Source organism: Chelonus insularis, unplaced genomic scaffold (genome assembly GCF_013357705.1).
Source record: "Chelonus insularis isolate UGA/USDA-ARS -01 unplaced genomic scaffold, ASM1335770v1 scaffold_714_pilon, whole genome shotgun sequence".
Lineage (NCBI taxonomy): Eukaryota > Metazoa > Arthropoda > Insecta > Hymenoptera > Braconidae > Chelonus > Chelonus insularis.
This window is the reverse complement of record NW_023276795.1, coordinates 1-232639: the sequence shown is the minus strand read 5'-3', so window position 1 is coordinate 232639 and position 232639 is coordinate 1. Positions and strand designations below refer to the sequence as shown.

Below are 232639 nucleotides of genomic sequence, written 5' to 3'. Positions count from 1 at the left end.
TACATGACGTCTTGATTGCTATTCGAAAAGTCTTCAATATTTTTCGAAACATCTTTAATTGTTTCTTTCAACTTTACTCCACGTGACAAATGATCTGTGGACTCTATATATAAACTCATTTATTTTACTTAATTTATTTCGGTAGTATGACAATGATACATATAAGAAATATTTAGTTATTATTAGTTGTTTTGGATAGAGTAGCAGTCAGATACAAGTAGATCAAGTTACAGAGAAAGGAAATGATAAGTAAGGGTCGTAATAATATTTCTTCTCAAAAAAGATTAAAGTAAAATAAATAAACGAAGATGAAAAATAGGATTGTTAGAGATACAATATAATAAACACATTTACACACACTTTAACAAACAGCCTTGCTGTAAAGATCACGTTGTATATATATATATTCATAAAGTCTCCAAATCATTCTCATCAACTGTCTTATATTTATTCCTTATTTATACTATTTTTAACAAGGATAAATAAACAAATAATCTAATTATCTGCATGTATATAATATTACTATTATTTTTGACACTCGATAAATAATAGTAATAATTGTTTCCAATAAAAAATTTTATTCTCATTTTATAATTAATGCATCTGAAGATAGGATTTAAAATTATGGCTACTCGACTAAAATGAAATTTCATCAAATAATAAGTAGATATATTACAGTAAAAAATATCAGATATTACAACAGAACACCAATCATAAGAGAAACATTTGAGTGTACACAAGTATAGGAAGTATATATACTTTAACCCGGAGCAGATCTGCGTTAGTGCCTATACGGTATGCAAATTAATGGTGACGCGGTTTAATTCGGCAATAAATAGGGGTCACTCTTGCGGCGACCATCAGACCATCACTCACCGCTTCCTTTTTGTCCTTTACCTGGGAAAGCTTCAGATTTATTTGACGTGCTTCAACAATATTTATAGATCCGGTTCGGCTGACCGTGCACGTACGACTTTGCTGCGACTTAACGAAATTTCTTCAGAGCCGACAAGACCAGTACGTTTGATATAAAAGTGACACAGAGTTTTTCTCTTATTTTACACAATGTACTCATACATATGTGCACATATCTATTACTTGCTTTAAAATAAATAAACTATTTCATTTATTTTTCCATCATTTCAAGTTTAATTAGTAATACATTGGTATCGTCCAAGACAATCATCATTCACATTGATTTGTTTGGTTTTAAATTTTATTTAACGTCATTATATGAACATTAGGAAGATCGTTAGAGTCCAACAGTCAACTCTAGTCTAATCCTCAGTGGTAGAGAGACGAAAAAAGTAAGCGATGAAATTTATCGTCAAAAAGAAAAGAGGGCTGCGAATATAAATCTTGGGCATTATAATGGGATCTGTCTATTATTAAAGAATGAGTGATTTAAGGGAGGGGTGGAGCTCTTGGCTGTACTTTGCCAGAGTAGAAGGGTGGGTGGGGAGATTCTGAGGATCGTGAATTTGATCGGCAATTCAGACGTGGCCTTTCTTCAACCGAACTCATAGTGAGTTTATACAACAGTACGAGTCAAACTAGTTTTATACTTTCTCATTTAAAGTTTTCCTTTTTTTTTTTAAATACTATTCTTACTTATCACCTTTGTCTAATATACACATAATTTCTGAACATCATATCAGGAGTTTATTATCAGTAATTTTTTATTGTAAAGTTCATCTCGAAAGAAGACATATGACAAGTATGAGGATTGATGCACGATAAAGTTGCCGAGTATTTCCATCGATCCCATCGATGTGCTTCAATCGGTTCGATTATATCTTGCCAAGCTCATAATTCAGTTCAACTGTGTCCGGTCCCGATTTATGACTGTAATATCGTATAAATCAACCTCGGTGAAAGTAACCTCTAGCATCAGGGATAAGGGAATGTGCATGCTTTTAGAACAATATGCCATATCTAGTTAAGTCAGTCATCATAATCATTTAACCAATTGTAACAAATGAAAGTTTATTCAATAAATATTAGAAAAAGTGGAATTAGTTTAAAATAAATATACCACTAACAATCATTGAGTAAAAGAATCATATTTGATCCAGCAAAGATTGAATTAATTTTTTTTATTTAGAGTTTAATAATAATATTGGTCAAATACTAAGACAAAAAAAAATATAAAAATGATTTTAGGATAGTTTCGATGATTCTATTCATACCACCCAAGTGTTGGTTAGTTTTGTTCAATATTTACGACTGACCGACTCATTGCTGAAGCAAGTTGAGCGAGCGGTCGCTACAAATCACGATGAGAAAGCCGGCCTTTCTCTGCTCTGGGAAACGCCTGGCATTTTTCTCTGCCGGGGATAACTTTGACTTATTGGTGACAGCAAGAGAGGGAAAGATCGAGCGAGAAAGAGAAAGAGAGAGGAGTGCCAGTGTGAGTTGTTGAAGAGAAGGGAACGAGTCATAGTGTATACCATGTAGAGACGATAGATCGTAAGTGAAAAGAAAGAAAAAAAAATACGGCAGAGAAGTAATGTAGAGACGCGTGCAGGATGGACGCGATATAGCTGAAGAGAGAGGTAAAATAGTAGCGCGGGGGCTTGAAGGGGAAGCTACGTCTGAATGTCAGCTGCTGCCAATAAATAACGTTATACGGTGACGTACAATTCGCATTTAGTCATCTATCGTACAACGAGCAAATCAACTGTGATTTTTCACGCGTCACACTTGCATTTTTTGTCCAGTTGATTCTTTAATTTTTCTATTCAACATTAATATTTATTCTTAATTAAATATATTGCCGCATCATGAGTGAAATCAACACTTGCTAACCTTGGAAATAAATCAAACCCTTATCTCTTTCTTTACATTCAAGTTGAATTTACGTAAAACAGTCAATATCAATGGTGTGCTGGTCAACATATCGATGTACAGTTCATAGCTGACATACAATATACTGTAAAATAATGATCCAAAAAATGATTGAAAATAACTAAAAGTTTATTAAAAATGACAAGAAATATTTTACAGTTAAGAAAGATGATTAAAATAAACAAACAAGTCGAGCGTTGTCGACAACAAATTCCGTCGTTTGTCAATCATCAGATAGATGGAGACATATTGCGTCATTAATGCTGATCAATTTTTTGAAGGTTATACATGCGATTTCCCTATACCTTCCTATACCAAAATAACACATCATTAATGTTCGGTACTGTACAATTATTTTAGAATACATTTGCGAAAAATGGCATAGTTGACCTTTGATTTCTGCATGAGACGATGATTCAGGATATATGTACGGTACGTTTGGTGAATATGTCGTTGTGCATATAAATCACATGGATATCCAGTGGTGTGGCGTCGTGTACTCATCACACTAGAGTTCTTGTCGCGCCTTAATAACGCTTGGCGTCTCACCAGCCATACTTGCACTGAGTTCTCGCGCTACTTTTGCCTCTCTGCCGAACTACCCCCGAGGGCCACCTCGTCCCAACACTCGCCTCCGCTACAAATCCTGATTATACTCTGCAAGTGACATTATACTGCAAGGGTGTGACGGTGAGTTTAAGTCTGGTTTTTGTTTCCACTTGCAATTCTCTGACGATGTCATCATTTCTGGTGCATTTCGGTTTCTCCGATCTCTTATCATTCGTTATCACTACTTAAAGTATCTTCTATTTGTAAAGATAGTGATTGAAATCTCACCAACTGCAAATCATTGTTTCAAGATGAACATCACACCTCTTAAGAATCTCTTTTATATACTGGTCTAACTGAGGGCACGTTTTGTAGAGTTGAATCAATTTTCAATTACGCCGGTGGCTGTGTAAGGTAGGCAAAGAAGATAAGAGAGACTGGTACTGATGTTTCTTTGTACACAGATATGTGTATAGAGTCGGTAACGTAGAACTCTACTATTGTGGCTAAGAGATGTCTAAAAGAGAAACTGATGATAAAGATGAGAAGAGAGTTTGAAAGGAATAAGACAAAGTAGAAGTATGAAGAAGTAAAGTAGAGAAAGAGTGAGAGGTGAAAAGACGAAAAGGGGTAGTGCGCCCCGTCTCAGCTCGGTGGCTACGTACGTATTATTATACTTCGCTACAGTCATATTTATAAATCAGCGATATAACAACGCTCGTAGAGACGGAGAGGGATAGAATTTATAGCTTCGTTCTCTTTCCTCCACTGCCAGTATCCCCTTCTCTTCCATTCTCTTCACTGACGTCTCATACTCGCCCCCTACGTATACCCACCCCTTTTCGATACTCCGTCGTTGGCTATCTTCCTCTGCTCGACTTGGTCGCGTATCTCACTTACTCGTGCCACCTTGCTGCATGTCACTCTATCTCACTTGCGCTTTAAGAGCACACAGAAGCGCCCGCGCAAGGGCATACAAACTGCCAAGCCCGTACGTATGAGCTTAGGTCGACATTTTCCCTTCTCTCTTTGGCAATAAATCTGCAAGTCTTTTGAGCTTGGGGTTCAGAGATGAAGGGGGGTTTTCAAGCTCTGGCTTGGTCCTTGGCTACCATTAGAGGTCGTTCTCGTCCTCGTCTTCATCGTAGTAGTAATCGTCCCCTCTATCGTATCTTTCTTCCTCTCTTGCTCTTTTGCGTCACGGGAATGTATATAATTAGCGGCATTGTGCTTCCTCCGACAGATTTACGGGTCGTATCGCTACCGCGGCTGCATGCATAAGCGCGTTAAATAAGTATTTATCCTACCCGAGGGATGACTACGAAAGCGGCCACGCCGACCAGGATACAATGTGATGGATTTGATGTTCAGGACCAACTCTCAAATTCGTGTATTAAACACAAAACACGTTCTACTCATCGCTTTTGTGTACTTGCTAAATTATATACTAAAATCATGTCAAGTTTTATGCCATTCCTACCAACTATTTTATCTACTGGTAGTTGATACTTGGTATTCACGTTCTATAACTTCCAACTGGATAACTGATTTACAATTTTTTTTTTTTTAATTTTAATTTAGACAAAAAATGTTTCTTTTTTTTCGTTGGAAGTAGTTTGTAATTCATAGACAAAAAATAGTCACATAAACATACTTTATCATCAGTTTGTATGAATATAATCCTTGAGCTACTGTATACAACGTGAATATGTGTGTCATCCAAACTTGTATAGTACTCACTCTCTCATACGTCCAAGTTGCTAGTGAACGTGGGTGTCCCGTCGACTTTCAAAGGGTTGACGGATGGTCGCCACGGGACGAAAAGATGCTTTCATATCCATCATATTTTCTCAGAGACACCCTGTGGACCTTATATACACCTGCAGGTGAAATGTGAAATTCACTAGGGATTCTTTATTTTATTATATTCTTCTTTTTTTGCCATTGTTTTTTTAAAAAAAAATATTTTAGTGAACTTTATATGTTCATTTTGAAGTTACCAATAATTTTTACAGAATTGGATGCAGTCCAAATTCGTGTAGGCTTATTTTATCGTTTGTGTTGTCTATGTTCAAGAAACGTTACAATAAGTGCACAGCGTAGTAAGTTTTGCAAATGTCCTTTCTTGCAGTTACTTCTTCTCTAAAGGAAAATACTATCGTCCTATTCTATGGTATATATGTATATATATATATGTATATCGTTATACATGTAAGCTAGAATGTGTATATATAAACTTAATGAAATTCTTGTCCAAAAATTTCTTCGTAGACGTGGCGAGTTATGCAATCGTATGAACATCCGGGCCAGAAGAATCGCCATTGGTATATATTACAAATAGTATAGTTGGAGCCATTGGAACCCGTTCGGACTCATCGAGACACCAGGATCGACGTCATAATTTCAAGAGAAAAGTTCCGGAAAAGACGGGAGGTCGTCGAAGTAGTGAAGGAGCTCGAAAAGACGGAAGCCAAGTGTATGAGAGAAAGAGAAAACAAGATAAAGAGAATGAGTGCAAAGGCAATGAAGAGACTAGAAGGACAGATACATCGTGAGATAACGTTGGCTATCGAGAAGGAGTACCGCGTATTTCCTTGACTCTCTTCCCCGCAACCTTCGTCTCTTCTCTTCCTACTTCTATACTCGACGTCGGTATAGGTCGAGGTTCCATCAGTTTGTCTCATTTCCGGGATCCAATCTCTCGGCTCGCTGGTGGCTCGACGGTCCCCAACCACCACAACCCCTTATACGACCCGGCACGCTGCCACCCAACAGCACTTTACTGTTCACCCATCGTACCACCACCACCACCACCATCACTACTACCACCGTCTCTGCTAGTAGACGAAAACGATTCACAGCTCCCTTCCTTGCTATTCCCATTCCATCTCTTTCTTCTGTTACAGTCAACTAACTCAAGCCTAAGCCAACAAAACACAGTTAACTTTATCTTATACCAACGATACTTGCGCTTCAGGATGAACAGCAAGTGTATCGCCTCGAGTTTATGCGCTAGCGAATCTTGAGACGTGGCGATTTTCACCACTGAGTTCTATGAGCTTATACGCTACCTCTAGTATATAGTCAAGTTGAATCAGACTCCCGAGTGAGCCGAGCACACAAACTTTGTCCATTTCCATCCCTCGAGGACTCGTCTAGCATTGAATCTATGGCCCTAGTGAGTTGCTTCTCAATCGTGATGACGACAGTGGAGATACAAGATGAGGATTGGGGCAACGAGAAAGTATGAAGATATAACAAACAATGGAGAAAAGAAAAGCATAAAACGATAAAAGTCGATTAAGTTTATTTGTTAAATAAATCGTTGTAATTTAGACGAAAGAATGTCGAGGTTTTTCATATAGTATTTTCACTCGGCTTTTTCTACTCCCTGTCGAGCGATGTAGTTACGATTGCCAACAAGCTGGCTCAATGGGTCGGGCGCGCCGAGAGACCCGTATAAATCGATGAATTACGAGACAACGCATTAGTGCAGTCCGCACGATGCTAATCAGCAAAATTTCCGTGCGATAAATAAACGAATGCAGGCACCCAAACTATCTGATACGAGAATGTAATGTCGATGGGATACTAACGCAAATCGGCTTGGCGTGTAAATTAACGGGTTTTCATGCAACAAAATCGAAAGCTTGAATAATAAAAAATCTTCTTATCTATATGTGAGTAAATGACCCGCTGGGTATTGAAAGAACAAATAAAAAAATAATTGTTCATTGTAATAACTCATATTATAAATCAAATTTAATGTGCAGTCAATCAATATGACCATCTATCAGGTTATAATTCATCTATCTCTCTGCGCATCTTTTACTTTGAATCCTTTTCTTTCTCAATGACCACGATGACAAGCATATTTGTTGAATGAAACTGCGACAGAATATCAAGACTTGCTGTGATTAGTTTTCTGATAGCCTCTTGATCTCGCCGCAAATTCTCAAACAATTATAATCATTTAATCCATAAAGAATAGTGGACATTCACCTGACTGTTCCATCATCTCTATCTATGCTTCTTTATAATAAATAATATCAAATAATCAAAATAAGAAATAGTTGTACAATACTTTTACCATAAAAAATTCACTCAATTGATCTTTTAAAGTCTACATCCCGAGTAGAATTTATTTTAGGCATGCCTAAATACCTATTGGGCCCTTATTGGGAATTGAATGGGCTAGCGTAAATTAGGCATTCCCAACCTATGCCTGATCAATTTGTTTTTAGGATGAAGTAAAATTTGCCCAATTTCGCACTACCCAATAACTTCCCAATTACAACCTTATAAACTTGACTGAAACGATGTCTTAGTTCGTCATTTATTAGGAAATGTTTATCAGGTCCGCATTAGGCTAACAAAAATTACATCTAAATTAGGCACATATTACATTATCCTCATTAAAATGTTTAAAGAACAAATAAAAACTTTGTGAGGATGAATTTAAAATGAATTTGTAACAATATAAAAATTTTTTATTAAATTAAGTATTTTCTTTAGATTCCCATAACAAAGTATTGTAATAATAAATATATTTTCAGATATTGTTTTTTCTTTAAACAATAGTTAATTGTTTTTATTAAACCTTAACTGAATTATGTTGACTGGAAATATATTGTAGTTTCAGAAAAAATAAATAATTTAAACGCATGAAAATATTTAAACCATTAACATTATTTATTATGGAGATTTAAAATAAATAATGATTTACATAAATCTTTTAAAAGATTATACATATGGATTCGTTCATATTAATATAATAGTAATAATTTTTTAATTAAATGAATAGCCGAGCGGGTAAAGGCACTGGTCTCAGATGCGAGCAAGCTAGCGATCGTAGGTTCGAATCCCCCAAGGAACAAATTTCAGCATCTGTATTTTCGCGGAAATTTAATTATAATACGTTTAATAATTAGTATTTTAACAATATAAAATCATAAAAAATGAGATAATCAAACAAAACTTAGTTTTTATATTTAACTTGCCTTAATTAGGCTTTCCTCACTTGGTCCTAATAGGGACAAGCGTTACATTCCCAATGTGGGCCTAATGTGGTATCCCATTTGGCGCCTAACTTGAATTTAGGAAATTTGAATTGGATACGAACTCTTTCCCAAAAATAAATTCTACTCGGGATAAGTTTTAAAATATCGATAATAAAGTTGCAAACCAACTATTTTTTCCTATATTGAATATTAAAAACATACTCACGTTCGTTACAAATATTTTTCACGTCTCGAGTGTTATATATGATCGAATTCCGTGAGATTTGCGATTGAAGAAAATGCTTTGTGTTCAACAAAATAGTAGTCTTCAAAAAGAGTTGAGAAGACAACCAAGTGAATTCAAGTTTATAGAAAAATATATTTCGTTTTAAATTTTGTTTAAAATATGTCTAGGTTTAAAAACATAATTAATTACATTTTATTGGAGAATAATAAGTATTTATAATATAAATTCAATTGATAAACATATATCAATAAAATAACTTTCATAGATTTTTTTATTGAAAAATATTTCCTCCAATAAACTAATAAACTTTTCGTAAAAAGTGTGTACACACATTTATTCCTATACATACTTCTTCTATTTTTCTCTATTCACTCGCGTGGCTAGCGTTCGTCGTTTCCCTTACACTTTCATTCCCTCATCCTCCAGTTTTACTCTACTCGCGGACAAATAAAAGTTTACCGCGACTCGACAACACCTGTTGAACTGTTGGCCAGTCGTTAGCATCGCAAAATCAAAGAATAAAAATTTAGTGTGTCAAGTCTATCTATCAAGTTTTGTAAATAAGAAACATTTACAATCATTCAATTACATGTTTTTACACATCCTAATTTTAATTAACCCTTCAATATCCCATGCCAAGTCTATTGAAGATACCATCAAACTTAGTATTGGATCCATAACATAGCTAGAAAAAATTTGGTAGTGTTTTTTTGTTTATCAACTGCATTTGTTCAAATAAAACTGCTTGAACAAATAAATAAAGAAGTCGTATTTGTTAAAAACAATATTGCTATTCGATTCTATAAAAAAAATCCCTCTTGTATTTTTATCAGTGACTAATAATTATAGAGTAATTCCGGGATAGATGGCCAATTGAAATAATTTATAGAACCGTTGCCTAAATATTTCTACTGATTATTTAATTCGTTTTGCATCGGGTGTGGGATCAAAGCTATGATCAAAATTTTGACAAAAAAAATTCAAAAATAGCGACATCTAGTCAACAGTTCTATAAATTATTTCGATTGGCCATCTCTCCCGCATATGGCCATCTGTCCCGGATTTACCCCAGTTTGTTTACGGCATTTGACATTGAACAGTCTCATGGTGTCTACAAGAATAACATACTTGGATTTGCAATGATATATTAATTGATTTCCAGTGCCAATTGAGCCACCGATTCTCTCAGTAACCTGATTGGCATAAAAAAAATCAGTTAATACGAAATCAGTTGACGGAATTTAAAAGAGTGAAAAAAACAATGAAAAAGTGTTGGTGAAAATGAATTATTTATAAATAAATATAAAATAAAACGTGTAGGACATTGTGTTGAGTATATATCGTGAAATTTGTCAACTGTACAGTTGTATAGTAACGAAACGATCGATGACTGCTGGACAACATGCACATCGGGAATACTGCAAGCTGATTATGCATTCGAATGAAGCATAGAGAGTCACAGTCAATAGCGATTGACATGTGATAGGACTGACTGACAGGTCGACGTGACCCGAAAGGTTGACGAATGGTCCTTGCGTTTGGCGTTGTAATTCACTGGAGATATGTCGTGCTTGCGTCAAATACATATTTCGAACAAACATGATCAGCAGATATTTAATGGTAATGTGAGAGAATGTATTTGTTATTGTAACATTAACACAGATAAACTTTTAATTAGTTTGTTTAATAACAACTTACAATTACTATATATCTATTGATAAATCATTTGAGCATGATTAGTAGATATATTTCAATATTCTTTTTCAAATGCATTTTGAATATTTTGTTTGACATGAAAGTAAGAAAGAGAAAGAGAGAGATGAATTTATTAATTGTCTGTACATTTTAATAATAATGAAAAGAAAAAAACAACAGTTGAGAAAATATAAATCGTAGGAAGATGGTTGGAAAAGCATGCACTCGTATTTTCTCTTGAGCTCGAATGGGCGAATCACTTTGCAAAATTTATTGTTCCCGTTAAGTCGGGCCGCCGCGATCCGTCATGCGCGATGCGCTTTGTATATAACCCAAAACTACTACTACTCTGCTCCTTCTGATTCTCAACATACCCGACCTCTTACTTTGCCACCAGTTTTCATTCACTCGGGCAACTTCGCCAAGAGCCAAGCACCAAATGAAAATTTATCGCTGGAATCCAAGAATAACGGATAGATAGCGAAAGAAGCGTCGAGCTTTTGGTCCAATGGGCGTCCGATTCTTGTCGGAATCATCTCGTCGTATTTCAACGTTCTAACGTGAACTAAATCTTGTCACTAGAATTATTTGTCCGCTCGTTTGAATAGATTGCACACATTGCAATGCATTCGTTGTTCGAACTGTGGGCGTGTCGCAAATGTGATCACCATCAGAAGAAGAAGAAGAAGAGGATGAAGAAGGAGAAGAAGACAAGGATCGACGTGATGTCATACACACACAGACAATCACCGTCACTATCATAATATTTTTCCTCTCCTTTTCTGTACCATACGCGGATCCTTTTCTATATAGCATACAAGGGGAGTATGTTTATTGCTTCAAGCTATCTCTTCTAGTGAGGGTGGTTGCCGCGTCACACAAAGTCATTTTCATAATTCGGCCGTTCGTATTCTCCGCGGTCGCACGGCCTGAATCGAACAACAGTAGAGGCCGCGGGCGCGCAACTCGAGGACGCACTCTTCGTTTTCTTCTTCTTTTATCTATCTCTCATTCTATCTTCTACTTTCTCTCTCTATTATTTTAAGCTTTATTTTTTAGAAGTAAATTATTCTTTTTCTCTTTAACCAATCAGAAATGTTTCATTCTTCTTTTTCTTTGTATTTTTTTATAAAAAAAAATATTTCTTCAATTTTGAGGTTAATTATTATACTGACTAAGATACATTGCGCGCCGATGATTGGATGATTATTTGAATTTTTCAACCAATAAGAAAAGAATCACTCACTTTTCGATATAGATCGATTATTGGCTAACTTCACACTCAAGGAAATTCAAGTGTTTAGTAATAAAACACCCAAGTGTTTACAATGTTTAACGCCGTAAACAAACTATAGTGATTTTGGTAAACGGCAAAAAGCGTTTAAAGTTCGTCTACAAAATTACCATAGTTTGTTTATGGCGTTTAACATTGAAAACACTTTAAATGTTTAGTTTTCTTTAAACACTTGTTATACACTGGGTTTGTAATATTTATCCATGTAAATTCATGAATAGGATAAAATGTGAAATACTGAAAGTCTTCACTGATAATATGTTCATATTAGTAACATGAGATGATAATAAGTAAATTTATTTAGAGAAAACATGAGCCATATAGATAATTTATTTTATTGATAGTTATTTTATTATATACATATGCTAACTTATATAAATAATGCTAAGTGATCAATCGTCATATGCCACAGTTGGTTTTATGATTTTTTCATATATAGAATGTCATGGAGAAAGTGCATTACAACCGTGACAGCAGACCGCGATTATCCATTCGCAGGCAACAAGACATACACTCAGTGCTTAGCAGGTGCGACAGATGAGATACGATGTAGTTATAAGTAACGACTCCACAAAGTATATATACATACATATACACATGACAAACAGCGATGGCAATTTAAATATATTTTTGATAGAAATAAATATTAAGCTTGGTATACATACATATATATGCTTGTAATTGTCAATAAATCATACTATTGAAATTTAATCCATCTTGTGTTCAATGATTGACAACTATCACTACTACAGTAGATTGTAAATGAAAAAGAGCAAAGTTTTTTTACGCTATATTAACCCTAATGGCTTGCAAGGGTATAAAGTATATCTTGCGTATATACTAACTCGTTATTATTACCGCATAAATAACACGATAATCCTACTGTGGTGAAGGTAAAACTGGTGAGATGCAAAAGGGGAAATCAAGGCTTCCGTTTACTTCCCTTCTACATGTCACGGATTTTTTTTTATCGGCCATACATGCGTGTGTATCACCTTTATTAATAACACAATCGAAATTAAGCAGTGGTAATGAATATATTTCATACAAATATAAAGGAGTCTTTGTGAAAAATAATATACCATGAATTAATCAAATTTGGTAATTTCAACAAAAACTCGAAAGGAAAATAAGTATTCTGCATAACTGCTATAATTTAAGCAAAACTTTCCAACGTTTATCTTTATGATGAACTAGAACTAAAAGCTTTCTTTTATCATAAATGATAAAAACAAGTTCAGATTAAATATATATTTTCCTAAACTACTCAGTTATTTTGAATGTTTACAAATAATCCAAGAATTGAGGTAAATAAACTTCTTGTTTTTTCAAGAAATTTAACTACTAAAAAAGAATTCTTGTCTTTCAGAATTTATGATTCTGCACTGTAAATCTAAAGTGTGTTAATATAACACTCCTTGAGTATGCTCAAGGTTAGATTGCTATACACAAACTATAGAACCTTGTAGTCATTTCTAACACACTTCAAGGTATGTTAAAATCTATAGTTTGTTTATGGGATTTAATATCAAATGAGTGACGTCACATTAAACACATTTAAATGTGTAATAAATATACAAGTATTGGTAAAACATTCTATCAAGCTTCTTTTATGTTCGAAAGTATTATAAAAAATTATTAAAGACTCTAGATTGTCAATACTATTGAATAAAAACTATCAACAATTTCATGGTACCAATGTCTTCTATACCAGGGGTGTGTTGAAATGGAAGACTGAAACATGAGGGTTTGCTAAAGCGAGAAAGAAATAAAAAAGAAAAAGCCAGCGAAGACTCACTTGGTAGCCCAGGCTTGGCAGGGTGCGCGTCAATAAGCGTCCATCAAGCGTAATGGCAGTGAGCACCACCTCGGATGCATTTAGATGGCTGTTTAGCCCGCGGGCTTGTCTCCGTGTGGCCTCCGTGTCCCTCTTTCCCTCTTTTTCCCCTTTACCATCATCCAGAATGGTTGCACGACCCTGCTTGTTTTAGAGCGACGACAACCATGTGCTATACCTTTATCGCGTATCCAACTATGTCTTTCTCATTCGTCGTCAGTACTCTAACATTTTTCAGTTTCTTTGCAACCAAATAAATGAACAACCGACTTCACTCTCAAGTAATTAAACTATTTGCTTCTCATTCATACTATCTAAATTTTAATTAATTTATTTCAAAAAATTATTAAAATTTTTTTTTTTAATTGTATGGTTGATTTTATAATTAAAATATTTTATACAACTTATAAATATTTATTTTCTTTCAATTTGAATACTTTTTCATACATTTAAATTATTATATTCAATATAACATAAATCCATATATCTTAATGTTATCTTTAAATTTGAATGTAGTTTTTAGCAACAGGCTTACAAAATTCGAAGACTTTATTAAGATAAAGTATGACGCAAAGGATAACTGATGTCAATTTTTTTCATTGAATTTTGTGGACAAAGAGATACAAAAGGAATTTAAATGTGATCAACGAACAAAAAAGTAGTTTTCTCGTGGCCATGCAATAAGAGTAGGTATATGCTTGGATTAAGGACATTATTAACGGAGCAAAGCATGGTTCGACATACTTCCTTGCAGGAATGCCAGGCGATAAATACGCGTGGACGAGTGGACGCGTTTGAATAAAATGAGAATTTTATGTTACGATCAGGCGGATCGCAGCAGATCCCTCGTAGATGTCAGTATGAAGGTAGTCAATAAATAAATAAATATATATATAAATACAATTTACGTATTTTAAGGTAAGAAGACATTTGGATGAAAGTATCGTTCAACAAATCAATTGACTGACACACCTAATGGTAATGATCTGCTAGAGACTTAATGATATTTACATTGCCTAGGAATCAATGGTAGTGGCACAGCGACAAGGTGAAACACAAAAGCATAATTATAAATCACTGTGGAAAAAAGTTTAAATAACGACTGAGAGATGAAAGAAGACAACACCTAACATGAGTGAGAATGGAAATGCAGAAAAAAAGTCCAAACAAACACAAGAGTCGAGATCTCGGTTGAGAGACGAGGAGAGAATTGCGAAGATAAGGTCCAGGCTAATGAATGTTGACGTGCTGCTCGATCCTGGCTGTTTTCTCAGTAGACTTGAGGTGAGTATGTGTTAGTGTTTGTTTCGGCATGTGACACAACACTGAGAGGGCTACAGACCTGTACATATTCAAAATACACGCTCGTTGAGGCACATCGAGTGAGTTTAGCCGGTGTAACTCGAAGTAAATGTTGGCCGTAATGTATGTCGTTGACGTGGCCGCCCTGCTCGATGGCATCGCCAACACTAAACAACTCGATGGACCCCGATATTCTGCCACCGACACGTCACCACGACCAATCACCATTTTCATTTTAAACATACTTTTACGCTCGTTCAGTGCTGCAAATAATTTTATATGTTTATAAATACAATCATCATATTCAACTTGATTGTGTTTGTAATTCTATTTTGCTCTGTTGGCTACAACTAAGTTACAGGAACATGCAGCAACCTTTATCGAGTTACGAATTTTAGGTCCTCAATAATGAAAAGTGTCCTTCCTCGGTGTATGTTGGTATGCTAAAACTACCCTAAAGCGTTTAGGTATTGAAATTACACTGACATTGATGTTCTACTTGGTCTCAAAACCTAGAACCACTATCTTACTTATTTTTCTCAAGTGTAGGAATATTTTTGCATTTTAGTTACAGTAGCGATCAAAAGTATTGACGAACATATTAATTACATTGATTAAAAACAAACAAGAAATACACAAATTGATATGTTATTCTTTTAAAAAGTATCCAATCTTTCGATGAGACTATTCAAACTAATTTGTGTGTGTCAAAATTGACTGAAATCTTGCATCTTTTTCATGGCACAAGAATATGAATAATATCCACCTGCTTCTGTCCAAGTATTTCAAAAATAATTAACATAAAGTTACTTGAAACTTTACACAAAGAAATATATGATTAAGATTGAACCATTTTCAATGACTCAACTATTGAGAAAGATCAATTTCTTGACTAAACATCAACAAAAAGTCATTTGAAATAATTTTTCTTGTCTTATTTTCTCGACGGCTTTTCAATTGTAAACAAATCAATTCTATTGTCTATGATAAATAGTGATCATTAAAAGAAGACTTGGAACATTTATAATATTGATAATATAGTTTATAAACTAACTACGGGTGACCTGAACTGATATGATCAGCCTGTAGCGATTTACGAATAGATTGACCTATTTGTGAGGGATTAATGATGCATATTAATTATTACAACCGGTTGTGAGTTATAAACATAAAAGTGATACGCATTTATAACACATATCAAGAGATATCGCACTGAAACTTTATCGTTTTGTGACAGCTAATGGCATATGTCCAGGAATATATTCTAAGGTGTAAGTCACACTTACTTATGCATAAGTAAGGAATTAAAAACACAACTATGTATATACATATAGTTACAATGAAACATTTCTCGCAAATTATGTGACTTACAGGTTATTTATTTGAATTATGCGTGATAGTTGAGAGTAACTCATGGACTTAACATGTATAAAATTATTCAGACTCTGAATCGATATTTTCAGATGTATTTTTTATGTGTTCTTTAATAGGATAGTCTCTCTATAGACAATAGGAGAATAAGTCTGGTCGATTCATTTGTAGGCGGGTTAGTCAAAGATAACACTACGGATCCGCCCGACTATATATACAAGAATCCACCCTCTCTACATTGCTCACAGCTCTGTAATTATCCATGTCCTGGGGAATTTATATACGTAACATAAGCTACAACACTACACTATGCATCTATTACAGTTATGTATAGCTCTGAATTTCATATGAATCAATAAATTTTCAATTTATCAAATTTCATTTATCACTTTAACCTCATATATAGCCTACTATCAATACACACATGATAATTATTTTTTTCATTCACCCCAAACAAGAAATGTGATACGAGAAAGTTTTTAAATAGTCGTTTCCATGTCAATGTATATTTGACTAAAATGTCATTTAGATGTAGTTGAATTACATCTTGATGATACTCAGGTTTGAAACCCTGCAGAAAGCTACCTTGGACATGGTTGATCAACGATCAATCGTGAAGCAGCCGTGATTATTTCACGTCAGTTTAATTAGCACGCGGCGCCGGTACGCCTGATAAAACTCAACGAAGAGAAGCAGCTAGCCGGCTATCTCACGGGAATCTGATTTATGGCAAGTGGTTGTGTATGTATATATGCGTCATGTGTTGTGTGGATTGTATACATATACAAAGAAACTGGCAAGAAGTATAAGTGTGTGCTGGCTATAGGCTGTTGCTACCACTGTGCACATTGGCTTACGATTTAAAGATATATTTATACTTTGGCGTGTACCTTACCAGCGTTTCAAAACTTTTGCAGGTGAGTGATTCTCTTGTTCACATGGATATATATGTCTATGTGTTGTAATCCTTGCATAAGAAAGATGAACCATATTGAAATCAGCATCAATGCTTGATGAGTGTCATCATGGCCAGTTTGTCACTTTGGTAGTTGTGTGCAGATGAAGATGGAAAAATACTTCAACTCTGGAAACGCAGGTGGATTATTAAAGGTTAGTAACCCATCATCAAGTTATGTATTATTATCATGATAACTCACTACTTACCTTCTTACTTGTTACAGTATGCTTCTTATCATTTGAACACAGCTATCATCAGATATACTGTTGAAATATTTCATTTCTATTCATCATACGTATGATTGATATCGTTTGAATTTTCAATTAAAGAAATTGCGTAAAATAATAGTACGAGAAAAAATATTGAATGAAAAAAAGTTTATTAAAAACGACTATTCTCAGTCGTAAACTAAAATAAACCAAGTCAAGCTTTGCTAACAACAAATTCTGTCGTTTGTCAATCATCATAAAAATGGAGACATGCAATTATTTTACAATTGTCAGCCTGATTAAGATGTTAAAGTAATGTTATTGAGGCTAGTATTGTCTATACAAAAATTTGGAATGATAATATTTTGATATTGTCACTTTGTTTTTTTTTTTACATGGTCATCTTGTGTATGACTGGACGAGCCATCTGTTGGTCATCGGAGTTACCGTAATATTGGTAGAGAGAAGTCTTTGGCAATCAATGCTTATGTATTTCGAAATGACAAAGTGATACCAAGTTTTCTAGAGCATATTGTTAAACTGTCAAACAATAAAAATATTATAAATTTATGACCTTTAAGTTTATTATAAGGTATTGCCGCTGCTATTCATTATCAAGAAATGTCGATCGACAACTACGACGTGCAACGATTTGTCAGTTCCGCATCATTGTTCCTCAAAGCATGACTCTGTCAGCAATCTTATTCTTTATGAATATATAGCAAAAGCAAATTACCTTGGATAACTTTTAATACATTCGATGACAATAATCAAGATCATCATTGTAAATTATTATACAAACCGTTATGTTTGTGTATAAATCAACTATACAATGAATAATAATATACATTACACTACGAGCCTATTTATAAATGTACGTATTCAAAAGACTTGAATATGACAGATGCTTCTAGTTAATTATAAAAATGTTGTAAAGTTAGATTAAATGAATATAAACTATCATGAAGAAGACGAGGAGAAAAAAAAATGACAGAGTTATTTTCAGAACATTCACGAACTGAGACATCAAACCTCATCAGCTGCATTCACAACAAGGTGCGTATATACTTGAAGTGGCAACCCACAAGCATCAACAGAACAGTCAGCTACTGCGTGTGTTGGAAAGCAGAGAGGTAATTTGTCGGGTGTGCGGGTGCGGGCAAACGACGCGATGCGTATCTTACGCGTCTCTGCTACTGCGGCCTACATAATGCTTTCTCATCCCTCATCCTCGCACACTGGACCACAGAGAATAAACGTACACCTACTAATATATATTGTCGCGTGGGCATTTATATTTTCATATAAGACCAGTGATAATTTTTGATTCTTGATATATCAACAGATACGTCTGGAATGATGACTTGTTAAACTAATAGAAATATATGTGTTTACATATTTTTTTTAAACAATATTTTAATAATAATAGATAATAAAAAAAAATTGAAGACGTTAGAAAAAACAATGTCTGCATTGAGAAAAGAATTCCTTTCTATCAACCAAGATTTGATTATATTTAACAAATCCCATACTTAAATATGGCTAAATAAAAATTACTTACTGAAAATTAATTATATATTTGAGGCCTTTTAATTGAGACAAGTGTTTATTTGGTTATAATTAGCAAACCACTATCTCAGGTGGACTTAAATGCTTTGGTGAATTTAAAAAAATTATTAGTTTGATCAAGTAATTATTAATTCGAATGAGCATAATGTAAATTGATAATTATATTAGTAGTGTTTAATTCAAACTTTGTTTTCTGTACTTGAAAAAAAAATTTTTAAATAATTTACACAATTAATTTGATTATATTGATTTTCTGTTACTCTCATGTATTTCATGAGTTTTAATTTAATTTTTTTTTTGTTATAGTTTGGATTTGTATATTTATTCCGCATATGTATATATTACGTTCATAGAAAATAGGAATAATAGTGAAAAGAAATAAAACTAATTACAATATTAATTGTTCAATTCAATTATTGTAAAATAATTTTTATTAAATAATTAAAATAAACACTTAATTGTTTCAAATAAATTTTGGTAATTATAACGAAATCATGTTTTGACAGAATACTTATCTGCACTTGGGGATAATTAAATTTTTTCGTTCAAACCATATATAATATTTAATAAAATATTTAGAACTTTGTAGCAAGTATACAATTAAAATATAAACTTGTGAGAAAGGATATAACAAGTTGCCTTAAGGCCATATTCATTATTTACGATCTATCGGATGATTAATTTATTTATCAGTAATCGTAAGGTACCATGCACCGATGTGGTGACTCTTGTTTTGCAAGCTTAAAGAAAATTAAGAAATGCATTAATTTGTGTATAAACATAAATATAAAACAGGGAGGAAAATAATATGAGTGGTATAAACAGGGCGCAGGTGAAGAGACAAGGTAAAGTTGAATATATAAATATATATAAGAAATGGAAAGAAGAGCGAGTAGAACAAGGAGACACGACACTTGTCAAATGCTAACGCGAATAGCAGTTGAGTGTAGATATAATAAAGATGGCGATATAAGAGTCATAATGTAGTTGTGTGCGGGTGCTTGCTAGCATAAATGACAGTATCTGAGAAATAGACAGAAAGAAAAACACGACAGCGATGCACTGCTTGCATTCCGACGCTCCCACAAGAGGATCGTCCTCTGACCGTCAGCTTCTCACTCACGCTCCCGGACTCAAGACAAGCCCTTACTAATGGAGGAAATAAATTTCGGATTAAATCGTAGCTCGGCTACTTTATAAGGCTGCTTACTGGTAAAGGTGAGGTATACACACGTCTGACGCCATCATGAACTTCTTTTCTTGACATCTACATGAAAATCTTTTGCTATTCTTTATAAAACCCAATAAATCCTAACATTTTTTTTTTCACTTTACTTTCTTGTTTTTCAATTTAATCATGGATTGATATTGAATTTAAAAATAAACTAAATCCATTATTAATTTATACTGCATAAAAATTAAAAAAAAAGAAATGTATCACTCTGTGTTGAACGTCATTAACAAACTATAACATTTTGGTAAACACTTCAAAGTGTTTAAAAGTAATTGAAATAGAACTCTGCGATTTGCAGTGATATTACTGTGGGTTAATACGTGTTCAAAAAGCACGTATAAAGTGTGCTCAATGTAACATGTCTATAAACAAACTATACATGTTTTATAGACACTTTCTACACACTTAATAGTGCATTAAAATCTATAGTATGTTTACGGCATTTCACATTGAGTAGTCATAGTTGACAACGTTTAACACTTAAAGTGTATAGAAATTAAACACTTAGACGTTCAATGTCAGTATTTGAGTAAATGTTAATAACAATAATAATAATAATGAGGTCTTTATTTAGTAAATATTTGATATAATAAGTTAGCTATATGTTTATTAAGAGAAGCGAGTATTATGAAAAAGGATAAAAAAGGAAATGAGTTATACAATAAAAAGGAAGACAGAAATTATGTAGTAGTATCAGAGTTGAAGGAGGAGATGACTGGTTGTCTGTGTGAAATGGATATGCGGATGAGTGAGTGCGTGAGAGATTGTCAGAGAGTAAATGAAGAAAGAAAAAGAAAGAATGGACGGGTCATAAGGAATGGCCTAGAGGGGTGGTATGTCTGTCTGTCCCTCTTAAATTTCTATATGTGCTTATAAGATGAGGAAGAAGAAGGAATATGAGATGAAGAAGAAGAAGAAGAAGAAGAAGGTGGAGGAGGTGCTGGGCAGGATCAAGGGAGAGGAGGGACGCACGCTGTGCTGTCCTCCATAAATCTATCAGCCTCGGTTGTATAAATACGACTCAATGAGGCGACCGTGAATCACCCTGACGTGCTTCATAAGTCCCGGGAGTTTATTAAACCGGCGGGCATTTCTCATGTCGGGGATAAGATCAATACGGCCGCGAGCGGCCACGCTCATCGTCCTAACCTCCTTGCTTCCCTCACAGACAAAAATAATAAGGTAAATAATAGAAAATAATCGACGAATATCACGTAAGACTTGTGAGAATTTATTTTGATTCATTTTATTTATCCTTCCTCTATACAAAATATTTCAGTGATGCATTCGTTGATCAATCATTACTTGGAAAGAAGTGATTAATTTCGCTAAATTGCCATTAATATCAAAATCATCTTTTTTTTTTTATTTTATCATTTGTTTTTCTCTCTCTCTCTTCTTTAATATTCTTTTCAAATCATTAGTAAACTGACTATTCAAACTGTCAATTTAAATATATTTTATTTACATATTCAGTACATTGATACATTTATGTATATATAAATATGTAGACAGTTGAATTGAAATAGCATTCGCTTTCCATCGTGGTTAACGCAGCCACCAATTAGAGCCCAATAAATTCCAACACTAGTAACAACCCCTTCGGTATACGGGGGTTAATCTGCTCGAGACTTGTGGCAAGTAGTATGAGAGGACGAACAATCTATTTATCTCGATTCGCAAATTTTCCTCATCGACCTACAAAGTTTGAGAACTGATTGCATGGGAATTTGTTGTATATTCTGTAATGTATAATACACAAAATGTCGACCATTTAGGAAGTACAAAATAGACAAGAAGGCATTGAGAGAGATATGCTAGTGAGAGGAGAGACGGGGTGGTAGTGGAGGAGGAGGGGGGGAGGGAGAGGGAAAGAGCGTAGTGAATACACAGATATATACAGTTGTTTCAACCCGATTATCTACTCGGCAGCATCGGCAAAGTTGTGATTTAGTATTTTCCACGCCGTTAATTTATTGCCAAGCCTACCACGTTACGGTTAAACATAGTTCATTACCGCGGGCTGTAATTAAAGCTTATAATAACGAGTCGTAACCCTCGAGGCCTCTGGTCTTGTAAATCTTGCGGCCGACAACCCTATACCTCGTGCTCGCCAATCCGGCTTTACTCGCTCGCCCTACTTTACAATATATACCAACGAAGATGAAGAGAAGATGTGAAATGAGAACGTTTTGAAATTCTTAGTAATCTCAGACTTTCTTTCATTTCTATATCCAAACTTTCATTATTTGTTTTTCATCATACCTCTTATATTTATTGTATCGATTGGTGGAAAAACAATTATTGTTATTTATCAATATTGATTTGTCACTGATTCTTATATTCATCATTTTATTTATTTATGAGAATAAAGCATATTCTTTGTATACAGTGTTTTAGTTTAACAATGTCAACGAGTAGATTTGAAGAGGAGGTAAGTAGATGGAGGCTGAATGTTTCTCCTAGGAGTCCACTGTGCGATTTATGGAGCAAAAAGACGGGAGGTGTTTATTGTGCAGCATCTGTTACGTACTCTGAGCTCTGTTGTTTATCTCACTCACTCTACTCTCCAGCTTGGCAGCATTTCTCACTTCATCTTGTATTTCGCCTCCTACTCCTTCTCTTCTTCTTCCTCCTCTTCTCAGTCTTCTTAATGTTCCTTTTCTCTCTGCGTTCGTTCGCGAGCAGCTCACAGCTTCACGCCAGCCTAGGCTATCATACATACAACAGACACCCTCGATTTATAGTTTTGAATTAGACGAAGGAAAAGAAATCGTTTTGATATATACATACAGTCAACGTAAATTTTCTTTCTGTCTCCGATGTCTCGTTAATCTACAAATTAATCTACAACATCTACAAATCTCAAAAAACTTAATACAACCACATAATTTATAATCATTTTGAATAAACACAAAAGTTGTTTTAAAATCCGACTGCTGAAGAATATCTTTTGATATTATTATAGAAGTTTGATCATGCAATTAATTCATTTTATCAACGAATTGGAATCAAGTAAAAGAAAATCATCACTAATTAACAAATTTTTCTTGTAAACACACTTTCATTTCAAACCGTGGTGTTTAATTTGAATGAATTTAAAGTGTTTTAATATTGTAATCACTTGGTAAACACTTTGAAGTGCATTCCAAAGACTACAATGTTTACCAAATGGATGACGTAATTTTTAAACACTTTAAATACATTGAGACTTGAAGCTACTATCTTACTTGTTTTTTTCAAGTCTAGTAATATTTTCGAGGAAAACTACTTTTGTATTTCGATACACTGTAAATCCAAGGTGTGTTACGGTAAACATACCTACACGTGTTCAATGTTAAACCCTGTGAACAAACTATATATTTTATAACACACTTTGAAGTGTAGTAAAAATGATTACATGGTTCTATAGTTTGTGTATAAAAATTCAACATTCAACACACTTTCGATTTACAGTGTAGTTTTAATCGATAGAAAGCCTTGACAAAAGTAGAATCAGAAATTGAGAGAGTTCTCTTGATTTATTGTAAAAGATAAGAATTAAAGTATTGTTAATAAGTTTAGAATATTTAATCACAAATAGGAGTGATTAAGATAACATATTATTGTGAATTATAATAATCTTTAGTGTTTAACATTTAGGACAATAAAATTGTGAGTATAGAAATAAATCTGTGATCATAAAAATAAATTTGTGTGTGTAAAAATTGACTGAAATTCTAAATCTTTTCCACGGCATAAAAATTTATCATGAAATATTGATTTAAATGATAAAATAAGGTAATTAGAATTATCATAAAACTTGTAGGTAGAATATTTTTTTTTATATTAATTTTTTTTCTGCAGTCTTAAGGGTGATGACGAAATACTCTGAGAAACGTGTCATATACGATACGTCAAGTACAGACTATGTGACGTCAACGACAGTCTACAAAGAGTCACGCGAGAAAAAGAAAGAGGGTAGAAAAGAGGACCAAAGCAAAAGGGTTGGGTGATATGAAGGCTACTTGCTGGTGTTGTTGATGTGTATAGTAGGCGAGAGGAAAATACAGCAAAAGAACGAGACTGGATGCTTGGGTGATGGCTAGTGTGGTACAAGAGGATGAGAGGGTAAGAGGTAAATGTCGACGAAAAAGGGAGAGATGCAAAAGGACAAGAGAGTATATGGGAAGCAGTTTGTGAACGAGTAAGCTTTGCTTGAGAGAGAACGAGAGTCATGTCAGTCACTTGCTTCGTGTCACTTACACAAACAGACGTACATCACAGCCAGGCAGGCAACTAGCTATGTGTTCCCTTTTATGTTCCCACACACGCGTTCGCATAAACTTGTCAGTCTCGTGTCACATGCAGAGCAGTCATTCACTGTCGCTCGCAGTATACCGGTTGCAGTCATATTGCTGGAAGAGTCATGCTATAACCAAAGTGCCTGGACTTGTACATTTGTTATAACCTATTAGATGGACAGTTTGAAGAAGTGGACAGCATTCAAGTGTAGTCAGTTATATCATTTTCTTAACAATCCAACAACTCATTTATAAATTAATCAATTGTTCATCTAATTATTTATATCATTTTTTTGATAAAATATTTTCCTCCCTTCTCTTATTAATATTTATCATACTTAACTTTTACTTCTCATTAAAGATAAAATTTCGAATAATTTATTTATATTTGATACATGTAATAAAATGAATTGTAGAGTAACTATATATGAAGAGAAATAGAGCGCTAAGCAGACTTGAACGAAGCGAAAAATAATTGTTAAAAAACGTAGAAAAAATGGCGGTAGTAAAGCTGAAGAAATACGTTATTGGAAAAATATTAAAATATCAGGGCGAAAATTTGCACGCGTGAATATACACGAAAGCAAGAATATTCACCGAGAGGTTTTATGAGATATGAAAATGAGGATGACTGTAATAAAAATGATGTAGTGGGCTCCTCAGAGTCGTTTCTGAAGGCGCCACGAGTCACTCGTCAGGTTTATGCAGAGACGTCCATCATCTGCGGCATGACAGGCTTCATTGCCTTCTGGCGGTAAAGCGCTCCGATTCCATGCTTCTCTGATTCTATGTCCATCTTCTTCTTCTTCATCTTCTCTTTTTGATTCATCTTTCTTCACTCTTCCTACTTGCAATACTCAAGCCAAAAGTGGTGTTCACTCATCTTGTGTTCTGCCCTTTTGAGTGTATCTCGTCATATTTTGTACTGGATATTTCAAGTTGTCCATTCAACCGTACCGAATCTTTACAGTGGAAGAATGACGGGAACGCGGTCAGACGATCCACGAAGAGAGCTCACATCATTCCTGATGGAACGTCCTCCTTCTTAACCTTCTCATCTTGTCCAATCTACCTTCTCATTTAATTCACAATATTACATTAAATTTTTAAAATATTTCCTTTATTTCGTTCTTTTAAAAGAAAAAACCTTGTGAACATTATTTCAATTAATCAATAAAGTATTTGAAAAATAAGATAAATGATTTAGTTGAAGTTAACTCTAAAAAGTCAAATGATTTTTTGAAATATTGATTTATGTGTTGAGTTATAATGCTGAGGGAGTATAAATGTTTCATTCTATCTCTTACTTTTCATATAATATTTCTTTAAACTAATAATACTTGAAGGCGTCACATATAACGCCTCTCTAAGCGGAGGAGGACATTCTTTATGAGTTACATGTCCTCGACAAACGTCATATTGACCTCAATAACCATTCGTCGATTAATAATCGCCATACTGAACAAATTAACAACATTCTTCCTTTCAATCTGCATGGGCCTTTATTTATTATTTACTATTTTCCACTCAGGTACTATGATATATAATATGCTCTGTTCTTAAGTCCGAGTAGAGTGGCATGAAGTTCAACCAAGTTTTCACATCAGAGTGATTGCTTGACTGACAGACAAGTCATTGACCTCAAAGAGATTGTTTTTAATTTTTTTCTTCTTTTTTTAGCATCGAAAAGAAAGTTAAGATGTAATAGTCATAATTTAATGGAAATTTATTAATGAGGGATTTGGAGAAAATAAATAGAATTTAATTGAATTTAGAGTGTCAATCATTGCGACGTGATATATAGACTTGGCAAAGTTGCAATAAAAACTTATAACTAGATACTTGATGTTACAGTTGCAATTAGATAAACTAAAATTATCATTTTCATATAACACCAAAATCGCCATCATCAAGACACTCATGACATACTTAGTATTTCATTATGTCGTTGCTTCCTATCATTTGTCTATGGTGCAAGAACGATGACAGCTCTACTATGAACTCTGAAACTCAGCTGTTTTATCTTATTTTTACTCGAAGAGTATTACAAATGATGTTTATTTGGAAATATTCATGTTATTTAGCATGCAAAGTGAATAGTATTGTTGACTAAATTTGTTTGTCACTTACCATTCCTAAAGTTTAATGATTGAAACAATCAGTTCTAATGCTACAAAAAATTATATCACAAGTATTCATTATATTCAAAAATAAAATGTTTCTTGAAAAATAAATAGTAATTGAATTTTGTATTTCTTCTATTTACATTTTTACGATTCTTATAAATTTTAATTATTAAGAAGTTGAAAATTATTTAATAATGTTGATAAATAATCGATAAAAGTCGAAAATAAATTGTTCATAACGAATTATCAATTGTTGATAAAAAAAAATTTTTGGTGGTCAAACTTTAGGATTTTTTTTCTTGGTAATGACTAAATAGTGCGTGTTAGGGTTTGAGTGTACTTACTGAGTATTAATTACACGGGAAACCTTCGTTCGATTTGAATATTCCACTCCCTTAGCATCTGCTTGTTAGATTATTATTTTCAATGAATGTTTCCTCTCATAAAGTAAATGAATTTCACATTGTTGTTAAACTGTGTGTGAAAATACAGTGACATCTTTGGACTTGAAATGTTTGATTTATCAAGACAATCCAATTCTTTTTCTACACCTTTCTTTTTTATTCTCTAAATTTATTCACTTTTTTTTTTTATTTTTGTGTATATATCAATTGGATTCGTTGGCAAGAGAAGCACTTGGTTCTACTAACGAATTATCACCAGTCATGAATCTAAAGTGAAGAAGAGGGGTTTCTGGTAAAAGAGTGATTTATATATCACTACTCCATCCCGCGGGGGCTCTCTTGTCGCTCGAAATACTCAAGTCTCTTGACGTCGACTGTTTTTCCGAGGATCGGCCTAATTTATGTTTCCTTTCAAGTTGGATCGATCCCCTAGTCGCCGACGTCGCCGCTCTATCAACGTAGACAGCCACCTTTTCGTCTCTCAGACTCTGACACTCATCTCTGTGATGTTTGTTTCAATTCATCACGTCATTCTGAATATTATTTCTCTCTTAAAGTGTGTCGAGTAGCTTTAGATTGCTTGAAATAACGCGAATCTCGTCGGCATATGCTACTGGAAATGCTTAAACGTATTTTGCACACAGCAGCGGTGAGAGAGTAGCCACGTAAAAATAACGCCTCGTTTGTCGCTGAGCTTGACATAACTTACTCTCAGCGGGTGCCACACGAGAAATCGCTCTTATGAGATCGTGATGTTGTCCACGAGTACACTTAGAGAATATAAGGAGTAAGGGTATTCTTTTAATTTGAGTCACGCGAAGAAGCATTCACAAACCATTCTATAATCTTGTCAAAGAATTGTGTGCTTTCTATCTTTTTTTATTCTCTCTTCTTGTCTTTCTTTTAATAATTTACATATATATATATATATATCGATCTTTCTCTTTTTCTCTTTTCACGTGGACCGCACGTTGTTCGATCGCGAGCGCATTTGTAAATGCGGCACGTTCTGCTTTTAAACCTATCTGCATGACACGCAGCTCAGGCCTGCACTTTCAAGTTACGATCTCGCGCATGGAGTTTCGATAAATGCTAAACGCGAACACGTGAGCTTTCTCGTTGGTGTACACTTTATTGTCCTCTACGCCAACAGCCACAATCGTTCCTCACTCGCTCTTATTTTCTTCATTTTTTTTAGGTGTTATTTCTTATTTTTACGATTTTCTTCAACACTAACCACCTACTCACACATTTACTAGTTTACTTATTTAACTGCTAACTTTGAGACATGTGCAACACTAATTTGAGTGCAATTGTATGTACTTGTAAATTTGAAATAATTTATAATATAAATATATTTCCTATTAAGAAGTAGAGATAAGAAATAAATAAATAATAATGATAAAATACAAATGTGTAAGTCTTGGTATATTTTTACGACTGTCCCGTTCGACCAGTTTGTCAGTCTTTGTCGCTTTTACGATTTCACGGCAATGACAGAATTATTATCAAGCAACGTCATAAACGTCACACCAGTACAGACGGAGATGTGTGAGCTACGAAAAAGAAGAAAAAAAAATTGAATAAAATGACAAGCGGTGGTGAAGAGACGAGATGAAACAGGAACGTGGATATACCAGCTGAGTGGCAATAACTGTCCAAGAAGCCTTGTCCTCTGAAGTCATCTGTAAATATCACAAGTTCAAGTAGTAAATCAGTCGTCATTCCGTATCTTGTCGGAGATGTTTGTCTGTGACATTTTCGTACTAATTTTTATTCTACGATCGTTAATGATTTGATCTAATTTATTACATAAATGATGATGTTTTTACAAAAAAAATTTCATTGACTAATAATAAATAATAATTTAAAAAAATTATATAAAAATTAAAAAATTCGATCAGGTTTAAGTCATATAATTCTGCATTAAATGAAACTCATCTATGTCAATATTATCATCATTTGTTCTTGAAATACACGAGACGAGAATTAATAACGAACATACATACCAGTAATTATAAATTCTAGCTTTTTTATTTCCTCTCCCTATTTGCAATTTTCCACGACTCCTACAGGCCTGGTTTTTCAGAAAAAAGCACCTTAGTGAGACTGAAAGTCGAACCCAGATCCTCCTAATTACGCCCTAAGATGCTTTACCACTTAAGCAACACTACACTTGTGTCTTATTTCTTACTTTCCATACCTGCACTCATCGTGGCTTTCGGTGCTCCACCATCCTTCTAACAGCCTGAATTTAAGAAATTTTGACAATATCCGTCGTTCCCATTAGAATAGGGGATGATGGTGTTCAGCTATTTATATAATTACCCTCTTACGTACATACCTCCATGTGCAAAGCAATGAAGATGATGATAAATAAATAATTTAAATGGATTGAATATAATTATTATGTAATGAAAAAGTAAATAGATAAAAATAATAATCAATTTAAAAAGGTAATACAATGATAACCGTATTCAACTTGCGAAACACGTCTCAGGATTGAGTCCGGCATCTTGGTAGCCCCACAAGCCCCAGGGATGACCAGCCGTTACTTTAGCATCAACAACAATCTCGAACAGTGTGCTCTGTTATTCTGTTAGTGTCTTAACGAAAGTGGCACGTTGGCACATAGCTAGCCGCATACTCTGGTAGTGCTTGTCGTTCGCCCGATACATCCGCGTTGCAGCAACGAGGGACGTGCCGCGTAGACTCTGGCTCTCTCGCTAGCGTCCACTCTGGCCAGTAATTAAACAGCCACGAAGCGAGAAAATTGAATCAGTCGAAGAGACAAGGGAACGTCGACACAGGGTGACGGCCAACTACCCACAACTATGGCGTCTCTATACTTGTGAGAGAACCATCGGTAACTACAACAAGACCAGTCAGGACGTAGGGCACAGAGTGTGAGTTGAGGCTTCCTGCTTTCCAAGTATATATGTCGTTATACTCACCAACATCAACGACCAAGGAGTTTCGACCATAGACTACACTTTGTCCTCTACCATCCTCACTAGTACACACTCGTTCTAGAACGACAATGCATTAACTTCCCCTTGCAGCTCTTTAAGTGCTAAGTTTCTCCAAGATCATATTCAACATAGATGTACACAAATCTGTCATTCGTTATTATCTATTCATTTATTATTTTTATATCAACAAAAAAGATATCAACTATTCAACTTATCAATTTATTTGAAAATAATGATTGCCATTAATTCAAATAGATACATAGTAGATTGACTTTTAGTTAGTTCATTTACGAGATAGTTTTTACTACAATATACTTTTATACTGCTCACCATTTCTAAGGGATTCATCGAAGACACCCTTCGTTATGGCCACGGGGATTTTAATGAAAATATAACAGTTCCTATGCCGCGGAGTTCGTCTAGCAGCCTTCTGGCGCATCAACCTGACACATAAACTCTTATTATGCTATACGTTACCAAGCAGGGGCGCTAATGGAGCCACAAGTCAGCTCGGTAGCATCATAGTGTAGTATGAGAACCTCGCTGCTGCATTGCACGGTGTCTACTTATTTTATATTTAACCGTCGTAAAGAAGAAGCTACTTACTGGACGGCAAAAATATTTAATAATAAATTTCAAAACAACACTCTGGCATCATGATATGGCATCTTAGTATGTAATATGGTATTGTAGTTCAACCCACTATCCTTAAAGGTCATTTTTAACAAATATTCCGACAATCATTTCATTTATATTTATTTTTATTTTCAACAGTCAACAGCTTGAAATAAAATGAACTTTTTACTTATGATATGAAATTTATTTAAAATAATATTATTTCATTGATGTCATTTTTGATTTTAATTATTTATATAAATAACATATCAATCATGTTAATAAATTTAAATTGTATGAGAAATATAAATATATTTTATCAGTACAGAAAACGTCGAAGCTGAAAAGAAAATCAATATCGCAGAAAATATATTCATAAATTCAGTTGTAGAGCTACGGCCTGTGTACGCCTATATGAAAATTACAAAGCTATTAATTATGAGCACAATAAATTAAGCAGTCGAGGCCATTATAGAGCGCAAGCTCCGGTGAATTGTTGGTAAACTTGGTCCAAGTACGCAACACGGTGGGGCTCGGTCCAACGCGCGGCTCACCAGCCATATAATAATGGTTGGTTAGAATGCTAATATATGTCCGGACGACACTGGCACCGGGGGACCTTGCATCATCGAAGGACCCAACTGGGCACTCGCCTGTTCCTGGCCGGACACCGCATAATCTACACCCCGAGACGTTATTACTCCCTGAGACACTAAAACCCCTTTTGGTCCTGCTTAGAGAATATTCTACCTCGCTACTACAATAGCACCTTACAAGCACACCTCTTATTCTACTTTAACAGACATTCTCTAATACCTGTACCACTAATTGCCACGCTCGATGACTATCCAAAGTTGTTTCGTACTTTGCTAATAATTCAAATTCTTCATCTAATGCATCCCATTTTTTACTTTTATTTATTGTTAACTCATGTATACTCATAATGTAACATCACTTTGGTCCAGAAAAATTAAGAAATGGTTTTTTTACATCAGAAACCGTGCACTTACAGTCACAAATCTGGCTACACTGCAATCCAAGTGCATTCTTGTTACACGTTTAAACGTGTTAAATATGATGAACATTGGAGTCATTTTTATTACTATTAAAAAAAAGTGTAGTCAGTAATTTAGAATGGAATAACGTATGTTTATTAACAAACAAGAAATACAAAAAGGTGTTGGTCTTATACTATCCAAGAACGAACTATACTGAACTAAAAAACACTTAGAAGAAGTTTCCTCGACTCATCCCTTCCACTTTGCCATGTGTTTATCGGCCTTAATGACCGTTCACTCATATTTACTAATTTGTGCTATTGCATTTGCATACTTTAACAAAATGCATTTCTACGTTACAAATCCAAGTGTGTTATTCCAGTAGACATGTTTAACACGCTAAGCCTCTTCAATGTTCAATGCCGTAAACAAACTATAGATTTTAACACACTATAAAGTGTATAAAAAGTTTTTACAAATCATGTATAGTTTGTTTATGAACATTTTACATTGAACACACTTTATGCGTGGTATTTTAACATGTTTATGAAGTCTTGGGATCCAGTATAAGTGTACAAAAAATGACTACGATGTTAATCAAATGGATGACGTCACAGCTAACACGTTCAGATGTGTAACTTGAATGCACTTGGATGGGCAATGCAGCAATAATTTGAAGACACTGAAATAATTTCAACCAATTCACCAAGCTTGCCACTTTTTATAATTGTTTTTCAAAAATTGCAAACTTGAAATACGAACCCTTTTCTTCATTTCTGTGTCACATATATTATTGTGCTATGTCACATAAAACTGTAACTGGAATCGATGTAAATAAACATGTAAATATCAATCTATATATATATATATATATATGTATATTTTTCAGCTGTTATAAATCTCATTAGAAGTTCGAAGTGCTCAATAAAAAAAGAAATGTTTATAAAGCTTCATTAAAAAACAAATAAACAATCACTTAATTAATTTAAGTAGATTTTTAATGACCCTTTAGGTATGGTATGGGTTAATAATTATTATAATATATTAATCATTATATTTGATCCTAAGTTACAAGCATAACGAATAGATCAGTTGATTTCTTAATAGTGACTGTGTGTTGATGACAGTGGAATTGTACTTGTTGTTGCGTGTTCAGTTTAGATGGTACCAAGCATACCGGCTTTACACGGAGGACGACAGGACGCATAATATAACGGACGTGCATAAATTCATGTGCCAGTCAACAATGTGCATAAATACTAGCCCCTTGTAGTGTGGTCTCTGTAAGGGGGTAGAGGTGAACGGGTGGTTGAGTGGTAGGTACCGTCCGTTTAGAGTAGGACGGGAACTCATCGCGGGAAAAAGGGGTGGGAGGGAGGGAAATACTAGATGTTCCGAGGGTTAGGTTATCACCCCTTTGTCAAGCTTGTGTAACAACTATGCAGCACCGCAGTTCCTCACTCAAAGAAGACAGTTTGTGGTTATGCTTATTCGAGATCGACCCACAACAACTAAACTAGAATGTTGTGAATTTCATTTAAGCTATTTATTGGAATAATATTTTTTAAAATTAATTACAAGTAAATAAGGATGATATTGCTTTTGATTTAAATTATTTTAAAAGGATAGTAAGAAGGTAGTAGTCAATTATGACCATTAAGAGTAGATATTGCTCTAGAAGAGTGATTTTGTAAATGTATATATAGATATATATTTCAATCTCCAATGTAATCCCAAATGGGGGACAGTATTAGAAAAGTTTGTTTGGCTCTACATCACGAGGCTTCCTCAGTAAAAGCTTAGTTTTCTTTTCTCCAATCTTCGATTTCTTTGATTCCTATTCGCGACTCTCAGTAATGTCGTGTAACTGGAAAAGCATCCAGGCTTTGACCAGTCGTGATTACTACTAGCTAGAAAACAGAAAGTACGATATAGCTTGTGTGCTAACTCGTTCTTCTTTCTTTCGATTCTTTGGTGTTGGTATGTATTTCAAGACAGAAGTAGTACAAAAGGTTGCAAACTAAGAGACACCAGAGACTTCTGGGTTGCTATCTACCATGCAATCCTACTGCCTCAGGTTAGTACAGGATTCAATTCTTTTGTCTTTATTTCTTTTTCCCATTGTGTCTTCATCTTTCAAGAAATTCAGCTACTCTCGGGGTGTGATAAATAATGCCCCAATATAGCTTAGGATATTTTACTTGGTATATATCTTTCTCGATTACTCTTGGTCAAACCCGACATGAGTTGCCATTACCAGTGAACAGTATACAATATTTATATTATCCCAACTGGACTGGCTGGCTTGCTAGGCAACATGAACGTGATTGCAATCCCGTTCATACATCTTGGGCTATATGGTCGAGCACGATTCTACACCACACTGGGGACATATCAAAACCACCGGATAGCTTGTACCGTCGTCGACACTACTATAATATTTTCAGATAAACCGACAATTCTCTGTCCAACCCTCTGACTTGATGTCTATCCCAACGCATCTTTCTTGGACATTCGTATCTACCAGCTTAATAGTAGTCATTTACACAACTCTATTCTCATATCATTTTTACACCAGTCAAATTATCTACACTAATTATTCCTTTTATTGGAAATTTTTTTTAATATTTTAAATAACAAATAATTACACCATTTTATTGATGATCATTTATTTAAAAGATGAACTTATCAAGTCAATTGTACACAAGTGTTTTTATAAAAGATCCGCGAGAGAATAACGAAGAAAAAAGTACAGAAGATAGGAACGAGATATAAAGAGGGGATGGTAAATGAGGCGAAGCCAATCGTTTCATTGCATCAATAGTCGTAGTGGAGTTATACCAACTTTCTTGATAAATCTCGTTTACTTTTCGCTATAACATAACTTTACAGAATAGGAACCTCGACTATGGAAGAATTGCGATTTGTAACTTTAGATGAGGTTCCCGCCTCAATCCTATCTTTATTTTTTTTATTCTACTCTATCTTCTTCTTGTTCGATTAAAACGATACAATAATTTTCATACTCTGTCAAATTATTTCGAAATTTAATAACATCTATTGGAAAGTTTTATCAAATCTTTATTTTTTTTCTAACAGCGGTAACATCTAACTTATTATTGATAAATTTAAATAAAATTATAATCATAAAAACATTTAAATAAAAGTTTCATTCAAGTTCTTTTAATAATTATTTAAATAAAATGAAAGAATAAAATTTTGTAGATTTAATTCTTTATGATGTTGTTGATACAATATAACCTTGTTTGAAACTCATAAATTATTATGTTCATTTTTTATTTCTTATTAGTTATTATTATTAAAAATTTAACTATCACAGATTTTTATTATTATTAGTATTATCTTTCTATCTTTACTTCATAAAATTTTTATTTTCATCTCAAAGGCGAGGTTAAAAATATAGAAGTAACAAGAAATAACACTGTTCATGGAATGTAAAAATTGGCTCGTTTTCTTCTTCTTATTTTTTTCATTTATTATTCATTAAATGAAACTGGTCCCATACCGATTTCATCATTTGTTCTTGAGATACATAAGACGAAAATTGATCACAAACGTACACACGTGCATTCCTGGTCATTTTCTTAAAGACCATATCATTTGTCTCTAGAGACCTAGAAATGTGTAGATATGTCAAAATTGAGAATTAGCAAAATCGAATCCATTACAATAACTTCCCACTGAAAAGTTAAAAAAATGATTAGTAATTGTACTTCATGAAAGACTCTAGCAAATTGGCATTCTTCTTCTGGCTTGAATCATGCAACGTTTGACATTCGTTTTCTTTTGAATGAAATGGAGGGTAGACAAGGAAAGTGATCTTCTACCATGACCGGCTCTAGTTCAATGTTCACTCGTGGCATTGTGTGCGACTAATTAGTCGAAGCGCGAGATCGAAAAGCTAACGGCTTTAATTAACATTCCTCATTCACCTACCACCATCACTAACACGCGCTGCCTTCTTCACCATTACCACCTTCTCTAAAGAGCAAATTAAAGGCCGTAAATGTCAAGAGGATTCATCTCAACCGGTTAGTAAAATCATCACTGCCAAACATTTTTTAACTTTTTTCCTATTTTGTTATTTTTCAATCCTCATGAAGAGAAGGTTAATTCTTCTTAATGTTAAATTTTGTTTTAATTTAGTATACTGCAGTACTATGGATTTCAATATTCTGCCTTCTTTTGTGCAACATTACCATCACCTCTATAAACGCAACAAGAAATAATGTCGAGCTAAAGCAGTTTCTCAAACGTTCTGAACAAGCTCACGTCTACCAACTCGTGCAATGCCTCGTCTGGTGTGCTGGATAATGTCTCGAGCCACACCAACCAGCTTTTGGTTTACTGTATCACCCAACCAAGTATGAATTGTGCTCTTCTACAGCCCTTAACTTGCCGACAAGTTGCAGGGATGGCTTACAATGTCTTTCAAAGATACTAATAAATCTGTTTTTACAGAACGCAAGTGTAAATTATTGAAATAATCATTTTGATTTATGTTTTTTGTAGAATCGTAAATAATAATCCATTTGAAAATATTTTATTTCATAAATTACATTGTGTTTAATCTTTTTTTTTATTTCTTAATAAAAAACATGACATTTTTGCTGATATTATTTAAGATTTATTTATGTACAGTAATAATGAATTCATTTTACTTATTAGTTTATTTTGAGGAGTAATATATTGTGACAAATGATCTTGATGATTACAAAACGTTAATTTTACAGAAATAATAGAGAATAGCTGATCAATCGATGCCAGTTGTAAGTGGTGAAATGGTATCTAAGTCATCTCATATGTCTTCCCTAAGATACTTGGTGAAGATCATCGATTTTGGTAGCAGAGGCTAAGGAAAATTAAATGATGCAGACCTTGTTGAAGGAGAGTTATTTGTCACGGTGGTCGGAGTTTGCGGGCGCCCATCTCTGTCTTCCTCTTCAATTGTTTCACTCTATCCTATTCTCTTTTATCTAAATGCCAAACCTTCAAACAAAAATCTGCTTTTTTTTCATCATCTTTTTTCACTGAAGCTTTTTTCATATTATTACTACTAAATTTCATTGTCATTTCAAGTGAAAGAATTCATTCAAATATATAACGTATTTGATGTTAATTACATATTAAATAAAATAGTTATGATAATATTTGTACAAGAGTGATGTTTATGAAAGAGAGTGAGTGCCAGGGGAGCGAAAAGTGGAACGTATACAGCCACGATAAACAACAGAACACCATTGAGTCAGGGGATTTTACCACCCCTCTCGTATCTGCTTCATATAAATTCGCAACACTTGCAAATAACTGTTGTGCATCGTGCGATCGACGGCGCCACGTCCGGAAAAGGTTGCCTGAATTATTGTATTGAAATTTATGCAAAACCGCCCATTCGAATTTTATCTCTGGAAATTTAGTAAAAATAATAACTCTATTAAATCTGAATTTAATCGTAAAATTGGAGAGTTGAGGATGAAGTGGATAATTCTTTTTTTCTTTCATTTCATTCATGGACTGCTAATATTTTTGTACAAATATTGTATAATAAAATTGAGACTTGGGTTCAATAATGTTGTAAAATATAGCAAAATGAATACTAAATTTTCAGCAAAACCAATTAAAATGAAATGTTTATTAACTATGAATTAATTATGACAGTTTTAGAAAGATGTCTCCACTGCAAATCAAATGGTGTCATTCTTTCTCACTCGTTAAACCTCTTTAGTGTTAAATTCCGTAAACAAACTATACATATTAAAACACCTTTAAGTGTGTTAAAAATTACTACAAGGCTCTATAGTTTCTGTATAGCAATTTAACATTGAACGCACTCAAGGTGTGTTATTTTAACTCACCTTTGATTCACAGTGATAATCTCAGTCAAAAAATTATTTATTGAATAAAATAAATCACTTCATTATTTATATAAACTCATTTGTGAATTGAAATTAAAATATTCAATAACTAAAAAATATATATCAACGTATTGTTTCCCTTTTTTTATTTTTAATAAATAATTTCCTTTCCTTATAACATTGCTGTTATACAAAAAGCCTCAAGCATACCAACATTTGTGATAACTTTTTCTTTCTCCACGTATACGACCAAATTTACGCCAGACGGAAAATTAATGTATGACAGATTTGTAGTTATTACAGAGGCAAGGTAGAAAGAGTAAAGAGACGAGTGGTCGCAAGCAAGGGTTGGCTCACTCACTCAAGCTTCAGAGAAAGAGAGAAAAAGAGTCAAGCCTGAAGCACGAAGGCGAGTCTTTCATACTCTTCTATCTCACTCATGCTCAAGTAATAGCAGTAGAAGTAGTAGTAGTAGTAGCAGGCAAGCAACCAACCAAGCATTCAGGCAATGCTATGGCGGCGGAAGTGAACCCATTACTTATTATAACTGCTTGGCGAGCGAGCGAGGAGCGCCTGTCAAGCATCCATCATCGCGACGAATGGCCTCCCTGCCAATAACATCCGCCGTCATCGCCAACTTTTCGCGGCCTTGCGTGTTACCCTCCGTTCTTTCGATTATTTATTTGTGTTAATTTTCTTCAAGACGGTGCAGATTCTTTTTTATCGTGCTATTTACCATCCACAACTATATTCTCTTGTTTAATTTATACATTCATAATCATTTCTGAAAAGAGATGGTAATATTTTATTCTCCAAAGAATCACATAATAATGGTCACTTTCAATAATGCAAGTGCATACATGATTTGTATGATAAAGGAAATCTACTGTATTTAGAATGTATTGTATACCAACACAATAATGACTGTTCTATGTATATACCTATTAACTAACCGAGAAGATATAATATTCACAGCAAGTTGGTTAGGTTGGGCATATGGCAGGACGTATCTATGTAGCTAGTGGGACAGCTGGAGTGACTCATAGCGGATTACAGTGATTGCTTGTTTATGGTCATTAACATCCTCCTAGTACCATAACTACTCTGCATGGTGACCTGTCTCATCAACTAACCGGTATGCCTAGAGGTGATTCAACACGTTCATAGATATATCAACACTTGTATGTACTCTGTAAGTATTATTTTTTTATAATTATCATTTTTTAAATAAATCTATTACATGATTTAATGATACTGTTAATTTAGTATATATATAATATATATGTATTAATTTTCCGGTAAATTAAAATAAACGATTGAGACCTTCAATCTTGAGAGTAATTGACTGGGATCAGGAGATAGACGTAAATTTTAGCGGGATGTGAACAGTCTGGCCGAGTCGGCAGCGATCCGTGAAAGCATTTAACGCTGCTGATTGATGAAAACGGGCCGAGTTCCTAGAGCAATGGCTCGCCACTGTTGGCAATTATACCTACAGCACGCACGTTGCATCGTTCGAACACATAGATCGCCGTGGTTGGTCTGTTCATTCAGCCCGTCGCTTTGCTATACGATAACAGTAACACTAATACGAGAGAACTCTGATACGTAACTCGTGTAGGGAAGCTTACAAAGCCCACAATGCCTAGTATCCGCGACCATCGATATCATCAACCACTTGCCGACCCACGATTGCCTCATTGGATCGCATTATGTCTATGCTATTATCATAATTTAGATATTTTTTACATCTACCCACAAAACATGCTCTACTGAATGTCACGCATAGTTTTAACTCTTTTATTTGTTTCATTCAACTTTTTACTATCGATTTTTTTATTATTTCATAAAATATTCTTTTTTTATCATAAAAAATAATGTTAAGTAATAATTAAAATCAATATCACTGCAAATTGTAGTGTTTTAAAATAACGTCACCCATTTGATTGATAATGTAGTCACTTTTAATGCACTTGGAAGTGTTTAAAACAATTAGAACGTTCATTAAATCAATTAGAAAATCTTAATGACATAGAAAATGTCCGGTCAGCTCAAGTCTCAATCAGAAACTAAACATAAACAAATCAGTCAAGTATTGCTAACAACAAATTCAATCGTTTGTCAATTAATACATAAGTGGAGACATATATTTATTTTTCAATACATGATTATATATTTTACATTTCTTCAGGTGTTCTAAAAAATGCCTTCCGCTAATTCCTAGAAGTTGAGTGAAACAATGGATTAGGCTGAAATAAAAAAATACACCTGATTAAAGTGTCTATGAAAACATTGGTAAATACAGAGTGCTTTGTTGTCTAGTAAGTATATGTTATGTATGTCGAGTAGGATGAAGGAAGAATTGTGCTTAATTTATTGATATAATCAGCTCAGTAGTGTCCAACAGTCAAGGAAGGTAAGATGTTATTCTCTTTTCTTATAGTATTACATTCTGAGACTTAGTAAAAGCTAGTGAGCACTTATAAATTTGTTTTAGATAACAAAAATGAGAGAAAAATTTTTCTTGCATCCATCAGAACTAATATGATTAAATAGATGAACATGGGACATGTTGATTTGTTGAAACAATAAAAGTATAGGTGGATAAATAAGTAGGTGAAAGTAAACGGAATAAACAAAAGAGGAAGAGCTAATCACTCGGTGATGTACTGAATTGAACCACAATGCATACACAGGACGCACAACTACAGATTGCACACCCCTACTAACTGAAATGCCGCACGTTGCCGAGGGCGGCACGAGTATTAGAGCGATTGACTGCCGGACGTAACCCGTACGTGGCGGCCGGTAACACGTGTAACATACGGCTACAATGTATCTTCCTCTACTCGCGTGTTCACGTATGTCCTTCTAGTCACTATTCCTGTATCCTATTCACACATTTTCACAACTTACGTTTAACAGATTTTGCCTAATTTATCGTCACTTTTGTAAATTTCACTCAACAATCAATCTTGCCATTAAAAATACAGAATTTTTTTTTCTATAAGCTAAACATTTGTTTTTTTTTCATCCACTTGCTACTGTATAGAGCATTCTTGTTGAAGCTTGGCAAACTTATGTTAGGGAAAAAAGAGAGTAGGTCGAAAGGGAAAGAAGAGAGAGATCCTTGGACTGGGGGTGTTGCGATAGATCAAGCAGGCGGTAGTGCTCCTTCGAAAAACATCCATGAAACGCAGTAGGGCGGACTCAGCGACAATAAACTCGACATATAAATCTTGTCCTGTGACGCCGTGATACGCTGATGGCGAGCACGATAATCTTCAAGAATGCGGGTCCCTTCGTATTCTCCTTTCTCTCTGTCTTTTCACGAAAATCTATGCCATCGGCTATCTTCTCTGCTTTTTTTTTCGAATACGCACCACCTATTTACTTAATGTAAATTACTTTTTAAATGAATCGAAAATTAGGATAAAAATTAAGTACAAGTTTAATTATAAATATGTCTGTCAAGTGCATCACATTAATAAACAATTATTACGGTTTATTACTGCAACGTTTTGTTTTTTAGTAAATTTGCAGTTTTAAGCAAAAATTTTTGCGATACAAAAAAATGGTAACTTAATCAATAAACAGAATTGCAAATATTTTCAATAAAATATTTTATTGAATTTAACGAAATTTATTTTGATATGATTCAAGATTATGATGACTTTAAATCCAAGTGACATTTGATTAATTCTTATATCCTGAGACACCATCAATCTTAAAAAAAAAGTCAATTTTATTAAACATTACCCAGATAATTATATTCAAAATAATCGAGTCCTCTCCATACACACTCAATGTATCTTATCAGAGCCCAACATAGCTGCCTGCCGAGATAAAAGTAATCCAATTCTTCAATAATTGCAATCTTCAAATTTAAATCACAGTTACTTTATTTAATATTATTTTTTGAGGTAAAAGTTGTATATTCAGTCGAAATAAAACTTAATAAAGATTCAAGGTATTTTGAAGAAAGTGATCAAATATGGAATTTCTGGATATTTCAAGTGATGATATTCCATATTAAGAACACTATTTCATATTTGGTCACTTTCCCCTAAAAATAAAAGTCGAACACAATAAAAATGTATTCTTTCAATGAATTATTTGTTGATTATTTTAAGTAGCCATCATAAGTCTCTAAAAATATTACAAAGTCAATTACAAGAAAAATATTCTCTTTCTCTTGTCCAAAATTTTGTTTTTATTAATAAAAAAGAATATTTCTTGTTCACAATAAATTTTTTTTCTCATTGTATTGAAAGATTATTCAGCTTTTATTTCCATAACCTTCAACTTCCAACATTTCCTACAAATAATTTGTTAGTCATTTTTTTCCATTTCTTTTATTCAATAAAAAGCTGTTGGATGAATATTTTCTAATGGTGAGATAGATTTGTAACATACCACTGTCATTTAGTCGATAACATGACGAGTATAGCAGCAACAGAGCGTTAACTAGACAGAACGGCACTCAATTATTACCGTCAGAGCTTGTGTAGTTTAACTTCATCCCCTCGAGCGTGTTCTCACGCCTCTTCGTCCGACTCATCCACCTGCTTCCCCTCAACTAAACACTTTACGAGCAGCATGCCTACACGTCGCCCGCGATCAGTGTCGTTGCTGCAACACGCTTATCGAAAATGGCAGCCCGTTAACAGCATACGTATAGGTAATACTCATGGCGTGTCGTCTTAGAGCTATATCGAGCTAAGACGCGTCGCTCGAGCGATTAAAGCGTCGACACGTGATTCAGGATGAGAGGCGCAAGACCGAGTACTTGCGACGCTCCACTAGACATTAAGTAATTACGACGTAACAACAAATCCTTCCGGCATGCTTAATCCTTCAACCTCTCACATTTGATTTTTTCAACAATCACAGATAATCGATATCACTTCAAAATTATTCCACTTTCTAATATTTTTTATCTTCTTCCACATTACAGTTTTCTTTAGCAACATGTCAAAAGAGATTTTGCTCAAACTTGTTACGAATTTTATGACCATAACATACTCTACGTAAATCGCTCCCTAAGGAACTTGCAAGAGACAAAAGATGAAGAGAAAAGTAGAAGCTTACTTATGTTTACTCATATCTCTCTTTATCTTTCTCTCTCTTCTTCTCTATATATCTATATAATGAGAGATAGATAGAAAAACGTATCGTTGGAAGAAGTAGAGTGAATATATCTTGAACATTTTTCGTTCACCGATCAAGGTACAATATGAAATGAATTCGCCGACAACATTGCTCGTGGATGATGTAACGCGTTGAAGATTTCTCCAAGGAATTGATGGAAAAAAACAACAAAGTACTTGAGAGATACACGCGTTTCTTCTGAACCAGATCACAAAAGAAAATTGGATAGCAAATACTCGAGATTATAGTTTACATTTATAATATAAAATCGATATAAATTTATCACTCACCTGAGAACTCTTGAAACGATTACTCTATCTAACGGCAGGTCTATTGGTATTTTCGCTGTATCTGGTGGATGTATTAACATTTTCGGAAATTCAAGTTAGCATCGTCCATTTGGATAGTGTGTATCTCTTCGTGTCGGTGGGAAAGCAATTACCAGCAGCCGTGCTTCAGAATCCGACAGTGTGTACGCGCTGGTTGCCTCCGCGACAGCGAGACAATCAATAAACAACACGTGTAGATAACAATCCTGGGATAGAATCTCCTATTTTCTCGGATGGCTACTGTAATGGTTGTACGTGTTTTAGAAACCAAGGGCATTTCTGACTATTTCCTTTGTAACATATTCACCGTTTACCTTGCACACGGTGCACTATTGATTTTTCTCTTTCAAATTATTGTTCTTAAATTGTGATTGCTTTCTTTCTCTTTTAATCTTCAATTGTTATTGAATAATTAGCACGACGAATATATTGAAGAATAATGGCATAGTATCAAACATTAATGATGTCTATTTTTTTATTTAATCACCTTGATCCTAATAAGGTTTATTTGGGCTATACGAAATTATTACATAGTTGTAAGCATAATATAACATAGCATATACATATACATATACATTAGCACATAGCATATAGAATAGTACATAGTGACCAATCCTGAGTTCAAAATTTTCTTCAGACTTACGTCCATCTGCTTCCTTTTTGAGTCAGATTGTCATTCATTTCTGACGTTAAATTTTCTGTTGAAAATCTTGCGTCTGTCTACTTGAGAAAAACAGCAGATACATACGTAAATAACAAACTTAGGTCACATACGAAAATCTTCTGTCAGTCTTACGCTGATTTGGGTATATTATAATTTTTTAAATACTCATCAATACTATACCGGAATATTAGAAGATTCTAAAAATAACAGAGTATTAAAATTGTTAGGCAGTTTGTATCTTCTAGGATCATTAAGAAGACTACTTTATCTTTATGGTAGAACCAAAGTGTAGGATCAATGCTGTATCATTTTGGGATAGGAAGGTATAGGGAAATCACATGTTTAACCTCCAAAAAATTAAAAAACATTAATATTATTTTTAATAAATTTTTAGTTCTAAGAAAATCATTGCTCATGTCATAATTTTATAATAGTTATTCTGTTATATTTGTTCGGAAAATGAGTAAGAAGCGAATGAGTACACGAGGGAAGGGTAGTAAAAGTAGAGATGGTAGTGTAATAGCAATGAGTGCAATGAATGAGATAAATGTAAAAGAGAATAAAAGTGAGATAAAACAACGCAAGGTATTATAGAAGGAATGAGTGAAGAATATAGAGAGACAGGGTGAGACTTGGCCTATTCCTCTCTTCTTTCGATAAACCGTCTCCATGGAATCCTAATAAGAACTGCACGGCTGCCATAAATAGCGGCCTTCCTCTTCGGCAGAGAAACAAAGTGTATTGCCAGTGGCAGGGTCCTCGTGGAGCCCCGAGAACGTGCAGAGTTGGCTAAGAGAAAGAGAAAAGATTTCTTTCGCCAGAATGAAACGAATGAATCGAGGTGACTCGTGAGAAAGAGAACTAAAGGATCGTTAAAGAAAAAGAACAAACGAATGAAACTAGTATACCGTTAGAGGGTGAATCCTAAGAATAAAGAGTGTGCGGATTAAGAATGCTTCCTCGGAGACGAGTTATAGTCGTTTCCTTCCCGTAGTTGGAATTAATCGGCCATTTTAAGGGCTATGTATTAAACAGTAGGGACACAATGCGCAATACCACCTTTTCAGCTACTAGTCGCTCACATTTTCAATGTCTTAATGCTAAATCCAAAGAAAATAACACCACAATAAAACTGGGTGTGAGTATAAACTCACTTTTTTACTTAACTTTGTTTTTATTATTTTAGGTAATTAACTATTCTGCAGTCATCGTAAATCTGAGTAAGACTAGATAGAAGTACGAAAATAAAAATAATAAAAAATAAAATAGCCAGCTAGCGGATTCACAGAGTCATCGTTAAACCGAATGGGAAAAGCGTTCGCACGGTTGGTTGTTAACGTTCAAGATATACACAATAGGAAATTTTGATACGTGCCGAGAATTTTCCTGAATCTACTGTAAAACGACGAGCCTTAGATACGCAACGTAAAGTATACATATATACACCTACATATTCATTTACATTTATATATATATATATATATGTATAGTGGCAAGTTATTTCGGAGAGTTGTATGCAAATACACGGGAAACCTCGAAACTTAGCGTGAGCTAATTACAATCTTGACTTCACCCTTGAGCTTCATAACCGGTAAAGGGTTTCCTGTTTACTTTACTAACTTTTCAACTCATTGTCTATGTCTATACTGTCCACGTGGGATATCTTACTGCTCTTTACATTCATCCATATCATTATAATATTATTTATCTTATCACTGCACCGTATAATGTATCCAATTCATAATAGAGTTGATGAAAAAAGATTTAATAATTAATCAATTATATTTATTTGAATATCGAATGTAATAGTGTAGAAGTAAATATGGTGAAGTGTTGAATTTTTTTTTTATATTTGTTGGTAAATTTGAAACATATTAAGAAGCGCTTGCGCATTGTCCCTAAGAACTTTTGTCCAGAAGAAGACGAGATGTCAGACTGATGATACAGACAGTCCACTTAAAATCAATACTTGGTGAGAGCAGCAAGACCTCACCACCCCAAGTGGTATCATTCCTAAGCAAATTAATTGACTCAAGACTGAGAATTGAATTTCTTTAACGTTTCAAGCCAGTCAGAATTTACGAGCATAATGAAATTTCTTATTCACTGGCTACTAAAGTTAATGTGAGTGAAAAATCCTTGGTAAAATAATGCTCTTCAAGTCACCGATAAACTTAGCGAAATAATTGTGCTCATTAGTCGATTCCAAGAAGCATGAATGATACACATGGTATTTTTATCAGATACTATACTTTTATACGTGTATGTTTCTCGGGTTATCTCGAAAGTTTACTCTTAATTACTAAATAACAAGTCATTTAATCAGATATTCTTTTTTTTTTCTCCAAACAATCAATAATTTCAAGTCAACTATGTAAATGCTAAACAAAACCACTATTATCATGACAGAGTGATACCATTTGCTAGTAGAAAAGCTTTCAACGGTGAATTATTTATTATTATTTCAAGTGATTATACACGCAACACTCGTGTGCTAATTATCCCGGTTCATAATGGATTGTTTCCGCACTAGAATCATGCACCCGAACAATACTTAGTTATTTCCATTAACTCATGATGTAAATCGCGCTTGATGTGCTGTTTCGTTGCAATAATTAATCATTCATGAGTTAGTGGACGTGGTTAGTTTTACGAACTCAATTTGTTGAGAATTAAGAAAAAAAGACACACATTCATAACTTTCTATTGTCTCGTTCACATTTTTATATTAATTTGACAATTCATAATTTTATAATTACATCATAAACGTTTATATGATAATTAAATTTTTGAATAATGAAATTCGCATAAATCTAAGAGATTATTAGTAATTTTTTATTAAATAAACATAACATGGCTTGTATAAAAAAATTTTTCCTCTCTATCATATCAATGGATTTGTGAAAACGAAATCTTTTTATTGCACTAGTTAAAATCATTTTTGGATCATAATTAATGCAAAAATTAAAGTAAGTTCCCGTTTTACCCCATTTTAGGAGTGAAATAGTTGATTATTCATATGTTTGACCTGATTCCGCATTTCTAGGCATTGAGACGAAGAGAATGAGTGGTCAAACTTGAAAATCGGACAACTTTTATTTTTCATCCCCAAAAAATGGCAAGTGGTACCTCTTTCCATTTTTTTCAGCCAAAAAATAAAAGTTCTTCGATTTTGATGATCGAGGGCTCATTCTCTTCGTCTTGATGCGTAGAAATGCGGAATCGGGGCACAGCCCGGAAAAATTCACTTTAACACCCTCAAATGGGGGTAAAACTGGATACAAATTACGAATAATCATCCCCTTGACTTTGAACCCTGATAACTTATGAACGGACGGTCCAATAACTGTTTTTAGGGACGTTTTAGAAACTTTAGAATCTAAACTAAATAAAAATATTCATAAAAAAATGTTCAAAAAATTTATTTCACCCTCAAAATTGCCAATATATAAAAAAAGTCACATTTTTTTGGGAGCTCGCTAAGTGTTTTGGATGATTATTATAGTCAATTATTTATTTGTATAATATTTAATAAATGAATAATTTAGTAGAAAAAAATTCCAAGTGATATGATATATGAAATATTGATAATTCAGGTAAGATTGAAATTTAATTATACATTAAAATAATAATCCTTTCAGACAACATTAATGAAACGTAGTAGTAGAAATATCTCGACTGTTTAATTAGAAACTACATAAACGAAAGGAGTTCAATTGTCTGTTGTATCTGTACAACCTTGTAGTTACACTAGCAGAGTCATTTAGTCGTCTAGCGAAAAGCATAGATGCTCTCTCATCGTACAGTATCAAGTGCAGCAAAGTCTATCCTCTTTACACAAAACTACTCTTGCCAGTACTATCTCTCGAGACCTTAGTCGTTACTATCGCGGCTCGTTTCAACGGCCTCTTCTTGCATAATTCTACCGAGACAGTGACTCTAAAATTTAGAAAGCCGAGGTAGTTCTTTCCAACAAATACCACACGGGACCTACGAGTAAAGCGACTTGAATATGGTAGAGGTGAACAGAGGAACTTCGATAAGTACGTGGGTGGATAGTGCCAGTCAATTTAAGCTTTCATGAAGTTTCCTGTTCAGATCTAGGCATGTGCTACTGTTGATTTGTTATGCACAAACAACTGTGTGACAAGACTCTGTTACTGTACCCAAAAGACTTGCCAAGACTCTACGAGCTTGGTCACCCTTTTTACCTACCAGGTGTCGAAGACTATTTATTCATTTTTCATGGACTCATTTATTTTTTAAAATGGCTTTTTTGGTGCTGATTTGCAGTATGTATACGCTTGAAGTATACCTATGGTACAGGTTCTTTAAACGAGCTTTCTGCCAATGGCTGTAAAAGTATAATGATACTAACAATAGTCTGGATGGTATATTAGAAATGGGTTTAATTACATGGCTCTAGAGAAGTAGAAGCAACATGAGAGGCTCTACATATAGTGTTAATTGTTATATATATTTATATTTAGTAAGTAGATAGATAGAAATATATATATATATAGGATAGTAAATACTCACAAATGGTTGTCTGGGTGCTATATTGATTCCCGAGATTGTCCAGCAAAGAAAAGGAGAAGGATATAGAAATAGAGCTAAAACGATGTGGTGAAAAGAGGTTGGCGTCTGCCACTTGACTTCCCAGACACGTTTATTGTCCTCTTCTTTTTGCAGTAGTAGTGACCCTATCTCTTCGTCATCGTCAACTATCACACGTTCCATCAACAGATCTCATACATTAAAACAAACAAAAAATTGACAGTTTCAGAAACATCATGAAATTTGATATATTTATTAAAAAAATAAATGTGCAATTGGATTTTTATAATTGGTGAATGATTTTACCCAGCAAAGTATATCTGTAGAGACAGCAAAGATTTTATTTTCATGACGTCTAGAAATCTTGGCTGATAGGAATAATTAAGGTAGGAATGGAGGAGAAGCTAGCAGTGGTAAAAGCAAGAGAGGATGAGAGAAATAGGTGGAAAAGTGCTCTAGATCACCGGACGTCTACTAGTGGAACTGTGAGCGCAGATAAGGACCGCCACGGCGACGGCTAAGATAGACGGTCGACCAGTCTCAGCACTACTCCAACTCTAGGTCCGCGTTATACCGCCAAGCCGCGAGCTCCTCTCGCTGAAACTAGCCCCTAGAAGCTTCCTGGGGATCCTTATTTATACCCCGTCGACCAGACTAACGCCCATTGTCCCATTTTACCCTTGGTAATCTGGTGGACGCAAATCTAAGGCTTGATCCTGCGGGTTACGCTGAAAATCTATGATACCTTTTATTTATCTACGCATATCATATAACCCACTGTAGACTCAATCTTACAAAATTTATCTATCAGATAAAAGGTTGATTCTGTTGCTGCAACAGACTTGGACTCTGTGGTCGTAGCATTGATTTAAAATTCTTTGATAAAAGAATTATGATGTTTTCAAGTACTTTGTTTGACTTTCAATACGTTTGTGTATAATTGTGTAACTGATCTTTTTTGTTCTTTACAATGGTTTTTGAAATTTAAGTGATATTACAGCGAGTTGAGCAGTGGCGATGGCCGTGGGTCAAATATTAACGTCAAGACTGATAATTGCGAAGTAGATTGTAGAAAGGGTGTGCTCGAGAGAGCAGGCGAGCTTGCACGATACCATCTCGCCCTCACCATAAATATGTCGCAGTGAAGCTTAACCCCCTGCCTATCTGCGAGGCACGAAGTAGGGGAGGCATTAATGTCAGAGTGAGATGAGAGTTATGGCTCCCCCGTCAATTCCCAATGAATTCAACATTTTCGGCAGAGAATCGATATGTTTCGATGAGAATACCTCGTCCAATCGGCGTGGTGCTTTTATGGAACCCATTTTCCGATTATTTTTATTCTCCAATATTTTCTTTTCACACCACACCACTCGGTGAATTATTGTTCTTCAGGTTTATATTTATCATTGTATACACTCGAATGCAAAAGGCGTGTAAGTTTATATACCAATGATACAAATGACGCAATCGGTATGCAGTCTACTTCATGCATATTTCACAAGATGAGGAAAGGGAATATGAGAGGCTGTAGACCACCACTAAGAAGGGTTTATGACAGGGGTTGATCCAAGGGATCCCCATCAAACCACACTAGTCCGAATATCGACCTATAGAATGAACGAATGTGAGAGTATAGAAGGATGAAGAGTATAGAAACTGCACAAGGGATGAAAGAGAGTGAACCAGCCGCCTCTTAACTCCTGCAAACTCATTACAATAAATCAAGCTTTGTTCTTCAGCCTGCCAAGGGCTCGCTGAATTCTGTGGTACTAACCCTTCCTATCGTCGTTTCAAACCCTACTATATATGATCATACGCCACTTCCCTATTCTCTATATACCATCGAAAGACGAAAGACAAACCAAACTATACCAATATTCCACCGTCATTTAAACCATCAGAATCGATATATTTTTCCGATGAATTGCTAATTTTAAAATAAAAATGAACAAAAATAAAATTTGGTTTAGGTGTGACTCAGGAAGTTCACACGAGTAACTTTCTAGTAAAAAGTAACAAAAAATTAGATAAACATTTAATGATAAAAAAAAATTCATGAATTATGAAAATCGCTTAATTAGCCTTTTTTTAGTTTTTTTATTCTGCACAAAAAATCACCCAGCCATTTGCAGTTTTCCATTTCAGCAATTTCACACTTGTGTCTTATTTCTTACTTTCCGTACCTGCACTTATCGTGGCTTTCCGCGCCCTCTAACGGCCTAAATTTAAGTAATCTTGACAATATATGTCGTTCCCATTGAAATAGGGGATGACGGAGTGTAGCTATATAATTACCCTCTTACATACATACCTACACACACAGACATTCCTTTAGGAACCATATTATTCAACACTAGAAGCCTTGAAACATGAAGATGTGTCAAAATTTGGAATTCGCCAAATCGAACTTATTGCAATAACTTCCCACTAGAAAGTTAAAAAACTAAAACCCATTGAAAAAGTTTTGGTACTTTTTATTAATTGCTTAATAACAATCAGAATAATTCCAAAGAAATAATCAGTAAACATTCATGCATTTAATTCAACAAAAAATACTCGAACCATTGGATAAATTGGTCTCAGTATTTTTTTTGGACAGTATTCAACACGAGCAATGATTTTTACAGGAGTATAAGAGCTCATTGGGGCAGACAGCAGTGTATGCGTTGCATTCCGCAAAACTCCATGTACCCTATACTACTCGCGTCGACATTGACTAATGATGGCGTAGTGAAAGGGTGCTACAGGCGCCAGTGGGGAGGACCAGACAAGCGCGCCCTGAAACAGAAAATTCACCCAAGTTCACGCGACCTGTTGCACCCCCTAGTTCACCGTTTAACCTATAACCTGCTCGCCAAATACGACTTTAACCTCGTCTTATCATTTTATCAAAAATCCTCTCATACTAGTATCCACTTCTCTATTTTTTATTGCTTTTTTATAAAGTCTAATCACATATCACCCAACTATCTTGCATGTAAACTTAAATTAATTCCTATATGTCTAGTAAATAGATCAATGTGCAGACAAAAATATATTCTAACTCTCCATCAGGTGTAATTGGATGAAGAAATAATTAAAGTTGCTCATTAATATTGAAAATGGATAAAAATTAAAGTATACAGTATTTAAAATAAAAAACTTTGATTTGTAATCATCCGTACGATTGTTAATTGCTGACACTCCTCTTCCTTGCTCATCCTTATTGGCTATCCATCTCTTTAGTACGAGATTTATTAGAGCAATCGGCCTGGCACTGTTCTACACAGACGACAAAATCAACTTGCAGCCAGGAGTTATTCTCACTGCTGTCCGATTACTTTCGACCTAATTATTACTTCCGGTTTTCTTGACAGAAAATTAGTTATTTAGTTAATAGAAAACCCATGATGAAATATCAATTATATATTAAACACAAGAAATAAACACATCTTTAACCAGTAAATAATTTGTGATAAAATAGATAATGATAACTAATAAAAAAATGGTTTTCAATGATAGCAAGTGTGACATGTAGAATGATACACTTAAAAACTAAAGAGTACTGAGTACAACGCGATGAGGTAGATGAACGTTAAAGCGGTCGTATAGTTGTTCATGAATATTTATGTTGCTATATAATAACATTTTTGAGCCACTGTTTAGCTAATCCTCTGGACTCATTTATCGTGGGAGGCAAGGACAGCCATAATTCTTGAAAACGCTCCGACGGTAGTATTATTATGCGAATAAATACCGTGGGATTAAGTCGCGATGGGAAACGCCTATGAAGCATAGAGACAGCAAAAGAGAAAGAAGGAGAGAGATAGAGAGGCCAAAAGAGTCAAAAAGATCTAGGGGAAAAGAATAAGAAGAGCAAAAGGAGAAAAAGATGTAGGAGGAAAAGAGATCGAGTAGCAGTTGCAGTGGTAAAAAAAAAAGAAAATTTTAAAATAATAAAAAGAAATGGAAAATTTCACGTTCCGGTGGTCGTTGGAAATTTTTTCACTGCGAAAACAAATAAAGTCATTGTTAATCCGTTTCTTTCTTGTATGCAACCTATATCACGCAAACAAAGTGGATATACATCGAAAAGTTTGCAACCAAACTCCAATAACCCAAGCGTACTCTCTACACAAGAACAAGGAGAAACAATAGGACGCATCTCTTGGTTAATGCTGCCGCAGTCAGGTCCCAGTGAGATTATGATAATCTGGCTTTACGTGGCATCTCCTCCCGGCCGGTTAATTCGAGGAGGAAACTTGCACGCTCACTATTCTCGGTCGTTTCGTCTTCTGTCGTTCTTCTTTTTCTACTCCTTTAGTGCTAACCTTCCATTTATCCTTCTAATACAAATACTAACAATTGTTGTATTGTTGTAGTTGTACTTATTATTTTTCTTTAAAAGCCCGATCTATTAACAATCATCGCAATTATTACTGATGATGATATTGAAAAAAAATAGCACGAGAAATAATTGAAAGAAATTCAAAGTTTATTGAAATAACAGCAAAGAATTACACTGAAAACCCAAATGTGTTTCTTCTATAGACACTTTTAACACGCTAAGTCTCTTTAATGTTAAATGCCTCAAACAAACTATAGATTTTTCACAGACTCGAAATGTATAAAAAATTCCTACAAATCATGTACAGTTTGTTTATGGACTTTTTACATTGAACACACTTTATGCGTGTTATTTTAACACGTTAATGGAATCTTGGATGCGCAGCAAATTAAGCATAAACTTGATCAAACGTTGTTAACAACAACAAATGTTGTTTGTCAATCATCCTGTAGATGGAGACACGCACTCAGCGTCATTAATGGCGTCTAATTTTTTGTAGGTTATACATGCGATTTTTTTATTCTTTCCTACATAAATTAAGACGCTGCTAATGACGCTTAGTGTATAATTATTTAGCATGTATTAAAAATGATATTATTATTATAATTAATTAATTTATACATCTTTAGATGATGTAATATATTTTTATAATTTACTTATTAGAATTATATTAAATGAAAAATTTATGAATAATAGCTTATAGAAATTCTAATTATTAAATGAAATAACTCTTAAGACTTTAATTTACTAATTGAACTCTAAGTATTCTCAAAGAGAGCAAGAGAAAATGAAGAAAGATAAAATGAGACAATGTAATTGCAGAAATAAACTTATAAAGCTCGAAAATTTCAATTTCTTTCTTTATTTGAAAAGTATCAAAGAGCAATGGCTATATATCTTTATTTATATCTAGGTATATACAGGTTTTTGTTGCTGTTGTTGTTGTTGTTGTTGTTATTATTATTATTCTTAAGCAGCATAATTGAATAAGATGTATAAAATGAATGACAAAAGTCTGAAGCGAAGCTCAAGTCAACAACATTATAGAATATTTGAAAACGATAAGGAAAAGATTGGAACAGAATGAAAGGGTCAGAAATAGAGAAAGAGATAGAAAAGTTGACAATAGAATACAAACAATCGAAAATATTCTACTCGTAGAATGAAGGAGAGACGAGGACGAAAAAAAAGAAGAAAAAGAGTTTCTTAGATGTCGTCAACGTGGTTATACGCACTTGAGCGAGCGGTAGGGACGTTATCAGAAAACTTTTGGAATTTCAAATGCTAAAGCTTGAGACCAACTCTAGGATATCGTCTTGTTTTTCAACAGAGTGTTCTCGGGAGATGCGCAGCAAGAAGTAAAACTCAGAAGGAGGGAGGGGTGCACTCGAGCAATCTTTGACGTGCCGTCGCTAGCAGTGGCAGCAGCTGAAAAAGTATACCCCGACCAAATGACCGAGGCATCTTTCGGTCCATTGGGTCGACAGAATGATGTAGATTCGTCGAGCATTCTCGTCGCTGAACTATAGGTGTACCACACTATTCTCAAGCCATTCGTAGCCTGGATGACAGACGATGATTTGTGGTGGTCTACTCGCAGAGTTTCCTGATTTTTATGTAAGAGTGCCGGAAGACGGCGCCCAAAGACTCAAGTTCCAGACGATCGTAAATTAAGAGGTCTACGCGAGAAAGCGCGCATACATATATAATAAGTATTTCTCTCTTACTACTCCCACATACACATACATATTATACATATAACTCTTTTAGCCTTTTTACTCATTGCATTCGTAGCTTCATTTTGATGCAGTTTCTATTCTATTCACCATGTCTGCAACCTTTTTTGCATCATTATTTAGACTTTATTATTATAATTATCATGCCACACTTATTAGAGAAAACTGTTATCGCATTTAGGGAGATTGGAATTTATAAAAAGGTACTGAGTCTATATTTGATATCAACAAACTAATTATGATGGAACTTTAAGTTAATGTCAACTACCATCTTTAAGAAATAGCATGGTACCTTGGGACGAGTTCTGAGGTGATATGTGTCAGGTCCATAATACGCGGAGATTCGTACAACATGACTTAAGTAAATGTTGTTTCCGACCATGCATAATTGTTACTCCAGGAGAAACACCGAGTGACGTTAATGTTACGAGGTCGGCGAAGGAATTCTATCCGTCGCATACAACTGATGTTAAACAACAGTTTGTATAAAAAAATTTTTATCTTTTTGGTTTGATTCAATTTATGCAGTTCTTCTGTCAATCCGTATGCATATTTTTTAAAGAACAAATTTACCTTTATGTATGTTGTTTTCATTTTTAAAATTCTGAAGATGAAATAAGCTGTGATTGATTTTTAAAAAGAATGTCGTCTCTCTTTAAAGTATATTCAATAATTTATTTAAAGAAATTACAAGACATATAGACATTACATCATCCGCATTAGACGGAAGTACGTTGTGTGATAGAGTGTTCCTGTGATAATTACGTGTAATTGTAACTCTATTAATAATATTTTTTTATTTGTACAATATGTGTAATAAATATTATAATATCGGTATCATTTAACCACCGCAATGATAGAGGTGTAGATAAGAACAAAAAGCAGTAGAATCCTTGAGCGAGATAGACAGTGGTGGTATGTGTGTGTATGAAAAGCTACGGTGGTTGTTCCTTACCCTATAATGTCATCCCAATCTCAACAATAAATTATTTTAATGTTTTAATATCGTGTCGATGTGGTCGTTAGAACAAGAAGGTGACATTGATAATATCCCAACGATGTTCTCCAAGAGAGCTTTAATCCTCACTGAATCATTAGATGACACTGGAGCAAAATTAGTCCAACTGTATACGTTAGGCAATTAAAATGGTATATGTGATATTGGCTGGTTGTAGAGATGAAAACAAAAGAATACACGGTATTAGGTGTAGAGACCCGACGAGTCTCATGTGCACGATTTAACGGGCCGATAACGACCAAGATAAATCAGTAGCGGGATGTCCAAACGAGGTGCGGCCTGAAATCAATAATTATGGGCAGTGGCCATTAGTAAAATTAATAAATTATGCCTCACATTATGTGCATTGTGAGTTGCCGGTTGGTGGGTAATATGTCGTAAATCATATTAGTGAATAATCCACATCACCATAGCCAGCCGGCTGGTGCTTGCGTTTTCCGCGAGGCAAAAGTCACATTAAACCAGTCGCTGATCTATCGTCGCGATATTAACGACGAGTTCAGCATTCCAGGTCCCTGGGACGTAGTTTCTCTATACCTTCCATTGACATATCCACGTACAACACGACCAGAGCTAACTCAACAGAATAATTGTCAAACAATCTGTCTATATAAAATCTCGATTGCATGTATTTGACATATTGATGATAAATAGTCTACAAAAATAGTAGTTGAAAAGTAGACTAAATTCATGTAGACAGATGTGCGCTAGTGGTACTCATGTACTTATATGGCCGACAGTTAGTAGTATTGGTAGGAAATTGGTCGGCCAAAGAGATGGGAATTGGGTATGTATATATCGACAAGCACATAGCTTCCCATTAGAAAGCCACTTCATGCAGACGAGATCCTACAGGCTCTCGCTCCGCTTCTGGACGATATCATATAAATGTGTCGTTAATTACTTACACCCCGCGGTCGCGACAGCACCACTACTCTACCATATTCCTCCACCTCCAAAAGCACCACTACTCGATTCTACTTCCCCTTAACCACCTACTATTGTCGACCATCCCGTCGACTGCTAGTTGAGCCTCTCGTACCCCCACACTCGATCTATCCTCTGCCTCTTGCTACTTCCCTTCGCCTCGTTCTCCTCTTTCACGTTATGGCGCCGCGTGTTAAGGAAACTAATGTTTATTTGAAAAACTAATTGAACGGGACTCTCGCGTCTACAGCTAGCAATTAAACGAGATTACTGCAGTAGCGTGAAGCTCTAGAGTAGAAAGGGGATTAGATAGTACGGTAAGATATGGAACGCATAATGTTTAACTATGCTAGCTGTTTTCTGAAGTGCTACCAATAATTAATTGTTAAATTGATACACTCATTTCAGTATTATTGAAAAGTCAAAAACATTTTCAACTTTTCAGTGGGAAGTTGCTGCAATAGATCCGCTTCTGTAAATTCCAAATTTTGACATATCTTCATGTTTCAGACTGTATTTATTTGTTTTCGTCTTTTATAATTACCTCTCATTACACTTTTTTACGAAATACATTTTCTCTTATACCTGGAATTATACTACGCACATAACGACGACGACAATCGACCAACAACAATCTTTTACTTCTTTCGCTTCGTTTAATTTGGTCGGTGATTCGACGCCAAGTTACCCGAAACCGATATTCGCTACGGCAATTGAGTCTCGATTTATCGTTTTACCAACGAGAAGACTAGGCGACCGAGGCCAAGACAATGTTTGCTTGTCAAATATCATAAATAGTAAACTTTTGTCGACCACCTCAAAACCAATAATACTTGTGTATCCATAGTGTGTTAAAAGATTCGTTTTATTTATTATTCATTTCACAATATTATCCAAATTTATGAATAAAAAAAAATTCCTTAAATAGTAGTCTAGATACAATTCTCTCTATAAACTAAAAGACACTACTTAGTAAGACACAAGTGAAATGTAATATTACCAACCAAGATATGTCTAGCTAGCCTTTACACATATCCACTTCGTCCTCTCTCTCTCTCTCTCTTTCTCCCTTATGTTCTCTTTTCTGTAGTACGTATGAAAACGATACACTGTTACGATACCAGTTATCTGGGGATACTCCATGTGGGACTGGTTCTCTATGCCTTGGTCATCCCTTTTCTCCTATCTTGTTGCACTCTCTTCCTCCCTTTCCCGCTCGACTCATTTTGCAAGCGAGCATTAAGTGCAACGTCGAAAATATATGTTCACGAGAATCATGCAGAAACAGCAGCTGCACATGTGTTAGTATAGTTTGGGCCTCAGGGACACTTTGCTGCCCCAGCAATGCTTTTCTCTCTGTTCCTCTTCCTGTTTCTATATTCTCAAACCACCCTTTCACACTATCTTTAACCTATACATACACATGTTGTATGCATGTATACTGTGCTTTATATATATATTAACGGATGAAGTTGTAGAGAAACGATAGACTACTTGCAGCTCTTATAGACTCGATAGAACAACCACTATCCTTCTCACGACTTATTGGTCTCGAGCACGAGCCAAGTCTTTCCCTCTGCTTGCTGTATTATGTGTTATATATCGACAATATATTTTGAAAGCATGTAGGTTAGTTGAACACTCTAGTGTTTCATAGCATAGTGAGAAGATTCAAGGAGGGATGCTTTCTCCTGTTGTTGTCGGTTGCCCAAAGGACGGTGCCACTGCCGATACTTGCTGCAGATTTAATGCAACACTGTAATATGATAGTGTCCGCTCGCCGAGCCGAAACCCACTATAAACCGAACCATGACACAACTGTACTCTTGTATATGACCCAGGCTGCTGCAAAATGCTATCCTGGCAAGTTTGTAACTTATAATTATTACCTGAGTAGACAGTTATGCACAAGCATCATCCCTTGATTAAGATAGTCCGATCAGACTATAACTCAGTTATTGATTGTTATCATCATTATTAAAGTTTTTATGTTGATATGTCTTTAATGTTTATAATTAGTCGCCATTTTGCAACGTTATTGCCTAAGTTTTTAGTTTAATTTATTTTTATTTTGAAATAAATTATTAATTATAATATGTTGATATAATTTTCAAAATAAAAAATCGTCATTGCAACAATAAATAAATGTAGAAAAAAAAAATCTTAGTCTTCACTAAAACGAATCACAAACATGATTCTACGTGGTAATAAAAGTGATATACGAGTCTGCAGTAGCGTGGTTGTAGTCGAAGACATCGCCAGAGTCACTCGTCAGGTTTACGTTCCGAATGTTCATCATTCGGTGACAGATTTCATTGCCTAGTCAGTTGGTGAGGAGCCATTTTCCTCTGTGTACCTTCACTTTGTCCTTCCACGACCTCGACCCATACTTTTTTTTATCTCTTTCTTTTTTAGCCTTCGAGTATCTATGGCGCCATAATCAAAAGAAGGACGAGCTCTCAATGATGTACGATCACAAACTCAACGACAACATGTTTTCGATGCTTCACCATCTTCAAACAATTTTATTTTTACAACATACTGCAGCTCCAGTATCTCAGTGTATGGCTTTAAGAAATTTTTTCAATTCTTTACAATTTTTTTCAATTTTGACACACACACACATTTATTTGAATAGTCACATATTTATCATCTCACTCAATTTTATTACACTAAAGATTATTATAATTTACAATAATTTTTTATCTCAATTACTTTTATTTGTAATTAATCGTTACATTGCAAATTCAAGTGTGTTATTCTTGTAGACACTTTTAAAACGTTAAGTCTCTTTAATGTTAAATGCCGTAAATAAACTATACATTTTTCACAAACTCGAAATGTATAAAAAATTTCTACAAATCATGTATAGTTTGTTTATGGGAATTTTACATTGAATACACTTTATGTGTGTTATTTCAATACATTAATGAAATCTTGAGATTTGCAGTGTTCTTGACTTATGAACAATATTTTAATTCTTATCTTTTACAATAAATCGAAAAAAGTCTCCAAATTTCTGATTTAACTTCTGTAAAGGCTTTCTATTAATTAACTAAAATGATTGAAATACAAAAGTAGATCTCCGCAAAAATATTACCAAGCCTGAGAAAAATAGATAAGACAGTAGTTCTAAGTCTTGAGACGAAGAAGAATAATAATGTCAGTGTAATTTCAATACTTAATCAATGTAGGCTAGTTAGGGTGTAATAATATATATCAACTATTTCTAAAACCAACTAAAGTAATCAGAATTTTTCAGACCTAAACTCATCTAAGATAATACAAACCATTCACGCCATTAGATACAGTCATTCCCACCAACTATCTACAATTCAAGTGGGGTTATTTAACTGGGGCTCTTCGGTGTGCTCGCGTAATTAGTGAAAGTAGAGAAAAAAAGAGAGAGAGTAGATTCAGAGAGTAGAGTGTAGAAAAAGGGGTGTCGGCAGAAGGGTAGCTATAAAAGTTTATGCTCTCCATATGTTGTAATATAGTCAGTAGCAAGCGGCAGGCACGGGGATCAGTAAAATATGCAGGCAATAAGTATGGATTGTTATTAACACGGGGCGCGGTGTCCGCCACGTTTCTGAATCCATTACCTCCGCATGGCGGCTGAAATACCGGCCGATATATCCAGTCACTGTGTACATCGCACACCGATGGAGAGCTAGCTTCGAGAACGTATGAATGGATTAACAGCTACAGTGGGCTGTGGTTGAAATTACGATCGAATTCCAAGTACATTGCCAACATATTTACTATAACACCCTGATATTTTCAAACATAGCTATTAAATATTTTTAATCATTTAATAAGAAAGTAATACAACTATTGTTATTTCATTCATCATTTATTTAGCTTTGAAACTCATCTTTGACATATTGCCTCCAACATATAGACAAGTTATCGATTATTTAATTGATGGAGTGACAAAAAAATCAAAACAACTCGACACAGCTTCATTAAGCTTTGATAAAAAAAAATGTCTATTCGTGTAGATAAGACAAATTGATGAGAAATTTCTATTCAAAGTGTTCCAATAAAAAGACAAATAGTAGTGGTGAAGCTAGGACAACAGGCGAGTGATGGGACTGGTTGGTCTCTAACTAGACGCAATCAAGTGAGAAGTCGTTGCTTTGGACGTTATACGAGAGGAAGAAAGGAATGAAGACTAACATCACACTGTTTCGAGGTTAACCAGAAGTAATGCGACGGTAGATCAATCTACTTACTCTGGAAATCTAAAGCCTTAGTCTCTATTCGATTCTCGCATCCCTTGAGACATCCGTGGAACGTTCACCATATTTACGAGTGTTTTCTTGACCAAATAAGTAAAGAAATACTTTTTAAATTATTTATTGTTAATTTTTTAACCAATAATATATTTATAATTTCCAAAGAATACATTTTAATAAAATGTTTATTCATCATGAAATGTACCTCTATCTTATTTTTTATTTTTCGCACTTACTCCTTGAATGTTTAATTATTAATATTATTGTAAAATCATTTTTTGCACTGCACAAATCTATAGTTTGTTTATGGCATTTAACATTGAACAGACTTAGTGTCTTGTAAGTTTCTACAAGAATATGACACTTGGATTTGCAATACAGTATACGGAGAGAATTTTTTCACTAAATGTAAGTGCAAAAATGACAAGCCCACGTTTTGAAATCTAGAAGTAAAAATATTTCTGTTCAACAGTGAATTTTGGGTTGTCGTAAGTAATTCTTTTACTAAGACACCCTTTAAGTCACAAGTTTACTTACAAGAACTCAAAATTTACTATCAAATAGAAATATTTTTACTTAAAAATTTCGAAACGTGCACTTGTCACTTTTTGCACTTAGATTCAGTGAAAAAATTCTCTCCATGTACCGGACATTGATGCTGTATTATTTTGGTATAAGAGGGTAATCGTATGTATAAACTTCAAAAAATGGAGTAACATTAATGTCTGGTAATTAATAACGCTGAGTACATATCTCCATCTATATCTGCAAATGACAGAATTTGTTGTTAGCTTCGCCTGACCGAGTTCCTTATGTTTAGTTTACGACTGAGACTAGGTCACATCAGATGTCTTTCTTAATTATAAAAACCTTCCTGCCATTTTTAATTAACTTTTTACTTCAAAAGATCTCTCTTCATTCCATCATTTTACAATAAATTTAAAACATCATTGAGTTTTTAAATATGTATCAAATAAAAATATAATCAATTTGACGTAATTTATAGTATGAATTTATTTTAGAAGTGAAATACAAACAAATGCAAAAGAACGTGTGTTCAATGTGTTATCCATTCAGTACTCCCACGGAAGAAATCCTTCACAATTCTCAAGGGAGAAAGCTCTCGCGGAAATTGTCTTTTTCTTTTGCTTGCTCCAGCATAGATGTCCTTGTCAGCAGTGGGGAGCTGGAAACGGCGTGTCGGATGAGACAGAGTTAACTCGGGTTGATTTACCCGGTGGTGGCGTGGTACTCAGACACGTAGCACCAGATTTAGTGAGACGTCGTGACGCTGCGACGGATACATAGATATCTTCCAGGGGTGTACCTTCACCCTTGCTCCGTCCAGGCTGTCTGCTAGGATGGGCACGAGCGTTCTCCGCAAACGGGAAGTAGCCCGCGCACATAAATTAGGACCGCGACATCTCGAGGACGACAAGAGAGAAGAATAGCATGCCGTGAGCTAAGAAAAGAGAAACACAAGCTTTGGCCACGAGCGAACCGAGCAAGAAGATCAGACACGAGATGTACGTAAACGACGTTTTCTTGTAATCGTACTTTAAATCATTCTTCCGTGAATCATTCAGACTAACCCAGTTACATCACCTCATGTAAAAACATTCTCGAAATTTCTACCAACATTGGATGAATTTTACTTCATTTTTTTACATTGATTATTCAAAACTTTGTTTCTTATGCACTAAAGTTGACAGAAAATTCATTGTCAGCATTTTATTTTTATTCTGATATATTCAAAGATCTATAAATATGAAAATAATGCTTCTAAATATCTACTTGGCATAATTGAAATTTTTTTAATGATCCAAAAACAAATCATATTATTCATGAAAAATCATGACAGTTTGATTTATAAAGGATATAAATTATCAATTGAAATAGGCTGCTTATGTAAGTTAATCTTTTATAAGATTTCTATGGAGATCAATACTATAAGTTGTTAATAATAAATATAGATAATACAAATAATAGATTACTCATGTGTGACATGATAAGGAAAAAGAGTGATCTAGCTATTACAATCACCTGTTTATTTCGTACGAAAGAGGGTCGGTAGTGTTCGTGGGATCGGCAAGTATTTATCGCTATCCGAAATACATTCATTTTCATTTCGAACATTACAAAGAGGAGGCAAGGGGGAGAGGGTAGACCAGGGTATTACGAAGAGCCAATGATATAGTGACTATTACCGTCACTACATACAGAGCACAGAGTGATGGCGGGTGACTGCGTGCCTCGATAGCGCTAAGCCTCAGGCAGTAAAATACATTGGTCCGGTGGCTGTGATCCGGCCGTATCAATGCTGCTCGGCCGTTACGTGTAACCCTCTCACTCTCCATTGCGTTTACCCCTCTTCTTACCCTCCACTCTTACTACCCACAAGTATTGGCTTCAGCCGTCCACTGAGTGGTAGTTGATTTTGACCTCGTTATATAATAAACACATTGCGTTATGAAATATAAATTCACTATTTATATATCCTGATGATTTGTTAAGTTAACATTTGTTCCAAATAGTCAATAAGATTTTATTCTTATAATGAAGGAGATTAAAAATTTCTCACCACTATCTTCGACAGTATGTTTCAATCAAAATTTTTATTTCATAAATTAAAAAAGATATTGTTTATTCATAGTCAATTTTTTCTGTGTGCTATTTAAAACTAGTTCTTGATTTAATTCTTCTTATTAATTCTGTTGTTTTTTTACAACAGATAAAAAATTGTTGTTTGGTTGTTTAAACAGATGCTATTGCTAATGATGGTAAAAAAAAAAAATTAATGGATAAATAAATAATTACACTTTTTATTCATTTTTTCTTTTTTATTCTAAACAAATTATTCTGTGAGTATTTCCATACACTGATAGAAGTATTTCTTTCTATGTAACATAACTTATTAGCAGCTAATAAATATGTTATTTGAAAAAGAAATCGAATGAACATTTTTTAACAGTTAAGAAATTATTTATTAGAGTAAATTTATTTGGCTCAATGAATGATTTCTTAGCTGCTACCAAATATTTATTTCTCCTCTAAATACTATGATTGGGCTCGATAGTAAGGTAGAATGACGGTAAAGCATAATCAAATGTTAGGTTATATTATGAAATAACTTTTATTTAGTGAAAATTTTTAAATAAAAAATAACGGTTTCGTAATGATTAAAATTAATATTTTCTTTTAAAACAATAGCTCAACGAGCAATTACATTATAATCATTTAATTTCGTGTGAATTTTTAATGGTTTTATAAATATAATAATATCAGACATCTAAGCAGAGAAGATTAATTACCTACAAATAAATCTTTATTTGTATTAAATAAATGCCGAAAAATAATTTTAATGAATTCATTTAGTCCCCTCAAATATATTCTTCTATCAGTGTATATTCAATTTTATCAATTAATTTTTTCTTTGTTACAATTATATATTATTTTTGTATTATATTTTTCGTCGCGAGCCCACTATTCAATTTAAATAACATACTTTTTAAACTGAAACGATGAAAGTTTAAATAAAGTTTGAGTGAAAATTCGCGTCTTGCAGACGACGCACTCTCTGTTAAGCACAAGAAAATTTGTTTTCGGTTCATGAGCGACACCGAAGAAGCTAGCACAAAGAGAATATTTCGTAACGAGGCGCGTCCGTAAGTTCGGTTTCAATTGTCGGTACAAATATACCAAGAAAAAAGGTTCATCTTGGGTTTTGGTGGATGAAAAGTTGACTTCTTACTCGAAGAAAACTTGAGTAATTTCCGGATAAGAATAAGTCAGTCTATAGAAGTTGTCTTTTTACCTATTACATGCCCGAGGCCTTCGCGAACTTATTAAATATGCATGTGCCGAGGACAGAAAAAGAGTATGACTATCAAATTGCTGTGAAATATTGCTCAAACGAAACAGCAGTGAATTTTTATTATTGTTTCTAATTGCAAGATAATTATAAAACATAAATTTAATGACAACGGGGCTCAAAATAAACTTATAACCAACATATTATTTAGGCTACTGAGTTTATATATAAGGTATTATTTGAGAACACGACATTGTTATTTTGTGACTAAATTTCTTTTATTTTTAAAAAAAAAAACTTTGCAAATAGCAAGGCTATTTCATTGAACTTGCATGCGTTGTACTTACAGGGTTATTTTCTTTTATGGAGAGAAGGATTTCAGTCCCCTGTCTCCAAATAATACATTGAGTAAATTTGAATAAATTTATAGCGCCCTCAATAGATCAAAATCGAATAATCTCATTCATTAGACAATTGTGACTGAGAGATGAATAAATTCCAAAGTCGTGTGGTTGAATATCGATGGCTTTAAATCTGCGGCAGTTTAGAGAAAGGAATCCAACAATCCTATCTATTGTTAAACGCACCAACTTGATCAATGTTAGGCAACTATTCGCGTTGCAAGATCGAGAGAATTTGAATGCTGATGCTGGACGACGCTTTCGGGTGCTTTTGCGTATCCCGTTATAAAGACAATTGCTTTAAGATTCTATAGACGGAATGGCCCTTAATCCTACGCCAAATTATATGAGTTGGGTTGCCCGACCATTATCCAGGTACGTCTAACAACTAAAGGAACTCGTACCAAAGACTAAAGTCATTGGACGCTTTGATTTCAAAAGGAGAGAGTAAGAATATGAATTTTAAAATAAATTCAATCACATACATCTTTTGTATAGATTCGTTTAATGGCAATAAACAGTTTTTGTTAATCGTAGTGTAGTAATAGACTTGGTGTATAACGAAAGGACTTGCATATTCGTAAAGCCATCGGTAAAATAGTAACAGCAGATGGTGGAGAGGACAGAGAATAGGGAAATAAAGGGGAGGCATGATCCAGCGGCTGGTGGCAAAGCGAAGCAAGTTGTATCTCATGAATCTGTCGTGTGATTAAGCTTATTAAACGCTTAACTCACACTGGGTTAGTTTCACTCTCTCATATGTATACTCTCTTTCTCTTTTCTACTCCTCTACATACAGTGACAGTTTTCCACTCAGTATCTGGAATATCTAAAGTGAGATAGAAAGCTTTGTCGGGATACGCGATATGTGAGATAGTTGTACGTGTGAATGGTCGTGCGGAAAACGAGAGAGACTAAAAGGGGTAGAGGCAAGACTACTGGTAGTGAACAGCCTCACACACCAAATCATTGTTATTACGGAATATTACGTAGCTGTATCAGCCTGCAGACTTGGTGGCTAATAAACTGTGGTTACCTTTTGTAATATGGTGAATCTCTATTTTCAACAACTATTTTACAAATACACTAAGAAATTTTTGACATCTAATTTTATTCTTTAGGTACAAAAACTATTAAAAGTATACGTTAAAATTACCTTTTGATAAAATTAAAAATATTAAACTATTTTTCTTAGGTTGGTATTGGTCATTAATATATAGCGTCTCAAATGGAAAGTTACCGAAAGTAATAATTTATAATTTTGAGATATGTATAAGGAAATAAGTAATAAAAATTCGGTAATTATACATTCCAGGTTAATTACGCGTTAAGATGATTCACCACTTAAGCCATCCCACATGTGTGTCTAATTTCTGACTTTTCGTACCTGCATTCATCGTGGTTTTTCTGCGCTTTGCCGAAAATGAGGGTGGGTGTGAGGGTTTAACTGTAGAATTACCAAAAATACATATGAAATCGGTGGAGTGGTCATTTTTATTTTTAACTTGCCATTTGTCACCCTGTATATTTTAAATAAATTGATGTCACCGAAATATGAAAGAAGGATAGGCAAAAAAATTTAATGATTCAAAAAAGAATGAAAATATCGTAAAATGGAGATAGCATAATTTCGATTCAACAATGATTTTACTTTCAGATATTTATTTATAGTCAGAAATTAAAAGTATAAAATATGTAGTTTTAAAAATGGCAAAAAAGGATTGGTAAAAAAGATATCATATCGATTTGTATAGCTGTTACTCGATAAAATAATTCATCGAATATATTTCAATTTCTCGCGTATTATGTTGCCCACTGCTATGCTACTCTGAAAGAGTAATTCAATGGAAAATATAAATATTCATTTGTAGAGAATTTAAAGCATTCACATGCGCGTGCGCGCATACACACATGAGTTGATTTATATCGGTAAAATAATAATTTAATTTTACCGCAGTTGGGCACGATACAAAATTGCACGACAAAAATAATAAATAAATTTTGCACCGTCCGCTCATGTCGATTTCAAACGGTCGACACGAACGAATGCTATTTCCCTTGCTCTTGTATAACTCTACAGTTTCCCACCTGCCACCGGTAAACCACCGCAAATCGTTAATATTTTTTACGCAATATTTATTGGCTTATGCGTATAACTAAATGTAATGACATGTATTTTAGTTCAAGTTCTTGACAAATAAATCGAGATTTTGTTACAATTTTATATTGTTGTGATCAATGAACCAGCACTAAATTTCACATAATAATGAAAAGAAAAACCAGTAAATGCTTTTAGAAATAAAAGATAAAAATAATAGAAAAACATTGAAAAAGTTGTAGTCCCATATGCTAAAATGATTTTACCAAGACTAAAATGCGTTGTCGTGTCGTAGAGCGTAGCACCCCGTCGACGCTAATGGTTGCTGTACAAACATTCATTACAAACCCGTAGGGGTGGCAATATTGTTATCTTAGATTTATAGATGTAACGGATGGCGGACACTGCTGTGTAGAGTGTGAGAAGACTCAGAAAATACTCATTCGCTAGCTCATTCTAACATCACCAAATATTATTTTCTTTTTCTAATATATGCATTCGTCATTGATGGTTATGAAAGATGGAATGATATCTATTATATTCTCATTGGTATAATATTGTAAAATAATGGTTCGAGAAATAATTAGAAGGAACTAAAAGTTTATTAAAAATGATAAACAAGATTTTCATAATTAAAAAAGAAATCTGATGTGTACTGGTCTCGATAAATTCTGTCGTTTGTCAATCATCATATAGATGGAGACATATCTCAGTGTCATTAATGCCGTTTCAGTTTGATCAGAGAAAATAGACCTGCATAGAAGTTCAATGCTGTGTTCTGTTTAGAGATCACCCCAGGCCACCCCAACCGTGTTAAACTCCTACCTGGCTCCATAAGAACTCATACTCAATTTTCGGATCACATCGGCCCATTTGAAATAAACTTCTATTCGCGTCTCTCTTCTCTGGTTTGATATACGAAAGTGTAGGCCATCTGCATGTATATCTTTCAAAACACTGGACGACGTTAATGATGCTAAGTGTATAGTACTGGACATTAATGCTGTTCAATTTTTTAAAGATTATGCATGCGACTTTCCTATACCGACTTATACCGAAATAACACAGCATGAATATCCAGTACTAAACAATTATTTGACAATAGATATCTCCTAAATATTTATTGTTATCAAAAATATGCTTATTAATGTAAAAATTCGAATAATTCATTTGCTTCATTTTCATGTATTTATTATAAAGAAACTAATTTTTTTTTCAAATTAATAGTATGTCAATATCATTTACTATTAAAATAACTTTTGCAGTACATTATGAACTTTTTATTTTATGGTAATTATATAAATAAATAAATATATACTAAAAATACTGAATTAATTGAATAAATAAACTTGATAATGACAATTTACACTATGCGTCACATGGTAGAAACATCAGTAAACAATACATTTCAGCCACCGGACGACCCTCAACCGCGGTATCTGAGACACTTGACGCCATTAGCGGCTCCAAACGGCTTTTCTCGCGCAGTTAAAGTGATTTGCGACTATATTCTAGTTTAAGCACTACTACTATTCTCAACTTCATGTAGATACTCAAGTAATTTTTTCTTTTTGACTATTTACATTGCTATTTTAACACTCAATAATAACATATACCTCTTCCAGGTATTACAGAGTCAACATTTCCCATTTAGTCCAGTCCGGATACTGAATGAATTAGGGTAATTTAGAAATTTCATTGTTCTGCCACCGCAGTTTCTCCAAACTCTACTTACTTGTTGAGATTCAAAAAATGTTTCAATTTTATCGAAACTTCTTCCGAAGCACTTCTCTCTTCAACTGAAACAGTGAAAACTACTGCGAATCAATGAATATTAACTGATTGCCAGTGCTAATCCAATGACTGATTCATTCAGTGATAGGGTTGACATTGGACATCAGTTAATATTCACTGATTCGCAGTAGTTTTCACTGTTTAAGAAAGTTGAGTTGATGTCAACTTCATTTGATGCTCGACAATCATTTGGTTTTTTACCGAAGCAAAGAAATCTTTGAAAGCTATCTATTGTATGATAGGACCAAGAAATAGTAGCCTTTTATAATAAAATTATGATAGAATTTCTGTATACTCTAGAATATTGTATATAGAATACTCTCTTTCTTTGTTAATTACCTTATTTCATTTTGCACCCGGACTGGACTAATGTATATAGGTGTCAATAAGATGTCCTCTCAAATCTATATTACGTTTAAACGATGCTTTTATTAACCCTTTTTAATGCATATTAACTAGTCCTGAGCTCAGCAAAAATTAATAGAAGAATCGGAGTGAGTTGGGTCAGAGGCTTGGTCTGTCGGTTTGTGAAAGTAAGAGAGGAGGTGTTGGAGGGTTTAAAAGGGGTAGGAAACATTCAGGAGTATCACCGTTAGCACTTGCTATTAGCAGGGTTCTTCATTGGTGCCAGCCCGCCACACGATCCTCTCTTGCAAACGATATCGTATAAACGCGTCGTTAATTACTTAGCCGGTACTCATGGACACCTCCTTCCACATTTTTCCGTATACTCTTTTCTGCTTCATTCCCTCTCCACATTGTCCGCTATTCCTCGTTAGCTTTCTTCCTTTTACTGTTCTCTATGTGTATCGTTCTCTTTCTACTTCACTCGCCACGTTACGATGTCACGTGTTAAAGAAACAAATGTTTATTTGATCTAATTGAACAGGAATCCTCTTCTCTACTTTCTCATCCACATTATGGTACTTACTTAGTTTGCTAGGGATTATTCCAGTTAGTGTATATTCAACAAAAACACATTCAGGATAAAAATATAACAAAAAATATTGAGATTGTCATGAGAATAAAATTTTTTTCTATCTTTATTTTTATGACTAGTAAATTGCACAGAATTTTCATACCTTTCACGATTCATTCAATCAATTAATTCACGTTACATTTTATTACTTATTATTACGATCATTATTCCAGTTATCTCATTTGTTGAATATATATCGTCCATTTAAGATAGATTTTATTAATATAAATAATTGCAGAGAATGTTTAAAAAAGTAATTAAAAAAAAATAATAATAATTGTAATGTAACAACTTTTTAATTTTTCGAACAAAAATATTCAGGGGGAGAAGGTTATTTCGAAGAAAAAAATAATATTTTTGATAATTTTTTTTAAACAATATAGGTATTGCTGGTTTATTTAATTAATTTCCATATAACAATATACTATTTGAATGATATTTTTTCAAATTTCCATTCCAAAACGATATTAAATAAGCCGTTGGCAGTGAATCTCCTCAGGCGTCTTGAAAAAACATCGTTTTGCAGTGTACATTGTAGCTTAAAATCTAATGCATTGATTCTTTTGAAATTTTGTACACTATTTCTATACCTAAATCACTCGAAAATGATGTCGATCATTTTTTTTAAATATTTTTTATTTCATTATAACAAATTGAATGATTTTGTAAAAATGAAAATCATGTTTTCAAGTTTCAAATGTTACTAAAAAATAAAAAAAAATATCAAAAAATGAACGAAATTTATTTATAAATGTATATAGTAATAAATTGTAAATATTTAAATTGTTTAAATCTACTAATTTTAAAATTACAAAAGAGTTTTGTTTGGTGTAAATTTAAATCTATAAATCAAGAGCTGTTTTTATTTACGAAAAGTGCGGTAAAACGAAGAAAAAATTAATAATGAAATAAATAATTCACCCAAAGGGATGCAAACATTAAATGCGCTTAAGAGAGAATTCACCAAGCTTTCGGATTCCTCCTGTCGTCCTACCAAGAATTTACTTATTCAAGCGTGTACAAAGGTAATAGTGCTCTTTCGCATTGTATACTCCTACTATTCTGCCACTATGTCGGGTCTACCCTGCATTTGGAACGAAAGCTGCGTGTTTTCCGCGCTTAAATTTCAGCTAAATAACTACTCGTGACCACGATGCTTAACGCCAAAATAAACGGGCACTATTAACGATTAAAAAAAAAAAAAAAAGAATTGAAATAAAACAAAAAATACAAGATATGCGTATGTACACATATGCGCACTTTCAGTCGAAACAAGAAACGACGGAAAACAAAAAGTCGAAATATGAGAGCAGTTAATAACACTTTGTGGGAAATAATACTGCGAGAAAGTACGCTTACTGTGACAAATAACCGAGACTCTCATACTCTTTTACTTTAGCTCTTTGTCTATATCGTCTTTGTCATTTTTTTTCTTCATTTTCCTCATATCTCTGACTTTAAAACTGGATTATTAAATAAATAATTCAAATAATAATTATTTTTTTATAAAAAATATTCCACCATAAAAGTATCTGCTTTTATTAAATGATAAATTAAAATGAGTTTTATGTCATTTTCTCTTGTCCAAATTGTCATACTATGTAATTTAGGACATCTAGAGTTGACAGATGTCACACGTTGACACGCATCAAGACTGTCATCTGTTTATAAACTGCGAAATCGAACGTTCAACTACCAATGAATACCCTTTTATTTGATGTACGTGTATATATTTATATATATATTTATGATCATATTGATATTTTATATTGTTACAAATGTACTGATGACGATCAGAATATATATAAAATTGCATTGACTTGTAGTATGTGATAATTTTTTTCGTCATGTCAAATGGAGGTGCCCGCAGATGAAAAACGTAAACAATATTGAACAAAAGAAAAATTTTTAATTTACCGCGTGAGTAATTGTTGATGATGATGAAAGTATACACATGACTAAATATTCTGATACGTTTGAATAATTCAACCAATATTTTCAACAATCAATATTATACAATCTTTGCGAATTCTGTCAATGAAAAATAACTAACTCTAAACTAGATTGGGAATTTTTGATAACTGCACTGAGAAAAATATCATTGTTATACAAAAAAATTTTTATTTGATCGACAAAAAAGTGTCTGGAAAATTAATAATAACATATTTTATTAAATTTAAAAAAATTTTGCTTGAAAAATGTATATTGATATTTGGTTCAAGATTATGATAAGTTGACATATAAGTGACATTAGATTAATTACATATCACTCTCTGAAACACCATGAATCTTAAAAATAAATGAAACGTTAGAATAAACCAATACTTAGATAATTATATTCAAAATAATCGATCACAATAAAAACTTACTCTTCTCAACTAGAAGGAAAAACATTTTTTATGCCTATATGATGTTTTTTCGAAGTTAACAATTAGTTTTTTGAAAATTCATCGTGAAAATATCAGTTTTCCAAAATGTATTATTTTAATGCGAATAAGTGTGTTAAATATGACGTCACCCATTTGATTAACATTGTAGTCACTTTTAACGCAGTTCTAAGTGTGTAAAAAGTAACTACAATGTTAAACAAATGGTTGATTTCATATTCAACACACTTATCCGCATTAAAATAATACATTTTGGAAAACTGGGACTTACAGTGTAAGGATTAAATTCTAGATGAATAAAATGATGTCTGAAAGATTTCTAGATAATTTTTTGGCTTTCTTTCGGACATCATTTTGAATATCATTTAAACAAAGTTTTACACAGAAATTTTGTTTGGAATAAAAAATTGTTCGATTCTTAAGGAATCTTACTCAGTCTCATTAAAATACACCTCGATTTTATAAATAATCAACAAAATACATTCCATTGCGACTATTTAAAATTTGGATTTTATTTATTAAAATAACTATCACTTGTTTACAGTAAATTTTTGTCTCAATTTATAAATGATCTTATTCAACAAAATTTTATTGAAATATTATCACTTGCATCATCATTAATTTATTGATTCTACAAACATGATTATGTATAACTAATAAACAGTGGGATTTTTCATTAACAAAAATGGAATACATATAATAAAACCAAATAAAATTAGGTGGAAATTTGAATGCACTATGTAGAATATGTTGGGTGCATCTTAACGATCAAGCTCCGAAATAGAGAGAAAGTGTGAGAAGTATAGTAGAAGAGAGAGACAGAGAGAAATAAAGAAAAAAGAACATAGCACGAAGAAACAATTTGAAACACCCGGCAACGAATATTACAAGACGATATTAGGCGAAATGAAATAATCCAGGCAAGCTATGATATTATCTCTTTCTCTTCTTCGCCAACAAGAGTAAACGAGACTCTCGTGCTAATTGCCGCGAAAAGGGTTAATGTTGCTTCGTTGAGCCCAGTTAGATATCGCTATCCATATTTAATTAGACAGCAATAAAATAAATATCCTTTCGTGTGAAACTAATGAAAAGGTAAAAAAAAGAAAAGGAATATCATCAATTGTCTCGAAGACGATTTGCAAAGATACCATTAATAATTTATAGCTTTTACTAGATGGTATATAGACTGGTCGTGTATTTTACACATTATAAATTGAAAAATCGAATGACAGAGTATTGTAAATCGACTTCGGACATTACATTAAAAGAAGTATGACCCCCATACTCTCATGCACAAGGTAGAGAGCAGTTTCGTGGGTTGCAAAAGAACGATTGTCGTAGCAGTCCTGGCTAGGCGGGTGAAAATATTTCTCACGCCGGTATCTTCTCTCTAGACCGCCCACCACCGCTACCGTATAAGAGCAGTCGACCTACGATGACTCTCTCATCCCCTTATTCTACAACACATACTACTCGTCTTTTTTTACAACTCTCTCTTGCACGGCTCTCCACATTTCTTCATTTTTATTTCACCCAACCAATGAAAATTATCGACGGGAGTGCCAGAAATGTGTGTGAACGACGCGTACAAGAACAATGGTTGCCACGAATCGTCGTCTAACCCGTGAGCAATTGCCTCCAAGTCTTTTGCAAACGAATAAACCCTACGACAATTGTAATTAATGACATGTCGATTAATCAAGCGTTCAAATATTATTCTACTCGATAGTAATTCTATTTTTGTGTTAAATCCAAAAATTATTATTTCATAGATATGTATTATGAAAAAATAATGAACAAACATTTAAGATTTGAAAGAGAGAAAAAAAATACTATTTTAATGATCACTGATTACTATGATTGTTTGACCCTTACATCGACTTTGGATCCTCATAGCTCTCATATGAGTCATCTGATGATAATCGTCAGGAGGTATTTAGAAACTTTAGAATCGCAACTAAACATACATATCCATGAAAAACGTTTAAAAAATTCATTTCACCCTTAAAATTGCCAAAATACTTGGCAAACTTAAAAAAAAGTGACTTTTTTTATGTTTCGGCGATTTTAAGGGTTGAATTAATTTTTTTCAATAAATCTATCTTTACTGTTAGATAGCTTAGATTCTAAAGTTTCTAAAACGTCCTTAAAAATAGTTATTGGACCGTCCGTTCATGAGTTATCGGGGTTCAAAGTCAAGGGGATGATGATTTTTAATTTGTATCCAGTTTTACCCGTCTTAGAGGGTGTTAAAGTAAATTTTTCCGGACTGTGCCCCGATTCCGTATTTCTACGCATCAAAACGAAGAGAATGAGCCCTCGATCATCAAAATCGAAGAACTTTTATTTTTTGGCTGAAAAAAATGGAAAGGGGTACCACTTGCCATTTTTTGGGGATGAAAAATAAAAGTTGTCCAATTTTCAAGTTTGACCACTCATTCTCTTCGTCTCAATGTCTAGATATACGAAATCAGGTCAAACATATGAATAATCAACTATTTCACTCCTAAAATGGGGTAAAACGGGAACTCGTTTTAATTTTAACATAAATTATGCTCCAAAAATGATTTTCACTATATTGACTCTGTCCTTTTTGTCCAGATCTTTCATATGAGCCCTCAAACAAACCTGTAACATTATTAGCATAAAAGTTATGCACATTTTCATGTCTTACAGTTTTTCACCAACATATTATTATTATTATTTTATTACGTAAAAATTTTTGAAAAAAAAAATTTTCGTTTCCCAAACGTTTCCCATAATAAAAAATTATTTATAATGAGTAAAAATATAATTTTTCCATAAAATTGTGAATTTGTATTGAAGTAATAAAAAAAAAAAGCATTCAAAAAAATTTATAGAAATATCATGAAAAATAGAAACAGAATGTTTTTTACTTTTCTTTATCCAACACCAACTGAGTTTATCTTAAACACAAAGTGAACTGAATACCAATCTTTGATATACTGGCGCGTAATGTCTATATTTTTTATTATTTACAGAGTGTGAGATAAGTGACTCGCGTTCTACGCCCTTCGATATCTGAGGTAGTGTAGAAAATCACTGTGATAGAGCCGCGTACTGAAAAGCAAGGAATGTAAGCATTCATTTTTTTTCTGACATCTATTCCTATAACCATTCTCTTTTTACTCTTTTCATACATCTCACCTACATTACGTCCTATAACAACCCCTTTTCCACATCCTCGGCCCTTGCTTCCGTATCAAAATATCATCTCTCAATAAATCACCGTCTCTATCACCCATTATACTCAAAACTATTCGCAATACTTGAAATTACATAAAAACATAACATGACAGTAATAATAATTTACTTTTTATTATTTCTTTTGTAAATAATTGATAAAAATAAATATTATTTGTGCGATAATATCACGTTGTTTAGTGAAGCAAATGATGGATTCTTGCTACTTGAATATCTATTTTTTTTCTCATTTCCACTGTACGACTTTTCTCAACCACACACCTTCAATTTCTCTTCCTCTTCCGTAACTCTCGCGAAAGAAAACGCATTTTCCAAGATAATCGGGCGCGCTATCGTAGCAGCTCCGTGTCCCTCGGCTAAGATTTATACGGATAGTTTATTGTTATTCCACCCCACTTGGTTTTATGGGCCTTTTTCCGAGTAGAAAAGTAGTAAGGGACGTAAAATCGCTCGTTGTTCGACCACCATTTCTTTCACGATTCTACAGTTCAAGCTTTAAACCCCACCATACTTCTAACACCCTACTTGAGTTGTCGGTAACCTTTCGGACCTGCAGATAAAGCTACCGAGAGAAAAAAAAAAATCAAAAAGAAGTAAAATCAACAAATACAGATTACCTGATTTTTATAAAATTAAAATTAACATAATAAAATGTCGTATACACGTTTGTGTGGTTTTATTTCAAGTGCAGAAAAATATTTAATTATTATTTTTTTTTTTTTTGAAGGGTTCAATCGTATATACCTATTATCACTCGAGTGTATAGAAAATGGTGGCGCCTGTCTCACCAATCGCTCACTACATTCACATTTATAACAAACTGATCTAGTTGTATTTATGGTAGCAGTGAATCACGTTGGGGGTTTGATTTGTCGATGGCTTTTATGGACGAGAATTAACGCGTACGGCATTTCGCATTTTGTTACTGCAAATGCCACCCACACTCCTATCATTTTCTCATTCCCTTTCTCTCATTTCCTATTTCATTCTTTTTCACCTTCTCCCACTCATATTTACACACACACATAACTCTATTTTACCTATAATTTACAGTAAACATTAATTATTTTATCATTCATTGACTAAACAATCTAGAAGTTTGTTATTGAATTAGTGGATACGACAAATAAAATCGGAAAAAAGGAATACAAAAGGTTTAATATAAGTTTAAAGAACTAAAAAAAAAAGTTTCGTCTAAATTGGCATTAGAGCGTTCAAGCATAGGGATAATAATTACTTCTGAAAGATGGCACTTTGCTCGGCATTTTGTCGCCTTGGGTCCCTCTCTAATGGCTGGTGGTTGATAACAAGGTTTGCAAACTGGACAACGCTGCCCACTGAGAGATGTTGACAGCGGCTTTCAACCTTGCCACATATAGAGCCGCCGATGCTGGTCAGACAAGTCACAAGCAGATTCGATCTCTTCCTATTAACAGCCGAATCTCTTTAGTTAGATTCGTCTGAGTATACTGGTTTTAAGAAATAAACCTTTCAGTATATTTTAGTCATAACAAATTATTATTTTAGTTAGGTAATTATTTAGAATTGAAACTCCATACAAAAATCGCTCTAAAAAATTTTCCAACCCTTAGAAACTATTCTGTAAGGTAAGATTTGATATTTTAAGATGGGGAAAATACTTTTTATAGGGTTTTGAACAAAATAAACATGATTTTTAAATTTAGATAAACGAGGAAAAAAATCATTTTTCGAAATTTATAGAAAAACATGAATTCTATTTGATTTGGAATTCTGAAGTGTTTAAAATTTTATCAACTTTCATACGCTCCCCCTCCCCCCTCAACCTGCCACACTCTCAACCGTACGATCAATGATTCTGAACGAATCAATTCATTTATTCCACACGATCTATGTAATGCATGGTGTGATAAGAAAAATATGTCTCCTTTGCCTTAAAATTACTATTTTTACTAAATGCATAAAAAATTTTGGGAGTCCCACACTAATAGAAGAGATTTGTAATAATAGAGGAGACTTTTTAATTGTTATAAAACCACTAATGTGTTTATAACTAAAGCTTTTTTATTATTATAAAATATTTATTAATAGTTAAAAAAACATTGATTTTAATAATTAAAGAATCGTACTATTTATAAATTTCTTCTATCAGTGCAATTCTAAATAATTATTCATAAGTTAGTTAATAAGAATGAAAAATCAATTTAAAATAAGAATTATTAGTAGACTCAGTGATAAATAAAATACAACTGTATGTATAGTATATGCATAGGGTGGTATTATATTCAAGGGTGGCTTCGTGTATAAAAATTAGTACAGAGTCGTGTACGTGGTCAAACATTACACGACACAAGAAGAAGGCTTTTCGCGTTAATCCCTGAGCGTACTAAATGAGGTGGTGGATTTGTTGGAGAAAGCTTACTTGGTATGTAGAAAGGGAGAAGCAGTGAGGAAAAGAAAGATGAAAGAGTGTTGTATATGTTTGAAACTGTAGAGCTTGAGAGTATCTACACGTGGCCAACAACAATGGAATCCTATGGGGATTATGACTGAAACGTAACCAAGACTTCGGTACTGTTAGCCTGAGGCGATGTAGCTTAACGAACGCACTCAGTGTATATACACTCATAGAATAATCCAAATACACAAAGGACGTAGTCGAGACCTTTCGCATCTTCGTTGTAAATATTCAAGTGTTGAGACTCACTTAGTCGCAAGCATGAATTTACAATTATTACTCGACGATATATAAGCGCTTTGTTGTCATTTATCTGTAAATATGAATACTTGTCATAATATTTTATGTTGTGTAATTTTGCTCTTTAGAGATGTCAATATGTGAATCATATGCTTAACTTTAGAGACTTTGAAATCTTCCTTTGATCCATAGGCCAATTAAAAAGAGATGTGTGCATCATTTATATTAATATATTTCACTTTTGTAATTTTTGAGTTAAAATACATGTTGGCCCACAAACAGTGCAATAGATGAGCATTTAAAAATTGATTGAAAAATAGGGATGATCATTTGACTCAGTACAGCGCCAAAAGAAAGATTTATTAATGGAGTAGACACCATGTTTCATTCAGAACTCTTTTTTTTACTCATAACTTCTAAACTAATGAAATTAAAGTAAAAATAGTCTATCTAAAAATTGTTCTTCTTGGAACGAGGAATATTTTTTATCTAAACAATTTTTCTCTATTTCCCATAATTTAGTTGAAAAATGCACTTGAACAATAAAATTGTTTAGAGCATTCAAATGTACCAATTTAGAGAAAAGTCACTTAAATATTTGGATTCAGCATGCAAGAATTGATGAAAAAATAGCCAAAATTATTTCACCTTTCTTTTAAAAAAAATTGCATGCACCTCTTATGGCTGGCTCATGAATAATTTTGACTAATGAGCCAAGTAATAAAGTAGAATTATGTGATTCATAAAAAAATGATGACCAAAATTATTGAAATATTATAATAACAATTAAAACGTATGGATTATTTTATAATCATATCAGTTCACATTTAAATGAGTTAATTTTTACAACAGTAGTGCATCATCATTGTGATGAAGTGGATAGAGAAAATGAGATGATTATTAATCTATTATGTTAGTAGTTTATCCGCAGAGTGATGAGAATGGTGAATTTGTGATTTGGTACTTGAGTTCTACGCATGACTGACTAACAGAGGCGTTAGGCGATTTAGTAGTCAACGTTATGCTAGTAATAGATACAAAGTGAGAGAGTGAGAGAAAGTGCAAAGCCAACTGGAGGTATACAGTCGGGTGGTGACGTTGACTAATGATGGTGGTGAGAGAACACACTCCACTCTAACCCGACCTGTTGCACCCTCCAATAAACCCCGTCAAACGACGCACACCGCTAAATAGAATCGTGTAACGTCTTTCAACAACTTGACGGACTGATTTACTTAATTTTGTGTACCTACAAATACTTTATGTTTATTTTGCACCATTCTATATCAATTAATTAATGTGAAAGGTATTAAATTAGATTTAGAATAGTTTTTATGGTTTAATATATGAGGGATTTATTTATCAATTATTAGAAAAAAATACATATATTAATGAGAAGCATTTTCGGGGATAAATTTGAGATACAACGTATCGATTGGGGACATGGATACATTTTGAGGACAGACCTCAAAATGAAATGATAACCAACATATTATTTCAGCCACTGAGTTTATATATAAGGAATTATTTGAAGCCACGACGTTGCCACTTTGTGATTAACAACTTTTTTTTTCATGCTTTGAAAATGGCCAGGGCATTAAACTTGCATACACCAATCTCTTAAACTAAATCCGTGAAAACTGATCACTGAAAGAATGAATCATTGGATTGGAACTGGATATCACTGAATATTCACTGATTTAGTTTAAGAGAATGTACTTGTAGGGTTATTTTTATTTTATATTTTTTATAATCACAAGGAAGGTTCCAGTTTCCTGTCTCCAAATAATAAATCAAATAAATTTATGTATATATTTGTTGAGGATGATTTTCATTTAAACCTCCTTGACACAAATCTAGTCCACGACAGATTAACTTAAGACTAAGGATCCAAAAGAATGAAGTACAGAATAAATGTTCTATGGGTCTTATCTAAATAATAACATTTTGACATTCTCTGGTCAACTTTGTCATTATTATAGAACGTTAAATAAACAAATGAACTTATATAAATTGAGTCTGTTCTTAAATCTAAAAAATTATTATTCATTTTTACATAAATAAAGTATGAATTAATTTATTTTGCAAATATTCTCGCAAAAAAAAATTTCATAAAGTAAAGTTAAATTTATCGAATGCTAAAAATTTAATTTTATCCTTGCATTGTTTGAACAAAAATATTTGATATTCAAATAGGAATTTTATTTGATTAATAAAAAATAAAATTATCAATTGAAAAGTGTCTGCTCAAAAGGTCCTTTTTCCCTGTAAAAAGAAATTAATTTTTATTTTTCAAAATTAATAAAATGTAACGTTAATAGAATGTTTTAATAATATGTACATGTATATTAATTAGCCTAATTATTATTATATTTTATTAAAGAATATAAATACTTTATACTATTTCCGGTAAAATTTGTTTATCATGAAAATAGGACTTTTTCAAGAGACACTCCTCAATTATGGTTCAAATAATATTTTATTTTAATAGATAATTTCTATAAAAATGATAATAGATTTATTGATTGAAATTAAGTTAATTAATAATAATAGTGAAATAAACAGAAATGAGAATAAATTACTGATATCAGTTGAAGACTAAGTGACATGGAAAATTATTGGATTATTTGCCGTTAGATAAAGAGCTTTAACAGCACCATGATGATTAAGCATCGATGAAAAGCTAAGCCGTCGGTCTCATTCTCACAGGACAGACGCTTGGTCGCACTCTCAAGCATACTTCAACGCGGATTTAATCCTGTAGACCCACGAAATAATCATCCCTCCGATTCCAGTTCATCCCTTCGGTTGCAGAAGTCTCTCTCATGGATTGGTACCTTCTACCGACGGCCATCAACAGACGAGGTGTTCTCTTATTATCGAGCGAGAAACCGTAAATTTCACGATAACTCGATATCAGTAGATTCAATATATACTAACCTCAACATCTATATCTGCTTGTTCAATGATCAAGTAATTTACTGTTCTTCAAGATGAATCATTGATCTCTTCAATCCATTAATAAAAAAAATGATTCATCAATCCAAATTAATTATTTGATAATGCTTATCTTTTCCATAATTCATCCAAATCTCCTTTGTTTATAATAACATTCTAAAATGGAAAGAAAACAATTGCTTATGGTTTTTTTTTCTGAGACATTTGTCTAGTGAAACATTGTCGCAGGAAAAGGATGCAATGTACATTTTGAATTGTTTTATTGTACATATTTAACGTCTTGCAAAATACAGTGGTTGGTTATACAGCCACTCCGCGTGCGTCTATTTCTGCTCAGGGCTTTATGGCCCCATTGTTCTGAAAATCAAGAAATGTGTCAACAACAGAGAGGGGTAAAAAGGTTAGCTTGTTCACCGACTAGTGCACACCATCGTGGTGTCAGGGCCAGCCTAGTACGTTACTCTCCCTGTACTCTCTAAGCATGTCTTCCACTGCTCCCTTACTGTCTCAGTAGAAAATTATCTTGGATATACTTAAACAGTATATATAGATATAGATATTTATTCTTTAATCTTTATTTATGAACATTTTAATAATATTCATTGAGGTTTCTTTGATAGTCTTGATTGTTTGAGAGAAATATCCTTAAAGATACCCTACATATTTCCAACTATACATACATACTTTGCATTAATCCGTATTGAAACATTTAAAGTAGTCAAGTAACTTTGCAACGATAATGCCAAGTCGTCTTTCTAGTGCATAGCACGCGAGGGCACTCGTTATTAGTGAAAACGGTTGGTACAGAATCAGTTAAGTAGGCTATTCGTATGCTACTCGGTTCTTCCATCCACGAGAATCGCACGTTTCTGTCAGTCACAATGGCCAAGTGAGATTGCTCCCTCTAGTACGAGAGATTCTGTCTAATCAGAAATTAAATCTTAAAGTTAATTCCCTTTCAAACCAAGTAAGCTCAAAGAATTCCAACAATCAATGTCATTTTTATCATTCAGAAAAAATTTTACTTTATTATCAGAATCTTACTAGACCAACAAACAAAATGTATAGAAATTTTTACATAAAAATAAAGAATTTAAATGAAATGAAATACTTTTTATTTTATATTTAAGTAATTTGAAAAACTTTGCGGTAATTTTATTCTCATGTGAACAATATTATTAATATAAGTAAATATATAGCAGACGAAGAGAATTCAATGTTACTAAACTTAGTTAATAATTTATAAAATAAGTTTGTCGTTGGAATGATGCTAATTGTGAAAAGCAATGTCACCTGAGAGAAGAAAAAAATATCGACATGTTAGATCATGTTTATTCATTAATTATTGAATATTTAATGAATAATGAAACTGTAGTAGTCCAATAAGATTTTATTTAAATAATGGTAATTTACAAAACAGTTGTTAGTTAATTTGAATTATTCATTTTTAATGTTTAATATAAATTTAAAATAAAATAGTTTAAAAAATAATATCGAAAGTCTGATAGACAGAGATTAGATATAGACTCGTTGGAGTATGAATTGCAAGTAACCTGAGTTTTTAGGAAATGATGTGCATTGTGTACTGTGGTCAATGGTAGGGCAAAAGGTTCCAACGTGGAAAGTTAGGAAATTTGGGCGTTGGGTTTGTGAAGTTAGTTTTATTGCAGTTCTCCGAAAAGTGATAAAGTTAAAAATTAAATAATTAGATTTTGATAGTCAATTCCTTTTATATTAATAATTGTTTTGTTTGAATAATAATATTACTAAAAATGAGTAATTATTTTGTAAATAAATACACCTATCATTGCAAATCGTAGTGTCTTCTTTCAATGCACTTAAAGTGTTTCAAAATGATGCTACCCAATTGATTAACATTGCAGTCACTTTTAAAACACTTTAAATGCATTGAAATAAACCATTTGAAAATTGGAGATTTGCAGTGATTGGATCAGTCCACAAATGCGTACATATTTTGTACTTATGTAAAACAAAAAAAAATTTAATGTATTTATTTAATTAATTATGTATTGGTAATCATTGTCTATAGTTAATCACTATTTGTTTAATAGTGTCCAGTGATTACAAGCACATTTTGAATGGATTCCAACATTATTATTTTTCCAATGTTCCTTGTTAATAAAAATTTTATTTTTTTTATTTTCATACTCGATCTTGAACAATACGCACAAATTTTTCGGACTGATTCGATTTTTTATGATAAAATAAAAGGAATTGATATTTAGAATAACTCTAGAGAATTTTGATAAGAATAATCGTTGGAGTCTTGGGTACAACGTGACATTCAATAATTAGCAATATCATTTTAAGACGAACGATTATCAGATATTGGATTTGCGCGTTGCGTGAATAATTCTGCAGGTTAGATATGTAGAAACTATAGCAACCCATTTCGAATATATGAGTGGGTGAAGTCCTCTTAGAGTCGGAATATCTACTCTCCGCGATTTGCGTTATATATCAAGTCAATAATTAACACCAGTTACAACTTGTGGGAATAGTAACGGCGTTTATGCTCCCGGGGACGTCGTATTTCAGAGAAATGTGCTCGTGCCGTCGCGGTGCAGGAACGTAGGAGCCACAAGGATTTGTCGTCGCTGGTGACCGAGAAGGGAAAAGTGTTGAGGGAGTGAGGTAACAAACTAAATAGAGGATGAGTAAGAGGAGAAAATCGTTTGCCACAACGCCCTCGGCTTCTTCTTAGATTCTCTCGGAAACTCTGTAGGCATCTACAGATGAACAGATACGAACGACGAAGGTGGAAATATAGATTTAGGCTTGGTGAGCACAAATGCACACCCAAGCACACTGATTTGAACACATTCGAATACGTTGGATAAGGAATTCGGCGCAGTGGCGCTTAAGTCTCTGGTTTACGGCGATTACGAATCTTATGCGCAATCTTACTTTACTTCTCAACTCTCTCTCTCTCTCCTTTCTTACCTTACTCCTTATTCGTATGTTTGACTTGAGTTTTAGGTTTGGTAAAGGTGATTTAGTGCCGGCTTACGGCAGTATGAGACAACGCTTACAAGTCCGCTTTTGCTACTGTTAGATCGCCTATGAACGGGTTAATGGAGCGAGAGAAACGCGCACGCCTGTGACTCCAATCTTACCTTATATATATTCCTAACGAACAATCTCACTACCGTGCCAACTGTACAAGGCTAAGAGTCATACAAGCTCGTGTTAACTTTACCCTTACTCAAGACTTAATATCTAATCACTAATGATAACAATATTAGTCTGACAGTAAACCCATCTAAGCCGATCGTACAAACTGATTTAGTATTCCTTGAACAAATTTATTTTCTTTCTGTTCCCAGTGTCAAAAATGTATAAGGAGAAATAAAGACGATAGTGAACAAAGATGTTTCTCTGAGTTAGATTTCAACTATTGTAAAAGGGCTGTGAGCACGGGTGAAACAGTTTGTGTTAAATCAGAGCGTTGCTCGTTAGGGGAGAAGATGTAGAGGCTAATTAAAATAAATCTTAGAAAGGAGTAATTATACGTGTATTAGCTAGCTCGGCCCGGTAGCACCCGGTGATGGACGACGCAGCGGCAGATGTACCCAAACGCCTCTTCATTATTACATTTCCCTTATTACCACGGACGGACACGTTGCCGCCATTGCTCTACTCTACTCTCGTCGTTCTGCAGTAGTCGTACCCCCCTCTTACTCCTCAACCTTACACTTTACGGCTGACTCATCATCTACTATATCTACTAGTACTGTAGTTACCTACCACGAGATAATAGGACAAATGTATTTAATTTAATGTTATTATTTTGAAATCCTTTGAAGTTTATTAAATTGAATTTAATATATCAGTAAAGCATTTATTAACACAAGTAATATATAAACCTATTTTATTGTTATATAAATTTTAAACGAGTGCAATAATCACTGATTTCAATTTCCATTTAGTAACTTAATGTACCGAATAATGTTATATATACTATTTCCAAACACTTTTCATTAACATGCTTATATTTACACATGATAACAATTAATTAATTTCATCAATTATATTATTTTTAATATTATAAATGTATAAAAAAAATTAATAAATGGGAATGTAACCGTTATTATTAATGATTATTTCAATCATTATTTTTTTAAATTAATTTAATGAACTATTTTAAATTTAATTATTAATTAAGAAAATTTAACTTAGACAATTTTTAATAGTCAATTTAGAGTAAAATTTACTAGCCAAAAGAATTACTAGTTTTTTTTCTTTTAATAAAAATAGCTAAAAAATTTAGGTAATAATCCTATATTGGTTGGTAAAAAATTTTAGAAAAAAAGTGATAAACTTAGAAATTTACTTTCTATTCAATATATCTATTAAAAATACTTATATCCTTGTAGTGACATTGAATATTGAATAAAAAATGAATCCTGAATTTATAAATTTTTTTTTAGAAATTTTTACTAAAAAAAACTAGTAATTGACTATTAAAAATGCCTAGAAAATTTTCCCCGTGTAGTTAAAGATACCTAACTTATAATAAGATTACGCATTAACTTATTTTTTATATTGAAAAAAATGGATAAAAAATAATAATAATAATTATTGCGTAAAGAAGAGTGAAATAGTGATTAAAGTACTTTTCAATAAAATTGTTCATAATTTGATAACATCACAAAGGGGGTTTACTTGACTATCGATACAGTGACGTGTCAATAGGGGTGGCCATGTGCGTGGAATGGCTGGTGAGGATCGCGGGTGCAGGCAGCATTAATGCCTGCTGGACAAACGAGAGGAAGGGGTTGAGAGAGGCGTTATTGTTATCTTAGATTTATAGTCATAACGGATGGTAGTAGCTCGCTAGCCAGCGACCCCGAGCGGTCTTATAATCACCCTCCTCCACCCTCAACTATCCTCTTCACCACCTATATAGCCTACCTCCTGTATAAGAGGGGTTGGGCTCGCCCTCGCGTAGCTCGAGCCCGCAGTTTAAGTGATTTGCGACGCGGTGGAGCCGCCATGCAGATCCTTTTGCCTGTAGCAACCCTCTCACTTCTCTTTCTCTGCTGCTATGTCTCACTCCTCCATCGGCCTTCACCCCTACCAACATTGGCGATGTTGTTGGCAAACGGGCACGCCTAACCCGCAAGCTCGATGCTCGTGAGGGATTAACTAAGGGCGCTCTATACACCAGTCTGGATCGTAGTCCCAAATTATTATGCATTGCGCAATAACGAAAAAGTAGTCATGACCAACAGCAGCTATAGGGAGAAAGCTTGTAGCTCATACTACTTTGGAGGTGATATATTTTACAATAAGTCCGTATAAATATATACAGGACTTTTCTGATCATTTTCTAAATGTTTCAAAAGAGTCAGGAACCAAAGCATCTTCATGCACGCTCTTGTTCATTTGTTCACCAAGACTAAATCTAAAGTTTAGTTTCAACTTCAAAGTCTTTAGTTCCTTTGATGCTCCAATTTTCGCCTATAATTTAATTCCATTTTGGAAATCATCAACCTTATTAAATATTTTGATGACTTGAGTTGATCTAAAAATCTTCTTTTGATTATCAATGTCATCATAAATTTTTATAACATTGCTTGTATGGCATTGATACATTTTTGAGGTTCAAAATGAATTTCATAAGATCCATTTTTAAACTGAAATGATAAAAACCACTGTACATCAGTGTCTATTCCATTACTGATTGATTCAGTGATTGGATTAGCACTGGTAATCAGTGAATATTCACTGACTCGTTGAAGAGAATACATATCAGTTTAAATTTGTTCTAGTTTCCATGCGTGAAATCTTTATACATGATTCTGAATCGCTCTGTATATATAAACGAGATATAAAAGAACTGATTGAAACAGCAAATTTCACAAAGAACATATGAATCAGTGAGACAACATATTCTCCAACAAAATCATAAAACTTACTGGTGAAAATGGATCTTGGCGTGAACTGTTGTGACGAGCACGTAGGTCTGCGGATGGAGCCAATCAAGAAATCTCAACGTCAGCGGGTTTATCAACGGCGTCGACAGTTGTTATCCTGACTCTGGCGCTTCGCTTCGTGACTCTTGGACGTTAGACAGCACAACGATTGCCTCGATAGTCGTCTCTGTGACTTTTCAATAGTTTTATTTTATTATTTTTACTTTCTTTCTTTTTTATCCGACCATCATCGTCATTGATCGGATATCGAGGAGTAAAAACAACATGGTTGGACGTGAAAGAATTGGTGAAATAATAATAGCAATGGGTTAAAAGAAAATGGAGAAGTTGGTAGGGAGGAAGAGAAGTGAGGAGAGGGATAAGAATACAGCCAAGCGACTAGAACGATAAGGGAGACCGTGGAACTTGATGGAATTCCATAGATCCACGTCGGCGACGAGACAGAGTCGACTAAGCAGCCATTTAAATGCAACCGATGTGTCTCAGGGAGCTATTACATCTGATGGACGGTTATTGACGCGCTCTGGCTTATACCGAGCAGCAACTACCCTCTCCTTTACCATCAACCCCTCTCTCTATTACTCGCTTATTCCATCCTACTACCATTCACCTTCTCTATATAACCCCATAGCACACACCGAGCGACCTCACAAAGGCTAAATTCAACTCAGTATAAGAGAAAACGAGTGTCCGTGTAGATTCACTCTGTATGGGCAAACCGACCACTGTGTGCCACACTCGTGAATTACTGCTAAAATTGTTACGAAAGCGCTGTCGTTCTCAATGCCATCTAGCTTTTCTCATTCTACCACCAACTAGCGAATACGAACGATCGAATTATTGGATTTACCTTGGCGCCTGCTACCCCTTGACTTATTCACGAGATTTCTTATTCGATATATAACTAAGTAAATCCCATTATATCGACAATGTCAAGTAAAAAAAAATCACGTAAAATATTTATTTAGTTTGTTCTACTAGATTTTATGAATGAAGTGGCAATAAAAGAAAGCTTTTTTTTCTTTTTATTTCCAGCGAGAATCCTTGGGATCTATAATGGCTCTTCGATTGCAAAAAAGACCCAAAGGACTAAGCGGCTCTTAATCCTGGATACTCAAGGGGATAACGTGCATCACGGGGGTGGCAGTCAACTGAGTCACACGAGAGAAAAGTAGAGGTTGAGAAAGAAAGAAAGGAAGATTAAGAAAAGAGATAGTATGCAGGGAAAATGTGATATTATCGCTGCAAAAATATGACTTAGAAAATTGCCGCCCGTGACTTCGTCCAGCCTCGTTAATTACCGTAAATTACCCATAATTATAAGAACTGTAAAAGTTTTTACTACCGTCATGGGGCAAGCTACAAAAGAGAAGGGGATCATGATGCAGTGCCACTGTGGGCTCACCTTGTCTGCAAATTCAGCGAGGTGTGACTCCCAACTTGCGATTTCAGTATGAAGCCTTACTACTTAATGAGACACTTTTCTAATAAAAGTTAACCCACTTGACTATATTTTACCATTTTCATTACTACGATTAGAGAGACTTCTCATTTATATTATAACTAAATTCTAAATATCTCTTATTAAAAGTTTCATGAGGATGATAAGAAAATATTCCCAACAGATATCTTGTGATTATTTTATTTTTAATGTCTGACCAAAAAAAAATTGTACTACTTTATTCATACATATATACAATAGTATTTAATGGAAATAATTATTTTAAATATTATAATTTGATAATAAGAAATAGTATTATGCAAATGAATGATGAATAATAATAATATTAATATATAGTTGTTATTAAATATATAAATGAAATAAAATATTATTTTCTATGATGTACCATTTAATTGGAATTTAATTCGAAAAGTTAAAAGACCACAACTATTCTAGTAACATCACGGCGTCGACAGCGATCAACCAACCGATCTCAACCACTAGCTATCAGTCAATTTCAATGCACTCTTTCGTTCTTGATAAACGGATGTGCAGGCTTTATGGGCCACCTGTTGCATGCGTACGCGCGCCTCGTTCATCCAACTTTCATACTCATTTCAAGAGCACAAAAACGGTAAATAGAATCTGCGTGAATCTCATTCGACTTTTTTCCACTTTTTTTAATTTAAAGCTCATTCACTGCTCGAGGCAACATTTAAATTTACCTCTTTACGCTTTAACTCAACAAAATAGATAAAGAAAAAAATCGAGGAGGATTAATAGACTTAATATAAATTGTGCACATCGTTGAAACACCTTTATCGTATTCAACAACAGGTTTGAGTATATCCTGGAGACCCTATCTCATGGACGAAACTCTGAGGATAGAACTCGTGAAAACGGCATTCTCTTGCCACAAATCACCAGCAATCTTGATTTACTTCTGTTTGCCCATTGGTTTAGTATTACTTGTGCAATAGTCAAGTGTAATAAACCCATACTGAAGGGACTACTAGTCTACACGTACTTTCTCAGCTTCATGGCTGCCTACTTTAGCAACTAGTCATATCCATTTTACCATTAGGAAGCTTTGTAGACTCTGTTAATTATGATTTCAGCTCAAATTCTCTAAAATGATTATATACAATACATATTTGTTATAAAATTAATTTATCAACTATACCACGATAAATCCAAATGTATGGAAACTAAACATTTCAAGTGTTTACAATGTTAAACGTCGTAAACAAACTATAGTAATTTTTTAGACGTATTTTAACGCTTCTTGTTGTTGACCAAAAAGCTATAGTTCCTTCATGGCGCTCAACATTGTAAATACTTTGATGTGTTATTAGTAAACACTTAAAACGTTTTATTACTTAATACTTGAATTTTTCTCGATTTTTATAAATTTAGTTCTGGTGGTTACTTAAAATAATAAAAATACTAAAAAGTAATAAAATAAAATAGTAATAAATAAAAAATAATAAAATAAAATAGTAATAAATAAAAAATAATAAAAAAACATTCTTAAAAAAAATTATTATTTATGTAATTATCTAAGTATTGGTTTATTCAAGTGTTTCATTGGACTAATCATTTTTTTTTCAAGATCCACTTGTATTTATACTCATCATAATTTTGAACCAAATATCAAAATAAATTTTTCAAACAAAATTCAATGAATTTCAATAAAATATTTTATTGCTAACATTTCAACTAATTTTTATTAATTAAATTTTTCTTCAGTGTATTTCGATATTGTTCTGAAAAATTAATTTCAAATATATATTAGTAATGAAAAAAAATTATAATAATAAACTATTAAATTTTTAATCATCTTTGAAGCATATTAATAAAAAACACAAAATAAAAAAAAATTGTATAATAATCTGTTAAAATTTCTGTCGATAAAAATATGTATTTCATTTCAATAACGATTAATCTATATATTATTTATGTCATAAATGTATTCGTTAGCCTTTTTATTTTGGTTGATGTATGCCTTTGTAACAAACAACAAAATGGACAATTTTAACGCAGCTCGTCCATTTTTTCAATGATTTACAAGCATTAGCGTATATTAATTTCAATATACATTTTACAGAGAAAAGAGTGGCGAGTGATGAGGACAAAAGCAATAGATAGACGGTTATAACCGGAAGTGAAAGAGAGTGAGAAAAAAAAGAGAGCTGGAAATAAAAGGGAGATAGAGTAACGGGTCGAAGCTGCATGTCCCGAGCTACAAATCAACTGTTCCGAACAAATTATGAATGATATATTCGTTTCACACATTTGATATATGTATGTCTCTTCTACGAAATACATTCATGTCCGATGCACCCAACTGCAATTGCAAATTTTCAAAATATACCGACATATCGCACTATTTTCTTTTCAAAATCCGTGTTATCAGTGTCATACATTTAATCTAAAAAAATTGTTGATTTCAGTTTATTTTTTATTTTTTTTTAAATTTTTATTTATAAATTCAACTTCTCTAATTACAAGTAGTTTCAATAAATTTTATTTAATATTATTTTTCTTTTTAATTTCCCCGTAAAATGAGAGAGAGAAAAAAAAACAATTCTAGTAGAAAATATAATAACAAGTGAGTGTTGTCGAGATAACACTCTAATGTTATATGTATACCATCACCCAACGATCGAATTTCGAACACAACATCCGCAATAACTTGCCGCTATAAAAGCCATCGACAAATCAAATTTCGACGTGATTCATTGGCTAACATAAATTTTGGTATCCAGACAAGAGAAACGTCGGTGACATGGACATGTGTTCTCGGGTTTCCCTCATGTGTTCATGTGTTCACTCATCTCTTTCTCACACTTCTATTGGCATTTTATGTCCTCACAGTAGTATAACTCTGTCCATCACTCTAACTCTTATCAAACCAATACATCGTTTTACATTCCATCGTGGACGAGTGTCATGAAATCCAATTCATTTACCCTATTCTTTCTAAATTTCAATTTTTCTTTTTTTTCTTTCGTTTCAATAAACGAACCTTCTACGCACTGTATTCTTTCATTTTGTTCTTTTTTTTTTGGCCTTCATCACCCTCCAGGCTGATACTTTTTTATATAACTTTTGAGCTCATTTTTGTATACTTTACCAACTACAAAAGTTTTCACGCCTTAGTAAACTCAAGAAGATGCACATCTTCAAGATATCGCACTTTAGTCCGCCGGCTAAATTTCCAATTTCAACAGCAAAAAAATTTATGATAACTGTCTGAAATACAAAGAATCTTTTACTTATTAAAAAATATTCAATTCAGACAAATTCACCGAAAATTATTGATATTACTTATTTATTGAAATTTTAAAATTTGTTTAACATGTCACAGAGAGCTTTGTTTTTCTATTAAAAAAAAAATTGCTTTCATTATGTGTTGTATAAGATATTAAAATATTGTGTGAACTTAGATTATTGTGTTGATAATCATAACTTATTTCAACTAACTTTTGATGGGCACTGTATTAAAAATAAATGATAGCTTGAGTTAACTAATGTTATATTTAAAAAGATTCAGCAGAAAAGTAAAAATGACACACGAAAGGATAGGGAGTATGAAATACTTGGATTATCACGACTGAAGCTAGTGAAATCCATGGTACAGACACGGGGATAGGAAACGGAACCGCAGATAAGAACCATAGCTGATGTCACGTAGCACTTTGAGTGTGATGGTTTTCCTCTACTCCTTACACGCAATGAACGAATCTTATTGCTAAAACGAGCTAAATGCTTCTTCAGTCTCAATGACCTCATCATTTTTGTTTACTTTAACCAAGTAGTAAATTGTCTTGAGAAAAATAAATGTTAATTGTAATGAAAATAATAAAAATTCATTCAGTCGAGGGGTTTTTCATATTTTTAATCTTTTTATAGAAATTATATCTGTGTACAAGAAGAGATGGGAGGAAAAGCTACTAGGGTTATGGCGGTAGAGATAGCAAAGCAAAATGAGGGAGAAAGCAATCAGAACTTGGGCCATTGCTAGATATTACTGAAACGTGAGAGATGTCTCTTCAATCATATTAATTGCTTCGATAAACGTTACTTCTATATAAATGGTTTCTTTTAAACATTTGTAATGTCTATTTCTTATAAAAATATATCTTTAATACTGTAAATTATAAGAACTAAAATGTTTAGAAAAACCAATTAAAATGTTTATTAAAGATTAATATTGGACATAAGTTAGAAATTTTTTATCGACATATTTTGATTTGAATTTAAATTTAAGTTAGCTTCATTTAATAATTTAATAATACTTTAATAATATTATTAACATTTATCAATAACATTTAATAGCAGTCTAATTTTGTAAACCACATGCTAAAAGTGAATAAAATTTTTTACAATTTTATGTGTATTCTGCTCCTGAATCCTCAAATCGGACATTAAGATATTACTTGATATTTTTTGCATTAAAATAAAAAAATAAAAAAATATACTAACGTATGCAATAAGTATATAACATCGCATTTCTATCTTCTTAAAAAATAACGAATGTTCATTGCTGACACATCGAGTTTCTATAAAATACCATCATCACAAATATCATGATAATGCTTTGAACAATCATATCGAGTATGATATTATATGAAAATGAAATTTATTAAAATAATGAAGATAATAATAATAATGGAATGTAAAAGGAAAAAAGATCTTTCTTGTATATATTTCAGAAACAAGAATTACATACTTACAGACTTTTGAAGCGTGTAAACGTTGCTACGTGCTATTCACTAGACGACTCAGCGTATATAAAATAGGCTGACCAACTCTTCCTCTCTTGGACGGATGAGTTTGCTCCAAATTGCGAGTTCAGCCAGACACGACGTGTAATCTTCTGTCAACAAAGGATAATATCGTTGATCAACTACCAAAAGATTTCGGATTTTTTTCATTTAAATAAACATAATTGTAGAAAATACTTAAACTAATTGAATAATTGTTAAAATGAATATTTAAATAAGTGTAAGAAATACGAATATGGATGATAATCTAAGCCATTGCTAAATTGGAAAATATTCTCATTTTATTAGCTTTATCGGATAGGTGATAATCGGCAACAATCAAGTTTCACAATTATGATTGGCCACGAGACCAATGCCAAATGCAACTGCATATGCATGACGCAATCTCATATCCACATCCACACTAGGGTGGTACCTATAGCATGAAACTCACTCGATTCCCATCGCGGTATGTCATTACTCGTCATTATCCACCTATCAAATTGCTCAGCAATAACTATCTGAGTGTGTTACTATCCCTGTAGAGTTTGGCAATACAATGAGAGCTTCTATTCCAGCTTTATTAGAAATCATCATTGTGGATTTCATCGTCATCATTATCACCCAACAGCTCATAACTTTTCGAATAATTATCTTTACTAAAATATACAGTAACGATCAAAAGTATTTTGACGAACATATTAATTGCATTAATTCAAAATACAAAAATTGATATGCAATTTTTTTTAAAAAACATTCAATGTTTTAATGTATTCAATAAATTTTTTGATACAGTTTTATTTTAAAGGAAATGATTACAAATTTTGTATTGTTAAAATATTTTTGAGTGCTACTGTATATGCAGGGTGTTACAAATTTCATGTAAAGTGAGTACATCAATGTGTTGCAGAGATAAAATGGAACAAAAAGTTCCTTTCGACCGTCTTTCTTTGACAAATATTTTTTAAGTTATAAAAAGATGTAATTGACCAATCACTTTTATTGTTTATTAAAGTAGGGGAAGGTGGGGTAAAGTGGAACACCAAGAAAAAACTTAAATCAACAAATTAACCATTACTTTAACAAATGTTAATAATTTTTAATGCAATAATAAATTGAAAAATTAATCAACAAAAAATGTAATAAGCATTTTCAAACTTATTTTAATAAATTAGGAATTTTTTCGAACGTTTCATTTTGTCCCCGCATTCTACTTTACCCTCCTTTCCTCTAAATATCTTCACTCAATACAATAACAATCACAACACGTAATTCAAATGGGCGGGACATCGGGTTACGAACATAGAACGAAAAAAATATTCCATGACAATGTATAACAAATAATTCATATTAAAATAAATTTAGAAAATTATTATAAAGAAGTTAGAATGTTGCCATAAAAATTCTAACATTTTGAAAATGTAACTATTTAATACTTTTATAAGACTAATCAGTTTGACATTAATTTACATAAAAGTAGATGTTGATTATTTTTCAATGAGCAAAACAGAAAAAAAAGGCAAAAATATTACAAGTAGTGAAACCACGAAAGAAAAGTCTCTTAACTCGAAGGTTTTTAAGCACAGGGTAAGACCGGATGTTATTGGCAGTGGAGTAGAACCATTAGTTGTGATGATGGATGCCTGACAGAAGCGTTGGCGTCTTACACGATGGCAGTTATAGTAAGTAATGGCTTCACTCTGAGCCTGCAGAAAGCCTCTAGGAGTGAGCAACCCTCTGGCGACCTTACTTCAACAGCTATTTCAACATATACCTCCTCACGTTGTGCTCTTTTCACTTGCCCACTTTTCTAGAACGTCGTCCTGTAATAACAACAAATCTTGCCTATATTAATTCTCTGACAGACATAACTCTTAGTATACAGACCAAGTAATACAGGAAAAAATATCACGATGAAAATGTCGTTATGGAAGAAAATACTTCGAGATGATGACAGTCTTAAAGAGTATATTTCATTTTATTTTACACATTAAAATGATTTGTGTTGATTTTGCTGAATTTTTTCAGACTTAATAAAATATTGTGATGAATCTACATTGAATGTTATCGTATATTTCCCAGAAATCATCATAATAATATTTATCAACTTATAATAAATTTTTTTTTCCAATAATTATCAATTAAATAAAATTGATCTCTATCTAAATAGTATTCTTTGATAATTTTTTCATAATAAAAAAATATTAAACGCTAACGTATCACGTGGTTTAGGTGTACCAATTATTGTTGGAATAATCTGCTGTGAACCTATTGGGAGCATTTAAATTAGAGTGAGAGAGCGATAGGTAAACTACAAGCATCATCATAGCCGAGTTTGTATTTCTACTAGCACGTATAGCAGAACTCACCCTTGTGCCTTTTCAGTAGTACACAAATCCCCTTCCACTTTTCCCCCTTTCCATGTGATACCCTAAATCATTGATTGTTGCATTATCTGTTATTGGCAATGCAATTAACCGTTTACGGTAAAACAGCGAAGCACAGCGGGACGACGAGAAGTTCGCGTATTCAGTTGTATATTCCCATCCCTTCATGCAACTGCAAGCGTGCAACACACGATCAAGTATTGTCTATAAAAGGGTCGATGCGAGAGGCAAAAGGACGTGCATTACGTACTCGTTGCGCTACGCTCTATGATGCAGCTACGTACCTCCAGGCAACAGTGTGAGAGAATTGATTTGTTGTATACAAACGCCCACGCGTTTCTCCAACTACTCAATCCTATTTCCAAATCCCAAAACCCCAAATCTGCGGTAGGATTAAACGCACCTCCTAAACGCTAGCTCACTTGCAACCGTATTTTCTCTTGCTATTTCCCTCTTGCATATATCGACTGTTTCTCTCCGTACATGATCAGGTGCAATTACAATCAGGTTAATAATAGTTATTACGATCTAGTGAGGGTGAAACAAAAGCATTGAGAAGGGACAAAGCATACTTGACTGTTCTCTATCATGCATGTTCGGATACAAAAGTATATTATACATATCTGAAGTAGGAAGGGTTTCGTGATAACGTCATTATTGAATGACTCATGAAATGTTTAAGCTTCTTAGGCGATATCACACACCAAACCAGCTATATTCAACTCTATATCGCATATCAATTGCTTGATTCACTAAAAATATACGTATTGTAAATTATAACAAAATAAATACTAAATGTTTGGTAAAATCAGTTAAGATTTTTATTAAAGATGAATAAATCATGATAGATTACCCGATTAAAAATTATCAGTTTTTGAACGTGCTCAAAAAAGGACTGATTCGAGTCTAAATTATTTTTAAGACCCACAACGGACCCAATTGGAGTTGATATCATTTTTTAGGCCCATTAGATGCCTAATATGAGTTCAAAAATATTTTCTAGATCCATTACATGCCTAATTCAGGCCTAAAAATATTTTTAAAACTAAAAAAAAAATTATCATAAGAAATTACCATTGAATAAACTTTTATGTTACAAATTTACAGTTATTGTAATTTATTGTCATCATTGTCGAATATGATCTTAGAAAAGGAGCTTAAATTGGGATCATTGTGGGCCTCTAAAATATTTTTAAGTTTAAATTAAGCTTCAATCAGATCTGTATTGAGCTTTTTTCATTTAGGCATGTTTTGGGCCTCTTTTGGGCCTAATTAATTTTACTCATACATTAATTAGACAATATTACATTGTCATACACAGTAAAAGAATAGGTTTAATTGGAAAAATTTATGATAAAAATAGCAAATAATAATTTGACTGTAATTAGAACGCAAAAGTATTGAATTTACTTAGTAAAAGAGAACAAAGTAAAAGTTAGTATAAAATAGCAGACAATTATAAAGGTGGTCTGTGACACTTAATATCGGTAAAAGCATATAAGTGTAATTAGAAGTGTAATTCTGATAACACCTTAAAGCTAATAAGATGCTTTCTAATTGAACATTAATAGCTTTGAGACAATTATCCAGTTGATATTTACATTATATAACAACAAAATTAATTATTTAATTAAAATTTTTAACAAAACATTACTGAATAAATAAAATGATTTGATAATTTTGAACCAATTTAGCTTAATAATGAAGACAAATAATTAACTAAAAGCAAAATAAATATAGGGTAGATGGAGAACAATAAAAATGACCGTAAACTATTCTAAACTCAACAGCATTTTTATTGTAGAAAGACATCATGAATATGGAAAAGTACGTGTATACTATATATTCTAATGCCAGTTTCCTACTCGTCTGTAGCCAATGAGCTACTAGGATTCTTGTCGAGGCTTTCGACATAAGTCCTTGTTATGATTCAACGCTTTAAGCCACGGGGTTTCAACCACCAACACCGACATTTCCCCTTTGCTAATTCCACGACAGTTTTCCCTTGTCTATTTTGAATGCACAAGTTGGTTTTACCAATGTCAATAAGTAAAATTAACTCTTTCACATATTATATTTCCTTATAATCAAATGACAACTGTTATGATTATTATCCTACACAAAAACTTGAGTTATACTTTTATTAAATAAAAGAAAAAAAATAAAAATGATATTCAAGTAGAATGGAGTTGATGAAAAAGGAATTGATCAGTTCTGCTATATAAAGACAAGACTACAGATGCAGAATGGAGTAGTTGGTTGTAGGATTCTAGTGGTATCCATTAAGGACAGAAGTATTCGCGCTTGAGATATATCGACGTCGTCCAAGCGAATTTATAGTGACAGTGGCGCTTGAAGGGATTGTAAATCCCCGTTTGAGGATCGCTGATACCAAGTTTTATGTGGGACATTAGTTGGGTGGGGCGTGGTTGAATGGCGCGGAGTCGAGAATAGCGCTAGAGTTGCCTGAGCGCAATAAATTAGCCCGAAATGAAAGACAAATCGCCTCTGAGCTGTCCGCCCGTTTGCCCCGACGTGATAGAAGCACGGGCTAAACTGAAGCTAGTGGTGGTGCTGCCGACCATTTGGTCCCATGGGTGAGAAAAGAGACCAAACCTCGTCAGCCTTCTTCGATATTTCTACTTCTTTTATCTTCTTTTTATATCCTTCTTCGTCTTCCTCTTATTCTTAACTATTTTTATTTTTTTATTTCACACTATCACTTTCAATGTGTCTATGTAGATATTATATACCACTAACTTTACTTACCTTTTACTTGATTAAAAAATAAAAATTTATAAATAATAAAAATATTTAAGACTTGAAATTTTGTGGAGTAAATAATTTCAACAATATCAAAAGAAATAATAGTTTTAAAATTTATAATAACTAGATATATAAAGAGAAATAAATTAAAGTTATATTGTAAGTTATTTCAATGTTAAATGTAAATGGTTTATAAACAAAGAGTCTATTTTAAGTCGATTAAAGTTTTTCAGAATGATGATTGGACTGAGAAAATGGTATATAGATGCAGTCGTATAGAGTAAAGGGATCTGCGTTAGTATCGTACAGAAAAGACCGACATAACTCGCCCGCGGATGATTTGCCTTGTTAACGACCTCGAAGATCAGAGAAGAGAGGACCCAATCTCGACGACGACAAAGAGCCTTTTGCTAAGAACCGACCGCAAACGCAAGCCCTCAAGGCATCAGCGCTCAGAAGCTGATGTCATGTCGACAAAGGTTTTGAGACGTCAATTAATTAGCCCGTACTTTTACTACCTTTGATGAAGAAAATCGACTTAAGTTTTTAAACTTGATTCATCGCATTCTCTTAGTTCTAAGATTTAAATAAAAATTTAACACTATATAAAGAAATTTTTCATCATTCGGAGTTGGAATATACAGCTAATTTTAGGGTTAAGTGTAATATTGTCGTCCAGTCGATATGTTTCAAGAATTTTTAATTTTTCTCAATATTAATCGATTTAATTTGATCACTACATTTTTAGTGACGACAGACATTGGTAAGCATTTGTGACCACATGCCACATACAGCTTTTTTTTTTTATAAAAAAAATTGCTTTTATTTTATTAAATATCTTAGAAACAACATATCGGAGAGCGATAGATGGTACATGTTATTTTCAGAGATTTTCATGAGAAAAAAAATGAGACCAGCCTTATCTTTCTACAATTAATAGTTCTCAAGATATTTAATTGTTAATACATGGAGAAAAGATTCCGTGAAATTTTACTGAAGAATCCTTTAGTTGTTACTGCGAGACCATCTGCGCAAACCCAAGAAAATTTATTTAGTAATTTGGTGACACTGCAGGGTAAGGGTAAAAATTACTATACACATAGAAAAAATTACTGTACACATTGTTAAAATTACTAAACTGCATAGTTATTTTTACTTTAATTTTACTCAGTGATATTTCAATTGGTTATTCACAACAAGAATAATGATAAATTATTTTAATTTTATAAATTAACGAAATATCGTGCAAACACAATGACTGAAACTCGAATATTATGAATAATCAATTACGATAAATATATATTTTTATTATTAAGTATGTATAATAAGATAAATCAATAAACTAATATTTTTTTGTCAGTTGTTTTTTTCATTCTGCGAATGCGCGACACATCCGGTAATTTTGCAAAAAGCTCGGTATCCTGCCCACGGGAAAATAACTCATATATAGAACGATGACTGTTCGCGAGTGTCTGTGGCGAAATGAACGTTTTAATTCCCCTCCATAAAAGCCAACGACAAATCAAACGACTTTGACATGATTAACTGGTGCGCATAAATATCGGTATCAATGCACGTGCACGCAATGACGCGTCATACCGTGTTCGTCTACCACTTTTTTTCATCCCTGTCTCTCTGTCTCTTCCCTTGATATGTCCCAACGCTGGATAAAAGCGCCAATGTGATCATGCGATTCACTTCAATGCAAATATAACAATTACGATTAACTATTGATTATACAAAGAGATACATGAATTCTCTTTGACATATCCTGATTTATATAAATTTTTATAGATATCACTATAATATTGAACATGTAATGAATTAACTCGATATTATATTCAAATAATTATTTTTTATTGTTGTTGTTAAAATACGATACGTAAATCAATTATTTCTATTACCCAGGACAATATCTCTTTATTTTAAATATCCTTGCTAAAAATATTCAAGGTGGGAACAAACTCAAGGTAGATTATTTTTTATTTACAGAGTAATTTCACCCAATATAATCATTATCACATTTATGGTAAGCAGACAAGTAGATTGTAAGAGCATGTGTGTTAAATGCTCAGAATAGAATCATTGTTGAAAAAAATTTTATGTATTTTATTTTTGCCAGAAGAAGAACTTTAGGGGTAATAGATAATTTCAATGAAGATAAATATAAATTGGGATATTTTTAACAAGGATATTATCTAAAAAAAAAAACAATTTTTATGGAAGATATTTTGTTCGTAAATATTGTAAAAAAGGATGTAAACAGAGGTAATCTAATTTATGCTTTTCATTTGATTTATTCTTCAAGCTAAAATTATAAACAAATTCCCCACTAAATAAAAATTAAATAAGCTATTCTTCTAAATTAATTTTATTTAATAAATTGAATAATTTGATAGAAAATAATAATATGTTTTATCTGACTTCGATATAATAGTTATAACGAAAATGTATAGATATCAATTTTTTTTAATAAAAATAATCAAATAATAATATTTGTTTAAAAGTATTAATAACTTAAAATAGTCAGAAAAATTTTCTGAACAAGAATTTATAATATAAACTAAGAGAAGGCATAAGAATGGTAGAATAGTAACAGGGGATTCTCAAAAAAAGTTTAAGAGTTTACGGTAGGTGAGCGTAAGAAACTAGGTTACTGCAACAGGTGGGTACTAAAGTAAATATACGCACATTACGGTCATTCGTTGGACTTGCAACTATATCTTGATGTATAAATAATGATATATTTAAAATAAATTTGTTTTCGTCAGCTCATCAAGTGTTATCAGTTGCCTATGTTCAATATAATACTAATAAGTAATTTCAAGTAACTACAAAATATTCAAAAATTATTTATAAAATCATGTTAACAGGAAGTACATTAAATTGAAATTTACTTGTAAACTGTTATTAACAGATACTTGAAAGTCGTAAGATATGTAAATATAGTATAAGCAACCAAGTATTCGCACCTGCGTACATCATTAAAACGCATCGTTGAATATTATAACACTATCTTTTATGAGGTAGTAATACTCTAAGTGAACTTACTCCTGGCATTATGACTTGTTAAAAAGACTTGCTGTAAATAACATGTATATCACAGACATTTATGATTATTAACTTTCAAGTTAATCTTTATCGGTACTGACTTATTGCTACATTACGTCTACTGAAACACTCAAATTTATTCTCATTAAATATTTATTAACCTTAAAAAAATTATTTTCAACTCTAAAAAATCAATTCTATAATTCTAAATTCATATCATTGATGCTTTTAGCATTTCATATACATACATAAATAACATGTAAGAAAATTAAATGTACTTTATATATAAAAACGTAATTATTCATTAACTTTACGATCTAGATATGTAGACATAATTTATTCAAATGAAAAAAGCTATAATGAAAATGATGTATAATTTTGAATAAAATTGTTTAAAGAAATATTTATATTTTTAATTGATGCAAGTATACACTAAAAAAAAATAAAAGTTAAATGTAGAATTTTTCTTTGCTTATTAGAACGAATTTCGTATCGTTATTCTGATGATGTAGATTACCTTTGTATCAATCAAATCGCAAAGTTCTTTGTTGCAATCGGGACTCTGTGTTTACGATATTGAGCAAGAGGGAAAACCGAAATCCCAAAAGAAATAAACGAGAAGAGAAGTTTGTCTAAATAAAATACATACATTGCTTGTGCATTTTAATGATAATCAATTTTTGTTCTGATACTTTACAATAATACAATCTCAAAAAAAATCGGAATCATCAATTTTACATAAAATTTATGTCAGACACATTTTATAAAATTATTTAATAGAAATTCAAAAAAGTACTTGGTATGTTAATAATAGTTATTTTACTTCATTTATGAATTAAAAAATTCCGGTTGAAAAAAAAATCAACTTTTCATAATAATTGAGATAATTGAAAAAAAAAAAACAAATTATCGATTTTTTATATTATGTAAAATAAATCAAAATTTTTATCGAAAAATGACAAAATTTGAATTAATTACCGAATATAATCATTACCAGTGGTAGTATAAACAATATCTCATTATTTAATTTATCGACGAACGGTAATATCACAAAAAAATTTTTATATAAAATTAATTATCAAAATTTATATTAAATAAAATAATGAAAAGAAAAAGTAATAATGATTGTCAGAATTTCATTGTTTGTTTTTTAAAATAATAAACTAACTAATTAAATGACAAATCTCGAGAATGGAATATTACTTCGATAAAAAAAATAATTAGAACAGAAAATAGAATAATTTGGATTGATCATAAAAGAAAGAAAATAATTACATTTGATAAGCTTTGACCATATGCAGCATTATTCTCAACTCAAAGAGAAGAAACCATAAATTTTCTTCCATAATGACCGATGTCATATGATATTGAAAACTATGCTGTAATCCTAGTTGCGACCTCTTACGTTTGTTTTTAGAACTGTTGGCTCCGTTTCAATACTTTTCATATACCGATTGAGTTTTTGCATACACTGTACATTATTTATATTCTCGACCTGTTACATACATTGTACACATTGTTGTTCACTTATATTTTTCCCAAACATAAATATATGTGCATCGAATAGTGATTGTTTATAAATTAAAAACTTATCCAATTTATGTATTTTACATATAACATAAAAAATGGAAGACAAAAAAGCAAACAGACTGAAAGAATTGCAAAATTTAAAAAATTGTGTAGAAATTACAGATAAAAATATAAATGATATGATTGTATCTGTCGGCTGGACTGTTGAAAGGACAAAAAGTGTACGTATTTTATTGTAAAATTTCTTATAATAATTGTAGGATCTTCTAAAAGTAATTATTTATGTTCTTCCATAGTCAACGAGAATGTTAGAATGTCCTTTTGACTCTTCCCATCACTTTTCGGAGAAAAAATTAGAAGAACATTTAGAACATTGTCAATGGAAAGCTGAAGGTTATGGAGAATGGGATATTCCTTTATCAGAGCCTACAATATCATCTAATGTTCATTCTTCCATCAAATTTGGTAAAATTCAAACCTTTATTATTTTCTTTTGCTATATAAACTTCGTCTAAATTATTTAACTTAATGAAATAACGAATACATAGCATGGGATGTAAATGACTTTGGATCCTTCTGTATTATTCATTTTTGATTAATGTTTACAGATGAGCAGATGTTGGAACAAGTATTGAAACAAGCTAAATCAATGACGCCAACAATGCAAATTGGTTAGTCTCACATTATTTTAATAATCTCATAAAACTTCGTAATTTCATTCTTATTTTATTAAAACTTATTTGCAGAATTTATCAATGTCATGCCATTTATACTGAACTTGAAATATCCTTTAAAAAACTTTGCATGTTAATGTATTAATCGTTATTTTATCTTTTCAATGATAATAATAAAAATTTCTTAATATTGACAATAGGTGCGGGCAACCGATTATTACCCCGCACTTCGAACAGAATTTTTTCTGATTTAACTTCTGATGAAAGAAAAGCGGTGTATGAATATGTCATAACTAAAACTGTAAAGCCAAATGTTGGAGAAGATATATCTAACCTCAATAAGCTGTAAGTATTGTGATTGAAACAAATGTTTGCATCTTAAATATGACAAGAACTTGTGATTATATTTCTTCTTTTTTTAATTACAGGAAAGAAGATAACAATAAATCATCGTATCTTGAACTTCTTGCTCATGAACGAGATTTAAAAAGGAGAAGAGCTAAACATCGTGGTGTTCATACAAATAAAAAATCACACATTGAAATACTTCGTGAGATAGTAAATCAACAAATGGAAATGTTAGAAGAATATTTTAATGTAAACAAAAATAGTGGCAATCAAAAAGATAATGTGTTGCATGAAGATAAAGAAACACATTGTATTCTAAACTCTACTTCAAAAGATATCGATTATCTTGATAAACATGAAATTACTCTTAAAGATAATAGAGATAGAAGAAATTTAGAGAAAAATATACAAAACTATAATCAACATCACAATGATTCTAATTATAATCATGATTATTATAGAACAAAAAATTATTCTTCTGATGATAGAAAGAGAAAATCGTCAACAAAGTATCAAGATTTGCATGAACATAAATCAAAACATTATTATAAATTGTCCAAAAAACACGACAAAAATGAAGAACACTATTCTTCAGATAAACACAGACAATTTCATGAAAAATCTAGTAAATATAGGTTAAGTCATGATAAATATGATGATAAGCAAAGTAAATATAGTCATAAATCTATGAAATATGATAAAATACGCGAAGAAAAGAAATCTCGTAAATATGACCCTCTAAAGCATACAACTAAAATTAAACATGGATGTAAAATATCTAATGATAGAAGGAATTAATTATTTAGTATATTCATTAAGTTTGTACATACGAAATGTTTATCAATTATGTTTGTAAATAAAAATTTATTGCAGAAGAATGTTTTCTATTAAACTGCCATTATCATTAAAAAAAATAAAAATAGAAAAATATTTCAGTATATTACTTATGAATAAATGACTAATAAATAATACAATACTCTTAATTTCTATTGAAGATAAATATTGATTCACAGATTAATCATCAATTACTTCTGTCAAGAAAATATTATAATTAGCATCATCTTGTTTAGGTCTTTGCAAAGGATGTGCAATTAATTTGACAACAGTATTATATAACTGAGCTGCATTTCTCCCTACTTCAAGAATGTAAGAGCTATTTTTTGCATCAAGTCGTTGTAACTCACCGTAAATTCTTTCACTCATATTGTCGTCACTTAGCGGTTCATGTACATAAATCAAGTCCACAAAAAAATAAGGATAGTGCATCATTTTTTTAAAATATCTAATATCATTGAATATTGGTAAACAATAGGAACGAGTATAAATGAAAATTACGCGAGTTACACTTGTTGGAATTGATGAAATTGAATCGAAAGTGACAAATGCATGTATTTTCTCAAAGCATTGACTTAAATCACAAGGATTTATCTCTTCAAGCTTAACTTCATTGATTTTTTCAAGAGCGTTACACAATTGTCTTGAATTATTTGTAAAATCGCAAACCATATTTACTGTATTGTCACCCAAAGTCATTATTGCGAATTCATGAGCACGATTCAATCTTCCTTTAGCAAGAATAAATACTTCTAAAGCTTTTTTGATTATGTGTAACGGTAAATACTTCTTACCAACTCCTAATTCATACATGGTACAATCAGGTTCTCGTGTAATATCAATCATAAAAATAATTTTCTCTGGACAATTAATTCGAGGTAAATTATTTCCAATCATGTAAACTTCATTTTTTACTGCATTTGCTTCCATTTTTTGTTCAGTAGTAGAAACATAAGATGAATACTCATCAATTCTTGAATGTTCCGCAATGCTGTAGTTGGAATCAGTTGATATTGACTCTAATTTACGAGATATAGAACCTATTTCATCACCAGAATCGTGTTTTTGTGCCATTTTCTGTAGTATGTTTATTTATTCTTTCAATGTAATTTCTATCTAGGAAAAACAACAATATCAATTCAGTTATTACTAAATGTTTATTATAATTGTTTGAATTATTTTTTGCATACCTTACAACTCAAAGGACAATTGTTAAATATTCTCCTATAATTGTTAAATAACTTAAGTTAAATATTCTTTTTGAAATAACTTTAATGATTGATTTCAACGAAATTTGCTGTAACAATGTTATTCACCACTCATCTATGGTTATAATTTTTTAAGATGTAAACACGATGATATACATAAAATTATTTAAAATATTTATGATGAAGAATCACATTTAAAATACCATTAATTGATATTATTACGTATTCTTTCTTGAATTATATTTTTTATTGGTTCTTCCTCAAATGTTATTCTGTACCATCGACAAACTTCTTTACTGATCATCATTTTAATTCATAAACTGAACTGTTGATTTATCTGGCGCTACTCGCTGTATCAAACGATATAGTTTGTATCCAATGAGCAATTACCGACCGCGGGAATGATTTTTTTATTTGATACGTCTAAATGATTTATTATACATATACATATGTGCACATGATTTTGAAATAGTTTCTGTCAGAAAATGTGTGACCACCATGTGATTGTATGTGATACCATGAGCAGTGAGAAGAAAAAAAATACAATGCGCGGTTTTTAAATCAATTTGATATTGAAATAAATTAAAAAAAATATCTGTATACATATTCAATATAATTAAAAGAATAAATGAAAATTTAATTATTATTAGAACATCTTTCACGCAATCAATTATGAAATACAAACATTTCGTTATAGCACGTTATCGATACATATGATAACTGTTACATGAATGATTTAGTAATTTTTTAATTATTATTTATTGTGTTATGGTTTTTATATATTAGTAAATGTGTATGTATTGATTACCAAGGTTTTTATTTATTTCTATTAATAAAATACCAATCTTGAATTATCATACATAATTTATTTAATATTTTTCATGCTCCTAACAACCTTGTTAATTTTTCTCTTCATTCAAATTCTTTTTTTTCATTTCTATTCTTAATTAATGTCACTACTGCTTTATTTAATACATTGTTTTCTATTGAATTATCAGGACAATGGCCTGCTACTTAACGAAACGAATAACAAAATTCATTATTTCGAAATGGTGGAATTCGAAAAAATCATCAATGATCATATTCCAAGAATACAGTAATATCAACAATGACATAGGCAATAAAACTAGTGGTACTAGTCCATTAGAAGTGTTAAAGTCTAAAATTGCTAAAGGAGAATTAATAGAAGATGAATATCAAATTAGAATCGTCCAAAGTTTAGAAAGAGTATATAATGAATTAAATAAGTATGAACCTGCAAAAGCATCATTTTTCAGTAAATTACTTGGAAAGAAGTCAAATAAAAAAAATACTCCTAAAGGACTGTATCTTTATGGAGCAGTGGGTGGTGGAAAAACAATGTTAATGGATCTCTTCTATAATTGTTGTCAGGTAATGAAAATTAAATGTATTATATTCCTGTTAAAAAAATAGTAATTAATTATATTGACATCTTTTAGATTGAAAATAAACAACGAGTTCATTTTCATTCATTTATGCTAGATGTTCACAGTAAAATTCATGAAGTCAAAAAAAGTTTTAAAAGAGATGAAAAAAATACTAAACCTCAACCGTTTGATCCAATACCGCCTGTAGCTGAAATGATCACTGAAAAAGCATGGTTGCTTTGTTTTGATGAATTTCAGGTATTTTTATAAATTAACCAAGTTATTTTTATCTATAAAATTCTCATTAAACTCCATTCAGGTGACTGATGTCGCAGACGCAATGATTTTAAAAAGATTATTTACTCAATTATTCAATAATGGAGTTATCGTAATTGCAACAAGCAATCGGCCACCAGATGATTTGTACAAAAATGGTCTCCAAAGAAGTAATTTCGTACCATTTATTCAAGTATTAAAGGATCATTGTGAGATAAATTCCTTAGATTCTGGAATTGACTACAGAATGAAAATAGGAGGTGGTAAAGATAAAACGTACTTCATCAAGGACCAAGATCCTAGTGATGCTGTTGATACAATATTCAAGTATTTGTGTTCTATGGAAAATGATATTATAAAGCCAAGAACACTTACTATCAAAGGACGTAATGTTACTTTTAAGAAAACTTGTGGGCGAGTCATTGATTCTTCTTTTGAAGAATTATGTGATAGAGTAAGAATCCACTTATAATGATATCATGATTCATATCGATCATGACAGTAAAAAAAAAGTAATGATCTGTTACAGGCACTTGGAGCAAGTGATTACATAGAAATATCACAAGCGTTTCATACAGTCATAATTCGCGATGTGCCTCAACTTAATTTACGACTTAAATCACAAGCTAGGAGATTTATTACCCTCATTGATACTCTCTACGATAATAAGGTAATGATTTTGAATCCTAGCATTTATAATTATGGAGTAATAGGAGATACAAAAATAAACCTTCACTGTTTTAGGTAAGAGTTGTAATATCTGCTACGGCTCCACATACCAAACTATTTGTACCTGAAGGAGATGCAGAGTACACTGATGAAAAGCGAATGTTGATGGATGATTTAGCTATTTCACATGGTTCTGATAATCACAAATCAAACATTTTCACCGGTGAAGAAGAACTCTTTGCTTTTGATCGTACGGTATCCCGTTTGTCTGAAATGCAAACAAAAGAGTATTGGGATCAATGGGAACACTAGATACTATATTAATTAAATTACGTCGATATCTGTTTTTAGTAAAAAAATTTAAAACAATTTACAAATAATTTATGTCTAATTCATAACTTGAATTACTATTTATTTCAATGTATTACATTTTTATTTATCATAAATTATTTCTTCAAACTGAAAGTACAATTTATTTGGTAAAAAGGAAATGATATAATTTTATTTTATTTTTTATGTACTACATTTGTTATTTAATACACACACTTTTTGCGGTTAAAAATTTTATTAAATCGTTTGGTAAACATGTAGAAAAGACGGAGCCACTATCAATGAATTATGATACATGAAACGTAAATACTAAAGCTCGGTTTTCACGAACTTATGAGGTCAGTATTTTGACAAATCTCAACAGATGTTACGGAGGCTCAAAAGTTCGGATAAACGTCTTCAGATCTACAGTACTGGACATAAGTGCTGTTTAATTTTTTGAAGGTTATACATGCAATTTCCTTATACTGTCCCATAGAAAATCACACAGCATTTATGTCCGGTACTGTACGATGGTCAAGTAATCCAACACTTTGTTGATATATAATACATTCATGAGAAAGTTCTTGATTAATATTTGAACCAGAGAGAAGTCTTCTCTCTGTTTGAACTAATATAAATAAAGTATAATAAAGTATTCCCTAGCAGATGTCTTCAGTTTAAATCCCTCGTTACCTATTTAATTCTAGTTGACATCGAGCTTCGGCCTTCCGCCGCACAACGCGAGGGAGTAAAGTCAATTTACGGAAACTTTCTGACTTGAACCCAGCCCAGGGCTGAGCTTAGCCTTAATGAAGCCGAGTGTACATTGATAAAACTTTTGTTCTCATTTACCGAAAAGGACATGTTTATTGTTCTCATTGATATGTTTTGGAAAACTTTTATAAAAAAGTCGGTACTCTGCAAGTATGGATACTAACTCTCAATTTTAACTGTTATTTTCGTTGAAATAACTCATTAGAAAGGAAGTGTATACCATAACAAATAATAATTTCAATTGTTGTAACTTAATAAAATTATCCCGGTATTTTAAAATATTCTTGCGAATAAAAATATCGCATTTCTATAATTCTTTTTTTTTTACAAAACTTACAGTATTTATTTTAGTTTACATATCCGTTATCTTTAGTTAATCGAGTTTTCATACAATAAATTATTCTAAAGCTGTGATTATCTTAATTAATAATAATGGGTGCACAAACAAAAATTCTTGTTCTTCTGGGATTGAACAATTCCATAAATATTGATGAAGTTGCAATTAACGAAAAAATCAAACAAATTCGTTCACGAGTCAATACGATGGAAGATAAGGAAAAATTAATTTTATTACAAAAAGCTATTACTTTTCTCGATTTGACATCTCTTAATACTGATGACACACAAGAAGTTATTCAAACATTATGTCTAAAGGTAATAAATTAAAAAAAATATAATAAAATTATCATTAAATGTATGCTTGAACTTATTTTAATGTAAAAAATATTGTAGGCAATGAAACCGATCGAATCACAAGACAAAACAAAGGAATGTTTACATACAGCAGCTGTATGTGTATATCCCGACAGAGCACAAGATGCAATTGATATTTTGATCGATCATGTTGGTCGTTTTATATCTGTCGCTAGCGGTAAATGTTCTATCAATAATTCAATAATAAATCAATCTCACAAATATATGAATTAATTGTAATAATTTCATTCAAAATCGAGTATAGTAGCTGGAGATTTTCCGTCTGGAAAACGACCTTTTGAAGAAAGGTTACAAGAAGTAGTCGATGTTGTCAAGCTTGGGGTAGATGAAGTTGATGTAGTAATTGACAGATCTCTCGTTCTTACCCATGACTGGGATGAATTATTTAATCAATTATCATCAATGAAAGATGCATGTGATGCCAAACATATGAAAACTATATTATCTGTTGGCGATTTACCAAGTCTAAATCATATTTATAAGGTTTCGATGGTCGCAATGGCAGCTGGTAGTGATTTTATTAAAACATCGACAGGAAAAGAAGTGGTAAATGCCAATCTGCCTGCAGGAATGGTTATGTGTCAAGCTATCAGGGAGTATAAGAAAATAACCGGCAGAAAGGTTATTATAAGGATTTTTATTTATCTCAAAAATATTTTCATAAAGTTAATAAAAGGTGTGTAATATGTTTGAATAATTAGGTGGGTCTCAAACCAGCTGGTGGAATAAAAACTGCTGTTCAAGCATTGGAATGGCTAATTCTCGTCAAGGAAGAGTTAGGAGAAGAATGGCTAAATAAAACTTTTTTTAGAATTGGAGCATCTAGTTTACTTGATGATATTGTGGCTACGATTCACGATTTGTCAAAATAAATTTTTGATAAATTGTGAAAATAATTATGATATGATTTTTTACATTTATATTTTCGCATTTAATGCATTTGGTACATATCTTTTATAACATATGACCTTTTAAAAGATTTCTATCGTTCACAGTGAAAAAATTACTTAAATTAATTATAATGACATTCAGAAATTTATTTTTATATTGACTTTTTTAAATGATAACTAGTTTTAAAATTTTATAAAATATCTATTTATTCGATAAAAACTTGAAAAATCTTAAAATTAAAAATTTTATGAATGAATTAATTTTATATGATACTATTTTCGAATTTGTATTTGTTAAAATACATTATTATTATTAATATATACATTCATGCTGTGAAATTTTTTTTTGATGAAATTTTTATGCTAAATTTAAATTTGCTATTGGTAAATGTATTATTTTCATCTAGATATCATTTTTTTAAATTGAGTTAAAAATGTATCCAATCATGTTCGATAATCAGGTAATGACATAGAAACAATTCGATCCAATTGACTTTTCCTCAGTAAAATTTAGAGAATAAAATTTTATTATTAGGTTAGATATTCTAATTAAGCATAAATTTAATTCTTTTAAGTAATTGTATATTTCATGAGAAAATTAAAAAATACCTTATCCATTCTATCCAGAGTTATTCGTTGTAGCTACAAGTATGACATTTGCCTAATGCTGTATCAGCTATACATGGAAAATATAATATATTTATATTATATTCTCCATGCTGCTATATTATCACTTCATCAAGCTCCGAAAAGCAGTTTTGAAAATTCTAAATTTCTATTGGACCATAGCACATAAATATTAGCGAATCAGAGATCGGTATTTTTGTGACCCGGACGGTAACGTAGAGTCGGTAATTCAAAACATGCTGCTAGCGCTGCTCGCGGACAATTATGAACTAAGTCCAAAAACTGTGGACTCGATGAACCACTTCTTTATCTTACGCCGTGGTTAATTCTTTTCGTTTGGACAACATCCAACATGGTAAGTTATAGTAGTTTTTTACATTATTTTATCCATTAACATCTTCTTTATTATGTAAGTATAATTTTAAATAATGTCTAAATATGATTTATAACCGTACACAAGATAAATTTATAAAAATATTTTTGTCATATTCATAACAGTATTAAATATAGTACCGAAACTTTAGGTTAGTGTATTTACGTGTCATTGGTGAAATTGTTTAATTAACTTGACATTAAATTACTTAAATCAGTTTTGATTATTATTTATTTTGAAGATTAGCAATGCTTAATATTTTATTTACTAAATTGACTCCATAAATATTAATTTATTGATCAACAATAAATACCAAACAACAGCCTAGTGAAATTTTTATTAAAAGGTTATACACATATTTAGATGTATTTATGATCATTTCTTCTAGTAATTAAAATTTATATTTTCAGGCTCGAGGTCCAAAGAAGCATTTGAAGCGTTTAAATGCACCAAAAGCATGGATGTTGGACAAGTTGGGCGGTGTATACGCTCCCCGTCCATCCACTGGACCACACAAACTTCGAGAGTGTCTTCCATTGGTTATTTTCCTCCGAAATCGGTTGAAGTATGCGTTGACAAACTCCGAAGTAACAAAAATTGTCATGCAACGTTTAATCAAAGTTGACGGAAAAGTTCGTACAGATCCTAACTATCCTGCTGGTTATATGGGTAATTCTAAATTTAATTTTTTTATCACTTTATATCAATTAAAAAATCACTAACGATTACTTGTTTGGCCTTATCGAAGCTATAATTTTTTTTTAAATAAAATATTGTAGTCAAATGTAGGCCAAAATTAAATCCTCTATTATGGTCACTGATATAATTTTATGTAGTATTACTTCAGTATTACCCAAGGAGGAAACAATCTTCTATCAAACTACCATTTAAGCTGCAGAAAATAAAGCTAAATCTAAATTCAGAATGATAAGAATTATCCCACTAATAATTCAATTTTTTCAGATGTTATTACAATTGAAAAAACCGGTGAATATTTCCGACTGATATACGATGTCAAGGGTCGTTTTACCGTTCATAGGATTACCGGTGAAGAAGCAAAATATAAATTATGCAAAGTTAAACGAGTGCAAACAGGACCCAAAGGTATTCCATTTTTGGTTACCCACGATGGTAGAACAATTCGGTATCCTGACCCACTTATCAAAGTTAACGACACCATTCAATTGGACATCAATTCCGGCAAAATCATCGATTCTATTCGATTTGATTCCGGTAATTTGTGTATGATTACTGGAGGTAGAAATTTGGGTCGTGTTGGTACTGTTGTGAACCGTGAACGTCATCCTGGATCTTTCGATATTTGCCACATCAAAGATTCGCAAGGACATACTTTTGCAACCAGGTAAATATTGATTCTTTCTATATTTATAATATTTTTTAAAAATCTTTACCATGATAGTTAATTATTTATTTTTTATTAAAGGTTGAACAACGTTTTTATTATCGGCAAAGGGGCTAAAGCATACATTAGTTTGCCGAGAGGCAAAGGTGTTAAGCTTACCATTGCTGAAGAACGTGACAAGAGGTTAGCGGCTAAAGGTGTTAATTGAGTCTAATGGTATGGACAATTATTTAATAAACCATATAACATCTTTGGTAAATACATGTGTTTTATTTTTTCATCAACATTCATTTCTGAAAACTTTTGCTATATTCATACATATGCGTATAATAAAAAATAAAGAGAAATTTTTCTTTTAATTATAAAGAATGAAAATGAGATTTTATGATTTAATTATAATTAGGTTTAGCTTAAATATTTATAGGTTTTAAATGATCTCTTTTTACTAGGGTGATATAATAAATGAATACTTTTCTTTTATTTGTTTATCAATTTTGAATGAAGATAATTGATGGTTTTGAATTTATTGTTCTCAGACTAATATACATAAATTATTTATCTGGCAGCCATATTTCAGTACTCAAATTTAATTCTTGCCGTAGAAGTTCATTACAACGTTTATCTCCATATTTTCCAAATTCTCGATTGATGTCTTTTGCAACTTTAATGAATCTATAAATGATATTCAAAACTACAGATTAAAATTTTACTTTATCAGTATCATTTGATTAGTATAATAAAAAATTAGTTAATTACTTTTGAATTGATAATACACTATTTCTAATTTCTTTATCATGAGCTTTAACATCATTTAAATAAATAGATTGATCATCATCAATATTTTCTAGCAATTGATAATCAATAATTGGATAGATTCTAATCCATCCACCTTCTCGAGTTTTAGGATCATTCCAATTCTTTCCATTATCCCAAATTGTTTTTTCTGAATTATTATTGCTAGTAATTACGCTGTTAACTTTATGATTGAGTTGATTGTATCGTCGAAGTTTTTTCTCGAAACCAGCAGAATGGCAACAAGAGTATGAATTAACATAATTTTGAGTTGGCGATTGTTGAAACTACATCATAAATATATAATTTGAATTAATTTAGTTTCATCAATTTGAAAATCATCAGTCAGTTTTAAGTTAATACTAAAAATTAAATGAATATTTTAGAATACAATATTACTCTTACCGTTTCTGAATTGATATTTAAAAAATTAACCGAACTGTTTGAATTAAATTTACATCGTTGTTTAGAACACCGTGGTTTATTATATTTGGAAGCACAACAATTATACTCAGCACAATATGTAGTATTGTTATTATTATTAATATTGTTATGATGATTATTTTTTTTACTATTAGACGTTGACCAAATTTTGAATAATGAAAGACCTGTATTACATACTGGTAGGCCCAGTAAATCAAAAAGATCATGAAGTAATGGCTTCTTTACTTCAGAGTCCACTTCACAATCATTCCCTAAAGCAGGGCTTAAATTGACCTATTTGAAAGATCAAATTTAAAATTATATTTATTTATAAAAATTGTGGAAGTGTAATTTCGTCTTGATAAATGTTAACCAACCTCTAAAAGCCAAGGTTTAAGATTGACGTCAATTAAAACATCGAATCCAAAAAATTCAAAGCAATTTAATGATTTAGGTATCCCAGCTGTTTGGCTGAGAATCGTTAAAGTAACAAGACAAGCAATTCGCTGCCAAAGAAACCAATCTTGTAAGCCTGATTGATTCATGTATCTCCTTAATTGTCGAAAGCTCCACTTGGATCCTAATAATATGAGCAAACATTTTTGATCATTATAATAATGATAACTAAAATAATTTACCTGCACCAATTCTTTCTTTCTTCTGAGAATATCCAGGTCCTAATTTATTGAGTGCAAAATTAGTAAGATGTCGATAAGGGTCATTGAGATTATCAAGTGAAAATTTTTGTGTCGCAAAACGTGTCAATCCTTCATTATAAAGATAAATAACCAAAGGTCTATAAGATGGAACACATACGTATAGTCTTAAATCAAATTTATAACCACCAATAAGGAGTGGCTTTTCAATATATCTCTGAACGACAGCAGATCCATCATAAATCAAATCACTTAGTTTCTGTAATAATTCAGTTATTTATAATTTCACTAAAATTGATCCTGTATTAAATTTATGTGTTCTATTTTTACAATACCCGAAAAAGAAATATACCGCGTCCTTGGCTCTGTCCAACGGGTTTGCATATCCAGACTCTATTATCGTTCTCTAAACGACTAAAGTCTGCTGCTAGTTTTGTGTACTCTGATGGAAGGTTATATCCTATTGGACTAATATATTTGATGTAATAATAATCAAACTACATCAAAATATTTAATAATTGAAGTTTTTAATTCATTAATTTAATTTATTTTTTGATTATAAACATTGAAAGGAAAACACAAAAGTCTATATGAGAATATTTTATTGATAAAGTGAATGAAATGAAACAAAAAGTAAATAAATAAATGAGGAATTTGTTTATTAACCTGATATCATAAATTGAACCGTAAACTTGTCTCATACATTTCAGATGTCGTATAAGATTGTCTTTTCTACATATCGAGCTACCCTTAGGAATCCGATTTATAAACTGCCAGGGTAATAAACTTTTGTAAAGGGATGTAGCAAATCCTCCTGATTTCCACCACAAATTCCAGTGATCTTTAAAAGCATGATTGGTATCACCAGTATATTCTCTCCACCCACGTTCTATGCACACCTATCATGTAATAACACTTGGTTAACTTTTACTATTCAATGTTCTAGAATTAGAATAGTAATCACCTGGACAAGAAGATGTGGTGCAACACCGTTATCATTAAGACGAAAAATAAATGGTCCGTCCAATTTCTTTCCATTCATCTTAAGTATTGATCTAAGAAATTTCCATTTTCTAGGAGAAATAATTGAAATAGTTATAAAAGTACATTAAAAAATGATAAATAGTGAATTCAAACTTGGCAAAATTAGGAGTTCAATAATTGTAGCACCTATCATACTATCATCTTTAATTTTACTTAATGAGATCACAACATGAACATGCAATGCTCTTATTTTATTTGGATTTTTTGTATTTTTTTTCCACAAGGTCTACTTGCTGTCTTTCAGTGAAATTAAATTGGCTGCAGGTTTCTTTGCTATTTATAAATTATCATTTCTAATCATAAATATCAATGAAACATTTAAAATAAAATTAGAAGTTTATCATTCAATATTGAACTCCAATTTTAAATTTCTTATTTATGTAAACATTTATAGCTATGATGATTGAGCTATGATCTGGATAATATCTATTAATTTATTGATTTGTAATAAAAATTGAAATTAAAGGAAAAAAATAATTTTAAAAGGAATCTAGTCAGAGTAATAACAAATATATACAATATGCAATTAATAGATAGACAAAAAGAAAATTTTAAAAAAAGTATCAATAGGATTATTTACCTTGCAATATTTAAATGTGCATATCAATTTCATTTAAAAAATCGTAACTTTGCGTATTTTTGGTGATAAAAAAAGGCAAGGTTGAAATGAAGCTTAAGTTAAAGTTTACGACTGATCGATGTATTGTTTCTATCCTAAAGTAAAGCCTCGCGGAAATATACCCGCGGACTTGCTTCCTCGAACGCAATGTAATGTAGACTACTGCTTAGCTCTAGGGTGACGTTCGTGGTTCTAGTTCTTATAGACATTCGTGCCGCCAACTCTATACACGCATTACTATCAACTGTAATGGCCACAACTTCATGACAAACATCGTTTATAAGTTACTGACGTTCCTGACATTCTCGACATACTCCACAACATTCTTTTGTTGATTTACCCGTAGTTATGTGTAGTTATTGTGTTTCAAATTATCCCTCTTTGTTGACTTTAATTATTTCTAGCTGCATTAAAAAGTTTTCAACTTATCAACGACAAAAGGAAATTATTTGTTATTTTAGTCTGTAAAGGGCATTTATTTTTTTGTCATATTTTATATGATACCCAGTAGCAGAAGTTGATGGTAAAATTCAGCATATCATGAGTTCACTCTTTCAACTTGCTTTTAATTAGCATGGAAGAATATTGAATAGTTAGAATTCTTCTTTTTTAATTAATATCTTTTTAATTCAATAGACTTTAAAATTAAGTAAATAATATTTTATACAGTTTTATAGCTGCCAATAATTTTTAAATATCATGAGCATTAAAATTCTATACATATTTATAGATATTGTTATCTCAAGGAGTTGGCTGTATATAACTTTACCCTCCTTGACCTGTCGCAACCATTATTTTGGTTATTACTTTGGTATGAATCACGCGATTACCAGACTCTTTGATACAAAGTTTTTTTTTTTTTTTTTACCTAAACATTTATTTAATTTGTCTGATTTGATTAATGCAACTATAAAAGAAACTGTCCATCTGATATCTTTTCATTGTTCAAATAACAAAGTAAGTATGGTTAAGCAATTAAGCATTGAAAAATTTGTCATAACATCTAATTATGGCAATAAACTTTGCGTGCAAACCCGCTAGTTTAAAATTATTGTTAACTTATTGGGGTACACAACACGCCCAATTGTGTAATCAACCTCGAAATAACTTTCAACTAAAATATATAAAATTTATAAATCATTATACATGCTTTGTTTGATCTACAAATTATACTTGTAATTAATAGAAAGGTTGAAGATATTTTAAGAATTTTTTTTTTTTTTTAGACTGATTAAACATAAATACTGATAATTTTAAAAATTATTTTTATATAATTATATTTATTGTTTATTATTATATTTATAATATTATTTCCTTTATAATCGAAAATATAAGTACACATATTTTTTACATAGATATGATAAATGTTAAAACCAAAATATTACACCAAATAATAAAATGTGTAATGTTTTTTATGCACTCTTTTATAGAAGCTTTGTTTAATTTTATTGCATAAACTGTTTTGTTATTTTTTTCTCGAATAACTCATATCAGATAAAATTATCTACGGAAAATTACCCTTCGATTCACAGTCAATTTGAAACATGAATTAACTTTTCTCTTTTTTGAGGCCATTGTCCGCATTATAATAAAAATTCATTTCTCTTTCAATCCGTTTTATGTTGAACTCATTTAGTAGAATTATTTTCAGTAAATAATTTTCCAGTATATTCTCAAGTGCTATTTCAATCAGTATATTATTAAACTAAACTCTTATTTATAATATATTATTATTAGTTACAACGGATTATTGTTTCGTTATTTAATCGATTTTTTCTTTCGTTATATTATTTTATTTCATAATTATTTTCTTTAGTTTATTTCGTTATTTTAGCGTGCATGATTTTTGCAGAAGGGACGACCACCTTTGGCGTAGAAACTTTGTCCTTCGAGATTTTTCTTGCACATCTAAAAAGAAAGAACAAATAGTTTATTTTAGTTGATTTAAATAAAAATAATACAACTATTACATCGAAAACTAATAAAAACCTGGTATTTATTTTATTCAAAAACACTTACTGTACAATTAAAGCATTGACTATGATAATTATTATTAAGAGCTTCTACCCAACGATCTCCAGCTTCTACTGGGAATCCGCAAGCAAAGCATTTCGTTGTAAAAAGTTCGTTCCAATCTGTAAAAAAAGGTAGAAACAATTGTATCGACTTATTGATAAAACATATAATGACAATATTCATAAAGAAAAAAAAAATTATTATTGATTCCTTACCAGCCTCGCAGTATGGTAATCCATCCTCAAGGAAAAATGGACTGTTACCAAAGAGTTTACCACAGTAAGCACAGCTAAAGCACTCCGGATGGAAGTGTTTTCCGATAGCATTTAAACAATCGCCTTTGATCTTATTGTTACACTTGTTGCATGGAGGAGCAATAAAACGTTCAAAGCAATATTCACAATAAAGTTGTCCTTTCTCTTCAACAAATCCAATATCATGAAGTGATTTTCGACATTGTGGGTTTACACATACAAAGTGTTCTGGACACCAGATCTGACCAAGGGCAGTAATGAATGGACCTCTGTAAATTAAATACAACAATTCTTATTAAATTAATATATTAATTACTAATTAAATTGTTAAAATGTGTTTAAAAAACAGTAATTGATTCTGTTCAGTGAACATTAAATATTTTTATTCAGCATGAATTAATTTTGGATTTAAAAATAAACAGCTTTTCAGTTAGAATTTTTTTAATCTTCTCTAATGATATTGAAAGAATTAATGTTTTAAACAATACCTGACATATGAATGGCAATGTCCGCATAGTGGTTGTCGACCGCCAGCAGCGATAGCTTGATTAAGAATACCTCGTCCACGTTTTGGTGCAGAACTTCCAGCGAATTTACCACTTTTATCACCTGCAGGCCCTATACCGCTACCTAAATCAGGATAGGATGACAAATTCGGTGGGTCTGAGTTTCGGGGTTTATCAATTAGTTTGGGAATATAATTATTAGGTTGGTTGTTTACAGCCGCAGAGGCTGAGTTACGAAAATCCGATTCACCACAGTGCAAACCATCTGAGCATTGTGAGGATTGAGCTTGTGGTTTGAATAGCTGAACAACGTGCTTATCACGTTTAAGCGTCAAGCGCGTTAGCTGATTACTTAAATTAGTTTGCGGCTGACCATTGATTGGTTTAAAGCTACAGCTTGATTCTGTCATGCTCTCGGTAATACATTGTTGTTTTTTCATGGGACAGGAGTCGCAGGAAGATTTATCTTCTTGACCGGGAAGAGGAATGTGAGGGAATGGAAGTGGTTTAGGTGGTGGACATGGTTGAGGTTTGGATTGATTACAAGGTAACTTGCATGGCGCAACGCAAACTGATCCATCTTTACATGTGGCAACTTTTACACCAGATGCTGGACAGTTTCCAATATCTATTTCGCAGCCTCCAGATCTAGCACCACCTTGTCCTGAACATTTACTTGATGATTTACCATGCACCACTGGAGATACACACAATCCTCGATCAGGAGTTGGTGTTACTCTCACTCCTCCTTGTGGACAATAATTTTCACCTTCACAAGGGACTATCACAATACCTGCACGACTTCCTGAATCAGATATTGCTCTACAAGGTAGAACAGTTACTCCAGAATTAGAACAAGTACTCTCCGAGTAATAATTGTTATTGCTAGTATTTATAGAACGCTCTTCATGACAAATTCTTCGTGATTCACATACTTGAGATGATGAATTGATGGTTGTTTCTGGAGTAGGAAGTACTCGAACACCAGTCCGTTGGATTCTTTCAGAAATAGCAGATTGTGAAGATGCCACTGGACATTGTAGAGATGGTGGTGTATGTGACACTTTAGCTATTTCACAAGAATTATCCATCACTGGTTCATTATTCCCCTGGTACGGTTGAACAGCTTGATTTTTTTCTATTTTCTCATATTGCGCGGAATACATTTGACGTTTGTAATCATTTTCAGAATAATTATCACTCTTATAGCTTTTTGTTTCAACATAATTCATAGAGTGAGATTTTTGAGGGGTTTGTTCTTCCATACAATAACTTCGTGTTTGTTTTTGCTCTGGATAAGCAGAATAAGAAGAAGAAGAAGAATAAGGACAATAAGTGTTACAAGATTGTTCTTGTTTTACAGCTGGAGATTTAGATCGACAAGGAGTTGGAGATCTACTAGGAACATATGGATGTGATTCAACAGGCTCATGTTCCATTGCTACAAGGTTCTTTTGATAAAATGGTATCGTATCGGGTTTCTTCAATGGTGTCGTTCGTCCAAGAGATCGATCTCTAGGTGTATCGCATCGAGATAATGAACGTGCTGGTGATGCTGAACTCTCACGGAATTTATAGTCCGTTGGTGGTGGTGGCAACGGCTGTGGTCCTTGAATTTTAGTTAATTTACGTTCTCGAGATCTTGATTCACGAGTTTTTGTGTCAGTGTAAAGAATCTCGGCTGGATGACAATAACCTTGAGGAGTTGTTTGATTAACTGGTGTATCTGATCGATCAACACACATCACATTTCCATATTTTCTATCATTTTCATCACCAAGAGGTGTGTAAGGACGATCTGGAGCAATTGTCAAAGCACTTGTAAATGGCGAATCGGGTCTTGGATAATCAGCAGGTTGAGGATAAGAACTGCAAGTTTCCTCATATCTTACTTGACTAGAGTACATTTGTTTTGTTGAACCATATTGCTCATGAATTTCTTGTTGACCTGACATATTTGAAGACATCTGGAACGGTGAATATGACCTTTCAGGTGCAGTAGTAAGAGCATTTACCATTTCTGACTTCCATTCTTTTGGCGTACTATTTTTAACTGGTGCTGTTTGTAAAGGACGAGCTCCTTCAGTTGTATCTGTCACAAACTGCACATGTTTTCGTTGACAAGAAGCTGTCTCTTGACGAGGTGGAGATTGAGGTCTGAATCTATTAGCTAATCTACGTTCCTGAAGAGTTGGTTGACGTTTTTCTGGAGCTTGCTGTTCTCTCAAACACTTATGAACTTCTACCTGCTGACGCAAACTCTTTCGACATTCTTGATCAACTTCTTCAACATTATTTTGAATTTTCATCTCTTTCTTATAGTAACGTTCTTCAGAAGCTTGTTGAGATTGACCATAATTTCTTTCATTTGTTGAATAACTAGCCTGACTATTACATCTTTCTTGTTCTTCTTGACGACATCTTAAATCTGTTTGTCTCCTTTGCTCAGCTATACGACGTTCTTTTTCTTCTTTTTCAGCTTGAATCAATCTCAAACGATTCGCTTCTCTCTGTTCTTCTGCTTCTTTTTCTCTCCTTATTCTTTCCTGTTCTCGTCTACATTCCTCTTCATACATTTCCTGACGTTTACAATTTTCTTGTTTTGCTTCTTCTATCATTCGATTAGTCTCAATTCTTGAGGAAATAAATTCAGCAGAGTCTACGTACTCTTTACGGTTAGACAAATGTTCAACTTCTCCATCCATTGCTGAAGACGTTCTTGTATCAGTAACTGGAGAACCTGCTCGGTTTGGTGACAATATTTCCACAGTTTTTTCATAAACTGTAGTCTTTTTAATATGAAGGTTTCCTTCATCTTTCTCCATCGTTTCAGTATACATATTGTGCTGGTTTTCAACTCCTTTTGGACACACTGCAACATCTTCAGGAACTACTTTAGACAAATCAATAACTTCATTATCTGTTTCTTGTTCAACAATTTCCTCAGCTTCTACTTGTTGCATTTCATAACTTTCTTCACAAACTTGTGGTGGTGGTGGTGTTGGTGGTGGTGGATTACACAATTCACATTTCACTTCATGATAAGTATGCTCTTGCTCGTGTTCAGGACCAGCTGGACCAGAAGTTCTCTCACAAATGATTTGACAAGTACAAACTTTTCGACAGACAGGTGGTTCTGGAGGAACAGGAGCTTGTACATGACCATATGTACCATCAATTGATGAACTTCCTGTCCAGGGTTTTGGTATCGGTTGATTTATTCTCGTTGGTGTCAAAGACCTTCTGACACCTTCAGCCGAGTCCGGACGTGAAACACTAGAACGTCGATATTGTCTTTGTGTCTCTAGAGTCTCAGTCTTCCGATAAAATGGTGCATTACATGATTGATCCATTGCTTGAGTTTCTTGCTCTTGTTCTTCCTGATAACAATGACTGAATATTTCTTTTTTAAATTCTTCTTTTCTCTGATTTATTATTTCACTTTTTTTCTTAATAACCTCCTGAATTTCTTTACGCTTATCTGGTACGTTATGCTTGGGAAGACGATCTAAAACTGGATTTGGATCAATCCAAATTGGACTAGCTGTAGGATAAGTTATGTCTTCTATATTTTTCACTGGAGGCCACTGTAAACTTTTGCTTTTTACTGAAGATGGTGGTCTTGAGTTTTCACCAACACTTGATTGTGTTTCAACTATGTCTACCTCTTCCGAAAAATTGCATTCCAAGTGATGAGATTCTTTTTTTTTTATTTATTGAGATTTTTCAAGGAGTTTACAATAATCGAGGAGGAATTGGAAGAATATATTAAATAAAAATATTAACCACATAAATTTGTTAGTAGCAATAGAGGTAGTAAGTGTTACATATAGAAAAAAAGAAAAAGAAAAAAAATTATAAGCAATTTTCTAGAATATTGAAAGCATAACTAATAAATAATATTGCACATTATTTATTGCTAAAAAGCTAACAAATAAATTAAAAGTAAATATAATCTAATATTTCATTTTAAAATAATATTTATATTTATTTTAGTTAATAAATGAATATTTCCAATTTAAATTACATTGCGCATAATTATGAATATTTAAAATATAATAAAATGACAACGCAGACGACGTTATCACGTTGAGAGCTACCTCCTTGTTGTTCACAAGGTTAAGCAAGAGTGAGGGAAAATGGTCTAGGTTTTGGATTGAAAGATGGATGAGTCGCTGAAAAAAAGAATAAGAAAAAGAAAGTGCAAGTGTGTTGAAGATGTTAAGTTTTCTTTCAATAGGAATTAACGTTTCTTAATTCACATCATATACATATGTATGTACATCTGTAATAACTTTTCTTTCTAATTGATTTTGTTGACTTTTATTCTGCAATTGTGGACTACCAGGATGGTAGCTCACAACGCCTCCGTTGTCACTATTATTTTTACAATAAAATCATTTGTTTAGAATATTTTAATTGTAAATTATTTATTCTTAAAGAAATAATCAACAAGCCCTAGGCTTATATAACAAATATTTATCAAGCCGTGAATATTTATTAAAAAATATTGATGTATAACAACTGACACACATGAAAGCGAAAAAGGCTAATAGATTTTTAGTATAGAAATTAATTTAATTATTATTCTAATTTATATTGTGTAGGATTATATATTCTTATTCATAATCCATATGTATACGGATACGTATTATTACAAGTAATTATACTATATAATCATTAATTAAATTTATATAAATTATTATGAAATATTTGATAAATACTTACCAGTAACTGTTTGACTTGGTGGTCGACCAAAATTACTACCAATTGAATTGGAGATTGGAGCTGAATGAGGTGTTGAAACTGTGTTGTTAATACCACCAAAAGGTTTTGGACCACTGATGTTAGTAGGGTGTGCCTGTAATATAATTATTTAATGAGATTATGTCACTGATATATTTTTATATTTATTTCAAATTTAACTTTATCGGTAATTTTTCAAAATATATTTTTTTTAAAATTATTTTTTGAATAATCAAGAAAATAAAAATATTCTTTTCCACACCGATAGTAAAAATTGTTGGTGAGGGCGAGTGAATTAGGATAATAGTCAGTCGCGAGTACAAGTTACCTGTACGAGTCGAGAACTGAGCAATTTATCGGTGGGCTAACTGCCAAAATAAGCGAACTATAATTCGGTACGACATAACAATCACGTGTTTAGCCACGTAACATACAATTAAATGATTACAAAAGACATAGTGTTAATGAGTCAAGTGATGAAAATAAATTCTATTCAATTGTACTATTGTATTGATATTGTCAATGTTATTTTGTTCAAATTTTTAAGTCTAATCTATAGTAGTGACTAAGAGAGCAAGAATGATAAGGACAGTGCAGAAAGATTAATAAAGTATTGGCAAACTAAAAAAAATAGCTAGCAGATAAGTTTTTAATTTTATTTAAATTTCCGGAATAAAATATTAAAACCCAATAGTTTTTATTCCTAGCTGTTGATCAGAGTTTTTTCTTGTGAATTGTTTAGAAAATTTTTAACATGAATTAATGTTAAGAATCAATTTTGTTGCTATTATAAAGAAAGCAAACTAATAACTATTTTAAAATAATCCTTATTTTCAAACCTCAACCTCATTTCTGGTCCTTATTGTAATGGTACTCGTGTACATTCTTTCATTATAGTTGTTTCGATTATCGTTGATATTATTTCTCAACATATTGCCATTTGCATGTGATGACAGCTCGTTGATATTGACACTGTCATATTCATCTGTCGTATTTCCATAATCATTGTTTGATGATGAATGAAAGCTGTTGCGTTTCTGTAATGTGATTAGTAGCAAAAGCAAAAACACACAAATTTGTTAACTTAAACGCTTTAAATATATGTTTATCATATTAAGAAATAATTAATTCATAACAATAATTATATCAAATAATAATTACAATTAACGATTCATTTATAAAGTTAATTCATGTTATTATTTTTAGAGAAAAGTTGTTTTTAGATAAGCAAGTTATCTTAAAAAATTATTTGAAAAAGTTAAAATGTTGTTAACTTACCGAAAATGGGGGTGGAATACTAGTACCATTAGTAGGAGGAGGAGGTGATATAGGTGAGTGGCTTTGAAGATTGCCAAGGGCACTTGAGATTGTACTAGCTGGTGCTTTCCCACTGCTATTATTATGTAAAATAAGACAGTTTATAAATAACTTGGAAAAAAATAAAGGAATAATTATAGCATCATTATGAAATGAGCATGAAGACTTATCTTCAAATGAAATTTACTCACGGAGGAACAGTAACTGGAATATATCCACTATTAGATGCTTGCTGTCTTGCCACAAGTTTTGCGTGAATGTCACAGTAGAGCTTATTGTTTATGTTATAGTAGCCAACGTTTTTGAGAGATGTACCGCATGTTGAACACTTAAAGCACTCGACATGAAGATTTTTTTCCTTGATCCTCACAAAGACTCCACTAAATTACAAATCCCAAAGTTAATCTTATTACAAACATTTTTTTTTTTTGATTAATTATATAAAAGAACAACGTCATATTTATCTACATGTTAGCATATTTTTCTTAATAGACTAAGAAAAATTTATCTACACAGATAATAGTAACAAAAATTACAACATCGATAGCATAAATAGTAATGAAAGTATAAATTTTTTTAATTAAAAATTGCAAATTTAAGTTTTTTTCTGTTTAATAAAATTATCAACTAACTGGATGATTTGTTTATAATATTGTCTGTCTTTAACATCTTTTATTTATTTAAAAAAAAAACTTAGTTTTGCAAATAATCCTGGAAGAGTAGAAATAGCTACATTTAGAAGGCTAATAAGATTCCAACAATATTAGCAATAGATTGATGACCATGCTCTAAATAAAAAGTAGAAAAGACAATGAAACTTAGAATAATGAGAAAAAAAAAATAAACCGTTGAAAATGTGAATAAGCTGGTTGACGAACAACATTGATATAATAGAGAGTATTAAAAGAACTGATTAATTACACGATCACGTGATCGCACTTGTGACAAGTGATTTCGTTGTTTTGGTTGCCAGATATGCAAGTAGACTTTGATGATTGATGACTGCCTTGCAGTTGATTATTTACTATCCAATCAGAGTGATCTTGAATTGAATTACAGTAAGTAGCTCCGTAATGTTTTAACGATTGACTTTGATAAAAATCATTACCCGGAAATGATGGCGATTTTAAGTGATTACTTCGTTCATTAATTGCATAGCCTAATAAACAATCAGATGTTAATATTAATTCAAAATGCAGTTATAGTTAATTATTACAGAATAATAATTATAATAATTAGTATGATAATCTAATGAATAATTATTGGGTTTTCTTGAAAAAAAATTGCCTTCTAAAACGCAGTTTAAACTCAAAGTTCAAAAATATTAATTAATTTCATTGCAATTTTTATTACTGGCGTTGTTCAGTTGTTGATTCTTTATGTAAATTCTTACACAATAAGCCTCTCGCATTCAGCACAAATGTTTTGACCAGGCGGTAGACTTGATTGTGGTGATGTTGATGGAGGTTTCGTTTCAGGTGCAGATACTGATTTAAGTCCACTGAGGGCTGGCGATGATGATGTAACCACTCCACAGTGTACTGCAGGTTCAGCTAATTTTTTTCGTTTTTTTTTTCTCATTGCATCCGATTAATTAACACAATTATGTGCACACATACTTTGCTTGGTTTGTGAACCAGGTATTTAAATTAAAAAAATAAATTAAATGCAAATTCAACTTACTAGGTTCTGGAGTTTTTGGTTCTTTATCAGCTTCTTGAACCATTTTAAAGACTTGACTATTTTCGGCATTATAGTTTTTCTCGTTCTTTTTAAAATTAACACTAAAAATGAACAATAATATTTTTCAAACACTTATATATTATGTTTAATGCTAAATAATATATTAACATTGTCATAAAGTTGGATCTTACCCTAAAACTCCTCCGGCTAGAACTTCAGCTTGTGCTGAAAGGGTTTCAGCTATCGTTTGTTCGCTGTAGATTCCCACTGGACTGTTGTACTGTTTGTTAACGATAGACTTAATTGTTGATGAATCACTTGTTCCATTAGGCTGATTAAGGATGAGTATAAAAAAATATAAATAAATAATGGATGATGTTGATGATTTTTAGAATAAAAATTGATAAACTTACATAAGGTTTTGCAGTAAAATTGTGACCACTTCCTATTAGAGGTCCATCGTGCTTTTTGTTAGCAGCTAATGAAGTTTTAGTGACAGGAGAAATACTGCTAGCTGAAAGAGCTGGTTGAGGTGATGGAATTGATGGAGTAACTGGTGAAATACTTGGACGCCATGTATTTCCTCCTCTGAACAATTAACATAACTATTTATCTTAAAGTTCTTTATTTAATCATTAAAAAATTTCTATAGTTTTTGATTGAAAAAAATGACCTCAGCTAAGTTTAATTAAATAATTCAATCCTTTCTCTTTAAAAGTAGATTAGTGAAAATTTCATTTATTCTTCAAGTAGCTAACAAATTGACTGAAGAATGAAAGGATCGTTTTGTAGACTTTAATTCAATGAGTGTAGCTAATTAATTTATTGAGACGCCGCCAGACATTTGATAACATCAAGTTAAATCCATCTCAAGACTTGAATGATTTGTTTTGATTTGAAAAGATGAATGAAATAATTTTTTTCTTTTCATTGTACCGGAAGTATTTTTTTATTAGCAAACAAAATTACTAATTATTATGTTAAATATAATATTATAAATACCGAGCATCTATCACTATTGAGAAAAATTCGAAACGACTATAAATAATGAATGATTACTAATTTAAACCTGAAGAATTAAAAATAAAAATTTTGACACCTATTTATTTTTATTATCCTTGAAAGTTACTAACTTTAAAGAATTCATTCTATAAATATCACACACTGTCAAAAATCAAGGTAAATTAGTGTCCACATCGAGCTTGATAATAAACACAGATTTAACTCTGTTTTTAATGGCAGTCTGTAAAAATTTTTCTACGAATATTTTTAGTTTTTAACATTTTATGAATTAGTATAACGGTAATGATAATAATGAAGTCTTAAAATTTGAGAATAAAAGGAATTAATATGAGACACCATTTAACTTACCGCTGAATAGTCATTTCGAAATTATTCCCAGCTCGTACAATCACATCTTGAGCGTCTTTATGACGCAAATTAAACATCTCCGTACTATTTACTTTAATTACCGCGTCACCAGCTCTTAAACCTGCTGCTTCAGCTGGAGATCCATTATTTACCTATATTTAAAATCATATGAAGAATATCATTACGGTACTAAATATGCGTTGAAAAATTAATTATGAAGATTCTTTAATATTAAATATTTTTAAAGCTTGAAGGTGGTCTCCATTTATAGTCGATGGTAGTAATAAATAGTGGGTGATGCTGATGACTGATAAATTTTGAACCGTCTATTTTTGTATCACTTAAAAACACCAGCTTCCGTTCCACGAATATTCTCATTTCATCATATAACATATCGCGATATAAAATAGATGAACTATTGGAATTAAATATTTGTTTTATTAATTATTTCATAAATATTTCCACAAAAATTAAGAAAAAAAAAAAAAACGGTTTTGTTTTTTTGTATGAAGATAAAAAATTTACCTTTATTAACTAATAAAAATTCGCAAAATAGATAAGATATGAGTTTGTCGAAATAATGGAATTATTTAAATAATTTACATATTTATCATCAAATATGGCGGTTATAATTAAACATGAATTTTGATGAAAGTTCCATTAACTCTGTGATTTATTGAATATATTAAGATCAATGAAATACCGGATTAGAATCATGTCAAGATAATATTTATGTACACATAAATAAAAATAACTAAAAATAATTAGGGGCTAATCTAAAAATATTAAATATTCTCTCTCCAGTATGTCCTTTTCATGACACCTTTTTCATTAAAACCATCTAAGTTTATCGTTTAAAATTTTTCATTGAATATCTAAGATAACATTATCGAAATAACATTCTACTTAAATTATAAAGATTAAATTCCATTCAAGATAAATGTTTCATACTTTATTATAACCTTAAAAATATTTCAAACTCATCTACGTATGTATATAATTTTATCATAAAATCTTGTGTTATTGTGTTTGACAGTAATAAGGTGATAAGAAATCAAATAATTGAAAAATGTAATCAAAAAAAATTATTTTATTCTTTGAATAAATAATTTGATCAGTTATCTACTAAAGATATTAGATAATATAAAGTAACAGTGAAAGATGACAGTTATGTGAAATAATGTTTGTGAAAATTTTACGTTAATAAAATGGAATCGTTGAAAAATATTGTATTCACACGATTACGAATAAGATGAAAAATAAAAGTGATATTTTTATCACTACACAAGAGTGAGCTTTGCGGGTGTGGAACCCGTGCGGGAATCAGGCCTTGGATTTCTATTAATATCAACTGAGCTCTGACTCGATTACTTGTCCTTTTGGACACTATAGTGAGGTCTTGTTAATAAGTATCTTCAAAAATTATCAATAATTGAAAAAACAATGAACGAAGATTTTTAATGCAGATTGTTTAATTAAATAAAAAAAATTTCATTTCATTAAAATATTTATTCAAATCAAATTAATGTGATTTTAATGTTCAAAATGAAAGCAGGCAGTTACAAAATAATTTATTTTTCAAATAAAATAGATTGTTGATATGTTGAAAAAAAATTTATCATCAATAACTGTACAGTTATAATGATTTATTTAGTTTTTATCAATTGGAGTTTTGATTTTACTGTTTTGATAAATAATACATGGCCTAATTAAACCATTAAAATTAATAGAAAACAAAATTTATTTTGATGATTTTACACGTTTTACAATCTGATATTTAATGTACAGTATTGTATTGAAAATGATCATTCATCATGAATAATATAATTACCTAGAATGTGTTTAGATAAGTCTAGACAATCTTGCATAATAACTTATACATATTTACTAATCAAAGAGAAATAGTCCATTTTTTATTTCATAAATTTTAACTTTTTCTACATCACATATATTGAGGATTTTTCATGGATAATAATAAACAAATTATTTTGAAATAATTGTATGTTTAATTTTTGATGTTTGATAAGTATTGAAAATCACAAAATCTTTAGTAAAAATTATAGACATAGTCCAAAACTTCTTCAAGTAACATGATGTGTTTCACAAAGGCACCTTCTCAAAATAGAACATCCAAATAATTTGCATCGGATTACCAACGACAACGTTTGTAGACATTGGGCATTCTAATTGTTTATAATAATCATATTCATCAACAATCATCTAGACATGAGAATAGCTATCACCAGCAATATCAACAAAGTAAAATTATATCATTCAAGATATTATCAAATTAGCAATGTATCTATTTAATTTATTACTTGGAGTGATAAAAAAAATTAGTAAATTTAGAAGAATAAACTTGAGATTCAGGTGCTGTTTTTATACCCATCTAAAGTTACCAGATTGATATATTGATGTCCAAAAGTAGATGCCAAAACTTGAATTGACGACTAGACGTTTGATTTAAACTGGTAAAAATTTTTATTGACACTTTCTCTGTTTCAATATTTATTTAATTTAATCCTTTTTATTCATTACAATCTTTTTTTTTATAATTTATCTTTTTTTTTTTTATTCTCTTTAGATACAATCAACTCACTAAGACTATTGACGGATGTGATGGTAAAATATTCATTGTAAAAATTACAATAATTGGAATAATAAACAAACCTTTTGCACAATAAGTGGTGTTCCAAAATCCTTACCACCCTGAAGCCGAAAGCCCCAAGGAGATCCGTCAAACCTTGACAATTTGACGCTTATTAATTGCGCCATCACTCACAAAATATTTTTCCTTTTCAATGAAAAAATGAAAAACTGATAATTTAATATTACAACAATATCAAATTCAATGGAACACTTAAACTCAGTAATATAGCAACGTTTCTTCTTAAAAGTTGATAATTAAATTTCACACCAAACGAAATCTGTGTCTTAAAAAATACTTTTATCTTGCAGGTCTGCTTTTCGAGTGTTTAAAGTGAAATAAAATCAAATAAAAATTCCAAGATACGTAAAATTGAATAGATGTAACTTCTTTGCTAGCTTTTAGTCGTACTGTAATTTGTCTCTCGTCACATATAAACAAGTAGAATCCAAAAAGAAGTCATATCAATCTATTTTTGTAACATTTAGAAATATATATGTATGCTGTATATGACATACATATATTCTAGTAAAATACGTGCTTCAGTGTATAAGTGAATAGTGACGGTAATTTAATAAGTTTGTGATTTGATACACGAACAGTTCAGAATAAGTGCAAAAACCAAAATAAAATTTAACCGGCCGGTGTGTTAAGTAAATGAGAGCTTTGCGCGCAATTTGAGCTGCGTTGATCAGCCGAAAAAGCGCGTGCGTATGTTTCTACTTGTGGTAGTTGGTCCACTCACAATAATGTACAACGATTTGTTCGTGAAAAGGATATGTAATGGGATTTGTGATATACACGTAAGTATAAGCCAACAGCTCAAACGATTTCTATTCTATTAGCCACTACTGCTACTACTAACTTCGACCACTTGGCATTCCTAACATTGCACTCTTCACACATCCCTCTACTCTACCAATTCTACTTCCTCCAACTTTCTTACTCCCTCCTTCCTCTTACTGCTTCCTTCTTTAAGATATTCTCCATTTTCTCCGAACAAGCTTGATGCTGCAAAACTGGAAGAATTTTCAGCTAAATACTTTGATATGAATAAGACAGAAATTATACTTGTCTACATACTCATATCATTTATTTCATTCAGTATCACAATGAACTATGAATCAGTTCAGAGCTAGGAATCATCATTAGAGGAAAAATCAAAGTCCTGAATTTTTTTCTATCAAAATATGATTGGTTTATCAATTAACATTTGGCCAAGTATTTTTTTTAATTTATACAATCATTTTTTTTTTAATTTATTGTAATAAATTGATTTTATGTATTCTATATGCATGGACTATGAATGCAAGTTTTGAATAAGTTACTGAAGTAAATGAATAGGCAATAGAGTTGAAAAAAAATGTCATTTTAGTGTTATCTGCATTTAAGTAGATAGTGGACAATATGCTTAACTTGTGCAGACACATAATCGTATTATGCGGTTATATTATATAGCACACATTGTGACGATCACGAGTGAGCAAACTAGTTTGTGAATCATGCTTAGAATACTTTACGTAAATTGTTTCAGATCGACGTCATGCTTGAATTCAGACTAGACGGTAAAACTGTATGTGTGATTCAGCTGATTTCTGGACATGCGGTTGCACGTCACTGACACATTCATTGCTATGTATCATAATTTTTAGTAATAATTGTCAGTCGTTACTTAAAATATTCATACAAATATGCTTTGGAGTCATTTTATTTATTGTAAACACAGGATATTTTATTTTTTTTTTTACACATTATTTATATCAAGTGTTGGCATAAATATATACTTTGTTGTTTTACAATTTACACTTTTTGTGTACATTTAAATGCAGCTAATCATAAGTTTGAAATTATTGCAGGTCTTTATCAATTTAATATATAACATCAATTTTTATGTAGGGTAGATGTTTCTGCAGTTGGTTAATTAAATTAAATAATTAACCGTAAATATTTCACAAATGTTAATAATTATTTTATACGAATGCAGTGAATTAACTGAGAAATTATTAATGCATCGTTGACTATTGGTACACCTTACCCTGATGAAGTTTTTGAATTTTCATTTGATGGTTTGTCGCAGCTGCAATTCTTTAAGCTGGGGTATTCTAATAAAAACAATTAATTCATCAGAATGCTATTATATACACACAAAAAATAATAATTTACAATAAAATAAGGAAAATTAAAACAGAACAAAAGATGTAGAAAAAACATTTAATTATTTTTATAAGTTTAACTTCTTATAAAAATTCATTAACTGTTTTTACAGAATGTTAAAAAATTTTGTTCTGTTTAGTTTAAATCAGATAAATAATGAATATGCAAAAAATAAAGTTATTATGCTTACCACTCGTTCAATTATGTCTTCAGCAGCAGGAACTTTAGGCGGTCTTGCTGGAATTCCTGACTTTGGTTCTTTTTCCATTTTATGAAGCATCTTATAGACACTTGAGTTCATCAAATGATCATAATTTGGTAACCATTCTTTTTCATATTTTTTGAAGTTAACTCTGCATTGATTATTAGGAATAATGTTATTATTTTATATATTCAACAATAAAGGTGTAAAATATAATTTATAGTTGAATAAATACCCAAGTGCTCGTCCTCGAATGACTTCAGCTTGTCCTGATAGAACCTCAGCAATCATTTCATCATTGAAAAAATCATTTGGACATCTCCATCGTCGTCCATAAGTAAGTTCTAATTGTTTAGCTTGAGGCCAAAGATCATGAGATCGTTTTCTCACTCCTCGGTGCTATTAAAAAAATTACCAAAATTAATGAAATTAAATATAACTGATCAATTTTAATGTCTAGAATTATTTAAAGTTTGACTTACTTTTAATTCCTGTATAACTTGATCCTTTGGAGATAAATTGGGGTCTGGTTCATAACTGCCTAAAATTGATCAAAAAGATTAGTTAGTGATAATTGTTCATTTTTCAATTTTTTAAATTCGAAACATTATATACCGTGAGAAGTGGCTGGGCTTGGATCTCTGGAACGAAACACTCTAGTTTCATATGAAGCGATACATTTTTTAACACGATTGTCATCACTTTTGACAGTAACTTCTAGTTCTTTTACTTCTGGTGGCTCAATCTCCTCCTGATCTTCTTCAAGAATAATTTGAGGTTGTTGATAACTCATTGCTGATGATGATCTTTCTGCTGTTGAAGTCTCGTCTTTATCACTTTCACAATGATTTTCTTCAATTTCTTCAGAAGGTGGATTTTCCTCTTCTGGTGAAGGTGGTGATGGTTCACATTCGGTTTTACTCTCTTGTTGATCTAAATGTTTGAACAAAAAAAAATTGATCAATATTGGAATAATATTCATAAAAGAAAATATGAAATCAATTAATCAAATATTTCATTTTTATTATTCTTCTTTAAATAATCATCAAAAAGTGTAAATTTATCTGTCTCTAAAATTAATTGTAAAAAAATCTTATGACGTACAGGATAAAAGAATCTCTTAAATATACACTATTGTGATCATTATTTTTTCTAATTATCATGAGAATCATCTTAATTGCTTTTATAACCACAATTATCTACCTGATGACCCTCGACGTGAATTTACACCACTAAGTTCCATAATTTTAAATAATTGCTCAGACACTATTTTCAAGTGATTTTCAATCTCAGCAGGCAGTTGTTTTAAAGCTAATAATTGGTTTTGAACATTTTCTAATTGTTTTTCCAGACTTATCTCAGTTGAAACAAGCTCCTGAATTTTCTGTTTGTCAAAAACCAAGGATTCTGATGTCAGTTTGCAAGTCTGTGGTTGCGTTGGTGATTCACATTCTATTGACTTTTTTTCTGACTCATCAATGTCACCATTTACTGATGTATTATTCTCAACAACACATTCTCCATTCATAATCCTTTCTTCTTCTTCACTTTCTTTTTTTTCTTCATTTTTTTGTTCTTCCTCTTGATGCTCTTGATTTACTGCTTTATTCTCTTCTTCATAATCATTATTCTCCCGATCAACATGAATAATGGTTGTTTTGGGTTCTGATTGAACAGGTTCTGGAGTTATGGATGGTGAATTTTGTTCTGATTTTTGATTCTTAAGAGCTTCAGGATCTAATAGACCTTTTTGTAAAAGCCGTTCAGTCACACTCTTTTTCATTTGTTTCTTAATTACAACTTTATAGCCTCCATTTTGCTCAGGTGTTTCATTTTGAAGCTTTTTAGGTGTTGGAATCGGTCTTGATGGTTTTTGTAGAAAAGTTGATTGATGTTTTAATTCTTGTACTTTAGGAGGATCTTCAAGTGCAATTGACTGGAGTTCCTCCAGAACTTTAGATTCTTTAAGAAGAGGTGCTCGTGGCCGTAACTTCTTGAAATTAACTCTGAATATATCAGAGAAAGTACGTATTGAAACTAATGAATAAACATTAACTTATATGCAGAGTTTCAAGATTAATAAAAAAAAGAATATAATGGAATTATATTAAGAAAAATTTTCATTAAAAGAACTCTGCACGTGTATTCACTCATAGAATGAAACAATACTTACCCAAGAACTGCTTGATCACCTTTAGCTAATAACAGTTCTTCTTCTTCAAGAATTAATTGTGCTATTTCATCATCTGTCAAATTTTTATTCGGTACTACTTCACTATTAGCATCAACAGGTTTTTCTTCTAATACTTCTTGTTCAGGTTCTGGATTTTCTTGTTCAACTTTTGATTCGGTTATTTCTTCATAAAATTCTTCTACAACTAATTTATTTCTGTTATCTTCATCACCTGAATTACAAATCATCGAAGACAGGTCGTCGAGAGGAATCACTGGCTTAAGCTCTTCGAGCTTTATAAAATAACTCAATATATATTCAGAAATAAATTTTTAAAAAATTTTGGAATTAAGTGAAATAATTGATAAAAACTTACAGGAATTTGATATGGTTCAAGGGTTTCTTCTGGAAGATTGGTGGTGGTGGTAATTTCCTCCTCTTCTTTTTTCCTAGTAATATTTCAATATTAATAGAAACTTTGTTAATTAAATACTTCAAGATTAAATAAAAAATAATAGAATGAACTTTATATGACTAGCAACCTGACCAGCTTTATAACAAAGAATGATTGGCACAAAGATGATTTGACATTAAAATATAGATGTCCGAGGTCGGACATTTCAAGGTGCAAATACCAATAAAAATACAATTATAGCTCTTGATTAGCTCAATCATCAATTAATTATATCAATGAAATGTTATTTATATGACGGTTGTTTTGATACATCATTGATTAATTAGTCAATGATTTTTTATTGATTTAGAAAGATTTATTTTTTACCTGAAAACTCCTAATGTAAAGTTGTTACCCGCAAGCTTAAGAGCTTCATGTGCCTGTCCATGTGTCAAACTAGAGACAGTATTATCATTAAGCCTTACTACAACATCTCCAACTTTCAAACCCATACATTCTGCTAAACTTCCTTCAACCACCTAAAACAATAACACTAGCAAGCTCACGTGTGTGGCCTTGAAATTTACATATAGTAAACTATTTTTTATCAAAGTTTGAATATTAATATTTGAAAATAATTATAAAGTAATACATCCTTCACCCTTTACTTTGATAAAAAATATTTTTAGTCTAAAAGCAAAGTATGATATTATTAAAGAAAAAAATTTTAATGATTGAAAAGTCAGTTCACTTACTTTAATGACTGTTAATGGTTGTGGAAAATCACTTCCACCCACTAATCGAAATCCCCATGGTGTGTTATCAAATTTTGTAAACTTAATGTCAATGACTGACATTATTTTAAGATCCTGACTCGATCTACATACATAAAAATATTTTTAAAAAATATTTATTTTACAAAAGCCCAAATAATTAATTAATTAACTTATTGACTTATTATGTAATCTTGTCAAGTTGTAGATAAGTAGTCAATTGAGTTAGACAATTAACTAGAATTAATCCAAAAAAGAATCTACACTAACTTCATTGAGCTATCATGTTCTTAACATAGTTGCATAAGATCATTGATCTCACTATGCAATGAATTCATTAAAGTAAATAAGCTTATATATAAAATATATTGAAACTAAAAATAAAATAACTTTATTTATATTTTTTTGAAACTTTATATCTCACTATCGTACCATCTATCAATTAAGATATGTGTAAATTATGATACATCTCATTAGAACAAAGTCTGATAGATCATTTCCAAACATTGATAGAACCATGTATTGATAATTTTTATTATCAAATACACATATATGTGCATGATTAACTATATTAATTCATCAATCCAGTAATTGATTTACTAAAAAAAAAATATATATATACTTGCCAATGATTAGCTTGGAATATTGACATTGAAAGTAAAATAAAAAAAAAGTATTAATTAAGCATTGATTGATGTAAAGATTGTATAATAAGTAAAGCACACTAAACGAAATAGAATAATGGACTGAAGAAATACAACGAGGTTTAACTTTTGTGGTGCTTAACTCGTGAAAAACGGTGTCACGATAAGCTAAGCCTTGCCAAAGATAATCAACCCTTTCACTAGGGATCGCGGAAGAAGAAACGCAAGAGGAGAGAAAATACGCTCCGCCTTTTCTTCGGTTGACTTGATCTATTTACTGATTGATTCTATTTCGATCATGTTGAGATCTCGTTATTTTAAATCGTCCCATTACTTATTCTCTTATCGCCACAGGTAGGCTTGAAATTTTTTCACCATGTAGTATTTCATTTGTAATTCAGATAAAATTTAAATAAGAAAAGATTTATTTCAATTCTGTCATCTTGAATGATATCATCATATCTATTGTTGGATTTTGGAATTTATGTTGAATAATTTATCACCAGAATTTTTAAGTAGTCGACAAGAATTCCATTTTTGTAGTCCAAATATATGCATTACGAATCATATATTAATAATAAATAATGTCATTGGTATGTATCATTCCCATATTTCATGATATAGAATAGTATGAGTTAAATCATAAAAGGTACACTAAAGTTTTTAATTCCGTTGCCTACATAAAGACATCCATGATTTAGTGAATTAATTTGTTGGTAAAATGTCATCCCTGGCCAATACATACTTCGTATAATAACCATATTATGTCTTAGATGTGGTTGTATAATCCAGCATCCTGTTAAATAATTAACCAAGCTTAAATCTATTTCTTGATAAATATTAACTCTAATGAATAATAAACCATCATTTAATTACCTTTAGGTACATCTCCTTCTAAATTATCTAAGAAATCGAAAGCATATTCATGGAAGCTGCTACTCATCACATTATAAGTTTTACTTTTTTGGGAAAGTCTAGTATGAAGATAGTATTTGGTTTGTAATGCTTTGTTTAAATCTAAACCTTCAAAAGCCTCATTTTCAGTGATATCACCGTTTGGTCTTTTAATCCAACTTCCACGAGGTATAATCATTGCTTCGTCAGTCACTAATTTAACTGTTGCTGCTAACCGATTTTCTTCTTTCAAATTATACAGCAATCCACCAGTCTGATAGACCTTAATTATTTTTTCGTCATTGTTGTAACTCAATAATTCATCTACATGAACAGTAGATATAAATGTTGGATCTCCTTGAAATGGAGCTGATACCAAAGGGGTTATTAATTCTTCTGATTCATTTACTTTAAGAAGTAACCACCAATCATTGCAATTCATGCTATAACCGTATAAAATTATTTTTAACATTTGTTTATAATGTTTGATTAGAGTCATTTATTATTTACCTATAAAAGTAAACTCGATTTTTCAAACAATCTTTTGAATATCCATAAGCAATATAATAATCATTTTTTACTCCATTTATTTTTCCCCAGTAATATGTTTTGTCGAAATGATTTTCATGAGTTAGAAGAGATAATGAATTTTTTAATAATTGAGCCTTTTCAGGTGCAATACATATTCCTGAATGACCAAAAATCTCCAGCGTTTGAAATAAATTTACTCCATTTATCTCCATTTGATCAACGAATATGCACTTTTTTATCAATTGTAGATAACCCTTTCTGTTTGAGCAATTGAAGATGTGTGAGTTCTGCGTAATGTGTACACAATTTAGATAGGTATTGCATGTAAACATCAAAAGAGAAACTCACCTAACCTCGTAAATAGCTTTAGAACTTGCCAGAATTTCCAGTTATAGGAAGTGCTGTATAGCGGTAAATAAAGTTGGAATAATTCAACAAATTTTATATCAAATAATTTATCTAAAATGTCTTCTGATGAAGAAAACGATGAAATTCAAGATCTCGAAGCAATTCGTGATAAAATTTTAAGTATGCCGGCGAGTGAATGCATGCAAGTGAGTGCATGGGAAGATGACAATGATGGAATAGAATCTCAACGAAATCCTGATGGTAAAGTTTCCTTTTCTATTGATATTTTATTACTATTGAATCTTTCAAATTCATTAATAATAAAAAATCAAATATTTTTTGGCCATTTTAATACAGATCGCGATGCTAAAGCAATACTGACAGCAGCAGAGAATGGCAGATATGAAGTAGTTCGTATCCTTCTTGAAAAGAATCCTGCTCTTGTTGATGCAGTTGATAAAGATGGATATACTCCACTTCATAGAGCTTGTTACAGTAATAATGTCAATATACTCGAGGTAAATTTAATTAATATTAAATACTAAATTTTTGTTTTGAGATAAGAGAGTTTGAATTATTGTCAATAATCATTTTTAATATCTATCAATAAAAACATTTCTCTACAGCTTCTTTTGCAAAAAGGGGCAAAAATAGATGCCAAAACCATAGATGGTTGGGAACCATTACATTCAGCATGTTGTTGGAATAATATCGATTGCATTGCTATGCTAGTTGCTAATGGTGCAAATATTAATGCATTAAGCAATGGTGATCAAACTCCATTGCATTTAGCATGTGCAAGTTCTCATAACTCTCCAGCATTACAGCTTTTATTACTTCATCCAGATACAAAACCAACATTAGTTAACTCTAGTGGTGACACACCTCAAATGATAGCTACAAGAACGGGGAAATATTATCCCATTTTTGAAGTAATTGAGCCATGTTTGAATGAAATATAAAATAATTTAAGTAAATTTACATTAACGTTACATTATTAAGTATCTTAACAGCTAAGTACTACTTTCCATCATTATTGTCCTTAAATTTTATTTAGAAAAAATACATGACATTGTAAATATTAAAATATGATTTTTATTCAATGTATTTTATATAAATGTTTATAGAAAAAATACTACAATTCTTATAACATATATGTATACAATAATTTATTTTCTACAATAATAAATAATATGTTATCAATTTTAAGGAAATTTTAATAATAAATTTCCCCTACTTTTATAAAGTAATAACAAATTGTAAAAATTTAATTACCTATCTTTTAAATACTAATTAACTTTTTATTATTTAAATGTATTTATAGTAATGCCAATATCGTAATGAAAAATAATCATCTTGTTCATTCTCAGTCATGTTTAGAAATAAATTAAGCTCATCATAAAATCTATAAAGCTTAGAGTTCAAATCATTTTGAAGCTAGAAATTAAATAAATAAGATTCTAAATATATACTTTTATATATGATTAATGTATATATAACTTGAATTAACCACGAGTATAATGAGTATTTAGATATAAGATAACTCTTGGTAATTAGTAAAATGAATTTTTAAGATTTGTCTTTTCAAATCGTAAATTAAAAATATTAAAGTGTAGTTAAATTAACAAATTTTGGTGTATCATTACTCAGTCGTCGTATTCCTTCCCATATCAAAACAATAGACTCATCAGTAGCTGCATATAGGTGATGTTGATCTTGAGACCATGTTATTGAAATTATTGCTCCACAATCTTTCCCACCATTTACTATTTCTCTAATTAATCTCAAATCCCAACTGCTCCATAATCTAATGTTTACAAAATTAAATTAAATATTTTTTATTTCGATAAAATAAATAAAAATATTTATTAACTACCTTATTACTCCATTATCAAGTCCCGTTGCAATAACATTCACAGAAGCACCTTCAGGAGCATTACTATAACACAAAGCTGTTATCTTTCTTCGGGATAAAACTGAACCAACGATTTTGGTATTGATAGTAAATACTTTAAGCTGAGACTGATGGTCAGCATTATTTTCATTATTTTGTGACGTAATTGAAGCTACTTGACAAGCAACGGCAATATCACCCAGAGTATTACTAATAGATATACTATGTATTGAGTAAATCGGATCACACACTATTGATCTGACATACAATAAACTGAAATAATAAACATGTGATTATATATCATTTTTAATTAGTATAACTTATTGATAATCGTCAATAAATTAAAACGGAAGTAAAGAGATAAAGTATTTTTATAATACCTATTTAAATCCCAAATAACAATAATTCCCTTATTGTCACCAGAAACAACAATGCTGAAAGCTCTTGATAAAACAATAATAGTAATAGTACTTCTATGAGCAAGTAAAACAGAAGCTGGTGTTAATTTAAAATCAATTTTTCCAGTAGATTTAATATTGTATTCGTATACAATAATTTTTCCTGAATGATGTCCAAACCAAAGTTGACCACAGTCAGGTGCAGATGCTATTACCGTAATAGGGTCTAATCCCGATGATTTAATTAGGGGTTTAGGGGGCTGCTCTTTCTTGAGCTTCAGTCTAATAATGCTATCATTATTATTCCAAGACACTAAAGCAGCTCCTAATACACTGGTGTTGTTTAGCATATTACTTCCTTTTTCATTGTTATACCCAATTAACAAAGCTGTGTAAATTGGCAAACCGAAAACATCTCCTATAATTTAAAAAGTTTTAATAAAAATTAATAAATCTGAATGAATATTATTAGATTTATAGTCATTCGTCATTTTTACCTGTAATAAGAGGAATAAGTGATGCCATAGGTACTCTGTGTTTATGTTTCCAACAAAGAACTGGTTCATTTCCAGGTGCTCCAACATAATTTCCCCATTTAATTCCGTTTACATTTTCAATTACTTGAGGAATATTATTATAAGTGATGGGATTAATAGCATTTACAATCGGTAATGGATGGGATGTCGTGAATAGTTGAGCTGGAGTTTGACCGTACGTTTTTACCATAGTTTCCCAAGCATCTCTTTCCAATGGATCAGCTATTTGATCAACATTGAATCCATAATAAGTTGCAGGATGGAATACATTTATAGCTTCTATTGCAGGTTTTCCAGTTTGACGAAAACCAAACACAAGATCAATCCAATATGACAAATTTTCTCTAACATAATCAGCTTCTAATGCAGCTCTGTGCACTAGAATGAAAAGTCTTGCATCTCCTTTACACCAGCTTGGTAATTCTACATCACCAACTCGACTTCCGTTTTGTCGTAAACCAAAATTAAAGCCTCCTGAATTTAATAAAAATTCAGGAAGATAGAAGAATTCGGGTATTAATTCTTTGACATCCGTGGTTGAATCACAACTAGTCAATCTCCAAGTTGTGGCCAACGAATGGAAAGTTCTATCAGGAATATCAAAATTATTATCCTGGTAATTCAGAAACATGCTTGTGAATGGTGGCAAGCGAACTAAAAAGTGTAAAACAGTGCCAGAATTACTGTAATGTGAGCCATAATGAAAAGGTTCTTGATTTAAAGCTACACGATTAATTCCATCAGCAAGATCTTGTTTCAGATAATTATAATTATTGATATAATGTTGTTCATTCTTCTTGTCTTGAACAGCCATAGGTCTTTCGAAGTTTCGATATATTTTATGATTATTAAGATCAATTTTATTACTTATATAATCAGCAAGAACAAATGGAAACACTGGATATTGCATTAAATCGTTATAAGATCTTCCAGCTAATTTATTTAAACATGTGATGTATTCCCAATTTGTAAGAGTTCCATTGCGCCAAGCAACCAGAGCTTCTCCTAAATCATCACCAGGAATACGATGAGGTAAATTACAATGCAGTAATTGACTGGCAAAATCATCTCGATCTTTAGATGAGTTGAATGCTAACAAATATGTTCTTCCAGTTGTCAGGAAAAATTCTATTGCTGTTTCTTTCAATTGATAACGTCTTTTATGCAATTCTCGAATATCCTGGAGTTTCCAAGCCATTCCTCCAGCTATCGCAAAATCTAAACCACCTAAACTAATGTCTTGAGTGTACAGCGAAATTTCTGGATTATCAGGAATAAAATATAGACATGTTTCTCCAATAAGAGCTTCTCCTGGAAGCTCTGCTTGAGGAGTTACAACTTTTACTTGAGACATTTTATGAATTGATTCTGTTGTATGAAGTCTTTCAATTAATGCTGAAGCGTTAACATCTTGTTTAACTGTTTTAAATAAATATGATAGAGGACTTTCAATATTTTCTATATTATTCATATTTTGGTATTCAGGCATAAAGAATTTATTGTCGATATTCAAATGACATCTTTGCATTTTTATTCTCACTCTGGCAGGTCCTTCTGTTGGATCTAATTCCCAATTTTGAGGATAAGACTTTGAAAAATACCAGGGACCTCTTTCATGAGTTAATCGTCGTATTATATCTTTCCATCTTGCCATAGTTTGTGCTTGTAATCCTCTTGTATATTTTAATTTCTCCATCAGTGCTTTTCTTTCCCGATTTTGTTCTTCTATCACAGTTCTTGTAATCATCATTGCACTTTCTGTTAGCTGCTTAACTAAACCATTGAATCTATTTTCAATTCGATGAATCACTGATAAATTATTCTTTATAAAGATTTCTCCATTTTTTGTAAATTCATGACGTAATGATGTTAGTTCTTGATTCCACATTTCTGGAATAACATTGTCAATACCTTTTATTAACTGCCAGATATTTAAAGCTTCTTTAAACTCCATACAAATTCTTGCATCTGCACTTGGCATATCATTTTTTCTTCCCAACAAATCCCATAAGAGTATACTTAATTTTTTTTCAATATGACAATCAGTCTCTAAAAGTGATGATAATATTTCTTTACCTCTTGGCTCTTCCATCAATGATCTAATTACAAAAATTCTTATATTAACATTTTGATGTGGACTCAACATCCAAATCATCATTTTAGCAGCATTTTTTCTAAATGTCGGTCTAGATGACCAGGAGCTACTCCAATTACTCTTCTTATCAAATTCACTTGATAAGCCATACAGCAAAATAATAAATAATTTTCTAGTTAATTCTAATTCATTATTCGAAGATATATAATCAAATGCCGTGATAAATTCAATAGCTTTAAATAAAATAATTCGAAAACGTTGATTTATTTCTCCTTTGCCGTATTCTTTGAAACCATAAAGATTACTGTAGCTTGATGAATGTGATTCATGATCACTTTGTTCACTTGACGTCATTAGAACATTAGTCAAGTGAGAAGTAGAAGCAAAGTAAGAAGCAGTGCTACGTAATTTAAAGCCGGTCTGTGATGATATTTTTGACATTACAACATCAAGCTCGCTATCGAATAGAATAACTTGAGCAATCCGAACTGCCGAAGTACAATTTGCATTTGTTCCACACTGGAATTTCTCATGTAGCTCTATATAACTCAATATTGAGTGTAAATCTAAAACCATTGGGATTTGGTTATTTCCTGGTATTTCCAACAATTTAGTTGCTATTGTCACTAGAAGAATGTAAATATCATTAAATAATGATGTGGAGTTATTTTTGTGAGCTCCTAAAGCAAGGGCTTGTGCTACAGACTCTATTATTCCTTGCTCAAAAAGTACTTTTAAATTATTAGGATTTTTATTAATAATATCTGTAAGAAAAACCACAATTTGTCTCACAGTATTTGTTCCAGTTAATGAAGTTTTAGTTAAAATAGCTAGAAGTGGTGGAATAGCTGCTAAAGTTGAATTTCTTGATGCTTCCAAAGCTTCCAAAGTAGATGCAAGAGATTCACTTCCAGGATAAATAGTGATTTGATTAGCAAGATGGTAAAAATATTTATGTTTTATAAATTTATTAACTTCTTCATCAGTGGCTCGTTGAATAAAAGTTTGTAAAACTTTAATCACAGCAGCTCGAACTCTTGTGTCTGGATTATTAGCCATTACCAAAAGAAGTTCTGCACGAATTACATACTTGATTACTGATTCAACTTGACAGTCTGGTAAAACTCTCAAGGCATCTCGCAAAAGAATGAACAATCCTCCAGTAACAAGACCCTGACAAACACGTTTTTCATCCGATGATGATAAATAATTATCATTCTTCATTTTAGAATTAGACCCATCACTTGCAGCAATTCCAGAATCTTCTCCTGCACTATTCTCTAATGTATCATCATTTTCATTAGTACTATTATTACTGTGATTATTATTATAACATTTGTCACGTTTTTTTTTAGATCTATCTTTTTGATGCTGCTTATTTATGAATGCTTTGTTTGACTTATTTATTTCACAGACACCGATAGATTCATCCGAGGAACTTGTCCCATTAGAAATATTTAAAAATTGTGTTTTATTTATCATATCAGCTGTATTTTTATCCTCTTCAGCCAATGAGGGAAGTAAGAAATACATATTGTGACGAGAATGAGTAACATAAGTATCAGAAGCTTGATGAACCAAAAGAAGATAATCCATTATTGCGACCAAGTGAGAAAATTCTGGTGGTGCTCCCATTAATGACCGTATCAATTCTATTATAATATTTGCCGTAGTTCCATCCCAAGGAACTCCCGAATCTTCATACATAAAATGTTCTTTACAAATCAGTAAAATTGTTTCAACAATTCCCACCCGATTTAATTGAGTTGCGTTAAATTCTCTTTGTTCATGTTGATCTCGAAGAAGAGTAAACAATGCCTGGAGGAAAATATTAAATGTCTCGAATTTTATCCAAGTTCTCCAGGCACTCAGGGCTTCTTTTATGAGTTCAGGATCTATCACAACTGCCTCACAATTTTGTAAAATTGTATAAGTATCATTAGATACGTCATTCACGATGATAGAATTATCACAAGCACAATCTAAAATTGCTTTTAAAACTTGTTTACCAGCATGACATCTTGGTGTTTCTATAATACGCATAAGTAAAGCATGTCCACCCTCTAGTTTATATTGAGTCATTAATTCTGAATCACTTCTTATTAAATTAATAACTATTGATAATGCACGAGCTTGTTCTTCTTCGGTGGAATTCAATTCAACAACTCTGGCAAATAAGTATAGAAATATTGGTACACCACCAATTAAGCTTGCTGAAGAAATAAAACCACGATATTGTTGACATTCTATATGATCAGGAGTCTTGATTGTAATTGATAAAGGTGGTTGTTGAGATATTCTATGTTCTGGTATTGATATCACACGAAATCCTGATTGACCAGGTAATATATTTCGTACGACAGCATTTGGACTTGTGATAGCTTGAGGATATAAATTAGCTATTTCCGGGCACTTCGCTTCGTATGATAATAAAATATTATCTTGTAATTCACCTAACTGTGAGTTTGAATCATCCATCAAACTTTCCCAATTAATATCGGAATTGATGATCTTTGTTTCTATCACTTGACGTAGATAAGTTCCACCATAAGATTTTCTTCGATGTAAATCGAACTTTCCTTTCTCTAATTTCACTTGTTTTACTCCACTTAAAGCTCCAGAAGCTATTAAAGATGCAAAATCAGACTTTATTGGATTTAAAATACAATCCGCAAGATTTGTATAATTTGGTCCGAGGCTTGTCATGTATAAAGCTCTTTCTTTGGTGAAAACAGGACATCTAAAAAGCATTAGATTGCCTAAATACCAAGCTCCATTGCTGCTAGGACCAATTTGACCCAACATAATACAAGTATTCCCTGGTTTTCTCATCAATAACCCATCAAATGGTAGATGTACACTCGCTTGACGCCAACCATCTATCCAAATGATAACTTCTACGACGGCACTTTTTCTATTGAGAATCGTATCTTTAATATTTAGAGCTAAATGGTGCCAATGACCTGACGGTAAAATTCCGCTGATAGAAGCTTCAGAAATTGTACGATTTGTTTTGTCGTCCGGTCTACTCAAACGAAAGATAATTTTATCGCTGTGTAAATCAAGCCAAGTTTCAAGAACGAGCGATTCAAAACCAATAGAAATAAAATGAACAATTGTTGCTGGTGATGGTGGAGATAGAGATCCTGCACAAACATCTCGACTCCAATTATCCGATAAAAGTCCCCAATCAGAGCAACTATCACTTTCAGTGTTGAATAAATTTATTGGAGAGTTTAAATATGTTCCTCGGCTCGTTAATAAGTTACCTCTCTCTACTCGGATCCACATAGAAATTGAGCAGCCATGAAGCCACACAGACCACGATAATTCAGAGCCAATTGGTAAATAGAGAGCATGGATAGACCATGGACTACATATTCCTAAATTTAAATGCTTTTTTTTGAAGTTATATACAACACTCGAAGCTTTCTCCATTATTTCATATCCTCCTTTTTCAATATTTGAATATATTTTCAATGAAGATGGTACGGGAAATGAAAGGATATAATTAGGCTGAGGTTTTAAATTGGCAATGAGTCGGTAAAGTGACTGTAAAAGAGCTAATAGTGGTGGCGAGTCAGCTTTGAAGAGTGAAAAATAAAATAATAATTCTTCAGAAGATATTGACTGCATAGCAAGTAGTGTAAAAACTTCGAGAATGGCATATTGTAAATCTAAAAAATATAATTTCTTTTTAAAGTGTCTACTTTTTTTATAAATTTAAAGCAAAATTCCAATACCTTTATATTTAGGATCTTTATGTATTAATATTGTTTCAAATCCATTTAATAATTTAGAAATGACTCCTGATCCTGCAAGATTAGCACACGTATATATACTTTCTCTACATGTTGTAGCTATTTTTTTCAGTCCTTGGGTTACGATGCCACATCTGTCATCATTTAAACTCCTATAAAATAAAATAGCATGTCATAAACATCTATCTTTCTATAATTATCCATGTTTATTTAGATAGATCTCCTTTTACTTACTGTTCACTGAAATGGATTAATAAATCAATAGCTAATGTACACAAAGCTGGATCAGCAGTAACATTACTGTGAATTTCAATCATTGGTGTAACATTATTAATATTTTTTGACAAATTTTCTTCAACATTTTTGCTCTGGTTTTCAATATCAGCTTCATATCCATCATCAGCGGTTACATATTCACCCGTGCTGCTGTCGTCATCGCCGTAATCCGGTGATGAAGTGTCCGACATTATATTCGGTATCTTAAAATAAATTGAGAAATTTTTATATCAAAGAATTTTTTTCTCGTATAAAATAAAGCTATTAAATAATTATATAGATCAATAATAGTTTGATAAATTGTTAATTTTAAAAATAACTTTCTTACTCTTGGACGATTTGGCTGCAGTGCGGTTTGTTCTTGACACGGTTTAAGCATAGCAACTCTTAGCAGTACCTCTACTAATGCTGTAATTCCTCGTCCCAATTGAATTCCAGTGTTTATTAGCACATCACGAACCATCGTTATAACATCGTAATCACCTGAATCATGTCCCATTTTAATTAAAAACCAAATGTAAAAAAAAAAAGCAAACTACTTAATAAGAGAATCAATCTGGTGTTAAACAGATAGCTGATAAAATTTTTTTTAAAAATAAATTATTATAAAAAATACACATATCAAATATGACTAATTATTTCTACGCTAAGAATTTATTTTAAATTGTATTGTTCAGAATTCTTTATCACACTGATTGACTTCTATCAGTCAGGCAAATAATTATTTTAATCCTCATCTGTACTTTATCAGAATAAAATACCTTTAAATCGTTATTATTTTTATCAGACTAATATTTGCATTGTAACATTTTATCCTATACATTATTTTCTATTTGAATATTTTTTTTTTTACTTACTTTTTTGCCATGTTAAACAACAAGTAATCAGAGCTTCAATTAATTTATTCGCATGCTTATTTTTATCTATAAAAAATAAAAATATTAAATTAAAAATCTTATGAATATAAAATAATAAATAAAATGAGTTATATAAAGATTTTTTACCTATAATACGATCTTGGATGATAAATACTGACAGAGTTATTATAAGATTTAAAGCTTTATCAGTTATTAGATTATGTAAGAGCTTAGTTCGAAATTTCGGACAATACAAAGACACCACAGCAGCTGCTCTCCATATAGAACTGGCTTGAAATAAATTTTTTAACAATAGTTTATCATAGTTTATGGCAATGTCTAATTCTTTAGACTCAGTCTTAATTTGAAAATTTTTTAATGATTCATTAATATTAGAATCCTTATAGCTTGTATTGAAAGCTGTTATTATATCTGATTTTTTTATATTTTCAATAATTGAACAAAGATTATTGGTTTCTTGTTCAATAATATCAAAAAATATTTTGATTGTTGATCCTGCTAGTAGATTGAACTCTCCAAAATCATCATATTGATCAACTTTAATAATTTTCCAAATCTCTGTAATTACTGATACTTGGAGTAAATTACAGATTGATTTAGTAAATGTAGATGTTGAAAATAATGGTATGACTTCTTGCAAGCCATTAATTTCTATGAACTTTTCATACATATGACTATTAACAATCAGACTAGATATCATTGAAAGACACGTTTGAATAATAAATTCAACATTCGAGTAATTACTTGCTTGTTTATTTATATTTTTCATTTGTAAGAAAGTAGGATAAAAAACTCGAAATAACATTTCATTCTTCACGTGCAAGTTCGAGTTAGGAATAACTTTAAACAAATGTGCCATGGTGATATAACATAATTGAAGATTATCTGGAGATAGTAGAGTTTTATAAATTTCCAGAAACTCCCATGAATAGCTTAATTTACTGCAAACATTGCAATCTTCAGCTTTATAATCACATGAAAAAATACAAAATTCTTCAAATAAACAACGTTCAAGTAACGTTACACATACAGCATATATTTTCTTATTATTTTGATGGTTTTTCATAAAATTAACCACACTTGTAAGCAATATTTGTGGTGGAAAACAACAACAAGTTCCAGCATGTATCATTATTTTAACAAGTCTTACTTGAACTTCCCATTTAAATTTCGTGGATTGTTCCAATAATGTTAATAATATTTTAAAAAGCGATGAAATATAACAAACTTGTGGAGAAACATCACTTACAAGTGGTTGAGAATAAGTACATCCAAATAAACTATTATGATGATAAATTCGTTGCAATCGATTCATCTTAATTTTGTTTATATCTTCAAGTCTCATACATTTAAAACCGTTTATCAGTACTCCGACTACATGAATAATTTTTTTTATCCAAGTCATTGACCGCGCTAAATCATTATTGGGTGAATCCACAATGATTCCGATTGCTTTCTGAATTAATTTTCCATCTTGGCTTTCAATAACAAGTTGAAAAATTTGCAAAAATTCTCGTATTTTATCAGATGTTTTTCTTTGATGAAGAAGATAATTAAGAAATACTATTATACTGTAAATCATAGCAAAAACATATTCTTGAAGTAAAGAGCCTTCTTCTAAACTACATCGAGTCAATGGTTTACTACAAATATCTTCTAATAATTTTAATGTCATTGGAATCAATCCATTATGTATTACAGCTGTTATTGTCTCATCTGCTTTTAAAACTTGCTCCAGTGAAATCAACATTAATCGTCCTGTCGTTGTTTTCAATGTAATACATTGATTGGTTGATAAATGCATAGTTTCAGCATTGAATTGCAATGACCACAAAGTATCCAACGAAAATTTCAGTACTTTAACAGCTAATGCTTGTTCGGCTAGAGAATCATGATTTTTCATATTCTGTATCAAATTTAAAATCATCAAGCTTATTTCAAAATGATTAACTCTAGAATTTAAAACTTTTTTCATGTGATCATCTATAAAACTCTCTAGATTTTCATGGTCTAACGAACACGGATTTCGGTAGTGGCATGAATTGTGTTCATTAGAATCTTTATCAGTGCGAACTATTGATGTAAAATAATCAAAATCCATTGGATTATGATGGATTTTTAAAATTGAAGAACATGTCTGATTAGTATCATCAGTTATTATATCAGATTCAGTACTTAATTCTGCATCAGATTCTAATTTATCTTTACTTGATCGACTATGCTTCATTACACGTGCAACTCTGTTATTAAAACCATTTGTATAATATTTCTTAGATTTTTTTCTTGAACACTGATTATTAATTTTATTCACTACGCTGTAAGTATCTTTCAATTTCTTGTGATTGTGCTTCTTTTTTATTTGGTGAACGAGATTCACTGTATCGAGAATGTTATTATTTAAATTCAATTTCAAGTATGGATTTTGAAATGGTGTAGTTGAATTCGTCAATTCGTTCGCAGTATTCTGATTATCTGATGAATTGTATTTCTCCAGTGATTTATGATATGGAACCGGGTAAAGAGCCATGAGAAGTGCGATCAGTTTATGACCACAAGAAAGACCTTGAACACCAAGTAAATTAAGTACTGCCAATAATCGCCATCCACGTCCTTCCATAAGATACTTGTAGAGCTCAATGGGTTGATCAGCTTCATTTTTTGTTGCGCACAAGTCATTGATATCTGATGATAACTCACAAGCTAATAATGATGCTATGCTTCCTTCAGAGCTGCCATTCATTGAACTGCAAATAAAAGATTCCTGAATAAATTATGATTTTTATAATTTGAATTCTCTAATTATTATGATTAATTTGGAATCGATTTGAGAAGAAACAACCTGTATATCTAGTAGGTTTTAAAAAATCCATAATAATGGCATAAAAATATTAATGATTATCAAATATTTTTATTTATTTTACTACTGCAATAACAAGCATACCATAATAACATTAAGATACGGTGAAGTCAAACAAACAGACTATTATTCTTTTACTATCTTTGATTATAAATAATACTGCGGAAAGTTACACTGGACTTCTTATCACCCTAGTAAATTAACGTTTATGTATTATCGTTTATAGACTTTTTATATCATTCCTGTGCAATTATACTTGAATTTGTGCGAAATGCACATGTGCATATTAAATATTTTATTTGATTATAATTCTCAATACTTTAATGAATCATTTTCATAATTCATTAATTTATTATGGATAAATAAAAATAATTTACTCACCAAAAATTCTGAATATCATGAGTATTTACTCCATTATGAATTTGACTGAGAAATTCAGAAAGAAATAAATCCAGCCAAAGGGATTTCTGAAATAATTTTTTAAAGTTATGAATATTGTTATTCAATTAATTAAATAATCTAGTTTAAAGTTTATTTACCTTAGAACTTTGAGACTGAGCATTGATAAAATGACCACAGAGTAATTGAAGTTTATTAAGTTTTGTTGAAGTCATAATAACTATTTTAATTTTAACTTTCTGTTTAAAGTTATTTCCTGACACAAAAAAATATTATTTTATTACACAAAAGATGTATAAAAAAGTGATATTCTGTTAATTAAATAATAAGTATGTTTCTTGATTTTATAAAATATTAAGTTAAGATTCTTCTGTAGCCTTGGATATGCTAGAGATTACCTTTGCTGAAATTTGAAACCGTGTATTAGTATATGTAATAATATCAGATTTCTTCGATTTCTCACTCTTTCCAGTGCATTTTTTTATTTAGTTTATTTACTTGTTATTAATTCTCGTTTTTCCTTTTGTGTTAGTTTTTACCTTTTATATCACATAATAAGAAAACTATAACAATTTGTCCGGTATTAGGTACTTCTCCGGTGCGGGTAGTAGACGTGAATTCTTAGTTGTGATGCAGTGATGAGGAAGCCCCAGAGAATTAAACCAAGATAACAAGAAAAAGAGAGGTAGAAAGATTAAAAAAGAAAGAGATAGAAAATATGTTTTACAATGACAATAATTGTATCATTCATTAATAACAACAATAATAAGTACATAATAACAACATTATATTTTATTAACTGTTCAAAGTTATTAAATTATCAACATATTTAATTATTTTTATTGGATAAAATATATGTCATAAGATTATATTTTTCTTACATTTAACGTTTTTTTGATATAAATTTTGCACTGACTGCACAATACAGAAGATCATCGTGTACACTTATATATTAATATATGTCTATATATTTATATATTAATACATATAATGCACAAACAGATAAAAACAAACAAGTACAGTATATTTTCAAACACACATGACACTTGACAAGATCACAAATGACAAATAAGAGGTAAATCTAACCTTTAAATAGTTGTAAAATAGCGCTATGTCGTTCGTGGTGACAGAAATGGGAACTATAATCGAAAATATTATTAAAAAAATAATACAATTATTTTAGTTCACACTTACCCAATAAATTTATCAATTTAATCGTAATTATTAATTAATTAAAAGATAAAGACGTACGAACTTTGTAAGTACTAATGATGGTTTATGTATGTAAGTAGTCATTGTTTACATATGGAGTTTAACTTCTGTAGATACTCATTCTTGTTTGCAACAAAAACAAAGAATTATAAATAATATATCGATGCATGTAAAATAATAATTAAATAAAGAAAGCAGATAAAAAGTTCATGATGATTAGTGTTTGGAGCAAACTGAGAAATTGGTGTGGTTGGCGGATTGGAGTAAAACAAATATCAATTGATGCAGTTATTCCATTATTACTTCCAGCAATAACAATCATTGCTGCTCAATCAGTATTTTTAACTGTCATTGTTTTTATATTAACTCCAATTGTAGTCTATCATCTAGATCATAATTTTTTAAGATTCTTACCACGTTCAAGATTTTTTCTAATGTGGACAATCACAAGTGTAGTGATGCTCATGTTAGTGTTTGAAATGTGTGTTGTACCATTGTTGGAAATACTTCCAGAAGAGAATTATGTTTTCATTACTGGAGTAATAGGAGGAATATACTGTGGACATAAAACTAGAGCTAAAGCGGATGCTACAAATCAAGATGATGCTGAAAACCAAAATATAAGCTTAGAGTCAGAAAAAGGAAGTGGTGAACTGTGTATTACATGTAGAAAAAAAATATCTCCTCGTACATATCATTGTCGAATTTGTCAAACTTGTATACTAGGTCGAGAATATCACTGTAAATGGTAATAGGTTTTTTTTTAAATCATTATTATCAAGTCTAATACAAGAATGTTTTTTATTAACAATATATTAAATTTTTATTTCAGGCTTGATTGTTGTATAGGTACAAATAATCTAAAATGGTATCTTGGTTGTCTATGTTGCTCATCAGTGGCATTTATTTATGGCTCTAATCTCACAATGACTAGTGTTTGTCATCCCTTCATTCTCATTGGAACCATTCTCTTACCAGACGATTGCAGTGATGTGTACCATCAATTGGAGTAAGTAAATTATATTAAATTATATTTATACTTTTTTAATACTTTCATCATAATTTGTTTATAGCCTTGCTGTTTGTTTTGTATCCGGCGTCTACAGTCTTTTTATTGGACTTATTGTTCTTTATTACCTTATTTATCACCTGTGGTTATTATATATGGGTACAACTACACATGAACGACTTACTTTAAATGATATACAATCAAATACTTTATTAACTCGTATAAGACAATCAAGTTGTTGTAGATGGTGAATGTCATTTTTTGTTTAGTATTTATTGATCGAAAATTGTAAAAAATAATTAAGTTTCACTGAATTGATATATATTCGTTGAAACAAATGTACGCTTAAATATTGATGTAAAATCTTTAGTACTGAAAGGTATTTTTATTTAAGTAATATGATGTTTAGAAACGTATTTTGTGATTTTTTAGTAAGAAATTTTTAAAAGTAATAAAATATACCAAATGTAACTAGTCATACAATAATCAAACATTATGAAAAAATGGTAATTTATTTATATTTCTGATGATGATATATATAAAAAAATGTTCTTTGTGTAATATTTACAATATTAATAGTGAAAATTCTTACAATAAATAGAAGTAATCAAATAGATAAATATTTTTTATCTAATCATCAATACAAACACCTCTCACTTCAGGAGCAAAATCTGGAATAACTGTTAACACAAGTTGTCTTAGTAAACTTTTCCTTTTATCACTATCTTTAATTTTATCTAAAACTTGTATATATTTTCTCCAAAGTTTGAAATATCTAGACATTGTTTTGTTGTTATCGAAATTTTCAGCCTTACGATAGTTTTCAATATTGACAATTTTCAGTGATACTGTCACAGATATCCATTTACTAAAAAAGTATTTTTGAAGACGAGAACTGTAATGCTTTTCGATTGTTCTCCTCCTTTCAATCCTATTTATCGTTAATATTCGCCACGACTGGAAATTATTTTTCAATAATTTCTGCTCATAAATATTTTCATAAAAATTTGATTTCTCATTTATTTGTTTATCAGTGTTATATTTCCAACATAAAAACATTTTTTTCATTATTCTATTATTGTACTGTTTTTTCATCAGTTGTAAATATTGAATAAAAGGTCTTATCCCAAAGCTTTTCAATAAATATCTCCTATAAAAATTATCAGCTAATTCATTTTGAACTCTAATTTTTTCAAGTCTTTTCCTCTTTGCCTCCTCTTGTTGTGCCTTTAATTGTTTAGCCTTCTCTCTGCTTTCTTTTTCAAATTTTTTACGTCTTTTCTCTTCATCTATTTTCATGGCTTGTTCAAGTTTTAACTGCTGTTCGACTTTCGTTTTACGTTCTTCATTTCTTCTTTGAATTTGCTCTCTTCTCATTGCAGCTCTAGCTTCCATTCTGATTAAAAAATGGGGAGTATTTACAGTATTTTCAACCAAATCTTCAGTCTTATTTTCTTTGCGAGCTTTTATTAAATTACTTAAAATTTTTCGTGATCGTCCATTACAATTTGTGATTGCACCATTAACTGCATTCAAAGTTTCTATTTCAGCTAACTTTGATTCAGCTTGAATTTTTTTCAATTTCATTTCTTCAATTATACGATTTTGTTCTGCTAACTTCATTCTTTGCTCAGCAATTATTTTTTTATTAGCTTCTAAGTAATTCTGAAATACAGAAGAATTTGAGTTTACAACAGAACGATTTTTAAAATGCTTATTACTAACACTTTGTTGATGATTTTTTTTATTTATGTGATCATTTTCAGCATTATCAGTTGATGAATTACCAAAGTTTTTGCTTTTGTATTCTTGTTTTAAACATTTCTGACGATTGTTGATGGCTTCTATAAATGATTCAATTTTTTTCATATCTTGTAATTTGTATTCATCCTTTTTTTTAAGAGTCAATAGTTTGGCACGATTAGTAAATTGTTTCCATCGATGAAAAACTTCCTTCATGCACCTTTTTTGTGTATTTTTTTGAATTTCTTGATGTAACAATCGTAGACGTTTCTGTTGCTTAGTGTAAATCAACAAAGCATCAAAAGTTTGTTTCAGTAATTGAAGACTGTCTTGATTAATTTGTGGATTAGCTTTGTCTTTAATAGTAATCTTCATATTGCCCGTATAACATTGCAACTGATCATATATTTTACTTTGTTGTATACTGTAGACTTGTAAAATTTCATTACAATCATCATAAGTCAAATTTTTTGACAGATCATTTCGAGAATAAAAGGTAATCTTTTTAGTAATACTATAATCAGAAGATAGAGATTCGTCTTCACATATTTCTTTATCAATTGTTCGAGAAAAATTAAGTTTCGGCATTTTATATACAATTGTTTAATATTTATAAAGATTGTTTTTAATCACAAAATACTGAGATATGTACAAAGAACTCCAAAGGAATCGGATTCCGGTTTTCCAAACCCTTTAGTACACTTGACTTCCTCAACGCCGGGTTTGTATCTCCAAAACTGAGGCTTTATCTGATGAGCAATTACCGACCGTAAAAATGATCAACAATAGATCTTATCATCAGCTGTTGGTAAGTTCGATCTAGATGTAGCGACGTGTCCCCATATGTCAAAATGTTTGCTTTTTGTTGTCTTCTCCATTATTGCCTAGTGTGACTATAGCTCATACATTCATGAACTTTCGTGTAATTGGTGATGTCTAATATTGGATAGTAATGCAATTAAACGTGACAGTACTGTTGTTGCAAAAAAAATATGCCACGATTTAAAATAAAGAGTAAAGGTTAAGTTACGTAGTTGAATATATGGATTTCTACGACGTTTGTGTATGAATTGTCAGAATTTAAATCCAAACATGAAGTCTTCAATAACATTACGCTATTTTAAGTTATTTGCTATTCTTGGTACTGGTGGCATACTTACCTGTTGTCTAATGACATATCTTTTACTTGATTTAACATTCACACCAAAGAAACAAACGACTAAGGATACTATTGAAAACGTAAATGCATTTCTAAAATTTTCATCCATTACTTAATAATATAATTATCTAATTGAATTTTATATTTTTTAGAATCAATGGTTACATCTACAAAACAGATTATCGAAGTTAGAAGAAGATTTAAATAATCATCATAAAGTTATTAATTCCATTAAAAAATCATCTTTGTCTGTTGACAATTTGGATCTCTTAGCTATTAAAAAAACATTGAATGAATCTTCGACTGATTCTAAAAAGTTTATATGTAATGTCAACTCCCAAAATGTACCTGAAGTTGATATTCAAATGCTAGAATTGTATAAACAGATGGAATTTGATAATCCAGATGGTGGAGTATGGAAACAAGGCTGGTCTATCAAATATGACGTAACGCAATGGAATCGCGATAAGAAACTTGAAGTATTTGTTGTTCCTCACTCACACAATGATCCTGGCTGGTTAGAAACTTTTGAAAAATATTACATTCAGAAAACACAGAGGATCTTGAACAATATGGTATCAAAACTAGGTGAAGATAAACGAAGAAAGTTTATCTGGGCTGAAATATCATTTTTCAAACTTTGGTGGGATGAACAACCGCAAACAACGAAAGAAGCAGTTAAACGTTTGCTAATTGATCGTCAACTGGAGATAGTTGCTGGTGGTTGGGTGATGCCTGATGAAGCAGTGTCACATTGGATGGCACAACTCACTCAATTGACAGTGGGTCATCAATGGTTAAAAGAAAATTTAGATTATGTTCCTACTACTGGCTGGGCTATTGATCCTTTTGGTTTGTCACCAACGATGCCATTTCTACTTAAGAAATCGGGTTTGAAGAATTTAGTCATTCAACGAGTACACTATGCTGTGAAAAAAAGATTGGCGAGAGAAAAAAATTTAGAATTCTTATGGCGACAAATTTGGGATAATGATGGTGAGACAGAACTTTTAACTCATATGATGCCATTTTATAGTTATGACGTACCACACACTTGTGGTCCAGACCCGAAAATTTGTTGCCAATTTGATTTCTTTCGGCTTCCAAACTTTGGATTGACGTGTCCCTGGAGAGTAGCACCTCAACCTATTTCTCTAAAAAATGTTGCTAAACGTGCATATTTACTGTTAGACCAATATCGAAAAAAATCCCAACTATTTAGATCAAATGTTGTGCTAGCACCTCTTGGTGATGATTTTCGTTATGCACAAAGCGCTGAATGGGATGCTCAATACGGGAATTATCAAAAGCTTTTTGATTACATGAATACTAATGAACAATTGAATGTTCATATTCAGTTTGGTACACTTACAGACTATTTTGATGCAGTCAGACGTGAGCTGAATATTAATGAGCTACCCAGTTTATCTGGTGATTTTTTTACCTACGCTGATGAAGGTGAAGATTATTGGAGTGGTTATTACACCTCTAGACCTTTCCATAAACGTCTTGATCGTGTGCTTTTGGGAACACTTCGAGCATCTGAAATTATATCATCTATAGCATGGGCTAGAGGTCATCATAATTTAGCAGAAGGTAATCTCGAAAAGCGTATGATGGAAGCACGACAATGGCATTCTATTTTCCAACATCATGATGGAGTTACTGGAACTGCCAGAGATGAGGTTGTTCTAGATTACGCTAACAAAATGATATCTGCATTGAATAATTCTGCTCATGTTATTCAACAAGCAACAGCGCATTTATTGAGAAATTTCCCGAATCAACCTCTTGATTCTGAATCTCTATTCTTTTCTTTTGATGAAATCAGATCTCATCAAACAAGTATTGGTGAAAGGCACGTTCTTAACTTTGAAAACGATGCTTCGAAAAAAATTGTCATATTCAATTCATTGCCACGACAAAGAACTAAAGTCATCACTATTATTGTGTCGACACCTTTTGTCAGAGTGACAGATCGAATGGGCCAACCTGTAGAGTGTCAGATATCACCTGTTTGGCTTGGACAAGTGACACTTTCATCAAGCAAATATGAACTATCATTTGTAGTAACAGTTCCTGGTTTTGGAATTAATACCTACTTAATACGTGCTGTTTATGGAACATATTTACCAGAAAATGTTCATTTAGCAAATATAACAATTTATAATACCATGACGTCCACCATAGATATTCCTACATTCCGTAATGTACAAATTGTACCCACAACTCAAGAATTTTCTTTAGGATATCGTCCAAACTTTTCCGTGACATTTGGAAAATTCGGGCTTTTAAAAGCTGTCTCTGTAGATAATAGTATATTTCCAGTTCATTTAGAATTTGTTAAATATAGCACCAATAATGGTGGAAATCACAGAAGTGGTGCCTACCTATTCATTCCAGAAAAACCTGAACCTGATTTAATTGAAATTTCTCCAAATAGAGCAGTTCATTTAATAAGTGGACCAATATTATCACATGTTTTTGTTGATCTTCCACATGTGCGACATACTTATACACTTTATAATTCATCAGACAGTGATGGATTAGGACTTCACATAGTGAATGAAGTCGACATAAGTGAAACACAGAATTTTGAATTAGCAATGCGTCTCAATACAGACATCGTTTCAAATGAGCACTTTTTCACGGATTTAAATGGTCTAAATGTACATATTATTGAGTTAAAATAATTCTTTTATATATTCAAATTACTTTACTATAATAGAATGTATATTATTACAGATGATTAGACGTCAAAGATTTCAAAAACTACCAACACAAGGAAATTATTATCCTCTACCTGCTGCTGCTTATATTGAAGATGACAGAGTACGGTTGACGATTTTAACTGGCCAACCATTGGGAGTAGCATCTATGAATTCTGGTCAACTCGAGGTGAGTTTAATACATGATTATATTTAAGAAACTAAGTAGAATAAATTAATATTTTTAACTTGTAAATTCTAGATCATGCAAGATCGTAGATTATTGCAAGATGATCGTCGAGGATTAGGACAAGGAGTAACAGACAATTTGTTGACAAATCATGTTTTCACTCTGATTATGGAGAAAAAGAAGCTGATGTGTAATTTTTTACCTACTAGCCATCCAGGAGGATTATTATCCATTGGTGGAATTTTAGCAAAAGAGGATTTACTACATCCTTTATACACAATGCATCTCAAACCGTCATCATTGCCCGATTTTAATGGCTATTATTCACCTTTACGGTTTGATCTTCCTATAAATTTTGAAATTGCTAATCTTAGAATCCTTCCAGTACCTGATGGTGTTGGAAAGGGTATTGGAATGATACTTCATCGTCAAGATGTTGATTTTTGTTGGAGTGATAAATATACCTCAAATTTTAACATTTCGGAGACTGGTGAACTCTATTTAAATAAGTTCTTTAATTTTATGGAGGATTGGATAATTAGTGAAGCATCATTAACATTTTTGAATGTTGGACCTTCATTAAAATTATCAAAAATTCAATTATGTCCACATCAATTAATGGCAATTTTATTTCATAAAAATAGTAATAATTAATAAGAATAGTATTTTTCAAAATATTCAAATACATAAATCATAGTGATTGAAATAGTATTCACAGTATCATTTATTTTCTTTACTTAAAATTTCATAATCGAGATTCTCCCAATCAGGAGGATTTGTCTTGTCCACTTTATAACTGAAACAGTATTAATTAATTGTGAAGTTATATGTGAACAATACTTTTCAATACAGAATCAACCCACAAAAATAATTTTCTTCATATTAAGTCAGTTTGTTAAATTTTTACTGTGGATTGAAAGTGTATTGTTTAATATAGTCCATGTATAGTTATATGTATATTTGATAATGATTGAAAATTTGTGAATAAGAGCGCACAGTCAAAATTTCTTACCCCAAGTGTTTGAAAAATTCTCTGGCGTTAGGATTATGTTTTAAAACTGTGAGAACAACTTTTTTCATAAGACTTTGATTCGCTAAAGCTGCAAGAGTATCCATCATAAATCGCCCAAGGCCTTGCTTTACTACTCTTGGTTCTAGTTGCAGCTCATAACTGTGATGAACATTAGAAAAAAGTTAATTGAATAATGTTTTTTGTAAAGTAGTTACTACGTTATTTATTTTAACAGTGTACTATTAAACAGTGATGAATTTACCAGTAAAGAACTTGTATTTTATCATCTAAATCAAAACGAAAATGTGAAAATCCAACTGGTTCATTAGAATGAAATGCTATTAAATAACGAGCTGTGGGTTCTGTTAATTCATTGTGCTTCGCATTTTCATTCCAACCCCAACTAGATCGTTGATAAAATGATTTCATATTACGCTCCATAAGATCAAAAATCCAAGATAATAATTCAGGAGCTAAGTCTTGAACTTTTTGACATTTTAAATCATATGTCACACCATTTTTTGCAGTATATGAATGATAGTTTGGTAAAGTTTCAAGTGGATTTTGAATCGAATTAGCTTTTTCTACTAAACTTTGAGCTTCAGCTTCTTTTACTGCAATTTTTTGACGTCGTGTTTGATGTCCTTTTTTATTCTAGGATAATAAACAAATAATTTAATATAATCATAATCGTAAAATCAATGAAAAATTATTATATATTTCATAAATTGTAAATATTCATTACCTTCATTGTGGATAGTACATTTCAAATCCAATTCTGTTATTAAACAAACACAAACAATACAGAATAACATTGAGTTGAATGCAGTTTATAAACCTTCCTATACTACTCCAATTTTATTCCCTAGATAATGTGCCTAGGGGCCCTAACCTAAGTATGGTGGAATCAACATGAGAATTTGAGATTGATGGTTATGTTTTTGTTAGAAAAAGAATAAAAATATTAAATTGAGGAATGAAATAGAAATAATAATAGTATTATGGTACATAAACAGGATAATTAAGACGTAACTAACGTTATTTATATCACTCGATTGTTGCTATGTTATTATTGAATGAGAAAAAGACTGACATGAATGAAAAAGTGTTGTGACTGAAACTATTATTAGAACTCAAATAAAAATAACAAGTAATTTGAATAATATCCATTGTCATGTAAAGAAATATGAAGCTCATATGTTATTATATTATTTTAATAATTACATTACTATCATTCGCTGATGGAATAGATGAACTTTATGAAATCGACTGCGATAACCTACGCATTGGACAGTATATTTGTCCACGTCCAGATTATGATTTAATTGATCCAAAGACCCAACAAATTAGAGGCTGTACCAAGGAAAATAAAGCCAAAGGTAAACTTGTTGTTATAATTCTTTTTTTATAGGTTATTAATTTTTTATTATTATTCCAGTTGAATGTTTAGCTGCAGATGGTTTGAAATGTATTGAAACTAAAAATAATACCTTTAAAAAAGATATACCCTGCAAGTGGACGTAAGTATCGTTTAATATTTTATTCAAAAACTGCAAAAAGAATAAAATTTATTCGAATTCTAGAAATGGATATTCATTTGAAACTGCTGTCTTGTTATCAATATTTCTGGGAATGTTCGGCATTGATCGGTTTTATCTTGGATATCCAGCGATTGGATTATTAAAATTATGCACCCTTGGTTTCTTGTTCATTGGACAGTTCTGTGATGTTATACTTATAGCAACTCAAATAGTTGGTCCTGCTGATGGATCGCATTATGTTATGCCCTATTACGGAGCAGGAGTAACTATAATAACAAGTGATGAATCTACGTACAGGATACCACAACAAGATTGGTGAAAAAATGATTATAGTATTTTGTATTTCTTTAAAATGGCTTTATTCCCTTTAAATTATAAAATAAGTTTTATATGGATTCTTCTTTATCATTGATTATAAAAACAATTTTCATGATTTTTCAGTAAATATCATAAATTCTAAAAAAAAATTAAATAAAATAAAGTTATGGAACTGAACAATACAAAAAGACTTTAAAAATAATTAACTATTATATTTTATACGAAATTAACAAATATATAAAATGGTGGAAAATGGATTCTTTGCAGAATGTTTTAAAAAAAAAACTAGCAGATTAAAAATAATAGTCAACATAAAAAAATATGTAGTTTAGATGACCAAAGAATCAACATTTATATTCACTTTAGCCATCAGTTTCTCTGAAGTTTAAAGACTTTACAATTTTAGTAAAGGAGCTATTTAATTAATCTAGATGTTGATCTTGTTGTCACTCAAACTATAGTAGCTTAACATTGCGGTTAAAACATTACTCATTAGCTGCGTAGTTTAAAATATAACTCATTGGCTATATTTTCTTTCACTTATAACTAGAACTTCCTTGGATCTTATCAAAAAAATGAATACACCACTGCAATTAGTAAGAATGATTAAAGATATTTACAAGTAAGTTCACATACACATAACATTCGTAAATACAGGAAAATTGAATGGATCTCATTAAGCTTTTTTTATAAACTCTATATCGATAAACATGTAAGAAAAGAAAACAGTTGATATGATATATTTTAGAAGGATAAAATTTACAAGGAATAAATTTTGAATTCTAAATTTTAATGACTCCAAAATATTGCTCCAAAATGCATTAATAAAATGTTTTTTATTAATAAATTGATACTATTATATGAAAGTAATGAAAAGAATATACTAATGGAATTAATAATGATTACTATTTTTAATATATTTCAAAAAATGTTAATGGCCAATTGTATTTAAAAATTTCATAAAAAGCACCACATACGGATATTTTGAATGTGATCATTTGATTGGTCATTGATAACTTAATTTATTATAAAGACATATCACATTGAGGCATAATCTAACTGAATGGTTAGATATTTGACTCCAATCGTTTGGAATATCATTTCAGTATGAGCCACAACATATTTTGGATCAGCTGTCCTTGCTACTTCTAACTTTACTGTACCAACATAAACATCTGAGCATAACGTCCAAAAATGAGTTTCTTGAATACCGTACACTCCAGTTAACTGAATCACTTTATTATAACATTGTTTTAAAACATGATCTAATCCTGTAGGCTGTCTTTGCATAAGAATTATCGCCGATTCTTTGATAAGAGACAATACACTTAACATTATCATTAACGCTATAAACATAGAGCAGATTGGATCCGCAATCATCCATCCAAATAATTGCATCAATACTGCTGAAATAATTACACCCACTGAACCAAGAGTATCAGCCAAAATATGTAAAAATACTCCTTTCATTATTTGGGAATTTTTTCCAGTTGATACATCTAGTTCCATTTCACTGTGATCATGATCATGAGAATGATTGTGGTTGTGTAAATACTGATAGCTATTATGATTATGGCCATGAGAATGTCCATGTTCATGATTTCCACCTAGTAAAGGAGCTCCTCCGTGACTATGTCCATGTCCTCCGTGTCCATGTCCATGTCCATGTTGGAATGCATAAATTCCAACTAAATTTACTAAAAGTCCTAATACAGACACCACGAATAATCTTTCGTGTTTGACTTCTGGAGGTTCGATAGCTCTTTCTACAGCTTCAGACATGATGAAAAATGCAATAAATAATAAAAATAGTCCATTAACAAATCCAGCCAAAACTTCCGCTCGCACATATCCATATGAATATCGTTCATTAGCTCTCCATTTTGTTATTACTGATGCAACTAATCCAGCTAATAATCCAGTACAATCGAAAAACATGTGAAAACTATCAGATATTAATCCCAAACTGTTCGTCCATATTCCATACATCAATTCGACAAATGCAAAAGAGAGATTGAGAAGTAGGAATAAAAATAAATTACGGGTATTTTTGTCAGCAAAAATTAGCCTTCTCCAATCGTAAAGTTTTTCTCCGATTTTATTGCAAATCCCTTTTGAATCTTTATGTGATAATGGAAGCATTATATATGGTGGATTTTTTTCTGTAATCAAATAGAAAAATTTGTTATATAACACTGTTTTACAGAGCTGTTTAGCAACTATTATATTTGATAGGGTTATTAAAAAAACTTATGAGATAAATTGAAAAAATAAAAATTAATGAAAAACAATTTTTTATTCAAATATTATTTAAAGTACAGGTGTGTATTGTGACGTTAACGGCCACGTGTATAAAATTAAAGAATTATTAGTCATTGAATTTTAATTTTTTTTCAGAAAATATATTAGATAAATTCTTAATTGATTGCATAATTACACTTAATAAATCATATTATTTCAATTAAAATCATGTGACAATCATAATAGATGAGTTGTCAAGAGATCTTTTGCAAAAGCTGTCAAGATGAGTCGGTAATATTCAAGAAAATCCAAATAATTGTAGAAATTTTTTTTTGTTTTCTATTAATTAATTATATTATCTTAGATTATTAAATTTATGTACTTTCATATTATTTTTAATATTAAAAACATTTTAAGGCTGTGAAATAATCATGAAGGTTAGACGGTATGGTACTTACCTTAAAGGAAAGTTTAATTGTTAATAAATAACTATAAAGGTTAGAATTGATAATAAAATTTAATAAACAATTCTTTCATTGTTAATTTATCATTTTTATGATTTTTAAACTTTGGTTATAAAAATAAACAAGACAAAAATACCATATTGAAATACAGGCCGTTTTGATTAAATGTTACCACAAAATTTTTTTGATGACGCGGGATATAAGGTTGTTTTCAATCAAGAGCATGGCGCAACAATCGCACATTGTACGAACTATAGATGTTTTTTAAGATGGATGCTCAACGCGTAGTAAACTTTGAAAATTTTCGTTTGTTATAAATCATCATTTATAAATTATTATTTGAATCTCGCGTGTTAGGAAACACACTTTAATCAAGTATATTTATTAGTCTGATCATGTTTATACTTGAGAATGTCGGTTTAACTTTTAAAATTATGAATCTAATAAAATAATTGACAATGTTGGATGCGTCTCCAGCCACTAGTACCTGATATGAGATTTTATATGAGCTAAATGTTTTTGTTTAAGTTTTATGAACATTGATTAATTACAGGAATTGTTATTATAAACAACTATGTCATTTAGTAAGTCAGGTATTATGAAATATTTATCTTTAAAATCGAAAATTATTAATTAACATCGTAAGGTAAATAATGGTAGAATGGAACAAAACATTTTTCATCTCCCAATGAGCTTTTGAAGCATTTATTGTGCATGGACCTACATGGTAGCAATGAATAATAGACCAATATTTAATCAAAGCTTCTTCATGTTCTTTTTTAGGTGTTTTGTACCAGCTTGAAAAAAAAATAATGCTGCTAATATTTCTTCCTATAAGTACTGTGAGTTTATTTATCTGTTTTTTTCTTATCAAAATAATCTTAAATTAGAATTACATGTATGATATTATAATCTATTATAAAATTTCAATTGAAAACCTCTCTATGCGAAAGCTCTAGAAAATAACGATCGAAAAAATATTGAAAAATATTTTTCAAATATGAAATACTTTTATTAGTTAAGAAGAACTATGAACAATGATATAATTGGTTCATAAAATATTTGTTTGTCTCTTTAAATAATTAATTTTTATCAAAAGCTCACGTTGTCAATCACTACATTAATTTTTCATTAAGCTCTAATTATGAATGGTAACAGAGAAAAAATCCAAAATATCTGTTATCTTTTATGCACTAAAAAAAGAAAATTAAGTATAACTTCAAGATGATCTTTCTTTCACATCTGATATTTTAACGTAGCTTGCGGGAACAATATGATTTGTGAAGGTTCAGATTCTGGACTCTCTCTGCTTGAAACGTGCACCTACGCTTTCCGAGAATTTCCAGTGGTTGTTCTTCCATTCTCTTCCTACTCATACTCGCAGAAGAATGATAACTCGAATGGAATAGGTATATAAAGATGGAGTGTACAATTAAGTAGCAGCCGTCGGGTAGATCAAGCAACACGATTGCACTAAAAAAAATGAAAGTATAATAGCACAACTAATTTCTAAAATTTACATTCCAACCTTGACATTGTTACTACCAATTACATCTGTGCATCTTTTAAGCTTTTCTAATCTTTTTATATCATTTTTTCGCAGGAAAAAGGATCCAATTTTTGATACGTCTCTGAAACAAGACAAACAAAGACAAAGAGAAAAGACAACAAATCTTTTGTTTATATTGTTGGAAATTATTTATTCATTTTTGCAAAGAGTTAATATTAATTTTTAGTTATTGGAATAATTAATTGTTGAAGAACAGTAGAAGCAGCTTTATTGTAGTTTTCGGAGTAATAGCAAAAAAATTATTGCAAAATACAAAAAACATTTATGAGTCAATCTCGTAAAGACTGCTTTTCATTGTTGAATCTATTGTTATTCACATAATACGGTTATGATTTAGTTTAGGATGCAAGAATATAGGTAAATACGACAGTAACGGGAAGGTTGGACCATCTTGGCATACACTCGTGATAGAAGGAAGACAAAAAAAATTCGGGTGTTGAATTACACGCTAGGGCCCCTCAGTTCTAACTTGCTTTTGTGCGTCTTCGTCTCATCCCTCGTTTTTCGATTGTCCTGGTTTAAGCAAATCGGTTCATATATATATCAAAATCATTGAAAAACATCGCTCAAAGAAAGTTTGATTAAATTTTTGTCTCTACACAATACCCCTGTAAAATGTCTAGGAAAAGAGCATCGAAAAAAATCGATTTAACATCAAGAAAATTTGATACCCCTAAATAATTCATGCTCCAATAAACAGTCATGATTATTACAGTTCAAAGAAATCAGCAATAAATAAAATGTAAACAGCAATTATTACAACGATTTTTTTTTATTAATGTTTATTTTTTTAAATTTAAAAACACCTGTTAACTAAAATTGTTACTCCATTACCAATAATTGTTGTAATTAAATCAAGTTATGAGTTGTTCTAAAAAAATTCGTTACTTTGATTAAAATAAAACTATTTATAATATTTTATAGGTCTAGAATATTCCAAATGATAAGAATAAATCAATTTCAGATGGTTAAATAAAAAATAATCTAAAAAATGCTGATTCTAATCATAGCAAAAAAATTATTCTTGTACATTTTGACAAATTTTTAAACATAGATCTAATGGTTATTTTAGATGAGATATTAGTCTGGTTAGATAGTTATTAATGAATATACTAGGTGGTTCATTTTGCCCCATTTTTCTTTTGCATGGTTAATGAGTCTGACTCGTAGTATTAGCCGTCGGATAACTACTTGAACTGCTCGAAAAATATCTCTGAATGAGTTGGCTTCAATTAGCGTGACACTGTGAGAATTTCATATTATATATGTGAATAGCATCAATTATGTTTATTATTGTATTACACGTATGAGACTATGTAATTCGCGTTTATTGTTAGTTAGTATAAATTGTGACAGTTAATGTGTAATACGAATTACTCATACTTGCTTTTTAAATATATTATTATATATATTTAATTTTATTATCAATAGCAATATATTTTTTAATCAAAAATTACTGCAAAAATAATCTATCAAATTTTATAAAATTTTTCTTAGATATATTAATCATTAATCAAATCAATTTCTAACAAAATTATTATTTAAAATAATCAATGCAAAAATGATTATAATAATTCAACAATTATTTTCATTGAGGTGTCAAGAATTGGAAAATAATAAAAAAACAAAATAACACTTATGATAAATATCCTTAAATATACTTCACGTAGACGTCAATTATGATTAATTATAACGTAGACTAACAACGAACGGAACAGCTACTTAATAGTTAAACTCGTGTTAACCTCTTTCCTGTATGATATGCTCTTCCTTCGTCCAGCATACGTAATTAACTTTTTTTATTTCTTTATTTTCAATAGTCAAACTTTAGCCAAAGATAAAATTATGCTTAACCAAGATGATAATTCAACCAAAATAACATTTTACCATTTCATATTGCAAAAAAAAGCTAGAATGTTGTATAGAATGGAATAACTTATAAAGAATAATTCATTCACCTTATTATATTTTATGAAATATATGCTCAAACATTAATATACCGTAATAGCTACGCTTCCATCTGAAGTACGTTCTATAGACCATCTGGTTCTGTCTATAATGATGCGCCTGATTAATCAAAGTAGATCGATATCGATTATTCAATATCATAAAGTAACGAATACCAAGTGGTAGTCATTTGTGAGGTGTATAATTTACTAAATTCTAATTTTAATTCAGTATTCCGCAGGTTAGTTCCCTTTTTTATTTACATATTAAACTATTTTATTTTCATATACTTTCATGAATACAATGCTGTAGCCGTTCAAGTTTTATTATCCTAGCATCAATTTTGTGTTAAATGTCTGTTCATTTTTTTATTACGTAATATCACCAAACTGGCGGGGTTTTTTCATTTTTTTTTGGAGCAAACATTTGAAAACTCATCATTCTTTAAACCAAAATTCTAAAAATCAACTTCAAAAAATTTTCAATGCAATCTAAAACACTTGAAAATTTATCTTGAAATATTTATAAATAAAATACATCTTATCATCCTAGACTTAAATACTCTGATTATTTTTATTTCCATCTCAATCTTCAGTTTGATTCCATGAACACAATCAGCTGATTGATTTTTAATCAACCCAAGGAAATAAAAATATTTAATCTTACCTTCTTTGTTGAGAAGTTGATTGTTGATAGAGAGCATTAAACTTTGATGATACCTATTGAAGAAAAACCTAACAGTAAAATCATATTGAATTGTTTGATTTTTTAAAAATATTCATTCATTAGAAATATTTTATTAAATCAATATCATATTACATAGCAAGCACATTGTCAATCTGCTCCAAAAAGTTCTGCTCCAATCAAGATCCAAATCCTAGAGCATTCTTTTAGCATCCAACTGCCCTTTTCAGGTGAGCTATCAGGCATTATAGGTTTTTAGAACCCTATAACTCTAAATTGAAAGCTCTAATCTTTAAATCTGTAAGTAATGCGTGTCATATAGACCTGTTGAGGATGAATTACACGCAAAATTTTTCCATAGTTCGTGACAATGACCCATATCTATGTCTATACATAGACTAAAGAACCAAGGAGTTTTCATCTCTATGAAGAAGAGAGGACTGTTCATTTTTTTTCCTTCCATTTACTTGGTTTTTAACTGTTACAAAATTTCAATGTAGTGAGCCAATAAGTAGTTTTTATGAATACTGTGTGTCAAGTACTTGACAGCAAGATCTATTCTGTTGAAAAAAAAAATAGGAAAAGTATCTTACTTTCTTGTACAGCGCTTCTCTATATCTTTTTCTACTTGAATGTGTCGCACAACGCAGGATCTAGTGAAAGGAAAGAAATCTGTGAGGTCCAAGGCGGCTTAACTTTACGATCTCTCTAAATCCCGCCCGAGGACCCACCCGACCAAGTGGAAAGGAAATTATAACACACCGATGAGCATGCGTCGACTGCTCTTATTCCGCCTCGTTGACAGAAAAAAAGAATGAAAGATCAGAGGTGCGTAAAGAATTTTGTTAAAAGTGTATTGATACGTCAATGATTTCACTAGGAACCATTTAAAAAAACAAAATATATATAACAGAAGATTTACACCTAATTATATAACTATTCAACTAAATATTAATAATAAATTACCAATTCACATTGAGTTGATTTGCCTTTTTGGTTGAATTTTTTTGCTTCATTTTGGAGAAAAAAAAACAACAAGTCTGATGGTTAGTTTGTAGAAGATTTAAATTAAAAATATTACCTCATTCAGATGCAGGTTGACAGAATTTTTTTTTTTGAAAAACTGGTTATGATTAAACAGAATTCTGACTGTTTTATGCACGAAGAAAATTTCTTGAGAAAAATAACCGTGATTGATTTAATCAAAATTAATTTATGAAATTGGACTTTTTATAATTTATTATATTTTTGATGTTACTGGGTAGCTTTTGATCTTGAAGATCATCATCAGTTTCATAGAAAAAATTAAAATAATTTATTAAAGTTCAATCTTCTCATTTGAATTATTATTTATCAATGAATTTGTCTGAGAAGCATGGTCATTTTTCCTAAGTAATTTTTTCCAAGTGTAAATTAAACAGCTAAATAAAAATGTGATAGTTATTGTAGAGTTGATTGGTGTAAGGCCAATTATTAAAAAAAAGATGGATAATATTTTTGATCAACTAAATAACCTATAGGTATAATAAACTAATGACGTATTGTTTATTAAACATGAAACTTGAAATTACATGAATTTTATTTTATAACATACACACAACATCTTAATACTTTTTCGCTTGTCCGAGTTTAAATAACACATATAGACGGTGGTTTTGAAACGACTATTGATAATAAAAATTATATGCATTATTGTTGTTGTTGTTGTTGTTTTTTTTTTAAATAGCTTGAAACACACGATGGATAGGTCAAGGTATAATTTATAATAAAGAAAAGCAATGACGCTAAATTTTCAATGAAATACTTATTGCAATTATTTTGCTGAATAAATTTTTGTGCAGTAATCTTTTGTGTAAAATAAGATTGTCAAAGTATACAAGAAATCTTATGTATTATATATTGCATCTAATTAGTTTTGTAGTTCACGGAATGTTGAAAGTAAATAATCAAGTTACTGAAATCATTCCATGAGAAATTTTTGTGCATTAATTATACGCTAGAAATTTTTACATCGTTTCTTTTCCTATCAGGAAAGAATTATTCCAGTAGAATAGTATGCATTAAATTATTATCTCTATCTTACAAAGTTATTCTTCTATTATTATTTAAGTTTTATTATTTTACCCTGTTCAGAAAGACGTCTATTCTAAATTAGAAATATACATTGCAACGAATGATATACCTAATGATAATTATCTATATTAATTATAATCATAAAATAGTGTAATCTTTTTTTTTTAACAAAGATACCAATCATGAAAATAAATGATAATACAATCAAATAACTAAAATTATAAATAAAAAATACATTTGACTCTTTTGATAACATACTGGTCCGCAAGATTACATTATTTACATATTTACATAAACATTCTGGAATTTTTAAGCTTGTAAATGAGTCAAGTATTATTAAATGATCATAAAACGGTTCAAGAGATAAGATGATGTTGAGAGGGAATTTGATTTTGGGTTAAGAAACATTTTTGATACAGTAGTATAATTGTAAGCAATGAACGTGCATATGAATAGAAAAAGCGTGCATAGGATTTCATCAATATGGATATATTTTAATGAGCATGGAGAAAATTTTTTTGGTGCTCCAGAAAGCTATTCCAGGTTCACAGCTTTTCATTGTTGACCTGATTCTAAATACATTATAAATAAGATAGAATTTTTTTTAACAATCATTACCAAGAAAATTTTATTATTATAATTTATAATAATTGTCAAATAAATATATGATTAATTTAATCATTAATTTAAAATAAAACAAAAATGGTAAAATGTCAGTAAGAATGCAGTAATTTTTGGTAGCATTTTCTCCATGCATGAAATGTGATCTGGATTATTTTTTCAGATAGACAGTTTAGAGTATAATCCTGCTTTTTTAACTCTGTAGCTTGAATGCTCCAAGAAAAATACTCAATTTATTTAATCAAAATTATGATAAAAAAATTTGCTAATTGGAAATTAGTTAGTTGGGTTAGCATTAAAGTATTTTGATTTCTACAAATAAGCAGACTTACACTCTTGGATGATAAAATGTTACTCATGACCAAATTAAAGCTCCACCAAAACATGATAGGTTGAAAAAATGTAATATATCATGGCTATTATGAATTTTAAATTTGTTGTTGCAATTTTATTCAATATAATCTAGCACTTAATAATACAGAGTATGATGAAGGTACTACTATTGAAACATTTTTTCATTTTGTCTTTCTATAATTTAGATTTGCAGCTATGTTGTTAACTAGATAGCATATTAGCATTTATATATCATCAAACTATTTATTGTTTATATTTCTCAAATTTTTTTTTAAATTTATCATTTAAAATGGAATCTTTTAAAACATTTTCACTTTAAATAAATACTCGTAATAAATGTTCGTTGCATATCGTTTGAATAATCATTGAAATGAAACATACTGTTGCAGTATATTGGATCCACAGGATGATATTTTACAAAGACACAAAGGAATAAAAAAAAATAATGAATTAACTTTGTTGGATTTAGTAACAATTAGTTGGTTTATGCTACGTAATTGGCATACTTACAACTCGGTGTAGTAGAAAAGAATATCCAAATACATTGATAAGAATTTATTAATATTTTTCGAAAGCAATTAGCTCTATGATTTATTTTTTACACTTAAAATTTGAATAAGGAAGCTAAAATGAATTACTAAGTTTTTTCTTGGCTATGCTTGCTATGATTGCCAGGAACCCAGGGTCACAATGAATGATAATCACCTAAAACAAGACCGCTGTGATAACTAGTATGAGATGTTGTCATTCCCATTGTGTTCATTCCTTGATAACCTCCCATACCCATTCCGACGTTCATGGACATCGCATTCATATTATTAACACTTTGCATTGTATTTGATAGCATTGTTGATGGATTTATGGGACTTAAACTTCCCATTGCTGGTGAAATAGTGCCCATCTGCATTGATGTGGCTGTGTGTGGCAGTGACTTTTGAATGTCAGTGGAAGTAGACGTACTTAACAGATAATCCTGAAATATATATGTAAATTTGTGGGTTTATATATTTACTAAAATATTTATATCGGTAATTACCTGAGAGCTATAGAATTGCATGTAATCAAGTTGTGATTTTTGTTGCGTACAATTAGAGGATGGTGTTGGTAAACTCACGGAATGCACTAAATTGTGATTTGTATTATGAACAGCTTGTAAATGATGTTGAAGTTGATGATGTACATTTCTTTTATCATCACCACTTTCACTGCTAGTGTCATGTTGCTGGACATGATGTGTATGAGAGTGACTTAGAGCAGTGGTTCCATGATTCGAATGATACGAATGAGGGCTAGAAACGGGTGCTGGTAGTTGATACATATTAGATGACTGCTGATGATCAACCATTCTTGACTGTTGCGTTTGTTGTTGAATTGCACATGATGGATGTTGTGATGTTTGATGCGTGGTATTTGTTGACTGTCGTTTTGTATCATCTCCACTTTCGCTACTCGAGTCTATTAACCCTGTACCTGGTCCTTTTTCTTCTCGTTGACCACTGTGAAAGAAATTTGTAACACAGTTGAAATATCCTATCTTTTAACATTACTGCAATTACATAAGCTAATACTTCATTATGTAGACACTAATATTGCTGTAATTATAGTGATCACTTGTGCTTTTTAAGTCTATTATTGCATACGATCACTTAGATATTACGTAATTAAAACCATTCTTATTCAATGTAACATAATTCATTTGATTGTTGATGAAGTTTCATCAAATCCTAGAATTCCTCAAAGGTTTTTGATAGAGTTGTTGATGACAATTTTCAAATTAATATTGGAAACTAGAAAAAAACTTAGTAAAGCTGATTGATTTGGATTTAGAAAATAATACTTGAAGAAATGTTTTGTAAAATAAACATCGTCTATAAAATACGAATGCTATACGATTTAAGAGAGAGTAATTTCATTACATTACTCTCTCTTAACGATAAGAAAATTACCATAAAAAAAAGATCGTAAATTTCAGTGAAAAAAAATCGCTAGTCAGTGAATAAAAGTGAAACCGTACTACAACTCCCCCTTATGTTGACATCTCATAAACTCAATTTAGCAGAGCAGACCTCCGAGAAAGACCTGCGGTGTTGCACGCGCAGCTATTCCCAGTCTGACAACAGGCTATCGTTAACCGCTTGTTTTACAAGTCGTTCTGACCCACGAGATTCTGACGTCTTGTGAATTTAATATATATACTACGTCTGATTTTCATCATAAACCCCCCTCCCCCCTAATGTAAATGCACACTAATCAGATTTATAAATATTATCAAGATAAAATGATTATTATTATTATTTAAAAGAGCATAAATAATTTAATACTTATGTCCTTAAAATAATTTAATTCAATGAACAAGAGCATTTGTGATAATTATATTAATTAACGAGGAGATATGGTATGGATGATGTCTATTTTGTTGAGTTTAAGTCTATGTAACTATTAAGGAGATAAATATTAAAAATAAATAGACAATAAAAAGAATGTAGGTAAAATAAAAAAAAAAAAAGTATTGTAGTATGATAGATATCTTAATGAAATATGATGGGGACAGAGAATCTCTTATGTTCAATTTTTCCTTGTCTGTATTTAAAAAAATAATGACGTGGAAAAAAAAATAGTGTTAAAAAAAATCTTTCTTGCCACCCGTTACATTCGGGAAAGAAAAAAGGGAGACAACGCGAATGAGGTGTCTACCAGGTATGTCTTATCGAAACATCTCAGTAGTAAATTTGTCGAGGTTCTTTTACTACAGGACATCCTAAGACTTGCGACTTAAGACTTCTTCCTCTTTTTTCCGATGTCACTTTTTATATTGCTTTTTGATTATAGTTTTTAATGTGCATGATATTTAATATTATTCTTATCATTGACTATGAAGTTTGACACTTTATTAGTGAAGTATTATTTCTTTTTTTCACCATCGTTTATATCAGCTGTAATCTCAATTGAGGGTATGTTGGAGCTATGTACTACTAGAGTATTTTATCCTTTCTCAATCATAATTAGCATTGATTAACTTTTTTTTCTGTTTTATTATAAATTGTTTTTTTTTTTTTTTAATTTTTTGAAGTTTATGTACATTAAAGTCCTTACATACGTGAGTATAGTGTCTATTGGAGCTAAGATTTTGATCTAGTCACTGTTGTGAATTTTATTAATCGTCCAGAACATAAATTAACCACTCGGGTCTATACGAATTCTTAGACCACCGGTGGATTGTTAGGATTTTGATTCGCTGACCGATAAGTCGATGGTCTTTTTTCCAAAGACAATATATGATAAATTTAAATAAAATTTACAAATATTTTATAATTGCAATTTTAGCTGGGAATGTAAGATTGATTTCAAAAATTAGGAAGTGCTAAAAACAAAAGCTTCCAGCAGTGAAAGAATTTAAAAAGACAAATTGTAAAGAAGTATTATTGAATTATACAAAACAGAATGTATTTATTGAATATAAAAAATATTCCAACTTGTTACTTACTGGATTTTAAAATTAGGAAGCTGTGTATATAAATGAGAAGTGATCAACTGGTTTGGATAATGTGAACACGCATGAGAAGAAATATTTTGGTAATTAAATATTTTTCGCAAATTATTCTGCACACCGAAAATGAATATTTCAAGACTTTATGTACAGTCATTTTCATTGTAACTTTATGTTATATGGTAGAAATAATTTGAAAGAATTTTAATATAAAGGGTTTACTTATGTTTAAATTATTACATTGCATTAATCAACACTAAGATATCCTATAAATAATATTTAGTATGATAACCGAAACATTCATAAAGATCTAATTATATTTGGCAAAGACACATCACTTTAATGATGACCTAAAATCTCAAGTTTTTCAAAGAAATGCATTTCTATGAAAATTGTCTATTTTTTGCTTGACACTGAAGAAGAAAAATTGTCTTCTCTACCAAAAAATTTAATAAAATCAATATGTTATTAAACATTCAGAAATGAACAAATAAATCATTTCAATTAATTATTTTATTACTTTAGCAAATAATTTTACTATTTTTGCTTTTTTGCAAGCATCAAAACTGTGTAAATTTTTAAATTATTTAATGGTGAATAGTTTTTATAAAAATTCAAGAACTAATAAAGTAAGTTTTTTGAATGATCTATTACATTTTTTTTTAAGTCAGTTAAATATTTTTTGAATTAATAAAATAATTTATTGTGAATTTTCAAATAAATATTTCACTGTTATTAATATATTGTCTAAAAATAATTCTGTGATTGTTAATGTTTCAGGTTGTTCATTGATAAATTATTCTCCAAAGAATATCTCATCGATCTATTTATATTTGAGAAAACTCAGTCTACATCCTCATCCACGATGTATTATGCAAATGTAAAATTTTATCGAAATCAGTAAAGCTGTTGAAGGAATAACAAATTAACTATCAGCCAACGTTTTGTTTTATATATCAGTTGGAATAGAGATTTATTGGAGATGATCATTATGATGAACTAAGTGTCAGAAACTATTACCAATTTTCTATTTTAAATTTTAATCATTTCTTGATCAATCTCCAAACCTGTGTGCTTCTTTGTATCAACAGCCAACTTTTAACTATTTCTTCTAAAAAAGGGAAAGAATTTTTTCCCACAATAGTTAGTGTATATTAAATGATAATTTTCTCAATAATAACAATAATATTGGGATTTTTATTTTAAATACCTATTGAAAGTAAGTCATGTTGAAGTAGCACGAGGCCTAAGATAATGTTAAAGTGTTTCCAATGTCTTACATTTTTTTTCTAATCCGGATTAAGATGAGACTGCTGATATACTCGATTTATTGTTCAATAATTTCATTCTTGATCCTAGCAATAGACATTCTAGTAGTAAAGCCCTTATTTAATTATTATTTTTTTCACTTTAGTTGACGTGAAATCATTAAGAAAATCATGAGAAACCTACATTTTTTTACGACACTTTACCCTTTTAGCTATGATTCTTATTATATACCTATGACGCTATGCATGCAAGCAATGTGTGCTCAGTATAAATAATCACTAAGTGCATTCGAGCCGACGCATGCTAACGAAAGCACTTTAGTTAGAAAATTGGGCCGTTTTTGTTCTATAATTCTTATTTAATTTCATTATTGTTTTTCTATAAATTTTATTTTATCATAACAACATTCAATCATTTTTTTTTCTCGATATTTATTTGATATTTTAAATCTAACGATAAATTCAGGTTCGAATCTACTATTCACATAATTTTTCGAGCAAATTAAATAGACAAATTGTATTAAAACTATGACAAAGAAGTTAATGAGATTCCTTTTAGATGATTATCAGAATACATTATTGCATGGTAATTATACTTAATGTATTAAAGAAATTTTTAATTAAAAAATTTGAAAAAAAAAATGAAAATTTATGCATCGCCGTCACTTACACAGTGTTTCTCATCCATTTTTACATGTATTTTTTAAATCCTATTTAAGATTCGTATAGACTTTGACAAGTATTAATACTTCAACCAAGAATTTATACCTGGGATTATAACCAGGGATTTGACCTGGGATATTCTATCGAAAATCAAAGTCTGTTTTTATTTGTAATACGGACAAAATCAAACTGAATTCAGGAAAGCAATATTCTGTTCTATTTCTTTGACACAGCAAAAAATAGCCCAGATTAAAGTATTTCCAAAGAGGAAAAAATTAAATGTCAATTGGATTTCAATTGATGATATTGGAGTAGTTTATAATCTAATTATTTCAAGAAGAACTGAATTGGTTTTTTTTTTAATATTCAAATTTGACGAGGGTTTGAATTATTGTTTTAATATTTTGACATAAATGGAATACTTAGAGTTATTATTACGTCAAGAAATAATAGATATATTTTGATTCATTGATTTTAATGCATTTTATCTATTCAAATCAAATCAATGATATATAGCAATTATCCAAAATATATGCTACTGAAAAATTTTATTTTTCCATCTTCAAATTCAATAATTGAGCAATAATTATAACGTTATGATAACAATAAATCATTGTGAATACTTCATAAAACTGTAAGTTTGATTTAACTAACTTGCAATTAAATTTATCATTAAAAATCATCAAAGAAATGTTCAAGTATTTGAACTGTATAAAGTACTTCTTCCTTTTCAAACTAATATTTACATATTTTACAGCTGGAAATGAATAAAGTAAATGGACTGAGTAGCCACTGGACCTACTGTTTGATGATTGAAACAATCAATAATTTTTAGTCTCCAATTTTGTTGAAATAATTTTAATTATTCTACTTACATGGTATAGATTAAATTGGAGCAATAAAATTTTTTAGGATTAAATAACATGGATTTATTTTTTAATAAATAAGAGTTAATAGCAGTTGAGAATAAAGACATCTATATACTTCATGATGATAGAGTGATGGAAAACAAATACATTATCTTGTACTTGACTAAACCATGACATAGGTTCATGCTCACGAAGAAAGAATAAAAATGGAGATCGTCAATGGGGTTAGGATGCCATTATCAATGTTTTGTTGACATATTGAGCAATGAAGAGGCCATTACTACCCCTACACATTTTGGTTTCTTTATCATACTAACACAAGTTGTAACCCTAGATGGTATTTAAAATAAAGATAAATTATATTTTAGAAAGAAGATTCATATTGCAAAATCAAAATATCAACAATTATTCTAATTACATCATTTTTGCTTTCAACATGAGCTGATGGAAAAGTCAAATTTTGTTTTTTTTTCTTCAAAGTTTCCATTTGTATAAACAAATCACAGAATTTTGGAGGAAGAAAGAATAGAAAGTACTCCAAAATGGTTTAGAAGAAGAATAAAACAAATAAAGATGTGAAAACCAGAAATAGAGAAAAAGAGAACAGAAAGTTGTTTTAAAGCAGGTATATGACTCTGTGTAGGAGTAAAAAAATAAAAAATGTTTATAGAAGGGTTTTGAAAATGATTTCTTAGTTTTCCAAATAAAATAAGAGCAGAACAAATATATTTCCATATGTGATTTTCAGAATTGTTAAAATATAACTTTTATTTTTTTTTTCGTCATCACTTTTCATTCATTTTGAAGTGTCTAATTGATTTATTATTTCACTAATTTCAACATTATCAGTTGATAAATTTTATGCACTCAAAGTGACAATTTAAGACGTAAGTACGTTAATAATGACACGAATTGACCGCAAACAATTGAATCATAAGCATGATAAATGTGCCAATGACCTTTATTTTTTTGTCGCTAATCTAGAACATTTAAATTCATGTCAACTCTGCTATGGGAAAGCACAAGAAAACTTTACTGTTCTTATTTAGAAAGCTAAAATATAATTTAAAAATTAAAAATCTACTATCATAAAATTAAAAATTAGTTTTAAAAAAGTTTTAAAATGAATCATATTAATATTTACTCTAACTCTTGCTCATAATATTATCTAATTTGCAAAGTCTGGCATTTTTTCTCCTTCGAAGTCTTCTGGTTCACTTTTTTCATTTAGTAAATTGGTAGTTGAGCAGTTAGAGTGTTTCTGAAGTCTGTCTTTCGTAGCTACCATAGGTAGAAATTTATTTCCAATAACCCAGGGTAGCTACCTATCCTAATCGATCACCAACTTATCAATAATTATTGAATCATCAAACACAAATTTCAACTTGGAAGAAAAAAATTAAATGAAAATATTATCAAAGGCAATATGTATGTCCATGGAATCATCATGAATTTCAGCATCATCAGCTCTTTATGTAATGGTAACAATATAGGAGTTCACTATAATCAAAGCTTTGATTAATGATACTTTAGACAATAAATCAGTAAAGATTGTATGTAGCCGGATACCTGATAAAATAATTATTTGTGTGATCCATTAATGCTGATGTAACGTTTGGTTTACCAAGTCATAATAGCTTGATAAAGAAGTGCTATGTTATTAACCTTTTAATTTCAAGAAATCTCAGCAGTCATAATATAACAAATCCGATAGAGATAAGTACTATCAAGAGCATTAATGAATTTATGATACAAATGGATAAACATTTTTTTCTTGTAGGCAGAAAAGCCTATCAGGAACGCCTTTTTCCCAGGAGAGTGATTCTATTTAATTTTTCAAACGTACTTAGATAAAACTTTTAATTTTAAAATTGATTCTGATACCATAGGCATGATAGTTTCAACTTTTTATTTGTTAAAGAAAGATATTTTTAATCGATATTGTTGAAACCATACAAGAAATCTTCATGATTCAGACATTTGCATGTGATTAAAACTAGCAAATGCTGCAGATTAGAAGATTAATCATTATCACTATCATTTTTATCTTTAAAAATTCTAAGATTCATCAAAATAATTGTTTACTTTGATTAACTTTAGAATAAATATAATTGGAGTCATTTTACACTGGAAAAATTAGCTGTTAATCGTTAAAAAAAAAATAATTAACAAGAATTATGAAGTAGAATGAATTTTTTTATAAATGAAAAGAGTGTATTTGATAATATATTCGATAAAATAATTCAATTATCCTGATGTAACGTGATTGTTATTATTTTTAATGAATAGTATGAGTTAACAAATTACAATAAATTTATTAACGTCATGAGCAGCTTGTTAAGTAGTGTAATTAGATTTTATTTTAATACTAATTCACTTGGATTCTGCCACTCTAGTAATAAATTTATACTGAGCTGTTTCACCAACGTTATCATCAAACGCTAATCACTAGAAATTAATTAATGACCCTTGGGTATTGATATGTATTCCAACAAATGAAATTAATGAGTCCCTATAAGAAGTTATCTTCCAGGTATGGAAAGAAAATTTAAATAAATTCAACTCTTAATAATTGTGACGATGTCTGTGTATCGTAGGATTTCATGCAATTAATTTACTCTGCTGTCGATATATAGAATATAAAATATTTGAAAATGGGCGCATTCGTGAAGGAGTGAAGACGGTGACCATATGCTACCATGGGAAAACACAGAAGCCCTGAGTAATTTGATATCGTTCCCTGATGCGATCAGGGGCATTTCACTGCGGTAGTGCTTCCCACTTCCTGTCGCTCCATTGTATACAAACCATTCTAGTAAACATACATCTCAGTGTGAGGATATGATATCTCATTGCAACTTTTGTGTTTTAATTGTCGCAAGTAAATCAGAAGGTCTATGTAATTATTTAAGAAAAACAATCAATTTTGTTTATATATTTTTTGAAGTACTAAAATTACTTCATAACTGAACCATTTTATTATGATGCTACCTAAGTGTGATGGTGGGTAATTCATCATCATCATCATCATCTCCACCTTTTTTCATCACTTTGATAAACCTTCAAGACAAAAAAGAAATTCTAGAGAAGAAGTTTGATGAATTAAACTGGTTTAGCTTTATATAAACAGACTTAGAATTTTTATTAGCTAAAAAAAATCGCAGGATGATGTAATAATCTAAATTTTACCTTTAACTTTGATTATTAGTGCACATTTTGAATGATTTATTCATAAAGTTGCTAAAGAAAATGGTTTAAATAAATTCATTTGAATTTTTAAGTTCACCAGCATGAGATATACCTGGTACAAAGCAAAAGTACCTTGATACTTTTTCTTTTAAATGAAATGGTAATTTAAAAAAACCTTTTAGAAGTTATAAAAAGTGATTATATACTTAGTTAAGTCTTAATCTCTTTCTATAATAAAACTTTCTTCAACTCAGTACTTAATATTCACACGAAAATAATGAATACGATGTACTAACCTTTGCTCTGCAGCTCTGTCTCGTTGTCTTCTATTTTTAAACCAGTTACTGACTTGGGTGGTAGTCAATCCTGTACTTTCAGCCAGCTCGCGTTTTTCTCTGGGTGACGGATATGGATTTGAAGCATACCATTCCCTCAATACACTTCTAGATTTTTCCTTAAAACAATAAGAGGTTTCTTCGCCATCCCATATTGTTCGTGGAAGTGGAAATTTACGTCTTACTCTATATTTTCCTGAAAATTATATTTTATTTATCATTAAAATTAATTAAATAGCTCCTAGTGCAGTGCAGAATATATCAAAACATTCTAATGATTGCCATTAACCAACTCTAATTCAATTATTTTGTTTTTCAATCATTATTTTAAGAGTGCTAGAATAGGGTGGAGTAGCTTTACATGAAGAGAATTAAAGTGTAGAAATGACCCTTCAATATAAAGGAGTAAAATTGACTCTGAAGTGGAGATAAAAGCTAGTCAATAGTGATAAATCTAGGGATGTCATGAGCTGATAAAAAATATTACTTTGCAAAGAAGGGTGATATTTATACTAAAACAGCTTAATTTTTTTCGATTAAAATGAATAATGGAGTAATTTATACTTAAAATATTTTTATAAACTTGTTAATACCACATTTGTCTAGCTTTGTACCTATAAGAACCTCCAAAAGCTCATCTTGCTTAAGCAATACTTATTTCAATTGCAATCCAATTAAATTCAATTGTTCAACACTTGGTAATGAAAAGCTTTGTTTTAAATGATCATCAAGTTTACTCAAAATATAAAAGAACAAGCACTTACCTACGGCTCCTAGAGCTCTACCACGAAGTCTTTCAGCCTCTATGTAGTGTGCTTTTAGCCATAGTGCCTGGAGTTTGGGATGATTGTGCGGACTAAATGTGTTGCTTTCAAGAATTTGGTAGAGTTGCTTAAAATTACATCGATGAAAAGCAACAATTGCCTTTGCTTTTAGGACACTTTCATGACGTTGTAATCGTGCACATTGTGGTAGTGACCAAAGAAACCTTCCCAGTCGTTCTACGGAGCCTGCTTGCTGAAGAACCTGAACAGATGACACCATCGCCTTGAAGACGATAGACAGGAGGGGTATTCTGTTAGTCGGTCAAATTTATCCCGGTTTCCACTTAGTTTAGTACATCTTGTATATCATCATCATCAATTTTACTATTTTTATCAATACTGATGCTACTTTCAATACAAAAATTGCTCTTTATTTGATCATATCTGGTCAAGAACCAGGTATAAACTTGGAGAAGAAGTGTGATACTTCATCTAGAGGAAAGTGGGGTATATTGGACCGATTCTTAAGTTGGAACATCATTGATTCTTTCAATGACCAGAGGAATTTGGTAAATTGGTATCACTAGCTAACTTGTTTCATCCATCAAGAATTTCAGTAGTTTTTGAATAATCAAAACTAAGATCAGTTTAGAAATATTATGTTTAAAGTCTCATTTCATTGTTTGGCTTATTTTTGTAATTTTATACATAGATGTATAAAAAAAATCTATAAATAAAATCTAATTTTGTGATCTTATAATTTTATAAATCATATCAGTTGACGGAATTGGATCAGATCTATAATCAAATTTAGTTGATTTGTAAGAGTTTATGAAAGTGATGAGCAATAAAATGTGTAATGAAACAATGATCGATAATTGATTTTTTTATTTCAATGAAATTTACTGAAAGTGGTCCAAATTACCCAATTTTCCTCACACACACAATGCATTAACTCCATTCAGACTGATTAAGACATTAAAATGTATATGGAAAATAAATAAATATTACTGATCATTCAAAGTTGAAATGTTTCAATTGATTAGAAAATTTAATTAAATAATTTTTTTTAATTGAATATTAAGATCAAGATGTTTTGTGATAATAAAAGATATAAAGTGGATGATATTTTTACCACCCGCATAATGTTGAACAATTCCATTCACAATCATGAAATAATTTTCCTTAATAATGTCGTCTGCAAAATACTGCTTAACCGTTGATGGGCCAAAATAAAAACAAAAAGTGAAAAAAATATCCTCTCATACGGGTAGAAAGACGTGTGAAGGAAAATTTGCACGCATAAAAGTACTATAATTTTTGGAATAAATCATTTTATGTGCTTTCCTCTACAAATTATAGAATCTGATTATTGAAGTGTATAAATATTTTCCAATGTTGTTTAATGCTTTCTAAGTATTTTTATAGTTGAAAATAAATTTTTTTAAATTAAAGTATATCTTTGAGGATATAACTTTTCTCAGTTGTTTGAAGACTTATAATATATAAGTTTAGCTGAGACCTTACAGTTTCAATTAACATTTTTGCAACATTTAATTTATCAAAAAAAAAAAAGAAATCTACTTTTCTTCAAAAAAAATTTTTAATGGATTTTTTTTTATAAATAATAATTAACTGCATAAATTAAATGAAAATAATTTAGTGATACTCAATTTTGAGTTAATGAAAAATAATGAGGTGTCAGCAGGTTTTATTACACTAAAAGCTCAACATATATAACAGCAACTCAGTGAAATTTGATTATTCAACATAAAATTTGACATAACTCATTTTAATAACATCAGTAAAACTGTAGTAATACATAAATTGATACTGTTTACATTCATCAACCCTTGTTTATTTAAATCCAACTGATAATTATGTAATTCCACGTAATTTTAATTACCAAAACATATTATCTAATTTAATTAATCAATATTATTAATCAAAAATATTTAAACATTTAAATTTAAAATATTCCTATTATTTATTTCAATGCCCCCTATTGAATCGTTTGAAAAAGAATGCGAAAGACAAAGAATAAATATTATTATACAAGCAAAACAAAAATAAAATGCACAACTTCAACATCAGGGAATATAAAATACCACTGAGAGCCCTTTTCAGTTGATGAAAACAACCATAATCACATGGATTTTAACAGCGGGACAGCTAGATGCTATGAGCAACACGCGCAAGGGAGCAGTATATCAAATTTTTAAAGATGAACGAGTTTGATCTGAACAGGCTAATGTGTTACTTGCTCCCTTGTTTTGTCAATGAATGATCATTTTTGCCATCCGTTTCGACATTAATCTATTTAAATAAATCTCTTCACTAAAAATAAACAATTATCTCTGCTTTTATTTCACTTTTAAACATACATTTTTTTATTAAATAAATAATCGAACATTTTGGCAACAAAAATCAGTTTAAATAATCATGATTTAAATGACTAGTAAACAAAGCAAGTATCAGGTAATTTTTTTTTATTGGTTTCAATACCTTTGTGATGATTCAAAAGAACCAAACATGTTCCAACATGTTCAATTTAAGTAATAAATTTTTTTTTTTAAAATAAATTACTATTGTATTGTGATATAATGCTTTATGTTAAGAATGATTTAATGAGAAGTTTATTATTTTAGAGAAATAATTAGTCATAATGCTTGATCAACAAAAAAGCAAACTTTTTTCCAACATCAACATCTATCTAAGTATGTTTGGAATAAGATAATAACCAAATATTTATATAATCTACACATTCTAATTATGTTTTACTTTATTTGACAAATAAATCAAGAAATGCATTCAAGTATGCATTTCTGTAGATATTTGATTTATAACTTGATCATATTTATCTTATTAACAAGTAAAATTTCTATTAAGAATTGATCATCTAGATCAGGAACTCTGGTATCTCTTACAAAGAAATCACCAGAGTCTCACTGTGTTCAGCTTCTATATCAAAGAATCTAGATCTCTCTACGTAATAAGAGAGATTAGGTGTTTGATTTAGAAAAAAAATACAATCACAAAGAAAGTGTCGATATTTGTACGTTGGAGAAACCGTGATCTTTGATGTTGATTCTGTTTAAGTTGTTTCTGGGAAAGGAATACTTATAGTCAATAATAAAAGTGTAATAATTATTTATCTTCCAATGTTAAAGCATAACATCAGCATTAAATATTTTATAAAAATTCCAGAGACTGTTAACTATTCTTATTTTTATCATTCATTCTTGCTAGGATATTCTAAAGTATTGTGAGAAATAATCTGCAGTAAAAGTCTTTGCAATGCTCACAGAAACTTCAGGAAGTTAATAGTCTTTATTTCAAGGATTGTGTTTGTATTTAAAATCAAGAGAAATATATAAAGAAAATTTTTTATTCACTATAATTGTTTGTAGTCTTTAAAATGATCTTGGAAGAACCAATTAAATTTATAGACCTAGGCTATATAGAATTTGTTTTTACAAATTGTTAAAAATTTTTTTTAAAACAATAATTGTTATTTATCTTGAGACTTGTTTGATATTTACATGTACTTGAGGTCACAAATAATTTTATTGCTCTTTAAGTTAAAGCCTTTGAAACGTCTTCACTTTTACTACAATCAGTAAAAACTAACAAGCTTTTCTTTATGTGACATTCAAAGCCCTGTAGCTTTTCTTGTATTTATAAAATCTAGGATTTAAAAATAATACAATTAAATTCAACATGTCTGCATGGAAAGTGGTGAGATAAATCACCAAACACATGGATTGATTAGTTATTGTCCCAAGATGTGGGAAAAATGATGAATTCAATACTTGAAAATTAGACATGTGGTACACAGATGAAAAATAGTTTCCTATTGGATTTGAAAAGCAAATAAAAATTCTAGCAAAAAAAGAGCAATAAGATGTTGTGTATAGAAATAAATGTGGTAAATAAATAAAGAGTTGAGGGCTGAAAGCAATAAAATTAAGCAAACCCACATAAGGTTCAATTGTGGTTAGATTTTAATGTTTATATTTTATTTCACATCTGAAACTTTTCCGGAAAAATAAGAAATCCAATCTTGAAATATAAAAAAAAAGTGTCTTTAGAACATAAATCATAAATACATGATTTATTTATTTAAATAAAAATTTCTCAGCTCAAAAGTAATCTTAACACTTTATCAGATTAATTTTATTTTTTTTATATTTTTGAAAGTAATAATTATTGATCAAGATCATGTACTGATGCGAAGTTTAAACGACCTTGAATATTTATAATAAAAAAAAATAAGAAACGACGTAACAATCACCCAGCCATCATTACATTATGAAACTGCAAGTGTTATTTTCCAGATGCTCTGATCGTGTTTCTGATAAATCATATTTATCTTTATCGAATATTCGCTTTTAAATAACGTCCAGAGTGAATTATTTGCTTCAGTAGCCAATTTAATTTAATCAACTGTAGGGTTTATAAACTTAATCAGAATTATAAATAACTTTTAGTCATTTTATCTTGTCTTGTGCTTTTTCTAGATGTTTATTTTGCATTTGATGATTCCTATAAATTTTTTAATGCTACTAGCACACCATAAGGTTAACTGAAGAAACAAAAAAGAACAAGTTAAAGATTGGACCACCTGAAAACTACAGCAGATCCCAATAATCCGAAAAAAATAAAATCAAAAAAAGCACCGTCTGTTTGAATCAAGGGATCTTATGGATTATGTTATGTAAAGTAAAATAAAAACTTTTTCTTTTTAATCAAAAAAATATTTATCATACAAAAAGTTGTTGGGATTAAATTGTTCACGTATTATTACACCCTCGAAACTGGGACATCCATTTTATTTCATATATTTTACCTTATTTTTGATTGCATTAATTCAATAGATCTGGTTTAAATTAAATAAATTAATAAAAAAAAAGGTATCTAATTGACAACTTGTTGCTGATATATAATATTTCATATGTTAATTTAATTGTTGATAAGAGTTTCTAATGAATAACATATCTGACAGCTAAATCAACAATTCAATCAACTGCTGCATATGATTTTCGATTAAAACGTTTCTCACATGATAATGTGTATTTTAGCCACTTAATATAAAAGCCTACAGTCTTCAAATTAAAAAGTCCGGAAGATTGTTTGGACAGCTTCCAGATCATTCTTTTTGGATGCATCCAAAAAGAATCGATAAGAAATGAAGGTTTAATTTTTTAGTAAAAAATAAAATCCCTTCATACTTTAATATTTCTTGTTCTTTTACTTTGATGAAATATGTATTCATAAGAATTATAAAATTTTCAAAATAGTTTGATGATTGAAAATATACCAAGTATGTAATAACGAATGGAACAACCATTTAAATCTGTTTGATTTGGTATAAAAGGTGATTTATAAAAATACAATGAGTCTAACATTACACTATGACTCTGAAGAATACACGAGGCGTCTGATTTCAAGACGGATTAAAACCATAAAAACCAAAAATCAAGTTTTATGGGTTTTAATTCTGTACATAGAGCATTAATACATCGTAATAGTAGATTCATTGCTTTGGGTATGTCAGTTAAAAAAAAACATTGGAATACATTGGTGAATCTTTCATGAATTTGTTATCAATTATTTACAATTTTAAAAAATTTTTGATTCATGGAGACAACTTGTTTTGAAATCAGATGCCTTATGTGATACCTGATCATCAGAACTACAAAATATACACTATTTTTTCATTTAATATTATTCTTTGTTTACATTAATTTAATGAATTTAACTTAATAAATGGCCTCTTGGCAATTAACTATTATTTTATACATCATGGATTGGTTTTTTAGTAACATGTGGTTGATGTAAAAATAGTAGACCAGTGTTCCTTCGTTATGGACACACAAAGAACAACATTCAGAAAAAATTACTTCATCATGAGCTTCCACATGGAACCTTATATGCTAGATGATCCAAATAATTCCAAGCTTGATAAATATTTTTCGTGATATCTAAGGTATTTTACATGATAATCAGCAAATAGTATTGATCTAGAAGCTTATTTAGATATTAAAATTTTCATAAATTGTCCAAGCATCATCAAGTTCCATGTGGATTCCTGATGTTCATTTGAACACAAGTTGATTCACTGTTTGTATGTGAACCTCTAGGTGATTTTGGTGATATCAATGTGTTAAAAAGGTAGCCAGTAGTTAACAAAACAAAGAAAAATTTAGATCATCAATGAAATTTTCTCTCTAAAAAGATCAATGTATTTTTTCCTCAATACTTATGCCCTAATCCTTTGTTTTGATTTTAGCAACTGTTCTATTTATTAGTCTTTGTAATTTTATTATAAAAACTTACTCTAACACAATGATAAAGCTTGAAAAATACTAACCTCACAAACACAAGCAACTTGTTCTTGTGTAAATCCAAAACTAGGTAATTTTCCATCACCACTGTTACCAGCACCAGCAGAACTAGCAGGACTATCCTGAGGGCTGTAAGTGGTGAGTCCAGTGTTACCACTGGGTGTGTTATAAGTTCCTGTAGCATCAGCAGGTCTAATACTATGACCACCCAATGAGTTTGGTGTACTCTGGGGACTATAATCACCCGTCGAGCCAAGAACATCAACTCCAGTTGTAGGTCCCATAGCGCTACTGGCTCCTACAGCACCACCGTAGCCCATCATCACCTCATTGGGGCTAACAATGCCCCCTGGTACTCCGTCACCACCACCCTCCACTGTGAACTTGACACCTTTTTCACTCACTACCCTCCGTTTACACTTGTTTTTATTAATTCTATATCAACTTGAGTTGATATTTTATACATAAAACACTACTTATTACCTCTTAGACAGTATTAAAATTTTTTCCTATCCATTTTCACACTTGGAAATCATGAAATTCTTATAACACTTGATGGTAAAAAAAATGAAAATAATAAATCAGAGGTTTTAACAGAGTATGGGATATTTTTAGGTGAGCTACTAGTAGTAACTCTGCTTGTGCTTCTCGTTTCTTTCTCAGTCGCACTCGCGTTACAGATATTTCTTAAATTACAACTTCTTCTAAGGTTTGTAACAATTATACTCTAATCCTTTAATCTCTTTTACTTGAAAATTCAGTTTCTTTAACATATTAATTATATCTTATATTACTTCCACAATATCCGATGATAAACATGAAACCGGAAGATTAATTTCACTTTTTAAAAGTCAACGATTAACTCATACATATAATATTCTTAAATGTTTCAAAAGCTGTAGCACGAATATCAATCCCATGTTTTAAGTGTGAATATTGCTATTAATAGATGTATTCTATATTTCATCATTCCTCTCTCTATATATATCTTTCTCAAGCAAAGCAGTATTCTATTATTAACTAAAGCCACTATAGAGATTTTTTTCAACTTAATATTGATAATTATTCCTATATCATCACACTTTTACACTACTTATTCAATTGATCCTTCAAAAATCCACTTATTGTATTATTCTGGTCATCAACACCCACCAAATGTAATCATAACAGCCACAAATTGTTTTTATGTTTGATATAACGAGAACAAAAAAAAAATATATTACATCATTAAAATAATTTTATTTTTATTTATAAATCCAACAAATGAAACTGTAAAGCATGTTATCACGTTTTTCTTGGTTTTTTTTTTTGTTTTACACAGTTTCACTGAGATAATGATGCTCACTAACTCACGCTTCGAAAACGACTGGTCCACACACTACATAATGTTTAGCTCTAACATTTCATACCTTTACTAGTTATGCATTGGTAGGGGCGTTTCAGTCTCTTCAGGACCCCAGCAAATCGACGTCTATTGGTGAGAAGGCGTGGTTTAAATTCTTTTGCCCCTATTTTATTGGTTACATACTGCATAACTGGTTAGCAAATCTATGGTAAATCCCCCATTTCTACCCTTACATAGAAATATAAAACTTGAGAGTATGAGAATTTTATTTATTATCATATATTGCTTGATAACTTGTGTTGAGTATACGTTACGCCTTTTATTATCAATTTTTAGCTTTCAATTATATAGTAGAATTATTCAGTTTATCACTGTTATTAATTACAAATTTAGATTTGTAATTATAAGGTTGATTTTTTTTTTTGAAGTGATTAAAGAGTTGAGGAAATTAAAATAGAAGTTTAGGTGGAGAGGATGCATTGTTTTTAGATATTTCTTAACATGATATGAGACCTTTAATGCAGGAAATTTATTTAAATTCAAAGATGACATTGAAATACTGATCCCTATAAGGGTATATCTATTATTTCCATGTTGGCCATTTATGATCTGTCGTTTTATTTTTGTTAAATGCTTGTTAAAGCATTGAGTTTGCTTTAAAATTTTCAATCGCTCTTATTAAATATTATTGACTACAATAAAATATTTTTAACAATAATATTTATTTTGCAATGCTATCATTTTTATTGCCTTTTAAAATATTTAATTGATTGCAATATTTTTTTACTTTCAATAAATGTTAAATAAATAAATTAAAAATCCCCTGCAGGATGTTTAGAATGATAATAAAGTTATCTAAGAGGACATTTAATTTCTGATAAGGTTCGATTCAATTTTGCAGTCTTAAATATAAGTTACATTTTTTTGTTTTAGAAAAAGAATATTATTTTCTGCGCTAATTAATTTTGTTACAACGAGATATGTTCTGGGGTTTAAATTGTATTTTCATCTTTTTATTGTAGAGATAAACTTCAAATGCATCATTGAGATTATTTTATTTATTTTACAGAAGATATCAATTTTTAAATGACGTTTAAAATAATTATAATAAATGTTTTATTTATAATTTTTTTTTTTTTTCGTAAGTAACAAGAGGTTTATGTAAGTTAATGTGAAAATTATTAGACAATTATCGCCTTAAGATTAATTCAAGATTAACACAAAATATATTAGATAATAAATTTGGACAATTTTTCTTTTTTATCTAGATTTTGGCCATAACGCTAGTTTTATAACATTAAAATGATAAAAAATATTAATAAAAATTTTTTTATTCATTTAAAATTGACATTAAACTCATCATTATCCAGTTGTAAATACATTAATCAACATTAATTAATCATTTAATGCTAAAATAATGCTAAATATTCTATTTTTATACTAAAATCAATCCTCTTCGTGAAATTGTTCATTTTTAATCAAACTCTGAACTTTGAATTTTTTTTAAAAAATATTTTTCACAATAAACCAGCTTTTACCACTTTCAATAAGATAATTATTAAACCAAAATATTATTAAATAATGTTTTGAAATAAAAAAATATTTATTGAGAGACTTTAATCTAAATAATTCAACTTTTTCTTCCAAGTCTGATAAAAATGAATTCAAAAATGATTTTAATACTGATGTAAATTAAAAAAATAATTAACCATTATTGTAATTTGATAACTAAAAAATTTAGATGAAAATATGAACGAGAAGAGACTCTACAACTAAATGTCTGGCAATGAAATTTGGTAAACATTTGCTGCTAGGTTGATCTACGGCTTTGACCATAGTCCTTTCCGCCGGCAAAAAAGGAAAAGGAAAAAACATCAATCCAAAAACAGACAAGTCGTTTGTTTTACACATCCAACCTTCTTTTTTCCTTTGAAGCAGCTTGATTGACACAGGGTGATGTAGATGTCTAGTAGCACTTAGTAAAACTTCCTCCATGTGTCTGAAAATTTTATTCCTTAGGTAGCTTCGCTAGAGTATTATGCTCAGAAGAGTTTGAGGAATAACATTTTCATGTTTTTTTAAACAAAACTGTGATACAGCATACAGATCTGGGTTAAGTTTTGGTATTATAAATAAATAACATTGAATTATCTGTTAAAAAAGACTTCAATAAACATCTAACAATCAATTTGCATCATCAAGTCAACATTAATTACCATTCCTATTAAATTAAAAATGAATCTTTGCTCAAAATGATCATTTTGAAATAGACAATTAATTATTTGAGGTGTCAAGATACTTTTAACTCCACAAATGCTGATAAAGCCATCTGATCAACTCAATTATATTTGATGAAATATTAATGATTGATCAAGTATTCATTCAAAACTGATCAACTTTTGAATCATTTAATTTATTCTCAATATATTGCAAGCTAGAATAATAATGAAGAGTGAATAATATAAAGAGCTAGATATTCTTTAAAATTCATGTCACTTGTCAAGTAAGATTTCAAGAAAATTAGTTTCCTCAACCAACACGTGTGTGTTTTGGGTCTTTTTTCTTCTCTGCATTTAGCGAAGACTGACCATGGGGTAACTAGACCAATAGATAAACACAACATCGAATATTCCAAGTCAACAACACATCTTTCCTTTTTCAAACCAAAGTCTAGTTAATTAAAAAAATATTCTTGATTTTTTAGCCATCTTTTGGATCCATCTGGTTTACATGTTTACTTCACACTTACTTTAGTTGTAAGTTAGTAGCACATTATGATCTTTAATCATTTTAATTGTGCTACTTTCTGCAATAATTATCAATCAACTAAGCATTTATATCCATTAAAAAATCATGGGAGCAATTTTGTATGCTTATCGGAATAATTACTGATCAGTCTTCATCCTTCATCTAGCTAATCTTGATTACTTTTAAAAATTAATATTCACTATTTGATGATCACTTCTAACTGGAACAGCAATTGAATAGTTTGAAATAAAAGCATCATTTAAATAATATTTTCTTGATAGAATTGATTAAAAGTTTGACAACTGTCTTGATTCAGAAATATAACAAAGATAATACTGATGTATTGGTGATATAATGATGAGGACATGTAGGAATGATCTAAAAACTCCAAATTGCAGATGTCCGTTTGTCAGGCATTAGGGTATAGTTATTCTTCACACTTGTACGTAAATTTAATCCAAGGTAGGTTTATTTATCGGTTAACAAGGCTCTCTCTATTGGTGGTAGTACTCCAACCTGGCTGAAATGCACTGACATGAATAGATTTCAAAATGTGACGCAATTACGTGAGTATTCAATCTCACCGTACATGTCTCTTTTAAAATCAGAGTGTATACCTGGCGCCGTTACATTGATTTTGTAAAGAAACGATCACAGATGACAAATGAATAATAGAAAAATATAATAAGATGGAAAATTGGTGCAACATCAATGTGCAGCACACAAATTAAATTAATCAACTGTCTAGGGTAAGTTCCTATTTTTCAAATAAAAAATGGATATTTTAAAAATATTAATGATTATGTATTGAATTACTAAATATTTATATGACATTAAAATGATGATTTAATTGTAAATATAAAATAATGAAATAGTTAAAGCTTTTGAAGTTATTAATCTCATGTTGCTTTCTAATCAGTATTTATTATTAGCTGGAGATTTATTTGAAGGATTTTACTATTACTTTTTTTTGTTTAATTTGTTATGCAGTAACTATAATTTTTATACACTTACTATCTTATACGACATTCTGACTAAGAAAAAAGAAAAAAAATAAAAAGTGCGCGGTGGTGGCCTGGTTAGTAGTGAGGGGATTCTCACGTTACCTTTGGTGCAACCAGGTGTCCAGTTACTGCGACCTCATCTTCCCTCTTGGTATCTTTACTTTGTAACTTCGCCTCTATTGCACGACGTCTTAGCAAAATTTTTTTTATTTTTTACCAAGTTTCTTGAGCCTTCAGTATTGGCAGTAGGGTCTTTGTTATTATTATTATCCTTAAAAGTATCCACCTATTTTTTTGTTTTGCTTATATTTATTTTGTCACATAGAAATGTTTAATTACATGACATGAATAAAGCATGATATTTAAAAATTTTAGCAAGTTAGTAGAGAATAATTCATTTAGAACATGGTATTGTTTGCTTTGAACAAAGGAGAGAAGGTACTGTTATATAGAAATTGTCAAGGATTTATGAAAATCGATGATGGAAAATAATACGAAGCTTTTCTTGATAGTGAATGGATATTGTTGGAATACTGATGATTACCAATTTTGATTTATTAGTATTTATTGTATAATTCTAAAGTATAAAGATATTTTTTGATTTTTAGTGTTTCATTTTTCTTGACGTCTACATGCTCTGCTACTTCAGGGTGGTATGGGCATCGTGATGCTTCCGGTATTATGTTACGCAGACTCATCTTCAGTTCTAAATTTATTTATTTTCTTTTTTTCTCAATGTGATAATAATGATGAAAGAAAGTTTTTAAATTTTCTTTAAAATTAAAAACAATTGCACTCTCATTGTCTGCTATCAGATTTTAATTAATTTTTATTTGATGTTATTAAAAATAATAAAAATTATTAGACAATTTGTTTTAGCAATGCTTTATTGCGTTGTTTTAAATTGCAAACTTGGATAAAAAAAATATTTCTTTAGGTAAATATTCCATGAAAAAAGAGAATTAATGAAAAAACACTACTTGTTATTTTGTACGAACAAGATGTCTTGTTCGCAGAATTCTAAATATTTTTTTACAGTATCTTGCCCACAAGCACTTTTAGTTTGGAGTTAACGTATACTGATGTTTTGTATGATGCAAAAAAAAATACTTCTACCAAGTATATTTTGAAAGTATTACTATAGAAAATAGTAATATCTAATTTAAAAATATTTTCTAAATATTTTTATCTAAAATTGTACAACAATGTTTCGAATTAGCCAATACTATAAAACTATGAGATTTTATAATATAATAAAATAACTCAACATTATAATCATTCACAACCAGTAAATTCCATAAGATGTTTTGTAAAAATATTTTGTAAATTTAAAAAAGGAGAAATACGTAGTTTTGTTCAGACACTCTACTTCTATAGTATCTATTTTTTGACAATATAAGACAATTGGGATTGTCATTATTTATTTAAGTAAACAAAGAAGATGGCTAAAAATGTCCAGTTATTTTATAAAATTAGTTACAGTTAGTAATAAATTATCAAAGCAAAAATTATGGTCAAACAATAGTTATGTAAATATCAACAAAAAGAACCGAGACTTGTAATTTTCACTGCATTAAATAAAAAAAGTCTTGTAGACTTCTACTGAGTAATATTTCTATACACTATTTATATCAATGAAAACTATCAAAACTTAACAATCAGTCATTTCAATTTAAATATCATCAATTATAAACATGATTGATTATACTGATAAATAAAAAGTAATTATAATCAATTGAAGTTTTCCTTTTATTTACAACTATTTATAGACATCAATGCTTTTTTGAAAGACTTTTGAGCATATGATAGTTAATACATAAAAAAACTCACTTGTTAGATATTTTATTACTATTTTTAATAGTAATTGTAATAATAACTGAAAGAAATAAAATATAAATATAATTAGATTATTTATTTCTTTGTATATGGCTGTTATTTCTCATCCGTAGAAAGTCAGCCAGCAAATCGATCGATTTTCACTCTGTAGTATGCATCCATGGAAACCAGGAACCAATACGAATTTTGCAATTGTTTTTGTAGGTCTATAATGATTTTATTTTGAAATTCATTAAAATGCAATAGCTTCAAATATAATAGTATTATCAGTTTCAATTGTAGAAATAATCTTTATTTATTGTCACACCCTTCAGTAATGAGATCATCTTGATTCCCAAGATACAGCACTTGTTGAAAACCGAGACCTCGAGTGGTAAGTGACTTCCGAGTTTTCTGTACTAAGTAACCACAGGGGACGTCAGCTCTCGACTGTTGCATTATGCTCTATAATAGTGTAATATTATTAAGATATAAAAGATATAATATTTATTTCTATGAATTACTTTGTAACAAACATACCTTTTTTGCAACATATTGTTGATTATATCCTCAACATGAATCCATAATCCATCAAAACTTTCCATCAAAATCAGATATAGTTACTAGAACAATCATCATGTTCATGAAATATATTGCAATCAATATTTATCAAAATTTTGTTTGTGTTAAAATATAAAAGTTTAAAAAATTATATTTTTTAATGATAGTTCAAGATAATTAAATAAATATATATAAGAATATGTATATCAGGTTTATGGTCTTCACTCCCTTCAAGGTATCTATTTAGAGTAGAATCCATCAGCAGGTTATGAATGTGACGTAGCCGATATATCAGATTACGAACATTATCGATTCTGTCGCCCACTGGTCTGGATTTGAATGTGCAAAAAAACATTTTTGGCTCTACTTAATTGTTTAAGATTGTTCTTTGTTTCTACTTTAATTTTAAATATTCTAAATAATTGAAATTATTTATTGAAAAATATTTTATTAAAAAATGTCCAATTTTTTTTTTTTTTTAATATATCAATTACTTAAAAACCAATTTTATCTCTTTGATTTATAAGTAATGAAGCTAATTCATCTTTTCTAGTCATTGTCATTATTTATTTTATAAATAATAATTACTTTGTAAATAAAATAGTACAGTTTTCTAAGTTTGTTGATTTTCTTTCAAATATCAAATTTTTTGTAAATGATACACCTACTTAAATAATTATTTCAAGTATTATTCAAAAAAAAAAAAAACAGAAAATTAGCTAACCACCTTGAAAGCTCAATATAGAGGTGGAGCTTAAAAAATATGGCGGACTGGAAGCTGCATTCTAGCTTTCGAAATATTCATCTCCAAGAATACTCCACAAATTCTATGGAAAAATCTAGATATTTGTGATTGTTACAATTTCTTCTTCGATGCTACCTTAACCTCCTTTTTATAATCATCAAAAAAATTTAGAATATAAATTAATATTTTTTTATAAACAATTTATTATAAAAAATGTTTAAGAGGGATATGATCTATTTTGATGATAATGTAACTGTTGGTTTGTTAAATAGAATTACCAAAAATGTATTCAGTGTCATCACTAATTTGCCCAGACAGGATAATGAGACTATTGTGATAATAATATATATACAAAGAGCCACGTGTCGAACCGTAATACTTTCCGCTTCATTATTCTGATTACTTTCAATTTAGGCTACATATAGTGTAATCTAAGATTTTGTGAGAAAACGAAATATCAAAACTTGTAATTCAAAAAGCCACGTGTTAACTTTAATGATATTTTTGCTAGTTACAGTCTATCAGTAAAAAAAAATGTCCTTTCAGCAGCTACAAATAATTTAATTAATAATTTAAAATAATTATTGGCAACATTATGATAAACATGGCTTAGCATTTTAGAAAATAATAATAAATCATCAGCAAATCTTGACAAGTTTTAACAAAATTTAAATTAAATAATTGAGATTTATAAAACTATATACCAATACCATACATCAATCAGAGTGCACTTCTTGAATTTTATTACGATTTGAAAATAAAAATTTTAGTTATAACTGAAATGAGTTTTATATCAATTTTTATAGCAGCATTGTTGATCAGCATTATCGATAAGCTGACTCTAAACAATGAAATTGAGACTTACAGAATGATTCAATAGCTCAATTCACTCTAGATTTTTACTCTTAAGCTTTAAAATTAAAATGTTAAGAGTACGAAAAAAATATTTTTTATGCTTCTTTGTGTCTTTAATATTACTCAGTGAAGCTAGTGAGGTTTATTCTTACTATGTAAAAAAATCTGGGACCAGGAAAGCACTGAAAACTAATACTCTAAGAACAAAATAATTCATTATTTTTTTCAGTCTATACATTTCATTTTTGTTCATTTTATATTACCCCAGATTTTTTTTCTCAATAATTTATGAATTCATTATCATTCAAAGATGATAAACACAAAATATTACAATAATTTTTTTTTTATTGATAGTTGATATTACTAAACATCCAAACTGGGCACTATTGGAGCATCAAAAATGTGGAATATCAAATTCTGATAGAATAATTGGTGGAAAAAATGCTTCACTTGGAATGTATCCATGGATTGTTAGAATTGGATACAGTAATTACGCAGATCCAACTGGTGGTATATCATACCGTTGTGGTGGAACTTTGATTAATAAACTTTATGTTGTAACAGCTGCTCATTGTGCATCCAATTTGCCTGGCAGGTAATTTTTTTGCTTCAATACAACTAATATTTTTTTCTAAAATCTTCAAAAATAAGTCAATTATAAGGAATAGTAATTGATACAGATAAATTAATTTCTCATCTTTGTTCCAGATTTAGAATATCAATAATAAGATTGGGTGAGCACAACAGCGAAACTAATCCTGATTGTGAGAATGGATATTGTGCTGATCCTGTTCAAGATATTGAACCTTCTAAAATAATCATTCATAAGCAATATAATAAACCACATTTCAAAAATGATATTGCTTTGATAAGATTAAATCGACCAGCAAAATTCCATGGTATGTATTTATCAGGTCCAAAAAGTGCTTTTATTTAAATATATAAGAACTAATTATTCTTTGTTTTGTTCTTGATGACTTCAAGTAAATAATTAATCTACTTCATATTCAATCTCAGTATGAGAAGTAAAGTAGCTGATATTATATTTAATTTTTAAAATTTGCAGATTATGTATCACCTATTTGTCTACCAAGTGGTCCTTTGTTAACAAAAAATCTCACTGGATCCATAGCTGAAACCGCTGGATGGGGGATATTTGATATAGGTAAGTAATTAAAAAATTGTCAATCACTTTGCTCATGATAATATGGATTTTTAAATTGCTAGACAATCCAAAGTCGAGTATTATTCTCCAAACAATCAAGTTACCTGTTTTAACAATCGATGATTGTATAAAACCGTTCAAAAATCATGCAAAACTTGATGACAGACAATTATGTGTTGGTGGTAAAATAGGTAAAGATTCTTGTACTGGTGATAGTGGAGGTCCATTGATGAAAGTTGAATTTTTAAACGACTCTCCCAAGTATTATTTAATTGGTATTGTGTCTTTTGGAGCTAAACATTGTGGACAAACATCCATGCCTGCTGTTTATAGTCGACTTTCGGAATATATGTATTGGATTTTAGAAAATATATCACCGTAAATATTCATTTTCTCTTCCAGGAAATATTTATTGAAGTACAATAAAACTCTGATCTTGAATAAATAATTTATCTGATCCTATGCTATGATTTTATAAAACGTTTTATTAATATTTACTTTTATTATATGAATATATAATTATTTTTTCATACATCACGTGATTTAAATCTGCGCGCCATGGTTAATTAGAGAAAAATCTTATACACCAGCATCAATTTTGAGATGCTCCAATATAGAATATCATTTTTAGCCAAAACAATTTTTTATTAGTAATGGTGAATATTTTTAAAAAATTAATCGATATTTACATCATTTTTGATAATAAAATTTATTTTCATGAAAATAATTTCACAAGACATCATTGTCGCCTTTATGGTTGTCTATACTCTGTGCAAAATTGTGCTATTCTCAGAAATAAGCCTACCAACTACTTCAAAACAAAATATTATTCTTCATCTTCAACATCAAGTTTTATTTATTTACGATTAACCTTCAAAAAAAAATAATTTTCTAGATTTTACTCAAAATATTTTAGCAATAATTTCATTATTAATTTATGAAAAGTTGTTATTTTATACTTAAAACTAATTGAAAAGAGAATTTTATTTGATTATTTAAAATATTTTTAATTTCAAAAGTTGGCAAGCTTGCAGTTTTATAGCCAAATTTTGCGGGTTCGTAAAACTATCCCTTAGAGATTCTACCTATGTGAGTCATTAGGTGTATGCGGGTATGCGGGTAGTCTCTGCAGGTCAAGTCTTGACATTAGGGTCTTCAGTGTTAAAACTTCCTCCAATACAACTGCACAGTACTTGTACAGTACCGAGAGTAAAAAGAAATTAAGTGTGTGAAGCATACGTTGTTCAACGATTTGGTATATATATCGTGTTAATTAATTGTTAAATAGTAAAAGAAATGAGCTATTGGCTATCTAATTGTAAATATATGCTCATATCAAACTTAAAGAGTATTTAAAAATACTTTACTTTGATTTTAAAAATAAAAATATACAAAAGTACAGTAATAGATGAGAGGTTGACACAATTTACTTGTACATGTATTCTCTTCGACAAAGACAACGTATTCAATATTAATACATCGTTAATCAATTATTGTTTTGGTATTTTTTATAAATGGATTAAGTTTCTTAACGCTGTAAGTACTATAATTTATTATATATATTTAATAGAGTAATAAAATATCTTTTGTTATAATAAAATAATTGTAGATCTTATAAAGAGAATGTTAAACTTCACGTGTAGGTTATTGTGAACATATATAAACTCAAGTATCACAATTGATAATTTTTATCTGGGTTAATCGTAAAAAATTGAATGCTATTAATATCATTGATGTCATGATGTATTGAGAATAATTTTAACATTTAAATTTACAGGAAACAGAAAATTATCAAAATGGCCGGAAACATAAGCAATGAAAGTGATGGAAGTAAATTGGATTTAATCATGAGCCAATGTTACGAAAATTATATACTTGTTGATGTTGGTGCTAATATGACCAATAAAAAATTTGTACGAGATTTAGATAGTGTAATTCAACGTGCAAAAGATGCTGGTGTTCAAAAGATCATGGTCATTGGAGCAAGTATACGTTCCAGTAAAGAAGCCCTTCGATTGACCCGGCTTTACCCAGGGACATTGTATTCTACAGCAGGTATACACCCTCATGATGCTAAATCTTGGGATAATACAAATACTTTAACAGAGTTGGAAAGTATTGCTAGCAATCCAGAATGTGTTGCCATAGGAGAATGTGGTCTTGATTATAGTCGAGATTTTTCTGATCCAGAAACACAACGTTTAGTTTTTCATAAGCAAATTGAACTTGCTTGTCGATTAAATAAACCTCTTATCATTCATGAACGTGGAGCACAATCTGATGTATTAGAAGTTTTGAATCATTATAGAAATCGATTACCACCAGTTATGATTCATTCTTTTGTTGGAATGGCTGAAGAAGCACAATTGTATCTTGATCATGGTTTTTATATTGGAATCACTGGATATTTATGTAAAGATAAATCTGACAGCGGAGTCAGACAAATATTGGAATCTGGAAATGTACCATTAGATAAAATTTTGGTAGAATCAGATGCACCATTTATGTATCCAAATTCAAGAGCAAGTAAACTTCCACTTTATGTAAAAGAAGGATTAACAGAAAGATCAGCGACATTTCTTCAACGATATTGTACTTTTCAACGAAATGAACCATGTTCATTACCAGCAATTGTAGAAATGGTTGCAACTTTTATGCGTAAGACTCCAGAAGAAGTAGCCTTGGCAACTGCTTTCAATGCTCTTAAGCTTTTTGGATTAAACCAATGATTATTATTCATTTTATTTAATCTTTATATTTTTTATTACTGGTGCTTATTTGTAATAAAAGATAGAAAACTCAATTTTTCATTATTTTACATTAAAAATATAGCGTATAATCATTACTGTGAAAATGTTTATAAGTTTTAATTGTTTATACAAATTTAATAGATCGTCATAGATCTATATGGTTCGTGATTAGAATAAATTTCATAAATGATTATAATTCAGTTTTTAATATTTTACTGTCAAGAGAAAATGTAACAAAGACCTATTGCATCATATTAACCTAGAATAATTTTGTAATGAATATTTCATTGTTATTATATACATATTTTCGTATAATAAATGATTCATATATGTAATACTACAATTGATTTTCGTTCACAAATTAAGAAATAAGGTTCACACTTACTCACAATTATAAAATCATTCGCTTAATTAGTAATAATTTATTATTACAAATTTTCAAGAAGTTACTTTATTTCTAACAACTTACACCCATTGACTCCTGATCAGTTTTAACCTTAATTGCATCTGAAAGATATTTTAATCTAGCTGCCTCTGATAAATCTGACCATTGATCATTCAATATATTAATTACTGTATAATTTGGATTTATTTCTAGTAATTTTTGAAATAATCGTAATGATGGAGCGAGGCAATGTGTATTGTTTGAATATGCTCCTGCAGGTATACACATAAAAATAAACCTGAAATTAGAAAAATAATTTTTAATACTCTGACAAATATTGTGGTATTCATTTGAAATTTTTTCAATATTTTAACAAATTTTAACCATATAAATAATTTACAAACAACTTTTAAATATCAAAACATCATGCAAAATATTTACAATTGACTGTCTTTTGGTAGTTCTATGTCTTTGAGACATTGTGGTTTTGGCTCTTCTAAGTTTTTAAGAGCAACAGGATATCCTCCTTTTCTCATTATTACAATAAAATCTAAAAAAATATCATCATTAAATATGTTATTCATTTAATTCAGAGAAATTTTACAAAAAATTTTCTTATTTACCTACGAATTCTCCATATTGACTTTGTATATTTGATAAAACATATTGCGGGCCACCAAAGATAGCCTCTAAAGCTTCTTTTAATAATGGATTTATATTTTTTGTTCCGTATAATGAAAAAAATAAATCAATATCTTCATCTAACATAAACGGACCATAAAACTGAGGGTAAAAATTTTTCACAACATGATGTAAAATAACCAATTTTTTTTTCATTGCTATATGCATGTTTGCCTCTTTATCGTACGAACTGAATACTTTTTCTATTAATTTTGGCCAGTAACAATCAAATGAAACTAATTTAATTGATAATTTTAGAAGTTCATCAAAATCTAAATCAATAAGACTATCATTTAGAATAGATTCTTTTAATAATTCCCATGAACTAAGTTTTTCATCATTTATGGATATTGCAGTGATCACATTCATCCTTTCTTTTATTTTAGTATTCTTCGAAAAATATTTAGTTTCAATCGATTTTTCCGCAACATAATCTAATATTTCCATATTTGAATGGTACATTACGTTTAAATGTCTTATTATGTTGATTGCATCTCCAATTTTTGGCTTTTCTGATACAATCTTTGATATACATCTATCTATGAACTGAGCATTGTAGAAAATATTTCTAAAATAATCACAAATAGTTTATAAATCAATCTGGTATAATTATTATTTAATTTTTGTTTTATAAATAAACCAATAAAATAAGATAAATCACCTGATTCCTGCTGGTTGACGTCTAGAAGCTATTTTATGCAGTATAATAGATAATAATTCTGTATGTTGAATCTCGTCCATTGATTTAGTAAGTATATCATAAGTTTTCGTTAATAAGTCAATTCTTATAAAACTTTGTTTCACTCGTAATAAAACAAATAATAATTTTAGGGAATTTGTAGCATTAAGTGATTGATCTTTAAGATCATTTATAGCATTTATTATATTTCTCAGTACATTGTCATCAACTTCCTCCTGACGAGAAAAATACTCTAATGAACTGATGAGAGCATGTAAATTCTCGGTATTTAATTTAGTTTTCACATTGGCATGCACCACTAGAGGTAATGCTATCATTAATGCTTCTACTAACGGCGTCTTTTGTAATTTAGGCAGTAAAGAAATCAAAAAAATTCCTTGATCCAATGATAATTCATTTATTGAATGCCGAATTAGTTGAAGAAGCATTTGAACAACTACAGTTGAAGTAGGAACTCTGAAATAGTTTAGGCATTTCACTGCAGTAATTATATGCTTGAGGTTTAAAGATCTCATGTCTTTTTTCAATACTTTACACAAAGTATTAAATTCATCTAATTTGATAATATCTTGTTTTATCTGATTCTCTTTGTCTAATCTAAATAAAGCACCAAGTGCCATTACTGCATCTTCAGCAGTCATATTTTTTTCTCGTCGTTTAATGATAGACAATATATCATAGTGATTTGTACACTTTTTCCACTCACCGAAAGAATCTTCAGAATCGAAAGGTGATGATGGTAATGTGTTAATCAGTGGAAATCGTTGTTTCTTTTTTTCTGTTGAATTTAAAAAAGCAATGATTATAACTTTCAGGTTAGAAAAACAAGTTTGATTTTATACAAACCATCATCTCGTAGATTATTTTCAGTTGTACGAATTAAACGTTGGACAGTCACATAACGAGACTGTTTAAATAAATGTTTCACATTCCATGTTATTTGTATTAAATTATTAATATTTCTATTCATCATGTTAATATTCATTCATATATCATTCTATGAAAGTGTAACAACAAATGAATTTTTTAAATATTTAATTAAATTATTAAATATTTTATCACACTAATTAAGTTAATTGTAATTTAAATATTTAATAGTTTTAACTAATTAAAAATATTATATCAAGAATGTTCTTTTAAACTAAACACATGGTCGAACTCATGTATAGTATATACATACCGATGCTGTATAGTATAGTTGACTAAAAAACAGACATTCGTAACTTTTAAAATACAAAAAAAATTTTTTTTTAATGATGAGTTACTAAGATTTTTAAAGTAGTTTATTTAAATAATAAAAATAATAAAATAAATAAAAATAAAAAAATTTTATAACATTAATATAATATTTAATTTTTATAAAAATACAATAAAGTATACAAGAGTAGTAATAAAACATACATTGGTGGCTAAACAATTAGAATAATACAAATGCTAAAATGAATTTAATTCATGATTGATTTTTTGAAATTTATTTAATACATATGTATTTTAGAATTATCAATTTTAAAACCACTATATATTTAGTACGAAATACTGATTGTTAAAAAGAATTATATTTACAATAATTTTACATACTTTCGAAGACTTTAAATGAGATTCTTACTGGTTTAAAACCTGAATTACAAATGTTTATATTTACAATTTTTGTTTGATAAACTGCTGGCATAAATGTAATGTAAGATACATTTTTAGTTTTCAAACATTTAGAATGTAACAATGTATTTTACAATATAAATACTCCCATGTTATCGATATTATTTGATTATAATTTATAAAAAGTTTTAAAAATGTGGTAAACAAACCTTACCAGCAAATAATTCGGATATAACTGTTATCCATAAAGCTAAAACAAAAAGAATATATGATATTCCCACTTGATGAGAGTTTGGTAATTGGTACGGTTGTCCTCCAATTTCATCTATATGAAATCCCATTGGGAATATAACTGCAGCTAGGCAAAATAGTACCACTAAAAAAGAATCGTTAATTAGGATCATTCATTACTTTGCTCATCAATTTGAACTTACTGGCAGTAAATCCAACCCATCTAGCATAAGGTATGACATGACGATCCCAATGAGAACAGCCCAATAGAATGATAGTAACAGTAATTAAAATACAGCCAACAAATATACAAGAGAGTGCTATCAACCATTCAGGTTGTAAATCTGGAGTATAGCACACTTGATGCCTGTTGTATAAAGTCATACATGACCACATCAAACCTAACCGTGTATCTCCTGGAAATAGGACACAATATATCCAAGACTTTTGTTGGAAATAAGAAAAATTGAATTATTTAATTTTAGTGGATAATACATACCACCAACATCAGTTATAATCCAATCTGGCATTGCTAAGCTAGCAACAGCAAATACATCTGCTGCTAGGAACAATGTTCCTGAGATTAAAGTTAATTTATCCATTCATTTGAAAATAATTTCAAATTTAAAATGACGTAATTTTAATGTTAATCGTTTTTAATTAAAACTTTTGATCAATTTGTTTTGCAGGGAAAAATTGGAGTAAAAAATGTAGAAATTTTTTGGAGTAAATAAAATTCTACTGACAAATACATGAAAGGGAATATTATTGGAATAAGAAAAAAAAGAAAATATTAATTAGATTTTTTTAAAATCCACACACATAAATCTGACAATTTTAAAACTTCTGGAAGAGGTTAAGGTACATCAAAATAATTTCTTTTTCAATTGGTACATAGTTTGAATGTGCAATAATTGAACAGGTGACGCTAGCGTTGACAAAACGATCAAAAGGCCCTCAATTCAATCTGCTCTTTTAGTTCAACCTCCATGACGCAAAATAAAGCGCGCAAAATGGTTAGCTGATGACTTTATTTTTATTTCATTCAATGGAAATTATCAACATCCAAGTATATATGTATCTCAGCTTGTTTTGTCTATCCATCTCTTGGAAGTTAGTAGATTTTATAAGATAAAGAATACATTTACTGATGTGGTAAGTGTTTATTTAACAATATATTTTCAAGTGTTGTTGATCTTGTGTAATCATTATTTAGAACAATATTTTTCAAGTGTGAAAACGTTAATACAAATCGTCGAGAAAATTATCAAAAATGTTATTATTTGTCTGCACAAAGAAAATAAAGGTATGGTTTCTATTTAATTAAATAACTTTATTGACTTTTATTATATTATTAATAATACTATATAATGAAAATAGAATAAGACATGCCTCTCCATTAGATAAAAATATTGATATTACATCAGTCGTGAAAAAAATGATACAAAAATTTATGGAAGAGATGAACATATCTTTTTATCACATTTATATTTTATCACATATTTTAAGGATTTTTGCAGTAATAAAATCCTGGAAAAAATATTTATCATTAGAGATACTGTTTTTTTTTTGCTTTAGTATTAGCACAATCTTATAATTACCTTCTGGTTTCAAACTTTCTATCCAATTGACGTATGAAGTGACTCTAGTATTTACTGTTGATTGATTATTTCCACATATACTGCCCCATGAAATTATTCCTACCAAGAATAATCGTCTTGAAGTAGAATCACGCCAGATCACTGGCCCACCACTATCATACTAAATTATTAAAAAAGTTCGAATTAATTTTTATATATTATTAATAAACTGTTTATAAAGTGTATTTACCTGACAGCTGTCTTTAGTTGGATCCAAAGTGCATATCTGATCGTTATTGATGACACTTCGTTGATGATCAGCTTGACACTGGGTATTAGAAACAACATTAACTTGAGCTTTTTGTAAAACTGTCGATCTCTGTCCACCATATTCAACTGCACCCCAGCCTAAATTAGGAAAACATTAGCTTATCAAATTCTTACAAAGAGACAAATGAAAGAGTTTAGGAAATATTTATTCAATATATTTACTTAAAACGTACCCAATAAAGTAACTGGCTGATTAACAAATGATTCTTGAGAATGTCGGAAAGGTAAACAAACTGGACCTACTTTAGGACTGAGAGCTATGGTACCATCAATAGTAATAATAGCAATATCATAATCATTTCTATTGCTGCTAAAGTATGGATGCATCACAATTGTGTGTATTCTAAATAATTGAGTTGCATCAGTTTCTGTACCTAACAGTGATTATATCAAATTATTAATATTTTAGAAATTTTAATAGAAATTAAATTAAACATAAATGTAATTACCTTCAGGCAAATTATGATCACCCACCAAAACTCCTATTCTGTCGACACTTTTTTTCTCGAAACAATGTGCAGCAGTGACGACTTGTTTATGATTAATAATCGTAGCTCCACAGAAAACTCCTCTATGTGGCATTGGCATACTGTCTGCATCAACAAGTCCTGCCATCATAGGGAACTCATTAACCCCAGTTTCTACTCCATCAGCAATTCTAGCCTTTTACATTGTAAATACAATTTATTGGAGGATAATGAACTTATATTTTATTATTTAAAAAGCAATTCATGTTGATACTTACTGGATTTTTCCAGCCACAAGAACACTTTGATGTTGCTACACAACGAAATCTTCCTCCTCGTGATCTCATATTACTTTGTAAAATAAGTAACAATATGGTACTTCGTGGATTGACGAAAAATCTGTAGCCTCCATCACTTCTCACACCAGTATCATCAGCACTTCGTTTGGCAATTAAGACATCATTCTGAACAAAAATCAGAAAATAAATCATTCACAAACTAAAATAGCACAATGTGATCATTTTTGCTTGAATATAATATCTGTCATTATTATCAGCATAAAATTAAATGAGAATATACCGAAGGTATCTCTGAAATGTCACACTCCAATTGAAGAAGTCCTTGACTTCTGATGGTCCAAGTATAAGTATATCCTGGAACATAATTGTACGGGAAGTTGGGACTGTTGATATATTTTGTGGTACCAGGTAGCAATTCTACTTCATAATTATTTAAAAATTGAGCTCTGATAGATCCAATCAAGCTGATGATGCTTATCAATGAAGATAGCACAAATGGAGCTATGAAACATTTTAGAAAATATTTCAATTAGTTATACACTTTGACATAAAAAACTGTTTCATATGATAAAGATTCATTACTTACAAGTTACCATTTTTACTGATAGATTATCATCTCCATTCAGTCATGTACTAAATAATGTAATTAATTTGACAGCAATATATAGGTATGCTTGTTCTTGAAATCACTGATAACTGATAACACTCGCGTACATTTTTATGATATTTTTTAAATGAAATTTTATGGCATTTGGAGTAATATACCAAAATTTAGAGCAGTAGTAGTGAAATCTACTCAAATAACTAACGTGTATGTGGATTAAATAGAAGCTCACCAATATGAACTTAACAATGTCAATATGAACACTTGTCTAATCTTATTGTTAACTATTTTTTTTTCTAAGAAATTCAAATTAATCTTTCACACCTAAACTTTATTAAATAATGAAAAAAAATAAGATTCTATAAAATATATGTCTAACATTTAGTATTTTTTACGTGTTTAACTAAACTGCTTGTAGCACGAGTATAATTTTTACCACATTCTTTATGTTTGCCAATAAATAAGATAAATGGCAATATAAAGAGACACTTAAATATGCGCGGAAAGTAAAAATATTAAAATGAAATAACAAGAAAACAATTGTCAATACAAAATGATGGATTATCAGTTTCAGAAAAATCAGTAAAATGTTGATAAGGTGTTGTGTATCTTCTTAAGCTTCTTCAACTAGCAATTATTAAATAGTATGTAATACTAAAGTCTAAGATTTGTTATGAAATGAAAGAAATAAAATTTTTTTTATCATAAGACTTTCCATTACACTCAATAAAAGTAATATCAAAAGTCTTTTTTGGTAATGATTCAACTTAAAAATATTATTTGCAGATCGTTTATTGTTCCATTTAAAGTTTACAATATTCATATCCTGAAACCAAATTTTATTATATTATACAGAATCTTTTTAATACTGCAATTTATGATTATGATAAAAAATTGTTTAATTAATTTACCATTGGGTTTATTTTGTTCTATCCACGATAAATATGGACTAATTTTTGTATTCAGTGCTGGTCGATTGTCACCACATATTCCACCACTAGAAATAATTCCCACCAGAAATAAACGTCTTGCTCCAAGATTATACCACAAAAGTGGTCCACCACTATCATACTGAAAATGAATTATAGAAATGTTTAATACAACCATGAGATACATTATTATTCAATGAAAATATTTAAACTTTCTTGATATAAAAATCATTTACCTGACAACTATCATAAACTCGGTCTAGAGTACACATCCGATCATCATTCAATTTGTGGTAGTATCTATGACACTGCCAATTTGAAATAACAGTAACATCAGCTTTACGTAATACTGTAGATTTGGGACCACTGTATTCAGTCACACCCCAGCCTAAGATAATTAGAGTTCAAATTGATTTGATAAAGTTTTCAACTGACTTCACACTTAATTTTCTTTCTTGTTAAATATTTAAGCTATGAACTAAATTGTTGACTTGTAACAAACCTAGAATTGTTACTTTCTCAGAATTAAACACTTTTTCCTGATTTTTAAAAGGAAGACATGCTGGACCTACGTTGGGACTGAATCTAATATCACCTTGTACATCAACTATAGCAACATCATGATCATCATTTGATGGATTGTACCAGAAATGTTTTCTTACATTTCTAATGTATAACATTTGAGTATCATAAGATTCATGTCCTGAAAAAAAATTTTATTAAACTTGAGAAAATTTATGAAAAAATGTTATTAATTTGTAAACTATATTCTGCTTACCTGCATACAAATAATGACCACCTATCATAACTCTAAGATTCTTCAATGTTTGTTTTTCAAAACAGTGGGCTGATGTGATAACTTGACGAGGGTTGATGATTGTAGCACCGCATATGACATTTTTAAAATTCCTTATTACATTATGAATGTTTATCAACCCAGCCATCATTGGAAATTCGTGAACTTTAGTTTCTATTCCCTCAGCAATTCTGTTCTACAAAGAATATTTCAGTAATAAAGCTAGAAGAGTGTCTTTTTATTCATGAAGCTTTCATTTTCTATTACTTACTGGATTTTTCCAGCCACATGAGCACTGTTTATTCTTTGTTGACTGTCCTACACGCTCTGCTTTACAATGAAAACGTCCACCCCTTGAGTTGCGGTAGCTATTGATGATCATTGTCATTACATTATTCCTTGAAGTTACAGTAAACTTATCTTTACCGTAATAACGTAAATCACGTCCAGCAGATGATTGTTTGATGATGAGGACGTCAGGCTTAAAAAAAAATAAACAATTAAGAAGAAGAAGTCCCTGATGAAGGTTTTTTTTTTTAGAAATAATTAAATGTTGTAATAACTTAGTACTTACCCAACTTATATAGATGTCGCAAAATAATTTGAAATTCCCATTGGCTTTTATGGTCCACTGGTAGTTGGAACCAGGTAAATAATTGCTTGGATAAAATGGACTATTAATATACTGAACTTTACTCCATTGCACATATGTGTTAAATTCGAAATGATAAGCTTTGCTAACATTAATCAAAGTTATTATTAATAAGGATAAGACTGTAAAAAAATGTATAAAATTAGTGCAATTTATTACAAAGTTTTAATGACGAATTTATTATAACTTATAACTTACAAGCTAACATTTTTGACTGATCGACTACCAACTTCTGTTAATATTTTACTAAATGATTTTGGACAATGTACTTCATTTTATATTCGAATTTAGAGCAGTAGAATTGAGTGAAATTTATTACGTGCGTATGAAAAAGTAGAATTATAAGAATAGAACTGTTTAAATATAAACACTTGTTTAATCATGTTTAATTATTTTTCAATTTTAAGTTTTTACTAGTATTTTCAAAAACATATTGAATAATTTGATAATTACAATAAAATGTAAGACCAAAAAAATATGATCATATATTGATAAAATACTTCATGAAAAAACAGGAAGGAAAATGACGTTTCTAAATGATAACATATTAGTTATCAATTATACGTCGGGGAGACAATGGAGTACTCCACCCTAGCGGATTGTCAATAATAATAAAATTCATCGGACTACTGAAGAAAGTGATGTGGATATTTTAAAAAAATATAAATGAAATAATCTACACACATTTTTAATTGATTTATTTCATAAAAACTCTTAGCCAATAATTATCCACACAATTATTATCTATTAATACTTATAACTTGAAATATTGTACATCATGTCATGCTTATTCCTCTTCACAATATCGATACCCTGAAATAACACAAAAATATTGAAATTTTATCAATAGATTTAATTGAAAAAATTTCATTACCTTGAGGAACTTGCAGAACAATCCAATCCATATAAGCACCAACTTTTGAATTTACAGCTGGTTTTCCATCAGCACACAAACCTCCATAGCCAATCATTCCAATTAAAACTATACGTCGAGTAGTAGGGTTTTGCCATAAAACAGGACCACCACTATCATACTAAGGATAAATAACCAAAATTTGAATTATTATTCAGCCAGATTTCTTATATTACATGAAATCAGCATCAGTGCAGTATGATTAAAAAATGAAAACATACCTGACAGCTATCTTTCTCATCTGAATATGTACACAGTTGTCTTGGCCCTATTCCTCGATAAGTATTCATGCAAACTTTATTTGTTATGACACTTACTTTGACTTTCTGTAAAATCATTGATTGGGGTTCAGCAGAATCAAGAGTTCCCCAACCTTGATGAATTAAATTCAATAATAAATATTTTTATTGGTTCAACTTTTTATATCAATTATTATTTTGATAAAATTGATAATAACAACATACCTAACAATTCTACATAATCTCCTGCAAATGTATCTGGTGCATGTTGAAATGGAAGACAAGCTGGACCTACTTGTTGGTTAAATGGAATTGTACCGTCAATATTAATCACAGCAACATCATAGTCTAGATTAAGAGGTGTGTATAATGGATGAATGATGATGCTTCCTACTCTAAATAATTTGGTAGCATTGGTTTCAGTTCCTGTGGTAATTATCAATATGGTAATCAATTCAATATATTTTAATAGATTAAATCAATAATTGAAAAGAAATTTAAACCTTTCGTTAAATCATGATCACCCACTAAAACTCCTATATCTTGTGGATTCCTTCCAGCTACACAATGAGCTGAAGTTATCACCTGCTTGGGATTAATAATAGTCGATCCACAGAATGCTATTCTATTTTTTACATCAATTAATGCAGCCATCATGGGATATTCATTGATTCCTGTATCTGTTCCACCAACAATTCTTGTCTATCAAAGAATAATGTTTGTCTACATAGATTAAAACATACATCAATACTTAGAAATATAAACACATTTCTATACTTACTGGATTTTTCCAACCACAAGCACAATCGGTTCTATTGCTTACAGATTCTAATAAGCAATAAAAACGACCTCCTCGAGAAAGAGGAGAGCTTATTAATGAGATCGTCATTTGATTTCCTTGAGAGTAAGTAGTAAAAGGACCAGTTTCACAATATCTTTCAGTAGCTCCATTTGGTGATTGGACTAACAATACATCCAATGAACAGTTGGGACTCTGAAAATATCATTAATTTTATTCCAAACAATCATATCAATGGGATTTAATTGTTTCTTTTTCTTATTTTTTGTTGTAGATGGAAATAAACAGTACCTCAGGTATATAGAAGGGATCACATGATAACTTGATGGGTCGATCACTCTTAGCAGTCCATCTGCAAGTAGATCCAGCTGGATAATTTCCATTGATGTAATTGGGACTGAAGATATAATAAGACATGCCAGCTTCAATAACTTGTTCAAAATCACATTGTCCAAATGATTGACTACTACTCATTCCCACCATGCCCAAAAGGAATGCCAACGGTGGGAATACTCCTGGTAAATAAGTAGGTTTATTATAAATTAAAAAAAATTTTTTTTTTTATTATTAATTTATTTAATAACTGGATAGAAAAAAAGGCTTCTAGCATACCAAAGCACATTAAATTTTGTAAAGATTTTTTTAAAACTTACTCGTTAGCATTTTTATATTAATGTGCTTATTTTTTACTTAATTTCTCAAACGTAGGACTAAATCATTGCATTTATCTGACATCCATATATATGCATGACTGAGCTTAACAAACTGATAAGATTTATGCATATTTTACAATTGAATTTTCGTCATAATCTCAGTAATGCATCAGTTAAGCAATGTAAAAGTTCCCATGTTTGCAAAAGTGTAATGTTAATAATTATGATAAATTCAAGAACACACGTAAATTCTGTTTAACTGATAGGTAAATTCATTATTTATTCTTCATTATAACAAAGTTTTTGTTTTTCTTGGAATTTAAATTATTTTGAATAAATTTTAACTCTATCTACAATTTTAAAAATTATCCATTAGATATGCAAGTATTTATCTATAGTAATTTTACATTTTTAAACTTATAATTAAAGGATATTAGTTGTTATTTATTACCGATTTTTAATTTTCTTAAGTACACAATAATAAATATTTATTAGATTCAAATTTTACATATCTGTACTAATTGGATAATTTCTAAATTGGTAATTATTTCCTGAAAGTTTATTAAAAAATTGTTCCTGTAAATAAATAAATTATTTTAATATTTTTATTATTTGTTAATTAATTAATTTTATTTATATTTTAACAGCATCAAGTGTTATAATCAATACATTAAAAGAGAATATTATTAAATGATTAATATTCTTCTCTAAGCCTAAGTAATAAAAATTCTAATTTCTATTGTATTCGTAACGATTCGTTACGTATTGTTAAAGTGTAATAACTAGTTCTTATATGTCAGAGATAATTCTGTCGGTGAAAAATCCTTGGTTAAAAACGCGCGCCATTGACAATGTACTAGAACTCGAATGCGCTTGCGTATTCAAGGCCACATGTTGTCATGGTAACCATGATGTTGTTAGATAACAAAACAATAGTTCCTTAACCTTTATGAAAGTAAATAGACTCTTCCATGTCATTTTATTATCGTTAAACATCAGTTTACAAATATTTTTAATTATCAATTTTTTTATTTGCTTTTTTTATGTCTCTTGGTTCAGTGGTTCGTGCACGACGTTTAAGCATCGCTGGTAGTTATGATGATGCTGAGAAAACTGGAAAAAAGCGGGTAATTATTGTTTTTAATGTTAATATTTTACACTTTATTTAAAGAAAAATATTTTTGAAGGCTATTTTAACTTGAGTTATCGATGTTTGATCAATGATATTGTAATATTATAGCTTATTAGAAGCAGAAGTTCAACTAATGGAAACCTTGAAACCCAGTTGGATCCAGTTATCAAACGCCATGGACGTAAACATCGACATTCTTCTGAGAACCGATGTATGTCAAAAATTAAATCTATATCTAATGATATTCAAGAATCTAATGATTACAGCATATCTTCGCCAAAACATAAACATCGACGGTGTAAATCTACAAAAGAAGTGAGGTTTGAGGACGAGTTAATAAAAGCAGATTCATTATCAAAATTAGGTAACTTAATTATTCATTAAATGTATTTTAATCATCACTCTACATTCAGAATAAGAGTTACTCATTATTTGTATTTAATAAAATTCTAGAATTTATGCAAAAACGCATGGACAGAATGGAGAGTCAGTTAGTGAAGTACAAGAGTAAGTGCAGTAAAATGGAGCAAAATTACAGAGAAATTCAGGAAAGAAATTTACAATTAGAAGAATTATGTAAACAACGAGATTCTGAATATAAGGAGTTACATTCACATTATGGAGAATTATTAAAACATATGGAAGTTGTAGAACAGGAGAAAATTAATAGTCAAAGTACAATGAACAAGATATCAGCTGAAAATACACAGTTGAATGAAGATGTAAATTTACTAAAAATATTAGTATACAAATTAAATGTTGAATTAGAACGTTATCAAGATAAGCTTCGATTGTTGAATAAAAAAAATGAAAAAGGAGGTATTTTAAATGAAGTCAATGAAGTGAAAGAAGAAGTAGATTTATCAACAGAGCATAAAAAAATTTTTAAATCCTGGGGTAGAGTAAATACTCATGCTTTAAGTCCATTGTTAGAAGCTTATAAAGAAAATATTGAAGAAAAAGATACACTTATAAAACAGTTTAAGCAAGATATTGATCATATAAATGGAAAATGCAAAGAAATAATTGCAGAAAATGAAGAATTACGTAAAGATTTAGATTATTATAAAGCTCAGGTGAGGATTGAATATTTTTGTTTTAATTTATTAATATTCTTTTTGATTTCATGTGTTGTTTGATATCATCTATTTCTATTGTAGACAGAAAAATTGGAAAATGAAATAAAAACATTGTTGGATGACGTATCGCTCATAAAAGAAGAAAATGATATCTTAACTAAACAAGCAACTTTACAGAAACAGAAGCTTCATGAAATCCACTCGATTTATGAAAAGAAAGTAGAATCAATGTCACAAGATAACAATAAACTACATACAGACTATATAAATTGTCGAACCGAGTTGAGCAATCTTCAAGGCAAATATGAAATTTTAAATGAAGGTTACGAAAAATTGAAGAGAAATAGTGAACGTACTATGCCTGTATCTGTTCATTCAGATGCCATCGAAGAGTGTAAAAGATTATTTGAAGAGCTAAAAATCCAGTATGAAACAGAAAAGAAAAAATTATTGACTCAATTGAAACGTTTGGAAGAAATAAATCCAGAGAATGAGAAGCTTATTGCTTCTTTAACTACTGAAAGGGACCACTTAAGATATCTGACAAAAAATCTGGAAAAAAATTTAAAGTAGGCACTTAAGATTTTATCAATGATATAGTAAATAGATCAATTTATTGAATGGTTTTTTTTTATTTTACAGACAAACACAACATAAATTGAAGAGTAGTCAGAATGCTTTGCTTTCAGTTAAATCATTTAGAGATTCTTTTAAAAGGCAGTTAGCGGAGACGAAGGCTTATTGCCAAGAATTAGTAGCACATCAAGAGAAGCTAGAAGCAGAAAAACAGGAATTATTAGCATTATTTCACAAAAAATCTAAAGAAAATGAAAATATTCAATATTTAGGTGATAATATTGTACAAAGAATGGGAGCTCTGAAAGACCAGTTAAAAGTAAGTCACAATAATTCATGGAAATAAATTAAAAAATTCATTAGTTATAAATAATGTACTGTTTATTCTTTTGAATAAAAGTCCAAATATTCTGGTAGCAATGTTTTAAAATTAACTACTGTATTTTTCAGAGTGTTCAAAAAGGAGCAAAAGAACAATTAGAGAGTGTCGAGAAACATATCAAAACTCAAGAAATTAGTGTAGAGCAAATGAAGTCTGATTACCAGAAAGAACTGCAAAGATTGAAAGTACTGTTAAAAGAAAAAGAAGGGGTAATTGGTAGGCTCCAAAGGGAGAAATATGTTGCCCAAGATAATTTGGAGCTTGTTTGGAAAGCTGCGTCTAATGAAGATCAAAAGGTGAAGAAAGTTTTAAAAAATACAAAAATTTATAATGTTTAATCTGCATAAGTAAAAGGTTGCCCTGATGGTCTCCAACTTGTCCGAGATTTGTCTTCAATTTCCCAATGTACTTGGGAGTCTACTGCTTACTGGAGGATTTATTTATTCAGTATTAATATATCTACATAGATACCTAGTCACAAATGTTAGTCTTCTTTAAATGAATGAGATGAATGATAAAAATATTAAATTGATTCAATCTAGACTTCCGTCGATTTATTATTATGCAAATTTATGTGTATGTAGGTTTATTGCGATCATTTTGTTGATCCTTCTTTATGTCATTTTTCCTTCAACATTCACATTCCTGAATAAAATCGTAAGCGTCATAATGATAGTTAACATCATGAATATTGATGATTGTTATTTTATGATTTTTTTTTATCAATTTTTCTTTTGGCAAGTTTCTTATGGCATAATTTATTATGACGTCTTGTTACATGCTTTATTTAGTGGTGACATCAACCAACACAAGTGGTTACGAAGGTTGTCTCATTGATGATATCGAGTCAATGCTTTTGAAAGCCTCAAGTATTTATTATGCAAGTGATCTCACGTTCGGTCAATTAACATATTAAAGAACTAAAGATTGTACAATCGATATTATCTCATTTTAGTTTCCTTATTCCACTTTTTATGAAAATTATAACTGGAACCAATTATGCAATTATTTCGAAGAAGGTGAATAGCCAAAAATATGAAATGTTTATTATCGATATTAATTATTATTTATAGGTCAGCTATGCAAAATATTTTACATTAATGTGCTAATTTCAAAGTTGTACAACAATTTTTAAAAAAATTTTTTACATTTCATTTCATTAACCTAATAATTAGATTAATGAAAATTAATCACTTTTTTTTTATTTATTTTATTTACAAAGAAATATTTGGACTTTATTGTTATTAATCATTTTATACTATGCATTGTTGATCATAATTATTGTTAAATTTTCCCTCGTAAAATTTTAGTGGTGTAAATCAGGCTTTTGCGCGCGCATGCATTCGTGTGCTTAAAACCAAGATGTCGGCCGAGCGCGTCGTCTGGAACCGGGTCGTGTACGTGACGCAAATTTAGTGTGATAAGCAAGACACTAAACTTAGTACCAAAATGCCACGACTTATAAATTATTAAATGTAAATATTAATGATATATTATAATTAGTATATTAATATGTGTTGTGGATAATTAATATTCTTCTAAAAATAAAAAGAACCGGTGAGCATTGATTTTTTTGCTCGTGTTCCCCCGAACTGCCAGATGATCCGAGTGTGAAACGTCACTTTGGCTGTGCATCCCGTTCATTGTCGTTTTGATTGATAACCCTGACAGAAGAGCATAATTATTAACCTCTAAATCAACTGAAAATTATTTCTGTAAGTCTTTTACTAACATTTTTAGTCATTTTGTTAGTTGTTTGCTCACCCAATAGCGTTGTCATCAAGTTTTTTTTTCTGTTTATTCATATGACTTTTAATTGCCCTCAATAAACTTAAACCTAAATACATAAAACCGCGTGAAAATTTATTCTTAATCGAAGTCAGTTTTATTCTTGTGCAAATGAACACTCGCTTATCTTGTTGTCATTATCGTCAATCGTTTCCCCATGACTCTAGATTCTTAAGAAGTTCAGTTAAATTTAGAACTATTTAAATACATGCGATTCTCTCGACGATTTTCCGCATTCTTCGTTAGCTTAACTGATCAATCTTCTTATAATTTCTATCAACACTCAATTTTCAACTCTGCATTCAACCAAGTTATCAAAACTAAAACACTGTTTTATAATAAAAGATAAAAAAAAAATTCAACTAATGAAAACATGAATATCATTTCAATGATACATACTATTTAATTTATGTTCGTTCAAAGATTACTAATATTTTTTAAAATAAATTAAATCAGTAATTAATTTTATTAAGTCATAAAAATGGCGATAAAATGTTGATACACAATTAATTCCAATCAAAATTAATTATCTATTAAATCTAGAATATCGATAAAAATATTTATCGAAATGATTTAATTATTTACAATTAATTTGACTATATAATTGACATATAATTAAAAAATAATACGATAAAAATATCTATTTTCCAATGATAACAAAGTCACATATTGATAACCTATTTTTCACGTACATAATTTGCGTAAATGTTGGTTCTTACATTGTTTTTTTTTAAAGAAACGATAATTAAAAATTAATTAAAGATATTATTAGAATATTTCCATGAAATTGTTTAAGTGTTTATGTCCTAAAGATATATTGATATTATATTATTTCAGTTCTATATAAATAATAGTCACGAGCTAACCAATTTTTTGAGTTGATTACATCTGAATTGAAGTACCATAATATATTTTCGAGATAAAATTACAGTACATTTAAATATTTTTTTTGCATTAAAATTGCTATTTTGTGAACAGGAAACAGAACAAGTAACGTTACGTAAACTACAATATGAGTCAAATCAATTATAGAATCGATAAGGCAGTTGATTATCGCAAGTGTTGAATGATTGTCAGATAAAATATTGCAGAACATTTGTGAGAATATGAAATCTTTCGAACGTTGTAGAATAAGTCGAAAGTGTTTGAGTGTTATTTCTGTGAGTGGAATATTGATTTTTATCAAACAATGACAGATATCAAACATTTGGAGTAACTATTATTGATACATATAATTAATTAGCATATATTATTTAAAAAAAAAAACCAAAAAAATTGATAAATTTGTTAATTTCTTTCTTTGGAGCTTTCTTTACTTTTCTGCCAAGTCAATAACCTCCAAGAATCATAAATTTGTTCAGTTTCTAGCCAAACTGAAACCTTATTTAATAGTGTAAGAAACTTCTTAGAATTTTCGTGGTTAAAATTTTATCACTCAAAACTAAACGAAGAGTGTGGAAATTACGTCGACCCTTGTGACTTCTTAGGATTAATAATAAAATAAAAACTTCCTAAGACTTCTTAGAACAGACGTTCAGTGATATTTCTGCCAAATAATAGAGAGATAAAAATTTTTAAAATATCGTAACAAGATGAATTATTATACCAATAATTAATCATGTTCACAGTGTTTCATTAAAAGAGTAAATTGATGACATTTTTTTTCATGAAAATCGTCGCTTTATGGTCAGAAAAAAAGCTATCATTTCAGTACACATGAGACATTGGTTCCTCATGTATTGTCTGGGCATGAGTCCAAGTCGAGCAAAAAATTTATCTGCAATCGTAAACTAACGACCTTATGCTTGATGTATGGAGCCATGCCGGAAGTAAAGTCTATTACGTCATAAACAACCCACGCAGTAATTAATCCGTGCAATTGTGAAGACATGATCATGACAATTCATACAGTATAGAAATGACTTTTTTTTTGAATATTTGTTGATGATAGCATGGATTATTTTGATATCATTACACGCTTTTATACTTAAATAAAAATAATATTAGTGATTGATATAAAGGTATTACGTCTATTGACAGAGTAAATATAGTTAATATTCGGTCTTTTTGAAATGAAATTACCTTAAAAAATATATTTTCTGTTATCTACATATCATCAAATGGTTTTGAATTTAGTAAAGCTAACGATACTATCTATGTTTTCATTTCTTCACGTGTCACATGTAAAAGATCAACTCAAGCAATGTGTGCTGAATGTATTCTTATAGTTAATTATAGTTCACACACTATTATTGTCGTAACATTCATACTCTTCTCCGAACAGATTTAATTTAGTCATATGAGTTGGCTTTTTTCAATAAATTTGTCACTGCTAATAAAAGCTAGATGCATATTTCTGAAAATAATTTTTTACTTGGTATATTTTAAAAACTATTATTTTTTATCAGCATTCACGTATTAGAGTCATTAATATTTAGTCTATAGTTTACTAATCTTTATGATAAAATGAAGAATTTACTTTCCGTGGTAAATTAATTGTTATCTTAATATATACATTTATACTGACTTGGCATTTTTTTCTTTTTGATACATAAACTTGTTTGCAATGTTTATAATGGAAGATAATGATATAGAGTATATATAAAATTAACATCTTAATAGACAAGTTACTTTATTACTCTAATTATTTATTTGTATCACCATTATTAACGATCATTAGGGTGCGTTTACTATAAATTAAAATCTCACATTATAGATCCATTATTTAAATAACTTTTTTAGATAATATACTTTTTTTCTAAATTATTTCCTACACCCTAGTTATTTGAAAAAAAAAATTATGGTGCAATTTACTGTGTAGCTATTGAGAAGTTAATTGTTGAAAAAAGCGATAAAACAGCTGTCTTCATTGGAAACATATGGTGAAAGAAAGTGCACGTAATCGAATCACAGTTACATAGTTCATATTAAACAGTTATTATCAATATAAATAATAATACCTGCATCAAAATGCTATTCAAACAGTCTAAACAAATTTACTCCGTTTTTCATTTTTAAATAAAAACTGATTTAGTATCAATTCCAATTGAATTAATTTTCATTTAATTACATCAAGAAATCTAATTAAATTAACCCAAATCAATAAAATCTTCAATCATTAAATTATTTAGCATAGCTTTTATTCAAGTTACTAATTCATTTGTCCTCATTTGTCTTTGTTTCAGATCAAAATTGTGCTCCCGAAAGTAAACAAAAGTTCTTCATCTTGATATGAATACTCGTTACAGTTCTGCGAATTTTATTCAACTACACAATGTCAGCAGTACCAGGTTTAATAGTAAACAGAAGCCGATGACAATGTTGTGTTTATAACGAATAACACGAAAGTTGATGTTACATATCTTTGTCTAATGAACTTTAGGCTGGTGGGGGTAATATCTACCGGTGTACCGAGGGATCGTGATCGTCTCTACGTGGCGCTGCTTGTGGCAGTGTCTAGAGGCAGTTGTCGTCCAATAAACAAACGCCCGGCGACGTCGAATGTAAACGGACGGTATTGTAGAAGTAAAGCCGGCGTTTTCTGTTTCGTGATTGCGGATTTTTTGAATAGGGAAAAGGTGAAGGTAAATGTAAATACAGAGAAGTCACAACAGGATAATTGTCAGCTGCTAGCTGCTAGTAGCCAACACGTGACTGCCTTTATTTAGCAGCTACGTAAATTAACATTCGTTATAATGTCAACCTTGTGATAGTTAGATTAATTTAATGAGTTCGTAGTTCATCTAGTGAGTGCAGTGATTAAGTCAAGTGAAAGATATATAATATTAATTAGTAGTAATAAATTATTTCAAATTAGATAAATAATAGGAAAGAGTTTTAGGAAAGGAAGTGAAATAAAGTGTGATAAAAGTTAGGTGTGAAATCAAATAATGGATTTAATGTTGAGACCGTAAAGGAACTTGGAAGACGATGGAGTTTGAGTTAGACGGCAGCTTGAAAGAGTGGGCTAAGGATAAACCTTTGAGCATCTTGCAGTTGGATCCAGCTGACAGGGCTGTGCTAAGGATTGCCGGTGAGTCATTACTCTATTTATTTATTCTTAACATCGTATGCTTGTTCAATTCACTCGTGAATTACTACCGTACATAATATATCCTCGGTAGCATTTAGAATTTAAGTGTTGTTATTCGCCATTATATTTATGCATAACGGATAAACAAACATATTTATTGAGTTGTTATAGAAATTCTTGCTTTCTCTAGTAATTAATTGATCAAGATTAGACTTCAATAAAAATAATAAATGTTAGCTAGGTTTTTAAAAAAAAAAAAAAATTCCCTAACTAATGGTAGAATGATTTCATATGAAATTGTTAGCAGGAAGTGAAATAACAACTTGATACATAAAATATTAGTATGATGGTAGTAAGAATATCGAGAAAGGTTTCTTTCATATGTAGTTCGCAACCACGTGCACCTTTTAACACGTGCATTATTAGCGAAAGACTGCTGATGAACGGTTGTCATTTGTTTCTAAAGGTCTTCTTAATTATTTAGAATTCTCTTAGCTTGTTGAATCGATTGAGATGTCTATATGTTATCTTCTTCGTATTATAAAAGTTGAGATTCAATCAGTGAATAATTTTTTATTGAAGAAAAGATTTATTACTTAGAACAGTATTAATATGTTTATCTACAAGTGAAGTGAATATTATATTTTTTTTTTTTTTTTTAGCTTTTAGTAATTATTTCTCGTTTTAAGATATGTAATTTAACTCATTACAAGTGCAGTTATATCATTAATTGCATTTATAAAAATTTTTTTTTAATTGAAGAAGTTTCAATTACGTCAATTATCCCACCAACAATCATTATCATTTGCAACAAACTGTAAATAAAAAGTTCATTTTTCATTTTCTATTTTTGTTATTCAAAAAACGCTACAGGGAGTTTTGAATTTATCTTACTTGGAGATCAAATAAAAGTGCAATGATGATGACGATGACGATGTAAATAAAAATGTCCGTGAGATGCACAAAAAATGTATAAAAGAGTAGTTGCTGGGGTTTTAAGCTTGCGGCTAAATTCTCTGGAGCCACAGAAGGGGGTCAGGAGGAAAGGAAAAGAGAGGAAAGAAGAAAAAGTAGTAAAGTTTATAGTGTGCTTTAGACAAAGAAACTTTGCGCGTGTTTTGAAATGTGTGGAAGGAGAGAAAAAGAAGAAGAAAGAGCACAGAGCTGAGTTCCGGTGTGAGGTTGACTTCCCATAAATAATCTCTGACTTGTTTTATTGTTCTTTTTTTCTGCTTAAACATTACATATTTCTTTCATACCGATCTTCTGATGATGATTCTCTGAAAATGCTGTGTGTTGTTAATGTGTTATGACGGTTAGTTGAGTTTACACTAAATTCAAGTACTATTCGGAGAGAAAACAATTACGCATTTCGCTGAATATTGAAGAGCTCAAGACAAACTACTCATTGGAAATTTTTCATTCAGTTTTTTTTTTCTTTAGTCTGATAATAAATTTCATTTACAATATATTTCATTTTATTTATATTTTATTTATTATTTGCATAAAATAAAACTTGAAGTTAAGAATGAAGTTTTTGTCGTAATTAATTTCCTGTTTTTATATCAAAGGAGAAATTAATTAGTCAAACACTATTGAAGAGAGTTTGTAGTAATTGTAAAAAAATTCCAATAATTATCTATCATTGAAAAATCAATTTGCGGAAGTAATTAAAAATAAAAATATTTGTTTTAAAAAAAAAAGTATTGAAAGAAAGATGAGTAATTGAATAAATAAATTTTTATAATCTTTTTTTTTTTTGTAGTTAATTATAATCAATGATTTTTATAGTAAAATTGATTTTTTAAAGTCATTAAAGTAGCTAATAAAGATGAGTGCAAAGCATCTGATGAATCTTTCTACAATCATCGTTAATAACAGCAAATGTTAAATATAGTCGACGACGGCATAAAGTCAAGTAGTTTCAATCAGTCGTGATTTCTCATCAAGAAGTGTTCATCAGGCACCAGTCCAAATGGTTTACTAACTCGTCTTTAAATTCTTTGGAGTACCCTTGACTGATGGACTTGATGTTAAAGTGCGAGAAAGTATATGGAAATATATGTATATGAAGAAAGCTAAGAATATATCTATATTTAAAGTGAAGTTGGAAGTCGAATTTTTTTAGCGGGCCGGTCTTGTTTCTTCATACTATGCAACTTTACACGTATGTACTCGCACTAGTGGTCAGAAAACCAACAGGATGCGCAAGTATTATGTATAGTGGGCATGCTCCACTGCCAGTCTGCCACTACCATAAATAATAAGGCTCTTGGTGTTCTGTCCTACGTATATACAGACAGGGGTACTCAACTTATGATTATTAAACTTAGATCCCTCCCTTCATCCGGATTCACCTTAATTAAGATGGTAGATCGAGGTGATAAAATAGAGAAAATTACTTTTAGGCAAGTAGATAAGACATCAAATTGAATTTAGAAATTTTTTTTTTTGATGAACCTCTCTTCTGTTAGGAAGTATTTAAATTAGGAGTATTGAATATATTTTATTTAGATAGTAGAATAAGAAAAATTGTTTTCATTTTGAGAATTTATTTAAATTTATTTAAAAATGGAAAAAGTGATATTGTTGATTATTCAGAAGTTTAAAGATAATTAACTATTTTTTTTTTACTTTGTTCACATCAAAGTTCTACACGGAGAAAAAATTCCGTTAATTTTTATTTAAAAATCCATACAAAAATTACCGTGCTGCTCAAGAATGTGAGTTCAAACTTACTGAAAAGTACAAATTAATGATCAACATACAAAAATTATAAGTTACATAAAAAAATGTATCATTCAGTTTCTTGAAAATTACTTAGGCAGCACCGAAAAATTTAGTGTTCCACAGCACCTGAAAATTTAGTAACGTTAGCTGTGATAACTACATTACCGACAAACAATTTTATTCAAGTTTAGTGATAATTTTTTTGGTTATATAAACAAATAAATAAATAAATTAGGTTCATGTTAATGAACCTAACTAATGAATTCGTTAGAATGAATAAAAAAAAACTAAGGAAATATTGTTTTATAAAAATAATTTTTATTAATATATTAATACCAGTTTTTTACAATATAATTTTCTCCATTAGATATTCGTGTTACATGAGTTATAGTATAACTTAGTAATTTATTAGTATCTAATATTTTCCAACTATATTTGTTTTCATATTTTTTGTAGCATCCTGTATGTTTATTTAAAGTGATTGACAAGAATTTTTTTACTAACAAGTAAATATCATTTTTTTCGTGTACAATAATTGTATCAACATAATAAAAATTGGGGTTTTCTCGTCCTGGTATCATAATTAGGTCTCCTGATGTTACGACATTCCCATTTAAATCTATTTCTTTTATAATATGAATAATATTATTTAACTTTTTTATTATTAATGGCGCAGTTTTAATTAATATAGAGTATCCATTCAATTCTATTACTGGTATATTTTTAATGTTTTTACTATTAAATGATCGGACCTCGGAAGTGATATTCATCATAAATCGGTAGTTTTGACGCAATTGATGTTTTATAGCAATCGTTTTGCAAATATTGACTCTGCTGATAGCAGCTCGAGCAGTAATTTTTCCCTCTTTATGTTTTGCTTCATAACGCATGGTAGAAATTTTCCAAACCGGACCACACAAACGTAATACTCTCGGATAGTGGATTAAGAAATGATGTTTGGGTTTTAAACAATTGGGGAATAATTCAGTTAATGTTTCTAAATAATCAGTTATAACTGAACTTAGTACAAAATGATCATTCTTATGTACCTCGTAACTTGTAAGCATATTGATTAATTGTACCATTGTAAGCAATAACTGCCAGACTTCATCATCCTCTTCGATCAGGTGACCAATTACTAATGGTAGATGTACAATTAAAGTGAGCATTTCAGACGCAGACATAATAATACAGTTTTTTTTCATTTGTGTTTGGAGTATCTCGGCTGGTTTATTTTTAAGTCGACCATAATTAAAACCTTTTATTAAATTATTTAATTGAAGAAGTGTAAATTTTTTTTCTCGTATGTAATAGTTAAAAATTGCTGCTAAATCATATCTAAATGTTCCTTCCAGAATATCATGGACTACGTCTGTTGCTAAATTTTTAATTGGATGAAATCCTCCAACCCCATGAAATGTACATCTATCGACAATTCCAGTTGTTTTTTGATCATTTTGTATTATAGCTTCTTCATAATCGGTTTCTGTTCGTAACATGACTTGAGTTTCTAAAAAAGTACTATTTACTTCCAACTTGTCAATCAAACAAAAGCGGCAAAATTTTGATCGATTGAAGCTTTCACAATACCCCAGTAAATAATGTACACCTAAATTGTCCCCAATTATTAATGACAATCGAAAGTATATCTTTTTTTGACCGGAGGGAAAATCGAGGCTAATTCCTGTTGTTTCCAAAAATTGTAATTCCTCTTTTACTCTAGCAAAAATCATAGAACTATGGATATATTTTCTATCTAAATTATTAAACAATAAAAAAAGAAAAATGTTATCTAATTTTGATTGTAATCTGGGTGGAATGCACGGAATTGAAACATAAACAGCGCTGCATTTAGATATGCCACGATGGCTTCCCAACGGATTGTTACTTTCGTACTCATCGAAGTACAAGAAAAGGGGTAAAACTGTTTTGTCTCTATCATTTAAACTTAGATTTTTCCACAATTCAGCTTGGACAAAATTAGAAATGATTTTCGTGTCTTGTTTCAGCGAATCTATATAATTTAATGTTTCATCGAAAACAGCAGGTAATTCGAAAAATTTTTTTAAAACAAAACGCAAAGGTATCATTTGAACAGTTACATCTAATATTTTTAATTCATTTAATGAACCACGACGACGGAAATCTTTTCTTTGACCTATTATGAATGATACAGGTGGAATAAAATTTTTTGTTTTCTTAAAATCCTGAAAAATGGAAGATTCTGTCGTTAAATGAGTGAACTGTGAAAATTGATCATAAATATTTTTAATTTTTTGTCCGTTCTCATTTTCATTACTGCAGATATTAGACTCGGGTTCATTACAAACAGTTTTGATAATTTCAGGCACTATAATTTGTACTAAATTGCCAACATCATTAAGAATATCGAGCGCTCGCTTTCTGGGTACGTCAGCATATTGGAATAACTTTGCCGCAAAAAGTAGCCATGCCTTTTTAAAATCTAATCTATCTGAGTTTGATGTGGATGGCCCAGAACTTTTCATATCACCGAGCTGTGCTTTTTCGAATTCTAACTCGCCAGATGAAAAATTTATATTTTCATTTGTAGTATTTTGTATAGCTTGATTGATGCCATTATTCTCGTTTATTAATTGTTCACTACATTTTTTCCTTTTTTTATTCGGTGGTTCACTTGTGTTTTGACAATGTTTTCTGTGTATGTGTGAGCGAAGAGAATTTACAGACTTAAAAGTCCTGAGGCAAGATACTGCACCACAACTAAAGCTTGTCGAATTACAATGTGTGAGTTTAATGTGACTAATAAATTGTCGGATCTCTTCTAAATTTAAATTGCATGGTTTACAAGTAAACACCATTTTATCAAACGATATTCGGATTACGGTTTTCGTTAAGAATCTGTTGAGAAATTTGGCCTATAATAGCAACAGTCTCTCGGCTACAATTATCTATCGGTGAATTAATATTATATAACGCTTTTTTAATAAATGTCCAAATCGAGTACACCCTAGCAGGAAATTCACAATATAACGCATAAAATATTCTAACGGTCAAATCAATGGTGTGTAACACTGTTTGACATTGGTAGATTGTAGGATTTTTTATACAATCATTGATATAAATATAAAAACTTTTTAAATTTACTAAAGGTCCCACGAAGATTGGAATTGGCTGAAGCGTTGTGTTGGAGTTGTTACAAATTTGTCGCTGGTTATCTAGAGCTGCATCGATGTCTGCTGCCGTCTGAACATGAATAAAAAAACTTTCTTGTTTTTCTCTGATCGAGAGCAATTTCTCAGCCCCAATATGCTTCCTAGATGGTTTTATAATGTATGGTAGCAGATATAGTAAAACTGCGTCCTTGTTATGTTGTGCAAGGGATGGAAGCGCTTTAAAAAATCCTAAATCGTCGCCATTGAGCGCTCTGCAATCTTCAAGACTGTTTATGATGACAGTTCTAGCGACGTCCCACCTTTCAAATAATGAATCTTCGCGATCGGGATACAGCCGTTGAAAATCAAGAGCCACCTAAATAAAATAGTATAAAATGAAATAATAATATTAGCAAATGTATTTAGCAACTATCACACAATACTTTACCAATTCTGGGCCCTGTCCTCCTTTTAGAGCTGGAAGCTCTGCAAAATAGTCGTGGACTGTACAATTTTGGTTCAACCGTGTTTTTCGAACAGGATATGATTTTATCCAATGTTCTTTCACAGAATCCGGTGGACCTATATTCGTGGCAAGCCACTCAGCTGCTGCTTGTTCCTCATCTGAAACGTGATTTCAAATATTTTAGTAACAAATAGTCGAATTGAATTAATATTTTTTTATATTTACAACATTATGTTACTTAAGATTTTAAACAAGTTTATTAGCTCTAATATTGTAAATAAAAATCATTTTTCATACCAGTGGCTGCCAAAACTTCAGGTACTGATTCTCTTTGCGTGGCAGTCAATAATCCTTGAGTCCGTAATTTATCTTTTAAATATTCAAAATGTTCAACAAGGGTGCCCTTTCTATTCCTTTTTCTTCTCCGATTGGTTATCGTACCATCTGGATTCACAATTCTTACACATGCAGAATCATATGGTGAATAATATATAAATTTGGACTCACTCGGAAATATTAAAGCAATTTCTTCTGACCACTGAGCAAATGTTTCGCCTTTTATTCTAAAAGTATATTAATCAGAAAAATAAATCCATGTTATTTTTGATGGATTTCATACAAATTAAAATGCATGGTACAGTGACCTGTACTATTTATTGCCAATGTCGAATGTATAATTATTAGTGATAATTTTTAAACAATATTAACAAATATTTTTAGAAATTAAAGAAAAAATTAGGAAAATTATGAATTTTACTACTTACGAAAATGAAAATGTTTCTTGTATTTCTGGATCTCGGTGCACACGTTCAAATTGACGATCCTTTTCATCTCCAACAACGATGCGAGAAAGTAAATTTCTGAGATTTTTTTTTAATCTCTCTTTCTTCAAATAATATAGAATGATGCTCTTCCCGTCAGTACTTCTTAATATAAGTTGATATATTCTCTATAAACAATAAAACTTTTAGTAAAATTAGATAATATCACGGAAATTTTAATGTCAAAAAAGTAAACTGTATTTTATTATTAAAAACACTGAAGAATATAAGATGGTTCCGAAGTAAAATAAATTATTCAATCATGTTATTGTACGCATCAGAAACGTAATTTGAAATTAGGTTTAATAAATATTAACCGTCAAGAAAATGATTTATATTAGAAAATAATAATACTTACATGGTTTTTTATTTCCGGTCTTCCGAAATGTCTGACGACGTTCTGTACGATGAAACAGAAATTATTTATTTATGCAATTTTCAATTCTCGAATAACAATATAGAAATGATTTTACATGCAAACGATACAATGATTAGACTCACTTGATTAATAAGTTCCGGTTTATCGATATATTTCAGAAAATCCTGTATTCCAATAAAAATGATTATATTTTCGTCAGTCTTTAATTTTTAATTTATCATAAAATAAAACAGATTGAATTTATATTTACATACCATCTTCCCGTAATGCAAATCAAAATAAATATGTATATAAATACAATATAATAAAAGATATATTTTATTGTGTTTTGAGTAATGAGAATTACATTCCTACTCTTTTGTATTAATTCTACAGAACAGCTGTTCTATAGAATTCTATCTAGATAGAAGAAAATTAGGGTTAGTGTTGTATATAGGAATGTTGAAACATCGATTGAAATAGATTTATATGCTACTTGTTTACGAGTACAACACATGCTTTAATAACATGCAATAACTATATGCATATATATGATTTATTTTATTCTTATTATCAATGAAAACATCAATTGCATACTACAACGAAATATATCTGACCATGTCAGTACACGCACAAAACTTAAGAAACAAAAGTAATACTTACGCAGAGTAACTAATTAAGATTTTTATAATTTCATATAAAGTCACACAAATAAACTTAACACAACACTGTTTAAGTTTATAATAAATTATGATTATATAACGTGTTGCCACCAATATTAAACGTAACGAAAAATATGAATGTCGTTATCTATGTTTACAGTATGGAAAAACTAACTATAGCACTTACAATACAAAGAAAGATTGTGTTGGACCGCTAATTCGAAGATTCCCGACCCAGCACGGAAACTCTCGAGAATAGAAAAAATTATAGGAGAGCACCCGAATTTTTCCTACCACACGGATCATAATAAATTATATACAGATTCTCATTTTTTTCTAGTCACTTACTAATTTTTGTTTAAAGTTTGAATAAAAATTAATATTTATCGAATATTACCGTGCTGCATAAGAATTTTTACTTTTACTCTTCTTAATAAATATTGAATCTATAATAAAAATTTTAAAAGGATTACTAATTTTTCTTTGAAGGTTGTCTTAATTTTTTAGGGAATTGACATTTGCGCGTGGATTGTTGTGCTGAGCACGGTAATTTTTATTGGAATTTTT

The 232639-nt window shown here is 30.7% G+C and overlaps 25 protein-coding genes, 1 long non-coding RNA gene and 1 other non-coding gene across 43 annotated transcripts; 12 read left to right on the top strand and 15 right to left on the bottom strand.

The window, feature by feature from the left end:
- The first annotated feature begins 102636 nt into the window (after window positions 1-102636).
- LOC118073966 (U11/U12 small nuclear ribonucleoprotein 48 kDa protein-like) lies at window positions 102637-104479 on the top strand. The gene is made up of 5 exons (XM_035094785.1): window positions 102637-102791; window positions 102867-103035; window positions 103179-103241; window positions 103445-103589; window positions 103673-104479. The coding sequence occupies exons 1-5, from the start codon at window positions 102666-102668 to the stop codon at window positions 104388-104390; spliced, it is 1221 nt and encodes a 406-aa protein (XP_034950676.1). The 5' UTR covers window positions 102637-102665; the 3' UTR covers window positions 104391-104479.
- Window positions 104443-105930, bottom strand: LOC118073967 (BRISC and BRCA1-A complex member 1-like). Of its 2 annotated transcripts, none has more exons than XM_035094786.1 (2): window positions 105617-105930; window positions 104443-105542 (listed from the first exon to the last, which is right to left on the bottom strand). In XM_035094786.1, the coding sequence occupies exon 2, from the start codon at window positions 105498-105500 to the stop codon at window positions 104607-104609; it is 894 nt and encodes a 297-aa protein (XP_034950677.1). In that variant the 5' UTR covers window positions 105501-105542; window positions 105617-105930; the 3' UTR covers window positions 104443-104606. The 2 variants fall into 2 exon arrangements, with proteins under 2 accessions (XP_034950677.1, XP_034950678.1); XM_035094787.1 differs by having other exon boundaries at window positions 104443-105538.
- Window positions 105931-106097: 167 nt separating this feature from the next.
- LOC118073862 (putative ATPase N2B) lies at window positions 106098-108340 on the top strand. Of its 2 annotated transcripts, none has more exons than XM_035094619.1 (6): window positions 106098-106373; window positions 106633-107026; window positions 107095-107280; window positions 107342-107752; window positions 107828-107968; window positions 108043-108340. In XM_035094619.1, the coding sequence occupies exons 2-6, from the start codon at window positions 106637-106639 to the stop codon at window positions 108277-108279; spliced, it is 1365 nt and encodes a 454-aa protein (XP_034950510.1). In that variant the 5' UTR covers window positions 106098-106373; window positions 106633-106636; the 3' UTR covers window positions 108280-108340. The 2 variants fall into 2 exon arrangements, with proteins under 2 accessions (XP_034950510.1, XP_034950509.1); XM_035094618.1 differs by having other exon boundaries at window positions 106098-106427; window positions 108043-108339.
- Window positions 108341-109435: 1095 nt separating this feature from the next.
- Window positions 109436-110793, top strand: Dera (deoxyribose-phosphate aldolase). The gene is made up of 4 exons (XM_035094671.1): window positions 109436-109707; window positions 109786-109924; window positions 110012-110388; window positions 110469-110793. Exons 1-4 carry the CDS (start codon window positions 109486-109488, stop codon window positions 110637-110639), a joined length of 909 nt encoding a protein of 302 aa, XP_034950562.1. The 5' UTR covers window positions 109436-109485; the 3' UTR covers window positions 110640-110793.
- Window positions 110794-111534: 741 nt separating this feature from the next.
- Window positions 111535-113279, top strand: RpS4 (ribosomal protein S4). Its single transcript, XM_035094767.1, has 4 exons — window positions 111535-111639; window positions 112068-112326; window positions 112621-113020; window positions 113102-113279. The coding sequence occupies exons 1-4, from the start codon at window positions 111637-111639 to the stop codon at window positions 113226-113228; spliced, it is 789 nt and encodes a 262-aa protein (XP_034950658.1). The 5' UTR covers window positions 111535-111636; the 3' UTR covers window positions 113229-113279.
- Window positions 112389-112527, top strand: LOC118074034 (small nucleolar RNA SNORA16B/SNORA16A family). The gene has a single exon (XR_004691168.1). It is a non-coding gene; the product is annotated as a small nucleolar RNA SNORA16B/SNORA16A family (small nucleolar RNA).
- A 249-nt stretch (window positions 113280-113528) lies between the features above and the next one.
- Window positions 113529-116617, bottom strand: LOC118073956 (probable tubulin polyglutamylase TTLL2). Its single transcript, XM_035094769.1, has 9 exons — window positions 116516-116617; window positions 115856-115964; window positions 115558-115790; window positions 115227-115359; window positions 114874-115150; window positions 114613-114815; window positions 114218-114529; window positions 113777-114099; window positions 113529-113692 (listed from the first exon to the last, which is right to left on the bottom strand). Exons 2-9 carry the CDS (start codon window positions 115931-115933, stop codon window positions 113572-113574), a joined length of 1680 nt encoding a protein of 559 aa, XP_034950660.1. The 5' UTR covers window positions 115934-115964; window positions 116516-116617; the 3' UTR covers window positions 113529-113571.
- Window positions 116618-117802: 1185 nt separating this feature from the next.
- Zasp52 (Z band alternatively spliced PDZ-motif protein 52) lies at window positions 117803-131991 on the bottom strand. The gene is made up of 16 exons (XM_035094808.1): window positions 131118-131991; window positions 128448-128599; window positions 127490-127664; window positions 127268-127407; window positions 127077-127177; window positions 126787-126946; window positions 126681-126700; window positions 126315-126552; window positions 125585-125773; window positions 125355-125469; window positions 124916-125113; window positions 124059-124191; window positions 119313-123030; window positions 118786-119093; window positions 118574-118689; window positions 117803-118462 (listed from the first exon to the last, which is right to left on the bottom strand). Exons 1-16 carry the CDS (start codon window positions 131220-131222, stop codon window positions 118385-118387), a joined length of 5946 nt encoding a protein of 1981 aa, XP_034950699.1. The 5' UTR covers window positions 131223-131991; the 3' UTR covers window positions 117803-118384.
- Window positions 131992-132670: 679 nt separating this feature from the next.
- On the bottom strand, window positions 132671-137566 carry LOC118073951 (glutamic acid-rich protein-like). Its single transcript, XM_035094765.1, has 11 exons — window positions 137417-137566; window positions 136773-136896; window positions 136405-136556; window positions 136000-136072; window positions 135624-135916; window positions 134654-135456; window positions 134066-134383; window positions 133933-133991; window positions 133686-133849; window positions 133439-133601; window positions 132671-133196 (listed from the first exon to the last, which is right to left on the bottom strand). The coding sequence occupies exons 2-11, from the start codon at window positions 136872-136874 to the stop codon at window positions 133182-133184; spliced, it is 2142 nt and encodes a 713-aa protein (XP_034950656.1). The 5' UTR covers window positions 136875-136896; window positions 137417-137566; the 3' UTR covers window positions 132671-133181.
- A 202-nt stretch (window positions 137567-137768) lies between these two features.
- Window positions 137769-139285, bottom strand: Rsph9 (Radial spoke head protein 9). Its single transcript, XM_035094766.1, has 4 exons — window positions 139208-139285; window positions 138839-139146; window positions 138311-138771; window positions 137769-138230 (listed from the first exon to the last, which is right to left on the bottom strand). The coding sequence occupies exons 2-4, from the start codon at window positions 139069-139071 to the stop codon at window positions 138070-138072; spliced, it is 855 nt and encodes a 284-aa protein (XP_034950657.1). The 5' UTR covers window positions 139072-139146; window positions 139208-139285; the 3' UTR covers window positions 137769-138069.
- LOC118073955 (ankyrin repeat domain-containing protein 49-like) lies at window positions 138953-140272 on the top strand. Its single transcript, XM_035094768.1, has 3 exons — window positions 138953-139468; window positions 139565-139725; window positions 139834-140272. Exons 1-3 carry the CDS (start codon window positions 139324-139326, stop codon window positions 140167-140169), a joined length of 642 nt encoding a protein of 213 aa, XP_034950659.1. The 5' UTR covers window positions 138953-139323; the 3' UTR covers window positions 140170-140272.
- Window positions 140273-140540: 268 nt separating this feature from the next.
- Window positions 140541-153351, bottom strand: mv (lysosomal-trafficking regulator mauve). Of its 5 annotated transcripts, none has more exons than XM_035094534.1 (13): window positions 153183-153351; window positions 152700-152921; window positions 152442-152557; window positions 152284-152369; window positions 149172-151789; window positions 149025-149090; window positions 148496-148650; window positions 148126-148370; window positions 147874-148043; window positions 141997-147807; window positions 141482-141917; window positions 141084-141374; window positions 140541-141014 (listed from the first exon to the last, which is right to left on the bottom strand). In XM_035094534.1, the coding sequence occupies exons 3-13, from the start codon at window positions 152514-152516 to the stop codon at window positions 140813-140815; spliced, it is 10155 nt and encodes a 3384-aa protein (XP_034950425.1). In that variant the 5' UTR covers window positions 152517-152557; window positions 152700-152921; window positions 153183-153351; the 3' UTR covers window positions 140541-140812. The 5 variants fall into 5 exon arrangements, with proteins under 5 accessions (XP_034950425.1, XP_034950427.1, XP_034950429.1 ...); XM_035094536.1 differs by having other exon boundaries at window positions 152841-152921; XM_035094538.1 differs by lacking the exon at window positions 152700-152921.
- A 42-nt stretch (window positions 153352-153393) lies between these two features.
- Window positions 153394-155002, top strand: GABPI (zinc finger DHHC-type palmitoyltransferase GABPI). Its single transcript, XM_035094541.1, has 4 exons — window positions 153394-153559; window positions 153627-154261; window positions 154346-154522; window positions 154587-155002. Exons 2-4 carry the CDS (start codon window positions 153723-153725, stop codon window positions 154771-154773), a joined length of 903 nt encoding a protein of 300 aa, XP_034950432.1. The 5' UTR covers window positions 153394-153559; window positions 153627-153722; the 3' UTR covers window positions 154774-155002.
- Window positions 155003-155050: 48 nt separating this feature from the next.
- Window positions 155051-156986, bottom strand: LOC118073817 (coiled-coil domain-containing protein 191-like). Its single transcript, XM_035094540.1, has 2 exons — window positions 156248-156986; window positions 155051-156187 (listed from the first exon to the last, which is right to left on the bottom strand). Exons 1-2 carry the CDS (start codon window positions 156851-156853, stop codon window positions 155153-155155), a joined length of 1641 nt encoding a protein of 546 aa, XP_034950431.1. The 5' UTR covers window positions 156854-156986; the 3' UTR covers window positions 155051-155152.
- Window positions 156987-157138: 152 nt separating this feature from the next.
- alpha-Man-IIa (alpha-mannosidase 2) lies at window positions 157139-161703 on the top strand. Its single transcript, XM_035094542.1, has 4 exons — window positions 157139-157504; window positions 157577-160093; window positions 160170-160322; window positions 160395-161703. Exons 1-4 carry the CDS (start codon window positions 157331-157333, stop codon window positions 160974-160976), a joined length of 3426 nt encoding a protein of 1141 aa, XP_034950433.1. The 5' UTR covers window positions 157139-157330; the 3' UTR covers window positions 160977-161703.
- Naa40 (N-alpha-acetyltransferase 40) lies at window positions 160982-162235 on the bottom strand. Its single transcript, XM_035094545.1, has 4 exons — window positions 162080-162235; window positions 161597-161988; window positions 161335-161493; window positions 160982-161118 (listed from the first exon to the last, which is right to left on the bottom strand). The coding sequence occupies exons 1-4, from the start codon at window positions 162083-162085 to the stop codon at window positions 161043-161045; spliced, it is 633 nt and encodes a 210-aa protein (XP_034950436.1). The 5' UTR covers window positions 162086-162235; the 3' UTR covers window positions 160982-161042.
- Window positions 162236-162452: 217 nt separating this feature from the next.
- Window positions 162453-163270, top strand: bisc (biscotti). The gene is made up of 3 exons (XM_035094546.1): window positions 162453-162713; window positions 162773-162854; window positions 162918-163270. The coding sequence occupies exons 1-3, from the start codon at window positions 162521-162523 to the stop codon at window positions 163192-163194; spliced, it is 552 nt and encodes a 183-aa protein (XP_034950437.1). The 5' UTR covers window positions 162453-162520; the 3' UTR covers window positions 163195-163270.
- Window positions 163271-163371: 101 nt separating this feature from the next.
- Window positions 163372-166075, bottom strand: ZnT86D (zinc transporter 86D). 2 transcript variants are annotated; one of them, XM_035094543.1, is made up of 2 exons: window positions 165893-166075; window positions 163372-165355 (listed from the first exon to the last, which is right to left on the bottom strand). In XM_035094543.1, the coding sequence occupies exon 2, from the start codon at window positions 165333-165335 to the stop codon at window positions 164232-164234; it is 1104 nt and encodes a 367-aa protein (XP_034950434.1). In that variant the 5' UTR covers window positions 165336-165355; window positions 165893-166075; the 3' UTR covers window positions 163372-164231. The 2 variants fall into 2 exon arrangements, with proteins under 2 accessions (XP_034950434.1, XP_034950435.1); XM_035094544.1 differs by having other exon boundaries at window positions 166035-166056.
- A 5585-nt stretch (window positions 166076-171660) lies between these two features.
- On the bottom strand, window positions 171661-190936 carry so (sine oculis). 2 transcript variants are annotated; one of them, XM_035094714.1, is made up of 5 exons: window positions 190096-190936; window positions 183723-184005; window positions 182920-183154; window positions 174184-174643; window positions 171661-174120 (listed from the first exon to the last, which is right to left on the bottom strand). In XM_035094714.1, the coding sequence occupies exons 1-5, from the start codon at window positions 190390-190392 to the stop codon at window positions 173833-173835; spliced, it is 1563 nt and encodes a 520-aa protein (XP_034950605.1). In that variant the 5' UTR covers window positions 190393-190936; the 3' UTR covers window positions 171661-173832. The 2 variants fall into 2 exon arrangements, with proteins under 2 accessions (XP_034950605.1, XP_034950606.1); XM_035094715.1 differs by having other exon boundaries at window positions 183723-183984.
- On the top strand, window positions 190725-200755 carry LOC118073917 (CLIP domain-containing serine protease 2-like). Of its 6 annotated transcripts, none has more exons than XM_035094719.1 (5): window positions 190725-190778; window positions 199497-199737; window positions 199851-200041; window positions 200209-200307; window positions 200370-200755. In XM_035094719.1, exons 2-5 carry the CDS (start codon window positions 199598-199600, stop codon window positions 200687-200689), a joined length of 750 nt encoding a protein of 249 aa, XP_034950610.1. In that variant the 5' UTR covers window positions 190725-190778; window positions 199497-199597; the 3' UTR covers window positions 200690-200755. The 6 variants fall into 6 exon arrangements, with proteins under 6 accessions (XP_034950610.1, XP_034950612.1, XP_034950611.1 ...); XM_035094721.1 differs by lacking the exon at window positions 190725-190778 and adding an exon at window positions 197357-197375; XM_035094720.1 differs by lacking the exon at window positions 190725-190778 and adding an exon at window positions 198641-198659.
- On the bottom strand, window positions 197005-197800 carry LOC118073918 (uncharacterized). The gene is made up of 3 exons (XR_004691150.1): window positions 197522-197800; window positions 197310-197446; window positions 197005-197208 (listed from the first exon to the last, which is right to left on the bottom strand). It is a non-coding gene; the product is annotated as an uncharacterized lncRNA (long non-coding RNA).
- A 593-nt stretch (window positions 200756-201348) lies between the features above and the next one.
- LOC118073925 (3'-5' ssDNA/RNA exonuclease TatD) lies at window positions 201349-203227 on the top strand. The gene is made up of 2 exons (XM_035094731.1): window positions 201349-201843; window positions 202085-203227. The coding sequence occupies exon 2, from the start codon at window positions 202104-202106 to the stop codon at window positions 203034-203036; it is 933 nt and encodes a 310-aa protein (XP_034950622.1). The 5' UTR covers window positions 201349-201843; window positions 202085-202103; the 3' UTR covers window positions 203037-203227.
- A 141-nt stretch (window positions 203228-203368) lies between these two features.
- LOC118073924 (uncharacterized) lies at window positions 203369-205976 on the bottom strand. The gene is made up of 5 exons (XM_035094730.1): window positions 205670-205976; window positions 204785-205601; window positions 204066-204691; window positions 203884-203992; window positions 203369-203740 (listed from the first exon to the last, which is right to left on the bottom strand). Exons 1-5 carry the CDS (start codon window positions 205806-205808, stop codon window positions 203515-203517), a joined length of 1917 nt encoding a protein of 638 aa, XP_034950621.1. The 5' UTR covers window positions 205809-205976; the 3' UTR covers window positions 203369-203514.
- A 370-nt stretch (window positions 205977-206346) lies between these two features.
- On the bottom strand, window positions 206347-207499 carry LOC118073891 (uncharacterized protein C16orf52 homolog A). Its single transcript, XM_035094680.1, has 3 exons — window positions 207150-207499; window positions 206854-207066; window positions 206347-206795 (listed from the first exon to the last, which is right to left on the bottom strand). Exons 1-3 carry the CDS (start codon window positions 207250-207252, stop codon window positions 206608-206610), a joined length of 504 nt encoding a protein of 167 aa, XP_034950571.1. The 5' UTR covers window positions 207253-207499; the 3' UTR covers window positions 206347-206607.
- Window positions 207500-208154: 655 nt separating this feature from the next.
- Window positions 208155-215006, bottom strand: LOC118073881 (uncharacterized). Its single transcript, XM_035094670.1, has 21 exons — window positions 214912-215006; window positions 214550-214773; window positions 214241-214453; window positions 213963-214161; window positions 213685-213885; window positions 213442-213593; window positions 213182-213341; window positions 212506-212575; window positions 212230-212392; window positions 211927-212136; window positions 211638-211851; window positions 211362-211562; window positions 211096-211247; window positions 210842-211001; window positions 209607-209827; window positions 209306-209491; window positions 209010-209223; window positions 208734-208934; window positions 208481-208638; window positions 208252-208411; window positions 208155-208180 (listed from the first exon to the last, which is right to left on the bottom strand). Exons 1-21 carry the CDS (start codon window positions 214919-214921, stop codon window positions 208155-208157), a joined length of 3495 nt encoding a protein of 1164 aa, XP_034950561.1. The 5' UTR covers window positions 214922-215006.
- A 791-nt stretch (window positions 215007-215797) lies between these two features.
- Window positions 215798-218621, top strand: LOC118073935 (Centrosomal protein 89kDa). 3 transcript variants are annotated; one of them, XM_035094741.1, is made up of 7 exons: window positions 215798-215866; window positions 215971-216038; window positions 216152-216407; window positions 216497-217119; window positions 217204-217691; window positions 217765-218017; window positions 218149-218621. In XM_035094741.1, coding segments are annotated over exons 1-7 (1959 nt in total). In that variant the 5' UTR covers window positions 215798-215865; the 3' UTR covers window positions 218419-218621. The 3 variants fall into 3 exon arrangements, with proteins under 3 accessions (XP_034950632.1, XP_034950631.1, XP_034950633.1); XM_035094742.1 differs by lacking the exon at window positions 215798-215866 and having other exon boundaries at window positions 216001-216038; window positions 216152-216254; window positions 216310-216407; XM_035094740.1 differs by having other exon boundaries at window positions 215857-216038.
- A 10828-nt stretch (window positions 218622-229449) lies between these two features.
- On the bottom strand, window positions 229450-232225 carry LOC118073972 (uncharacterized). Of its 2 annotated transcripts, none has more exons than XM_035094793.1 (8): window positions 232074-232225; window positions 231686-231830; window positions 231554-231595; window positions 231411-231452; window positions 230996-231180; window positions 230529-230794; window positions 230214-230389; window positions 229450-230141 (listed from the first exon to the last, which is right to left on the bottom strand). In XM_035094793.1, exons 2-8 carry the CDS (start codon window positions 231686-231688, stop codon window positions 229476-229478), a joined length of 1380 nt encoding a protein of 459 aa, XP_034950684.1. In that variant the 5' UTR covers window positions 231689-231830; window positions 232074-232225; the 3' UTR covers window positions 229450-229475. The 2 variants fall into 2 exon arrangements, with proteins under 2 accessions (XP_034950684.1, XP_034950685.1); XM_035094794.1 differs by having other exon boundaries at window positions 231686-231688.
- Between the last annotated feature and the right edge of the window lie 414 nt (window positions 232226-232639).

Bases quoted from the DNA above. Each gene is read 5' to 3' on its own strand.
- bisc (XM_035094546.1), top strand. From the start codon at position 162,521: ATGAAGCTCATATGTTATTATATTATTTTAATAATTACATTACTATCA. The intron at 162,714-162,772 runs GTAAACTTGTTG...TTATTATTCCAG, and splicing joins CAAGGAAAATAAAGCCAAAG to TTGAATGTTTAGCTGCAGAT. The intron at 162,855-162,917 runs GTAAGTATCGTT...TTCGAATTCTAG, and splicing joins GATATACCCTGCAAGTGGAC to AAATGGATATTCATTTGAAA.
- so (XM_035094714.1), bottom strand. From the start codon at position 190,392: ATGATGGGCTACGGTGGTGCTGTAGGAGCCAGTAGCGCTATGGGACCT. The intron at 174,644-182,919 runs GTTAGTACATCG...TTTCTTTCACAG, and splicing joins GACAGAGCTGCAGAGCAAAG to TGGTCAACGAGAAGAAAAAG. The intron at 174,121-174,183 runs GTAATTACCGAT...TATATATTTCAG, and splicing joins TGCAATTCTATAGCTCTCAG to GATTATCTGTTAAGTACGTC.
- LOC118073967 (XM_035094786.1), bottom strand. From the start codon at position 105,500: ATGGCACAAAAACACGATTCTGGTGATGAAATAGGTTCTATATCTCGT.
- LOC118073917 (XM_035094716.1), top strand. From the start codon at position 199,211: ATGTTAAGAGTACGAAAAAAATATTTTTTATGCTTCTTTGTGTCTTTA. The intron at 200,042-200,208 runs GTATGTATTTAT...TAAAATTTGCAG, and splicing joins TCGACCAGCAAAATTCCATG to ATTATGTATCACCTATTTGT. The intron at 200,308-200,369 runs GTAAGTAATTAA...TTAAATTGCTAG, and splicing joins ATGGGGGATATTTGATATAG to ACAATCCAAAGTCGAGTATT.
- LOC118073891 (XM_035094680.1), bottom strand. From the start codon at position 207,252: ATGGATAAATTAACTTTAATCTCAGGAACATTGTTCCTAGCAGCAGAT. The intron at 207,067-207,149 runs GTATGTATTATC...TCCTATTTCCAG, and splicing joins GATTATAACTGATGTTGGTG to GAGATACACGGTTAGGTTTG. The intron at 206,796-206,853 runs GTAAGTTCAAAT...ATTCTTTTTTAG, and splicing joins ATGGGTTGGATTTACTGCCA to TGGTACTATTTTGCCTAGCT.
- Naa40 (XM_035094545.1), bottom strand. The intron at 161,494-161,596 runs GTAAATTCATCA...TGTTCATCACAG, and splicing joins AAAATACAAGTTCTTTACTG to TTATGAGCTGCAACTAGAAC. The intron at 161,119-161,334 runs GTAAGAAATTTT...ATACTGTTTCAG, and splicing joins GAATTTTTCAAACACTTGGG to TTATAAAGTGGACAAGACAA.
- LOC118073881 (XM_035094670.1), bottom strand. The intron at 211,248-211,361 runs GTTTGTTACAAG...TAATTATCTTAG, and splicing joins TGAGAAAGTAACAATTCTAG to GCTGGGGTGTGACTGAATAC. The intron at 209,224-209,305 runs GTAAGTATCAAC...ACAATGTAAAAG, and splicing joins CTTGTGGCTGGAAAAATCCA to GCTAGAATTGCTGATGGAGT.
- LOC118073925 (XM_035094731.1), top strand. From the start codon at position 202,104: ATGGCCGGAAACATAAGCAATGAAAGTGATGGAAGTAAATTGGATTTA.
- Rsph9 (XM_035094766.1), bottom strand. From the start codon at position 139,071: ATGGAGATAAATGGAGTAAATTTATTTCAAACGCTGGAGATTTTTGGT. The intron at 138,772-138,838 runs GTAAATAATAAA...ATACGGTTATAG, and splicing joins AATCGAGTTTACTTTTATAG to CATGAATTGCAATGATTGGT. The intron at 138,231-138,310 runs GTAATTAAATGA...ATTATTTAACAG, and splicing joins AGAAGGAGATGTACCTAAAG to GATGCTGGATTATACAACCA.
- GABPI (XM_035094541.1), top strand. From the start codon at position 153,723: ATGATGATTAGTGTTTGGAGCAAACTGAGAAATTGGTGTGGTTGGCGG. The intron at 154,262-154,345 runs GTAATAGGTTTT...TTTTTATTTCAG, and splicing joins CGAGAATATCACTGTAAATG to GCTTGATTGTTGTATAGGTA. The intron at 154,523-154,586 runs GTAAGTAAATTA...ATTTGTTTATAG, and splicing joins GATGTGTACCATCAATTGGA to CCTTGCTGTTTGTTTTGTAT.
- LOC118073955 (XM_035094768.1), top strand. From the start codon at position 139,324: ATGTCTTCTGATGAAGAAAACGATGAAATTCAAGATCTCGAAGCAATT. The intron at 139,469-139,564 runs GTAAAGTTTCCT...ATTTTAATACAG, and splicing joins ATCTCAACGAAATCCTGATG to ATCGCGATGCTAAAGCAATA. The intron at 139,726-139,833 runs GTAAATTTAATT...ATTTCTCTACAG, and splicing joins ATAATGTCAATATACTCGAG to CTTCTTTTGCAAAAAGGGGC.
- Dera (XM_035094671.1), top strand. From the start codon at position 109,486: ATGGGTGCACAAACAAAAATTCTTGTTCTTCTGGGATTGAACAATTCC. The intron at 109,708-109,785 runs GTAATAAATTAA...AAAATATTGTAG, and splicing joins TTCAAACATTATGTCTAAAG to GCAATGAAACCGATCGAATC. The intron at 110,389-110,468 runs GTTATTATAAGG...TTGAATAATTAG, and splicing joins AGAAAATAACCGGCAGAAAG to GTGGGTCTCAAACCAGCTGG.
- LOC118073972 (XM_035094793.1), bottom strand. The intron at 230,390-230,528 runs GTATGAAAAATG...ATCACGTTTCAG, and splicing joins TGAAGTTTTGGCAGCCACTG to ATGAGGAACAAGCAGCAGCT. The intron at 230,142-230,213 runs GTAAAGTATTGT...TATTTTATTTAG, and splicing joins GAGGACAGGGCCCAGAATTG to GTGGCTCTTGATTTTCAACG.
- LOC118073935 (XM_035094740.1), top strand. From the start codon at position 215,955: ATGTCTCTTGGTTCAGTGGTTCGTGCACGACGTTTAAGCATCGCTGGT. The intron at 217,120-217,203 runs GTGAGGATTGAA...TTTCTATTGTAG, and splicing joins TAGATTATTATAAAGCTCAG to ACAGAAAAATTGGAAAATGA. The intron at 218,018-218,148 runs GTAAGTCACAAT...TGTATTTTTCAG, and splicing joins CTCTGAAAGACCAGTTAAAA to AGTGTTCAAAAAGGAGCAAA.
- LOC118073966 (XM_035094785.1), top strand. From the start codon at position 102,666: ATGGAAGACAAAAAAGCAAACAGACTGAAAGAATTGCAAAATTTAAAA. The intron at 103,036-103,178 runs GTAAAATTCAAA...TAATGTTTACAG, and splicing joins TCATTCTTCCATCAAATTTG to ATGAGCAGATGTTGGAACAA. The intron at 103,590-103,672 runs GTAAGTATTGTG...TTTTAATTACAG, and splicing joins ATATCTAACCTCAATAAGCT to GAAAGAAGATAACAATAAAT.
- alpha-Man-IIa (XM_035094542.1), top strand. From the start codon at position 157,331: ATGAATTGTCAGAATTTAAATCCAAACATGAAGTCTTCAATAACATTA. The intron at 157,505-157,576 runs GTAAATGCATTT...TATATTTTTTAG, and splicing joins CTAAGGATACTATTGAAAAC to AATCAATGGTTACATCTACA. The intron at 160,094-160,169 runs GTACATATTATT...ATATTATTACAG, and splicing joins CGGATTTAAATGGTCTAAAT to ATGATTAGACGTCAAAGATT.
- Zasp52 (XM_035094808.1), bottom strand. From the start codon at position 131,222: ATGGCGCAATTAATAAGCGTCAAATTGTCAAGGTTTGACGGATCTCCT. The intron at 125,774-126,314 runs GTAATTAATCAG...TTTGTAATTTAG, and splicing joins AAGTGCGATCACGTGATCGT to TGGAGTCTTTGTGAGGATCA. The intron at 119,094-119,312 runs GTATTGTTTAAA...TTTAATTTACAG, and splicing joins CATTGCCATTCATATGTCAG to AGGTCCATTCATTACTGCCC.
- RpS4 (XM_035094767.1), top strand. The intron at 112,327-112,620 runs GTAATTCTAAAT...CAATTTTTTCAG, and splicing joins CTATCCTGCTGGTTATATGG to ATGTTATTACAATTGAAAAA. The intron at 113,021-113,101 runs GTAAATATTGAT...TTTTTATTAAAG, and splicing joins GGACATACTTTTGCAACCAG to GTTGAACAACGTTTTTATTA.
- LOC118073951 (XM_035094765.1), bottom strand. From the start codon at position 136,874: ATGTCAGTCATTGACATTAAGTTTACAAAATTTGATAACACACCATGG. The intron at 136,073-136,404 runs GTAAAAAATAAA...AAATATTACTAG, and splicing joins TTTACATTAGGAGTTTTCAG to GAAAAAAGAAGAGGAGGAAA. The intron at 134,384-134,653 runs GTAGATAATTGT...TCAAACATTTAG, and splicing joins TTCACGTCGAGGGTCATCAG to ATCAACAAGAGAGTAAAACC.
- LOC118073956 (XM_035094769.1), bottom strand. From the start codon at position 115,933: ATGAATGGAAAGAAATTGGACGGACCATTTATTTTTCGTCTTAATGAT. The intron at 114,530-114,612 runs GTTGGTTAACAT...TCTTTCAAATAG, and splicing joins TTAAACCTTGGCTTTTAGAG to GTCAATTTAAGCCCTGCTTT. The intron at 114,100-114,217 runs GTAAGAGTAATA...TTTATGATGTAG, and splicing joins TAAATATCAATTCAGAAACG to TTTCAACAATCGCCAACTCA.
- mv (XM_035094534.1), bottom strand. From the start codon at position 152,516: ATGACTTCAACAAAACTTAATAAACTTCAATTACTCTGTGGTCATTTT. The intron at 151,790-152,283 runs GTGAGTAAATTA...TTTTATTTGCAG, and splicing joins CATGATATTCAGAATTTTTG to TTCAATGAATGGCAGCTCTG. The intron at 141,015-141,083 runs GTAGTTAATAAA...TGTAAACATTAG, and splicing joins CTTGATAATGGAGTAATAAG to ATTATGGAGCAGTTGGGATT.
- ZnT86D (XM_035094543.1), bottom strand. From the start codon at position 165,335: ATGCTTCCATTATCACATAAAGATTCAAAAGGGATTTGCAATAAAATC.
- LOC118073817 (XM_035094540.1), bottom strand. From the start codon at position 156,853: ATGCCGAAACTTAATTTTTCTCGAACAATTGATAAAGAAATATGTGAA. The intron at 156,188-156,247 runs GTTAGTAATAAG...TCTGTATTTCAG, and splicing joins AAAAAAATCATCAACAAAGT to AATTACTTAGAAGCTAATAA.
- LOC118073862 (XM_035094619.1), top strand. From the start codon at position 106,637: ATGGCCTGCTACTTAACGAAACGAATAACAAAATTCATTATTTCGAAA. The intron at 107,753-107,827 runs GTAAGAATCCAC...GATCTGTTACAG, and splicing joins TTGAAGAATTATGTGATAGA to GCACTTGGAGCAAGTGATTA. The intron at 107,969-108,042 runs GTAATGATTTTG...TCACTGTTTTAG, and splicing joins ATACTCTCTACGATAATAAG to GTAAGAGTTGTAATATCTGC.
- LOC118073924 (XM_035094730.1), bottom strand. From the start codon at position 205,808: ATGAATATTAACATGATGAATAGAAATATTAATAATTTAATACAAATA. The intron at 204,692-204,784 runs GTGATTTATCTT...TGATTATTTTAG, and splicing joins CGTCAACCAGCAGGAATCAG to AAATATTTTCTACAATGCTC. The intron at 203,993-204,065 runs GTAAATAAGAAA...ATATTTTTTTAG, and splicing joins TCAATATGGAGAATTCGTAG to ATTTTATTGTAATAATGAGA.